Below are 288,358 nucleotides of genomic sequence, written 5' to 3'. Positions count from 1 at the left end.
TCTCTCTTTCTATTGCTCTGAGCAGAAACCCTCCATCTTCTTCCCTCAGGAGTTTTCACAGAGAAGACCCTTCATCAGACATAGTCTCCACAAGGATCTACATAGGTACACAATAGAGTACAGCTTTAAACCTATGTTAACACAAGATTGTTTCCTCACTGTTAAGAGATATTTTTATTAATGTGTAATTTTATGCCATCATAGATGTGTTCCCACAATAACAACTTTGCACTATGCAGACTGGCACCAGCAATTGCTAAGTACAAGTTCTCATAAATTCTTAGAGAGTGCTAGTTCATTAAAGTGCTAGCTAGTCCATATGCCCTCACTTCCAATGAATAAATAGCTGCCTTAAAAGGCCACCCCACTACCTGCTGAATTTCAAAACGGTAATCCAATGAAAAGAAGATCAAGCAGCTATACTAAATGATCTGCAAAGCAGCATTAATTTATCACCAAAATTATGATTTTGCTGGTGCTCTTCAGTTAATACTTATAATGTCATATTTTAAATGGAATAAAAAACGTGTTGATAACTACATTAATACTTGTATTGTACCTTTCACATTTTATCCAGATACAAAATTAACTATATCTAACAACATTCCTGTGAAGCAAATATAGAGTTATTTATGTTTGGATAAAGTTTGATCATAAACCTGATGGATTAGCCACTCTGCTTGCTGTCACACAGAATACACGGCAGAGACAAATAAGGTCAAAGGTTTCTGCACAAAAAATATCAAAGCTTTTTTTATTTTGCATGGTGGTTTCTTTGAGATCCTACAGTCAAAATGTTGCAGTTCAAAAAAAAAAAAAAAAAACAAACCACGAAAAACAAAACAACAACAACAAAAAAAACACCAAGAAGAAAAAAAACACCCAGCCCAAAACCAACAAACCACCACCACCTAACACTGATATATGAAGTTCACTTCCCTTGACAGTATCTGTTCAGCACACAGGTTTCGCAACCTGAAAGAGTACCTATGAAAATTTACAGGAGAGCATTTAGAAGCTGGCTTGTGGATAAGCAAGTCCAACGTATTAAAAGAAAAAGCAGTTTGAAGCAAGACAATGTTGCAGGCCAGAACACAAATTGCACAAGAGGGTCTCATTAGGAGAGTACAAACAATAGGCAGCCATCGTAGGGGAGGACAGGGGACTGGACAGTGGGAGGAGATGGCCAAACTAGACCAGTCAGTACAATCATTGGCAGGAGACGTAATCTCACCTACCAAACACCTTCAGAATACTATACCACAAATCTAATACACACAGAACCTGAACTGAAACAGGATCGTCCTTGTGCATATTGAGATAAGTTTTTGTCAGGAGGAGAGTATTTATACAGAAAAAAATTCTTACATCTGCATAAAACTTTTTCAGGAAGCTGATAATCATTTTTCCCCATTTAAAAAAAAAGAAATCTGAATAAGAACATAATGCAACATAAAATTGTAAAAATAGGCAGACTGCCACTCAACAATGATACAAACACTTCAAGAATACCAACATCTGGAGCATATTTCTTGACCAAAAATAGCATGCAGTAAAAAAATTGCATAAACAAGAAGATAAGATATACTGATACATAGCAGATCAAACATATAAACATGACAGTGGTAGTTCATTTGAACATGCAAGTGCCATTCTCTAACACATTATGTCACCCTACCAAATCTGAGCAAGAACCCAATGAAACCATGATAAAAGAAATTAAATGGCAGCAAATAGTATTCATATGACAACATCTTTTCCAGGAGGTCTGAGGAGCACGTACTTGTATAAACTGACAAATAGCACCGTACAAGATAATTAAAAGTCATCAGACAACTTGCTTTCAAATAATCACCATCTGAAAATTACTAGGGTCTACTATTTACAAGGCAATAGAAAGTTCATTAATACATAATTATTAGTTTTAGTAACTACATTAATTACAGTTTTACTGTTAATACTGATGCATTTCAGGTTCTATCAAGGGTCATTGCAAAGCCTTTCGTTTGCTTCCAAATTCCCGTATCTATTTTTCAAATAGTCACTGGATATAAAGGCAAAATGTAGACTTTTAAAAAAAATTCAGTAATTACTGTTGCTAATTCTACAGTACACGAAAAATGTTCTGGTGATATAAACAATAACGAACAGAGCTGTATCTAACAGTCATTTAAAATCAGTTATATTTGTCAAATACAGGTATCTTTACAGAATACGTGATTTTTCAATTTCTTAAACACTGAAAGGTAACTCTGCATTTGAACATGCCATTATGAAGCCACTGAGAAGTATTTATCATTCCACTATTCCTTACGAACCACCATGCTAAACGTGAAATTGTGTTGTCAACACAGTAGCAAAACACTGCCATTCTTTCTAGTGATATTAACACGTTGTAACACAGAGTCAGTGGTTTTAATCAACACAGAGAAGTTTCAGAAAAGCATATCCATTTTCACATATTCAAAGTTGAATAGAATGAAAATAACTCATGTAATTTGGGTCTATATCAGGAAAGCTGGCTGTTGTAAGAAAAAATATAATGTTTAATGAGAGAACAGAGGATCGGAGACGCACTAAGGATGGGTGTGAGAATGAAAGGTCTAATGTAAGTTACCAAAAAAAGAACAGAGGACAGTAGCAGTGAGAATGAACATGACTAGGAGTCATAGAAAGATGGCACATTTTATGCTTGTAGCGAGGTTAAAAAAAACCCTACGACAAGCAGCAGAGTAATGCTAGAAAGGAAACTAATCACCCGCATTTCAGAACATGGTAAAGAGGATGTGCAATACATAGCATGGAGTTCACACAGAATGAGGAAGATAAAAAAGAAATAAAGAAAAAACACTTCACTCAGGGAACACCACCTATTCTGTATATCCTAAGGCAAGATCCCGTGGAAAATATAGTGTCATCATACAGTTAAAGATTGTATCACAAACTATAGATATAGTAGCCATATTGAGGTTAACTGTGCAAGGCCATATTGAGGTTAACTGTGCAATCTTAAATCAAAGCTTCTCAGACCATTTTAATGGCTTCTGTAAACAATATAAATACATGCAAATATTCCAGATGGATGCTGAATGTGATCTTTACTGCTAGGTAATCCGAGATCATAAATACATAGAACATGCTAACACAGGATGCTATTTCTCAAAAACTGAGAGGATGAATAAATTTTAGTATTTTCCTTAAGTTACAGCAACAAGCTTCTGCCACCTTTTTATCATGCACAACAGCAAAATATCTCAACCAAAAAAACTGATAGAATATAGCAACAGCAGCAAGATATTGCACTTCTCACAAGAAACTATTAATGCTTCCTTCCATGTGCCAAGCAGAATTAACTGTCATAAATCACCTCTACTGCAAGTAGAAAGCATGGTTTTTGTTTGCTGTCCAATTCATCTGTTGTACATACAACTTCAAATCTTACAGTTTTATCATTCATGAGTGTATTACTTCTGACAACCTCACTAATGGTATTTTTCACTAAATATGTAAAATCTGTTCTATTCTAAAATCTATTCCACAAAAGTTGTTCCTAGTTTTTAACCAAAAAAAGATGACTTTTTTTTTTTTTTTTTTAAAATACAAACAGAATAGACAATTCTTACATGAAATGTAACCATGGGACGAGGTCATACCTTCCTAAGGAAAATGGTCTCGGTTTGTTACTAAAACAGGCACAAGCTCCAAAAATACTTCTGCCTTTAAATTCAAGCGTCACACCACTTACAAAAAAGCATATATTCACACACATCCACATGGAATGAACATTTTCTTACAGAAATAATGTTTCACAGAAGTTCAGTAAAAGAAATACAGTTTATTAAAAAAAAAATATTCTCTCAACACTAGAAAAAGAACTGGACAAAATTAGTATCTATTCTAAATTATGAAGAGAGAAACAATACATTTATTTAAATACAGCAAACAACTTTCAAGAGGACAACAACTTATTACGAAAAGCTAAAGAAACAAAAATCCTTTCAGAATAATTGAAGTCCCTTTATAATAATTATGCTTAAATGAAGGGTAAGGTTTGTCCAGTAAAGGAGAGAAGAACACCTTGGGTATTTTTTTTCTTTAATACAGCAACACCTTCTTAAAGTGGTAAGGGGTGTCTTTCTTCAGTGGTAAAGGTAGTTCTTGTTCTCTTGGGAGAACACTCCAGGGGAAAAGCTAGTGGCATAATCAGGCTTCCTTGCTGGAATCAGTTTGCCTCACATTTAACAGTGCTTTACATTAAACTCAGTGACTAAAGGAATTTTCTCCAAAAACACTTAAGTGGAGTATCAATTATAACGCTGCTAACATTGAAAATACACACTTAACTGCTCCAAAGTTTTGAAACAAGGCAACCCATAGTGAATAATTGATACGTGGTATTTTTTTTTTTCAAAATTTTTTTTCAGCCATGGTGGTGGAACAGGTTTTAAACTCATACAGTGTAAACGGCAATGCTGAAGCAATAAGGAAACAAGGCTTTTACTTTCCTTTCCTGGCAACAGGATTATGAATGCATTTTATCTTCAGCCTTACTTCATAGAATTCTTTAAAAAAAAAAAAAACTTAAATAAATTTGTACAGAAAATATTCCAGTTGTAGAAAAAGAAAGCAAGATGGTAAAATTGGGACCTAGAGTTCAAATTAAAATACTGATTAACAGTTCAGCATTGCTGTGTGTTATGCCCCATAATATCTTTTAAGAAATGGTCATCAATAACTCAAGTCTCTGTTTTAGCCATACTTTCATGTTCTCAAAGCTGGTATTAGACAGAATAAACAATAATAAAAATAAAACCACTAAGTATAAGCTAGCTAGTCTAAGGAAAAAGCCTAATTTTATTGGACTTATCATAAATATCTTGCCCCATTTCTATGAAGTAAATATGCATCTGTGTCCTGCATTGGACGACTTTGCCTGTCCTCCAGGTATGCCCAGAGGGCAATGTAGGCTATAATGACCCATCTGTTCACTACTGGCAAGTAGCAAACTTCTAATGAAGACAGATGTGGGTCACCCTGTACAAGAAGGCTGCAGGGTGCTAATGAATCCACCTAATGGTCACTACCTGCCACTGCTGACTGATTGATGAGCAAAAGGGTTAAGCTTCAAAAGCAAAGACAAGTATTTCAGGTCATCATTAGTCTTACTAGGATATCTCTGTCACACTCCCTAATACACACACACTTTATGGTTCTCTTCTCCCATTTAAAAAAAAAAAAAAAAGCTTCTATTATTTTTCTTTGGACAACCTGAAATAACCTGGAAAAGCTGAAACAAAGATCTTATGAGAAATTAATTACTTTTATTGCCCAGAGAAATACAAGTTCCCAATATTCATAGCAATTTATAAACACACAACCTCTGACACTAACAGTAAAACCAAAAATCTTAAAGGAAATATCTACCAGTTGTAAAACTCTACAGGTATTCATACTTTCTAAATATTACAATCTGACAGTAATATAGGAAAGAAGTTTTTACAGTGAACTCCATTCACGCAGACCACAAATTAATGGATTTTATTTTTTTTAATAATGATCACCACCATTCTGCCAATTTCCACATGAAGGTGATGGCACCACAAAAGCCAGCTACTTATGAGCAAAGTGTTGATGCAAATCCAACCATTCATCTATTCAGGTAGTGAGCAAATGTCAGAAAGAGTTGCAATGGGGAAACTCCAGAGAGGGAAGTCTCTCTAGAGGAAAAGGAAAGGAAAGGAAGAAAGAAAAAAAAAAAAAATCCTATAGTGAAAAAATGTTATGACTTTGAGCTAGTGTGGGGTGAAACCTGCAGAGAACGTTACCATCTGCCATGATTGACCAGGTTTTTATTAATAAACAGCTGCAACAAAGCAAAGTCACAGCACTATCCAAAAGTATACAGAAGTAATAAAATGATACATAAAGTTAAAAACAGAAAGAAGTATTTTATTTTTATGTAACGGCTTTTGAGAAGTGGATCTCTAGCTTCTAGAATCAATTCATTTATTTTCAAAACACCAAACAAGAATCCACCAACTTAATTTCTGATGTAACTCTACTAACAGTAGATAGGAAACCCAAATATACTAAGTGCTGCAAATCACCCACTAGGAAAGATTCTTTACCTGATATACCAGGTAATGATATATTAAAAAAACAATCCTGTAGTAACATTAAACAAATAACACGTTGCATTAGTAGCTGGTCTCTGAAAAATGAGGAAGACATTCTGACTAGAAGACAACATTTTATTCCTTGCCATGCTCATCTGTTGAATAACCCTTCATATGCCCTGTAACCTCATTAGGCTTCTCTATTCTTAACTGTAAATTAAACATCCGGATCCCAGCACATTCATTTTGCAAGGCTCTATACATTCATATGGGGGAGGATGGCAGGGAGGCACTGGCATTTTAGGATAATACTTCTTGCTTCTCTAATACAGTTTGTTACATCCTTATCCTAGGCTAAAAATAAAAGCGAATTTTGGGCTTGATAGAAGTCCTGTAATTTTTATCTAAGTAAGCCTAGTAAAAACTCTCGAAGTTTCGACAAACAAAAGGTAACACTGAACAACTTTTAATTCTCAGTATTACAAGACAAAAAACAGTATTTTCAACTTTTAAGTCACAAATTTTGAAATAGTTGGAAATAGTTGTTATGAATCTTGTGTATATATTGAACCTGCTTTTTCATTCATATTTTAAAAATCCATATAAAACAAATGAGTCAGTGACACTTGAAAACTTATCTTGCATATAAGCAATATTTCTAATACATATAAGGAAGTTTATGCCAATTCTGTGAGGGTATAAATTGCAGTTTTGCCTAACAGATGAGAGACACTCCAGTGTAAGTTACCTTTTCAGATTTAAATTCACAGGTGATTTACTGCTGTTCCCAGAACTGAAATGATTAAGCAGCCTCAGTCTTTTGCCTGAGGCAACAGAAGCTCTTCAAGATCCAGTAACTCCAACCTATATGATCCTGAGAATTCCCTTTTGCAAGATGCGACTAACATTACATACAAGATGAAACTAACTATATATGGTCGATTGATTTATAACAGACAATTTCACTGATTTATCCTATGAGAACAAACTAACAGTAGTGAGGTTAGCGGGGGGAAGAGACACCAAAACAAAAGAAACCTCTGGGAGTGATGGGTACCAAACATAGGTGAAGTGTAGCAAAAACTTAGTAATTGTGTATTCATGGGATTATTCACAATGTCATTGGCAAAGAAAAGCTATCACAGTCTAGAAATACACCTTTAGCATTTATAAAGAAACTCTAGTGTTAATATCATCATATTAGCAGGTGTACAAAACATTCTGAAGGGGACTGCTTTGTTTTTCCATTAGCTCATTTGCTTATTGAGGACCTGCAATTTATTAATGAGAAAGACTTACAATTCCAGTAAAATCTGGTTGTTAGACACACATTAATGTGTGTTCTAGTTTTGTCCATAATATCCACTTCCCTTTAAATGCGTAATTACAATTGAGAAAGTATAGTGTAGCTTTAAAAACTTATAGTCCATACAGAGAAGACATTCCTACTTTGTTAAAATTAAAGATGACGGCACACGGAAGTCTAACAGTGCCTACCAATTAAGTCCTCCCATCATCACACTTTTTTTAGAGGTCTTTTGGACAGAATCTCATTTCCCTATATATGCATGCTTCACTCATGCATCATTCTGTTTGCAGAAAAGACAGACTCCTGAGTGAAAAAAATGCTGTTGCATACCTAAATAGTACAGCATAGCTGTTAAACAAGCACTGAAGGTTAAGACTGCTTAGGGAAAATTGCTGTTAGTATTCACAGATTCAGATTAACTTGCAAACTGATTTAAATGTATAATTCTGAGGTAAAATGTGTAGATATTCTAAAAAGGAAGACTGAAAAAAGGTACCATGTACAAAACTTCTGATACATGTGTTCACATATCATCTGAAAACAAGAGATGGTTCAAAGGGTGCAGCTAGTTCCTACCATCCTTTCTCAAAGATGCCCATCTTCACAGATCCAGAGGAATATAGCTTATTGTTAACTTGTGTCACAAATAGTAACATAGTACATCCACAAGCTACTATTTTCAACTATTTTATTTTGAGAAAATGAATCAGGTATTTACCAGACTGGCAAAAGATATATCTCCAACCCAGAGTCAGTAGTGTTATTTTACTTAGTATGGCAAGTGAATATATTTTTAACCTCAGGATGCCCCGAATTTCATAGGACTATGTATATGTTGCAAATTCAACACATACATATGCATAAACACAGTAATGAAATGGGAACTGAACTGACAAGAAGCTTCAAGTTTTTAATCATTTTCTATGAAGGCATTAGAGCTAGTTAAATACAAAGTGAGAATTTGTTTTCGGTTTTGCTATTGACAAACTATATCCCTCCTCACCTGAAATGTTCTTTGATCTCAAAAATAAATGAATCTATTCTACTAAAACCTTCCAGAAATCTGTCTGAAAAAAATCCAGCCAAAATCTGCATGGAGAATAGAAGTTGATCAAATTTACAAGCCTTTCGTAACAACTCTTTCGAAAGAAGCACATTTACACAAATGTGTGCCAGGCCAAAGCTTTTCTCTTCTCATCTTGATTATAGATGGATTTAGAAATCACATTATTTCCTGTGTCTCTTCAACAAGCTTTTGCATAGATGAAGATTACTACAGTAAGTCCCCCTTTGTTCTTTACATTAACTAATACAGCTCATTTATTTTTTCTATCTAGGAACGTTCTCTAAATCTCTCATTAGTCTCATTTTCCTCTAAAGTGGCTCTGATTGGTCTCCAGATTTTTTACTCAAAATACACTAGATGTGACACCATACTCCAGAGAAAGTCTGCTCTGTGTAGCACAGCTAGCAAGAATTATTTCACATGCCTTGCAGGCTACACGTCTATGTACACATCCTAATATAGCATCTGGCGTTTCCCTTTTTCACAACCATGCCACAACTTTGACACAGATTCAGCTTAGAGATTGTTCTTCCTTGGCATTCTTCAAGGTGTTCCGAACAAAGCTACCTAAAAGTCATCAGTATTAAGGAAGAAATGAGAAACTGACAGCAATTCTACAAGCTGTGTTCATTTTTGTTGATACTATACTAGTAGCACTACCAACTGAAATCTGGGTCTTTCTGTGAAATTATACAAGAAAATATTTTGTACTTGCTCAGTGGAAGTTATTACAAGAAGTATCCTTAAAAGCCTAACTTCCTTAAGATAAAGTATCTTAATGATACTAATACAATTGAAGAAACAGTTTTATGGACTTTTCAACACAAAGTGAGAATGTAGTAAACTTTTAAAAGTATCCAGATCAACGCTTCACATTTCTAGATCAACAACTCCTCTTCTCTGAAATAGTATGAGCCCCTTGCTTCCTTTCCTACTTTCCAGTTTAAGAACAGCCTATACATGCTTTTGAATTTATAAGCTACTTCGTGAATCCCAAGGTCACAGTACTTTATATTAAGTACATATTTAACAATACAAAAAATTGGCTATAAATACATTAGAATCAGCAAACTATTTACACATTGGTTTAAGTACCTACAATAAACATGCACATACTTTCCCCATCGCATAATGATTACTTTCTTGTAATACAAAGAAATCAATTATACCTCATAAAATGCCAAAATGAGCTATCTATTGAATGTATTTATTTACATTCTGTATATACATTAATACTTATTTTGCCCAACACTACACGGAAATCCTCTGGCACAGCCAGCTTGGGTGCCTCTGCTCTCTCAATCCTGCACATGGTTTCAGTGACCAAAGTCTGCAACAACCACCCATTCCTCTACCTGGGCACTAAGTGTTTACGGGCAAGGGCTCTGTGTAACTGGCTCTGTAGAAGCAGACTATTTTCGGTGCAATACTGAAGCTAGCACCAAGCAAGTGGCATGTTCAAAGATTTCTGCAGCAGCCTACTGACAAGCTCTAACCTGGTATTTTATAACCACCACTTCTCAGCAGCTTTTAATTTGGCCACATCAGAAGGGGTCTTCACTGGGACAACACATTCTCTGGCGATCTCAACTCTAGGTTTTGAAATATGGTAGCAGCCTTCAAAGAGACATTATTTAATAAAGGTAGACTATCTGTATCTCAATTCTTCCTCAGAAATACCTAGCCTATTTTTATTAAAGCTTAAAAAAGTCAAGGCAATACATTTGCAACTATTTCACCTTAAAGAACTGAAGTCAGGCAGTTACTACCAGCCAGCAATTTCTCTAAGATGCTATCAATTCTGTCATACACTGCCTATCTTTGTTCCCTTAAATTTCTATTATTTTTCTATACTATGTCACAAGATCCTGTTTCATTGCATTATGCAGCCCCGTTTCATCATGTAATCATGATGCACAACTGCAATTAACTTTAGTATAAGTACCAGAATTACAAATTTTCAGAAACATAGCAGATAAATATTTTGTATGTAAGAGTTGTACATATTCTTAGAACTGCAAAATACATTAATGTATATTTATAAACCATTTTTTTAAAAGTCCTATTTAATACATTCCCAATACAAAAAAGATTTTGGGGGAAAAAGTAAAGAAAAAAATCTGTTGTCTGCTCTTTTTAAATAGATCTGATTTTCTTTTCAGGACCTTATTGTGAGCACAGAGAGCCAGACAAAGCAAGAAGATGAGTGGATAGAAGACACTGTAAAGCTTTCTATAGCTTGTTTGCTTGATTTTATTAACTTTTCACTTTAAATATAAGCAAAATGAAATATACAAGTCCCTCCATACTTTCAAAGATTTTCTTCCTGCACTTTCAGCAAGACTGTTACAACTTCACCTGTTGATAACTTTTTCGTTCCCCAACAGTCCTATTTTATTTTGCATCTGCTTTAGCTAAAAGATCCAGTGCCTTATAAAATTTGGGGTTTTTTTCCTTAAAAAAAGCTGGGGTGGTGAGGTGAGAGAAGCAGTTCATGATGAAATAAGATTATAATACAAACTTACAGTTAGCAGTAATCACATTCCAAAATCAGGGACAAATCCCACAAACTTCACTGCCTCCTTTTATTTCTTACTCCTAGAACTATTTATATGAAGTTCCACATCAAAAAAAGGAGGCAGGGGAGAATAACTGTTGATCATTAAAAAAAAAAGAAAAAGAAAAAAAAAAATCAATTAAAATTCATTATACAGACATTACACCAAAACCAAACACCAAACATTCTAACCTCAGGAAATCTTGATTAAAGTGCAGCTTAAGAAAAAAAAAAAATCCAAATATTTTAAGACATGAAAACTCTTAATAAGGTCATTTAGAAAACCCTTGTCCTTCCCAGAAGGGCCACTATGACAAATACACAGTTACAGCTGAACATTTTAACATTTGTGAATCTAAATTAGAATGAACTGATGATTAAAAACACTGCAATTTGCAGCCTAGTCTTTAGGGGAAAAAATGGACATGGTAAAGCTTTTACAAATGTAAGTCAATTCATCCTTTCATGATAATTTTGAACCTATTAGTCACTCAACCAAATTTGACTAAGGACTTGCAGACTCATTGACATTAAATTCTCACCAGCTTTGTGAAAAAGAGTACTGTGGAAAAATATTGCTCTGATTAATAGGCTGCATTGTAAGCTCAAATCTTATCAGAAATCCGTGGATCCAGAGGAACCTAAGTGTTATGAATGCCTTTACAACAGAAAAAGCTTAAATTAGCATGTAATCTTTCCTGGACACCAGCAAATCCAATCCCAAAGCTGAGTTAAGTTTGGTTGCAAGAGTAACTTTTCCAGGTACTGCATTCAATCCCAAAGCACAGGGCTGAGTTCAGCTAACTGCTCACGTGACTATTTCCACACGCACCCTTTAACTGTGTGTATCATCCTAGCTAAGGACAAAAAGATGGTTTTTACCTAGTCAGTTGTACTTTCCATACCTTGAGAACTGAGATCTCTTTAAGGTAATTACAACACACTGTTCATTAACTTAATTACTGGGACGTACTCTCAACTTTAAAAGATGCGTTAAGTGAGAACTATTTGATAATTTTATTTTTAGAATAAATTTTCATGCATTAGCACTTAACAGAAACCCGAAGAGAATTTTAACATCAGACATTTCATGTAATTTGAAAATATGAAGCAACATTCATTCATCAATTCTTTAGTGAACTTTAAAGCCAGATAGAAAAAAAAATACATTCTCTACCTCTAACAACATGCAAAAATATAGTAATCTCTTCCTCTTTTATCACTTCCTGCCTACAGCCACCAGCTTTCCCCTCCTTCCTGAACCTATCTAGTTTTCTGCATTGCTTCTTCCTCAGTAAAAGGAGTGCTAGGTCCTCTCAACTCTTTTCTTTTATACACCCTTCTGTGCATCCCTTTACATCACTGTTTGCCTTCCTCTTATGTCAAGGGCAGCTTTACACATCCAAAGAAGACTGAACTAGCTTATTAGCAGTTAAGGGATGAAGCATAAAAGAGCTAAGAAGGTACAATCTCACATTTAGACCTCTTAGCATGGCACACGTCTGATCATATGCCAAGAGAACAGCTGCCTCCCACTAATGCAGTTCCACCCATTCATGTCACTGCTTGGTCCTTTGGCCTTTACATGAGATAAGGTATTAACTTCCTCATTAATTATCACCTGAGAATATTCCAAATAAGAAACCATGGTTTGCAGTAAATATTCACAAGACAACCTCATTATTTCAAGAGATCTCATCAGAGACCTTTTGCAAGTTTATGCTATACTAATACAAATAGTTTCAGGATTCTCTGTATAGGGATACAACAGTCTTGGTTATAATAGCCTTCAGTTGAAAGGTTGTGTGCTAAAAATAATAGTTTTTTCTCAGCTTTGCATCTACATACAAAGATTTTCAAAATTCAGAAGTCCCATAGCTATACTTAAGTTTAAGTTCCTTGGACTTTAACAAAACTTTTCACATGCACAAAATGAATTATTTGCAGCTTTCTCTCAAAACTATAAATGTTCCTATCCTTTGATCCAGTAGTAGCAGTTACTTGTTTAATGAAAATCCCATTAGTTACTCCTACTGCTCACAACTTTGAAAAATGATGCTTGGTGTTCTTCTATCACTTATCACCTCAAACTGGTAGTATCTATCCCATTTACTTCACAATTCTTTATAGTGACACTGAGCAAAAGTAGAAATACTGAGAACGTACAATGACAAGGTTCACACCTCAAACACATTTGCTGGAGACATGGAAAACTCAGTCAAAAGAGAAAATGCAGTTGAACCTAGTGAAGCATTAATTTATATTTTTTTTTAACCACAATCTCAAAAATATAAATATATAAAGCAAATGTAAAAAGAAAGCATTTTAACATGAGGAAAAAAAATACATAGAAACTAAAGCAATTGCCTATAGCTTAAGCTTTCTCTCTGTATGCATACCTAAAGGCTTCCAATTCTGCCATGTTATATAAACCATCTGAAATATTCCATTTATTCTGTTTAAAGCATACTTTAAACCAAAGCAATAGCACAAGTAATTTATTCTAAATATATTTTGATGCATATTTATTGAATCTTGATGAATTCTGAGAGGAGTTATGAGTCCTTTTATTTCAATTTTGATGTACCATTCCAAAAGTCTGTGAAAATACTCAGTGTCACAATTTCTACAAAGTCTAAAAAGCTTATGATCTTAAATTATTTCACAGGATTTACAATGAAGCAGGAGGGAAAAAAAAAAGCTTATGAATTTTCATTCTTAACTAGTTTTTTTAATTTTCAATATAAACTGCAGTGTTTTTTCTCATCCTGCATATAAGCCTTACACCTGAAATCCAGCTATGAATTAGTTTTCAAATAGTAGGAAAAAGCTGAAGTTCCATTACCTCCTTTTCTTCCTGTAATTCTATTACTTCGTGGTACCATGGGATGAAGAGGTCGTATTTTTTTCTTGCCTTCTTTTTTGTTGTTGACATTTTCATAATGCACTGCAGTTTCCCTTTAGATAGTTAAAGAAAGATTTATGAGTCTTCATTTCTAAATGCTTATCTAAATACATTTAGCGAAAGCCTATTCTCCTATTACAAACAGCTGCTGTTTGCAATAACTAATGAAAGCCTAGATTACTCACTAATGGGAGGTGTCCCACAATATTGTACAATTATGCTGTAAACCCAAAGAAGCAACACAAATTGTGTTTCAAAAATGGCAAAATCATGTAGTTATTATCACAAGATGGCTCTAACAACCACTTAATGGAGAAAAATAAAAAGCATACAGAAAAGACAACAAACAATTTTTGAGATACGTTACCCTAACACACGTAAAACTGCTTCAAGCGAGTTATGATTCTCTAACTCTGAGACTTAACACTGAAATTAGCCAAAATAGACCTATCTATACCACAAATTTTGAAAACTCTCTTGGTAGATGCAACTCTCTAGAGAGCCTTTTTATGATTAATTTTAGGAAAAAGACTTCAAAGGAAATCACTTTAAATACACAAATAGTTTTAATGACCACTTCAAATGACATTCCAGTAAGTCTGGCCAAGACACTGGAAAGGATTTAAACCATGACAGATGCTTGCACAGCAAATTAAGACCAACCAGCCTACAGATAATGCATGCTGAAGCTTATTTTAAAAATTTCTCTCCAACTTCTAATGAATTTACAGCTGTAGTCTGAAAACTTAGGCCCTAATCAATTGAGTACTTAAGTATACAGACATAAGTAATCTTTGTTTTTAATTTTATTCAAAAGTTCCATAGACCCAGGCCTCCGAAATACATGTAGAAACCCATCCTGTTCAGGCACAAACATCAACACTTAACTAACATTACATAAAACAAAAGCACCTACAAGGGTTAAGAGCCTATACCCGGAATTTAGGCATTTAAGGTCAGAATCACAAAGATGCAAATTGGCAATGCTCTGCAGTCATAGGGTTGGAATTTACAGGCTAGAGTTACATGCTTAAGCGCCTTTTATAACAAACACAGAGTGTTACTTGCCTGCAAACACAATTAACATCAGGCAGCATACTGGTCATATTGCTTCTTAAGCCAGCCAGCAGAGTCACTGAAAGAGATTCTAAAATCTTGTCTTTCCCAAACTTTTCATACTAACTTCCTATTTCACTTTGAGAATAGGATGCACAATCTGAAACCTTAAGTCTTGTTGTTGTTGTTGAAAGAAATTAGAGCTGCTCATTTATACTAATAAGACACACGGAGAAAGCAATGGTCATACCCACATTTCCTAACAACTTAACAAGCACTTGTACAGTGGAAGGAATATATAGTCTACAGTATCTTAATGAGCACCTCCACATGAAGTTACAGACACAAATGAAATGCCTTCCTCTTAACACAAGGCTATAAACTCAAGTAGGAAAAATACTTCCTTACATCCTTTTTGACAATGAACCATTTGGAAGTCAAGAGAAGGGACTAAATTAAGGACTAGTTAAATAAGGATTAGTTTTAGTATTTGCCTTGCACACTTCTCTCAGGATCTTAAATTCCACCATCACTTTGACCTTCACATCCCCGAAGAATTTGCTCCTTTTTCATCAGTGACAAGCCTGGCAGAGCACCTCTCCTAGCTTTGACTTGCTCAGGGATCTGCTTGACTATATCCCAGAGGGCATGGCTCTGAATGGCCAAGGGCTCAGGAGAACTGAGCTGATTGATATTCAAGAACACTCTCTTCAAAGCACATTCTAATGTGCAAAAAGGCTATCAAGTGTGGCAGAAGACTAGCCTGGATGAGTCAAAAGCTCAACCACGTTACTGAAAGTAGATCATATTTTTTACAAGCCGTCAAGTATAAAGTAAATTGGCTTTCAGTAAAATAAACCTTTAAAAATGTGTTCACTGCTCTGAAACCACAGCAAAATTAATAACTGTAAGGATTACATTTCCAGTGAAACAAGCAGAAATGTCTCCATATGTGAAAGGAAAGTCTTCATGAAGGGTAAGAGCTCAGGAACAGCAAATGAGCCTGACTGCTGCAAACAGAAGGGCTAAAAACATGAGACAATCAAAATACATTAGCACAATGCAGATAAAACCAAAAAAATATAACAAACAAATTCTAAAGAATAAACATAACAATTTTAGAATAAACAGATAAAAAAATAAAATAAAATAACCTGGCATATTGTTATTTTCTCAGTTACGTCATATTCCCCAGGTCCTCGCCCTTCTTGAGGTTTAAACTCAGCTGTTTCCAGTTAAATTGCTAAAATGTATTCCTTTATATTTCAGGGCAGATTAAGTAACATCCTAATGTAAAAGGAAGGAAAAAAAAAAAATTTAAGTTGAAGAATTTTCCGATTTCTTGACCACTTTTTTGCCCTATCTACAAAGCACAGCTAAAATATATAATAGCTACCAGCCAAAAATCAAGTATAAACATTACTTACATGCACGTAGCGAATCTTATACGTGGGGGGGGGGGGGTTGCTAGTTATACCATAATTACAATATAAACCATGCGGTGGTTTAATTTTATTACTTTGCAAAGGCCTCCAAGCAGGTTTTCACCTCATTTCCTCACTCACACGATCTCCACCCTCAACCCCCTCAGTCTCACTGTTCTCTACAAATAGCAATTGTGAAACTAACAATTCCCTAATAACATCAGTTTGTTTCACTAACAACATTGTGATGGGTAATGCTGAAACTACAGAGAACAATAACTTCAGTTATCAGCTAAGAGAGCTTTGAGGATTTACAACTCCAGTGCAGTCAAGCAGGTAGGCAGCTTATTTCACTGTAGAAACAAGGGGGGGGGGGTTAAATGTTTTCTCACTTATTCAAGTTAGATTTTTCATTTTAATTCCTATACCGAGCTGCTTCTTAAGTCATACACAACACACCAAGCAGAGCACATATATGTCTCCCAGAGATACAGTGATGATTGCTATAGAAGAGAAAGTACCGATTAACAATTTAACTTCAAACTGTATAGACCAGAATGCATAAAAATGGAAAATGTAACAAAATTCAGGTTATCATTGTCCACATCAAGCAGTTACAGACCTCAACACTACAACCCTGCTCTATGGACCACTCATCTGTCCAATTACACTTTCTGCACACATCTACATATTCGTTTTTCAAGCTGTCAAACACACATCCAGTTATGTTCTATTCAACTGATGTTATGGAATTTAGATCAGAAGCAACAGTTCAATTTAATGTGAGGTATATCAAAAATTTCCAAATTTTATGTTCATATAGTGTCACTCGGTTCTACTATGTGTTTGTGTCATACTTCTCCCCCTCCTCAAGTTGGGGCCTGAATTGCTGGTTTCCAACATGAATACATTTATATAGTAGTCATGAGTTGTAAATAGCTGAAGAAAATGTACTAAGCTGGGTAAGAACACATCTACTTTGACTCATAAAGGTCTGTACAAATATTTGCTTTCACTTCATTACTAACTTTTCAGCTTCATGTTCAACTCTATGCATATATATGAAATTCAGTCTAGACTATTGAAGGTCACCCTGCATTAGTTAAAATCATGCAAAAAACACACATGGTAAACTATTGGAATTCGTAGCAGAACTTATAGGGGTTAGTATGAAAATCAACAGGTAGAGTACTTTAATCCAGAAAGTTCAGTGCAAACCCTTAACTCAAAAACAGAAATATTTTTATGATAAAAAAAAAGTTAAAATCGGAGTCTCCTGATGAAGAACTAACCAGGATATGCATGTTCCCCAGCAAAAGGGGCTTTTACTAGGATGGTACAGAGAAATATCAATGAAACATACCTCACAGACATAATATTACCTCACCTACCCAAAATTACTCTCCCAATTGAAGAATTAGTTGTTTAAAGAATCAAACCCATGCTAAATGGTAGTAAGTGGTAAGGGTAAATGACCCTACCACACAAAACCAGATGTAGCCTGTAGACTGAATGTGTCTTTAGAGAACAGAAAACAACCAGTTCAGCAAATACATTATATATCTAAAATTCCGCTCATTAATTCTAAACCCATCAACATAATTCACAGCAATTTTTACATGATTTTCAACAAGTCTGATACATTGACCACAGAGAGAACATTCTCAGAGACACAGACTGGGAATAAAACTGGCTATCCGTACTCAGCTTCTGTTCAAAGAAATCTTTCTACTATTTTGAAGAAAAAAAATACTTTGCTACCATTAACAGAATGTGCATCCAGGATAAGCATGCACATTTGTATAATTCAGTAATTATAGCACTGAAGTTGGTCCCATCTCAGAAAAACAACTCAGTCATATTTTTCCTTTATTATGCAAAAATAACTTCAGAATCCTGAAAATATCACTTAGTGTCTTCCTCAGATTAGATTCCTTTTTTACATGCATATCTATATCCAGTGTATATGTTCTCATAATAAGAATTCACAGGCTTACAGATTTCTTTCTTAACATGTTACCTTTTCCTGGCAAGAAACAGAAAAGAAAAGAAGAGAAGAAAAGAAGAGGAAAGAAGAAAGAGGAGACAGGAGAGAGGAAACAAAAATCTTTTCCGTGCTTGTACAATTCCTCCTCCTTCACCATTTCAAGCAGTTTAAGATGATCATTATTATAGAGGAAGCAGGAGTAAATTTTCAGAGTAAAAGGAAGACAGCACCATCAAGTGGCTCTGTAAGGCACTGTTTACTACTATTTTAATGCATGATAGGAAAAAATTATTGTCCAGATATGTACAGGATGGACTTCTTAAAATAGTTTAGATTGTCACAGATTAGATCCCGCAGAAATCTAATTTATTTTGAAGGCTATAATAAGGATAAGCATATTGAATTTTTTTTATATAGTTAATTTTGTAGAATTACCTACATTTTATTATGATACTAATAAAGGAATAGCATGATATTATTATTAATGGAACAGAACCTTCTCACGGCAGAAAAAGTCTTGTACATTCTAACCGCACTAGTGGGGGTCTTTAAGAGTTGGATGGCCCTGATCGCCAACATATCCTCTATGATCTGGGAAAACGTTGAGCAGATAGCAGCCTCGCATCAGTTAGACTTAATTTCACCAGCAACTAAAAATGTGAAATGAACTCCAAACTTAATCCCACCCAGAGCGACATCAGCTCTAAAAAAGAGAAGTCATCTTGTGTGTCTAGAAGGATGAGATTAAATTAACAACAATGCGGTTAGCAGTGCAGATTTTCATTTTACTATGAGATTATTTAATGTGTACATTTTTGCTGCTCTTTTCTGGGGGCAACACTTAACAGGTAAAGGAACTTTACACAGAACAAGAGTAGTACGTTTAGAAACATATATTAAAGTGTTAGTTTCTGTGATAATGAAAAGTTTGTATTTCCATGAGGTATAAAGTCTGCCATATTTTGCAAATCCAAATTAAAAACAAAAACCAAAACAAACAAAAAGTCAAACACAGTCATTCTCTCATTTTGCGCAGATGCTGCTTTTCTGTAGTTGTACTCTACTTACAGAGTAGTAAGCCTTACGTGACTGACAAAACATTTCAAAATCGTGAGCAACTTCAAATACCACAGCTGACTGCACTGAAGAGTGAGGATTTTCTGATGAAAAACTGAAATCCTGAACAAAACATTAGAGGCAATCTCTGCTTTTAAAACACTAGTCACACTATGTAGTCTTAAGGAAAATTATTTATTCCAATCCCTTGCTAATTCAAATGAGCATATGTTTCCAAATAAAAACAAAATGAAAGAAAACTTTGCAATATAGATACAACATCCAATCAGATCACTGGCATTTCTAGCCATATTCTAACATCTACAGAAGAATGCTCAGCACAATTTACTCTATTTACTGTAAAATTGAAAAGTGATTTTAAAAGGCATTTTTAACACAAAGATATAATAATAATTTGTATACTTAAATTTATGTACATGATTGAGTATCTTGAACTGAAGTCTGTGCTTGCTACTCCCTAGGAAGCTATAAGTATATCCTATTATTCAACATTTCAATATTCAAAAGATCCTAGTCACCACACAATCTCTAGATTGAACAGCCCAAAGCCTGCATGATATTTTATTAGGCATGATGCAGAAACTGAGAACAGAGATTTAGAGTTAAGAAACGGGTTACAGTAATTAGATCATACGGTTTCTCAGTTACGGTATATGCACATAATGACAACTCCATTAAAGTCAATTTTTATGGCATAGTAACTCAATTCTTGAAGGCAAAACAAAAGGAGTATATTCATAAAAGATCTGCTTGAGGAATGATGGTAGTTTGATTACTTTTTTTAAAATGGCATGAAGTAAGTAGTATTTTCGGCATATGGAACAATATTCTTCACAAGTAAAATGTAATACAATTTAAATGTATCAAATGAGAACGTGAAACTTAACATAGAATGTTTTTTAAACTAGTGATATCTACTTCTTTCTAAACTCACTAACGTTCTTTTTTTTCCCCTTGAAGACAGGGATGATCAAATAAAAAAATGTGAGGAAACAGGAACTAATTATCGTTCCCAGCAAATAATGTGCATGAATTGGCAGTGTGATTATGTATGCATCTGGATTAAGACAACATGCAACATCAGGTTTCAAAAGGAGAAATATGATAAAAACAACAAATTAAGACATTCGGGAATATTTTAAGTGACAAAAGAGAGTTTCTTACTGCATTCATTTGTGCTAAATATTGTGTTTGCCTAAACTGTTCAAACTAGCCCACTGTAAATTACATCTAAATGCACAGGTGTGTCATGTTATTACTAAACTGTAACTATGAAGTTCTAAACACTTCTAAACTATATAAATGTAATTTTATTATTCATCTTCATTTTAAATTACCAAGAAGCATTCATAAAGAATTAACATCTTATTCTGTTCAATTATACTAGCACCCTTCTTTAACACACAGTGAAATAAATTAGACCATGATAAAGTGTAACTTCTGCAACAGTGAAATTCAATATCTAAATATTTATAAATGTATTTATATAAGTGACTTACGGCTAACAGAAATGTGACAGTAATAAATTGCATTTGTAGTGATTAAAGCTACTCAATTGTAAAGATGACCCAGTTTAGTACACTTTTTCAAACTCAAAAACAATAAAAGTGTTGTCTTATATATACATCTTTAAAATCTGCAGTAAAAACAATATAAATGGACTGTTACTTAACTTACTAACCTGTACATTATTCAGGTAAAGTATCCTATCTGTAATGGAATTAAAAAGCTTTTAAAAATACTGACAAAGACTGAAGAATAAATTGATGCACTCTTAATAACTCTAAATCATCTAGCTCTTTATGCCAAGAAGTGTTGACAATACCAACTTCAAGGTCATTGTCAACTTGGTAAGTCATTAGCAAATAAAATATGGCTTAATTGGAGCAAACTCAGCAAGGAGCTGCATTATTTTAAGTGAACACTGCAATATAACTTGAAGAAGAATTACTAATTGCCACTCCCGTTGACAATGAAATGGATGAAGAAGGTGCTTTGTAACTTTTTTCTATGACTTTCTTGTAATTAAATATGGAAATAGATTCTGTGAAGAATTAGAAGTCCCTGAGTGCATTAATTCAGGCACTAATGGACTGCCTTCCAGTGTTACAGCACACAGGTAGTTCCCAGCATGCTACCAACATTAGCTAATATATCAGTGTCAGACTCCAGCAGTACCCTTTAGTTTGAATACCCAACTCTGTAAAGCAGATTTAGGCTGATTACACATGCTGTTTTAAAAGAATGCATTTTTCATATTGTGAAATACTACCTGAAACTTTACTTGCATTGATGAAACAGCTTGAGTAAGACCTGAGATCCAGTTGCCTGAAGATGTATGCAGATGTATTATATACATACAGTGCTTATGTAGCCTTTATAGCCACCTCACTAACCTCTAGCATAACAATTGTCAATGGTTTTTTTTTTTAAATATTTTAAATAAAACGCCTTTCAGAAATAACCTCATTTGCATATTTTTCATCTTTCCCAGCACAATGTATCACAATCTCCCTAACACAATTACACCATTGAGGGTTATAACATTAAAACTAAGGGAGTTCCTCTCAGCACAGACCTCAATACTGCTGTTCTGTTCAAACATTCTATTTTCTCACTTTATGCCACAGAATATTCACTTCCTCCAGCTCTCCCTCCAAACCATATTTTATGGGCAAGCAGCCCTAAATCTGCAGAGCTCCCTAAGTCCCAGACTGATACACCAGTCCTTACACATTTTTAAAGCAACTGCCAATCTATCAAAGCATGGTAATACTCACCATAAGAGCAAGTGAAAATGAACAGCTGTTTGGGTTTTTTTAAACTAACTCTGTGATATTTATAGAGTGCATGTGTTTAAATAGCTAAAATATTTTCATTATAAAATAGGATTTTAAGGGTTTGGGTTTTTTTAATCAAAGACTTTGCAGATCTATATCTGTAACAGAGGGCGTAGCTCAGTAACATAATGCAAATTTGCTGCTCTTCCTTGGCATTACATGTGGGCACCCGTCCACTAAAGCACTTCACTATGTCCATAGCTTAAAATATGCAAGCGGTCCTACTGCAGTCAAATGCAACAGTTACATGTTAATAGTTAAATACATAGTTAAGTGCTTTGCTGGACCTAGGCCTACATTTGTTTGACAGTATGCGCTTTGGGAATTCATTGCTTACCCAAAATATGTACCCATAGTAAGAAAAAAGCAGCAACTTGAGGAACCTTAGACAAGTGGATTGGGCTTTGAAGGCACAATGAAGGAGCTCTGACCTAAAAATAGTGGTTGTGTAAAACAAAAATAAAAATTCAGCCCAACACTTACTACACATACTCTGTCACTTCTCTAGGGAAAGATAAGGCCAAAACAGCTGTTGTAAGTGCTGAAAGAACACTCAAAATAGTTTATTATCCACTTAAGAACTTATATATTGTATCTGTTTTTCATGTTGTTTCTTGTTGTGTTATTGTATTTTAACTGTGAAAACTCACTGAATTATTAAAGCTTATATGCTGTTTTTATTTAAGCAAATTTATATTAAACAAATAAAAATATATAATCAGGTATGTTTTGCTAACAAGAAAGCACTCTCAAAAACCCCAGAAGACAGAATTGGTTTAGAGTATTTGAAAGCCCTTTCTCTCCTGAGGATCATAATGCTTTAGTTTTATGTTGTTGGTGCGTGTCTCTGATACACTTGATGGCTATTATTGCTCATACATATCCACACACAAAGTATTAACTGATCCCATTGATCCTGTAATAAGTATTAATAGAAACGTGCATCTGCAGCAGGTTTTCTACTATGAAGTATAACCTTGCAAACAAGTCCTTAGAACTAACGAAAAATTGTCCAATTCTAAGAGAAACAGGAGGCTGACAAGACTGAGGCATGATTATCTCTACCCATAGCAGAATCAGAAATATACCAAGAAAAACAAAATATTTTATTAAAACCAACACATAGATACAGAACAAAAGGTTCAACATATGAATGGTCTCAAATGAATCACTTAAATGTTTTCCCCTCTAGCCCTTACTTTTAAAGTGGTCAAAACTATGATCTCAAACTATGACCAGTATTTCTGTGCTGTATCCAACTCCAAAACCCAACTAAAACAGGGCAATGAATCTGAGATGTCAAAAAAAAAAAAAAATCTATTAACAGAAACCAAGAAGAACTAAGACAAGAAACACAGACAAATCAAAAACCAACAGGACCATACTACAACCTTCCTATAACCTGTTCATAAGAAAGAATGGTAGTTAGAGATAGGGCAATGACTGCTAAGATAATCTACAGTAAGGACTTGACTTAGAAAAGTACTGAGCCACTCAAACACTTTGCTCTGGTTGTGGGGCAGTTACTTAAATAGAAACGAATAATTACACGCTTGAAAAGATGCCTATCTTTTCCCGTTAAGGGGTTCATTATTTCTCTTAACAGACAGAAACAAAGCTCCTCTTTGTCCTCAAAAGTCTTATTTTTTCCAACAAATTCAAGATATAAATATAGTAGGCAAATTAAAATCCTTAAAGAGCTTTTTTTAATCCTTTTATGTAGGATAACTACCTCTGAAGTAGCAACCTTCTTTAAACACCACCAGTCTTGAAAATAAATTAAATTAAAGCTGTCATGGTAAAAGATCAAGATATCTTACAGTCTCTAGGATGCCAGATCCGACAGAAGTTTCCTGCCCTTCTTACACAGATTCTTTAAGCTCCGTTGGACCAGTATTTGGTAATATTTCTTCTATAACAACAGTAATAGTTGGTATTTACAAAGGAATTTGGTTGAGAGCTCTGTATGGATGCAAAGAGTTCCGAAATTCTTGGGCACTCACACCAGAATACAGAACAAAATACTCCAGTCAGATTTTTAACAGTGATGAAATGGTCAACATTCCTTAAAACAAACAAACAAAAAATTAAATTCTCATGCAAAGCTGTCTTTTAACATCATCAGTTACATCTATAATTCAAAAATTGTTTCTGCATAAATTATGTAAAAGAAATACAAATTTTGAGTAAAAACTTCAGTTGTACATTCTTTGAGTTCTCCTGTCCTTTTGCCTCTTCCTTCCTAAAAGATAAAGGAAATCGTCCAAATCTAGAAATCAGAAGCCTACTTCAGATTGAAATTCTCACATTCCCAAACACCTTTTCAGTATACTATTTCATCTCCTGCCTTAGTTTTTCAGTTGTTTAACTACTATAATTACAGATAACTACACAGGTTCTACATGTGATTACTTGCAGACTATTCATTTTGCTTATTCAGTGTTTAGAAAAGATGATGCCTTATATTCGTGCAACAGCACTCCCAGAAAATGTGATTCCTAACAAAAATGCTGAAGTGCTAGCATGAAATATTTATAAATGGTTGCAATCTGGATCGCCCGAACGACTCTGCTGCCCCCTAATGCATTTCTTAGAAAAATAATTACAGGGGAAAATAGTAACCAAAAAGAATTAATTATTCTCTTTTTTAGTTTGGTTAATTGTGAACCATAATTCACTCTATGCAATTAGTATTGCTTAAGCATCCCCTTTGTCATAAGTGCTATATATAGCTGATGTTGCTACTTCAGAATCATCTGTAATAAGGAACAGTGAACAGTAGCTATTGAGGCCTTTCAAATGGAAGACGTTTTTAATGTGCAATGTGTTTGAGAAGGTGTGACAGAAACATTAAAGAACACACTGTTTATTATAATACTGTAAAAATTTACATCTCACAACAGAACACAAGACTTACAACCCACGTGACAGAATTTGAATCTGTCATGTCTCAGGAAAGTCATCTCACATAATTAAAAGAACATCTCTTTTTGCAATGTAGATTTGATAGCAGATTTACAACCTTTCGGCTCTAAAAGTGATTTAGCAATATGAAAATTTTTAAATATTAATTAATTCTTTGAATAAGCAGTAAGTTGAACTAGAACTAAAAATACAGAGTGTACACAAAAAGACTTTGTAGTAAAACTAGTAATCTATACACTTTGAAATTAGCATTTTTTGCCATTTTTTGCCAACTATTCTGTTAGTTGGAGTCACACAATTAAATTCCAAGTACCTTTTGAAAAAAAAAAAATTAATACATCAGTATCCTGACCTACAATGATACCCTTTTAATTAAAGACAAAAATGTCAAGAATGATGAGTTGGTTTTTTCCCACTACTCCCTTCATAAGAATTCAAGTATATCTGTGATTTTTTTTTTTTTTTATAAATCACAGAAGAAACAACTGAATTGAAAGAATGTGATTCTAGTATAGTACATATCCTGAGTGCTACCTTAAAAATACATCTTTGTCACTGTTTTATTTTTATTTGCAAATATTCCAGATAAATTTCTCGGGTTTGGGCAAAATTTTTTCTTAACTGTAGGTCACAAAAAATTTCAAAGGAAATTAAAAAAAAATCACAGAAATACATGAATATTTTGAATCAATTTCCTCATAGCTTTGTTATTTTAGGAAAGTAATGCCTGTAAAAAAGCATAAACAGGTTTCTTCGCAACCTCTACACACTAAGCCTCTCTAGTACCGCTTGCAGAATTGTCACATGCTTTTACGTTACCTTTCTGTCCAAGCAGAAAAGACAGCAATAACTCTCTTCCAGAGGTACAAGTTGTTTTCCCCTAGTCTTGTAACTAAAGTAGTGAAGCAGGTACTACATGAGACTTCATTAGATTTCTATCCATGTCCTCCAGTAACATCCTACTATAGATTCAGGAACCTGGTGGTACCAGTTGTATTTTTGTTCTTCTAGGAGAAAATAGAACAGAACAATCTTTTGTGATTGTTGGGGAGCTGAGAAGGAGGTGGTGTTTGGTTGGTTTTATTTAAAAAAAAAAAAAACAAAAACAAAAACCAAAACCACCACAGTCTTTTATTGTTTTATCTTCAGTGATATGGGAGTCATTAAAAGTAACTTACAAATAGTATCTGAATGTAAGCCAGACCCAGCATTATGTCTCTGAGGTGGATACTGTTTTATAAGAGTGCCACCCTCACCTTCCTCATATTCAAAACCCTGACCAGGAGAAGGAATAGAGGGATCATCCTCCTTTCAGCAGATTTTTATGGAGTCTGCAGCTCTCGATAATAAAAAAAAAATTATATATCTCTAAAATATATATACATTTTAAAATAGATTATTGACACATCTTTACTCACTGTAAATAAACAGAAAATGGGTATCCCCGAAGTAACCAAATGCCCTATACTATAAAAACAAACAAACAAAAAACACCACCAAAAAAAAAAAAAACCCACACTTTCACTTTACAGTTGGAGGTGCAAGATCTCAGAATACTACAGAACAAATAAGTAATCCCACAGCAGCGATAACTTTATAACATCACATGCACAGACAAATAACATCACTTTTAGTTAGCTGTGTCACACTGTTGCACAAGCATAAACCAATTAAATTGTGGAGGTGTATGGCTAATAGGATTACTAATACTCCCTCTAAGCCAATTCAAAAATGGCAATGTTACCTTCTGGCTTCATCATATTCAAGAATGCCTAACAACATTAGGGCATTTGTAACCACTAGATGGTATCAGTACCCCAGCCCTACCTGCCATTTAGTAATGTGAAAAATCTCAGCCACTTATTTAGCTTCCATATCTACTGCAAATTAAACTCCCCAAATCCATTTCTCTACAAAAGTTCAAAAACTTCTTTATAAATTAGCATTAATGGCTAGATTTTTGTTTGGATCTGTTGGGTTACGGATGACATACAAAGCAAAGTATATTTCAGTAACTTTAAAAACTGTTAAAAAAAAAAGGTTACACTTAATGTAGACACAACCTTGAATGTGTAAATATTCAATCATTTTTGCACTTGGCATGGCTTAGCTTTTCAGAATATTAGCATAATAAAACATTATCACAAGTGTTCAGTAATATGCTTGATCATTTTTTTTAAAGGGAATTAACATTACACAGACATTTAAAATTAGCATACCAGCTGACTATGCTCTTTGGACTCTCTCTGGTTTTTGCTATTTCTAGCCAACTCCATTGCAGGAGCTTGGTTATAGCTGCCAGGTCCTGGAATAATTGCATTGATCTCTTTGAAGCGCTTCTCTTATTTGGCCACCTTTTATGTTCTAAAATACATTTTAAAAAAACACCAAAAAAACCACCAACCAAAAAAACAAACCCAAAACCGAAAAACATTACCATAAATTAACTATGAACCTGATAAAAATTTTATCAAAATAATTCTGATGCCTAGATGCATCTATTAAAAAAAAAAAATCTGCAACCAGTAAATATTAAAGTACTGTAGAATCATAGAATCATTTCAGTTGGAAAAGACCTTCAAGATCATCGAGTCCAACCATTAACCATGCCCCCTAAACCATGCCCTGGAGTACCCTGTCCACTCGCTTTTTGAATACCTCCAGGGATGGTGAATCAACCACTTCCCTGGGCAGCCCATTCCAATGTTTGACAACCCTCTCAGTAAAAAAATTTTTCCTAATATCTAACCTAAATCTCCCTTGCCTCAACTTGAGGCCATTTCCTCTTGTCCTATCTCCAGCCACCTGACAGAAGAGACCGACCTGACAGAAGAGACCGACCTGACAGAAGAGACCGACCTGACAGAAGAGACCGACCTGACAGAAGAGACCGACCTGACAGAAGAGACCAGATAATGTAGATAATGATTACTGTAGATAATGATTACTTTTTTCAAAGTTGTTTTACTTGATTTCAATTAGGAAAAGTCATCACACAAAAAGCTAAAAATCATTATTTCTCATCTTCATCCTGCAGTGAATTACTGTTTCTAAAATTTCTGACATATTCTAGTCTGTAACCCAAAGAGTTTCAATAAAGTAAAATAATGAATAAAACTGTACAGTAAAAACCAAAAGCACATTTCATTATTATTTACTCTATAATAGTAAAGACCCTGCCATTGCAGACCTCAGCAAGCCAAGTTCTAAACAGTAAACTAATCAGTATCAGTTCCTTCAGTTTGAATATTTTAGTGTCCTAAACATTTTAGTTATAACTGAGCTTTATATACAGTGTGATGGGTTGACCCTGGCTGGATGCCAGGTGCCCACCAAAGCCGTTCTATCACTCCCCCTCCTCAGCTGGACAGGGGAGAGAAAATATAACAAAGAGCTTGTGGGTCGAGATAAGGACAGGAGAGATCACTCACCAATTACTGTCACAGGCAAAACAGATGCAGCTTGGGGAAAATTAATTTATTACAAATCAACCGGAGTAGGGTAATGAGAAATAAAACCAAATCTCAGAACACCTTCCCTCCACCCCTCCCTTCTTCCCAGGCACAATTTCACTCCCGGATTCTCTACCAATCCCCCAGCGGCACAGGGAGATGGGGATGGGGTTTACGGTCAGTTCGTCACACGTTATTTTCTGCCGCTTCATCCTCCTCAGGGGGAGGACTCATCACACTCTTCCCCTGCTCCAGCATGGGGTCCCACCCACGGGAGACAGTCCTCCACGAACTTCTCCAACGTGGGTCCTTCCCACGGGCTGCAGTTCTTCACAAACTGCTCCAGCATGGGTCCTTTCCACGGTGTGCAGTCCTTCAGCAGCACACTGCTCCAGCGTGGGTCCCCCATGGGGTCACAAGCCCTGCCAGAAAACCTGCTCCGTGGGCTCCTCTCTCCACAGATCCGCAGGTCCTGCCAGGAGCCTGCTCCAGCGCGGGATTCCCACGGGGTCACAGCCTCCTTCGGGAACCCACCTGCTCCGGCGTGGGGTCCTCCACGGGCTGCAGGTGGATATCTGCTCCACCATGGACCTCCATGGGCTGCAGGGGGACAGCCTGCCTCACCATGGTCTTCCCCACGGGCTGCAGGGGAATCTCTGCTCCGGCGCCTGGAGCATCTCCTCCCCCTCCTTCTTCACTGACCTGGGGGTCTGCAGGGTTGTTGCTCTTACATGTTCTCACTCCTCTCCCCGGCTGCTGTTTCCATCCATCCCAACTTTTTTTTTTCCCTTCTTAAAAATGTTATCACAGAGGCGTTACCACTATCGCTGATTGGCTCGGCCTTGGCCGGCGGTGGGTCCGTCTTAGAGCCGGCTGGTATGGGCTCTCTCGAACACAGGGGAAGCTTCCAGCAGCTTCTTACAGAAGCCACCCCTGTAACCCCCCCCCGCTACTAAAACCTTGCCACACAAAGCCAATACATACAGAAACCTCTATACTTAAGGACATCAAACTGAACTGATAGACTGTGGTTTTCTTAATTAGTAAGAAGCTACAGCATTCGTTTTTTTAATACATTCTGGAGGATTTATATGGTTTTACAAGTGAGCTCCATGGCAATTCTTCAAACAGTGGAGATAGCCTGTTGTAGATGCAGGAAAAAATGTAATCACCTGCCCAAGAAAATTAATTAGAAAACAAGACTGAAGTACTTTACTTCCTACTACTCTAAATGGGACGTAAGACATGAACTATAAGGAAATCCTTAGGAGATTTCCAAACAACTTCATCATTAGTGCTGCTGCTGTAACTGTCAACCACCAAAAATGCATTTTTTGCATACTTTTAAAATAAGCATCTTTACTAAACGTAAATTTTCAGATATAGCTTGCTTTATTTTTTACCAACATCTCACATAGTAATACATTATTTATGCAGTATTATGGCAGGTGTGATGGAAAACAGTGTAGCACAAGAATAAATTAATAAATATACACAACATGATGTATCTCAGTTGAAACATGAAAAGAAGCCATTCTGCAAAGCCTGTCATCTGCCAATTTTTGTAGCATATTGTTCTCACCACTACGCTCCCATAAAACACAATGGTGATCCACAGCTTCCACAATGAACAATGAATAATCAGATAGAAGTGCCAAAGATAAGTGCCTTTGACATCACTAACTTCAAACTATTATGTCTAAAAACAGAGTAAAGGTTCTCGTACGCAATGTCATTACTTAATGAGTTATTTGACCTTTTTCCATTATAATTTAAGCTGGAAAAAGAAGATAAATGAGGAAGAGCAGTGAAGACACTTTATGATACACTGTACTGTATGACTGATTTTATCATTCTAGTACAAAATTTAATGCAACAAACAGCTTTATCACCTTTTCCCACTTGGGAATGTATATAGCAGTCAGCCTGTCTTAAATGATTGTATAGTAAGAAAAAAAAAAACAACTAAAAATAAGTATACTACATGACATACCATATAATATGGGTTTTTTTCATTGTCAGTTAGCCCCATGCTGCATTGTTTTATGTATTTTGTAGCTGTTGACACTGATACTACTTCAGAGACATGCTATGCTCTTGTTCTATAAAGTTTACCCCACATATTAAAGCTTAAAAAGATGAATTTACATTTTTCTTCTTAACATAAGGACTTAATTGCACGTCTAAAGATGGGTTTCATTTCAAGTTATAAGCATCACTCTTTGAGAGTAGTAAGAAGTACTGCCTCAGGCAAACAGCATCCCTGCTCAGCTTCCAGTAGTGAGAGACACTGTTCCCACGCATTTATCTTTGCTAGCAGATAGGGAAAAAGAGTCAAAAATTCACCCTACAATGCCTAGAAGTACTCAAGAAAGCATTAGGAAGATCAGACTTCTGCATTGCAAGAACAGGACTGCAACTGCAGCATTTCATGGTGCAAGGATGAAGGAGGAGAACTTAAAAGCACGTCCTTCCACAGATTTCACAAGAGTCATGTCCAATTCTGATTTTTTCACCTGATCCCTGCTTCATGCTCCCTAGCTAAAATACCAGCAGCCTCTGTGGCACCAGCTTAAAACCATAGCCTCTCTCCAGCTTTGAGGTCTCACGCGATGGCAACAGGCAGGTCAGGCTCCAGAGCAGGAGAGGGGGAAAACACCACGCAGCAGCCACGGTGGCAGCCTCCCCTGCTGCACAGCACAGCAGCTATACGGGAAGGCATACAAACACCTGCTGCAGTCTTTGCCACAGTTTGTTCCCATCACAGAAAAATTACAATACTGGATCAAACTAAAAGTCCACCTTGCCCTGTACTACCGCCTTCCTTGCTGATCCGCTGTAGTGGGGTAAGCGTGCAGCAGTATTTCTCCTAATACTCACTGCTAGATTCCAGCAATCTGCAGCTCAGTAACTTCCTACTGAAGTACATTTAACACGTCTTCAGAATTTCTGCTTCCACACTTTTTCTAATCTTTGATCACATAACTATGTATCCTTTTGTCCTGAACATTTCACTGGATAATTTCACGTGATATCCCTCATTTTTTGCATTAGGAATAAACACAAACAGTCACTTCTCATTCATCTGTTCTATGAAACTCAACACTACACAGACTTCTATTACCTTGGTTGTAACTTTTCCAGGATGAAGAACCCTCATCTGTCTAATGACTCCTTAAGAAAATGTCTTTTCATATCTATGATCATCCTTGTGTCTCCTTCTCTGTACGTATTTTAATTTTATAATACACTTTCAGAAGAGAGGTAACCAGAACTTCAGGTAACAATGAATCTGCAGGCAAACTATGGCATCTATGCAAGGACATAAAAGGCTTTATGGTTTGTTTTCTATCCCTTTTCTAATAATTCCTAATAGTCTAGTTGCCTTTTTTTTTTTGATTGCTACTGCGCTTTGAGCTCGCATTTGCCTAGAATGAAGTGTTATAATTTTAAGATCTCTCTCATGCCATATGTAATTCAGTGTCCTTGGTTTTAATGTGGAAAATTAAGATTGGTTTTCCCAAGTGCATATCTGCACTGAATCTCGCATACCATTTTATCACTCCATCGTGCAGTATCATGAAGTCTTTCTACAGCTCTTTGTTACAAGATTTCATTTTTACTACCTTGAATAAATCAGTGCAGTAAGCAAAGTTTACCACCTTGCTCATCCCTTTTTTCCAGATCACTTATGGGGCTATTTGATGGCAGAGACCCTAGAACAAATTCCAGTGAGACTCCCTTACATAGGAAAGCCAGCAATTACTTCTCATCTTGTTTTCTATCTGTTGACAATTATTAAACCTTGATACATGGAAGTTCAATTTCTTTACACTTATTTGGTGAGTGACACCATTCAAAGTGTTTCTGTAAACTCTTGTAGAATACATCAATTAAATCAAAATTACAGCTTGTTTACCAGCCCTTTCAAAGCCCTCTAATAGGTCTGTAAGGCACCTTTTACAAGTTGCACAGTCTTTCCCATTATATCAATCTTATCCACATGCCTACAGCTGTATCCTTTGTCACATAAATTCCACCAAATGACTTCATACAGAATCCAAACTTATTAGCCCTACAGTTGCCAATTTTTAAGTTAAAACTCTTCAGAAATGTGTGTCGTGTACACCACCACCTGTTCTCTCAGTACTAACAAGATTGTAAGTAATAGTTTGCATACCATAGTTAGTCAGTCAGTGGTTTCATACATGAGTTTCATTAAACTCTTTGGTGAACACAGACTTGCTTAGGGATCTTATCCTAGCAATTTCTTCTCCCAACAATCCAATTCTAAGAAAGCTCCTTCAAAACACATACAAAGAAAGACCATACCATGGGAACGTCCTTAAGCTCCTTTCCAGTCAACAAGGACAAGATTCAGCTTTCAGCTTTTTTTTCCTGTCTTGGTTTTCTTTGGATAATCCTTTTATACCTGTAAAAGGATCAGCTGTTTGCCCTGTAAATTCTCCAGCAGGCTTCTTACCTGTGATGTATTTGTACAAGGATTCTTAGTAGTTTCTATTTCTTTGAAAACTCATTCCTCATAATCATTTTGACCTGCCCTATCGTGGTTTTATATTCAATTTGTGAGTGTAACAGTTTCATCTTACTCTCAATAAATCATTTTTCCCAGATTTTGTGTATGCTTGTTTAATTGCTCTAGAATCCAGCTGATAAGTGATAGGCATTTGCCCTACACTTCTAGTATAATTTTTTTTAAGAAAGTCCACGCCACTTGCAAGCATTTCACCCATTTGACTAAGCATTTCCATTTCTTTGTGAAAAGCTTTATCATTCTATAGAATACCCCTTTTTGAAATTAAACACGCTTAGCATTTACTACTAGGTTTTTTCTGTTCTTTCAAGAATGCTAAATTTAAGTACTTTATGGCCACTCTTAGACTAGCTAGTGAGTAGTAACATTCTGAAACATGCTGCTCAGAAGGTTGAAATTACCTCTCCTCCTCCGCAGTCCATTAATCAGTTCTCTATCATGTCTAAAGAGTGCTGCACCACTCTCAGCACACTGCCAAGCCTGATGAGATCTCCACTCAAAGTGTAGAGGGGTAACCAACCTCTTCACCATAATTCTGTTTTTGTCACCACAGCCCTCCTCATCTTCCTTGCTCTGTCACCACTTCTACCAGTCTAGCATTGCATTTTGCTACCAGGAGATAGAATTTCAGTTAGTGTAAAATAGTTGTTGACAAAAAGCAACTTACATGTATGATAGGACTTTAAGGGGACTCAGGTAGGGGTAGTTTGTTTGGGTTCAGGGTTTTATTTCATTTTACAAACTGCAACTAACAGAAAACATGCTGTTGCTCTTAAAGAATTTGTATACTGATGCGGTGGGTTAACCCTGGATGGACACCAGGTACCCACCAAAGCCATTCTATCACTCCCCCCGCCCCCTCAGCTGGACAGGGGAGAGAAAATATAACAACAAAAAGACTTGTGGGTCGAGATAAGGACAGGGATACATCACTCAACCAATTACTGTCATGGGCAAAAACAGACTCAACTTGGGGAAAATTAACTTAATTTATTGCCAGTCAACCAGAGTAGGGTAATGAGAAATAAAACCAAATCTCAAAATACCTTCCCTCCACCCCTCTCTTCTTCCCGGGCACAACTTTACTCTTGGATGCTCTACCTACCCCCCCCCCAGCAGCACAGGGGGATGGGGAATGGGGGTTATGGTCAGTTCATCAGACCTTGTCTCTGCCACTTCATCTTCTTCAGGAGCAGGACACATCACTCTCTTCCCCTGCTCCAGTGTGGGGTCCCTCCCATAGGAGACAGTCCTCCATGAAATTCTCCAACGTGAGCCCTTCCCACAGGCTGCAGTTCTTCACGAACTGCTCCAGCATGGGTCCTTTCCACGGTCTGCAGTCCTTCAGGCACAGACTGCTCCAGCGTGGGTCCCCCATGGGGTCACAAGCCCTGCCAGAAAACCTGCTCCATGGGCTCCTCTCTCCACAGATCCGCAGGTCCTGCCAGGAGCCTGCTCCAGCGTGGGATTCCCACAGGGTCACAGCCTCCTTCAGGCACCCACCTGCTCCAGCATGGGGTCCTCCACAGGCTGCAGGTGGATATCTGCTCCACCATGGACCTCCATGGGCTGCAGGGGGACAGCCTGCCTCACCATGGTCTTCCCCACGGGCTGCAGGGGAATCTCTGCTCCGGCACCTGGAGCACCTCTTCCCCCTCCTTCTTCACTGACCTGGGGGTCTGCAGGGTTGTTGCTCTTACGTGTTCTCGCTCATCTCTCCAGCTGCCATTTTTCTGCCCCCTGCAACTTTTTCCCCTTCTTAAATCTGTTCTCCCAGAGGCACTACCACTATCGCTGATGGGCTCAGCCTTGGCCAGCGTCAGGTCTGTCTTAGAGCCAGCTGGCATTGGCTCTGTCGGACATAGAGGAAGCTTCCAGCAGCTTCTCACAGAAGCCACCCATGTAACACCACCCCCATCCCCCCGCTACCAAAACCTTGCCACACAAACCCAATACAACTGACAAAGACCAGTTGATTGTTTTCTTTCCACCAATTTCTGGTATATTTTATGTCTCTTCAAAACCAAGCAGTCCAGTTCTCTTTTCCTATTTTTTACATTTATAACACCTATAAAAAAGCATGAACACTTGGTTCAGCTGCCTATTTGCCTAATGAGTTTTACTAACACCTGCCCTATCTTTGAGGTTTTTACAACTTCACTAACAAGAGGATATACCACGCCAAATTCTGTAATCTTGCACACATGTCACTTTTGCCCCTAGTCCTAGTTTAAACAATAGGGTCCTCAATGCACAGTTTGGTTCTGTGTTCTGATGGGAGGCATGCACACCTCGGCCATAAGGCCTACCAATCTCCTGCATGGATTAAGAAGACATGATCCCAGATCTGCAGAATCTTCAAACTGTTACATTTCTAGTTCAGTAAACACAACATTAATCAACAAAAACAACTACTAAACATACAGAAAATGATGTAATTCAATTAAATTACAAGTTCTCTGTTTTGTTATTATTATTTAAACGTATGTGTAAAATAAAGCAGTAAAAATCTGCCCACCTTGGGAAGGTCTCTACCTTTCCTCTCAACATCAGCTAGATTCACTTTTCTCTTTCAGAGACAAGTATTTAACAAAACTAATGCACAATTCTTATTTCTTCAGAAATTGTTCTCTTATTAGTTCATTAGGCTACAAAGACATTTTTAACTACAGCACAATCTAACTTCAAACAAGTAACAAAAAAAAGTTTAGGAAATATCTAAAAAGACTAAGGCAAAACTGAGATTTTTAAACATCAGACAGCACTCGTCTTCAGGGGCAACATTGTAAGAATCTTACTACAGAAAAAAAAAAAAGCAGCAGCTAGGGGAAACAGATAGAATACATGAGATTAAATAGTAATCATAACAAATGGTCTCTTCCTGTATTTTTTTCCATTGTTGGCCAACTCGCTTGTAAGAAAAAGTTATTCTAATCAAATCTGTTATAAGACCACTGCTGATTGTTGCCATCCTAAGAACAAGGTTTCAAACTTTAGATGGTAAAAGATGCATGCAGTCAGCTAATCTCCAATTCCACCCTCCCCTATTGTTTACCTCTAAATTTGCTATAGAACTTAAGTTTAAGCTGAGATCACTATGATCATGTACCCTAATAAATATGGTAAGTAAAACTGTTGGATCAATAAAAGCACATTGAAAACAATTTTAAGATTGAATCTATTTCTCTGTGAATATAACAATGCCTAATTACAAATTTATTTTCAGCTGAGATTTGTTGTGCTCAAACACATTACTGTCTTCAGGGTCACTGGAATAGTTTTCAATCTACTTATCACTATTTCTAAACTGCAGCAATGTTGAAGTGAAGGCAAACGAAACCAAGGAAAAGAATATATCATTATTTTATATACTTTTGACCATTGTTGATATTTTCTTTCAGTAAGTCAAAGTAAAAAGCTTAAAACTTTTAAAATTGACTTAAAGCAGAACATTTCTCACCTAACCCTACATATAAATTTGATGGACTTCAGTGTTTTTATGCTTATAAACTGTATCTTTAATCCCACCATTACCAGAAAACAAAGAGTACTGTAGTTTCAGAACAGCTTTCTAAGTAATCTGCTGTAAAGGGGGTTAAAGAGCACATAGAGTCACTACATATCCTAGTAGCTGCAGATATGAGGATCGGGAAAGTACTAATATTTATATTGTTTGGTAATATTTTAGAAATACATAGAGCTCTGGCAAAAAAAAAAAAGTTGATGCAGCCAAATAGAAAAATGTATGTGCTACAAATGGATATATCAAGTCATTGAAAAGTTCTCAAGTCATTTTAAGGCTTAGCGGAAATGGAAAAATTGAACTGGCTTCATACTATCATATTATTTATATGCTAAATTACATCATCTTTGTCTTCGTAACAACAAAAGTTAGAAAACCTTGTTACAAAGAAATATAAACACAGTAAGACATATTTATGCCTCACTGCACACTAACTGCTATTTGAAACTCACTTCTACTTTAGGTCGTGCTGCAACTTCTTAAATAATTTTTAACCTTAAAGATGCTATTACCTCACTACTCAAAAAAGGCACACCTACTTCACAGAAGCACAACTGGGCGGCGGGGGGGGGGGGGGGGAAATACGCTTCCATCCTTTTTATGCAAAGCACGGTGATCTGAAATACCTGAGTGTGAGAAATGCAATCACGCTGAATTTCATGAATTTTACAAGTTTATTATAGAGCAAAGGCAAACAGCGCTGGGCGCATGGTCAAAACCAGAGGCGCGCCAGTTATACCCAAACTCGCCTTCTCATACACTGTGTTCGTGGCGTTATTTTAATATTTCGGGTATCTATTAACATAGCTCCACCCCAGACCACCCCCACTTGCGCGTGTCTCTTGTGGTTCGGAGGGGCCTTTGGGTATATGCAAGGGATGAAGTCAGTAGTCTTCCTCTGGCTGCACTTTTCACCCTGTTGTTTTCCTCCAGTCGCACTTTTCAATATTTTCACATTAAACTTCTGTTTTTCCTTTGTTCTTCTCGTATCTTTCATGTCAAATAATCTTTGACCCCCAAAATGCTGTTCTCATGCTAACAAATCACTCCTTATCTTCTTACTTGTATTTTCAGTTTCACTCATCCTTGAGTCCATGTCTGTTTTTCTGTGTTTTCACAAATCTATCTACACATCCTTTAATTACTTGAGTTACAGGATGTCTTATCTCATCAGAAGAAACTAAATATTCTGCTTGTGCCCATTTATTGCCTACAAACTATAAAATACAATTGACTTCTGGAATATATCAACTACATATTTCCCGCGTTAAGGCCTAATTTAGTGGCAGTGAGGCAAACAGCCTTTTGGGACGTAGCTTATGCAGTAAGTTAGGCAAATTTCAGCGTCCTCGTTTTGCGAAAGCCAATATACATTTCACACTGAGGCAATCTCGCTGGAGAACGGAGCACAGGTAAATCGACACTGCCGAGAAACTGCCCAGCGTCGACCTACGTGTTACAAACCCAAGGGCTGCGACGCAGGCACCGCTCACCTCACCAGCCCCGCGCCGCCTTAACGCCTCTCCCGCCCACGCCCCGCCTGGTGGCGGCTTAACGAAACGCGCTGCTGCCGCCGGACGTACAGTTTTGTTACGTCCAGCCCTCCATTCCCCTCACAGACCTGAGGAGCCAGACTCCGGCTCTGCGCAGCCGCCGCTAACGCAGGCCGGCGGGGCGGCCCAGAGGCCGCGCTCCCGCCCTCCGCCGCCAGAGCCGCCCTGCTCAGGCGCCTACGGACGCTTCGAGCTGACCGGCCGCTGCCTGCGGCACCGGCAGCCGCAGCCTCCAGCCGCGGGCGCTGCGGAGAGGGCCGAGCCGGAGGGCCTTGGCCCCCAGCGGCGAGAGGGCGTGATTGCCTCCCGCCCCCCAGCCCGCCCTTGCGCAGCCCGCGGCCGCCATACACGGCCCCGGCCGTCGCCATCGTAGCGACGGCGAGTGGCGGGTGCTGCAGCCGCTTTCCTCTCTCGTCCCCTCAGCCTCCCCGCGATCGGGCCTTACGGTTTTGCGCCGAAGATCTTGGCAGCTTGTGGGCCGTGGCACGGGAGGTGGCCCCGCCGCCTGCCCCGACCCGGGCCGTAGCGACTTCTCCCCAGGCACCGGCTCAGGCTTGGCGGTGCCCGCTGCAGCCCCGGGCAGGCTCTGAGGAGGCCTAGTCCGAAAGGAGTTACTCCCTCCCATTTCTTTTCTTTGTCCTTTAAAGTGGTACTTGGCCTGCAGCAGAGCTTTATTTCGCGTTCATCCCGCAGTAGTGGCTGCCACCATTCAGCCTCCTCGCAGAAATCTAAACCAGAGACAAGTATGGTGATGGTGCTTTTGAACAGCCTCGTTCTGTTTGTTTTAATAGGTGTTACCTGGTTCCGTGTCCTCATTAATGACTAGAGCACAAACAGTAGTGGGAATCCCTCAGCTGAAGTACCCATGTCCTACAGAAGCTGTAGGAGAGGTGAGGGGACAGCAAACTCTTCTGGGAGATAAGCAGCATGTCTCAAACAGGCAGCAAAGCTTTCCTCCAGCAAGCCTTCAAAGAGGTTCAACAAGCCCCTGGAATGATTATTGCTAATAATTATAACAAATAGTATTACATGTTGTGCTGTTTCCATCTTTGTTTCCCAAAAAACTCTCAAGTGACAAGTGCTGATCACATAACTTTTTTTCTCCCACGCCACAGTGACTGAGCTACATAGATAGTTTCTAGCCTCACGTCCATATGTAGCACTGCCTTTCCAAGCTGCTGACAACTGGCCTTAATGTTTGCTCTCAAAATGCAGCACTCTGTGCAAACATGCCCTCTTTCTGCTTGGACCCCAGGAGCAGCTAGGTGACTTGTTTCTTTACACCAGGCTTACTACTAAAGAGTACAGGTGATTTCCTGAAAACGCCTCATACCACAACTTGGTATATCCACTCAAACTATGGAGAAATGTGGGAAGACAAACAAAGCAGCACATTTTCTCCCTTGACACATGCATTTAGATGGGAGATGAAACATCAGGTATTTCCCACTGCTGAAAAATGGAAAGCATTGGTAAAGCAGTTGCCTCCAAGCAGGCAATCATTCACACCCTATTGTTTCCATCAACCTACACCTTTTAGTAGAATTGTATTTACTGAGGGCATGTTAAGGTTCAGAGTCCCCTATTTAAACATACCTCAGCATTTCTGGGAACATCTTTCTTACATTCACACAGAGCATTTGTATAAAACTGGTGCAGATTCCTTGTGACCACAGCTGGCTGTGCAGGCAGTGAATTTAGCCCCCAAGCTGAGAAACTAAAAATACAGTAATAAAATTTAAACTCAGACAGATTTAATTCTCAATAGAATTATTTTTTTCTTAACGTTAGGCCTGCATGTGTGGAAAGAAATGGCAATATACACGACGTTAAAAATATTTACTCACCTTCGTTAGTACTAACAGACAGAATTTCCTGGTGTGGTTTTCAACAATAGCTTTGTAGAACACAGTTAAAAAAAGAAACACACAACCACAAGAAAAGAAATACTACAGATGTAGCTGTAGATGGCGTATTTTCCCAATTTTCCTCAGGTTGTATGCGGTATAGCTGAACTCTGCCCATTTCACCATTGCAAACATGATGCAGCAGAAAGCTTTCCCATTTCCAGTGTTTTCACCGAAGAAGTATTTATAAATAATATCTTCAGGCTACTACAGCTCTGAGATTAAACATATCCATACAGTACTATCTACTCACATGAAGCAATCATGCTTCATCAACATCCATTCCAGAATTACATGCAGTAAGGATCATTTTAAAAAGCTGCAACAAGTGGAAATCAATAATCTAACTCTTCTATCATAAGTGATATTCTTCCTGTTTAGGTAAAGTATTCATGATTTTTATTCAGGTTATGTATGTGAGATGCTAATAGAGCTCTCACTTAAGCAAATTCTTAAATATGCATGACGAGGATCTGAGTTCACCTGAGTATGAGCCCCTGATCCAGGACCGACAGTGACCCCTGTGCCAGTAACTGCATTCAGTATACAAAGTCTCTGCTTCTATAATCATTTCTGGAGCAGGCTTCATGCAGCAAAAACTGCAAGCTTCTGCTCCTCTCTTTTTCTGGTATCATCCTTATTTGAATTGGATGTAGTCATATATTCCTATCTGAGGCTGGAAAGAAATTGCTGTAGTATAAAATCTTGTAAGGAGAGGAAGCCAATAAAAATAGATGTGTTTTACATCTCCAAAGAAAATTTAGAAGACTCACACAGGCATCCTCATAAAAAACAATTTCACAACATGCAACTAGCAGATAAGCAGTTTGCCAAAATACCAGAATAAAAATAAATAAATAAATTTAAAAGAGAGATGTATTTTGGGGTGGTTCATATGAGAAGTCCCAAGCTTAAAATGCAGCATGAGAGACGGAGCCATTAGACATGAAGGAAAGCTTCCTAGTGAAGAGTGTTTCATGGAAATTGTAGAAATTAAATAATGTAAATAGATATTTCTAAAATAAAAATGTACATATTCAAAATACAAAGCATTAAATATATTTAAAAGAAGAGATGCCCAAGCAGTGTGAAAAGGTTCTTTAATAATGCTGTGCTCCTATTTCTGATGCACCTACGATCATTTAGACTCTGAAATTCGTCTGCTCTAAATTACACTATACAAAGATGCTGCTTAAAGACAATGTAGCAATGAGAAAGGACTACATTTTAGTAGCAGATAGAGAGGGGAAGACACCAAAAATGGGCTTATTACAAAAGAAACAGTGAACAAGGAGGCTGAAGATCACGAAGAGGATAAATTATAAATGTTTTAAGATAATTCGGATGAAATAGTCCAGATTTCTAATCTTAGGCCAGATGTCTTTCTGTTGGGAATATTCCCAGGAGATGATTCTCCTTACGCTAGCATTTCTTTCTACATCCTGCTGCAAATTTTGCATCTGTTTCATTTTTCAAGCCTGTCATGTGAAAATATCTAACCATAGTTTTTCGCCAGGGTTCTTTCTACAGCTCAGACCACACTCTACCCACATTATTGTCTTCCAGTCTGCTGTGAGATTTCTTGATTCATTTCCTTTTCCCATTTCCAAATAGCTATACAGGCAGCAAGTTGCAGTTGTAACTACTGCTACCAGTTGGGTTACTGCATGGACAAATTGTATATACAGTGTTTGTCTAGAGAAAAGGAGACACTGGTCTGGCTGAGGACAGCTCTGACACAAAAACATACTTGTTCCAATTGTTTTCCCCAGTTCCAATACTGTCCTCTAATTCTTCATGCATGTTTTCTATTTATCATTATTTTTGTATATTTCTGTTGCATCCAAAACACCAAATCCAGGATCAAATTCTCAATGCAGTAAATACAGTTCCTACACATGAATACAAAGACTCTGCAGATAGAGGAACGCCAATGCCATCAGCAAAATAATTTTAAAAATAAGCAAGTTGCATTGATAAATATGGTCCCAGATTTGCACTTCACACCTGCCACGATATATTAGAAACAATTGCACAACATCCAAAACACGGCATAGGTTGAGAAAAGTAGCATGTTGCATTACTTACTGAAGCTGAATATTGGATTTCTAAACAGTGGAAAAAAGCTAAAGAAGTGGGTTTGGGGTATTCTTTGTTTGCTTGTTTTAAACAAGAAGATTTTATAAATAAAAGCATTATATTACAGCTGTGATTCAGAAGTTCTGAGCTTTCACACCATGTAATATAAACACATTACACATGTTAATTCTCCTCTACAAAGGGGTGATTAGTACCGATAAAATGCTTCAGAATGCATAAAGTTGTCTTTAACCACTTAGTATTTTCCATTAACATGCATAGTGCACGCATCTATCTACGTTTACTATCAATCAATATGTCTTTTGACAGGAGCTGGTTAAAAGCTGCCTTCATGAAGAGTAACCATCTTCTGCTACAGAACATCATTATAGCAGGCTTCGTCCTTTGGAAACAAATTCCATCAGCTATCTCAAGAAACAGAACAGTGAACACTATTGGCCATGGATATATTTTTAGTAGTTCAGAGTTTCTAGTTATACCCTTTCTATCCAACCATGCATATGAAAAAAGAATTGCAGGGCTTTTTGCTATTTTCTCGTCACGTGAGCATTACTAGAAAATAACAATCTGCAACTATGAACAATGGAGTCTCTGATAAAAAGTACTGGACCTGGAGTTGTATTTAGTAGAAGAAAAAAAAAATTATGCTTAGTGGTGTCCAAGACTGTGGCAAGCAGACACTTTACTTAACATAATCTACACAGCTAGCTGAATTTAGTATGTTCTATCTGTTGTTTTCATTAGGAACTGGATAAGTGAACACATACTGCCAATATAAATATGGCACCAGAGTAATCTCATCTGTAACATAGTTTTCTTTGTTCACAAGCTGAGAAACTTCTTTTTCAAGTTAAGTTCCATAGTCTTACAAATCAAATAAAATATAGCTAAGGTGGTTTTTAAATATCACTGTATTTAGTATGTTAGAATTTATTAAAAACTTTTTTCTTTATTACACTAAAAACATAGTCATTCCAAAAGAAAAATAAATCCATTCTGGCAAATACAACTATTACTGAGTTTTATTAGGCACAAAGAGGTTGAATAGACCCACTGAAGTACACCATGGAGGCCATACAAATATATTTAAGACTTTAGTAAGGTTGAATAGTACTGGGGGGGAGTCAGTCTTGTCTCATTTATAATGCAATTAAGTGAAAAGCAAGTGTGATTAAATCAATGTGTAATTCCAAAGTATTTGCTATAAATGAGACCAGGTCCTATCATTAGCAGTTGCAAAGGACTGGTAACTGGATACAATTTTGTTCCCGATTCAAATGCAGTCAGGAAAAGTAGTTAATAGAAGTTAGCTTCCCTTTGACAACTGTTCAGCAGCTTGTGGGAACTGAGAGCGCAGTGTTCTTATTCCAGTTGCCAGTGAACAGCTGCCTGGCTCGGAAAAAAGCAGCATCACAAACTGACAGTGAGACAAATCAGCAGATTCAGCAGTTTTGTCCATATTCTGCACTGGCCAAAGCCATGTGGTTGCAGTCAGCATCACACCAGCCCTGAACTAACAAGCCATCCTGAAATTTCAGTGTTAGCCTCAGCTCGGGGCCATAGTGGTACAGTCACATAACTTCTGGTTGGCTTTCAGAAAAAGTCGTGCTTGCCCATGTCTGCCTGCAACATACGTTGTGAGTATATATGGTGCATGAGCCGTTCCTGCCCTTCATCAAAGCCCTTCATCACCTTCCATCAAGAAATCAGCAAAGTATACAGCGCATTTTGTTCATTAACCCTTCTGCTAAATGGGCATCCACAAAGTCCTGGATAACTAAATCTGTCTCCTGTTAAATCTTGAAGTTAACAAACTGAGGCTTTAGTAAATCCAGCAAAATTGGCTTTTTCCTAGTAAGTTCTTACTGCTGCAAAAACTTAAACCTGAGAGCAAGACAGGAGACAGAAGGGAAAAGACTCAAGCTTCCAGCTCCTCAGTGTTCTGGGCATGCAGTGGTATCGCTTCAATGCCACCCAAAATCCCACCCACATTCAGAAGCAAAACGGGTTGCTGAGGCTGAGCTTGGATATCAGATGAGTTTCTGCTACATTCACCAGCTGCAGGTTTGCCAGGCTGCAGCTTTCATCAGCCTACGTCTTTGACTTGCACATTATGTGATCATTTACACCACCTCTATAGATTGCTATCAGAGCAGAATACCTGTGCTCAACATTCGCGTTGCCCAGCTGGGAAAACAATAAGCCAGACTCTAAAGCTGCAGAAAAATTAGTATCACCTCTTTCAAAGGAATATGGATTTTGTCTCAAAACTGAAGCAAGCCGAATTCAGTTTTGTTCACCAGGCCAAAAAATTCTCTCACACAAGAGGAGCAAGAGGTTCCTCTATTAAAGTAAGATCAAAGCATCCTACAACCTTTCTGTTTCAACTGTTGTGACTCTGAGGTGTCTTCTGGCACAAGAGCTTTATCAGCTTCCACAACAGCTTGCCCAATCATAAGTCAGTTAAGAAACGTGATGACCCCCCCATGACAGTGTGAGAAGAACAGCTGGGCTGAAGCAATGCATACATTTCCTTGAATAATATATATTATTTGAATGCTACTCTACAGCGCTGCCAGAATTTATACTTTGCTAGGTGTGCATCCTGGACAATTAGAGTGAGATTTGTTCTCGGCCCTACATTTATTATTCTATTTTAGGAATTAAAAGGCTTATTCCTTCCTCCTTGCCTCATCAGTGGCTTTACACAGCCTGTGGCCAGTTTCTATGGTAACTATAAGGACAGGTGGAAATGTACAGATAGAACTGCACTTCCAGCAGCAGTCAGGAAGGGGTCAAGGCAAAAGGACTTCACAGATATATATTTCTCTAAGCTTTTAGAAGTTAGATCAGCACTTCAGGGGTGAAGGGAAAAGGGAGGGTCAGAAGCTAAACACAAAGTGATTACGAGAAGAAAGAGGAGACAAAAAAATTGAAAACTCAGGCCACAAAACTGAAAAACTAATTGGCTTAGGAAGGCAGAAAGTTGTGTACTATATCTAGGAACAATATTTGCATCAGCAAAGCCTACTATTTGTTCTTTGCTTTACAAAGACACGTACATACTGAAATAAGAGAAAGACTTGCACAACAGGGTTTTTGTTAAGTTCTTCCCCTCTACTTAGTGCTGGATAAATTTTTATTTTTAAAAAAGCACTGGTTATTAAACACAGAGGCTTTTACTAAAATCCCACTGCTAATACCCTTTGGGATACTTGATAGCATGCCAGCTGTATTGTGAGCTCAGAGGCAAGCAACGTAGGCATTTTAAACAGCAGGTGCTATAAGCTCCAGAGCAGCATTCCCTAACTTCCCCCCACCGTCCCCCCGGTATGCAAACAGCACTGTAGGAGACCCTTTTTCCTGTGGATGGGCCCCCTCCACCTCATTTGTAAATGCTGGGCTTCTCATTCCCATTTGTGAATGTATAACACCATTTGGTAATTCAGCCCTTCAGTACAGGCAAAAGTTACATTAGAAATTATTTTTCAGGAAAAGTAACAAGAAAGAAACAGCAAGCCAGCACAACTTGCCGGTTCACTGTGGACAAGGACTTGTGAGGCTCTAAAAGCTTTCGGCGTGTTCCAGCTAACAGCCACATGCACGCCTAATGGCAAAAAAAGTCTCTATTAGAGCTGGCAGGAAAAGTGGAAATAGCGTTGGGGTGAATCCAGTAGAACAGCAAAAGGCTGACATTGTTCCTCTGAGCTCCTAGGTGTTGCCCTGCCCACACTTACTTCCATCCCTCCCCTTCCCCTGGAAAATAAGGTATAAATTCTCCTTCCATCTTTCAGTTTAGCTCATCTCTCTCCCAGCCAAACCATACTTAATATTAACAAATACAGAAATAAAACTGTAATACACCGTGGCTCTAACAGAACACTTGCCAAATAATATGCTTTGCTATTCCACTAATATATATATATATACATAAAATACATATAAATGTGTTATATACTCCTTTCCACCTCTAGAAATGTAAATTCTTCAGGGAATAGGTTATTACGATACATTTGTACAGTATCTAGCACCTTGATCTTAGCTAGACTCTATATATGCTGCTAAAATATCTGCTTTGTAAACAAGGATAAAGACACAGCAGTGACACACAGAATTTAAGATCTCTAACCTACATGCCTGAAGGTTGCTGATGAAAAGGGAAAGGAGTTTTTCCTCATTTTAAAACACACTGTTATACAGACAGTTTAAATGTAAAGTCTGAGGAATGACTGATTACTCCTATCAGCACTTTCCAGAAGTAAAGATTGTTCCCAAAATGCTAAGCAACATTGCAGACTTCTATTGTTATGCTTGGAAAATTATATTATGTAAATATTTCCTCTGACATGAGAACAAACATATACAAATATTTTCTAGGTTTTTTGTTTGTTTGTTTTTTACAAGATATGTATGTTTTTCAGGGTGCCTGACTTCATATGATAAAAGTTTTTCTGGATTCTTCTGATTTTTTTATTTCAATCTTAAATTGTACCTACAGATATTGGATTTGTTTCACTTATTTAGTTTTCAGTAAAATGGATGGATTTCTACAGACATCTTTGCAAGCATATCCAAATTAGTTCTGCTTCGTTATATGGAAAAAAAACCAAAAAACAACAACAAAAAAAAAACCCCACCACACACACACAACCACCACCAAGAAAATATAAAGTCTTTTCAAATTCAAGCATAAAAAGGGAGTAATTTTAAACATTGGGTAAAAAGGAGGGGATTCATTGCTCAGACATTCCAGGATTAATGTTATATGCATTCAAGCTCATGACTTCTTCTCTTTTTCTCTATTTCTTGTTTACTTTTTCTGTTTTCTGGTTACCTTCTGTGTCTAACCTACCATGGACAACCACAGCTGCAACTAGCCTGTCCCCAAGTCTGTTTTTTTCTTCTTCTTAAGTTTCACTTCCTCCCACACATGCATTCATGGCACAGGATCCCAGGCAAAGACTTTTGAGTTTTTAGCTTATTCAATAAGGTAATTTGATTGTTTCTTCCATTTAGCTTTTAGGAAGGATGAGAGTCTATCCATTATCTTGAATGAAGTCCACAACTGCTTCCTAGTGCCTGCTCCCACATAACATGGTGTCCTCTCCTGCCTTGCAATTCTAGCCCTTAACTACTAAATCAGTTAGCAAAGTATGTACTGCGCCGATTCATTTGGCCTTTTGCAAAACCTCTGGAAACCAAAAGGCTAGTGTAAAAACCATGCATATTGTATCACAATTCATTAAATGTTACCACTTGCCTTAAAACCATAAAAGCCACCTGACCAGCATCCTATCGACTGCGTACAATTATTGTGTTAATGATCTCATACAGAGCTTGCGTGGGCAGTTTCAACTGCTGCATGATCTCAAGTGCCCAAAGGCTATTTCAACTTTGACCTTATACACAGTGAAGCAGGGAGCCCTCAGTCCCTACAACACCATCCATCTTCCTACCCCATATGGCTCCTTGTTCTCCAAATCATCAGACTAGATCCAGGCTTCCAGCACCTCCTTATGCAACCTAACATTATCGTCTCATCAGAGAATTGAAAGCAGCCTTTAGCCTGCTCCCAAATAGAAACTGAATTCTAGACTAGGTGGTTTTCTAGGTTGGCATGCATTCAGCAGAGCAATCATGGAATGAGAGCTCGGAAGTCTGGCTTTGCCCAAGCTAATTTCTTGTCGTGTGCCTAAGCGGCATGCTCCTCAGGGCTCTAAGCTGTATAAAAGGCTTTGCACATCAAGTGCAGTGCAGTGCAAACATATGCAGTCACCTTAGACTCAGCACTGCAACCAGGCTAATAAGCTCTTTTTAAAAACGTGATTAATAGGGAAGTCTGATATTCATGCACCTGAGTTGCCTGGCAAGAGACAAGAGGAGACCTGGGCAAGGCTTCAAGCTTTTGACTCTTTGCCAACTCTGCAACATTCTTAGGTCTCTATGTTGCAACCCTCAATACCTGAAGTAGCCAAGTGTTTTCATTCACAAGGTTATACTAGTTCTTTACTTCTCTCAGAAGTTGAGAGCAGACTGTGTAAGAGATTATATTCTGGCATGCTGTTGACCATCAAGCATGCCATCAAAAGAAGCAGTAGTTATCAGATTCACATCCTTTTAATTCTCTGTTGACTTGAGGAAAGTGCTAGAATGGCTGGGTTTTTTTTTTAAACCTACTTAGAAGTAATTATTTGTAATTCAGAACCCCAAGTGCAATGAAGAGTTTAGTCAACAGAACAATTTAGCTACTGTTACAACATTTTGGATTCCTTCCGGCTAGATTTCCAACTCTTTTATAAATTACTCTACTAGCCCAGGTATTAAAGAACACTGACTGCCAGACTCTCTCAAGCAAGGCCACGTCACATCAGTATTCATACAGACTAAGCACTCTCCTTTAGTATTCTCACTAGCAGTTGTTTTGTCTTCTGCTGGGGCTTTTCATCTCTAGCCTTAAATTCCAATGAACAAGAAACTGGCACACTACCAATCTACACTAGAATGCCTCAAGGGCTTTTGGCTATGTAAGGAACAAATATCGTCTCATACCTTTAGCAGTTCAGATGAAATTTCTTTTTTCTTTCTTTCTAGTGCTCAAGTGTCTCTTGGCCAACTGAGATGGATGGGTATTTCTAAGGTGCACATTACAAATTCGTTTAAGCTTTGGATGATGAGATTTCTTCTCCCGCAGGTAAATTCTGCAGCACCCTCAGAGGTGGGTCACTTAAGTTGTCTACTGAAATCCCTCTTTTTGTCCATTACAGTCAAATAATCATCACAAGGAGTTTTCTCTTCAAAAATAACATCATTTAAACTGAGGCAATCCAATTTCTTGCCTCTACCTTCTGCAGATTATGAATAGACCGTAAAATAGGAGCAGGATGAAAAACATCCTTTCTTACCTAAGCCCTTTGGATGTTCGAAACATCTTACCCAGAAAGCTAGCTCCTACTGTGGCCTGAAATCTTTTCCTTTCTTTGTGAGCTAGTTATTTAGTTCCTTCACTACTTACAGCATCTTATCTCAGCATTTTCCAAGTTGGCCAGTAGTTTCCATGTCTCCTCTATTTCCTGGAAAACTTTCTGGGTCATGCCAGCCAGGTCACTGAGCACCTCATCAATCTCTCTTGCTCTTACAGACAGAGCTCTGTGATTTGGCTTCTACATTCACGGAGACACTTTTAACTGTATGGCTAACAGAGTTTTTATCTCCTCTGACAAAGCATTGGAGGTCTCCCAGAAGGGACTGGGAGATGATATCTTAATTCATGTTGCAAAATCTCTAGTTCTTATGTCTCATTTCTTGGACTTTTTAACATCTTTTGGTTGTGTTTCAGTGCTCCCAGCATCTCTGTAACAGTTTGTTTGGGCTTACTGGGAATATCACCTTACAAATTTCCTTCTGGAAACTCTCTCACTTTGACACCAGCACATCAAAATTTAGCCTACATCTAATAGAGAAAAAATGTAAGGTCTCTATGTAGGTTGAATGCCTTGGATAGCACTTTTGTTTCACATATTATAGCCCCTAAAGCTTAATGAAGAACAGGGACAGGGTTAACAATGTCCACTGTTGTCCAAGCGTTAAATGCCCGTCTTCTGTCTGTCATTAACATAGCACCCAAGCAGCCGGCTAGCTGTGGAGGGCGTCAGCAGGCCAAGCTAATAGCCCAAAGTTACTATGATACATCCACACCTTCTTAATCTGCCAATGCCCTCTTTTCTGGTAGCTGAGGAGTGTAGGAGTCATTACATGAGCTCTGCCTCATGCCTGTGCTGTGATGCTACTGTTAAGGCACATGTAGGGCTGCTTCGTGCTTCTTGTCTGGCACAAAGCAGTGGCTGCTCACCTGCAGAGCAGCATTTCTTGTTTGTGTCAGATAAATCTTAAAAACAAAAAAAACCCCAAACAACAACAACAACAAACAAAACCGAAAAAAACCCCACCAAACAACAACAAAAAACCACACACGCACCCCACAACCACACAACACTGAACTGACAGCATGCCCAGATAGGAATGAAAATTGCACCAGTCCAAAGACTAGCTCTTGTCCAGATGAGTCTGGATCAGTGCCACAAAATGTTATTAAATGTTGGAAGAGACTAATTAAATTCCAGTTGCTCGTTAGTCCTATAATACTACAAACTCCAAACCACTCAAAAACTGAGGATCTCGCCTTTCTGATGTTGATAAATAGTTGCTTCTAGAATTAGCATGGATTGAATGACCACAGTTTCAAATAAACTGGTGTGTTTGCTAATTGGCATCTATATCCAACAGTGCAGATAGATACGATTTAGGTATTACCAAATGGGCAAATGAAGCTTTAAACTGGCTTAAAGTTTAGGGACTGATTGAAAATTGAAGAAAGCAATAAACTTCCACCTCTTGTAACACAGTTCGTCATGCTCAGAAGCACATCCATCTCCATCTTAAAACTAGTCAGGTACTTCAGCTGTTCAGAAGGCTGTCCCAGAATCTTATTTTTCTTTTAATTAAATAGCTTCTTCTGTCCTACCTAAATTAAATAATGAACAGACTATGCTCCTATGTCCATATGCCATCCCTGGTTTAATTCTATTTTTCTTCCTCTCTGATTTTTATCTCACCTCGGTATACTCACAGAGAACAAACGTGGTCTTTCAGCCTGCGTTTTCAGGCTACACAGCAGCTCATGCTCCACTTTTAAGATAGGTACTCCATTTTCCTGTAAGGCAAATTTGAATGTGCTTTTCCTGAACATGGGTAATCATAACTATATAGAGATCCCAGGTAAGATCTAACCCATAAGAGACACCTTGCAGCTTGAAATTTCATGTTGGAAACAGATCAAGAGACCTATGAGATGCTAAAGAGGAGACATTACTAAGGGTGTGTATATTTGACAATCTAACAGGAGGTGAAGACCTGGATTAACGCACATGTCCCTCCTACTTGAAGTCTTCTAAACCCCATGCTATGTATTGCAAAAGAAAAAAGCAGATCCTTGATTACAGGCTAGATTGAAAGAAGTGCAAAACCAAGCCCATATTTATTCCCTTGTTTCACTAAAATAGCAATACTGAAAAGACTAAAGTAGTTGTTCTTTGCCACTTTCTACTCATTTAGCCCTTTGTTGCTAATGGATCAAGTTAATGCAAGTAGGCTCAGGAAGAATTTCATGCTGCATTTTGAAATAATTTTTTTTTCCTTTTTTTTTTTTGTGTGCGATGTTTATTTACACTTGTTTTTCATTTCTGGCTCATCCACACAGATTTTGTGCTGCTTTAAGTAAGGACCAACAGCAGCTAAAGAGATAGAATCCTCCTGTGTACGTGGTTTTGTACTTATGCCAGGGCAACATCCAGTTCTAATGCCCTTAATCAAAATTAATATTGGCAGAAAACTTACACTGAACTAGTAAATAATAAACTGTACTTAGTACTGACAACTGAACTGTTACACAATTCTTTAACTTGCAATCATTGTTCATACGAAGACAAATACTCAATCTCAGCAATTACCTTCCAAGTATTCTGAAAATTACCTTCATTATCACTAGTACCAGAGTGCTTGGTATCTTTTAGATCATTTTCCTTCTTAGTCCTAGCCGTAGTATTCAAAGCGTTTCCTCAATGCTGTCCGAGGGCTGCAATTACACCCTGCCTGTGCCTAAAACCTCATGCCCAGTCCATTTAATTTCTCTGACAATCTCCCATGAGGCTTAAGTCTATTTCCCTCACTGAGCTCATTAGTATCTATTCCTGCTCCAGCAGGTAGATCTCAGACTTCCAGGGTCTTTTACTTGAAAGACTATTTTATTGGCAACTGTATACAAAGAAAAGGATTATTATGAATAAAAGATTAAAGCAGATCAGTGGCTATCGACTATTAAATAAAAGTAACAACAACTATGCCCAGCAAAATTTTGTAGTGCAGATCTGACCTAAATGACTACTTGGACCAAATTCCAGAAAGAAAAGTGGGTTTACATACTAAGATGCAGTTGATATAGTTAAACAATACCAATTTTACTGACACACTGATGTCTGCATGAAGGCGATTTCTACTTATAGCTATACATGTTTAAAGCATATCTTCCCCATAAAATTTCTTCCACGCTAGGGATTTTATCAGTGTACCATTTTTATATTTAAAAAAAAAGACAAAATAATATCTATCTTTACTAGACCAGAGTAACTACTCATAGCACCACACAATGTTAGGATCTGCTCTTTAAAGATTTGGGTAAGATATAATTTAAATGAAGCACCTAGAAGGACCAGGACAAACCCCCTTTCCCTCAGCTACAGAACACTTTATATTTTCCAAGATTTAATCATGCTTTGATAGTTATTGTGTCTCTGCCCAGAAAAATAACAACATTTCTTCTAAGAGATATATTTGCATCTCAATATATGTCCTTGATAATACTTAAGCCGTTACTGAGTTTTCATAAATGAGATAAAATTCTGTCTATGTCTGAAAAGCATGGCATACTCTTGCATTTAGGAGTTTATTAGGGAGTATAATATATACAGCTCTGTCTCTGAATTGTAAAGCATTACAGAAAAATCTCACAGAGGAAGGGAAATTCAGATGCTGATTATGGGAATGGTACTAATTTGTATAGGAAGAGGAATGACTCATCTTTTGTGAAAAATTATCTGAATGCACTCAGCCAATACCAGCTTCATATCTGTCAGGCTTAGAGTATTTCTGGGAACTTAAAGAGCCTGACATTCCTGTCAGCTCCAACAATGTGTACCCTTAATTAAGATATGCATACATACATTGATGAAACATTATTCCTGTCAACTCATCTGAGGGCTCGTCTGCAGAGGGAAGCTATTCTGGAACACGCAAGGGTGTGAATGTAACCTGTCCACACCAGGAGCTTCCATTGAACTGGTATCCTGTGGTAGCTGTTTTATCCTGTTTCCCCTTTAGCCAAGGACAAATATGAAAACAATTGGTATTTTGCTGGTTTTTGTGAAGTTGTAGTCATATTTCATGTCTCGTTTATATTCAACTCTCAATTTTAATAAGATACTTTATGTGGTACATTGGGAAAGAAAATTGAACTTATATAAAAAGCAAAGACAAAATTATATGTTCCAGTTATTAAAAGACTCAATAGATTTAGAACACTAATAGAAGTGAGAACACAGACACATTTAATTGCAAACACATATTACCTGTGATATTAACTTAAAAAGAAGCTTGCAGAAGTACATAAATAGGTAAATCAGTTGTTGAAATCAAAGATTGGGAAGTTTTACTAAGGATTACATACAAAAAGTTTGCTGATTACGTAGGAGAGCTCACAAGCTGCCAATATTTGAAAGGAGGTCATCCTTGAGACAGCTTGCAGACTAGTCTCCTATACATCTTCTACAACCATTTACTTTAGATAGTTTCAAAAATACATAATTTGCAGAAGAAACGTCTTGCGTTTGTTTCCTGGAATATTTGTTACTCGTTAAATGGAGAAATGGAACATGAAAGATAATAATTTGATAACCTGAACCTATAGGTCTGGATTTTTCTTCTCCAAAGAGAATTAAATGAAAATAGTGTATTGTGTACATCTCTTCCAGTCTGGATACTTCTACCTACGGTGCACATTCACTCTAAAATAGAAGCAGACAGCATAAAATGCCTGGAACACAGTCTGTCTGTTCTTTTTTCTTTGTGATTATTTTCTTGCACTGTCTGTGATGTGATGCAAATGACAGTCTCAGTTTCAATCTGGAATTTCACTTTGGAAAGCCCAAGCGTGTCAAGTTAATTCTATTATACAGAACGTCTGCTGAACAGTTTGCAGAACTATGCTAACCACTCAAAAATAACATCTTTGATGTGTGCCTTAGCATGGCAACCAGGCAGTAGCCACCCCTTGCAAGGTTATTATGTTTGAGACCACCAAGAGCACTAGAACTGACCACATATATAAAACAGATATTACTTTGATGAGTTATAGAAGGTAAAATTTAGAATGATAAACTCTGGCCATTCCTGTCATCTTAATACTTTAGCTCTACACTATGTAGTAAAATAGCACAAGTTCCCTACACATTTCAGGGGTTAAAAATAATTTCTTTTCCTCAGGCTTGTTCATTACTGTTTTGTTCATGACATTTTTTCTGATAGCTAACATGCCTTACAGAAATTTAAAACTCCATGATGAAAAACGGTCACATTTCTTACTAAACAGTTTATACAGATGAAACTACCATAATTCAACATCTGCACTGAAGAATAGGAAGATTAATTATGATTTTTCAGTAAAAAACTTACAAGTTCAAAGGCACAGTAATCACAAATAACAAGACAGCAACTGTACCGTAATGCATGTACCCACATGCACCATTATAAGGGCCCTGTCACTTAGCAATTACAAGTTTCAGTCTTCAGTAATGAATTTAAAGCACTGCTACATGAGATCCAACAGCAAATCTATGTGTCCACTCCTTCCTGAGCACATTAGTTAAACCACTTAGGATCATACAGACCAGCTGTACCAGAAGATTTTTTATTTTATTTTAAAAACAAAAGTAAACTTATTTCTTTTACATGGTTTAAATCAGGAGCTGAGAAAGGGGGGGGGGGGGGAAAGCAACGCAGGAGCTGATGACTCTGAATGGCATGGAAGCTAAGTAAATTACCACCTTTTCCTCATAATCTCAAGATAACACTCCCCATCTTCACAGTACAGACAAGTTCCTTTCAAATAGGACTAAAAGGAGATATGCAACCTCTGGTTGCAGGGCTTGGCAACTGCAATATTACAGGGGAGGACTCTACAGTGGGGCAGGACAAAAGAGATGGCTGGAAACATGGGAGTGTTAATAAGGTTGATAGGAGAAACAGTTTATAGTTAAATGTCTTTATAATTTCAGTATAAAATGCCAAATTTAATGTATACAGTTTTAGTTTCCTCCTCTAAGATTCTAAAAATCAACAAGCAATTGTAACATGTCATAAATGCTAACAAAAATATTTTAATAGAGGATATTATTTTTGAAGATCAGTCACACAGCTTTTGTACACTTCAGGTTAGATTCTTGCATCCAGGCTTTTCAAAGGATAAGAAAAAAATTATTTTCTTCTTGTCCAAAAACACCCCATAAAATATAGCCTCTGTGTAAATAAGAGGTAACCTCACCAAGCTTATAATATAAACCAGCATGAAAGCAAATGTAAATAAGCAAGCTCAATTTTATTCTTAAGCACATCATATCTATTACAATTATCTCCTTTGATTTAATTGGAATTGTATCATTTTCACTGAAATAAGAACACTGAAGATCATGGATAATTATCTTTTGATTTTCTGTATTTTTATGGTGATGTCTTATAAACCCAAAATCAATGTCTGCAAACCTGGAAAAGACTAGAAGTGTTCATTCTCCTTCCAGGCAAGATAATCCCAAGTCAGTAGAAATGCATGGAAAGTTACAGTAGGTTATAATGACTCTGTGAAGGGGTTACTTGAGCTCATTTCTAATATAGAAAATGATCATTTTTTCACATCACTAGCCAATTAAATGAGTTCAAACAAACCTCTCATATCCTGGGGCAATGCAAATTTGCAAGAAAAAAAAAAATAGCAGTCAGTCTTAGAAATCCAAAGTAGGAGATCAAAGGAAAACATATAACAATACCACAATGCAAATCAGGTTTTGCCTGGAAAATAAAAAGCTCTGCAAAAATGTCCACAACAGCAGAATTCCTAGAGCTCAGAGTTTTATAAAGCCAGTTAGCAGGGTTTGACTCATCTTCTTTGGTAACGGAAGCCTGACCCTTAGGAAGATATTGCTGCAGTTGGAGAGGTAGTCCCTGCTCCACAAAGTTCAAAGCTTTGGAAATGTTTAATTTCTGCTAAATATTGTATCTGAAATGGGTTTGTTCATTTTGAAGTGATTATATCCTACCTGCCCTGCACAACACACAATTTCCATTAAAACAAGAAGCCTGAGGAGCAGTAGAATTTTTCAGTCTGAGAATAAAGACCTGGGTCCAAAAGCGTACAAGGAACCATAGTGCAGTATCCACTTATTTTAGGCTCTCTCTCCAACAAGTAGGTATCATCCATCTTAATAATGCTTCTAATTTAGTAGAGTAAGGTAGCAGGGGAAAGTGGATCAAATATTGCAGTGAAACTCTGAGGCAGAAATTACAGTTGTTGAAGGCTCCAGTTATTTATGTTTGTTCCCTCCTGTAAAATTACCCATGGACTTCCAATTTATCAGGGTAATATGCTATCACTATGCCATTCACTAGTTATTGTTTGCTCTCCCTTCCAGATATTTTATGTAGATAAGCCATTTGTAATGCTGAACTTTGATAGCATTGGATCCCATAGGCATCTACGTATATGCCCATATGGGATCTAGGAGGCTCAACTTAGAGTTTGGTGTGCATCGATGTTGTCAGAACGCACAGCTGCTTCGATTAAGCCACGGGTCTCATTGTTAGTCCAAGGGGAGAGGCAGAGGTTGCCTGGAGTTAGACAAGTGCAAAGAGAAAAGGAGGCTTCCAAAGAGGTTTCCCTACAAAATACAGGGCCCTACAGAATCTCTCTGGAGAAGGTGAAGTAGGAAAAACACAATATATAGGGGACAGTACAAGGCGGGGGCGGGGGGGAGAAAATAAAAATGAAGTTGTCTCTCTACACAGCGAGGTAGGCAAGGTAGGCATAGCTCTGTACTTGAACAATTTTAAGGGAGTGGTTTGCATCAGAGAATTTTCCAGATTTTTCAGACCTACATTTCTGTGTAATTTGCAGGTACAAAGCATACAGATTTGCACATACTTCATTGTACGTATTAATTACACTTCCAAGCCCACTATTTCCAGAAAATTAGCATGAATACACAGGTGTACCCATAGGCCCAGCTCCAGCTAATCCCTGAACTATTCTTGGCACATCACCAAGCAGCAGCGACTATAATGAATGGCAAGAGCAAAGAAATGATAGCCTTATCTTTCTGGCAAGAGCTCTGAAAGCTCCGCAAGAAACTCATCATCACTAATGCAAACCCAAGAAAGGAGCGAAATATGCTTTCACTAAGCAGCATTCTCACTGGGGCCTCCGTTTAGGGTAACATTCACAGGAGCTTAGAAAACTTCCTATAATAAATCAGTCAGTGAAGATTCATGCAAGACAAACATATCAAAGCAAACAGGGAAGCAAACAGCCATTTTAATTACACTGGTTCATGACTTTTTATTATTTTTTAATTTTTTCCTGTTAATTGTTTATTAATTAGGTTTGTGAAGATAAAACAGTTTTGGGGACTGTTAGTTGAGAATACCAGATATCTTTAACTGATTTAAAGTGTTTATAAACTTAAAGCTTGGGTAGTTACCAGTTTCATACACAAAGAAAAAGGACCTAAACTCAAATGCAACATCAAAAAATCAAAATTCAACAATACAAAGCAGCAATGAGATTACTTGAAACCTCTTCTTAAACATCCCTGCAGTCCTTGCCATCAGGAAGTACAAGAAGTGCAGCTGTGGTCAGCCCTGCAGCAAGAAGTTTAAGACTTCAAAGCTAATTTTTCAAAGGCTTCTCACTTCATTGTTGGCAACAGTGTTTTGGTTTCAATTCCAGAGGTCCTTATAACTAAAAATACTGAGATATGGGTACATATATGGGTGTCCTGGAATGCAGACTAACATCAAGTGAGAGACTTTTTTTTTTTTTTTTTTTTTAAACACAGAAACCATCAACAGGCAAACCACAGTATCATTTCGGGTGATGGGCAGGTCAGGGCCATAAGATAGAGCAAGGAAAGACAATAGCAGAGAGTGCTGTAAAACTGCCATTTAAATCAGAAATGTCTTTATAGGGCTAAAACATAACACACCTCTTACAAAACTTCCATTCTAAAACCTCCTTCTTTATATGTTCTCCCTCCCACCACCTCTCCCCCAGCTTCAGTTTGTGCCCCGTACATTGCTGAGGGGCTGTATTTCCTCTTACAACGCTGCTGCTGCAGCCCTCCTTACCGTGCCAAAAACCATTCAGAGTGCACCAAGTCAGCACTGCAGGCTCTGACTCTTACCTTCCCCATTCTCCCCCAAGGGAAATCACTCCTAAGAGCAACCTCCATTACCTGAGGATCAAGATATGTGGTAATTACCTTCGTTGCAATTTCCACCCCCACTTGCACTGCTACGGATAAAGTTTTCAGACACGACAAGTACCTGCAAGGTCTCGCAGTTTGTCACAATGCCTGACAGGCTAAATTAACAGCAGTGGTGGGAAAAATATGCTTACATGCACATGCAGCACTAAAATAGGGCAACTTCAAATCAGCTCTAAGCTTCAAAATTAGAAAGCTTGATGAGTAAAACCAGTATATTAATACCCATTATTAGGAAAAAGTGTGGATCTAGTGGTTTTTAGAAATAGAGCTCTGACTGTGAACACAAGCGTATGCACTACTTGTACAATACATAGGCTACACCTACGCTGGTAAATGGTCATGCTCAGCATGTTCAGGAATGGTCCCAAACACTGGGAGCACACCTGTACAGTTGCTGGAAAATGAGGTCCGAGTTTCATCACATGGACATAGAATATGAGCCTGTCACAGACCCAGGTCTGTCCCACAATATTCTTCTCGGTAAGGAAAGAACAGTGAAACTTTCCATTCTTGCACCTTCTTGTGTTATACCAATTTTGAGGCTTCCAAAAAATAAGGAATAACCTAGACTTCAGCCCAAAGTGCTGACAGAAATAATCCTTAAATGATTCAGTAGCCTGGATTTGATTTCTTTTTAATTTACACTTTATTTTCTTTTGGTAGCTTGTTCAGTAGATAATGAAAACATGGAAATACTAAAGGATCTCTGCATTTCTAACTGCATTGGCATTCAATTCTGTCTATGATCTGATCCTCTCTTGTTGCTGCTACAGCCTGGACATCTTCTAGCTTGGCAGCTTTCCCTACATGTCAGAACACTACTGCTGACCACAAATCTTTTCCATCATGCAATACAAACATCAGACTTTTTAAATCTCTCTATTGCTGCCTTTTCTCCTGATGCATGAGATCAGCTTCCCCTCACTACTTGGAGTATAATAGATAATAATCTCGTTTCTTTATCACAAGTGTAATTTCACAATACAAGTGTAAACTCTTCACAGTCCTATCGTCTTACTCCTTAGTCCCTTCCTGTTCCAACTGCTGCATCTGCTATCAAGCTGCTGTCATATACCTGGAATCTTCATCTATCAAGTCCAACCACCCTCACAGCCCTTTCAAGTTTCATCTTAAAGATTCTAGACTAAGCAACACCTCTTCTCTTTCACATTCATCAACAATCCTGGTGTCCTATATTATTCGTCTGCCTATTGTATCGAAATCTCAATCTTTCTCAAGGAAGACACAAGTCTTGTGCACAACCCGAGGAGCTTACAGGCAACTGAAGCTGTCCCCAAAGGCAAGTTTGTTTGTTTTTTAAACAATACTATTTTTGTATTTCCAGGCCCACTGGGGAAAGTAAATGAATTAGTTTGGGCCTGGAATATCATTATGTTTGGTTTTTTACATGGACCAGACCTTACAAAGGTGAAGAATAAGCAGCGGGGAACCTGGCTGAGCAAAGTTGCTTTAGTAATATTTTGTGGGAGACAGTTAAAATTAGCACATTTCACAACTTCTGAGCTCTCCTACTACTGTATGTAGATTAATGCCCTTTTTGGGGAAAAGTAAAGGGCATTAAGGAAGGACAAACTGACACAAACATTTTGAGATTATCAAGCCTTCTGTGGATGCAAATCCCAAGAAATCTGAAGAATCAAACATCTAGATTTAACTTATCAAGTAGTTACAGAGTGAAATGCTTTGACATCCTGAGAGTAGCTCTTGTGGGCATTTGAACACCTCAGAATTGCCTTTCTGAAATTCTCAGCCTCAGTGAGCAGGCAAGCTTGCCAAGAGCTCACTACAATATTTGGAGAAGGTAACAGTCTCCCTGCTGGTGCCTAGGTGCAGATTTTCCCTAGTTCTAGTTTTGGAAGACACTTTCTCTAGAATTGCTACAATTTATTCTTGATGCTACAATGGATGTGGTTTTTACTGGAAATATCATTGTTGGCACTGTCACAGTTTAACCCCGGCTGGCAACTAATCACCACAGAGCCACTCACTCACTCCCTGCCAGGTGGGATGGGGGAGAGAATCAGAAGAGTAGAATTGAGAAAACTCATGGGCTGAGATATGGGGAGTTTAATAGGTAAAGCAAAAGCTGTGCATACAAGCAAGGCAAAACAAGGAGTTCATTCACCACTTCCCATCAGCAGGCGGGTGTTCAGCCATCTCCAGGAAAGCAGGGCTCCATCACACGGAATGGTTACTTGGGAAGACAAACGCCATCACTCTGAACGTCCCCCCCTTCCTTCTTCTTCCCCCAGCTTTATCTGCTGAGCACAATGTCATATGGTCTGGGATATCCCTTGGGTCAGTTGGGGTCAGCTGTCCCAGCTGTGTCCCCTCCTAACTTCTTGTGCCCCCCCAGCCTCCTCACTGGTGGGGTGGGGTGAGAAGCAGAAAAGGTCTTGGCTCTGTGTGAGTACTGCTCAGCAATAAGGAAAATATCTTTGTATTACCAACACTGTTTCCAGCACAAATCCAAAACATAGCCCCATACTAGCTATGATGAAGAAAATTAACTCTATCCCAGCCCAAACCAACACAGGTACCTAGATTTCAACATGAAAAAAAGAGATTAAAAGAATATGAAATTCACAACTAACAAAATTGAAAGAGACACTTGCTGATCCCTTCATCAACACCAGCGCCTTCATTGCCTGAAACAGCACTTACAGTTGATTGTTCCTTCATGCACCCTTTACACACACAGGCATGCGCCTTGCCTTTGGTGTTACACATTAATCACTTTCACAGCATAAGTTGCTATTGCACTGCAACCTCCTGAGCTGCATGATAGAAGGAAATACAAGGAAAAGAAGCTTGAGAGTGAGCAGATCAGACCAGAGCTCAACATCTATCTGAAAATTCAGTTTTCTACTCAGATTTGCCCAACTGCATGCTTTCAGCTATAGAAATCACAGATGTTATTACAGGCTAAGCTTCTTGCAGTATCTCAAGTACAGTACGAGTTTTGAGAGCTTGCCTGGGAAAAACAGCAACTCAAAAAATTACTTCAAATCACCAGGTTGTACCTGGAGCTGCCTGGCTGCAAAGTGGGCTTTACCTCTAAGACACAGCACAACTGGGTGCAACTAATTATTTATGTTGTGGAACGCAGTCAGAGAAGTATGGGTTGCGGTAGCTCAAGGGGTAGAAAGAAAAAAAGAAAAAAAAAAAAAACGGGGGGGGCATGCAGCTGCAGCAAAATGGTGCCTTCAACAGGAATGTGAAGGCTGTAACTTATTTGGGAAAATGCCAAATTCTATAATATTGAAAAATTAAAGCCTAAGGATTTTGTCTATGATATTCAGAGTTATTATTTCAGACTTCCACAAATGCAAAAAGACTTTTTTTTCAGTTCATACCCTATTTTTTAAATATCCCAGAAATATCTATACATGTATACATATTTGTGTGCATATAGACATATACATATTAAATATATGTGAAGATATAGATATGTATACATTTAGTGAAAGTTCCGTTTCTTAAATTCAATGAAACCTAAAGCCAGTTTTACAGTTAAGGAACTGCAAAACATACAGGATCCTGCATATATACACACTAAAGAATTTTTGCTACCTTAAGATATAGCCCGAATTCCTGTACTAAAGAACCAAAAAGTAAATAAACCACAGAGTTCACATTTCATCTGCTTGAACTAAAGACAGGCTTTAAAATGACACATTCCAGGCAAATGGATATTCCCTTCTCCAGATTAATGTAACACTAGCATGTTGTGGGCAATAGCGAGGCAAGACAGTGCTCCAGAGTTGCAAATTTGTCTGAAGACAGTCATCTGGCTAATACATTATTCATTTGTTAACTTCACTCAGCATTAGTTCAGTTGTCAAGTGTGGCAAAATTATTTCCTGACAGGGACGAAGCAAATGGAGTCGAAATAAAAAAAGAGTTAAAGAGTACTGGGGAAGCCCAAACTCACTGGATTGCAAGGCTGAAAAAGGGCAGAAAGATTTAAATAAGAAAGGCTGGTGTACACACCTCCTGAAAGTCCTATTTAAATTCTGAGAGCTTACTGATGTTATTAAAACACTGCAGTATTCAACCTGGCATTGAGGGATATACCACATGCTAAAGCATAGTGGGGTTTTTCTTGGGACTTTTTTTTTTTCTGTTTGATTCTGCCAGAATACATACCATGAACAATAGATTGATTCTTATCCATCAGTTGTTGAAAGGCTATCCGCATGGACATACAATCACAGACCAAAGTAACTTGCCTATATGCCTAGAAAGTATAAAAGGTGATATTTCAAACCAGGTCTTTTTTGTAACTCTACCCTAAAACGTTCTTTTCTTTGTATTATAGTCTTTTGGTTTATGCATCACTAACAGTTGAACACAGTGGCCTTACTTAGCTACAGCTTTGCTCTTGCAATTATTATTGTTTAGGTAGAATTCAAATTATCTCCATTAGTATTATCAAGTCAGAAGCTGTTTTTACAAATTAGAAGTTACTTACAGGGCTTAGTTTTATTCACACCAAAGTAGAGAAATTGATGGAAACAGAGAAATAAATAGGACATAATTGTCACACTAGAGAAGTAGCATTATTTATGTAGTAATAAATTATAACATTTAAATATAAAATGCTTCATAACACTTCAATAAAACACACTGTAGCAAAATCTGCCACAGATACATGCACTTCACTGGGTTAAGTCCCAAAACATGTGATTTACACAAATCAAGATATACTAAAAGTACACAAGTAAAAATAAAGAGCACTGTGTAACTGCTTGGTACATCTAACAACTCCAAAAGAAATGTTTACCTAAGAACATGATTGTATATTAGCACTTACTCAGAAATAATGGCACGAATCTACAAAAAGTTTTTTTTCCAATTTATTTCACATTCCTCTAACTTAAGCAGGAAAATGAGTAAAATTAGGTGATGATAGCCAGTCAATATCAGGAAGAAAATACTTACAGAACAGCTGTAGATGTCTGCAGCAAAACCCCTTTTTGGTGAACACTTTAGCCTCTTTAATTTTATGGTATTTAAATTAACTGAGAAAAGTTGAGTTCTCACTTGCCCTTAAGGGCTATAAACCAGACAGCTAGTTCATCCTTTTCTACTTTTTTCTCCCAGCCTCCTCAGCTGTCTTGAATCACTTCCTTAAGCATAATGCCAGCAGGGGCCATTAGGTCACCTGTGTATCACAGGCCAATAAATTTAACCTAAATGTGCCATAGATTAGCTTGACTTTACTCACCTGAACCCTAATGGGATTTAGTCAAATTGGACTGTATATCACCACTGAGGAACGGGAACCACCAAGTTCTTATACCCAAGACAGCTGTATGACTAGATGCTGGTTAGGCGAGATTTACAGAGAGAGAGTCCAGCTGGCAAACCGTATCCCATAGTGAAGGGAAAGGTAAATATAGGTAAGGCCCCTACCCATCTCACCTGGAAGCAAAGTCTTTCTGAAGCCTAGATCTTGTGACTGGGTCTTTCAAGTAGATTTTATACATGCAAAATAATCTTGGAGCAATTTTCCCCTCCAGTTGCTCTATCTCTTCTTGAGGGCTGTAGGAAAGCCATAATAAATAAAAAAACCTAGAAAGCAAACAAAAAATAATACAACTGCCCAGTTACATTTTAGGGGAAGAAGGAAGAAATTCCTTCCTGACTATGCAGGAAACCTCCTTCAGCTCTAAAATGTAAGACTAGCCTATAGCTACTGTCCTTATGTGTTATGAATGTACCAAGCATCATCATATGTCATTTTCACTCTCCTCAATACCCAGGAAGAAAGCGGGAGATACTGGTCATTCAAAAAGTCCCAAATTTTCAGGCCAGAAAGGGTTACTGCAATCTCGTAGGATGACACGCAACGCATACATGCTTACACATAACACACACAGATTTTTCCTTCAGCCAGATTAAAGCTTTGCTTTTGAAAGTTTGGGAATGAGAGATACAAAAACCCCATGAGTTTCTCAGATTTCATTTTCCTGGGTCAGCCATTCTGGTATTTAAATTGCACTCACAGCTAGAAAGTTGTACCTTATGTCAAGGTTAGATTTTTCTAACTTGAACTTCCAGCACTTACCAGAAAGGCTTTATCATGAATACTTACACACCAGATACGGGAACATGAATGAGTTATCATAGAACAAGGTCAGGTGTTCACTTCTGTATTAATAACTGCTCTTATCCCATGGAAAATGTGAGGCAGCTTACTCTCAGGAGAAGGGCATCAAGTCATCCCTGGCAACACTCTTTCCCTGTGCACACTGTGTTGTCTTCCCATTCACATATCACAGGAAGATCTCAAGAAGTAGCTTGTCCTGTTTTCCATGTGCAAGTTCACAGATAGCCCTGTACCGTTTCCACCTCTAGTTTTACCAGAACTCAAGCTTCTCAAGGTGCCAGGACTCGGAGGGCTGTCTGTGCATCTAATAGGAAACAAGGGGTAAAGCACTACTCACACTTCTGTTTCTTTGCCCTTCCTTACTTACGGAACAAGTTGTGACAGCCTATCTCCATCACATGATCCAAATTCCACTAATTTATAGTACCATATCATATTTCCCTATGTATTCAAGCACCCCAACATCCTCCTGTTGCTCATGTAGATTTCTAACATCAGCACAGAGGCAATTAAAAATACATTCCTTACATGCATCTTTGTACCAAATTAAATGATATAATGTATGCAAGATTTTCAGGGAGTTGCTATGTCAGGGGTGAGAAGATGTGCTGAGAATTTGAAACTGATGCAAGATATGAAAAAGAAAATTCATGAAGTAGTAAGCACTGGAAGGTCACTTTGACCCAATTTTCCATTTTCTTGCAGGACATCAGACATAGTCAGTGTTTGGGAGTGCAGAGACAGCACTTGTTAATAACTTCATAATTTCTGTAGTCTACAACTCAATTTTCACAGCTGCATTACAAGTGCAGAAACAAACCGTGATCTCATAAGCTGTTCTAAAGGATGTTTTTATGAAAGAATCTTTCATGCTCTTCCCTGCTGCTGAAATTAAACATCCCCTGAAATCCACAGAATGTGCTTGTACAGGTAACTCCCAATTTCTATAGCAAACCTCAGTGGTAACTTAATACTTTGCTTCTAGTTTCCAGTTTTCCTAAAAAACTTGGTTTTTAATTATTTTTTTCCGTGATGAATACATCAAAAACATCATCATTTCATTGTTTTTAATGAGATATTCTCACAGGCATCACTGCACCACACTTCACAGGTGCTAATCACTTTAAAAAAAACCTCAGTGCACTGATGTTGTGTATTGTCTTCTACAGATAATGGTATCTAAAGCCTGACGACCCAAAGCTCTTCCATATAGTCTCTTGGAGATGGAGATTCCTCTTGTGAAGACTCCTCTCCCTTTTGCACGATACCACAAGTAGCCATACATACAGAATCTTGCATTCAACTGCAAGAATGGCAGGGCTTTATTTGGATTTCTTCTTTACAACAGCCCCTTTGTTCCGTGGTAAACTTTTACCTAATTGACAGATAGACAAAAATCAAGTCCTCAGCTCCTTTGGAGTTTTCTCTTTCTCTCCTAGAATTTATAAGCATTCAGTCAAAAGATCAAAGAGTCTCCCTAGTTTTGCACGGTTCTTTTGGATTCACTAAAAACAATTATAATCAAAGATGTTCTGTAGTGCCAGGCCTCTTTCTGGCATTTTTTTTTTTTTGAAAGCAGAACTCTTTAGAAGTCACTCTCCTCAAAACCCTCTCTTGGAGCAAGTAACAGTCTTACCTTTCTGGGTCTTGCAAAGATGTATGTGTGCATTTCAAACAGGACATGCAAGTAAACTTGTGAAACCCATACATTTTACAGCTTGCTCTGATTGATACCAAGTATCCAAGTGGGAAATAATGTGGACTAATATGTGGAATATCTCCTCCATCATCCCTCGGAGACAGATCAGTAAGAACAGAATTTCACTGCCTTTTTCCCCAGACAGGTAGAGGAAACGTGGGGGACAGTTACAAAGCCAAAGCAAAATTTACTGCTGGGCAAAAGAAATAAGGAAGCAAAAACACAGGACAAAGATGAATTTCAGGCAAGATTTGAAAATAGATGAAAGCAGAAAAATACAACTTTTCACCACTTGCACTCATTTAAGAATCCCTGTATTTTATTAGGTACTGAATTAGACAAACCCTGCAGTTAAAAAACCAACATGTTCTGGTTTGAGTTTTCTGCAGTCGCAGTACAAAGAAAACAGTAACAAAAGTGGTTTAGTTGTCTAGTCATTGTAAAAACATACTAATTTTCAGTATCAGCTGATCATAAAATTACATATCTTCAGTGTCAAGTTCTGCATACTGGGACAGTGGTTAACCCCACTGAAGTCAACTGCAAAATTCTGCTGATGTCCTAAGGAAAGAATTGGTGAATCATAAGGCTACACCAAAGTAAATGGACAAACCCCAACACATTCAGTCTGTACTCCGCAGAAGGACCGATTAATTATTCTTTGCTTGTCATATCACACTGCCCTTTTACAGGCATGAAAGCTCCCAGGACCTCTTCCAGAAAGGAAACCCCGGCAGCTGCTGACTGCTGGTCAGAGGGACTATTGGTGTCACTTGTGGAGTCACCGTGGGGGCTAACTCATCCGCAACTTCTTTTCACATCGCTCATCTGAATTGTCCCTGGGGTACCCATTTCTATGGGCCAAGCAAGACCTTCTATCATACTCTTTGGTCCTACTCTATTTAACCATACTTTAGGATTTATTCAGGTAACCCTGTGAATGCATAAATATGGAAAGATTTGGAAAAAGTGAAAATGCTACAAGAGCTACTCAATCAATTTCACCACCCACCCCCCCCAAAATGTTTCCCAGTGAAAGTGCTATAATGAGAGGACTGTAAGAGCAAACAGTTCCTCATTGTTCCCTGCATTATAGAGGCTGAGCGTCCCAGGGCGGAAAGGAAGGGGGAACACTGAACACAAAGGTTCATTTTCTTGTTAAAAATGCCTTCCACGCATAACTACCTTGTGCAGAAGCCTTTCAGTTTTGGGTGTAAAACTCGTAACGTTGGCTCAGCAAAACGTACAGCAATTGGACTTCACCCGGCGGTTTCCTCCACCGATTCTTTCCTCACAGAGCCCACCTAAAAGCCGGTTTTTCCAGCCAGCTTCATGCCCCCCTTCCTGCAAAATGCTCCTCCTCGAGTCCACGTTCTTAAGTACGAATTTAAACGCCACGCTCCCCATTTTTAAACCCCTCCCCCACCCGGCTACATCCAGCTTGCGCCCCGACCCCGCGGCGGGGGCTGCAGGGAAGGAGCCTCGGCGGGGCCCGGGCCTTTGCAGGAACTTCGAAGAGGCGGCTGCCTGCCCGCCCAGCGAACACGGACCCGGGCTTGGCCCTCTGGGCGCCCGTTGCCACACCGCCTACCGCGCTTTCCAGCCCCGCTCCCCCTCACCGGCCAACAGCCCAGACCGCAAGCCGCAGCCGAGGCGGCCTGCCTTCACACAAAACGTTTAGGGACGGCCAGCGTCGCAGGAAAATTCCCCCCCCCCGCCGCCGGCCCGTAGGTAAAACCTCAGCCCCTCCTCCCCGGAGGACCCGGAGAGGTGTGGGGCGGCGGGAAAACTGAGGAACGGCCTCAGGCGCCCGCAGCGCGGGGGGGGGGGGGGCACCGCACCTAACAGTCGGGCCGGCGCCCCTCACTCCCTCCTCACCGCCGTGCCACCCCCCAGCCCAGCCCCTCTAACAAAGGAGGCCCGGGGCCGCGGCGAGGGGCGGGAGCCGCGGCTCCCCACGGGGACCCGCCCCTCAGCTCCTTCCTTCCTTCTTTCCTTCTCGGCCGGGGGCGCTGCCGCCGGCTCCGCTCCGCACCGCCTCCTCCCTCCCTAGCTGCCCGCCCTTCCTTCCCCGGCGGCGGCAGCGGGCGGCGGCAGGGTGCCGCCGAGCGGGCGGGCGGGGTGTCTCCCAAGCGGCCTTGCCCGGATGTGCTACCCTGACTCATAGTCGCGCCGCACGCAGGCTCCGCGCCGCCACCGCCGCGCCCGCCCCGCTCCCCGCACACGCCTCCCGCGCCTCCCTCCGCGCCAGCGGAGAGGCGGCGGCAGCAGCAGCAGCAGTAGCAGCAGCAGGGGAAGGAGGAGGAGGAGGAGGAGAAGGAGGCCGCGGCGGCACGATGGGTAAGTCGCTCCAGCTCCGCGCTGTGCAGCCCCCTGCCGCCGCCCCTCTGCCCCCGGAGGCCGCCGCCCGCTCGTCGCCGTCGGGCGGGGAGATGCGACTGGTACAACTTCCTCATCGGCCGCCTTCCTCCTCTCCGTGCCTTCGCCCGGGAGGAGGGTCGGGGCGCCCGTGGGGCTCCGCCGAGCCCCCCCCCCCCCCCCCCAACCTCCGCCCCCGCCCCGGCGCTGCCGTGGCCGCTGCCCGGCCCCTGCCCCTGCGGCGCAAAGTTTCCGCGGCTCCTGCGCCGCCGCCGGCCGGCCCCGCCTGCCCGCTCTGCCCCAGCCCGGCGGCTGGCTGGTCGGTCAGCCTCGTGGTGCTCCCCGCCCGGCACTCGTGGTCCTGGGCGTGAATTCCAGTGGGTTAGAGGAAAGATTCCCCGAGTGCGAAGGGGGGTTCAGAGCAAGGAGTTATGTAAGGCACCCCCCAGGACGCTTTCCCGGTTACTGTTTGCATAATGGAGACGGTTGGGGTAATGCGTTCGGGAGATTATTTTATCATCTCCGTTCATTGTTTGTGGAAGGCACAAGGATCCTCGTATCTCTCCGGCTTTTAGAAAGAGCATTACTCATGCCTACAAATGCAGCCATATTACCACTGCCTTTTTTATCTTAGGATTGTAAATTAAGTAGTTTCACACCGATCACCACTTGCATGGAGCTTCCAACAAACGCCATGTGAATCTAGGAAGCGTAGCATTTGATTATTCTTTACGAAGTGCTCGGTGAATTTCTGTTGCCTTATCCACCTCTTGCTCTTGCACAAACTACAGTTCTCCTGGTGTTGAACAGCCACCGTAAAATAGATTTCCCAGAAATCTGGCTGAAACGTAGATCCCGGAGATGGGTAAGGAGTGCCCCCCTTGAGCTGCTAAAGACCCAGCCAGCTCTGCCAAGTGTGATGGGGGGATCCGAGCTGCAGATCCGGAGGGCAAGGAGCTGTGGTTCGCAACCAGGGTAAGGAGGTGGCAGTTCCTGAATTCGACTCAGGGGTTTGACATCAGCATTTCCTGTGGCCTTAGGTAAATCAGTAGTTTCTTTGCAGATCACACGTATCTTTCACTTTTAACTAGAAGTTTCCATGGCAAGAAGCCGTTGCAGTCCCTCAGTTTTTCTAATTGGGAAATGAGGATAAATACTTAGCTAACTCCTTTAAAGCAATGGAGAACCTTTGGAGAATGGTTCAAATTAGAAGCTACCAGGGTCAAGCATGAGGAATAACTATCAAATTTTATCAGAATTAGGTAAAACTGTAACGATGTAGTTGAAAGTCTCTTTTTTTCATGTGGGTGGAAAAGGCAAGACACCAGGGTTTAGTTTGCATATGTTTCCTGTCTCCATTCACAAAGTAGGACTATTAATCTCATTGTTCTGCTCAAAGTCTAGTTGTAGCTAACTCTGTTTTGGCTTCCAAAAATAAAAACTTAAGGGCATTGGCTAAAAGCTGTTCAGAAAAGCTGGTGCAGAATGAGCACAGCACTCCTTTTTAGATGAGACTACGTTTCAGTTGCAGGCAAGTTTGTAAACACTTTGAGAATCTGCTACAGCTTGCTGCATAGGTAAGAGTAGTTATAATTATTTTCAGGAAGACTGAAGTAGTTTTCCTGTAGAATCTATCAGCACCCATCCATAATTGCCCAGAGAGATTGCTTGGGAAAATACAGAGGAACCTTCCCCCCCACCCTCACTTCTTCACATATCAGGGCCTGATTCTACTGTCTTTAAAGTCAAGGCAAACTCTAAGTAGCCTCTGCAGCAGATCTTGTTGCTCCGAGGAGCGAGTGGCAAAGACTGAAATCGGTTTCACCTTGGCTCACAACTAATAATGACTTTATGTGTTTAGGCTCATACAATCAATGCACTAGCTTCCCTCATTCAGCTTATAGTATTCTTTTTGGTAATGCATTGCATAAAAGCTGAAAATCCTTAGAATTAAATCAAGGATGAATTTGTTCTTCCTATAGCTTGTATATCATTCCATAAATTGTGCTCAACAAACAAGCATTTGTGTCAGAGACTGCAGTAATGTCTTATGGTTAAACATATGATCTATTCTGTATTTATGAAGGTTGGTATGGTATTAGCTGGTTTGTATACTAATGATATAAAACAGAAGCCCAAGCAGGTATATTCTAACTCCAATCAAAATATTTCTGTTATTGAAAAGACTTATTATGTATACATGGATCTGCATTATCTTTACTGTATAGAAATATCTCTGCTGCCACTCTGGTTCCAAGTGTGTATTCCTCTGAAGACATTCTCACGGCAGTTGTTTCCTCCTAGAGGATAGTGATTTCCTCTCAGTTCTTTCCAAAATTATCGGTTTTGTTGCTTGCATTCATAGTTTTTAAAGTTGTGTCTGAGTACAGTTTAAACAATATTCAACTTTTGGCTTTGAGAAGCAAGTTGGCTTGAGTACTCCTGGCAGTAGAGCACTTTGAATACTTCAGATGACATGTGCATCACCAGTACTTCACTTCGGTCTTTATAAGAACAATTAAGGTTTTTACTTTTCAGTTACTAATGTAATGCTTCAGTTTCACAATGAATGGCCCCTTTCCCCAGTCAATTCTTGTTTTTAACCTCGAAAAACACAACTGGTATACTCGTGCAAATGCACTGTATCCAAGAAGATCTTTCTATTTTGGAGCAGTGGCCCCTGGAGGTCATTGTAAGCAGGCTGCAGTTATTCCACAGACGTAAATTAATAAAATAAAAATCAGGAACTTGGTTACATGTTGACCACTCAACAGTAATCCATTGGCCCCAAAAGGTGGAGAAACACCATGTATGAGAGTTTGTATGCAGAATACAAATACAGATCGCAATTTTTTTTTATGGCACATATCAGTTTGTTTGAAGTGTCCATGTTATGGTCTGTAATAGTGAAAACTCGTAAAAGTATTCTTCCATTTTGAGAGTACTGGTTTTGTTAGCAGGAGACGGAAGGCAGCCTCTGCTCTCATGAAGCTTAATACGTAATTAGGTGCTCAGTTAGGCAACAAACTGTAAAAGCAACCTGCTAGACTCTTTTTACAATAGCTAGGAGTAATAGCACAATGACAAGATATATAAGGTACACAGGCTATAACAGATGGATTTATTTAAGTACCGTCCATTTAGCTACACTGTTGTCAGAACAAAGATTTATATTGCCCCTCTCCTCCCAGTATACTCAATTTTCTCTCCCAGTTTCCCTGAATAATTACCATGTGCAACCATGTATCAAATTTTGAGGTCAGCCAGGTGGTTGTCAAACACCAAATCCAAACTAAATCACAGATCAGGGTGTAATAAGCCACTGCCTATCTTCAGGACATTGGCTTACAAAATAAAGGAGGCAAGAGGCTGTGAAGCTTCAGGCATGGCTGTGTGCAGTATTGCTTTGGGGAAGATAGGAATAAACCTGCCTGCTTTTTATTAAAAAAATGTGATCTGTAGTCTCAGACATGAGAGGAATGAAAGCTAATGAAAAAAAAGTCTTCCATCCTGAGAGCTCTTTTGCTAGTTTTCTTACAAGAGATGCAAGTCAACCTAATAAACTGCTTGGAAAAGAGATATTTCAATTGCACAAGAAGATAATTTTTAATTCTTTTAAAGTTTTTGCTAAAACAATGAGACTTCTAACACCACCAACGTATTAGTTCTAGCCAGCCAGAATACACCAAGTTAAGCCAGTATAAAAGGTTGTATTAGCATTTCCTAAAAACTGAGACTGATTTTGGCAAAAGTCTTGTCTTTAAAACACAAACACAGAGGAAACTGCTTTTAGACTGCATCTCTTTTGCTTCAGTAATGTTCCTCGAATTGTGCTTCTGAAGCAGCCAGAGAGGTTAGGTTAGTTCTGACTGACCTTCCTTAAGGAATACTGTTTCTGTGTTCAGGCCAATATTTGTGATCTTTTGTTTTTATGTGAGACTGAAACCAGCCAATTTTGTCTTTAGCTTTAGGTTAAAGACTTCATTCACAAGTATGTTTCCTGAAAACAGAATATTCAGAGGTAGTTTCAGAAGTCTGTGAGGAACATCTGCCTTTCTGTAGCGTCAAAATGAAAGTGGAAAGAAAAAGGGCAAAAGAACAGCTGAAACCTGAAGAAAACAAAGCGGTAATAATGGAAATGAGAAAGCTACCAAGACAAGAGACAAGAATAGAAGGGAACAAAAATCCCTTAAGGGAAATGCGTGGAGGGAGAGAAATACTAGAAGCAGAGGAAAGACAGGGATAATAGATGGATGAATGGAACAACAGAGGACAGAAATAGGAGAAAGAAATGAGGAGGTCTACTCTGTGCCTCCCCCCGCCCCCCATGTTAAGAAGATAGTTGGGGTGTAAATGTAAATAAAATCAGATCATTTTTACCCTCTTTTTTCTTGTAGTAAAATTTGGCTGCTGCTCACAGTCCTTGAGAAGACTCATTATAATTTTCCATCTTCCTCAAGTAAAGCTGATTTATTTCTGGAAGTTCTGAGAATTTAATTATTTATAAATATGTAAAAAAAAGAGATTAACATAAATAGCATTTGTTCAATAAAGGGGAATATAATGTCATCACTGTTTGACAGGAGAGAAAGCTATGGAGATTCATCTATGACATCTGTCAAGGAGGTTGGTTGTTATCCCTTCTTAACTCTGTCACAGGAATGTAGTTCATATTTTAGGATGTCAAAGGGACATTAGACAGTGACCCAGTTACTTACATAAGAGAAAATCCACTTTCCACTGTTGACTAGTCCACCTGGCTCTGTTCACATGCTGTGTGTGCAAGAAAACTAGAATCCCTGTTAAGACAGAATGCTGTCTTGATACTGTTGGAGGCATTATGTTTCAGATTCTAACTTGTTTCCAGATTAAAATAGATTAGGAACTACATCTAAACTTCTGGAAATTAGGAGTCTTAAAATGTTGATGTGTGTTCTCCAGCTAATGGAGAATTGTTTTTAATGACAGTTTGAATTTTAATTAGACAAAGAGCTTTTCCTACTAAGGGATTTTATAAGTAGCATCTTTCACTGCAAGGACAATCTCCTAGGGCCTCTTTTTCTTAAATACGGTCTAGAAAATGGTTTCTATTTACAAATTTTAATATAATGGCAACCAAATCAAATTTGTTTTGGTAGAGTAAAATGATAGTTAAAAGCCACGGACTTCTGAATGTTGAAGTACCTTTTAGTGCAAAAAATAGCTGATATGCATTAGAATTTATGTGCGCTCCAGATATGCCTAATAGAGTTTGTAAACTCTCTGAAACAAATGTCTGTCGTTCAAGGAGCCGCAAAGCTGTGCACACAGCCTGGTGACGTCTGCTCAGCCTGAGAGTTGTGCAGTTCTAGTTTAGGGAGCTTTGAAGTTGTGCAGAAACCCTGGTGATCTAGTTTAGGGAGCTTTGAAGTTGTGCAGAAACCCTGGTCATCTCATACCCTTCTTAAGCTGTAGTTCAAGTAGATTACAAAGTCAGCAGATATCCAGAAGAATTCGTCAAATCCATAAACCAGATAACTGCTGTTCATTTAACTCCAGATAGAGGACAGAATTTAGTGCAGGATGCTTTGGGACCTGCAAGTAAGTACATCGTACCTAACTGTACAAGTGTGCACTGGCAAGGCACATGTCTTAGAAATATCTCTGACTTGAAGCACTTTCAGATACATCTTCACAAATTATGATAAGAAATGTCAGGGAATAAATCTGTGTGTGTCTGAAGTAGTTGGAATTCAAAATACGCATGAATTGAGACAATGTAGATGCCTGTACAAAGTTGTGTTAAAATTTACAGTTTAAAATAAATGAAGTGCTTTCATTTCATGCTTTCCATTTCTGCTAGACACAAACCTCTTATAAAAATCACATCACATTTACACATTTAAAAATCAGGGAAAAATAAAAAAATCACACTTCTGCAAAGGAAATATTTTAAGTGATCCATTTCAAAATTAGGTCCCATTTTCCTCATATTTCACAGCTCTTACAAGCTTACTGCTTCCTAGTAATGTATTATAGGAACATCTGAGGCATAAGTCAATTCTGAGCTTTTATTAAAATGCTGAGCTATTCATTGTGTTAGTGGTAGCTCGGGGAGATTCACGAAAGTTAATCGGTGTTAAGTTCATCAGTTGGTTCCATCCCCTGATACTTGCCAGCCTGATGGACACAATAATTTTGAAGAAATATGCAGAATTTGTGTATAATTTTAATTTTTTTGTTGACCCTTCTTATCAGTTGACTCAGATTTGACAAGTCATTTCAGTATCTGATTAAAACAAATTAAGCAGGTGCTTAAATTCACATGGTGAATAGCAGCCTTTCTTTCAGGCTTACTGCTTGTGCTCTGCAAATGTACTTGGGAGTAAGACTGGACAGAGTAGTATGGAAATTATAAGAGAGAGATGGAGACTGAGTGAGAAAACTGAGATTCATGGAGGAGAGCAGCTAAGCACTATAGGATGGATGACGTGATGAGGATTGAACAAAACCTTGGAGAAATTTGTCAGGGCTGCCAATGAGCCTGCGGGGAACAGGCCTGTGTTTGGGAGACCTGGGGAGGTGACAGATCAGCATCTCCTGGTAGCCTTGAGTTTGCATATCCACTGTCAGCCGCCTGTGCATTTTTATGGCCTTCCTGATATACTAATACGGGAACATCAGGGCACAAAACCTGCAGTTGAAAACCCTATCCTTATCGCATTCTTCACCTTTCAGTAAATGTCTTTACATCTAGAATACACCCGTCCAAAAAACCACCCAGATATAACAGAATACTCATCCTGCTTTCATCCTATCTTCCATACAGTAGAGGTCTACAGCTGGAAGAGAACTCCGTCATACCCAGCACTATAAGCTCCGTTCTACCCCTTTTGCCCTTAATTATACCCAGACTGGAAACTAAAATTGCGTTGTTACCATATGGATTAATTCTGTGACAACATTTTGTGGATGGAAGATGAACATTCTGCTAGCCTAGCTATTTAACATCAGTATCTTAAAACCATAAAACGTGACAACCTGCAAGCCTTTATAGTCTCTAGGGTGAGTGGAGTTTTTGTCTGGGGAGGTCTGTGTGTTGCTGGGGGTGGCCCGCTCTCTGGCAGCTTGGAACTCCTCTTGGGAGCATATTTAGAAACACTTCCTGTCTTTGACGTTGGACATGACAGTCCAGTAACTTAAATTAATGGGACTATTTTAACATTTCTAGCCTTAAATGCAACCTTACGCATACATGTCACTATTTACAGGGCCAGTAGCACACCTGTTCCCTTCTCTAGCCTTGCTAAGTTCATTCCTGTATCCCTTCTCTATGGAGAAATCCCATCGTGCTTGCAGTTGACAGCACCCAGTACCCTGCAGGCATAACTTGAGTTCAGTACTGCCAAATAGCTACTTGTGCTACATGAAGGCTTTGGAACGATTTCCTTAAATCAAAATGCTGTTTTATCTTGACAGCAGGAACAAAGCATGGGAAGAGAAAAAGGTTTTAAAACCAAAGCAGGATTGTACACATCTTTCTTATCTAAATCTTCCCTGTCCACAGAGTGTTTAACTTACCCCTCCTGGGCCTCTGGAGGAACTGACTGGAGTCAGTCTTCTGAGTCCGGTGTACTTGGTAATAGCATCTTCATATCTCTGACCACTTCCTTCAGCAATCTTCCGATGTGTATACTGGAAGTCACTGGATTGCTGGTGACGTTAAGACCCTGTTGTACCAATACCTGAGACACCCCTCCTGAACTTCAGTGAGCAATTTTAAGAGGAAATGCAGTGAGTGAATGTGACCATCAAGAGGGGTGGCAGCAGCATTGAACAGTTATGAGGTATTTCCACACTTTCCTTTCTCTCTTTCTTTTTTTCCCTCTTCCCTAAGTAACTAGTAGCCATTATTTTTCTTCCTTCCTCTCCTGTTCTTATGTGTTGAACTGATTTTAGGGTCAGGATGTTGTTCTACGGGGGGAAAAGAAAGGCCAACCACAGCAGAACACTGGTCTGTGAAGACATTCATTGTAAAAATGTCTGGCATGGTTAAATGAATTTAGAAATCCGTTAATACGCTTTATACAAATACATTTGCTCTCATCCTGCAAAACCTGTTGGGTAGTCCCCTTTCTTACCAGGTTCTCCACGAAGCTCAGGGAGAATATACAGACATGCTGGCTCCTGGCATATGGAATTAGGGGAGAAGCAGGGAAATGTTAGTGATTGAGGGAAAGAGATGGGGCTTGTACATAGGCGATTGCTGACAGGAACCAAGTAGGTTCAGGGAGGGGGGGGGGGGGTGTTTTTTTAAACCTTTGCAATAAAATTTCCATCACCCATTTACAGCAAGATAGTACTTTAGTCCAATCAAAGATACTAATCAATACATTTACATGCAGCAGTGCCCAAAATACAATGTGCACGTTCCAGGCAAAATGCACACTTCTCTCTCTGATGTTACAATGTACTTATTTTCTTCAAGTCTTTTCTATTGTACCCAAGAATCCTTTCTTACTCATCGCACTTTCTTCTACAGCCGTCCTATTCCTTCAGGCTTCTTTTTCATTGCCCAGTTTTCTATAATGTCTTCCTCCTCTCTACCTCCTCCAGTTATCTGTTCTTTTCCCTCTTTCCTCCCATCTCCCACTCTCTCTCCTCCTCTGGTTCTGTCTTTATTAATTAAATATCTGACAGCTTCTTCCATCATCTACCCTTTCCACTATCTTTGTTAGGGAAAGAATTGAAAAACTGGTGCTCCACTTTCTAATTTCAAGAGCTGAAGTGATTTTTTTCTTCTCTCCAGTTAAATATCAGTTATTTACAACCAGTTTAAAATCATTCTTCAGTTTTGCCTAATGTACTTGTACAATAAGTGAGAATATATGAAAGAATGCATCTTGTAGGAAAGAAATCGTACAGAATTGGGCTCTATTCATGTAAATGTTATTTATACAGCATTCTTGTACCCACGCAAAGCCCACACTGAGTACCGCTGAAGTCACTGGGATCCTGTTTTTCTGACTCAGCTGTAGTAGAGCTTAAACTGTGCTGTTTTGGTGAAACCATGTAAAATGGCATGCGTCACCCCATCCTTTCAAGATATAGTAATATTGGCTCTCCAGTTTATACAGTTGGGGGAAAAGTGGCAGACATTGGACCAATTTTGACCACCAGAAGCACTGTTAAAATGTCTTTTATTCATAGGTATGATGCTAACACGTAGCATCTGAAGGAACCTGCCAAATGAAGAAAGAGCCATATCCTATGATAAAGGAAATGATTTGTTGGACTTGATTTTTCTTAAAAATTGATGGAATTGTATAGTTTATATGATTTGTCATATCAAAGAAGAAACCAATTTAACATGGAGATCACAATATTAGAACATCCTCCTGTAAAAGGAATAGTAAACACAGTGTCCTAAGCTATTAATATACATACAGTAACCTTTGTTCTATCTTTTAGCAGCTTAGGGAAAAAGAAAAATTATATTTTCAGAAATCTGTTTCAGAAACTCACTTTGTAGCCATTAGATGATGGCTTTCAATGCTTTCTGCTATTCCCAGAAAATGTTAGGAATCCCTCTTTGCGAGGCTGCTACACATTATGCTTCTAATGACACATATATTAGAGTGCGGACACTTAATGCAAGGCAAGAATGGTGGAGAGAAACAAAAAGCAATTCAATACACTTCTTCAGAATGCATCTTCATCCCAGAAATGATCTGAAGTGCTTGTTTATCTTTATGAAGGCCATAACTTCTCCCTTTATGAGGAGGGTGAAAGCATCACAGTTCTTTTTTTGGCCGTTGAGAACAAGGTAGAATTTAAGATTTCTTATACAGTCTCTGGAAGAGACTGGAAGAGTTCTCCTGTGAACATAAAATTTGAGTTCAGTGCATGTACCCAGTTCAAAACAGTTGGCTGGAGAGAGAAATGCCCTAGATAATACAGCACTTCATGTTAGCAAGGGGTGGCTTGGTTTACTTTTTCTTTTTTTTGTTAAACTGATATTAAATAGGCTTTCTGATAAAAAGCAACAGCTGTGGACTACTGGATTGATTTTAGCTTACTTAGCTCTTCCAATTCTGAACAGTTTTCTGTACTTTAGTGATCACAACAGCAAGGTGTCACTTGGAAGCCAACATACACTAAACTGCTTTCTTTTCTAAAATCAGAAATGGTCATCAACAAAACAGCATTTTTGGCTCTGCATAAAGATCTTGCTGGATTTTTTTGAAAGCTGGTTAATAAGCACATTTTACAAAATGACTTCATCTTTGGCAGGTTTTTTGAAACACAGGCTTTTCTGTTGGACCCATTTTATGTCTTCAAAAATAAATAGATGAGCCTATTAATTTTTTTTTTTTCCCATTACCAGAAGTTTATTTCTTACAATCAGAAATATGCTGAGGAGCCTGCTTACAGATTAAGGTTAGACTCTGTTTGGGCAGACAGAGATGTAACTCTGAGATCAAGGATTAGATATCAAACTTTAAAGTTCAGGAATTCTTGCAAGCTTCTGATTTTTTTTCCTTTTCTCCCCAGACTCATGTACTTCTTGCAAAAGCAGCCGTTGTAACAAAATAGGCCTCTTCTGATTTGGTCACAGTTTGGAATTAACAGATTTTTGTTTTAACACTAAATTGTTGGCCTCTCAAAGAACAACGAGAATAGGGTTTTGATGGCCACTGTGGTTATTGTATTTGTGTAACAGTAAAAGATTCTGTACTACTTGGGCTTTGATCATGTAGGATGTGTTGGATTTTGGTGTTATTTTCTAGCACCTTCAGAGGGTCAGTGCAAGTTTAGAAGCCAAATTCTGCTTATTTAGATGAGCATACTATTCTGCTATGTATTTGTGGAACTCATTTGTCCCCAGAATTCAGTATATCATTTGAATCTTTTCATTCTAGAGGTTTCTGCTGCTTCATCTAATGCAATCTAAGGGTAACTTAAAACCATCAGACAAGAAAGTCTGGTTGCTTAAGTGTGTGTTGCAGTTCTAAATGACGCTGTATTGCAGTGCTTTAAGTGACCTGGTTGCAGAGCATTTAGTAAAGGTAATCTGTTGAAACCAGCTTTGCTGCTGAAGCCTCTTTGTAGTCAGATTATGGCCTCAGTTGCCCATTTCCCTGTATTATACATAAAGTGACTGCAAATTTGATTTAAGATGGTAATTGGGCCCAAATTGAAGCTTTTATATTCTGCCTGGGCATAAATGACCATAGGATAATGGGTAATAAAGTGATGGGTAATAAAATGATGCCTGTAGTACCTTCAAATGTGAGATGACTTGAAGAAGTCTCATTTTTAAAGACTCATCATGGTTTAGTAGAATTAATGGTTCTAAGATCTGCTTACAGTTTTGAGGCTGCAGTGACTCACAGCTGTGGAAGCCAGAAAAAGCTGCAGATGTTTGGTACACTGGAGAATTCGTGGCACAAGGGAATTAGGTGTTGTATTCTCAAAAGGCTAGTCAGTTCAGTGTATCATGATGTCAGACACAGGTGAGGAAATGTGACTTCTCATGTGTTAGAGAGAAAAGGTAGGTGTGCTGGCCAGGGGTGACAAACAGTTACTGAAAAGTTAAGAGCACTGAGCTCTATCATTAAAAAAATCCTCTTCAGAGTGATCTATAAATATTAATTCATCTAAATAGCCTTTTAAGTGAGAGAGTGAAGATAATATTGTGTTTAACTACATGAAAAGTGAAGCAGGGAAATAAAACCAAACTCAAATTTAGCCCCCCCCCCCCAATCTGTCTCTTCAAAAAAGTGAAGACAAGACCAAGACAGTAGATTGTAAAAAGGTGTCTTCCTCTCTACTCCCATTCTCATGCAGGGTTTAAAGTTAATGTATTGCAGAAGGCTGCTGTTGACCCAGATAGGGGAATAGGAAATAAGTGAAAACTAGATTTTTACCTTGAACTCTGAAAAATGAAAGTAAACAAGTAGCCTAACAAATGAAAGGCACACTGTTCAAAAGAGATATTGGTTCTATATATGTGGAAATATTTGCTCCTAAAATATGGTTTTTCTAGTGTGACAGTACATCATTAAAAGAGATATCAAGGTGCAAAAAGCGTCATAATGACAGCTAGAATTAAAACCAGCATTTTCAAAGGCCTGTGTTCAGACCGCAACTCCTTATTCACCTCAAAGTGCAAAGTTTCTGGGTATTTTGATAATTATTTCATTATCTACATATCATCTCCTAACAATTAATAGCCTGGGAAGTTCCTAACCACTTGTTTCAATAGGAACGTGGAGAGTTAATATACTTTTGTAGTTCTGCTAGTAAACAGTTCACAAAATCACCTCTGTGGTATTTATGCTCCATTTGTGTCATGTACACTGTCATCTCACAAATTTTGAGATTTTTTTAACCAGAATTCACATTTTTAATCTTTTTTTTCTTTTCAGAGATAGAAATAATTACTAATTTTTCCTCAGTATTAAAATATTGCTACAGAAAGCAAACCTCATTCAAGCTCTTTTTGTTTGCCTTTACAACTGAAGACCACAGTGAAAGGGAGTCCACCTTCTCTGTTCTTCAAAGTTGCACTCAGATCCTTCTGGAATAATATGAAGGACTTACCAAATCAAGATAATTTTGCATCATACTCAACAAGTTGCTTTTTGCCAATAGTAACACTTAGCCTCCATGATATTTTACAATCACAGTCTGTCTTCTTATATGTGGGAATTCAAGCAGTACCAAAAATACATACACTGTTGAGTAAATGCAAGACAAGAATCCCACAATAAAAATTAACAGTATGTTAGCAAGAGAAAGGAAAAAGATTTATATATACAAAGGAGTCCTCTTTTACCTGTGTTTGAGGATTTTTCTTCCTGACCCCCAAACTGCTACATGTTTTGAAGAACAAAAGGGTACTTACCTGTTTGGAAAGAAAAGGAGAAGATTTGTTACATAAGAGTTAGATAGCAGGAATAGTCAGATCAGAATTTTTCCAATCAGTGCTCTGCTAATTTTTAGTAAGACCAAGCAGTTACATTTCTGTCACACAGCAAGATTTAGATGTACCTGTAATAAGCATGTCCTACTTGGGAGGCACTGTATAAGCCCTGTGGTAGAAACAGTGAAGGTGTTTTGAGCTGAAATTTGAACAGATTCATGGAATCATAAAATAAATACAGAATTGTCATTTGGAAGGATTTTGAATCAGGACTGTTGCCAACACTAGAACCAGGTCAACTATAATTGTCTAGCTACTACTTGAAGCCTCTGTAGTCTTTGTAACGTCCCTTCAGGTAGCTGCAGGCCCCCCTTAGCCTCCTCTTTGCCAGACTAAAGAAGCCCCCAACCTCCCGTTGCATGTCATGTGTTGTGGGCACATGCCCATCTTGGTAGCCGTGTCCTAGACTCTCCAGTTTTTCAGTATCCTTGATCTGGGACACCTAGAACCAGACAGAGAATTTTGGGACACACAAATCCTTGCCAAGCATCAAGCAGAGCCTTGATCTGCTGGCCACACTCCTAATGTAGCCAATGTACAGTTTGCTTTATTTACCTTGAGAGCACGCTGCTGCCTTATGTTTTACTTGGCATCCGCTGTAACCCCCAGGTCTTTTCAACAGTTTGTTCTCAGCCTGCATTGATGCTTGGGGTTGGTTATTCTGCCTTAGCTGCAGAACTTGGCGTTTATCCTTCTTGAACTTCGTGAGACTTCTGTTGATCCAGTCCCCCAGTTTCTGAAAGGTGCCTCTGGATTGCTATTTGGTATGCCAGCCATTCCCCCAAATTTAGTGTTGTCTGCAAAAGATTACAAATGCATGTCTACCTTCAGGCTATACCAGTTTCAAACACAAACTGCATACTCAAAATCTGCAGTTTAACCAGTCCATATAGGACTGTGTAGATTCACATTTGACTTCTTCACACTAAGTGAAGCAATGATAAACACTTCATATCTGTGACTCTAGGAAAACTAAAAAAGTCTGTATACTTGAAAAAATGTCTAGGAGCGTTTGTTAGACTAGCATTTGCAGTTGCAAGTGAACATGAGTTACTGGCAATCATTTAATGCAAGTGAATAGAGGATGGCAAACATTAATTTGTACACACCCAACAGACTTAATTCTGCAGAATCACACTGATGATGAAATATGGATTCTCAGGTGTAGCCTAAATGGGTTTTCAGCTTTTTCTGTGCTGCGTTACTTAGCTGATGAGAAATGCATTGAGATTGACTTGCAGGAGCAATTAATGGGAAACCATTTGGTCCAGGTCTCCCGGTCATTCACGTGAGAGCCCTACTGTGCATGCCATAGCTCCCACCTTGTCTACGTGTACAGTCTCCTTTCCAGCCAAGCAGAGGACAGTGCATACCTTGAGCTTTCTCTGACATGGAATGTGATGAGCCAGAACGCGTACTTAGAAGCTCTCCCAAGTCCCCCAGTTTAGTCATAGCCACAATCTGTCTGTCATGGCCCATATCTGTCTTCACTATAGAGGTAAAAACCCCTACCTAAATTAGGTTCATTTATCCCAACACATTGTGCTTTTACTTGTGTATTATTATTTTTATGGTTTTTTCCCCCACCTTCAGTAATAACTTTTTATCAACCTGGAGCAAAAGGAAGCTTTTCCAAGATAGATGAGTCTACACTAGCAGGGTTATTTGGTAGCATCTGCCGCTATTTTTATCCCTCTAGAGCACGTATGGTGTAGACCTGAAATAGGACAATAAAAACTTCTGCTCAACTAGATCAGAGAATAATTCCTTTTGACAGAGGCATTTCATACTTCTCTAGTGGGACATAACTGCACTGTTTTTCAAGGGATTATCACAGTGGATCCTACTCACAGGGAAGACAAACTTCAGTATAAAAGGGTGGCAATGCACAGACATGCATTTCCTGGGATATTTTAGACTACTCAGTGCTAGCAGAGTTTGTTAGTTCTCTCTCTCTGGGACTTCCTGTAATCTTTTCCTTAGAGGAGTCCAGCTCTGATTACACATGGAAAGTGCTGACATAGAACAGGGGAGTGCTTAGTCTGAGAAGGCGTGACATCTAGATGAGATATAGAAGGAGCTATGCATGTCCTGTCATCTGCTGGGTTTATAGGGGATTTGAAATTACCAGCAGTTACCAAACTACTACTGATTGTGCCTAACTGCCTATTTCAATGGGACATGAGGAAGGAGAAAGACTTCTTTTTATCTTGTACTTATAACTGAAACATTAGCAATTTCCCTGATAAATATTGCTTTCAGGATCAATTGCTGACTGTATTAATTACTATTACCTCAATAACATTCCATATGAGGCTTTTGTGTGTTAATAAAATGGAGAGGAAGGATATTAAACCTGATAATGCTTTTTAAAATTTTTATTCTTATATGAAGCTTCTGGAAGTAAATGGAATATGGCCAGCAATAAAGCTTCACTGATCTATGCCTACTGATACAGAAGCATCCTGGTCTTTTCCTCATTTCATTAAAACCTCAGTGTATCAACAGTAGTTAAAATTGACAGCAGCTTTTGGCTTGTGCCTAATCCACACATTTACTCCATTAAATGCATCTCTAAGCTTTCCCCCTGTAACATGTGACAACTTCTGAACTATTCTATTCTCCACTTCCCCTTCCTTCCACTTTCAAGGGACCAATTATAATTGAGAAAATAAAGTTTCAGAAAAAACATAATTGGAAATTTTAATAGGAAAGATTCTTTCCTCAACTGTGGTCCCTTTGTGGCTGGCATCTGTGGGAGTTATATATGCTGACCGAGAGGAATTTCTGTGGCGTAAACACTATAAACATACGGTATAGAGACGACAGTGCTGTTCCTTAATGTTGGTGCAAGATTGCTAGTGGAGGATGGGCTAGGGCACATTGTTGGAGTTTTTCAGACTATTGACAGACTGTTGCAAAGATTCTTAGTGTCTCTTGACTGTCAAGCAGTCCATAAATAACTCCGCAGTGCACTCAGTTATGCTAAAGGCTGCAGCATCCTTGTTAAATGCAGGAGCTGGTCAGGAAATCACACCTCAGAAAATCATGCTGGGTTTTGACTTCTGTTCTCTGTGTCTCTGCCTTCTGAAGTACGACTGCATCTTTCAGCCCTAATGGCAAAAGGACTGGTGGTCGATCAGTAGCTCAGTCCTTCTAAGAGTCTGTCTATGTTGGGTAGTTTACTGACATTATAGACCAGTGTAACAGCACAACTGCAGTTAACAGTGATACAATTCTCTGAGACAATGATTGAAAGTGGCATATAATAAATAACATGAATATCCTGAAATACTTACTGACTTACTGCAGTGGAAGTTTCTCTGTAGATGCATGGTTAGGGACAGATTGCATTACACATATGCTCTGCATTTTAGGTGCTGGTTCCCAGAGTGGCATTCAGACACCTGAGCCAGGAGTTTTGGCTCTCTACAGTGTCTGGAGAGTTCAGAGTAGGATCAGCTACAGAGCTCAGTGGGAAACCACCCATAATTAATATGCATACCATTTTCTGATCAGCACAATTTCTGCCTTAAGCCCAGGGCCTGGAATTGTTTCTTAGAGGTAGAGGCCTGCAACTTTTCTATGAAAGTCTGAACCTTCATTCCTCCTTCTTTTCAAATGTGAATGGAGGAAGAGGCACAACTGGATTACCACCTTCAACCTTCCTTGGGCTAGGCACATGTTTACGCAGGAAAGAGAATAGTCCAGGATTTTTCTCTGCCTGAAATTGAAGCTGTGGCCTCAGACCAGAAAACAAGGCCTAATAGTGGTATGCGTTCATAGCCTATTAGTCAAGGCATGTTTTTTTAAAAGGTGGAGGTGTTTAGTTCCAGCACTTTTTCCTGTGACTCATTTGGTTTATGCAATGACTGCTTAATATAAAATATATCTCAAGAGGTAGAAGGTGTTTCAGTCCTCACATGAAAAATATAAAAATCTGATTTGAGTATGTTTCTGGGAAACTGTGTTTAAATCCTTTCAGGTAGAGGATAGCATTTGGTTTATTTTCATGTTTAGGCTAATGTGCAAAGGGCACTTTCACGTTTTTGCCATCTCCTTTCTGTTGGATGCTAATGCCTTTCTCCAAGAATTCCTGTGTTACCTGTGTGTATGGGGCACATTCAAAGGGCCAAGAAGAGTTGCTCCCTCTGAGATCTTGATAAGGCTAATACATGAATTTCGTTATTAAGCTGCCTGAGGGGACTAGGAGAGTTCTGGATTTGGGCTTAAGCTGAATACATGTGGAACTTCAAAGGAAAAAATGTTAAATTTATCCAGAATTTGGTGACAGGTGAATGGGACCATGGGAGGTAGGCTTCCTAGAGTAATCTCTGTGTATAAACCTGATTTTTTTTTTTTTTCTCCCCTGTGATTTAAGGGTCAGTCAAGGTCTGCTTGGTCATCAGAGGGATGAAGGTCTTTGAGAGTACAGTGGACATCCTTATTTGGGGGCCATAACATTTGCAACTGTATCCAGTTGTCACAGAACCTTGCATCCCTTGTGAAACACATCCCAAGGACTTGTTTGTCCTCCCCATCTGCTATTAGCTCTACCCTTCATTCTTGAGACCTGCAGATTGTATGCAGAGCCTGACTCCTTTCAGTTTCTGTCAATATGACTCTTTACTTAGTCTGAGAGATGGTTATTAAGCAGTGAAAGCAAAGCACTCCTCCACTTTGCAACACACTCAGATCCTGCTTGTAGGGGAAACAAATGACTTGCGACTTAATGTAACTAGTGGCATTTTGCAGAAATCTTTTGTCCTTTAAAAACATATTTCTTTTTGGAAAAAAAAAAAAAATCTTGGTTGCCTTTTTTATTGAGCTTCCTATAAATACTTGTGTCTTGGGAGCATTTCACTTGGTTTTGGGATGTTGTCCAAACACAGGTGATTGCAAAATGGGGGATTAATAGTTTAGTTAAGAGTCATGAGATTTTAGACATATAAAGTAGCCTTTTCTTTTGGAGATTTTTTCCCCCTGATTTGCACTGTCAGATTTTCTCTCTCCAAAAACATATATTCATGGGATACGTATTGCATCTTCTCATTCATTCAAATGTTCATTGTAGTGATTTGAAGTAGTACTTGAGGCCTGTAACATTTGGATTATGATTTACCCAGCTGTGCATACATACTGTAATATGCTGCCTCAGAACATCAGTACCATGTTTACTGCACTGTCACTGTAGTGTAATTTTTACTAAATAAAGCTCTTAAATGCTGTGCAGAGGTTAATGATCACTTATAACTGCAGCAGTCATGTAGAATACTAGTGGGTTTTGTGGAAATCTTTCTTTAAAATAGGGTTATATTAAGCGTTTTGTGCACCATTTTTATTCTACCATCTGATTATGTAGTTTTATGTCAGTCTTACATGAAAACTCAGTTGAATCCTTTTCCTTCAGAGAGCATCTGAGCTGATCCTATCACTGCAGTGTTTTTATTGATGCTCTACATCCTATGCATTCTTAAGTGAGAACAAATAACTGTATTAATAGACAAATATTTATCACTAGAGGGATTAACCACAGATGTCTACTAATCTTAGTAACACCAGGTTTAAGGCAGTACACAATACATTTAGAAACAAACTCTAGAGTACATTTTGGCCTTAAAAGCTTATAGACGAATGATACTGACAACTCAGTCTTAAATTTACAATATGTGGGCACCACAATCTGCCTACAAAGTGCATATTGTTGATTTGGGGCCATTTTAGTAATTGGTGCTAAACTGCTAAATTGAAGGGCTAGTGGCATCAGACAATCTCACCAGCCAAGCAGCAGTGCTTTCCAGGATTGACAATTTCTTTTATATCCTTCGTTGTCATTAGAAAATATTAAAAGCCTTTTTTTCCAAGGCATGGGGAGACTGTCACACTTCTATCAGCCCTTCTGTGGTTAAAGGAAGTTTTTTAATAACAGGTTTTAACAATTGTGTTTTCAGGAGGAAAGGCACATTCTTATGTGATAGTCTTTCCCTCCCTTCCTTCCTTGGGACAAAAATGTTTTGCTGAGAGTAACTTTAGTAGGAGAATACAGGCAACCAAGTACTTCCCATCATGCGAATTTTAAATTGTAAGACGATTGTAAATAATGGGGTTTCGAGTCACGTCTTAGATTTGCAATTGATCTCTTTCCAACAAACTTTCACTGAAAACCAAACAATAGCACAAATGGCAGGTCACTTTCATTTTGTAGTTGTTTGCACACACTCATCAAATTCAAGCAGTATATTTTCAGGGCTGAAAGCTTTCATGTATATTTTGTAATTATCATGTAGCTTGTAATTAAAAGTAGGGAATTTTTTTTTTGTAATTTTGGGGAAAATTAAATAAAAACAAATTAAAAGCAAATTTTGAAAGTTCTCTGGAGAACAGCATAAACAACCGTTAAGACTTCAAATCTAAGGAATGTGTGCCCTTTGGGACATCATTGTGAAGTCCCCCAGTCCAACAAGATGCAGAGGCTTCAACTCTCAACCTTCTGCTGGGATAGAAAATTGGGGTAAAACTGCATGCTTCCATAAAAAGATAGCTGTGGGGACAAGTGTAGTAGATCAGCTGGTTTAGGATATGTATCTTGTTGTCAAGAAGGAAAATGGAACTTGCAGGAGTGTTGTTGCATAACAGAATGTCTTGCATCTTTTTAATTAGGGACAGCTAAGCTAATTTCATTTATGACTTTTTTTCATTTGTCTTTAAGCTTTATTTTACCAGTGATAGCTGTATTATTTTATATTTATATCTCTCTATAAAATGTAAAAGAATAGAATACAAAGTGACATTTGTAATTATAGCAGGGTAAATATTTACTCTACTTGCTGAGGTTTCATTGAAGCGCATTGTGCGAGCCCTCAGTCTTTCAATGTCTGGTGTTACGTTCTGTGTCAGGCATCAGAGGTTTCTCACAGAGCTAACACGCTAAGGGAACTATATCAGCACAGGATGCCGTGGTAGCAACTGCTACAGAGAAACTCAAGTCAATAGCTGGACCCGGAGAAAATGGGTTGCTAAGAGTGCTCTGATCAACCTTGAATTTAAAACTAACTGCTTGAAGATCCAGCAAACAAAACAATTTCTTAGCTTGGAAAAGTACTGGAAAATTTAAGTCTCTGTATTTTAAGAGTTTTTAAAGGGCTTACCGTTCAGAAAGATGCTCAAGGTCCAGACTTCCTTCTAGAATGGTATGCATTTGCAGGCAGGTACAACAATTTGTATCTCATAATCACATGCAAAAAGACAGTAGCAAAACAGAAAAGTTATTAACTGATAAACAGCAATACAAAAGCAGATTACATAAATTGTTAATTTTCAATGACAACTTCATTTAATCTGCCAAGATACCTTTAAAAATGTAGCACTAAGTGAGTAATTATAGAACATGTGGAAACATCGTTATGTTCTGTTATTAGGTCTTTAATAACCTTTCCTTAAAGCTTCACAGCTTTTCCTAGATTAGTCGCTATTTTTTCCACTGCTCAGGCCTATTTTATTTTCTGTAGTTGATTGCTCTTTGGGTCCTAATCATACACGTTATGGCTTTGAAGATTGGAGTCGCTAGTTTTAATTAAGTCCACAGCCAAGATTTGAAAGAGAATGTCAAAGCAAAGATCTTTCTATTCAAATCCTTTCCAAAAACTCCATTTTGTTGAATTGCCCACAAATTAATTAAAACAACAATAAAAATAGTCTATATTTTTACAGTTTTATTCCCTTTAGTATCTCATTACGTTAGGACCTCCAACACATGGAAGACCACTTACTAAAATACTCCAGTAAGAATGAAAAAGTTACTCACAGATAAGTAGTGACAGAATCAAGCCCTTATCTGTCTTCTGAGTGCTTATCCTACAGAGATTTAAGATATAAATTAATCCCATTAATTTACAGATTTTATACTTGATTCAAGTATTGAAAGTATTAAAAGGTGTCGAGGGACAGGAATTAGGAGGGAGTGTTACTAAACCACTTCTTATAACTGAAACGGCATTTTTGTCTCACTGTGTATTTCTCACATTCCAGACAATTGGTCCTCTAGCTGAGGGTCTGGTGGAGCATTCAGTGTTGTTTTACCTGTCTCTTTTGACTCAATACAGTGCAGAAATGGATCACCTAGATTATCTCTGCCAGTCTTGCAATGTTGTGAATCCTCCCTGATAATTTGGCTATTACTATGATTATTTTAGGACCTGTTTTGTGTTGAAGGCTATAGACCAGGCCAAGCAATTCAGTGCTATGTGTTTATGATGTATACAAACTTATGAGATAGACAGACTCATAGCATCACACGAAAAATTAAGTCGTTAGGGACATCAGAGGTCATCTAATACAGCCTCCTGTGCCAAGCTGGGCTAACTTTGAAGCTAGATCAGGTTGCTCAGAATGTTTTTTTTTAATTGGGGGTGGGCTTTTGGCAAACCAATTTTGGTTTTCCAAGGCAAATTTGCATATAAATTACAGAGTGGATTTTTTTTCTCTATTAAATACACATATTTTAGCACAGTGACTAGAGAATAAATCTATAACTGAATTTGGCACTAAAAGATACGTACTTAATATATACTGAGTGTAGCACCCATCTGTTGCTGAAATCTCTCTCATTGCTCAGAGTGGTTCTTGAAATTTGTTTCCCCTGTGAAGATTTTTGTCACTGAACATTTCCTTAACTTGCTGTCTACTGTCACTTTAACTCCCTGTACCTACTCCCATTCCATTGGCCCTGAGCAGGCTGAGCAGATTCTTACTATGTTTGCAGTTTTAGAACAACTATGCACCAGGTTTTCACTTTCACTTTGTAGTTGCCTAATAAGGAGCTTGGAGCAGCAGTAGACTGAACAATCCTAAATGTTAGAAAAAATGTATAAACCCAAGCAACAACCCAAAGCAAAACCTCAGCAGTTTACTTTCAAGGTTAGTTTCAAGTTTACATGCAAGTAAACTTGTTAGAACCTAGCCATCTGTACACTATTAGGTGCGTATTTGACAAAAAAAAAAAAAAGGTAAATAAGAAAGCTGTCAAAATGACTCTTGAACATTCAAACAGCTCAAAGGCTCTTTGTGTGGTAATGTTGGCACAGCTCCTAAGTGACCAGATGGAATTTTATTAACACTCAACAGGACAAGGGCTGAGATTTTGTTTCTTAACTTACTATATTTGAAACGCTTGCAGAGAATGTGTCAGAAAGCTTGATATTTTTTCCTACTATGGAAAATTGCACATATACCTTCCCTTAATGCAAAGATGTTGACTGCTTCAGAGGTTGTCATTTCTATAAGGTGGGTAAGAAAAGAGATATGAGATGTACAGTAACTTAAATATCACAACTTTTTATTGAATTTTAAAAAGGTGTTTTTATATAGACAGTTAGTGGTCATATTAAAAGCAGAATTTAGAAACAAGCTTTTTATTAAAAACAGATTTAATGTATTTTTACAAGAGAGAACAAAAAATATCTAATTATTAAAATAACCTTGATTTCTGATGTCAATAACCACTGACAGTAGTGATGTCAGATTTCCATTTAAGGACTCTGGTAAACATATAAAAGCATGTGAATTTATGTGAATCCTCCTTTTTTGGCATCATCATGGCTTTATTGTCAGTAAGAAATATCTGAAAACTGAAAACCTCCGTTGTCTCTGGTAAATCACAGGATGACTTTCAAACCAGACAGCTAAAGAAGCAAAATCTGTAACACACTGTGGACTCATCGTTTGCCCTGTGCCTTTTAAGTGCTTCCTTTCCATGTTAAAGGTTTTCAGGGAACTTATGATAGCTAGAAACATGCTGTGTCACAGATTAGTATTGCATAACATCTGACAGAAGAACACTGATGTGACATACAATTAGAGTTAGCAGTACTAATTTTGAGCCTGGGTATCTTATTCAGGCAAAATTCTCACTGTTGCTGGTGAAAGATGTGCCTGAGGGCTTTGTACAGAATCAGATCCCGTATTTGTTCAATAACTCAAACTGGTAGCATAAGTATAGTTATGACAGATATTGTACTGTGTACTTAATATTGTATAATTTATGTTTGCTTACTTGCATAGTGTAGGCCAAAGACCAGATCCAGATCTTATCGAAGTCAGTGAGAGTTTTTCTCAGCTTCTTCTTCTTCAGTACTGTTGCCAGTCCTGGAACTTCGTATCCTCAGCCTTGTCTTGCCTGATTTCAATTTATTTATTTATGTATGTATTTATGTTTTTTTATAAAGCCCCAGCTCTGTTTATACCTTTCATGTAGGAGAAGATGATAGGCCCAGTATCATTACAAGAGGAAAAAGTAATTTTAACTTGTTTATTGAAAAAGCTAACAGTTGACTAACCTTGTTATACAGATTAGGAATGTATACTTCAAGTCTAAATCATTGTCCCACATTATAGCATCCTGCACATGTCCATTCAGACTAACTTCTTGCATTACATATGTGGAATTTTTTGCTTAACAAGGCATATTTTGTACAGAACTTGGAAAAAGTAGAGAATTGGGATCCCCATTAAATTATGCAAGGAAAAAAAATCATTGTTCTAATATTATGATACATATCTATTAAATCAGTGTTTGATCTAATATAGTAAGGGAAATAATTTAAAGGAAAACTCAAAAACATTTTAGGAAGGTGTTTTCCTCTTACTTGGTAGTGTAATGTCTAGATTAGCACTTGCCATCTGTAGTCAGTTAACTTGAATCACATTAGGATCAAGACTTTTAGAGTAGGTACAGTCAGAAAAGATTATACGCATAAGCAAAGATCATCCCAAAGAAAAGATTAAGCTGAGAGAGCTAACGGTTTTAAATGTGCTGTTTCCAGACTGTACTATTTCTGTAGATTAATTTTCTTCTGTTTGTTTTCTATCACCTGTTCTCTGTTCTTGCTATCTTGACTTGACAAAGTGTCTCTTGCTTGCTAGATGAAGAATGCTTCAGGCAGAAATCATCTAGAGGGGCAGAAGAGGAAGGGAAAAGAAAGGACAAAAGAACGTAATAAAACACTTAACATGAATGAAAAAAGAGCCAGTAAAGAGATGCAAGCCCTGCTAGTTGTGTGTGTGTGTGTGTGTGTGTGTGCATACACACATAAGCTTTTCTTTTCTATATTCCTGCTCTGTATGGTTGTCTATTTATATGTAATATAGCATTGCGGGGAATGATAACATTGCTTATTATTATTATTAAGTTTACCCCTTTAATTACAAGATCCTGTTTTAGTCATTTACTGACTCTTCAGGAAGAGCTATGTTCTATGCCAAGTGTCTGCTTTAGGCTGTCCATTTTCATTTGCTTGGTGGGTTTTTGTTTTAGCATTAGCAAGAAACAGGTTTGGACTATTGTCTGAAGTATCAGTAGTCATTTAGGAGACTATTTTGATTCTGTTGTTTTTCCTCACAAATTTTTTTTTCATTCTGTGTGTAGAGTAGGCAGTAATCCAGGATAATCTGGTGATGGAGACCTTCTGTTGCCTCAAGGACCCTACCTCTTATGTTGCAGTACTTGGAAGCCATGTCATAAATTAAGGAGGGGTGGGCATGTATAGAGAAGAATTGGTCTGACAGTTAATAGTTGAATGTTCCCACAAAGAACTGGATCCCTCTCTCCGCTGTGACACACAGTTCCTGTAGGAAAATATGGTAGGCAATTTTTTAAACCAAATATATCCCTGGTAATCTCTTATATCTCATGATTTCTTGGTACCTTATGTTGTGGTCTGCTTTATAGAAGTGCTGAGGATAATTCATATCTGCATCTGAAGACTCCAAAGGAATCCAGAATGTGCAGTAACTCAGGAACCTCAAAATCAGGAGCTATGTCATATTGGAAACCCCAAATTCCCACACAAATGCTTTCAACTTTAAATTTTCCAAGTTTCAGTTCTCCCATTCACTCACAGATTATACTGATTCCATCTTACCTTATAAATACCCTGTGAAAACAAGCACATTAATATCTTTGAAATACTATGACATAATGTAATGATACTAACTTTATAATTGCCAATGAGAAAGGAAGTAATCCTTCACAACAGGATTTTTTAATAGTATCTGGTAAATAAGACTAGAACCACATGCCAAAAAGGAGGGTAAGAGAAGACATTAAGTAGCTGTTCTTTGACAGAACATTTGTGCTGAAAGAGATAGGGGACCCTTGAAAAAACAGTATTCATCACGTGTACATCTTGGCATGCACTGTATCATATGGCAGATATTTTACACAGTCAAATATATGTCAGTTGATTGAATTCTGGAACTTTCTGTGTTTGTAATACCTGACTATGCGACCGTTTTGGGGTTGTGTGGCAGGATTTTGGTGGCGGGGGAGGGGCCACAGGGGTGGATCTTGTGAGAAGGTGCCAAAAGCTTCCCCAGCTCCAAGTCGGACCTGCCTCTGGCCCAGGCCGAGCCCATCAGCGACGGTGGTCGCGCCTCTGGGAGAACAGATTTAAGAAGGGGAACCTGCAGTGGGGGAGGAGATCGGAATGTGAGAGGAACACCGATGGAGACACAGACAGAGGTCAGTGAGGAAGGAGGGGAGGAGGTGCACCGGAGGAGGGGATGCCCCTGCAGCCTGTGGTGAGACGGCAGGCTGTCCCCCCCCAGCCCACGGAGGGGAGCGGGGGAGCAGATGCCACCTGCAGCCCGGGGAGGACCCCACACCGCAGCAGGGGGATGCCCCCGGAGATGGCCATGTCTCTGTGGGAGAGCCCGTGCTGGAGCAGTCTGTGACTGAAGGACTGCGGCCCACAGAAAGGACCCATGCCGGAGCAGTTTGTGAAGAACTGCAGCCCATGGGAAGGACTCATGTGGGAGAAGTTTGCGGAGAACTGTCTCCCATGGGAGGGACCCCACGCTGGAGCAGGGGACGAGTGAGGAGTCCTGCCCCTGAGGAGGAAGGAGCGGCAGAGACAAGGTGTGATGAACTGACCCCAACCCCCATTCCCTGTCCCCTTGCGCTGCTGGGAGGGAGGAGGTAGAGACAACCGGGAGTGGAGTTGAGCCGGGAGGGAGGGGTGGAGGGAAGGTGTTTTAAGATTTGGTTTTATTTCTCATTATCCTGCTCTGATTTGATTGGTAACAAATTACATAGATTTTTTTTTTTTTCCCCAAGTTGAGTCTGCTTTTTGCCCGTGACCATAAGTGGTGGAGTGGTCCCTCCCTGTCCTTGTCTGGACCCATGAGCCTTTTGTTATATTTTCTTCTGCCCATCCCACCAGGGGGGCAAGGAGTGAGCGAGTAGTCTTGTGGCGCTTTGTTGCTGGCTGGACTTAAACCATGACAGCAACCTGTTATCACTCTAGCAATTTTTTGTTTGCATTAGTGTATGTATATACTATATGTGTTTGTGTGTGTATACACACCTATCTCTAAGATAAAGGAATTATGCAGATCATGTAACGTGGAACACATGCAACTGTTGCACAGTTACATATTTTACTTATTTGGGGGAATTACATTAGTAATAGTATTTGTTTAAATCTAACCAACTTTAGGAAACTGTGACAAGTATGTATATAACTGTGGAAAAAAAAAGGAACTTTGAGAATGCCGAATGATGAGCAAAACATAAAAAAAAATCATTGAGATTGGCTTAAAAAGTCATTATTTTGTAAAGGATAAGCTTTTGAGTTGTTTCTGTTTACTCTTGTAATACCTAGGTTTATATTTTCAAGTTGTTTTTTTCCCAAATGTGAGGGCTAAAAAAATGTATATTGAGAAATAAAACCTGATATTCTCTGGTGTTTGAGACTCACTGAGAGTCATGCCTTTGGAGATATACCAGCTAACACATGATAATATTATGTCAGTTGACAACATGGGAATTGCATAATTTTAACTGTTCTTGGGAGCTGGTTGTGGGAGGCCACCAAACCACTTCATTTCCATAGTTTGGGCTAAAATGTCAGAATCTGGTTGACAAGAGAAGGAGGCTGTTGTCTTGTGAACCGAGTGCTGTGGCTACATACAGTGGCCAGCTGGTTGGCTCTTTCATAAAGCCAGTTCATTGCAGCCTGTAGTAGCTTAAATCCTGGAAGAAACCTACTTACTTCTTGGTGGCCACTCTCTTGTCCTTCAGCAGGGACTGATAAGGAGACCAGCAGTGCTGAAAGAAAGGATAGCACTGCAGCCTGAGCTTCAGCTTCCAAACATTCTTCACGTGAGCTGTCACATAATGTATTGCTCCAGATCAGACCTATGGAAGGCAGGACGAAGAAGGAGCGTAACACCCATCACACCCAGCAAGCAGAGGTTCACAATGGTGCACTTACACAATGTACTTTTCAAATCCTTAATTGTGTGTTACCCTTCTTTTTTTCTAAACAACCTGTTCAGTGCATTTGTTTAGAGACAGCAGTGCCCCTGGCCTTGGTGCTTCTACACAGCAGGGCTAGTAGCTAGGTTTTGACACAATCTGTCAATGTGAGAACATTTTATGTATTAAATAACATCACTTTTTTGTTAGCCAGTTACAGAGAGTAAGAAAAATCCATATACACCATGATGCACCGGTATTTGTCTCCTGCATTAGCTATATTCTCAGGATATAAAAAAGTTGAGCCTTAACAGGACTCACTGTTTGAAGGCTTAGGTTGTGATATACATTTTATAATTTTCTTTTGTTTTTGACATACATCTATGCCTCAGCTGTTACTTCTGATGATGGTGTGATCTCTTCACTAGGGAGATGAGTTGGTAGTTTTTTCATGTAAATACAGTAGGAAGGTTATGAAGATTGCTACTTCTGTGCTACGTTACCTGTACAGATTTCCTTGGAAGAAACTGTTTAGGGACTCCGTGTAACCTAAGTGGGCAGATAAGAACTACACAAACTCCCAAGATGCTGAAGTTAGGCTTTTGACTGTCTTGCAGTTTTGCTTTCTGTGCTATTGCTGCCAGTAGCTGAAGTGTCAAAGAACATTTCTGTTTTGTAAGGACACAGGGCAGGTGCCCTACCCTGCCTTAGCCTTTTTTCTCTCCATATGGGACAATTGCTGCAGTGAACTTTGATTTTCCTCTATATTCAAAATTCTGATGCTGCTTTCCAGAAGTGCAAGTACCCTGAATAGTAATTTGGAGAGAGAAATCACTTAAAGATTGTCTTTAACTCTGAAGAAATTAACTGCAATATGCATGAACTTATGAAATTAATATATTTCTAAAGAGAGTCATATGAACATGTGAGAATTAAACCAGAGGACACAGAGGAATTACTTAGGGTAGAGACAATAAGACTTTTTTTTTTTTTACATTCAGCACCCAAACGATTTTTCTCTGAAATTTGACTGATCTTGATACAATACATCACTTAGGATAAAACAGGTATCTTGCCTTCTTTATTATCAGTTTTATAACGGAGCATTGAATAAAGCCACTGAAGTGGATTCAGTTTTGATTGCAGACGATGTTGTGGGGTTTTTGCTCACTAAGGACCCAGTGAGAATTTAAAAGGCTTTTGTCTATCAGAAGTCCCAATTAGTATTTTCTGTTATGCCCTGCATGTCTCCTGGGTTTTCATAATGTAGCTCAGTGAAGATCAGGGACCTGGAGAAAATAAACTACATGAAAATAAAATGTGCTGTTATCTGTCAATTAAATGTAATTCTTTACAAATTGATAGCCATCTTGTGTATGATTTTGTGTACTGTTCCTAGTAATAAAGTACCAGAAAAGATCTTTCCATAAACTGAGAACCATATGTCTTCTTCAGTTGAAATAATTACTTTTTCTATCATTAGCTGATTTTTAAATGAAATTCATCCAGTACAGATTCTCTTTATCAAACAATATATTTCTTTATTATTTATGAAAAAAAAAATCTATTTCATTCTTCCTTTAGGACCTGTTTTAAGCAAGACCTTTTAGGACTTTCTGTAAATCGGTAAAAGTTGTTACATCAATTTCACTGAATTTTGATCAGTTTCTTTGGACCTTAAGATAATTCCAGATCTTCAATGTTTAGTTATGAAATATAAACATACCTAAATCTCTACCACATTTTCCTAGGGAAGGGACAAAAATCTTCCAAGATTCTACAAAATCTTCCGAAAAGTCATTCTTATAGTCTAGCCTTTGCAACTCAGGATTTCAGTAATAGGGAAAGGATCATTAGCGTGCAGAAACCAATTACAGCAGCTACAGATCAATATACCTTGCAATAGCGTAAATATGTTTGTATTAATATCTATTGTTTATCCATGACTACAGTAAAAATAATACACAAAATTATTTTCAAAGATCTCAAATTTCCTCCAAGGCAAAAAAACCAAAACAGAAAACAAGAAAAAAGTCCTTTTAGTTATCTCTGTTTCTGGTTATCTTTAGCATTGATCCTTTTAATTCTACTTACGGACATGTTATTGAGGGAGTTCAGAGGTAGTAAAAAAAAAACCAAACACCACCACATCTCTCTCTTTGCTTAAAATTAACCAGAATTCTACAGCAAAATGAAAATTTTGTATTGGCAAGAGATTCCAAATGAACTAACTGAATACTGGCTGGTGCTGCTTTGTTTAGGTTTCTATCCTGATTTTGAATACAAACTGACTAAGTAGTTGTTAGTGTGTATAGGCTGACCTGATAATTACAAAAAATAATTAGGTAGCTTGCTGCTCAGGTGGCAATGAGTCATGGTGTCTCAGTATTTTCAGGTAATAAAAATGAAGCTCCATGAGAGATTGACATGTCAGAAGAACAGATGCGGAAGCAAATGGGTAAATGAAAGAGTAACAAGTCTCTAAGACCAGATGGTGTATATCTAAGATTCAGAAAGTGTTTAAGAATGTAGCAGCTGAACTGTTGACAAAAATAGGCACTCTCATTAAAATTAGTTACTATGCTAGAAAAGTAGAGCAAATGTACCTAAGTTAAAAACAGGTTGCAGCAGGAGCCCTGCAGTTAACGATCTATCAGTATTTCCCTAGAACTAGTAAAATTAGTTGGAAAAAAAAAAGTTAACCCACCTCAGTGAACATGGTAGGACAGAAACAAACAAGCAGGATTTCTGTTAAAAAAAAAAAAAAAGGAAGTTCCTCCTTGATTAAGGTGTCTGGATTCATGGATTTAAGTGTTAATCTGGTTTAGGGCCAGGATCAGCCTCAGGACCTGTTCAGCACCAAAGATGCAGCTGATAACACAGGAATTACCTTACTAGCTGTGGAGAAACCACAGAACCCAAAATCTTTTCCAGCTTGCTGGATCCAAACATATGGCCCAGTAAAGTCCAAACACGTCTGGGGAGATTTGTTTGGCCATCTTCTCTTCTTGGTGAACCAGAGCACTGGGGCACAATGTGACAATGCAAATGCTGTATGGCCCACCTGTAGCCAGAAGTCCGTGCGCCCAATTGTCTTATTTCTGACAGTGAATGACCAGTAGCTGATGTCCGGGAAAACACTGGAGTTGGGGCAACTCCAGGAGGGGACAGAAGTTGGGCAAGTACAGGGTGGTATTCTCCCAATTCCCAGTAATCTGACATTTAGGAACTTCCTAATCCAGAAGTTTTATGCGTATCATAGTATTAATAGCCATGCATGGACTTTAGTTTCATCATAATTTTTTTCTAATTGAATAAATTAAATGAATCTGTTTATAGTTCCAGCCTCTTAACAGTTCCACAGTTTAATTACGTGTGGTGTGAAAATGTACTTTCTCCTCTTTAAGTTTGTTGCTTGATAGTTTCATTTTGGTATTCTAGTTGTTGTATTAGGAGAAACAGTAAATATTAGCTTTCTTTTCATTACCTTAGCCCTATTCATGATTCCATACATCTAGATCATTTTTTACCCTGTCATCTTTTTTTCAGAATGAAGAGTCCTTGCCTATTTATTTAAATTCTTGAGGAGTAGTTGTTCCTTACCTTTGCTCAGCCATATCTGTGCCTTTTCTATTTCTGCAGCATGTCATTTGCAGCATGAGATGCTTAGAGTTGTATGCAGTATTAAAAATGTGGGTGCATACTAATCATTTAACAGTGGCAAAATAGTTTTCTATTTCCTGTTCGTTTCCCAAGAAAGCTGTTAACCTTTGAATTGTCATAGACCATTTCGTCTGGTCTGTCCTTACCAGGTCTTCTGGTTGTGCATCCTCAGGCAGTTTAGATGACCTCCTGCTGGGGATAGCCCCAGGCTGCCAGCACACATCTTGCAGGGCAGCAGAGCAGAACCAGCACCCTGCAGCTCACGCTACACCCATGCGCCCTGGAGAGATGCTGTGTCTCTCCAGAGACAAGGGAACAGGGATGCTTTCAGACTGCCCATTCCACTCTTGGCATAACTCACGGAAGGAACATCTCTAAGGACCAAAGAGGAAACCTGTGCCAGGTTGTCACTTGGAAGGGTTACGTACAGGAGCACCATTGCAGCCAAAAGCATCTTGTTCAAACAATGCTAAGTGAAAAGAGCCACCTGCAGATATAACCAGCACGGCTACAGCACCCGCGTCTGTCTGTCAGCTTTCTGAGACGTGTTTCTCTGTGCCTGGAGATCCTTCTCTGACAGTGCTGACTGAACAATGCCTGCAGAACAGAATCTGTAATTCTCAAGTGGCCTAAATTTCCACAGCAGCCAGGCACAAGAGGGCCTGGTAAGGAAAAAGGGCAACCGCTTTGATGGCTGGCACCTCCATCTCCCAGCTCTGGCCTGCAATGCCATTATGTAGCAGAGAAGCAAGATGGAGCACAGGTTCATGTAGCACATGCAGATCCATCTCCTGTCTGCGCCAGGCAGTTGCTAATCCAGTCTGTGAGTATGTCAGATGTGGTTCACATCGGGTTTGTCCCAGCTGCATCCTGGCAGCATGTAAAACACCACATTTGCAAGGACTTGCTGTCAGCCAGGCCCATCTGTTTGCCATTCCTGAGAAGAGTAAAATGCTGTGGGAATCCATTGAGTCACACTGGACTTTCTTTGCTATTAGAGGAGCACTGTTACTTCTATTATTTTTAGGAGACAATAGCCAGCTAAGTTTCTGCTGGCATTACCTATCAAAAACTAATTCTTTACCACCAGCCTCTGACAGCATATATCTACCTCCTAATTAGATGCCAAGTTTCAAAATTTCCTGGATGGGCTAAGAACAGAGTTGTTTCTAATGATGGATTTGGGTGGTTTGACAGAAAACACTATACACTTGGGAGTGCTTGAGGGCAGCTGCTGCAAAGAGAGGAGGGAATATTTTTTGGCAATGGCCTAAACACAAGGACAAAGTTTTCTTGTCCTCAATAAACTCTGTGTATTTGGGGTATTTTGCATGTCTAGGACTAGGTATCTTCTGACAAGGTATCCAAAGGCAAGCGTCTAAGCTTTTCCTTATGTAGATTCAAGAAGGACCCATCCTATGCATTCCTGCCAGCTTATTCAATGTCCTGGGAACTAATGGGCTCTGATAATTTTGGGCCAGTCTTCTAGGCTTTCTTTGGGGAAGGGGTATCTGGGGTCATTAAAGATCAAAGGCATGCTACAGATCTTACCAGTTGCTGGGCTTCCTGCTGCAAGAAGTAATTCAGGCCAAATATGCCTGCTCTTCAGGCAGCCAGCTTCAGGACCAACAAACCACCACCCTCCCCTCCACTCCCCCACCTCACCCCTGCCCCTGGGAGGTTATCAGGGTTGGGGCTATGACTTGCGAGGTAGGTGTTATATACCACAGGGCACCTCAGGCACCGCTGAATGTGGTTGTGCATGGAGTGCTCTGCTGGTGGCAGTGGCGTGGGGTCTGCATTAGAGTAGAAACACAGATGGTATCAGAAGGGAAGTGAATAGCGTGGGGTAAGGATGGCTTGGGAGCCGGATGCTGGTCTAAATGGATTATGTGTCTGATCTTTGTGTCAGTTCCAAGGTTCTCAAATAATATAACCTCAGAATACACTTTTTGTCAAAAACAACTGTGGTGTGTCGGTGGATTTTCCATATAGGTTAGTTTGTACTGAAATTCTAGGAAGTTAAAGTCCGTACAAGAAAATTAAGTGATTTCTGAAGTCTAGTCCATGTAGACGTACACACTTAGATTTTTAAGACATTTATGCCATTGTAACACAAGGAGACCCATAAAATGGCATCATTCCTTCTGCTCCCTTTGATGTCTCACTGTTTCCTGAGAGGCAGTGAAACAGACTCAGAAGGCTCTGAGGCTAATACAGCCACGATCCCTGTAATAGCAGAACTGCTTAAGCTTCTTTTCTTATCTGATCAGCCTGTTTCAGTACGTTCCATTTCAGTATCTATTAATTTTGAATTCCTTATCTGTTAAGTTCCATGTATAATGTAATAGTCCCTGCAATAACAACAGTATATTAGCTGTCAATCAAAACATACAGGAAATGTTAATGATATGTTCAAACAAAGTCTTACTTTTTAAGAAAATATCTGTACTGGAAAAAGATCACAAAATAAACAAAAACAAACTGTCCAGACAAAAGCTGTCCATCTAAATACTCAGCTAAAAGATTGTAAATAATTTTTTTAACGTCAGTCTTAGAAGATGGCTTTTTTGTGTACCACAGAAATGGTTTGGATGAAGGTGCTGTGAACTTAAGGCAAAATTAGCAAGTTGGTTCTTGTCCACAGAAGCTGCATGCCTAGACACTATTGGGTACCTTGTAAAACTATTTGCAGTCTAGCCAGCATTCCTGTGGCCCTGACCCTAAACAAGGTTGATCAACCACCAAATTTTTATGAGATGAAAGAACAGTTGTTCTGTATAAAACAAGTTAGTGATGGAAAATAGGAATGAATCACAGAAAATCTCCCAGAAAAAAGGGTATGCTAAAATGAAACGGAATATTAAAGCATTCACTTATGTTAGTTTCTGACTATTTTTCTCTGTAAAAATGCCTGCGCAAGAGATAGCAAAAGTTTGCAAGAGATAGTAGTAATGCTGTGCCACCAAAAGCAATGCAGGCTACTATGGTATTTAAACCACCTCATTTTTATGAGTGTTTGTGCAGGAGTAGTTATCAGGGGAAAACAAAATGCAACAGTAGGTGGAATGGGCCAGACAGGTCTGACAGCTCTTGCCAGACTCCACTTCCTGATTTATAAATTTGTATCGTTAGGATATATGGGATTAAGGTCTGTGGGATTCAGGGCTTTCTGTCCAGATAAGGGAACTAATTCTTCTGAAAGCAATCTGGTAAGTCAGGCGTAAGTATGAGCAACTCCCTGTGCTTCGGGTCATCAACAAAATAGTTGATACTTCTGTTAAACTTCAGACTTGATACCTCACAAACTCACGACCTGATACGAGATTGCTGAGCAACTGTGCCATAGGGAACATTACTAGCCTTATTTTCACCTGTACCATACTGATCTTGCCACCTTAGATCTTCCCAACTAATGTGAGCTTTCACATGACCTTGCATATTGACAAAACCTACTTATTCACATTTCCCTGACACTCAGCCAAAAAGATTCTTTATATTGTTTTTATTCGATGGGTTTTTATCTCTGAGAATCTGATCAGCCTATGTAGTAACAAGCCTGCTGGAAACAGCTTCTATAGAAAGAGAGGAAGAGACAGAAAGGTAAGCAGGAGATGATCACAAGAAAACAACAGGGCTTTTGTACATGGAAGACGAGTATCTGCAGCTTCTTCCCTAAATGACAGGTTCAAGGCAACTGTGAAACTGCAGAAGTCAGGAAGCCTTGTGTGATTGTATGGTGCGAGCCTGCTGGAACACTGCAGCTCTTCCTCTCTGAATATCCCTGTCAGTGTCATCTCAAACTGTAAGGTTTTGTTCTTTTCAGAACAGCAAAAGAAAAAAAAAAAAAAAGATAACAAAACCTCTGAATCTGTTTAAGATGTACTTGCATATGTCCAAGATTCTTAGATTTTGGAAGTAAATGTATCTTCCAGGGTGTTGACCCTATTTAGAAAGGAGCCGTGCTTTGACAGAAAGAATCAAACTGGGCAAATAAAGTCTTTTCTGAAGGGTGTTTTTTTCCTCAGTGCCTGTGACCTTCTGACACTGTGCCAAGAGGTCTGTTTTTTCTACACTATTCCTACTTAAGTTTTCTTCTTTTGCACAGAAGGAGTAAGCCTCAAGCTGCACTAAGTTTAGAGTTGTAGGCTTGTTAAAAAATCAAGGATTATTGTAATTTATTTTAGAAACACACTTTATGCATATGGTTTCTAATTTAATTTCTATTATTATTTTAAAAGTACTTATAGTATCCAATCATATCTAGTGACATGCAATTTGGGACATATTGCAACATTCTTTCGTAAGACATTTTAAAAGTAACATGACATACCATTGCCACAGGTGTCCATTGATGCTTGAAGTGTGTGTCTAAATTTGAAGTTAAATGTCTGTGTATGTCAGTGGGATGTGCACATGCTCGGTATCATGAAAAATTGAGTTGTTTGTCCTAGGCAATGAAATATTTGGATAGTCATATTTGAAAATTTTGCCCAAAATGCATCATTCTTCATATCATATGTAACTGTATAGTATAAAAATAGAAGGCTTTCCCTAGAAAAACTTGACATGGTGCTGAGCAGAAAGGGGAGGTGGGAAAAAAGACTGGGCAGACCTTGGTAACTCTATTGCAGGTTCTGATGTGGCATGGAGTGGAAGAAATTACAAGTATTTGAGGTAAAACACTCATCTCTGCACAGTAAAATAAGGAAATAAGTGGGAACTTGTTACTCATTGGGCACATGCAAAGTAGAAGAGGCTATAAGAGAAATAAAGTCTGGATGTGCTTTCCTGATAACAATAGCCTCTCTCCATAGTCTGCAAAAACTGGTGTGAAGGTGAATTTCTTACCTGTGCATTTTCTTCTTCCCCCGATTGTGGGAACTGCTAGTTTTTATATATGTATGTAGCAGATTTAGTCCTCTCACTATAAATGGTGAGACCTATGTAACAACCTTTGCTACAGTTTCAAAGCTAAGTGTGTGAGTGTACAGGGAGATGAGATGCCTGTAGGATGGAAGAGAATTAGTGCTATATTGTCAGAAAACTGGAGAGGAATATGAGAGGGAGGTGGGTGAGGAAAGTATAAGAGGAGGTGGAGTGCACAATATTAAATTGTAGTACTGGGGCTGGTCATTGGGTACCCTGCACCTGTGTCTTTTGACAAATTCCAGTGATATTTCCTGAATAATATATTTAAGCAATGAGACTTTGCAGTGCATGTTCAGCTCTACTGTTGGTTAAGTGTCATTCAGTAAATGTGCTGCAGTAAGCCTGCTAGACAGTAACATAAGTCAGTACAAAGGAAAATGATAATTTTTTTTTTTTCTTGGTAGCTCATTCGAGGAGGTGTCAGTTCAGCATGGCAAGGAGAGGTGGTAGGGATGCAGGTTTGAGATCTCAAGGAGCGCAACCAAGTGCAGCTGCCCCAAAGGCTTTTACAGAGTTGCATACTGCTGGCTCTCTGCATTTAGGAGTGATGGGATTCCTGCCTACAGTGCAGCTAAGAACATGTTCATTACTGAATAGACAAACTAACTGCCTAATAAACAATTTCATGATGAATTTCATACCTAAATACTGAGCACTTAAAAAATGAAGCATCTTACCTTTATCTATGTGGGCTACAAAAGCATATGCTAATAAAAAATGGAGGTGGGTGCAAAGCCACAGCTTTGGCTGAGAAGCAGAGCAGCTCCGGGAGTGAGATTCCACTCTCTTTGTGGGATGTCTGCTGGTTCTCCACTGGGCCACCAGTGCCTCAAAGATGAATAAAAGGAGCATAATGGGAAGTTCTTGCCATGCCTCCTTTCCTGTGCACCATCCCATACGTGGGCAAGTGAAGAGGAGGCAAAGCACAGCGGCTGCCAACTTGTCTATGAAGGGGGCTTCCTGTATTGCTGTGAAGCTCTAAGGCAGCACTGGCTGCCTTTCAGGCTCAGAAGATACCAGTGATGCATTGCAAAGAAACTGTACCTACGGTTCTGTAGGACTGCGGTCAAGGCTTTTTGATAGTCATTGGGGAACAAGAGACAGCTAGGCACTATTTAGCATTATTTGTTTTGAGTAACACTTTCTGCTTACTGGCAGAGTTGGCATGGAAACTGAATCAGCACTCATTTTTTAAAAGGATAGTCCATTCAGAGTGAGGTTAGTCATCAACAGGCAAACCAAAAAGTCTCAGGCTGCAGCTGCTAACACTTATACCTTGCTTGTGAATAGACAGAATATTCAAAACGGTAGCAGTCATATTACCCCAACTTTTACGGGAAAAAAAGTGCATCTATTGAGAATTATATTATGTGGTTTGGGTGTTGGGGGTTTTGTTTGTTTGTTCAGTTTTTGTTTAAGAGGGTAGAGTTATTTAATTATCTGAAATCCACAGCAGAATTTCTAGAAGATGCCTTACGTTTTTATGGATCAGTTGAATTTAAAGAGTTAACACAGTTCATATAAACAGTGGTGCTTGTAACATTGTGGTGGAAAATGGCATAATACTTGAAAGGCTATAAGCTTAGCACTAGGGATCTGTGAATGTATAGCCAAGATGGAAGCCTACACAGCATGCCAGAAATGGGATTTTCCATTACTTTCCCTTTATTGATGATAAAATTCAAGATGTGCTTATTTCCATCATATTTTTTTTCCCACACACAAGGACAGAAACAAAGAAACGGCTGCTGGTTTTCTGCACCTACTAGGCTGAGAATGTATTGATGGCTAAATTGCTGTTCACTGGCATTTCATAAAGTGCCTGCTGGCATCCTGTTCTCAGATGCAGGATGATAAATGTGTATTTAAATCTGAAAAGTTTAATTTCATCTATAACCTTTGACTCCTGGCTTTTTGTATCCTTAGAATATAGACCATACATACCTTCTTCGTTGATACAGGATCTTGTTTACTTTACAGTAACTATTTACATTCAAGGCTATAATACTGTTACCAAACTGATGAGGACACCGATTTCTCTTTTCTTTGTGTTTACCAAGCAGATAATCTAAGTGACGCCCTGAAAAAGCTGAAGATAACAACCACTGACAGCAGAGCTGATAGCTTGGAGGGATGCTTGGACTGTCTGCTTCAAGCTCTGGCACAAAACAGTAAGTTGTATGGACCTTTCAAATTTTAAATCATATAATGAGATCAGTGAATTAAAATGGAGGTAGTTAAATGTGGCAGAAGGACTGACTGAAGCGGTAGGCTGCTGTAGGCTGTTCTGGGTTTCGGGGTTTTTAACCCATACATCTGTAGCATTCAGGTAGCATCAAAGACAGTATCAGTAAATACCTGGATATATGGAACAGCTGTAGTCCAGTCCTTTTTCTGATATGATGAAGTAGAACATTTACTTCTCCAATTGATCACTCAAGAAAAAAAGAACAGGGATGGAAAATTAAGCCTGATAGGATGGGGAGAGGGATATGGGAGCTGCTTGCTAATTCTGGTTAAAAGAGCATAGTTCCCTGTTTGTAATGTATTTTTCCTCATACTTCTGATCACATATTTCTTATTTCCAGTAGTTTCAATTAGCAGAAATAGGCTGGATATCCAAAGATGGTCCAAATTTGACATGTGGTATGGTAACAAAAATAACTTGAGAATGGAACAAGATGTCTTTTTCACCAAAAGCTGTAGAATGTGTGTCCCCACTTGCACTAGGCAAAAAGGTATGGTAAATGAAGATGACAGCTTATAAGACTTTTCCAAGTTAAACTTTCTTAGAGCTTCAGATGGTGGCAGGAGAAAAATCTGTGTAAAATTTCAGGTCAAAAAACTTGTCAGCATAGATACAAGCCATGATTAGAAATTCTTTATTTTAAAAAAATGTTAGTCCTTTGTAAATATCAATACACTCAAAAGCATATACTATTAATAAGTCTTGTTTCTCTTCTGTGATGGTATTCTATAAATCACAGCCTTTTGGCTTAGTCGTTGTAAAATAATTCATGAGGTTTTTCACAATAGAATATAAGCACCATCCATATCAAATCAAATATGGTTTATAACAGTCTCTGCATCTAATGGTAGTGGGTTTTTAATTCTGATTAATTTGCAAGGAGATGTCAGCCAGGAAATAATAAAATATTTGGGTTTTAGATCAACCCATTTTTTGAAGATGCTAAACCATTTTTCTTACGAGTTTATTTCTAAGGTATATCCAATACTTTAATCCAACTTCCAACTTGATTTGGTATTTCCAGTACTTTTAAGTCTAATACTTAAACGCTAAGTACTAAAAAGAAGATGGTATGAAAAATGACAAAGCACTTAGTGTAAATAACAGAGTTTATCATTTTGCCTATGAAGGTCACATAGCTATGTCACAGAACAAGTTCGGCAGATGCAAAATAATTTTGACTAATATACAGCAAACTTACCGATGCTTCCTTGCAGCCAGATTACTCTCTTCCATCCCAGTCTAGGGCTTTGCTCTTCCTTCCAAAATCTTTTCTCTTCTAGTCTCGTAGCTGCCAAATCAGATAAGCAGATTATTAGGATTTTGACATCTCTCATTTGGGCAGTTTTACAAAATTTAGCTATGATCCCTCTACCATTTACCATGTTCTTTGTGTGTAAGTCAGTAATATGAATATAACCCTGCTGAGCTGCCATATGATATACATCTCAACATATTTTCAGTCACCCAAAATTGAGGGCAACTAAAATAACTCCTTGAAAATTAGATGGGTTAGACGGGACAGTTTTTCAACAGCTTGCTTGTGATTTAGGAGCCTGTATATCAATTCCCTTTCAAGTGAATTAGACACTTCAATACCTATGCTTTGCTGAGTCTTTTTGGACAACAGGCTTTAGTTCTCAGGATAGTCTGATGATTTGGAAGAAAAATGCTCATAGGAGACAGGTTTGTGTTTTGGAATAAATTTGCGAGAACAGTAGTACATTCAAAAGACTTCAGAGATTATGAGGTAAAATGCACGTAATAGATTGATTCAACAAATAGACATAGAATCAGCTTTCTAAACGCTGCAGTGTTTGAGTTATTATTGGGCTACCAGTATGTTATCACTGTCCTTCCTTTGACCAAAAAACCAATGAATGTCCTTCCTCATAGTTCACATCCATCCAGTTAACATCTTAATATGGATTTTATTGATTGAGTGATTGATTTTTAGTTACAGTGTGTATTATCATATATATGATATATATATAAAATATCATATAGATATGGGATACACACTGTACCTCTGTGTCTGTGTATAAATTATTATATAATAATAATTAGAAATCAGATTGTTTATATAAAACTACATGTTAATTGTAACAGAAATAATTTAAATAAGATTTCTCATATAACTATTCTGCTGTCCTTTAGTATATTCCTATGTGTATGATTATATTAACGAAGTATACATTCTGATTATAGTTCAGTAAATCATCATATTAGAGTAACATTAGAAAAATACGCCATGCAAGGAATAGAGTTTATTTTAAGAGAATTCTATAGGACTGTGATTTCATTGGGAGTTCATGGTGGTATCGTAAGTCACAGAACTTAAAGGTTTTTTCACTTCATTAAGACTTTGAGATAAAAACATTGTTTTATCTTATATAAAATTTAGTATGTTGCTAATACACCAATGCAACCCACTCCCATCTACTGCCAGCCAAAACCGGCAGTTAAACCGTTGTGTTAATACACATTGAGATTTTTAACATTTACACATTGAGATTTTTAACAAAGGAAATAATAATTTCCGCAGCTTCAATTTGGGCATATTGCATGTACGTGTGAATGTTTCAGAGACCATTACACTGCTTTTAATTGCTGACTGCACGCATGCAACATAGGGTTGTGGTTGCTGCAGAAACATAAGTCAAATTCCTTAGTCTCTAACAATACAGTGACAATTGCAGTTCCATTTACTTTGCATACAATCTTTTAACTTTTTATTATGTTAAAAGATCACAAGCTACTTTCTTCCCATATTGTCTACCATATAGAAAGGGATGGCAAAGTTATGATGAATACTGTAGCTCTTAATTTCTTTTTATGTAATCTGCTGCTTTTTCTTTTGTTTTTCACGCTCCTCCTGACAGCTGATCTTTTGATAATCCCAGACAGGCTGTAGTGCCCTGGAACATGATATCTCCTGTCTGGCTTTACGAGCTATTCTGCCATTTGTCACACCAATCAAATTAAGGTGTATGCACACACACGTGCTATACGACACAAGGGTGAATCAAATAGTTTGCTGAATGTGATAACTGCTGGTAAATATTTGGCAAGCCAAATTCAAATGGTTTTAGCTACTGTTTGTCTAGGAAGATAGTTGTATAGCCCTTCACATTTGAGACCTGGCTCTGAAAATCCTGCACAGATGGTTTCTTTAGAAGACATTGTTTGGAGAGACGTATATTCCTATTTATGCAGATATTTTAGTTCTTATCTGTCACCAGCACTTCTGGCTGAGGCCAGTCATCTATGGACTAGCTAGCTTGAGGCACTAGATAAAACTGAGGACTTTAGGATGAAAGAGGCAACAAGGACAGAGGAATAAGAAATAAGCATGCATTAGAAATGCTTTAGAATAATAAGAACATACCTCATTTTGTATAGACTTCCTTCAGCATTCCCAGTGAAGTCAACTGGCATAGCTGGGGACTTTGCACCCATAAAGCCTGCAGTAACGAAGACATGCAGTAACCTTAGTCTAGATTCCCAGCTAATGTTAAGTCGGCACAGCTCCTATCACCTCTGTGGATCTACCTCATTCACATAAGCTGAGATTCTGTCCACCTTGCTTCTGAAAGGCAAACACGAATGCTTGATCTCTTTCCACCCGCAAGCGTTCACCATCTCTAGATTGCTAAACTTTCTGTGATTTAGATTTTTAAAGGAAGTCTGTGGTGCATGATCTGTAAGAAATGTTAGCAGCAAAGAATAGAGTCAGCCATGCACTGAATGAAATACTGGCTTCTACTGAATCAGGAGGTGAAATTCATATATTGCGTGTGTTTTCTTTTAAAAACTATATACTAAAACAAATCACTCCATTGTCTGCTCTGTAGAATTTGGATTCTTTCTGTGTAGACATGGTTTGATGTGTTGCTGTCAAGAAAGAATTTTGCTGATCTGGAAGCAGACTGTTTACAGTAATATGGAGCATAGAATGATCATAACCATCAGAAAAGGCAAAAAACAAGGAATTGCTTTGTCAGAGAATATGATTCTGAGGTTCTGCAGCTTTTTTTAATTCATCTTAAAAAAAATCTCTGAGATTAACTGTGCATTGCAAAATGAAATTTAATTTTGTGTTTAATATGTCAGAATTCCTTACGTTATAATTTGAGACTTTTTACAAACAGGGGTCATTTTCTCCACCCCCACCCCCACCACCCCCACAAATGGGCTAGAGTAAGAAACAGCTTATCTTGTAGCTGCTTGATAATAATGGGTGTAAAGACAAAAATAATTGAAGTTTGCAGAAAAATCCACAGGAGGAAATTGGACGAAGGAGAGCTCTGGTAGGTGAATCTGTATGCATTTTTCCCAGAGAAATGCAGTTGTGTCACCTCCCTGTGCTCACTGCAGAAGGGTGAGCAAGTTCCCTCCCCCTGGGTTTTAGGCTGCTCTCTGACCAACACACAAATGTCGCATACTTGTCTGCAGTCCACAGCCATCTACCTCGAGGTCGTAGCCATAGTTATGAAAGCTGTATATTTGCTCTGATATTTTTGCTAAGTTTCTGTCATATTCAGCAACTTTGGAATTCAAGGGTATTTTGTGGGGTTTTTTTAAATGACGACTTGCAGAGGAACGTTCTCTGAAATCTCATTCTTCCCCTATGTACAAGTGGTACTGAAAGTTACGCTAAAGGTGCAAGGGAGGCATATTAGCTTTCCTGACCAACAGAAATTCTCAGTGCAAATACTGTAGAAAAATGACAGTATTAAACACCAGCTCCAGTGGCATCATTAGATTTGGTATATTACTGAGTTTTATTATTTTTTGAACAATAAAAAACAGCTGAATGTTACAAGCTCAAGTTACTTTCTATTTTGGAACAAAAACCTATCTTGTGAAAAAGAAAACAATTATTGGTTTCAAGAGTTTTGTTCTAAAAGCACAATGTTTTACTATCATAATTCAAAGAACATAGTAATTAGAAGTGAACTACTTATGTGTGGAAAAAGATCTGTGAGACAATGCATACAACTTCATCCATTTATGATTTTTTTGGCTCAGATATTTTAAATTTAAGCCTTAATCAATGGCAAGCTAAACTAACAGAGAAAAATATGATAGCTTAACATATGCTTTGCAGCTTGGAATCTATTTTTTAAAAAAACTTGTCAAAAGGATGAGTAAAGCACTTATGCACTGGAGAAAAGTATTCTGAAAGATCGTACGCTTACATTTCTGGAAAGAAGTAGTAAATTCTTTATTTTTTATCTCACACCCAAAAATACGGGTATGTACTATTTGATTTTGGGAACAATAGGTTAATTGTATTGCATAGGGAAATACAACAGAAACCAATATAGGCCATCATTTTATATCAACATATACAGATTTATACCTGTTAAGAGCCCTATCATAAATATTGTACCTATCAAAAAAGTACAGTTATCCTAAGATCCTCAAATAGAGGTCCACAAGAAAGGACTGCCCGAGAAAAAGAAAACAAGAAGGAAACAGAGGTTTTCTTTTAAACCACAGGCCTTCTGGGACATAATTATTGCAGTAACAAAAAAAAAAATGTTATTGCTAGTCCAGACATGCTGCGTTTCAGATACAAGAGGTTATAGCAGAGATAAATAACCCAGTTTTGACAGATAAGAAATCTGAAAATCTGCTGAGAACATTATTTTTGGCTCTGATATACTCAGTGTAAGAGGCTGAAAATGCCCACTAATCCGAGCCTTCAGCACCTGGCTCTGAAAAATGTCTGACATGTAATTGAAGTGCAAAGGCTAGCACATGCATTTGAAACATTTTTTTACATATACTTTTTGGGAGGCTAAGAGTATGAGTTTACAAGTTTGCGTGTAAAAATGATTAACTAAAATCACAGCAATAAAGATAAGCTTAAGTAAGAGGGCAGGGCCCCAATTTTGAAAGGGATTTAGAAATTTTGAAAAGCTCTTACAGTTCAAAAAAGAAGGTTTAAAATAATGCACTTTACCTTGAAGAGTGGTTGGCTAAGATGCCCTATTTTCTATTTGTTGAGGTATGCTAAGACCTGGCAACTCAAGGAACCATCAAATGACACATGAAAATTTTAAATTCATGTTTGAAACCGGAAATTTCAGCATTATTCTAAGGCTCCTTTGGTGTGTAATTTTTCTCCCCATAATGAATGCAGTTTCTTTATGCTATTTTGTTTTGTCCCCAAACATATTTTGGCTATATACTGTAGCCATGTTTTGGTTTGTTTTGAATATACTCACTGTGTTGTATCAGAGAAAGTACCATTATGTTACAAACTTCCTGGGCAACTGCTACTAAGCCTCTGCCATCACTTCCTGCTGTTTCAGCTTTATGGTGTTGAGGTCATGAGCTCAGCCCTCCTACCTAAAGCTTCTGTTCAGGTTTTCTCTTGGAAGTCACCAGTGGGTTTTCTGAAACGTGTTGGTTCCTATTTGATGGCGTCGCAGAGGAGGATGTGTTAGCATCTGGAGTGCTTAAGAAAATGTTGGATTTCTGCAGACACTGCAGATTTCTCACATTCCTTCATCAGTGAGGAAACTTTCCATCCAATGCCCTGAATCTTCTGTAGGCACTTGCTTTCAAAGGCATCTAGTTTCCTGTCTTTAATGTTTTGGTGGATTTCCAGCTCTCACAACCATATGTTAACACAGAGGTTATACTTGAGTTGGAAATTCTTCATTTTATTCCGTTTTTTATAGCTGTGGCTTCCATATGTTGTTGAATTTAGTTAGTACGTGTGCTCTTCCTATACTTGATGTTCCTTTTTCTGATCTTCACTGGCCATAGAAGATGGAACAATTCCTCTACTGGAGCAGAAAAATCATGGAGAATTTAGAGATAGTGTTTTGTAATTGTTAAATTCAGGGCTTAACTGAAAAAAAAATCTGCTTCTCTGAAATTTTTAAATGTATTATTGTTGCTATTATTGCCTTTGATTTATGAAAAAATTGAGAGCTTTACCTATTTTTATCTTTCATTTTTGGACATTTTTGACAGTTCAGTGTACATACTCTTATTTATTCATTGCAGAGTCAGGTAAGTGTCTATCTGCTTAACTTTTAGCACGAGAGTGCTATCTGATTTCAGTGAAATCTTGTACCTCTTTAGTACACACAGGATTAAGCAATAGTCATTTCATCTTTTGTTTTTGTGATCCTCTCACACATTAGTATGAAAGTAAAAGACGTGCTACCCTCACACGCCAAACAGAAAAAATTAAGTTGTAGAACCTTTTGTACTAGCAAGAGTTATTCTAAGGTATAAACATTACCTGAAATCACTTGCATTTATTCCCATTGGCTAGACATTTTAAGCTTACTCCTTTCCCTTTGTGATGGGTTAACCCTGGCTGGACACCAGGTGCCCACCAAAGCCGTTCTATCACTCCCCCTCCTCCTCAGCTGGACAGGGGAGAGAAGATATAACAAAGAGCTTGTGGGTCGAGATAAGGACAGGAGAGATCACTCACCAATTACTGTCACAGGCAAAACAGACTCAGCTTGGGGAAAATTAACTCAATTTATTACAAATCAACCAGAGTAGGGTAATGAGAAATAAAACCAAATCTCAGAACACCTTCCCTCCACCCCTCCTTTCTTCCCGGGCACAACTTCACTCCCGGATTCTCTACCAACCCCCCAGCGGCACAGGGGGATGGGGATGGGGATGGGGTTTACGGTCAGTTCATCACACGTTATTTTCTGCCGCTTCAGCCTCCTCAGGGGGAGGACTCATCACACTCTTCCCCTGCTCCAGCGTGGGGTCCCACCCACGGGAGACAGTCCTCCACGAACTTCTCCAACGTGGGTCCTTCCCACAGGCTGCAGTTCTTCCCAAACTGCTCCAGCATGGGTCCTTTCCACGGTCTGCAGTCCTTCAGGCACAGACTGCTCCAGCGTGGGTCCCCCACGGGGTCACAAGTCCTGCCAGAGAACCTGCTCCATGGGCTCCTCTCTCCACAGGTCCGCAGGTCCTGCCAGGAGCCTGCTCCAGCGCGGGATTCCCACGGGGTCACAGCCTCCTTCGGGAACCCACCTGCTCCGGCATGGGGTCCTCCATGGGCTGCAGGTGGATATCTGCTCCACCGTGGACCTCCATGGGCTGCAGGGGGACAGCCTGCCTCACCATGGTCTTCCCCACGGGCTGCAGGGGAATCTCTGCTCCGGTGCCTGGAGCATCTCCTCCCCCTCCTTCTTCACTGACCTGGGGGTCTGCAGGGTTGTTTCTCTTACATGTTCTCACTCCTTTCTCCGGCTGCTGTTTCCATCCGTCCCAACTTTTTTTTTTCCCTTCTTAAAAATGTTATCACAGAGGCGTTACCACTATCGCTGATTGGCTCGGCCTTGGCCGGCGGTGGGTCCGTCTTAGAGCCGGCTGGTATGGGCTCTCTCGAACACAGCGGAAGCTTCCAGCAGCTTCTTACAGAAGCCACCCCTGTAACCCCCGCCCCCCCGCTACCAAAACCTTGCCACACAAAGCCAATACACCCTTTCTGAAGCATGGAGAAAAAACTTCACATTTCACAGCTTGTTCAAGCAAACCTGTCCTTAAACATCACCAAACTAAACTTTCTCTGTTTTGAAGAGACTGTTTGAGCAGAATAAGAGTAAAATTTAAAATGTAAAAATGACTGAGGTGACAGTCATTTCATATGCATTCTGACCAAGTAACTGTGAATGCTTGCACAGCATTATAGCTTAAAATAAAACAATAACTGTCTATAGGCCCTATTCTGACCCTCACATGTAAGATTAACTTTTGGCTACTGTTATTTCATATAAATAAACAAAAGAGCACTCAGCATCCCCGCAGATTTAATACACATCACTAACAAGTAAGGTGTAACAACACAAGCCAGTGCACAAGTACATCAAGGTAGCATAGCACAAGCAAGTGGATAGACAATGCTTCCAATTGGATCAGTGGCCTATAAAACCAATGGATAACTAGTAGAATTAAGTCCAATGACAAACAGCATTTCCCTGCTCTCTTATTCCTCTTTAATCTTTAGCATCTCCCTTTCTTCTTAGCAGCAGTCTGTCTTCCAGGTGGATTTTTGATCCTCCTCAGGTCTACCCTCCCAATGATCCCTAGTATACCTTACGCACCTGTGATCGTAGGAGAAGGAGGCTGGCTACCCATGGTTGTATGCTCAGACACAGCAGACACATGCCCGCATGTTAGTCCTGATATGTAAGTGTCCCAGCCTGAACATTCAAACAAGCAACAGACATTTATGGTGTATATCCATGAAAAGGAAATATGCAGATGAAAGCTAGAACATCCTTCTCCAAAAAGACAAAACCAAAACAGTATTATTGCCAATTGTCTACTGAAATCTATAGTTATCTGCCGAGATTAAAGTATTCTTTAGGAAGATGTTGGCCTTAGCCCATGACAAAGATTTTACAACTTCATTATTCCTGGTATGTCTTGGAAACTGCAAAAATATTGAGTAGCACTGTACCCAGAGTACCTTGTACAACTCGTTTTCTTTGCGTATTGGAAACGAACTGGTGTCTGTTTAGCAACTGCTAAATCTTGACCCAGCTTCTTTGGACTTCAGTGGTGCAGGGATAATGTATTTAATGTCTACTCAAACCGAGGGAGGGAGAGGGAATAGAAATGAAAAAGGAAGAAATGAAACTAAGTGGATGAGTAACAAGGAACAAAGTAGTACCTAGGATTTTTTTAGAGGAAGGAGAGAAATGGGAGAAGGGAGGAATAAGATTTAAAGATAAAATTTTTGAAAGAAAACAACAAGCTAAATGCAGGTACCTAAGCGGTGATCGATGCCATATCTTCATAATTCCCAACAGCTGCTTACACTCAGAATCTCTTGATTTAGCTCAGTATGTTACTGTAGCACACATTTAGAGCACAGAGTAAAATTAGTGAAAGGAATAGAAAGATCCTAATTCTGCCAACATTTACATATATTCTTACCTTTAAGCACATAGATTCTAACGTTCTGGTAGTCGCACTGAGCTCAAGAGGTGTATTTCTGTGTATAACACTATATATATGGCAAAGCATTTGCATGTTCAGAGCCAAAGTATGTACAGCCTCTTTTAGCAATTACTTTGTTTTGGGTCACCATCAGTCTTTATGACTTTATCAGTTCTTTTATGATGCTAGGTGTCAAGGAAAGTGTTCTTCCTTCAAAGGTGTATTTCCAGTTTATTTCTTAGCACGCTGTCTTTGCTGAGTGTCATATAAACCTGGGGGGTTTTGATGGGGAGTATAAAGCTATAAAATTAAAGGAAAAAGCATGACATATGCATTTAGCTTTTGCCATTGAATTATGTTTTACAACATCTATATTAGTAGAAATTAATATAACATTTAACATAATTGGGAATATTTTGCATGATCAAAAATCATTTTGATTGGCTTGTATGCATAAAATCAAGTCTTACACTCACATAAATCATGATAATGGATTACAAAGGGAAAATTTTTGACAGGATCATTTTCATATGGAGAGATAGTTTTGATGAGAAAATGAAGATAGTACATAAAACCCTGAAGAAGGTTTTATATTCTGCTGCTAGGGAAGGCTTAGACCTGCTTTTGCACTAGTGAGGATGGAAACCATCTTAGTGCAGATGCAGTTTCTACCAGCTAAAACATTCCTTTGCTACAATACCTTGCACCACATCCCTCTGAAAGTAACATTACCAACAAAACAAGACTCTTATTATTTTTGTAGCTTTTGGCTGTATAGCTGCATCAGCAGTAAGGGTTTGCTGGTAGGAAGCTGTCAAACCAAAACCCCACATCTTGGACCAGCGTACTCATACAAGCAAGAATTTCTAGTCTGCCTGTGATGCAGATAATCTTTTGTAGCAGAGCCAAAGGTTCAAACTGAATTGGGCCAGCTCAGCCAGTTAAGCTCACTGCAGTCCATTAAGTTTACCTGAGAAGATCTCTAGTCAAATGCCTTTCTGAAAGTTGGGGATCCTGATGGATATTTTGTAAGAGGTAATTTTGGCTCAAATACTGTGTTATAAAGCATTCCTTCTTTTTGCTGAAGAAGAATGTTTGTTGCATCTTAGCTTATAAAGCTGTTGCCTTTTCATGGCACTGTATACCCATAATCCAGAAATGTTTCATCATAAGTGCTGTATATAATATATTATTACAGTATACCTATTTAATTGGAACATACTAAATCAAGGGGACTGCTTTTTATTGGACTGTCTCCTACCCAGTAAACTGGCATATCCTAATGATACTGAATGGTAATCACTGCTGCTCAGTGAGATTATGTTTTACATAAATTCCTCTTAATAGTGATGTATTTAGTTAGTGCCAGATAGTTAAATGATGTTTATCCAAGTGTTAAATTCCAAGTGCTATTCATTGAATACACAGTGTGCCAAATAAAGATTAAATATTGTCTTTTTTTTCTTCACAGAAGGTATCAGTGAACAGCAGTTCCAGATAATAGAATTGACAAATTTCTTTTTAGATTGCATTTTTGAAATACAATACGAAAGCAAAGGAAAAGGCTTGCCTTTTGAAATGCAATACAGAAGCAAAGGAAAAGGCCTGCTTTTTATGAAAAATTGTATTTAGAGATCATGTAATTCACAACTTCAGGTCTGAAATTTCATTCTTAGTTTTGTCCCAGTCCCTTATGACTTACAAACATGATCTTTTTTAGATTAGCTTTTCCTTAAGCTACTTCGGTGGCAAAACTTCTTAAAAACATCAGTAGCTAGAAAATTCCTATGTATGTAGATGTACTTGTCCAATAAGCACTGGGCAGAATTTTACAGCAGGCATTTTGAGCTTGCTTGAGAGCACTCTTAAAAGATTGCTTAAAGGGAATGTGAAACATTTCCTGCCTGTATAATGCACAGCTTTTAAATCTGATTTGATTTTTAAATTAAATTGAATTTGGAAAAAGGATTTTACACTATGGACCTAGTATTTCTGTTATACAGATTGAAAAACTAAAGCATGAGGATACTTAAGGCTTTACCCAGGGTCCAGTAGTAAGTCCAGTTAGTACAAATAGCAGAGGAGGCAAATTAAAATGTCCACGCAGGCTGAGTGTAAAACATGAAGGTGCTAGTGGATGGCATTTGTACTAGAGATGCCAGACAACGAACTTGGCAGCTGAGGCACTAATATGAAACTCTTTCAGCAACTGTGCTACCAAAGTGGTTACCTCCTGCAGAGGGTGAGTCAGGAAGGGGGAGCGGGGGAACTAACAGCTCAGATAAACCCACCGAACTATGTATCACGGCTCTAAACCAGATCCAGTTCAGGAACTCAGGGGTTCTGAGCTGCCTAACTTTAATATTCTGCCTTGTGCTGTGACATGTCTGTGGAAGTACTGATGTGCATATTTCTTCATTGAAGGCAAAGCTGGCATGTATTTTTATTAAATTACTTCACTGGTACCTGCAACAGGCTATTCAAGGGGTGGGTCTCATCCTGAAATTCACTTTTATTCTCTGGATTTAGCTTTTGGAGAATTTAATCAGTGGAAATCATGCAGCTAGTTGGTTGGTGAATCTGTCTCTCCATCTGTCCTGTCTTCCTTGTTAGAGCTGAGATTTTAATTACAAACATCTGTGCACTATCTCTGTTTCTTCATTAAAAACAGGAATTGAAGTTGCCCTGTTGTTGCTGGCAGAGACAGAACAGAGCAAACACCATGATGGAAGCATTCGCACAGCTAAAGGAGAATCCTCCCTCCCTGCCTCCTAGGGGTCTAGTTTGAAGGATAGATGAGCAAGCAGATTGTATTTGTGGGGATTTCCCCATGTGAGGAGGAGCATGCCAAAAGGAAGTTATATTTATACATTTATTTCTATATATAAATTATTATTAGAGGAATTTTTTGTTTCTGTAAAAACAACTCTTGATAATCGGAACCGTCTTTTTTGCTAAGGTATGTTAAGCAAAAGCCTCGTTATAAGTGGTGCATTCTTTGTTGCATGAGAGCACATCATTTGTTTCACTGAGGTTCTTTACAACCCACTTTTTGTGCTCTTGTAGTCGGACTAAAATCTCCATTTTGTGGTTTGGAAAATACAGTAGGAGGCTAGAGAGAGAGAGACAATGCTTCTTGAGGGAGGCCGTATAAGGAGACGGCATCAATACTTGCTCTTGGTCATGTGAACCTTTTTTACTGTGGTGGTTAGGAGGGTGTGCCAGTTAGAAAGATATCCCTTGCTCCCTTCATTCTCCTCCCGTCTGCCGTCTGAAAGAGCAGATGGAAGGTTCCTTTCATGATATACGTGGCTCATCGTTATTTATTCATGTGTTCATCTTTCTCTTTCTGATGAGTGTACATGTAGGAGGGACATTATAAAGCCAAGGTAATTTTCTGCAGTAGTTTCAGGAGGTTTATAAAACATCTTTGCAGCTAGAAATACATACATTTTTCAAAAGAGTACATTGCAAACACAGTTGGCTTAATAAAGAGGACACTCACAAAGCTGCTTATTTACAATTCTGTGGTGTGCCTCATTTCTCATGTAAAGCTCCACAACATGGGAATTATTGCAGTGCTAGCCTTCACTACTGTTGGGTTACATCTAATAGTGTAACTTAAACTCATTGTGCATAGAGAACAGGAACGGTGAACCTATAGTTTGCTTCTGCTAGCAAGGGCATAGTAGCACTTCTGACAGATATGCCTTGCCTTTCCCTTCCCTTCCCCCTCCCTGCCTTTTCTTTCTACTTGAAGGTGGACGAAATGATGCAGAGAGGAGAAGAGGGTGAAATAGAGAGGAGCGAAATTTCACAGGAAATAGAGCTGAGAGGGGAGAGAGTGTAGAATTTAATTTGAGACACTCATTGGATTTTTTTCCTATAGTGATTTCTGCTACTTAATTAAGCAGTCTGATAGGCACGGTGCTCAGCTCTCCAGCTCTGATCTATGGCATTGAAGAATTTCCTGGCCACACCCTTTATTATTCTGACTTCAGGCACTGCAAAAACCATGAAAAGCAAGGATATTGGCATTTTAATCACCCAGCTATGACATTAATAAGATTTGGGCACTATGTGATCTAACATACCCTTTGTCTTGATATCTAGTGATATAAAGAGACATCTAAAGCTGCAGGTTTAACCTTAGAGGTTTTTTCCCAAAATTATGCTGCTGTGGCACATCACTGGATTATATTGTGTGCAAAAGGGCTGTTTCTAAAGCAGCATTATTACAGTCCTACAGTTTCTTTGCTTTAAGATGGGGGCAGTGGGTGCTCTATGGGTGGGTTGCTGTGTGCAGACTGAAAATCAGGCTTTAAAAGAAAGCATTTGAAATCTGGATATCCCATTTAGCAAAAGGATTTTGAGGTGTGGCAACCTAATATCAGGCTACCTAGATTGTTAGGTTTCCTTAAGACACAAATTGAACAGATTTGAAAGGGGGTGCAGTTCTGCTAAAGGAGTTAAAATGGTAAGCATAAGCCAGCTTTTTGGCATGTGATTAATGTTGGCTCTGATTTCCTTTTTCTCCATTATTGAAAGCATGGGAGGAGATTATGTGGTGGAGATTTTGCCTAGATCTTTCTTGCTCCTAGAGAAACATTTGGTTTTACTTGCTCCAACTACAGCTGACGCTACATTGAAATAGGAATTCAGAAGATGACAACTGAAATAAGTTTCCAAAATAATTTAGCCTCTAATAATTTACTAGGAAGCCCAGAATGAAGCAAGCATGCAGCAGATTCATATCCTTACAAATAAACAAATAATACCTCTTCCATGCATACACATGGAGACAGGAAGCCAGGCAGGCCTTCTCCAGCCTCTGAAGAGAGCAAATAAAGGCAAGAATTGAGGGTTGCCTGTGCTAAAGCCATTAGCAATTTCTAACACTTGCAGCAAAACCCAAACTATTTCTCCTAGGGCCAGGCAGTGGTAGGGGTACCAGACCTTTGGCAACATCGGTGTGTGATCTTCCAGTCTTAGGTTCTGCAGAAGGAAAACCAAATCATGGTTTTTATAATCAAAGTGAAAATACTGCTACCATAAACATGACCCTTCATCGTCCTCTCCAAAAGAATAATGCCACACACACTTTTTCCTTTATTTCTGTCCCTGCGTATGTCCCTTTGCCTTTTATGCAGGACTTGTGTTATATGAAGCTGAGCAAAAAAGAGACAGAAGTGCATGGGCCTTAATGGGTGGGCAGTCTAAATCCATGCTTCCTAAAGTCCCTGCCCTAACAACCATGCCACTCTCCAGTTGCAAGGGGAAAAAACAAAGGAGAAGAAAAGCTTGGCTTGATTTAGGGCAGGTATTTGCTTTTCAATGCTATCTGCAGCTGGAGTCCTTTACTACCACAGGTATACCTTCAGTGCATCCTGCAGAACAGGGTCTAGAACTGCACATATACATGTGCACAGAGTCACACACAAGACTCTTAGCTCATGTTTTGCAAGTAGCCATGAAGTAATTGTCCCATTTGGGCACTTCTAAGAAACAGCCACTGCTTATATACTTACAGTTGTGCTGAAATAATCTTCAAAACCTCTGACTTGGTATTTTCTTTGCAAGCCATGTATTTCAACACTTGCTACCTGAGCTGAGTGTACAGTTGACTCCTCAGACAAGTGAAGGGTGGCTGAAGATCTTCGTTTGGACTTCCCAATTTCCACAGGGCAGCCCTGTGCATTAATTGCCTATTAAGCCCTCCTCCTTTAAAAGAATATAAAAAATACTGAGCAAAAATGCTAGACTTAAGAAGACAGTTTTAGGTTTATATATAAGACATCCTGTTCCAATTAAAATATCCTTGTCTAAGCATTTCAAAAGCCCACCAAAAAGGTTGATTTTCTATAGCTAAAATATCTGCCAGTTACATATGTCTTAAGAAATTAATTTGTATATTTCAGCACATTCTTGTTTTCCCCACCGTCTTTATTAGAACTTTAATGTGATGAACTTAGAATCCCTGGGAAAAAATTATTTATTCTGCAGATACAAAACAGGACAATTTAGAGTAACGTGCATGAGATTGTAACAGTAATTTTATTGGCACATTCCCTTACGATGCCTTATTGGAGGACGTACTATAAACTACCTGCAAGGATTTAATGTCATAATGTCATATCTTTATTTTGACACTGGATTAATTTGTATATTACACCAAGTGTAAATTGTAAATGTTTTGCAGAGGAAGAGCAGGGCTTAGGTAGACTTGGAGTAGACAAGCTGAAGCACCCCATGGCATTTTTTACACCCAAGGCAATTACTGGCAAAAATGCCTCAGAGAGCACTGTAGGCTGCATAGTCAGTAGCTATTCTGCCTGATGCCAGATTAATGTGCTTTTCCCCTCAAACATTTATGCTTGAGCACTTACTCAGGGTAGAGTGGAGGTAGGAGTATCCCTGCCCAGTGGTAGGAGAGCTAGCCTTGCTGCTGGTCAAATTAATCTGGCTTCCTTCTTTTGTGACTAGCAAAAGTTTGATATTGGTACTCAGCCTGGGTAACAAGAACCAGTGGGATATTGGTTTGAAGGGCAGAGTATATGTAGGTGTGCCTCCTGTACTGCTTAAGAGTAAGAAAAAAGTCAATGGTCTGTTTTCATCTATGCGATCCCAGCTAGCTGATTTCCCGATTTCCAACAGGTCTGTTAAGGCCTCTGCTTTTATTGGTGCTCACTTGCTTATCTTAATAAAATAAATCAGTGCATATCTGCTACACACAACTGGCCTGGAGAAGCATTTAATTTTATTTTCCCACTTCTTGCAGGGTATGTTTTATTCTATTTATGTAATTGATGCTTTGCACAGTAATGAGTCCATCAAACTACAGATCATAAAAGTAAGACTGGATACGCTGTATCTCAGCAGCATGGCAGGAGAAAATACATTAATGTCTCCTGCCTACTAATTGTGGCTAACATTATAGAGGTTCATAAATATCTACATTTCCAATTTTGAATTCTGTACTTTCAGTTTTGAACTTAAGGGAGAAGGACGATCTCTTCTTTAATAGACAGCTAAGATGTCTGTACCACTGTTTAGTCCTGACATGATTTTCTCTGAAATCAAACTTTTCTTTCATCTACATATATATCCATGGGAGAATATATCTACTAAGTATATGCTATATGTCAGAACTTACAAAAGCTTCCAAATAAACCATAAGCTCCTTTACATTATATCTTCTGAGAGGGTTTCTCAGTGCATTTCAAAAATTGCGGTTAACTAGATTGCAAACAGATTGTAATAATTAGCACTTATATTACACATGATATGTTGAAATTAATCAGTCTTCATTTTATACCTAATTTGTTTGTAATCAGATGTCATCACTGACGTATTGTAGATGAGTAGTCTTAGCCAAAGACCGACATCCCAAGATGGAATTGAATATAGAAATACAGAGGCATAACTGGAATCCAGACTTGAAGTTCTCTCCTTTTAGTCCCTTTTCCATCACCTAGACATCACTGGCTGCCAGCCGGCGAAGCATGTACATACTGTATGTGAGCCACAAAACCCACATGAATCACCTCTGCCAGGCTTGTGCTGGCTTTTGTTCAGGGTCTCTCCCGCACTTGGAGGCAGCAGGGGTTGTCCTGGAGCTGCCACAAGTCAAAAATCAATTGCAGGATTGGAGGAGAGGAGGAGGAGGAGAGAGGAGGTGGTGAGCCCTGTGACACATCATTACCAATTCAGAGGTGAAGCACAGCTAAACAGTGGTTGCAAACTGCTGCTCTAGAAGACTAGCTAGTTGTGGTGCACAAAATATGCATTTACTTGTTTTGGGGGAAAACAGAGAACGTTGTCTTGAAAAAACTATTGGATGAGATTAAGGCTCCTCCTTTGCTGTTCAAAAGTATGTAATATCCCTCCCTTTACTCCCAGATTTGAAAGATACTATATAAAACCAAAATCCATTGATTACTACTGGCACTGCCCAGCCTGACTGTCTTGATAGCTCTTACACCAGAGTAAGGGTGCTTCTAAGAAACTGCAGAAAGTAGTGCTCAAAGGCCTGTCTTCTCAACTCTGAAATGTTTACATCTGTTTCTCACTGTTACTGGCAAGCTCTAGCGATTTTTTAAATTTTAACTTGCACTTACTGTAAAGCTTTTATTTTAAGTGATGTGAGGGGGTTTGTGCATGTTGTAGTGCTTAAGAATGCCTCTGTGAGACAGGGTTGTCTTAGAACAGAGTTACATTCAGATAGATTTGTTTTGCTCTGCAAAAGTCATCAATTAGAGCATCTCACAGCCATCTTTGGAGAATGCAAGTAACTTCCACTATGAATGGCTTAAGGAGTCATGCTACTTTCTAAAGTGATAGCTGCCATCTAATCATACTGTATGTCACACTAATATTCGTCTCAAATGTGCCATTCTTTGAAAGCATTAGCAAAATATGTTTTAGCATCTAGTACCTTATCTTTCACTGCAGTTGAATCAATGTTAATTTTCGGTTTGTTATAGAGCTGTTGGCCAGCAATGCTAGGTGGAGCCCTGCTATGGAGCAGCTGCACAATTCCTCTCTACTACAGACAGAAAGAGGAAAGGTTTTGTCCCGAATCTTTGATCTCTACTACAAGAAACTCAGTGTTATTTTTCCCTTTCCCTTCTACTGAGACTATACTGGAGCTACTGGAGCTTAGCAGAGTAACATAGAAGATATTCAAGCTGAGCGTAAGAGTAGTCTAGACCAGGATCTGCTTAGCTCTCCCTCTTCTCCAGTTTCTGACTCCTACGCTGCATTAAGCTGTGCCCTCAGCTGTAAGGACTTCCCCCATCAATCCTTGAAAGTTTCCAATAATTCATCACTTCAGAGTACCATTCCTTGATTTTTACATAGTACTTTAGGCTGCTGCATATCACTCCATCACCTTTAGTCTTTCTACCAGTCTCTCCAGTAGTTTCCCTATGTATGTATATGTATCTGTATTTACTTATATAACACAGAGTCACCTTATAAAGATCAATTCATTAGGAATGGAAAAGTATTAAGTTCTGTGAGCACATCATATAAAATAAATATGATCACTGAAATAGCAGTTGACTTCTTATATGGGAAAATAATTACTTTAATAATTACCTTTGAGAAGACTTAACTTCCCTTCTGCTTTTCTTTCTTTTCTTCCCCAAAGCAAGCTGATGCACAAGTCATTTTTGTGTGATGTGTTTTTCAGATACGGAGACAAGTGAAAAAATCCAGAAAAGTGGAGTTCTTCAGGTGTTCGCGAGTCTGTTGACGCCACATTCTTCCTGCACAGCAAAAGTAGCTAACATCATAGCAGAAGTAGCCAGAAATGGTGAGGTTTTCTACAAGAACTTTTCTGCTGGAACATCTTCAGTTTTTCACCTCACTTGTCAGTATGTTTTACTTCATTTATGTTTTCATTTTGTAGATTAGACACCTTTCATATCCTTCCCTTTCACTCTTTTTGTTTTGTCAAATTTTCTCTACTTTTTAATACAATCAAAACAGCATTTGGCTGCTGGAATTTTTTTAGTCCTTACTTTCATGCTATTTACTTTTTAAGACAATCAATAGTACAACTTATTGGGCAGAAATAGCACGCCACTGGCTTTATGAAATGCATATAGAAAAAAAAGATGGGCATCACGTAGTGCACATAGTTACAACAGTAGTATGTATACAGGTGGCTAAGGGATAGTAGATTGTTTCTTTGGTCTGAGATTTGTGATAACATTATTACCATTATGAGGCCTTTGATACCACACCAAAACCAGTTACTCCTATCTAAAGAGCATTATACATGTTAAGAGTAAGAGCCCAAGAACCCAAATGAGAATCAGGGCTCCATTTTGGTATGTATTATACACATACAGTCATATAATGTAGGAGATAATCTAAAACTATTGAAATTTTTTTTTCTTTAGAATTGTCTGAAAGCTCACCCAATACCCTGCATACCTTGAGCTCAAAAAATGGCCTCATATCTGCAGGCAGGTGCTACTGGCAAACCCTGTGATGAGGATAGGGGAGGTTCGTGGCTGACTTTTCTCACTCCTTGACTTGTTGCTGTCCCAGCCAAAGAGGCACAGAATGCATTTTGCACTTTAGTTCCCCAGAGGCCAGGCAGAGAAAAATAGGATGCCTCTTAACTCCTGTCCACTTGCAGGCCTGGCAGCTGTACCTCTCTCCCTCTCTAAACTCTCATGCTGATGCCTCTTCAGAGAAGGGGCTACATTATTGCTGACTATTTCCACATTCCCTTTCCGCCTTTTCTTTGGAATTGTGATACTCCAGCTTCTTACCGCTAGCCCCTGTGTGACCTCCTCCACCCAATTCACTGATTTTGAGACAATGCTATATATGGATATTCAGAAACAACATTAACAAGAAAAGAAGATATACATGGTTAGTTTTTAAGTTTTAAAATTATTTAGATAAATAGCCAGTAAAAAATGTAAACATAGAAATTTAAAATTAGAAATGTTTCAGAATGATAGATTCATGCAACCATATCACATGCTTTTTCTGTACTTAATAAATTCATAATTATATTTAGAATATTGCAGTCAACTGTTTATCCTCACAGGTAGTCCTTCTACCTCCTACCTCAGAAGGGAGAAAGTTAAGAATAAAAGCAATGTTCACAATAGCTTAACTGACTACTATGCATTGTTTCCTGCAAGATTCTCTTTACAGAGCGTTTTAGCCAGTATCTTTCAAATCTGAATTAATACATGAAATCTCTGAATAGTTTCTAATGTATCCTTTTTCCTGCCAGCTTTTAAACTGCTTTTATGAGTACACTCTCCAGAAGAGCTGGCATTTTACCTGGTTCATCATACAAAATAGCCTTTGTCTTTTTCTTAAAGTTATTAGCAGATGTAACTGGGACCTCTAGCAGCCATGGTTAAAAGTTAAGGTATTCAGAAATTATTTAAGGTGCCCAGTGCTTTCAAGACTGGAATGAGCTGGGTGTTTCTCTTTGGATTCTAACTCTGTTGAAATAGTTGCTTAAGCAGGATAGCAGCAAATACCTTTGATTTTATTGTTTTCTTTGTCCTCTTACATAAGAATACAAGTGTTTCATGCTCATATTGCACCTTTTTTCAACAAGCTTCAGTGCACTTCGAGAAATTTATGTTATCAACATCCTACAGATAGCAGGCATTAAACCCAGGCAATTGAACTGATTTCCCTATGGTCATGCCATGCAGCACTGGCAGAATAGTGCCTCTGACTCTGAATCCGAGCTTTACTGATGAAAGAGCATCTTTTTCTTCCCCACTTCTTGTTTTCCTTTCCCATTCCCCTCATCTGGTCCTTCACACATACACACACGTAGTTACATCAAATCCCTCTACCTGCCTCAGTGGTTTTGTCATGTTTCATCTCCTCCTTTTCACCTTTTGGTCTGTTTCACCTCTCCAGCTCACATGACTTTTCCTCCTCCCAACATGATCTTGTGTTAGTCTTTCCCATTTTAAATATCCAAACACACAAAACTCCCTCTAGTCACTCTTGTGTCTCCAGCTACAGCCATTTCCCTTTCAGCTGTGGGCATACTGAAGGCTCAGATGCACTTGCTATGTGGAGTTTCTCTCCCCACTGTGGACCTTTTAAACCCTCTTGCAAGGTCTTTAGTCTCCTCTTCTTTGCTAGGATCTTCCCAATCTGTAATACTACAACACAATTACATTTCTCTTTTGAAATCTTGTCTTCCTTTGCTTTATGTTACTCTGTCCTCAATGGTTGTCCTCCTAACTTCTTAAGCGATTCTTCACTATTTCCTTCAAAGGATCTGCTTCATTTCCCAGCCAGGTTAGTGGAAACCTTCTAAATGACTCTGTTCTTGATTACCTTCTCTTTCTTCTATTACTTCTGTGTACTATCACCTGCAAATATAGTTGCAGTTGCCACATTTTTGTTACTGTTTCACAGATCTATTTTGCTACATATGGCACCATTTCTTTTACTTCTTGCCCTTACATGACCTTGATAAATGCAAGTTTGCTCAGCATATTGCCTAATTATTTTGTTGCTGAATGGGAGACTGAAAGCTTCTCCTCACTCCAAATGGAGGGAGGGTGGAGGAAAGGTTTCTTACTCCTTTTCACCACATGAGCAAGAACCTAAATGTACAACAGAACAGACTGAGACCTCCCAGTCTTTTAGGAGAGAACAAGTTCTGTTTCCTGTCACAGACTAGGAGAAAAAAAAATATTTAAAATCTGACTGATGATGCAGAGACTATGGTAAGCTAGTGGGTGTAAAAGAAAGTGATGTCGGGAGAAGCTGAGGAACAGAGAAGAGGTTTTGTAGGCAACTAAGAGAGGAAGAGGCTGAGAGGACAGAGAAGACAGAGGGAGGAACGTAATACATTTAGTAAATAAATATTGAGATGAAGATGGAAGTGGGTGATAAAGAAATAGGTAAAAAGTTACAAGGACATGGCAAGACCAATTTTAAAGAACAGATGTATCTGATACTTGTTCTGTTCATTAGGATGGATACTACCACCATTTATCACAGTGTAGCATCTGTGTACCCTCTTAAAATGTTACAGTATCTTAGGAAGGTGGGTCAATTCTGCTGACTACTATCTTCTGTTGGACCTGCACAACTGTATAGATGTTGCTGATTGTACTTCTTCCACTTGTTGATATATCAAAGTTTATCATCACGTGAGGATTGCTTACCTCTATGACAATTATTTCTTTAGCTAAAATAAAACTGCAAGATTAACTACAAAAGATTTTGTAGCTACAGAAACATCAAAGAACGTTGTAATAGGTGCAACAAAGGGAGTATTTAAGAAGATGTATTTGTATTTCAAACATTGTATGAAATCTTTGAGTTATTGGAATGAGGGGTTCTGTTGATCCAGAATCAGAAAAACTTTCTCATCTCTTTTTATGGGGATTGCACACCCTGGTTCATTCTGTCTCATAAATGACTAAGTAACACAAAGGTAAACTGATTTTGGAAGATCCAACATAGTCTAGGATCAGGAAGAGACGTAATTTGCAATTCACAACAAATGAAAAACGTATTGACCTTTTGCCTATTACAATGCTACGTCTCTGAAGGGTGCTTTGTAGTAAGCTATTAAGTAATGCTATCGGTGTATCAGGTGGTTGCTTCTGTAAACTTACCTTGTAAAGTGTGCAGCCCAGTGCCTGCCTAACTATAGCTCCTTCTGGAGACCAGTCCTTTATCTCTCTGACACCAGGATAATTCTCTGTCTATGACTTGCACAGATGTGAAATAATACTTTGGTTCTCTGTGACTGGGGGACATAGCAGGAAGGAAGGACAGAAAGGCAGAGAGCTTCCCACTGGATGGGTCCTCTAGCTGTCCTCCTGTGGTGGGCATCAGTTAGACTGTCGAAAGGTACAGGCATTTGGGTTTACATAATCTCTTTTGTATTTTCTTTTCCTTTCCTTACCTTCCAAATAAAGACCCTGTTACTTAGCTTTAATTCCCTTTTTTTTTTTTTTTTAAAAGCAAAAGCTTTTTAGGAGTTCTAATTAAGGGAACAGAGAGTAAAAAATACTGCTCATTTTGGAGTATGAATACTAGTTTTTAAGTCGTCTTTTATGTTATTTAGTAACTTTAATTTATGTTGAATTTGCTGGGGTGGAAAAAAAGGTTGTGAATTCACTGTTCTTTTCAGCACTTCTTTATACTGCTAAAAACATGCTCAGTCTGAGGTATGTTAAATTAGTTTTCATGAAAGTCAATTAAATACTCTTAATTCCTTCCAAATTAACGAATAATGGAAAGAACATAAGCCCCAGTCCCAACTTGGGCTTACTCTCTAGAAGCTTGCATGAGAACTTACATTGGTTGTCTATGCATATGTTTATTCTCACAAAAGGCCCAGTTGCAATGCCAGAGTAAGTAGAATGGATGAAACTGAAAATAGCCGGCTTGCTTTAACAGGCTTTGCATTATTTGCAGAATTTATGCGGAACCCATGTGTGGATGCTGGGTTGATCCCTCCTTTGGTGCAGCTGTTAAACTGCAAAGACCAGGAAGTATTGCTTCAAACAGGACGTGCCCTGGGCAATATATGCTACGATAGCCGTGAGTGTTGAAATATGCCATATTTTGTAGATGTTCTTGTAGGAGGGAGGGGGATGTTTTGGTGTTCTGTACATCGTGTACTGGGGCATCATTTTCCTCTTTTCTTGATTTTAATTTACCACATGACTCTTCTGATTGTATGAGACAATTGAATGCCACACTTGCATTATGCTTCTGTGACAGAAAGATTAAAAAAACTGTTTCAATATTGTGATACAACTGGGTATAAGAATAGAAAAGATTTATGATCCTGGGTTTGTTTTTTTTTTAAACATAATGAGCTAGGTTTTCAAGGAGCAGGTGCTACATACACAGAGGCCTCAATAGTTAATTTTTCCTCAGAATGTCTCAGAAGGGGACAGAGTCCGAAGGGAATATTCATATTCTACCAGTCTCAAAGCTCTGCAGAGCTACATATGTGGCTGAAATGATGCCTGACCTATGTTGCTGATTCTTAGAATTCTTATGTGGCCAATCAATTGCTCCAAGATTACAGATTGGTGGTTTTTGTAGTCAGGGGTTATACGGGGTGGAGGAAGTTGATTGGTGAGGGTTTTTAGCTTTTTGTGGGCACAATAAATTTTGCAGTGCCAAGCAATTGAGTTTTGAAATGCAATTGTGACTCCATGTGCTGATTACATGCATGGATATGTCATTTGCAAAACCAAACCAGTGGTTGCAGTGTTTTAAAAATGCAGCCTCATTATCCCTCACTTTAAATATTTTGATAAAAGCCAGTGCACGATAAATACGGTCCAGAAGCAGAGACACCAGGAACATCTTTCTGTGCACATGAAGGAATTAGAAGCCTATGGATGTCTGCAGATGGGAAGTGAGATGAAATTGTAAAAGCATTTTGTTTTCTTGAGATTTAGTGGCTTATTTCATAGGCAAAGAAATTTTCTTTGTGCTATGTGTTGCATTTACTAAAAGTTTTGCTGTTCTGAATATTGTCTGTTGAAAAAACTGTATTATTAGTAGCCTTTCTCCTTGCTACTTTTTTTCATCCTAATTTGGAAATTTACATTTTATATTGTTTTAAATTACCTTGCCTTTGACCTCAGGGAAGTTAATCAGATTTTCTATGCTGGCATTTTCATTTACAGATAACTACTTCTTGAGGATGTTAATGTATAATTCTTTCATCTAGGATTTTCTTTAAGGTGACCAATCAACTGAACAGCTGCTTCCCCATGGAAACTTCAAGTAGAAGCTGTTAAGCTTTCTATAACATAATTTATTTACTATATTTTATTTCAGGGTCATATGTGATATAAAGCTCACTCCCAGGTGGCACTGGTTTATTTCATATAAGTAAAATCTACATAACTATTCATGTCATTGTTGTTCAGCCCACATTTTTTCATGAAATACAATAAGGACACACAAAAATGGTTTTATAGTATCAGGTATTGTGGACTACTGCTGGCTTTTACAGTGCAGGATTTATCCAGTACAGAAAAGCTGTATTACACGCCTTGTGTTGCCCTTCTGTGGAGCAAAGCTGGCACTGATAAAATCTACAACAGGCAGTGATGTGTTCTGTATGCCATGTGTTGCTGTGCTCCTGTGGGAGGACAGTCACTACCTTCTCTGTGTAATTGAGTAAGATTAATGAATAAAGTGTAATAAAATGTCACAAAAATCAAGATTAGCATCTTGGATTTGAGTGGAAGAGGATTTTTACAGTGCTTATTTATCACATCCACCCTATCTGACTTTATTTTGTGTGTTATCTTAATGTGTAGTGGTTATGTAGTTGTGATGTACCCTATCCTAAATGCTTATTTAGGACAAATACTTTCAATATGTTTATTACTATAAAATTTAATATATTTTCATTTATGACTATCATTTTTCACCTAATAAAGAGCTTTAAAGTATAACAAAGACAAGGTGTGGAGGCCAATAGTTCTAATAATAAATGTTGTTATGTATTGATAGTCTTTTTCTTTTCAATTGAGACAAAAGCAGCTGTTACCCTTCTGATAATTGGGACTCATATAGGAACTTGAAATACATCAGTAACTATATTTTATCGTATACATGAGCATTGTTTCACTTCTACTGCCCATGTAATTGTAACATGCAGTAATGAGGAAGGTCTTTAAGTCCTAAATCAATGTTAGGCTGAAGCTATGAAATCAAGCCCATATTGAATGGCTCATAGAAACATTTCTATTTATTGAAAGCCCCAATTATTCTGTACTTCATCCCAGCAAGCATGCATCACCTTGCTTAGTGACGGTTTGTGCGAAAAGGAGTTAATCAGGTCTCTATTTTTGAGAGAACTCTGCATGGCGCAGGATAAAAGTTGTGGTACAAATTGCTTTTCCTACAGGGAAGGCCCCTTAAAAGTGGCCTTACAGAGGAAGAGGATTGCCTGAAATTTTTCTTGATTAAATGAAAATGGCAGTGGTTTCTCAGAGTTCACAGATCCCAGAGTTGCTGCATGAAGGCAAGACCATTTCCACATAAATTCAGGAGGGGCTACTCCTGGAACGCAGCTGCTGTGGAAAGGTAATTCATGGCTAAGTCCCAGTGCTGGAAGAGGTTTTGTACCTTCCACAAGGTAAAAGGGAGATTACACACTTGCTGGCGAGAGACCTTACTGAACAGATTCATGTCCTCACAGAAAACATGAAATGAAAACCTGTTGACTTACTGACAGATTTTCTTCTCTATTAAGTTTGAGATACACATGCACAGTGTTATTGTTTGGGTGCTTATCAGTGTTAGCCCCCTAAAATAATACTGAATCACCTGCTTGAGCATGGAAGAAAATACAGAGAATTAAACGCATTCCGTAAACAGTTAAAGAGGAAAAAATAGGTCAAATTTATCCCAAGCAGCCTTGAGAGCATCCTTTTTAAAGTATTTATGTTGTGAAGACATCTGCTTTATGTGAGTCTCTGAACATCAAGAATACAGGCAAATATAATTGCAAAGCAGAGTAGAAGGAAGCTTTGTTAGTACTGATGAGGCTTCTAGTTTCCCAGCCTTCCTCTTGCAGAGATGAAAGAAACAATTGAGGCAGCCAAAAAGATTTTAAGTCAGAAGCAATGAATTTAACTAATCACAGTATGCAGACTGTTCAATGCTGTCTTACAATTTAAGAACAGATACATTACTGCATGTTCCTGTACAGCCTGTAATTGTTCTATATGCTTTATCTAGTAAACGCCACATACACCTCAGCCCCCAAATTTTTGTCAAAGCGGAAAGTGCAAAGCAAAGAAATGGAGACATGATCTCTCCTCCTCTCCTTCCAGCTTTTTCCCCCACTGTATCTACAGCCTGTACCAAGTACAGCTGCTTGTACTTCTGTATCCCCAGACAACTGACTCCTCAGCCTAACTTAGGGAGAGAACTTTGTCTGAACTATATTACTAGATGCAAAGCTCCTAGCACACTCATTCCTTTTAACCACGAGTTACGTTTTTTCACTTATAATCAAAGCTAAATTCTTAGGCATTGTCCAGTCAGAGCATAAGACCTATCCTAGCTGCTTCACCAGTCTTTATCCATGAATCAAACTACAGCTACTTTTCTACTGTCTGTCTTTCCAGCCCCCCCTGCCATTCTCCCCAGTGCTGTTTCTTTAGTAAGTTTGTTCATTTAGGGCTGTTACAGATGTTACAGACTAATAGGGTATACCTCCAAAACTCTTCTAAGATCCCTCTGCACCTTGGTTCCACATGCAACATGAAGATTACATCTCCGTTGTTCGGGAAAGGTTATGTTTAACATAACATGGTTCGTGCTACAAAAAACAATGTCTTAAGTCAGAGCAGAATGGTTAATTCTGCTGTAGATAAAGCCTAAAAATTATTTGCTACCATCAGCTCTGGCAGTTGGAATATTAAGGTAAAGAACAGCGTTATCCAAATTGCAGCTTGTGATCACTTCACGAACAACCTGATGGCTAGTACACACCTCAGCTCTCTCTGCTGGCTTCTTTCCCAATAGACTGGGAAGACTCTGGTGACTTGAATCATGTGGCAGATTGAGTGCTTGCGGGACAGGGAGACTGAGACCACAGTTTTCAAGGTAGGCCTGCCTTCTTGTAAGACCCACATGAGAATGTGGGAGAAAGACAAAACCTGTCTGTAGCCAGGTCTCTGTCCTGCTCTGACACCCCACACATCAATGCAGTTTGTATAGATGAAAGATCAGGCCAACCAGATAAATTTTAGTCAAGAATTTTAATGGCAGATGATGCTATATTAAAATAGTAGTATTTTCTTAGCAGATAATAGGCTCACAATACTTTTTATCATTAAGTTTGTGATGCACATGCTATCTTAATCTCAGTGATCTTTCCACAGGTAGTTTGTTTGTTACACACTTCACTTTTGAATTTATTAACAAACTATTTTCCTGTGTTTTTATATAGCATTGAGCATGCTATAGAAGCTACCATAATTATACTATAAAAGTGATAATTATAAGAGGAAGTGAAAAGCTAGGATATTTAGAGCCTGATTCAGTAGCCATAGAGACTAGAGGGAGTCATTCTGATTAACTTCAATTGAGATTAGATTAGACTCTTACCCATTAGAAAATAATTCCTTTTTGCTATTTAGAGCATCCACGTATTCTGAAAACTATCAAAGGGAAATAAGCTCTTCATATACCTTGTAAAGGAAAAGAAAAATTTCCCATTCTGCCCTTCCATAATGTCCATATTAATGGTAGAGCTTGGAGACCTCCTTGGAGAATCTCAAAGCTATTGCTTTTTGCACCCATCCACAACCTTGTTTCTTCATGAAACCACCAGCCTGGGTATGTGTTCTCACCAACCATACTTCATGATATAAACAGCTATAGAATTGGAAAGAAACGAAAAACACCAATGCATTCTATAAAGTCTCTGACAGCTGCTTATCTACATTTTTCTGCAGGAAAGTTACTGGATCCTTTTCTCATTTCCCAAGCTGTGCATTTCTTTGTTATCTACCCAGTCTTACTTGTATTGGTGGCAAGACTCCTCGCTGAATTTCAGCAATGTGGCCTTTCACATAGACCCAGATGTCTGTTGATCCCAGCCTTAACACCAGACCATGAACATTATACCACTTCTTCTTAAAGAGACCTTACAGGTACTATAAATTCTATATACTCAGCTGCCCATCCTATAAGGATGTACAGACCTCTTGCAGAGATCTGCTAAGAAAGGTTAAGTATGAAAATGAGAAACTACTCAGTTGTACAGTTACATACATCTCCTCTCAGGAGATGAGGTTAATTTCAGGATCTAAAGCAGAAAACCAGATGTTTAAGAATTAAACATACTGGAAAGAAGTCAAATTCAGTTTTGTTAAAAAAAATGGCATAACCTTTTTCAGTACCATATGGAAAAACAGCAGAATCCTAGAACACAACTGGTGTTGATAATGGCACATTACTGGCTAATCATTTTTATGAAGGTCACCCTGATTCATGCAGCCAGGCAGCATCTTACCACAGTCTTTCACTTTTCATTGTACTAGATCCTACCAAATGCAAATGCCACCTACTAAGCTGTTTCCCAAGCAGTATCATGAAATTGAGACCAGAGGCTTTAACTTGTTGCTTGAAAACTGATTGTTTAGAACAGCTTGCGGAGAATTAAAATTCTAGTTTTAAATTGTACAGTAATAGTGTTTTACCTTTAGATCTGTCCTCTCTGATGCATGTCATAGTCTTAGAAAACTATAGCATTTTTAAATTAGAAGTCCTTGATAATGCAGTATTTTTTCCGAGCCTCTGCAGCACAAGCATTGCATCAGCTAGAAACTAAGCATACCATATGCATGCCAACACATACTTTCACAGTAATATTTAGTACTTATCAGCAATTAATCATGAATGTTCTTAGGAAGCTGTTAAACAATATTATTCTAATTTACTTATTTTATAGCTGGCCTAAATGGAATCTGAATGATGAGGAAGTCTTCCTAGAGCATCAGAAAGAGCCATTCGAGAGGTGACATGAAAAACATGAATTCTTATTCTCAGGCTATCAATCTTTTTTAAATTTACATTCTAAATATTAACTCTACTGAAACAAGTGGCAAAATTCTCATGACTTAAGCCAAAACTTTATAGGAGCCCACATGGGGAAAAAAATAATAATAATAAAAAAATGAACCAAGCCCAAATTGCCATAGATTTGCAACTTTTCCCTTCTTTAAGATGAAGGTATGAGGCCTGATTTTCTGTTTGTTTTAAAGAGTAAAGGTATGATAGGTCCTGCTTATTTTCTGCAGTGCAAATATTTTTCCTCTTCCTGCTTTTTCCAGGAAGATTATTTGAATAAGCAGAGTAAGTAGGTCAGAATTCTGTCAGTACAGGTACAAAGAAAATAAAATCTAAGAAACAAAGCAGATTTTCTTCCGATTCCTTACTTTCTCCCCCTCCAGTGTTTCATTCACAGTCTGTAAAGTTTGTGTATTGCTCACATTCCAACAGGCTCAGAGACACCTGCTTAATTTACAGTCAAAATAGAAGCCACAGGCAACAAGGAAATAAAAAAAAATTAAAAAAAAAAAAAAAGAGATGGAAGGTGTTTCCAGGGTCTTAAAGAAGGTCATGAGCAGACTTGGAAAGAAATCCTGCTTTATTCACTAGATCTTGCTGCTGTCCTAAAAACAAGTTAAGGATTCAAACTTTGGTTAAGGACTGAGCTATTTCTTCATACTTCAAAGCTAAACAAAGTAGGAAAGGCAAAAACTTGGAATTCCCCTAATATTTATGAAGACTTAAAAAAATTCCTTATCAGGAAGAAAAGCTTTTAGAATTTCACTAACAATAACTGAACAACACAAGGTATGTAACTCTTCTCCTTTCAAGTCAACCTCCCTTTTCTTGTATTTTTTCACTTTGCCTTTTAAGGTATTTGAAATTGTTCATATTTATAGATAACTGCAGTCACATGTTGCTTTCAAGCCCCTCAGAAAACAAAGCTTGTTAGTTGAGTGTCTAGACACGGCCAAAGTGTCTAGCTTATTCTACTTTATTTAGAAAAGTAGGCATTATGTGACTAGAAATATCAACTGTCACTAAATCAGCAATGGTAGAAAACATCAGCTGAATTACCACGGAAAACAGAAGAAAGAATCTGTTAGCATCTTGCTAAGCATTGCTTACATATAATTGGGAAGTAAGTGTTTATTAATTTTTTTTTTTACGCTTGCAGCCATCATTCTTCTCCTTTTAACTTTGTGTTTTAATACAGTCTAATTATATAATCATAGCTTCTTAAATAATAACATAGAATATAATTTTGTTGTACTCTCAGATCCACTTCTGCAGATTTTGCAACGCTGTGTGCACCATGCATATATTGCACGGGCCAAGCCTTTTAGTTGTTTACATGATAACTACACAGGCATCTGGTTTTATACAGCATTTCATACAGTGCACAGCATTTCATACAGTGCGATAACAGCATAGAGTGAACATACAACATGCAAACCACCTAAACTCAGTTACATTTGTTGTGTTCATATCTAAGGAATACTGTGCAACTCTCAGAAACAGAAATTGGACATTATTGACAAAGAACTAGATTAGTAAAATCTATTCCTTAATGCAGCGAAGCTTTTGAATGTCTCAGCCAGGCGACCAGGGCTCTATTTAGTTAGAGGGTTTTTATAATACTGTTTGAACACTAATATAATCAAGAGACAGTGCCCACCAGAGGAAGTTGCAGTCTAAGTACTTGATAAAAGATGGTGAGGGAAGAGTTAGATACAGATAATAGCAAGATGGTTAGCATTAGCAATAACAAGGCTGTGTTCCTGCCACATGAGGTGTCAGTGTGTATGAACAAATTTGATCTTTAAACCTCCTTGATCCTGAGACTGGGTAGTTGTCCAGCCAGCAGAATGGCCTGAGGAGTCAGGGTGGGTGCCTTGAATACCCTGTCTACAACAGCATTCACATTTCCCTGAAAGAAAAGAGTCACTTACCTGAGACAGTGTCCAGTTTATCAACCACTTCTTGGCACCACCTGGCCTCTTGAGTGTGGGCTGTTCTGCAGTCGCAGTGCATTGCTAGTTGCCCTCCGGTCAAATGAGTGGGTTGCCTTCTGCCAAGGAGGTACAAGATTTCCTAAACCAAAACACTTTGCTGGTCTGTCTCAGGCTGTATCCTACAACCTTTCAGATACAAGAATCTTCTTCGGGTCAGCTCTTCCGTGCATGCTGCACACTGACAAGCAAAGGCCTGCCCGCTGCTGCTTGGAGTTGCTTTAGCAGGCCAGGACCTCTCACTCCCCCTGGGTTTCATGATTTGGGCAAGGATAGCACTGACCCCAAACCCAAGACACACCCCAGCTTTTCCTAGATCCCAGGGCCACTTGTTATTTTCTCACTTCTCTGAATAATTTCCTTTCTTCCCAGGGCCCAGTAGGATCTGCAAATACGCTTTATGGTGAGGGGGGTTTTTTGGTTTGGTTTCATTTTTTGCTTCTTGGGCTTTTCCCAATCTACTCCAAACCCCCGTGAGTTACACGCTTTCTGAGACTGCTCCTCTGGCGGCTCTGGTGGAGACCCACAGCTCCTTGGAGCTCCTTCAGCTAGCAGTACCGCTCTCCCACAGTACCAGGCTAAGCCTCCTGCCAAGCTCCTTTCAGCAGCACCCAGCAGAACGGCCATGTTCTGCACCGGACTGTCACCGCGCCACACTCAGTTCCCACCCTTGTTCTTGGAGAGTTTGAAGCTGAGAGACAACATCGCACTCAAGGCCTGGGAGTAAAAATTCTAAATTAATTGCTGAGTGCAGGTTTATTCTGTTAATAGCATGAGATGCTATGAATGCCTACTTACCAGTGTAGAAAAACTGCCTGATGTTTTACTGTATAATTGGATTCCATGATTTATTTCATGCTGTATGAAATAATAAGCATAGGCTGGCTTCAGCTCTGACTTATGCTCTCATAAACCTAGAGTAATTTGTTTGACTGCAATGGAATTACTAAGGAGTTGCATAGAGTTATAAAATCAATTGAAGAATCTACTGTAAGCATATTGCACATGAAAAGGAAGGCAGAGGGAAGTGCTACATTCAACTTTGAGGGCCTTTACCTGACTTTTACGTATCTAGTAGAACTTTTTCTTACTGGTTGGCTTCTTTATTTTCAAATAGAATTCAGTAGTGGAAATTACTACACTTTAAAACTAAAATCTCCTTGGAATCCAGAACAAATCATCTGCCAGTACTGAGACAAGTGGTATTTTATGTCTTGCTGCTGCTAAAAACATTTCTGCTGTTATGTTGAAATCTTAGGTCCACTAGTAGAATTTGACTGGAAGTGAAGTATTAAAAAGTCTTGAACAGTAAACTCATCACTGTTCTTTTGTCTGAAATCAGAAACACATGATTTTTCTCGTATGTATCTGACATAAAAGGAATATGAAAAATAAGCAAACTTTATTGGAATTAAATTGTGGATTTGAATCTGGCTTGCATTTGACTGCTGCCTCAGCATAACATTAGGGAGATTGCGATACTGGCACATTTACCCATCCCTTCAAATCTTCTGCCAAACTCCTGACTCTGTAGACAAAAGAAATCCCATGATACTCATGAGAGAGATTAGGGCTTGTTGGCGTTGATATCCTATGGTCCACACATTGAACATATTATAAGGAATCTACCAAAAATACCCCTAGATCTCCATTTGGATACAACATTTTAAAATTGTATTTGTTAGAATAAACCAGTTGCATAAGAGGGCCAGTACGCTGCTGCATCAGTTGTCATTAGCCAGCAAATACGCTGGCAACAGTTTTATTCAAAAAGATAATTTTCAGTCCTTGAAGGCACTATATTAAAAGACAGTGTTCTGTTAGCATTTCTAGTTTACTGTTTACATATTTACTATTTTAGCAATAATTTCTAAAAGAATAACTTACAAGACAATACCCTCAATGCAGCTGGAGTTAGGGCTGAGGACACTTGCCAGCAATTTAAGAAGAACTGATTACAAGACTGTTCTGTTTATCTCTGAAGCAAGCATGACTAATTCAAGATTATTTTTTCTTCATAAAGCAAAAATGTTAAGGCTATATTGATTGATTTTAATCAGTAAGCAAAACAAAACTGTACTTCTGGTAACCAGAGTCTTATAATTCCTGAAGGAATTAAATAAAGGGAAAGGAAATTTCAGTACAAGATAAACAGAGCAATCCCCAAAATAATCTTTCAAATTATTAAAACATGAATCTCAAAATACAGAATTGCTGTGTCCTGTCCCTTGTAGACAAGTGCACAGAAGACATGGAAAAAGCAGCAAACAATGACAGTGCAATATAATTACATGAAGCTTACTTTCCTTGAAAAAGTAAAATTAATGCAGTGCTGCTTTGTGTTCTGTAACAGGGTTGTAGTCTGTAGTCTTGCAGTCAAAGAATTGACAGGGTCCAGAATCCAGTGATTTAAAAGCATACACAAACAGATAGAAGATAAAAAGTACACTCAAGTATTAAAACTGAATGACAGCATTGCTTTAAAAGTTTTATCTTTACAGTGTTCAGACAGGAAAAAAAATGGTAAATTCCCAGTTTATATAGGTGGCAATGTTTTTCCTAATGTCTACATAGATAACGTGGTTTGCACTAACTAAGCGTTTGCCTCTAACAGTGTTTTTTGAATATTTCTATTTTCTTAAGAAGAGAGAAAACGTAGGCAGGACCTTTCTTCCGTTGGAGTTCTACTCCTGCTGTTTTTTCCCCACGCATGGTCATAATTTTCTGTATGTCACATCATAATTCCCTCTGCAGCAGCCAGTTTGATATCACAGTAGATTATGACTTCAGGTGAAAAAATAAGCAGCAGGAGCAGATGAATGCCTCAGTACAAAAACCATGCAAAGAAGACCTAATTAAAAAATAGAGGAAAATAAAAATAGAACATGTGGAAAGAACTCTTCCTTCCCCCACCTTGGGTTACAGTAAATTAGTTCATCTTTTAAAAAAAATAATTAAATAAAATGTTATCCATAAAGCACTGGTCTAACCTAAGCAATATTTTGGTCAAAAAGAATGCCAGATTGTACCCAAATGCAATAAAGATGAAGCACTTAAAGTAAAATGGCAGTATGTCATTTAAATGATTTGATCATTACACCCAATTGCATGCAGAGTAAAAGAATTTTAAAAGAAATACTGTATTTTTTCCATGTCACAAAAAGCTGCTGTCTTGGAGGCTTGGTTTATACAAATCAGTGACCTTGATCATTCAAATCATCCTTTCCCTCACTGACTTGTACCATTTATACCAGTGCAACTATGTGCACCAATAAACTTTTGTAGAACATGAATTGGAGAAAGGAGAATTCAGATTTCCAGTTGCAAGACAAAACCAGAGCATTTCAAAGTACAAATCTTAAATTTGAAGCCCAAAAGATCATTTTTAAGAAATGCTGTCAAACACTTTTTTAGCTGATTATCTGAGAAATGGGTACATTTTTGAAGCCTACATGTATAATAAACATTATAACAACAGGGTAACTTATGATTTCTGGTGCTTTTTAAAGGTTAAATCTATTTTATGCATTTTGAGTCTGCAAACCAATATGGGGCCCCTACTGAGAAATATCATTACATATGAAATTGTATTGTGAAACACAAAATTCACATTTCAGAATGAAGATACAGTAACAAAGACTTAGCAAAGAACTGTTTGGAAAGCAGCGGCAGTGTGGCCATCATGATGTAAAGATATGATAGGCAAAGGTAATACGGGGTGTTCATACCTTACCTTTTTTGTGAGAAAAAAATGGACAAGCTTTCAAGCAACCATTCAGTATGTCACTATACTGAACATAATTTTCTGTGCTTTTACTTAGTCGTAATTTAACTAGCTATGATGCCATCATCACCAGAATCGTAGACACCTACCTAATTTTTACCAGCCTGTGGGTTTACTCACCATATACACACTTAAATAACAGTGTGCATCTTTGGAGGACCAGGATCATTTCTGAAGTAGAAATGACTTCTAAACTGTAGTTTAAATATTAGAGGTGACTAAGAGAAAACTTTGGAATAATGGAGGAACCAGACCAACATATTTTAAAACTTAATTAAAAATTAGGTAAAACACGAGTTTTTAGAACTGTCTGAAACTGGTTTTTTTTTTCTTGTGAAGACACAGCTCTATATCCTAATAGAACATTAAAAAGAAATATTTTTGTCCCAATCTGTATGAGATGCATCTGCTTCTTTAATGTCACTTGAATTGGCAGAGCTTAAACTTTATATTAAAAAAAGGGCCCAGTATGAAAACAACAAAGCTAATTTAAAGTTTATATTAAAGAGGACTAGGTGAGCTACTTGCAAAAATATTTTCTGATATCTGCCTGTATATGGCATCGCCCTTTGCCTGATGTAACTATATTTCCAGAAAGAATAACCTTACATTGGTAAAAAAAAATCAAAGTATTGGTGCATGCGTTTTAGAAATAAATCATGGCCTGTATATAGCTTATGCTTTACATTGTTTTCATACTTTAAGCTGTTGCTTTAATTCTTTTTTTCATGTTAACCTTTTATGACTTAGTGGTTTGGTTTAGGGTTTAGTAAAGTGGGGAAGAAAACTCAAGGGAAAATTATGCAAACACATCTTGGGAAAAGCAAATTGAAACTACTCTAAAAGTGCTCAATTTTGAAGACCTACCGATCGTATGCACTAAAAAAATTTTAGTCTTTGAGTTGGGCGTGCATACGAGCAGGCGTGGCTGAGCCACGGGGAAATTTGACAAGACTCTCTTCATAGAGGGAACGTGAGCAGTCACAGTAATTTGATAATCCACATTAAAACCCAGTTTTGCATAGAACTCCTGTGAGCAACTCAAGATAGAAAAAGAGACTGTACTAATTCTTAGAGATGGTAGCGTTGCATTGGGCTAAAGAACATTGTGGAAGTGATAAGTCATTCTGTAATAAATCTTACTGTACATTTTGTAGGAAAAAAAATCCCTTCGGTCTCTTGGGTTGTTGTCATTCTGGCATCTTTAAACAGTATTACGTGTACTTTAAAAAAAAACTATACAACAGCATTTGTGAGCTGTAGTGAAGCATTTTTAAGCAGAAATGTGAACGCTCTCATTAAACTGTTCAATCACTGATCTCTTAGGAATAGCAAATGTTTATTTAAAAAGGTCACAGGAAGAAATTTCAACACAGCTTCTGGGAAGCTGGAAGCACGTTAAGTGTGGGAGTTCATAGAGCTGCTGAACTGCATGGTAGTAGTTGGATTGAGAACAAGACACAGTGACATGCTGTGGTCTTGTTTTGACTAAACAATTTGGAGGTCGGTGAGTATTCTTGTGTGCAAAATCTGTTTCTTAGCGACAGAGCAGGGAGAAGTGAGTCGGTAATAAGTACATTGAGCTTTCTGAGTCAGAAATATGCTTTTTGCTTGGGAATGCAACAGGGTGTCATAGCCTGAGCTTGGAGTGGGTAGTCAGGAACTTCAGAATTTTCCTCCTACATCTGGTACAGGATTCTTTGTGGCCCTGCACTAATGAGCTGTGTTAATCCTCTTGGGCCTAAGAAGGCAGCATCAGGAGATCCTAATTATAGCACTAGCCCAGGTCTGTTCTTCACCCAGCTGCCTAAGGCAGAGAAGCAGCTACGCAGGGTGAGCTCTAGCATGGGAAAGAGGTAGAGCAACAAACTTGAGGCATCTCTTTTACCAATCTACCAGCCAATTCAGTCACATCGAAGTCTGGCACTTACAGCCTGCCACCTACTTGAGAGGGATCCTGAAGTTCATTTTACCCTAACTTTTTGAGTATACTATAGAGACAGAGACACGTTTCTTGGAGTGAGATTTGTTTCTGAATTTTTCTGGCTTACTTTTGCTGTCTGTACAGCGGAAGCTGATAACTATCTACCTAACAAAAATATTGTGTGGATAAGAATTTTGTCATGCATTTGAAGTGAGAGACTCTTATGTATTTAAAGATACAGCAGGTTTTGATATATAAGTCCTTTGACAAACCAGAGAGAATGGAAGTAAAAGGATATCCGAGTCAGATTTTCATTTGTTGTAAGATATTATCACACAATTATTTTCAGTGGAGTTGTGCCAAATTCCATCCAGGTAAGGAACTTGGCTTGTAACTGGTTTTTGGTTTTTTAACCCTTGCTTCCAAACCCTCACCTGACTCTACCTTTATATTATTCTTTGCTTACATATTTTATATGCAGTTCCATATCAAGACACGGGAACAAGCTTGACACCTGATTCTTATCTCAAGCTTAATTTTATCATGGTTTTAGTTTGTTGATTTCAATTGCATTATAGTAATTTGAGGACCACATTCAGTCAGATGTATCTAATCCAGAATCAGTGATTCAGTTTGATTTTGCACACCTGTTTTGACTCACAAAACAGGTGAGTCAAATACAAAATCATGTATTCATATAACTTTTGTAACAGAAAATATGAGAAGAGGATACATAAAACAGGCTGCTGGAATATTCCAGCCAAGTTTGGGTTTTTTCTCTGCTGATTTGGTAAACATAAGCACTGAATCTGAACACCTGACTATATTGTCTCACTGTATTTTGGTGTAGGACTTCCTTTCATTTCAGCATTATGCCTACGTTTGTCACTGCATCAAGGATGCGAGCGATTTATTTCTTTTATATTTCTCCTTTTTTTATAGTCCTTCCTTGACACAGAATCTTATCTTCAATTTGTTTGACTGTAAACAGATTCCAGTTTCTCCTTTTTCAAAATGGAATATACATACCTGCAGTGAAACACAGTCCCCTGATGTCCTGATCATCTCCAAGGTGGAGACTGTCATGGCAGTGATGTTTATCCTCTGTTGCATGTATCTCAGTTATTCTGCAAAACACTTATTACTTTGATAATAAATTTAATAGTTAAAATCCACCAAGAATTACTATTCCTCCTTCAGCTCTACTCAGCAAATTATCTGAAGTCCCTATATATACCCCTCATATATATATGTATATTTATATTTATGAATATATATAGTGTAGGTGTATATACAATACTTATAATCCTTTTTTTTTTATATATATATATATAGTATGTAAGGGGTGTATATGCCTCATAAATAGTATTGGAACAAGAATTGGAAGATTTAGAAACTTCTTTTTGCAGAGCTTTAGAACACTTTAAAGTGGAAGATAATATTATAAATGTGGACAACCTTGGTTTTCATACTGAAACTTTCATACATTGCAGAATGAGGAAAAATTGGTAGCTTGACCTCCACATATGATGGGGAGAGAGAGGAGTGACAGTAGAGTGGAGAATAACAAAGGAAAGAGGAGATTTGCTTCAGGGCCATTAAGAAATTGAGGGGTGGGTTTTTTCTTATTTTGCAAAACTTTTGCTTTAGTGATTTTCCCCCCAAGGTTTTGTTTTCATCCAGATTTTCCAGTTGATCCCAACTGTAGCTCACTTGAAAGTCTCTCCGTTTGGAAACCCTGGAATTTAGGTTATTGACTGTTGTCTGTTGCTGATTGCCTGGTGGGAAAGGAAGCAATATTGTCGATTACTGTAATAGACAGCCATTTTTTCCTTTATTCCTACACTGATACATCAAATCTGATTTGTTATACAGAAAGAGTTCCATACAAAGATTATGGTGTGTTATTTATGACACCTCAGAACATTGTAGTCTTTTATAGATGCAGAGCGAATTTTTCTTTTAGCCATACAAAAAGAATCTGACGGTGGTATTAAATCTCAGCCATAGAAGTACAAAGAAGATGCTGTGTGGCAGAGTGAGTGCATGAACAGAGTTTGTGACTGGGAACTAGTACCTCTGTCCTCTTTGTCCATTTTATTCCCCATTTTGTTTTTAAGTAACCTAAGCAATTTATTTTCTGTATTTCAATTTCTCGATCTGCATAATGGCAAGAGTAATTTACCTGGTCCACAAGGGTGTATGGACTAGGCTTTGTAAAGTGCTCAGAACCTTCCTCTGGCAAAACCCAGTGTATCTTCAGAATATTATTTATCAGCTTCAGTGGCTCTGCCTCAAACACTGAACTTCTTTACAAAGGTATTAGTGCCAGGTGGTTAATCCCTTTTGTTGTAGGTGTTTTCACTTTCCTAGCTCTGTTGCACTAAAAGCTGGCCCTCAAGCATCTCTCTAGATGAATTTGACAACACTGGAGGAATGATTTCACTCTGTTTAAAAACATCGTTTTGTATGATTACTGTTATGTTCGGGACTCTACGGTGGGTTTCGGTTTCATTTTTTTTTTTTAATGTAACTCTTTGTTTTACAGATGAGGGCAGGAACGCAGTTGACCATGCAGGTGGTGCACATATTGTAGTAGACCATATAAGGTCACTGTGCAGTAAAACAGATCCAGCCAGTGAGAAGCTCTTGACTGTCTTTTGTGGCATGCTGATGAACTATAGCAATGAGAATGGTAAACAACACCGAAAATTTGCTTTATGTCTACCAGGAGAACAACCCCATCCAAAAAAGAAAAAAGATAAAAGTTAAAGTCAACTGTAGGTTTACATTGTGGATACTAACACTAAGTTATTCTGAAAAGATCAAATACCTCAATTCACATAGACAATATTCTGTTTCAGTAAAATTATGTTCCCCAAAATACTAGATATCTTCCTGATGCAATTCCATATAGCAAATAATTTAAAGTTTTAAAATCAACATCTGGAATTTACTTCTTTGTCTCAAAGCAATACATGGAGATGTATCATACACCTTAGGAAAAAACAGATTTACAGTAGTTAACTAGAAGGCTACATTAAGTCCTCTCTTTTTCATTTAGTATCAAACAACACCGTAAGACTAATTTGTTGCAGGCACGCAGTCTTGTCTTGTTGATGATTTGGGGGTATGTATGCCAAACAATTTTCATTAATCATTTTTCTCCTTGTGAAATGTATATAAAACCACGTTACTTTCTTCTAAGATAAATGGGGAATAATTTATGTGTGTGTTCAACACTGTTCTGTGTCTACAAATTATACGTTTATCCCATTAAACGGAGATATTTAGGGGCTGGGACAAAACCACAAGATAGTATTTTAAATGAGAAATCCTTGACTACCAGGGGTAAGAAAATAGTGTTCTACGCTAGTTGTACAAATGTACCGATATTTTAGTACCTAGCTGGCTTCTGCACGCAAGTGTGGTAATATGCCAAAGCATATTTTACAGAGTTCACACATTTCTAAGTTTTTCAAAATTTGAATCTCTAAGAAAATTGGGATAAATGAGGAAAGCGAAATAGAGGCTGTTCTCCTGACTTGTAATGGCACAGATTGCAAATGTAGTTAGCTAATCACATTGTTTCTTCAACCATGCCCATTTCCTGAATTGTAGTGTTTTATTTTAGGACAAAATAGCTTCTTTATTAGCTGCTCACCATTTCCTTAAAGTTATCACTTGCTGTAACTCACTTTCCAAACCTATGTCCCCGAAACTCTTCTACTTTTCAGGATGGTCCATAGGCTTAATTTATTTTTTTTTTTTTAACCCTTACTGTATAAATTTTTAATCAGCTTTACCATCTCTTCTAGCATAGTTTCTTTGTGTGTTTTCTGTGCCATGTCTCTGGAGCTCTCAGCTCTTAGTGTTACTTATCCACCTCCAAATATCACTGTTGTATATGTCTCATCTCTTCCTCTTGTTCTTAGACTCTTTTTTTCTCCTCTTTTCCTAGTATTATCTAAGAATACTTGTTTCCAGTACTTCTTCCTTCTCCAAATAGCAACTTTCTAGTTCCTTTATTTCATATAGTTTGCAGGAACTGTTTTGCTTGATGTCTGCATGAGTGTCACATTTATTACATTTCATAGTGTTAACTCCATATTTTCTTTATTTGTTAAAATATTTTCAGCAACTAGATATTCTTGCCTCTAAGATACCAGAATCCTCTGGATTAATTAAGACTAATGAGCATCCAGTATATTTGGTAGCCCAAGACAGACTGGTCCAAAAGTGCTGTGTAGAGATACTGTATCAGTTTTGGTTCAGTGACCAAGCTCCCAGCAGATCTTCCCTAGGAAAACTAATTACGAGATAAATCTCCCAAACAAGCACTTCTGAACAGTTTAACTGTTATGAACATTGAATAAATGACTCATTCCATCTAGTAAGATAGCTTATTCTGATGCAATCAATATAAAGCAGTTGTGAGGTTCAGTGACAACCAGGAGGATTCGCTAGCTGCTCTCTACTCTGCTAAATGACATCTTTCATCTCGCATGAACTAACGAACTGATGCAATATTCACAGGAGCCACTGAAGCAATGTGAGAAGTGAGAAATGCAGGAGTATTCCCAGCTCCCAGATTGGGGTGCACACCACCACCCTGTCCTACTACCACATCAGGGAGGAATGCTGGGGGCTTACCAAATCCTCCACCTTACCCCACATACTTGGTGGTTTCCAGGAGAAAGGACCTTTTGGTAGGGACCCAGCTCCTGTTTGGCCCAGCACCCACTGGTATGCTGTGTAAGACTTGTGTCCTGTAGTTCCATTGTGAATTTGCTCACGGACCGGAGCAACCACTGAATCAAACCCCAAATAATCTGCCAAATCAATATTTAAAAAAAATAAAATAAAATAAAATAAAGGAGAGGATTGAATTTTTAGAAGAAAACTCGGTGACCGTACCTGCAGCATGTGAATGGAGAGATAGGTAGTTGATCTGTCTTGCCAGTTTTGTTTTAAGAGCCACAAGTACAATTGGACGATAGTTGCAAACTGCTCTAAAAATACCACCCGTGGATGTCGTGGTTTAACCCCAGCCAGCAACTAAGCACCACGCAGCCGCTCACTCACCCCCCTCCCCACACCCAGTGGGATGGGGGAGAAAATCGGGAAAAGAAATAAAACTCATGGGTTGAGATAAGAACGGTTTAATAGAACAGAAAAGAAGAAACTAATAATGATAATGATAACACTAATAAAATGACAATAGTAATAATAAAAGGATTAGAATACACAAGTGATGCACAATGCAATTGCTCACCACCCACCGGCTGACGCCCAGTTAGTCCCCAACCGGCGATCCCCCCCCAGCCCCACTCCCCCCAGTTTATATACTGGGTATGATGTCACATGGTATGGAATACCCCGTTGGCCAGTTTGGGTCAGCTGCCCTGGCTGTGTCCCCTCCCAACTTCTTGTGCCCCCTCCAGCCTTCTTGCTGGCTAGGCATGAGAAGCTGAAAAATCCTTGACTTTAGACTAAACATTACTTAGCAACAACTGAAAACATCAGTGTGTTATCAACATTCTTCTCATACCTAACTCAAAACCTTAGCACTGTACCAGCTACTAGGAAGACAATTAACTCTATCCCAGCTGAAACCAGGACAGCGGACCATCGTAAATTTTCAGGACAACAGTCAATGTCAAATATGAGCCCAAGACAACCACTTACTTCCACGCATTGCAGCATCAGGTGGATAGTATTCTGAGTAAATGCAGTTCTTTGCTGACCTGCTAAATGTGAAAACTCAGATTGCCCTGACAGTTAATTGTGCTCACAGATTAGCGGATACCATTTTCAGGATTTACTTGCACAGGCTTGATCCCATGTTACTTACGAAGAAGATAAACACTGCATTGGTTTTGCTGAAGGATGAGGAGCATGGGACTGCAGCCTAATGTCCCAGATTGCTTTCTCTGTAGTTACAGAAACAAACTGGACACAAATAAAAGAAAAAATATTAAATGTAAGAAGGAAGTGTTTCAGTCTTTGAAATAGCACTTCTACCTTCTCTTTTCTTGTTTCTGTAATCTTTTCCTGCTTAGCATGCTATGTTACAAAATTACAGGTGGGGACTTTGAAGATTTCTTTACCGCTTTATTGACTTGTACTCTTTTAAGTTGCACTAGCTATCCAGATAAGGACGATTACAACACATTTGGTCCTTAGTTGCATCCAGTTATCTGTGAACACCCTAATATTTTCTAATCCTGAGCATTTTATGAGCAAAGAGTATATAAATTGTTTTATTTGATTCTAAACAGTTCATCATTCCCAGTCAACAAATTGCCCTCTTTTTCCAATAGCTACTACTTCCTTAGCTATCTACCACCTTATTTTTTTAACAAGAGGCTCATTCTTGAGTACTTTAAGTTTTTGAATTAGCATAGGGATTTATCTCACATGAGTTTTACAAAAATGGCAACTAAAGAGTAGCTATGAGTAATATTTTCTTTTCCTAAACAGAGCAAGTTAATGGAGCATTCTTATATCTCGTCCCAATTCTGGACACTCAGCTTGCAATTGTAACTCTGTTCATAACACTATTGTCTAAGCTTTAAAACTAAGATTCCCTCTTTAAAACTAAGATTCCTTTACAAGGTTCTTGTGCCATCTGCTTGTGTTCAGGAATTATTTTTGCCTGCTGTCTGTCAGTTCTTCCTTTGCCTCCTTGGTATCTTATAATTTCATTAGTCGCTACAATGTTAACAGGAGAAACTCAGCTTTGGCATCCCTTGCAGTTCTTTTAAGCTTAAAAAAAAGTGTCAATTTTTAATTACATTGCTAGAAATCAGATAGTTTTTTCTGATGGGACACATCCCTTTGCCTTCAGCCCAGATTATCTTGACCCTCTCTGTCATAATTGTATTTTACCACCCAAATTCAATCAAGACAGAAATAGCTCATCCCTGCTTTCCATTATTAGTCCTTAAAATGCAAAGTTGCAGGTGTGGCTAGGAATGAAACAAATGTGTCACACATGTTTGTGTTTTTGCTTATAGCATAATCCCAAAAGAAGCAAGTCTTGACAAAAACCTGTAATAATTCTTTCTTTGTCAAGCTATGCAAATTTTATTTGTGATACAGAGCACCCATGCTTAAAGCTGCTGTTTTGGCACCTTTCAGTGGGTTTGGTATGTTGTTGTGCTTCTCCCATTCTGAAGACTGGTACCATTACATATAGTCTCTGTGTAGGTACGAATCTACTTAAGATCAAGAGGCAAAGCAGGCTTGGATAAAGAGTAAAGAACTAAAAACTAATCTAATAAAACTAATAATCATATGCAAACACTCATGTAAAAGAGTTAGTGACATGAGTAGTTATTCTGCAGCTCTCATAATCCTGTGAGCCAAGACAATTTACAAGTTAATGGGATCAGCCTATAAGGTAGTTAATTTTCTGTTGAGATTTATAAAACAAACCATGAAAGCGTTTTTAAAGAAATGCAGAAATGATGGAAGAACTAGGCCAATTGGCTTATTAGGTAGTCAAATTGGAGATCAGAAGTTAACTGGATGCATGCATGCATGTGTGAAAGTATACATATATTTATATATGGGTGTATATATATAGATAAAAATAATTATGTTTATAGATTGCTTCCTCATCTCATTTCATTTTAAACTTCAGTCTGTCAAGGTTGTCCTTCCTTCAGTGCTTTTGTAAAATGTAACATTCTGATGTTAAATCATACAACTGCCAAGCCTTTCTTATTCTCACAAAACTCTTAGTGACTGGAATGAATGTTGAGGACTGATTTGCACTGTTTACCATCTGCAGAAGCTATGTAAATATGCAAGAAATTAAAGGGAGATTTATGGCACCATTATTATGGTCTAACAGCGATATTTCAGTAATGCTTCCTTCCTAAGTCTTACCTTTGCTAATTTTCATGCTTGCCGTGATTTTTGTTTCATTTACATCACAGCTAAAGATGTCTAGCATGCTTTCAAGACCTAAATATACTTAAATTCAAAGTAACCTAAAGCATGTAAAAGCAGATAAAAAGTATGTTTCTTATGATAGTGAGATAATCGATACAATCATTTCTATGTTATATGATGATTTAACATAGATGTGGGGATTGCAAGCAGGTTTCTCTAGGGTATGAAATTATGCCACCAATTTGTACAAAACAATTTTTCCTTTAGCATTATAATCATGGTTACTGATGAAACACGAAATGACTAGTTGTTTTCAGAAATTCTGTCCAAAATCATGAACGAGCCTAAATCAGGATTTTAAACGCAAATGCCCCCAATAAAGTTCTCAATTTGGGATATTCTCCCCAGATCTTACTCTTTGGAGTTTCCATGTGTGTCACCGAAGGACATGGAGCCATTGAAATTCAAGTTTTAGGTAGGTAATTCTTTGTGCTGGCGCATGTATTGATTGCCTTTTATCTACCTGTATATGCATCTGTACAGCATCACTGTCAGTGCCTTTCACCCTGAAAGAACACAGAGGCGTCTTACTAGTGCAACATGTGATAACATGTGATAGCAGTGTAAGCTTTGAGAGAGTTTCTTTTGTGGCTTCAAGTCATAAGTTCAGAAGAGGCGTTCCGTTTTTCATGCTTCCTGCCCACTATGCATAAAGTTCTGCTTAGGAAGCTGACAGAAATGCTGTTTCATCCCGAGACATGATGTTGCCTGGCTTCATGGCTCACTTTAGTCCTGTGTCAGGTAACTGCTTGTAGGATGGGTGCATGTGTCCCCTGAATTTGTCTCCTGCTCTAGTAGGGCCTTAACACTTCCTGCAATGAAAGGCTGAGATACGCAGTTATTCCAAGTTACCCAGCCTGCGGTCTTTCACAGGACAGCCAGAGAACTGCTGGCAGTCCCTTCAGCTAAGACTGAACCACTTAGGTGTTTTTAATTTCTCTGAACTAAAAAGTGCTACGGGTCTCCATACCAGTGAGAAGCCTAATACTTTTCTCTTAAACAACTTCTTAACAGACTTTGCTCTTGTATTTACTAGAGAAAGAGCCTCCTATTGGTGGTAATGACAGAGGTAAATGACAAGTTCAGAATTTGTATGGCAAGCCCAGGCTTAAGTATAAACACAGCAAATGGCTGCTGGCAGCCTTTTATTTTCAAAGGTTTTGCCTCCTATGCAGCTTTGTGATTCACAGGGTTGTCCTGTCTTTGGCAGAGGAGAAAATTTATTCTTTTGCTTACTGCCATTAAAGCATCAGTATTTACCTTATTGGCAATTTCTGTAATCTCGTTCCTACCACTGTAGGCCATTCCTGTGCTCAGGTGCCATCCTTCTAATCCAGGAAAATGAGACTGTTATGGAGTCAGGTATAATACCTGACTTTTCACCCAGTATAATTGTTCTTTCTTGGTATACTTTCTTTTTCCTTTTTTCCTACTTGGGAATTCTAGAGGCCCTTTAATCAGGGTGCTCCATGTTCTCTTGAACAACAACATAGCCTTCTATTTGGCTCTTAAGATTCCTGTTTCCTTTCAAAGATGGGTACGGTTTCCCTTTTTCTACTCACCTTCTCTGCACTTTTTATATATTTCGTATTAAGAAAGAGACAGCAGAAGAAAAACCCCGTTCAAAATAGTTTATGCTTCTGATGTCAGAACGCTTTGCCAAATGAAGCCTGTAGAGATTAATTGTCTCTTTGTCCATTACAGTTGGATAAAGTGATTTTACAGTGACTAAAGGCATAGTCTAGTAACAAAGCAATTTCTTTCCACATAATTTTCTATGGCATTTGTGGTTTGTGTCTTTGTTCTCCTACTCTCCATGACTACCATTTTTCCCTCAGAATTTTTAAGTGTCTGCAGGGGACAATCACAAACCAAGGACAAAACCAGATTATTTACCAGTAACTTGAGTTCTCCTACCTGATCATTTTCTCCACAGAACCATTCCAGCTCCCCTCTCCCCAATTTTCCTATACAGAGACAGATTTTTACAGTCAGTTTGGAATGAAGTAGGAGGGTGTAGCAGTGACTCACACATCTGCTGGAGGTAAAATGGCATTCAATGCATGCGCTAGTGCAATTTTTACTTACCTGAAATTTGACAACTTCAACAGCTCTTTGATGTCTGACATGGCATTCTCATAAATTTCTCTAAAGACCATGAATCTGTGGAAGAGATTCCCCCCAAAAAAGGAAATTCAGTTACTGGTAAGTAATAGAGTTTTATTAAAGATGTCAAGCCATAAGGATTCCTGCTTATCCCCGATAACCTGTAATAACCATGCCATTTACTTATTTAGTGTACCAAACTGATAATTATTATAGAATTATTTTACACTGCCTATAAATGAACTAAACATTCCACACTCTTTTCATAATCTTTATTATATGAAAATTTCAAACACACTTGGCAGAATCTTGAAGGCAAAGAGTTTTCCAAGAGCATGAGATGATACTAAATTTGCTAGACTTAAGATGTAATATGTTTTTATCTCCCTGTAAAAATCTGCAATTTTTATGGCTCTGATTCCACAGATATAAACACTCCAACTGATTTCAGTTGCTCAGAATGAATTCCTTAAAAAAAACAAAAAAAAAAACCCCCAAAACCCAAAAAACAACCAACCAAACAAAAAAAACCAAAAAAAACCCACAAAAAAACCCCACCAAATTCCCCTATAGGGCTTGACCCAAAGCTAAATGAAGTAATACAATTCTCTTGAATTCACTGGGCTTTGGATCCTTGTCTTTTGCGTCTGTACCATTTAAACATAGTTAAAGTACTTAGAAACAAAGGAAAAAAGATGCTTAGGAAAATTACTAAACAACATCTGGTGTGTTCATGTCTGCTTCATTCTATTCAGCTGTGAAACGATGTTTTTCTTCTTTGCTATGTTATAGGTAAAATGTGTAAGAGAAAAAATCGTTATAAATACTCCTTTAAAACAATCATGTTTCTGCCTAACCATCAAAGCATCTTTCTATTTGCAGACATCTAGGAGCAATAACTTTCTTACTTGTAAATACTATAAACTTTCATCCTGTGCAAGATATTATCAGAATGGCTTCTAAGGACTTTTCTTAAACCTTCCATTTTTTTGTCTTTATTAAACTTTCTTTTTTCTCAAGCTCCTCATAATCTACATTGTGACTTCCTGTGTTTATAAAACTTTTCATGTTTATTTCAGTGCCAGTTTATATTCATTCTAATTTTAATTTTCCTGTTTTGATCTTTAAGGGAAAACAGTATATAGGAACAAGCTCTCAGATAAATAATTATTTCACTAATGTAGTTTTGTTTGATTTCAGTCAGCTAGTCTCAGTGAACTCAGAATCAAACCCAACATGTATTAGGAACCTGATAACCACAAAATTATCAGTAGCTGCATAATTCACTATACCCTATGACAAGATCAGGAGGGGATATTTCTGGGAATACGTCCCATTGCCAGAGGCAGGGGGAATTATGAGTCCATATCTCAAGTCTGGACCAGATCCTAGTGTAGAAGAGTAGAGGAGACAGACATTTTAATGCTGCTTAGCCTAGAAGTTGCTTTGTGTAAAAAATGCTTTTTTGGTTTAAAGGATAGTACTACAAACAGAAATGCTAACTCACTGTTGTACTTTCTTTTTATGTAGATACCCTGCAGTCACAGCTTATCAATATGGGTGTTATTCCTACCTTAGTGAAATTGTTGGGTATTCATTGCCAAAATGCAGCTCTGACAGAGATGTGCCTTGTTGCATTTGGCAATTTAGCAGAACTTGGTAAGTCCACAATATTAATCTCAAATTTACATCCAGTTTTAGTGAATTTAAATCTTAAGACTAACAAAAGCTTTGCACTGATGCTTGTTCCATTCCTTTTGGTACATTCAAAATTTAAAGCAACCAATTTTTGCTTGTTGTCTTCAGAATCTATAGATGTCTGTCTTTTTTTTCCCTTCAGTAACTGAAATTTATTTGGGTGCTTAGTACAACCTTATGTTTTATGTTAACGTTCTTGCATGCAACTAAGCACATTTTAAATCATCTAAATAGTATTTCCTGAGCGCTGCTACTTACTGTGAATTATTTATTAATAATATAAATAATGTATCCTGGTGTAGCTCCACGAAGTTATATCGGGATTAAATTTGGCTCATGGAAATCACTGAATGAAACTGAGACAGGCACAGTTCATAAATCTGCCTATACAATATTCTTTCAGGTGTAGAGTTTCAACATGTTCTAGTCTAACTACTTGTATGCATAAATCATAAATACTACTAAACTGTAAATGTTATTTTTAGCAAGTTTAGTTACAACTTCATTTAATTTGAAGACTGTGGTCCTGCTTTGCTCTAATGTCTTTGCAAGTGGGTTAGTTTTCACTGGAATTCCTCCAAGTGTAAACCAACAGGTTGTTAGGGCCCGTGTTTTATTATCACTTGTGTTTTACATTGCTGTTCTTCTTTTGCTAACCTATTCTGTGAAATTTTAGTTTTATGAGGTTTTTTGCACTGGAGTACAATAATATGGTAGTTAAGATATCATCCTGTATTTCTAAGAAGATTCAGCTGTTCAAACTATGAAAAATGTATCTGTGAGTTTGTACTATTTGGTGGCCTGAATTTATTCACAACTATCCTAAGTTCATAGATTTCAAGACCAGAGAGAATATCACGTTATCTAGTGTAGTCTGATCACACGCATAATACCTTTGCTTATAGCATACAGGTCTACTTCACAAATCAACAACAGAAAGAGGATCAAAATAGCACTAAAGAAATGAATAGATCAGAGATCTTCAAGATGGGCACTGTGTATTGTGTGCAGAAAATATAATACGAGTCATATACTGGAAATTATAGTGCTAAAATGCAACTAAAACCATAAGGATATTAAATATAATAAATGGTATCTTCACTGAGAACTACATTTCCTTTCCCTCTTTGGAAAGATCCAGCTCTGTCCAGCTGAGTAATAAGAACCATTGGAAAGAAGCTGAACAGCAGCTGCTTCCCTTCCTGTTCCCATAGCTGAAAAGATGCTCGTTCTTTAAGACTGGCACAAAATTAATTTAGCTTGTAATACTTTAATCTCCCTTAAGCAATAGCTTAGTCAATCACATTGTAACTGTAATATTTTATTTTTGCCTTGTAACTTCAGGGAATTTTATTGTGACGTTGTCATTTTTCATCACTTAAAGGACAACTGCATTGCACAGATCCCTTGAGAAGTATTATATGAAACTCTTACTCTGTGTCAAAGCAGGGCAAAAACCCAATAAAGAGAGTGATGGTTCTGCTTTTAAAAATACTGGAAAGATCAAAAATCTACTTAGAATATGCTATGCAGTCATGCATATTGAGAGAAAACAATAATGAGATGTGCATAAAAGGGTCTAGGTCTGCACTTCATGCTTTTCCCCAGTCCTTGGGGTCAATTCAACATTAAAATAATCCCTAACCATCCCTCAGAGCAGCAGCAAAGGTGCTGGAAGGTTTTCTAACTACAGATGGCCCTCAGGAGATGGCAACTGGAGAATGCAGAACACCAGCCCTACCACCTGCATCCTCTGTAATACTGCCAGTGAGGAGGAATAAGATACAGGCAACAGAATAAGAGATGCTTTTGTTGAATCTACATTTGAAGAACTGTTATCTGCTGGCTAACCTCCTAGTAGCAAGCTAGCCCATCTGTAAAGCTGCTTTATGCTATCTGTGCAGTATGAAATGGCCCTGCAACAGCCACACACAGATTTCAAAGGAAATGTCACCATCATCATGAAACCATGTAAATATTAAAGCATCCTGTACAACTCTTCATCTCTCCCATAGAAAATGCAGTATATTATCTGCTAATCTTCTTGTTAAGCTGAGGGGAATCAAAGACTTAATATATATTTTTGTAATGTTACTGTTTCTATAGCTACCTTTACATTCTGTTGGGCAGAAACAGCCCCAGCAGCCTTGATCATAAATTTATATATTTTTAACAGCCTTAATCATAATTAATTCAGGTCAGTACATTTATCTTAAAGTGTTAGACATTTTTCTTTTCATTTAGAGAAAAGCACAAGTCTATTGTTCTTGTCTGTGTAGAGCACCGTTAGTCATCTTACTGAGTAAACCTGGTAAAAAAGAGAAAAAAATAGTCCTACCTTTTGATGTGGTTTGTTTACTTGATATTGAATTTTTCCTTTTGCTTCACAGAGTCAAGTAAAGAGCAGTTTGCCTACACAAACATTGCTGAAGAGCTTGTGAAACTGTTCAAGAAGCAAATAGAGCATGATAAAAAAGAGATGATTTTTGAAGTTTTGGCTCCCCTGGCAGAAAATGGTGAGAATTTGCTTTTTTTTCTTACACTATTTTTTATTCACTCCCTTATATGTATTTTGGTATATTGGTGTCTTTTCCAGGGACTAAATGCAGAGTAACTGGCTGCCTCGTTCAGAAGCCACCATGGCTGATCCTTGTGATGATAGTTTCATATAAACTGAATAGGTCTTACTTGTCTGAGCATATGACAGGAGCCAACAAACTGTTGATGCTAATTCCACCTCTGATTCATTCTGTACATAACTATATTTTATTTCACTGTACCTGCAGTGGGAATATCAAAAGCCCCTTTTTAGAGGGCTTGACAACATTTGTCTGCAAAACACTGGCTCAAGCATTCATAGTCCATTACAGCACCAGAACATCAGTCATTACGTCATTTCCTGGGATCGCAGAACCGCTGGCAGCTCCATTTCCTATGGACATTATTTTTGCAAGGGGCATGTTAATTGCAGAGCTAAGAGCTGGACACTCTCCCCCTCCTATTCATTGAGAGATCACACACATTTAATTTGGGTGTTTGCTGGCATGTATTATGGTAGCCCCAGGAGACTTGAGTTTCATTCACTGCTCAAGCCAGAGCTTGAAGTGATGGAAGTGATGTGTGCCCGATCACCCCTCCGGGATGTTCCTCCCAAAGGAATTCTGAGTGGTTCGTTTTATCTACCATCTGCCCTTAAGGGAAATGAAGAAATGAGTTAACAGGTGGAGCTGGACTGAAGTGGGAAGCAGTTCTGAGTACGGAAGATATCGCAGTATTTGATGACTCTATAGCCTTGTTTTAATCAGCTCAGCATTAAAGCTTGTTTGAATGGAATAAATTATTAGATAGAATTGTAAACTCTAAAGATTTAGGTTTCATCCTACTCTCTTGTACACACACACTCTGTCTCTGTTTTACATAGTATAAATCAAGATAAATTTTTACTTCAATTTAAAAAGTTACTTTGTCTTTTAAGTGGTATGTGAAAACAGGATTCCTTTTTTCAGTTCTAAAAATTCACATTTTGCCAAAATATATTCATTTATTATATAGTAGCTAGCAAGTTGCTCTAAGATAGTTCCATCCTTGGAGACCCACTGAACTGGGTCAAACCTTTTGCGAGTTTGACGTATTTCAGTTCAAATGCTTAATTTTTCATACACTGTGTTTTATAGTCGCAATAAAATTTGATAAGTTTACTGCTGCTGAACATAAGTCAGGCACGTGCATGTTATGAGGTAGTCAGCTGAACTCTTCCACTGTGAATTCAAGGCATACTTAAATGAGTTCACTGTGCTGGTATTGTTTAGGTACTTTTGATTCTAGATAATTAGCAATAGGTCAGAAGGCAAAAAAATCTAAATGAAGTATTTGCAGAGTCTGGATTTTGGTGGTTGGAGTTTTTTGAGGGTTTTTTTGTTTTGTTTTGTTGTTGTTTAAGCATACTGGTGTAGCAATTTATATTTCAAATCACAGAACATCTGCAACCTGGTATTCTGTAACTAAGGGAACTCTTTGTTTTTTAAAGTACCTCAGTGCAAAAGTGCCTATTTAAAAAAATCCCAGCTGGATATTTTACCTTCCCTAACAAAGTTCACAAGATCAGCCGCTCTTAGAGGAACAATGAATTTCACTCAGGCAAAAAGCCTAGTGACAACAGGAAATTGAGAGTCAGACACATCCTTCACCAGAGGTAGAACGCTTTTCCTCACCCAACTGTCACTTGTAAACTATATGAAAAAAAAATATTTCCAAAGCTTTGGCCTTTAAAAATGTTTTAACTTGGGTTAAACTCCTTGTTAAAACACCATTTCATGCAGAAAGCTAAGAGAAATCTATTTATTTGCAAATTTCTGCAGAGATTTGTGACTGTGCTTTCTAAAATCAGCATGCAAAAACTACCAGAATCACTATCACATAACAAAAAGACATAACACAGCATCAGATGACCTGCCATTTCCACTTAACAGAAAGGGAGTTTAGGCATGTAAAGGAGATTCCCAGCTCCAAGTTCCCAAGGAAAAATCTGATAAAGATTGCACTGCAGAAACAACAGAAAAAATAGTGCTCCCAAGTCCTACATCACCACCTGAAAAACATGTTTATCGCCTTCTCTGTTGAGCCTTGTTTCCAATAACAACTGAGTTTTCCCCATCAGTTTCCAGTTTTTCTTCAATCACAAGTTTCTCTCCCCACCCAGCCTTTTGGATTTGGCCTCACTGTACTCCTCCTGCAGCCCTTTTCAACAAATGGCAGAAATCTTGGCTCAGCTAAAAGAAATGGGTGATTACTTGCTCTGAGGTTTCATCAAAGTTCTGTATTTTACACTTGCGTGCCTCAGTGAAGTCAGTAGCTCTTCTGTACGTGAAATAGAATAAGAAACCCTAAGTTTGTTCCGCAGTACAGTCCAAAGTCTTTGGAAAGCCCAAACATGGCACAGTCCTTATGAGTCTGCTGCATGACGACTGAGATGCCAGAAGATTGCTGTAGAGAAATATCCACATTTTTGAGAAGCGAAGAGCAGCTCCATACAGTTTCAGTGTATAGTTGTGCTCTGAAGGCAGTCCAGAGCTGGGGGAGCACTTGGTAGATGAATAATAACAGAAGTTGGCCCTGAGAATTTAAAATAAAGAAGTTGCAGTTTTATCTACACAAGCTGTCAGTGAAACCATTGACATTACTACTTCTTTTCACAGTCTGTCCTGCGTGTATGTACAATGGATGTATTTAAAGTCATGATTCTGACTCCTATTATCCATGCTATTCTTCAGATGTCATTAAACTGCAGCTGGTTGAAGCAGGCTTGGTGGAGTGCTTACTTGAGATCGTCCAGAAGACTGTGGACAGTGACAAAGAGGATGATATTGCAGAGCTTAAAACAGCTTCTGATCTTATGGTTTTATTATTGCTTGGAGGTAAGCACAGTGTGTCACCATTTTCTGCAAAGCAACAGCAGATACTTGTAATGCCATTTGGCTGCTGAATTTTACTAATTTTCTAAATAACCTATAGGACCTGCTACCTGCCGGTTAACATTTAATGGGTCAGATTTTGTCTCTCATCCCATTGCAGGACTAGACTAATTGTAGTGAAGCCAGCAGAGCTTCACAACTACAAAGAGAAGAATTTTCCCTAACAAACGCTTCTTTGGCTTGCTGACTGTCTATGCTTTTTACCCCAGATGAATCCATGCAAAAGTTATTTGAAGGAGGAAAAGGCAGTGTGTTCCAAAGAGTACTTTCATGGATTCCTTCCAATAGCCATCAGCTACAGCTTGCAGGAGCACTGGCTATTGCAAATTTTGCCAGAAATGGTAAGACTATGCCATAATAGCTTATATAAATTTATCTGTGCCCTTCTATTATGCTCTGTCTGTACAGCTGCAAACAAAAACTGTGTGTCGTGGCAAAGCTCATGTTGAGCTATAGTAAAGCTGCATCAGCAGTTTCGTAGTTTACAATCCTGAAGAGCGTTAAGCCTACTTTAAAAATACTGTTTCACGTTTGTAGAGAGGTATAGGGGATTTCTGTCTTCTTCAGTGTTTCTTATATCACTCTTCTAAATTTGTCATGAGCACTGCAACTCCCATTGATGATGGTGGTCAAATTCTCAACAACGAAATCTAGAAAGGACAGGGAAATAACCCTTCTATTCTTAAAAAGCTCTTGTAAAAATCTTAGTAATAATCTTCCATTCACAAGTGACTTATCTCACGCAGACGGAAACTGCATCCATATGGTGGATAATGGCATAGTTCAAAAGCTGATGGATCTGCTAGACAGACATGTGGAGGATGGAAACGTAACTGTGCAGCACGCTGCACTGAGTGCTCTCAGAAACCTGGCAATTCCTGGTAAGCCTCACTTTGCATTGCTGATTATCCAAAGGTGAAATTCTATTCTCCCACTGCACCCCACCAGGGGATGAGGGTGGGAGAACCGACTGACGGAGCTAGAGGCAGGTCAGACTGCTGCTTTTCATTCAGGCCCATCACCGCCTTTATGTCTTTTGCGCAGCAGTGGCGACAAGCAGTTTGAAATACGTCACAGGCCTATTCACCATCCTTTGCCGCTTTGATCCTACAGTATTATCCCCCACCAAGGAAAGGGCAGCTTTGTAACAGGCAGGGAGCTGAGGAGGCCTTGGATATGATTTCTCAATCCTTTCTGTGCAGAGTATTGCTTTTTTTGTTTGTTTTGTTTCATGTGGGAATTCTCTCTCTCAGCTGAGGGTCCCCATCAGAGAGCAGTGCCCACTTTGTTGAAACACTGCATCTTACTGTAACTTCCTGAGGCTTTAACAATTCCCAAATTAGAGCTGGAGGTAGACTGTTAGAATAGCCAGCCTACTGCAATTAGTTACTGTTCATAGGGAATGAACTGAATGCTAATTTTGTCATTTATAATAACTTAATTTGTATGAGTTTTGATTACGCAAGCATAAAAGGCAGAGCACATACACATAAAAAACAAAGCAAGTCTCTAATACTTGTGTATGCTTTCTCGTACCAAGCCAAAAATAAGTCTTTCATCCATTTAACATTATTTTACTATTTTCAGTTTTGACAAACAATAACTTTCTAAGAACGATCATGCATATGTAACTAAACCCATGCAGCTTTAGTGGTATGCCATTTGCTTACCTTTCTCAGGTGATTAATTCTATTAATGACCATCAGTCAGCAAGCTTCCCTGCAGCCTACACTCAAGGATGTCTTGCCAGAGACCTACATAAGATTTCATGTATATTTTTATAGAAAAATTAGCAAGTAATAACTGGCCTCAGTGATGAACTGCTTGTTAAACACTCCTTTGAATATGAAATAAGTACTTTTTTCTAAGTACAATATTGAACCAAGTTTGCACCTTACATATATTTCAGAGCGTTCCATGAAAGTGGAGAACGTAGACTAGTGGAGGGGATGAAAGAGAGTTTGGGGGGGCCAATACAAGGACTACAGGCTCCAGACACGTCAGGCCACAGTGTTGTTTATATAAGTATTGGAACTGGGTAGGAGGTTATTCTGCTAATTAGATGCTTTAGTTCCTTTGCCTACGTGAAATAGAAGAGTGATTTTGGGAATCAGAGAACTTTCCTCATATTTGGGGGTGCAAGTACTAGTCTGGGCTTCTACTTGATGCATTTTGTGGAAGACACCTTTCCTACACCAAGGGAGAGAAGTCTAGCCTTCAGTTTATGTTCAGGCTGAACACTGAAAATTAGATGTGCATGCTAGGAAAAAGCACTTAATTTCACACCTGTGTCTTAGCAACCATGACATTTTTCCACAACGCAGTATTGTCAGTGCAAACTCATGTTCTTGAAGTCTGTGTTCACTAGCTATTTTTCAAACTGTGTCTGAAAGTTTGCTTCAAGACCATCTTGGAAATAAACTGCATCTTCCAGAAGTGTTCTTGAGATCATCCCTGTTCTTTATTCATGCAGTTGTAAATAAGGCTAAGATGCTATCAGCTGGTGTTGCAGAAGCTGTATTGAAATTTCTCAGATCGGAGATGCCCCCTGTTCAATTCAAGCTGCTGGGAACATTAAGAATGTTAATAGATGCACAAGGTAAAAATAAACTGTTCTCTATGTTAAGTGATTCTCTTTGGTTCAGTCTGTGATATGCTGCCAAGCTTCTTAGAAGAGAGAAGCAAAGGGGGTTTTAAAATTTTATTCCTGAAGTCTTGGAATAAATCTAATATATATGCAAAGGGAGAGGAATGTGGGTTGATTTTTTTTCAGAACTCCGAAATTGACTACCAGGGACCCTCAGAATAGCTGTCAAATGCTTATTTACTTTCATACTTCAGAACTCTCCTGCGCTGTCACATTACGAGTGTGTATTGAGGCATGTTTTAATCTACCACTCCTGTTTTGCTGTTCACTTACTGCATTTCCTGGCTGTACCTAGCTCCTTGGAACAGACTAATGCATTTGTTAATTGATAAACTGCAATTTCAAAATGAACAAGCACCTTTTAGTTTAACAGCTTGTTCCAGGATGACAATTTATAAGATCAGAAGTCTGCTAAAAACCAATAGTAGTTAATGAGATAAATTAGCCAAGTATTTATTTTTGACACAGTCCTGCACATCTTTTCAAAAGATCCATTCTAGTTCTAGCAAAGCTATTAGATGTGAAATGGGAATTCATTGAAGAAACTTATGTGACTTATAGTCTATAAAGCCTAATCTAACTGACACAGTGCTCCCTTCTGGCAGCACTCCCTCCTGGTTTTAAATTTTTGAGCTACTCACCTGGGGGTGTGACATCACCTGTATTTTCCCTACTCTTAAACAATGCACAAGCCTCATTAACTGGGCTGATAAGTTGTTTTCAAAGACTGGATTATGTGTGTTTTTCTGTATTTTGTTTCCATTTTGACTGGCTTTACTTGCTTCCATTCAATCTAGACTTCTCCCACCGTTACTGCGAGCTAGTGAAGTTCTACCTAACAAACTCCTTCTAGTTAGTAACTTTCAGCTTATTTTTCTAGCACTTGCTTAAAAAAGTGACAACTTTTTTGTTGTGTTGTTGGCTCCGGCATCACGTAGCAGAAGCAGCTGAACAGCTGGGCAAAAATGTAAAACTGGTGGAACGATTGGTGGAGTGGTGTGAAGCCAAGGATCACGCAGGTGTGATGGGAGAGTCCAACAGACTACTTTCTGCACTTATACGACACAGCAAATCAAAAGTAAGTTAGTGGTGAAAAAGGTCAGCTTATAAGGACTAAGAGCTACGTCTGCACTTGGTATTGGTAGCCAAGCCCTCCAGTACGTAATCCTTCTAGAGAGCCAGGCTGGTTAATTCACGTGTTACATCTCCTCAGCCTCTGGGACCTGCCAGTCAGACACAAGCAACAGGTTTAAATGCTTCCTGGAACTACATAGTTTTTAAAAAATATTAAACAAAGCAAAACAATTTCAGTGGCCGGCCAGTTGAAGGAACACTGTTAGGATTCACGTGGCTAAGTCTTGACTTATTTCTATTTGTATTGTATCCTGTAGAAGTTCAGCGTGCCATATTTTCTACGTCTTAATGATGCTATATATGAAGGATCATTGCACTCAATTGTTATGATCTTGCTATATATTTATATAAAACTGAGATCCAGAAATAGTCTGTTCCCCTACTCTTCATATAGCATACTTAAGAGTTTTAAGATTCTAACGAATCATTAGAAATGATCATTTATTCCAAATTCTAACAAAAGCTTGCACGTACATGGCGAAAGGCATGACATTAAGAAAAACTGTGGGACAGAGGAGTTCTGTCCCTCATCACCTTTGCATCAACAAATACCTTTACATAAGCAGTCCAAGTCCACTGTGCTTGCTCAGGAAAGTATTAGACAAAACATAACCTTAGAAAGGACAAAAGCATCTCCTCTGGAAACAAGCTATTTCAGGCTCAGACTTCATTTAGCGTGTTCACTGATATGAACACAGGCTGCATGACTGAGCTTAAATAGCAAGTGTGATTCAGAGAACTCAGACTTTAACAGTGACCTCTTCATTCATGCATGGCATTTGCAAAGTGAAAAACATGTTGTTGACCTGATCTATACTGACCCTCTCCAAAACCAAATCAACAAGCCTTAGAGATTTAAATCTTTGCTCATGTCTAATATTACTGTCTCTAATACCTATTCTCCATTTTATGTTCCGCCTCTAAAATTGATCAGGTTTCATTTTTTCTGAGTTCTCATTTTTTCTATATCACCAACCCCCCCAGTCCCCAAGATGCATGCGTAGATGGCATACGCTGCCACAGATGCGAGTTTTTATCAATACTCTCTACAGGAAAACAATTCCATTCTAAATACAGAGACACTATTGATGGCATCAAATAGACGTTAATACAGAAGTTAACAATTATCACAAACGAACTTTTGTGTGGTTTATGTACTCATAGAGGAAACTTGACTGGAAGAGGAAAACAGAGCTGAGACGGTGGGTTTTTTAATGCTTTTACTGCCCTCTAGGTTTGAATATAAGTAAAACTGTATGGTTCTTTACAGCACATCAGATCTGAATTTGGTTTTTAATTTTAAAGGATTTGGAGTAATATTTACAAAGGCGACAGTAGTTTAGAAAACTTATGTCTCGTTCTAAAAAATGGAGTAGGTACTTGTAAGTTAAGCCACACTAGCACCAAACCTAACTGCTGTCATCTCTTCTATCTATTTGGTACTGCCTATTAGAGGGTGATGTTCACCTACAAAATAAAAAACTTTGATGTCAAAGATGCTGATCGATTCCCAAGGGTTATATAGCCAAAATTCCACACTAATTCAAATAGAAATTAGCAGTTCCCAGATTATTCCATGAAGTCTCAAAACTACTTTGGAGTTCCACCAGAAAATCACAAATAATAAAACACATCATTACAAGTAAGGAAAAATATAAAAATACTTACATGCTTGCGTACATTATGTCATTCAGGAAAAAATAGGTTTTAAATGTGAAATTCTTGAGTCATTAGGCTCTGAGTTGTGCCACTAGCATCTTCAGTATGATTTTCTAAAAATATTTCAGTTTTTCAAGGATTATGATCATATTGTGTCTGTTTCCTTGCGTAAAGAATGTCGCTGCATAGCCTGTGCAAGCACTGGGAACATAAATTATTCTAAACACATGTATCGGTTAAGGAGTTTTGGCTTGTGGCTGGAGTTAAAGGGATATGTGCCTTAAATGGAAATTCAACACATTGATTAAAAATTTGAATCAGATTCTTATTTCAAGAAATAACTACTATATCAAAACTTTGTGCACCCACAGAACAAATAAAAAAATAATAAAAACCAAACCACATTTCCGTGAACAGTTTTCCTTTGGCATGCCAAGTTACCTGATTTTTAGGCAAACATTTTGCAAGTATTTTTGGGACATGTAATAATGAAAACATTAGGTGCAGACTCACTTTTTTTAATGATAATTAACAAGTAATCAAAGACCTGTAGACACCAGGAATCTTTATTCATCCTTTGTCATATATGTAAGTTGGATCAAATTTGGGACTTGAAAACAGAATCCCAGCTGCTTATTCTTAAACTGCTTTAAAGCCATTTAACCCAGTCAGCATTTTCATTTCCTAGATACTGGGCAACAGTTCATTTTAATTGCTGGCTTTAGAACAGAAACCAACACATTGGTATCCCATAACTATCCTTTCCTAACCTGCTTTGTATTTGAAGGACAATTCCACAATACATCAAGAGAATGCTGCTCATTTTCCTGCCCATTTCTAAAAATCTTTTTTCAAGTCACCATTTCTATTATGTAGTAAGGCGTAATATTTGTGATCTCTCTGAACATTTTGAAGAAACTCTGAAAATTCATGGAGAGAGATGAAGGATTTGATAACTTTATTAAAACTATGTTCTTGTGTCTCCTTATCCCAAATATATGGTTTGTTGAGTGCTTTTGATAAGCTGCTCTACACAACACAACATAAAGGGAAAACTAATCATCTTTGAACACCAGCTGAGTTCAAACATAGCAAAGAGTGGACTCATTGTTAGGCGATTGATGGCACACCATGAGAACTTGGGTTACAGAGTATAACCTGGAAAAGAGTTAGTTACCTGTGTCTTAACTTAGTCATGTGATTTACTGCCTTGGTTTAACAGGTTGTATCTTATAATTGCAGAGGAATAGCAGATGGTTTATAGGCCCACATGCATGTACATTTGAGTATAAAGTGATTATATGTGCATAAAGCCAACAGCTATCCTTAACCAAACATAACATAGCATCCACGATAATTTCGTTATTTAATATAGTTTGTATGCAATGCAGAATTTTTTCATTTCTATGTTATTTATTTTAGGATGTAATTAGGACCATTGTACAGAGTGGTGGCATCAAGCATCTAGTAACCATGGCAACCAGTGAACACGTAATAATGCAAAACGAAGCTCTCGTTGCACTGGCATTAATAGCGGCTTTAGAGTTAGGTGAGTATCCCAACGGCTAACTCTACCTGTTTTCTTTCCAGTCTGTACCCAAGAGAAGTCATAGAGGGAGAGTTGTGCGAGTTTCTTTTGCAATGTAGAGCTGCTTCCTCCTTCCACCTCCCTTTCAGTAGCATGGAAATACATGACAGTTCATGCAGACATAGGCAGGCGGTAAGATTATGCAGAAAACTGGAGTTTCCTGGTAATGCAGTGTCTGCTCCATCATTCTGGTAGGTCATCACGTGATCTAGGAAAGGCCCTTCAACATAACTTTCAGATTTTGTGTAAAACCCAGAAGGCTAACAGTTAAGAAAATCGTACTTTAGAGTGGAGACTATATGACCCGAGTACATTCCTACACTGGAATGGTTAATCCCCTTTTGAGAGGGCTTATCAAAGTAAAGCTTTCACTTACCTAATTAGTCAGAGCTAGAGAAAACACATAGAGGTGGATAACGCCACCAAAATGTCTTTAGTATTATTATTAAGTTCCACAGAAATAGGTGCAAGAGTTGCCATACGAAGACAGAGATGATTACATGTCTTGACCTGCCTTTGTAGTACCTCAGCTTACCAAACAAAAAGGTAAATGCCCAACAGAAGTTTTGTTTATCCTATTTGCTTGCTTATTAACTAAGATAAGGAACTAAATAAGCAACATTACATATTGTTGCTCTTGATTTCATCTCTTGCCATTGAGTACTACAGGAATGCTATGTTCAACTTCCAAATCACTGCCAATGCCAACAGGGAATTGTTTTAATTAAAAGTGTTCCTATTGACATGAATCATCTAACCTTTCTTTGTCTTGTCTTCAGACATTTAAGCCTGAATTCAGTATATAATGTTTCTTAGAAAACTACAGAGGAAGTAACTCTCACTGCTCTTGAAAAGTTATGCAGAGCCTTTATCGTGGACCCTGAGCTCCCTCTACCATGGAATCAAGAATTACACTGTCTGCCTTTGAGTAAATTTTTTCCAAAATTTGAGTAAATGATTGCCAAAAGCAAATGCAGGCAATGGGAGTCTTGTGATTGTCCTTTCAAGTAGTTATGCTGTTTTACATTTTTATAGCAAGAGCTGTGATTCCTATCATCATACCATGTAATATGTGCTTCAGTTTTATGCCAATGAGTTATGTACTACAGCACCACTTTCACTACAGTGAGAGATCCATGTTTCAATAAATGGCTAATGCACAGAAGCATCAAATCAAGCACCGCTTCCAGATTTACAAATTTTCACTTGTATTTCAGTCACTGCTGAAAAGGATCTTGAAAATGCTCAGCTTGTTCAGATTCTACACAGACTGCTCTCAGATGACAGGAGTGCTCCAGAAATAAAATACAACTCCATGGTGCTGATCTGTGCCCTTATAGGATCTGGTAAGTATTCAGGAGAATACTCTTGCTTTCCTAAGAGATTTATGTATTTAAAGTTAGTTCTCTCTTTTAGCCTGAACATAAGAGCGTGTGCAAACATACTCTGAGACTGGTTGTCTGTTCTGAATGAATGTACACAGAAGGGTTCAATTTACTATGACACTTTAGTTATAGCGTTTATTTATAGTGTCAAGAAAGAGGCTATTAACTCAGTTTTGGACATTAACTGCAGAAATTGGACTCTGGCTTCTGCAGGATGCAGCTAGCTTCAACTTCAACTGACAGGAGAGAAATGAAAGGCATTTAAAACTGCACAGTATCAGCCACTCTTTGCAAATATGCAGATAACAAAGACTTTATTTTCACCTTTAGATGCAAGTTCCCCATAACTGATGTGTGATGGCTTTTTTTAATTGGTCAATTTAGTCAAGTAAAATTCAGTGGAATTTTGCAAGAAGCCTCCTCACTTTAGTTTTAAATTCCTACAAGAATGGTAGGAAATAAAGATACAGGTAATATTTGCAAGGGCACATGTGCACACAAATGAGTATTTAGTACAGCACGTAGGCTATAACCCTGCTTTAGAAGGGATCCTCACGCTTGCCTCCCTAGGAAAAGTCCTTCCCTCAGCAGCCCTCATATGCTTGGCCCACCAGGCACAACTTTTCATGGTTGCTTTGAAAGACGACCAGGACACACTCTAACACATGTTTACTCGACACTGTAAACTCTAATCTTTCTGAGCTAACCCTCTGCTAAAGGTCAGACTGTTTTGAGGATGATGTAGCAGGCTATGGTTTGATATTGCCCACACACAGGTGGGAAGTTGCAAACAAACAAACAAAAAAACCCAAACCAAAACAAAACAAAGCAAGGTATCACAGGGAAATTTGATTTCCAGCTGAGGTTTCAAGAAGTGGCTATGTTTCTTTCATTCAGTTCTTCAAGAACTATTTACTCTGTGGAAGGAGAACAAATTTCATTCCATAAAGGTTTCAGAAATTTACAGACAAAACAAGATGACAAAGGACTGGATTAAGTACAGAAAGGTGGAGACTCAGAGCCTGTCTGCACACAACTTGCCAAGTGTGAAACATCTGAAGGTTCTCCAGAGATGAGTTGATAGCAATTCAACTGAATTGATTAAAAGTTATCATAGCTAAGTGTGTGCTGTCTCTGTAAACAAAGCTGCTTTCTTTTTTTCTTAAACACAGTTCACCATGCCTACTGTAAGCGTAACTCTGGTGACCTCTACATCCATGCGAGGGAATGCTGTATTACTGCCATCTTAAAGGAACAAATATTTGTTTTTAGAGCAGTATATATATATATCTCAATTTACAAAGATTGTGCTCAAAATTTGCTAACAAACCTCAGCTCTCAGTAAGCATTCACTTTAACGTGAAGACATGTAATTTAGTTGTTACTCACAACCTTCCTGAGCCATTTAGTGCTCGGGATTATCCATCCATTTTAGAGCGGAAGCCTTTCTGCAGAGGTTCCCCCTCAGCCTTACTGTGATGTTCTTGTGAGTATTCCCACTGCTTCCAACTAAAATAATCATCCTCAGAAATTCTGCCTGACACTTGCATTTTCCCTTCCCTGAGTCTTGTCACCTGCAAGACTGAGAGTTATTTAAAGCCAAATACCTGTCTCTCAATTCCATCAGAGTAAGGAGCAGTCTTAGGGTGGTTGGTTTTTTTTTAGGGTTATCCAACTGGCAGAGTTCAGTCTGCCACCACACTATAAACTTTGCCGAGACACGAGGCATCTTAGACTGCTCCCAGGGAACAGACAGCACATTATTGCAATATGCAGCTGTAAAGTTAAGGCCCAGCATTTGGCTGACCCAGTGTTCAGCCCTGCTTCCTGATTAACAGACCTGGGTAAAAGTAGTGAGTACACCAAAGTAACAACTGAGCAACCCTGGTATTAACATTTTTAAACTATTGTAACGAAGGAGGGGGGGGGATCAAAGAGCCAAGTCTGCTCTTTACATGTGAAAATACTAAAATACATCTCTCTCCCAGCTTTGTTGCCTCTAACTCATTTTCACCAGTCTCCACACAGTGAGCATGTATATTTACATGTTTCCGAATTCTACTGTAAACAGACCCATGTAGCCATTTTAAAGTAATTGACCCCAGTATAGTTCCATAAAGACTAGAAGTGGTTGCACTGGTTTAATTATTGGTAAGATTAATTCTCCAGTGACTGCTCCTGTTACTGTCCTTTGTTACAGGGTATCTGGCATCCCATTTAACTTGATATCACCAGCAGCTGGGTGTTAAGCAGTAAATTGATATATATTTATATGTGATTTTTGCCATCTGGAAGTTGCTCTTGCAACTGAGTGAATGGATGGAAAGAGGGGAAAAATGAGGACAATGGAAAATGGAAACATGTAACATAAAGAATCAGCAAAAGCAGAGCATTCATAGCTAGCACAGTCACTTCTGTGTGCAAGGGTCTCCAGGCTCACAGGAACCTGGATGTTAAGCAGAACTCTTCAGCCACTGTAAAGCCCAGTAAATTCCTGAAATTCAGTTCAGTAACACCTGCTTAAACATGATGGTATCTCAGAAGGAGAAAGAGAGCAGAAAGTGCTTACACAGCATAACTACCCCAACGGCTTCACAGGTTCCCACGTGCACAGCAGTGTGAGAGTTTGAGCTCTTACACGGTAGGGATTAAACTGCAAGAAAACTGAAAACATGAACAAGAAAGTAGGTAGGAAGGGAAACAAATGTCAAAGTTTGCTTTTAAAAAAGTAGTAAATGTGCACAGCATACAGCATAGCTATCTGGAACAGTTGGTTGGGATTTCTCCTGGGAAGCTTGGGGATTAGGTCCCCAGCAGTACCTGGGAAGCAAAAATATATGTAGGTATTTGTTGCTGAGTCAGAGTTCACGAGAGTGGCCTGAACAGGGCATGAAACAAAACCAACTGCTTTGGATCTCAACTGTGAGATGGCTAGAGTACTGGGCTTTGAGAAAACTCATTAATTTTTTTTTTTTAATTGCTTTATTTTATGGGTTGTTCCCAACCTCTCCTTATTAATACAAAGTACAGTGCAATCCAGGATCAGAATCGTAAAACAGCTTCTCCCAGTTTCAAGTAAAACATAAGTGCTGTATACATACACACAAGCATTGGGCAGTGCACCATGTGTTGTGTTTGTATTTACTTCAGAGCCGAACTGTAAATGGACAGCAAACAGTGACCAAGTGGTGACACATCCATTAAAGAACCATCTCACCCACTTCACACCCCCACACAAACAACCAGAGCTGATTTGATACAAACGATGTAGGAAACCTTTCAAGGCAAGGTCACTTGGTCAGGCTAGTTTAAGGAATAAAGCAGAAAAATATTTTCACTAAAAATACTTCCTAAGCGTCTGTTTTGGAAGGTAATCCAGGTGGATTTTCTTAACTGCTATACAGCGGGTTCATCATTCATCTCTACCTGAAATCTGTGGAGTCTGTGCATGCCCCAGGCCCTGGAGATTTTTTTCTCCATCCTCAAAAGCAATTCAAAAAAGTACATAGATTATGTGTACACACCCATTTGTGTGCTTATGTGTGTACACGGTTCAGCAGAAAAGTTTCTCACATGCGCCAGGCTTTTCTGTTCTTTTGCCCGTCTCATACAAAGCACCATTTCTTTTACTATTTCTTTTTCCAGAACCTCTTCAAAAGGAAGTGCAGAGCATGGCGTTTCTAGAAGTCATATCAAAACTCCGCAGCCATGAGAACAAAACTGTTGCCCAGCAGGCCTCGCTAACAGAGCAGAGACTTGCTGTAGAAAGCTGAGGAACGTCTTGTTTCCAATGCATCCCATCACAGATTTCACCATTGTCCTCCGTCCTGCTGCCGCTCCTGCTATGTTTTCCACTGTATCACTCGTGCATGTGTGTAATGTTCCCACACAAATTGATGAACTGCTGTAGGTACCCGTCCAAAAAGGTCTCTACAAATTCATAGGTGGCGTTAACATGAACCTGTCTCCACCCGTAACTGTTCTACTTGTATTCTTGTTGCTTGGGCCACATAGTAGAATGTGCATGTTGTAGTCCTATGATGACGTAGAGGTGGTACTACACAATGACTCTTTCCTCACACCCCCTAACTGCATAACAATGTACTACTAAATTAGGGACAATACAAAATGCAGCAAGTCCAGACTAGTGTGCTGACCGTAGGATTAAGAAGTAAATCTAGCTCCATTTTTGGTGCTTTGGAGATTCAGGTTTGAATGCAATGTACTGCTGCTCATTCACTGGTCTTGCCTATTGATGTCAAACTTGTGGTACCTAGAGGTAACAAATAAAAATTTCAGTGCTCTCACTTTATCCTGTGGTTTGTCCTTTTTTTGTGATCACACGCAGAAGCCGCAACTGCACCACCATGCACTGGTGAGGAGCCCTTTTTGTTCCTGGCTCTGGCCCCGACACAATCACTGCCTTTCATTTGAGCAAATACAAAGGAAACTATTCTAACCACTTTCACTGTGTATGCTCACACAGAAGCACTGTGTGGTTTAACGGTCATGCGTCTTAACAGGAATACACTATACAATCCTTATCCCATAAAGCTATGTGGGTGTGAGTGCTCTCAGGCTTGCTTGGGATTGGGCTTTTGTTTGTTGGGGTTTTTTTGTAGATGGATTTTTAAAGGCATATCTTGCAGCAACTTTTCAATAGAACCCCATCAAGTGAGAAATGCAGCATGTAAGTCTTCCTTTTCCTCCTTTCCTAGGTAAAGGATTTGGGAAATTGCCAGTTTAGGCATCTTATCCCACAGCTGCTCTTTTGTAGGTTTGTAACGTGCCAGTGAGCAAACCAGCAGACAACTCTGGCAAAACAGGGAGCAGTTGGGATAGCAGTTTCCAGCAAGCCAGCACATGTTATTTTTGACTGCGCGATACCATTGTCTAGCTTGATCAAGCCCACAATGCACAAAGACCACAAGATCTGTAACATTCTAAAGTGAACTCAGCATGCCCAGTGCTGAATTGCCAGACTCAGAAGTTTCAGGCTCCGTTTTTTTATCAGCAGAAGCAGCAAACCCAGAGGCCAAGCACCCATGCAATCCCAGGCCACGTGGTTGCAAAACCACTGCTTTTGACCTTCCCAAATTCACTTCCCAGCTCCATGAAACCACTGGCTATCCCACGGACACTGTGATGGGAAGATGCCGGTCATGCTGGGAAGGGATTATGTACACAAGGTCTGTATGAGAAGAAACTTGCCCCAAATAGTCAGTTTAAGCTGAGACTATACCAAAACACAGCAGATGCTACCAGAGTACTCTCACAGCAGAGATCTCGTGTCCATTTAATCCAGTGCCAGAAACACACAGAAAAAGCCTCTAATATTAAACTGTACAACAGCCTCTTATTTAAAAAAAAAAAAAAAGACATTTGCTAGTAATAGTGCAATAAAGCCACAGACAGTGTGTAGAGCTGTGAACACAGACCAGGACCCCATGCCATCAGGCTCCAAGTAACACAGAACCTCTGCACTGCTGAACATAACCAGCACGTTTACAATCACAGTTCATAGTGGACCCACATGAGCCCGAGTTTTCTCAGGCGTGGAAATAATTTACACTGATTTAAATAGATCCCAAAATACATTTGAAAGACCAGTTATCAATGACTTACCTGGTTCTAGAAAGAGATTATTCCTTTTGACATCAGTATAAACTGCGAGTGTTCACACAAGCTGATCACACGTCAAGTTGTAACACTGACAAAATTCCCACGCACCTGGCTGTCTAACTGGACCTCAGGTTAAGCATTAGCCATATCCTTATCTCCAAATTTTTATTAGGGATACCACTGTCACAGCAAGCACAAACAAAAGCCAACACTGATATCCTACTTTCAGATGGTTTCCCTGGATGCAGTATCAAGTGGCTTACATTTCCAGATAAGATCTGTGCTAAGTCTATACACAGAAGGAGAGTCTGCATAAGGGCAAAGATGGGTGTATGTTGCAGTAGGAGGAGGTAAATGAAGAGACTGTGTCTATCCACACAAATGCTGTGCTGTTCTGAGGCATGCTGCAGCCAGCAGGTCATTTCTATGTAGCTGGTAAATCATTTATCCTCTGAGTCTCTTTTAATAAGAGAAATGGGATCTAAGGACATTACTATCACATGCATTTCACTACTCACTTGACTGAAGTCAACTGAATTGAAATTGCTGACAGTAGTTCTGATTAGATGTTTAGTAGGTAGATTACATCTAAGTAAAGCTTGGCATCTGCAGCTCAGACTATTTTTATGACCGTGATGCCAGGCATCGGGCCTTTTCATTTGTCTACTGCCACAGCAAACCAAGCTAAAACAATCACTGCTGCCACACTACACAGGGCAGGCACTACCTCCCTGGTGTGTTAACATTTGTCTGCATCTGTATGACTTCTGCAAGACCTAGCATCACACCAGTCAGGAAGATAAAAAGCACACGTATGTTTCTACATTTCACAGTGTGGAAACAAAAGGAAAAGTTTCACCTTAGGTAAGGCACAAACCCCAATAATACGGGCCTTGGATCCAGAGGACCCATTGGTCAAATGAGATCACGAGACCCAGAAAAGGTCATTTGTTTCAAAAGTTCTAGAAATGGTAACTAGCCGCAACTTCAAGAAAGAGTATGCAAGTCTGTAAGTTTGACAGAATGCAAGTAGCCACTCCTAGTCTCCCCCTCAATTGTGAAAATGGCTTGTCCAGGTGTGTCACATCTATTGTATGTTACAAAGATTTAGGCAATACCCTTGACTTTGCTTCTTTTTGGCTGACTTTTGTTCTTCCCCCCTCCAAGGCCTCCACATTCACATTCCTATTTTGCCAAGCCATTTCTGTATGTTCAGATAAATGTATATGCCTGAAATATGCAAAAGGCATTGAGCTTCAATTTGGATATAGAGGCACACTTCTAAATCAGTCACGGTGGTGTTTTGTGGACAAAACTGTAGGTTTCAGATATTGAATTGGATTAGCTTGCTCTACAGTTTTCGAAATACTAAAAAACTGAGCTGCTTCCTCCTCTCTGTCTAAACAAGCACAAGACATCATTACTTATTTTTACCTGCACAATAAAATAAGCCAGCTCTCACTATTTCTGTTTAAGGATATGTTGCACTTAAAAGAGTGAAATTCCCACTTCCCTTTACAAAAAGTTTAAGTCATGACAAATCCCCTTTGTGCTGCTCCCTGCAAAGCAGCAACTTCTGAACACTTCAGGGTCACTAAAATGATTATGGGGAGAACTCCAACAGTTGTACTAACCAGCAGCCACAGCAGTCTGAGGAACACTGATGACCTGTCAGAAAGAAGCAGAGCATGTTCATTAGCCAGAGACTTCAACAACAGCTGACAGTAGATATGGAATCTTCTCATGTGGGGATGTGCTCTTCACATATTAGCTTATTATTCATTTAAGGGCAGCCGCTGGTGGTGTGATAATGTGCTTTGTGACTTAATTGGAACACAATATTCTACACTGTAAATTAGAGACTTGGGGATTTATTTCCCCTGTTAGTTTGCGGGAAGGCAAGCAGGGGGTCTTCTCCTGGAGGAATTTTGCATGAACGTATCTTTGTACCATTAACGTTAAGTGCTACATCAAGAGTACACATTCACTACATCATATTTCACGCAATTTTATTTATAAAATTGTAATTATCTAACAAATTGCATATAAAATGATTTACTTCAAGTAAATACAGAATACTGCACAACTATTAAAACTATTGTATTGTCCATCATAAGTGTATTAAAACATTCCTAAAAAATGCCTCTATTAAAAAACAAAAACCCAAGAACACAAGTAGCATGATCAAGACCACTTTCAATAGCTTAAAATGAATTACCAGGAAGTTGCATTAACTTCCTAAGTAGACTCCAGTTACATCCATTGAGATCAGCATGTGATACAATACCACAGTCTAATGCTAAAGATGACAAGTAATACATTATGCACCTGATCTATGCTTTTCTCCTAGACTGAAGGTAACCAGTCCGAAATCAGAAAACTAAAGCTCAAGCCAAACTCTACTGGGCATGCAGTTCTGTTATAGCAATACTTTCAATCGGTAAGTGTAGTTGGCTTTTACAATCAATTTTACAACTGATAAAAAAAAAGGAACACAAGAGAATACATTCGTATAAAAAGGAATGATACACAAAGGGTAAATATTGACACCTTGTCGTACACCCCAGGATGAACCAGAGAGAGAGTCAGTTGGAACTAATCTGGAATATATGTATCGGAGACAGGTCTGAGTCACAAAACCCAAATCCCAATCTCCCCAGAGCTCAAGGTAGTATCAGGTCCATCTCTACTATGTACACAGCGTGAACATGAACACACATACAGTTGTAGCTTTTCATTAACACATTTATATTGCCGAAAGACAAAAGACAGCTAGCAGTGCTGCCTGGTGCACGCTAGTAGTCACAACACTTATTTTTATACTGCATGTTAAGGGAGACAGATTTTTTTTTTTTTTTATCTTTTCTTCCAAGTGGCAAAATTTGGTAGCTAATGGATCCAAGAGGGTAGTTTTGTTTGCTTTAGGCAGTTTCATGACCAGTTAAAGATATCTGAAAAAGCTTCAGAGATAAAACAAAAACGGGAGGGAGTAACTGGAACCTTCAACAGTGCTTGACACCTCTTAAGATCTAATCTCCTTCCTAGGTATTTGCAGAACTGCCTTTTCAATGCACCCAAAAGGCACACACAGCAAGAAGGGAAAGGGACTCAAAAATTCGCGCAGGAGTTTCTCTTGAAGCCAACATTGTTAATCAGAATCAATTTTACCAAGGGCATCTCTAAAGTAGTAAAAACACAGATTAACATCCAGGACAGTTCTTATAGCACCATGGTTAGTCCTGCCACAGGTGATGGCAACCTCCCATAAGTGGTAGGGGGTGCTGACTCCGACCCTCCATGTTACAGTCTAACGCCGTTCTGATGCCAAGTAGCAAGGCGAAAAGGCAAGGGAGGTCCTGCTACTAACGAGAGCCCGAATGGCTGGCGGGGTTCCACCTCCCCCGGGCGCCTGCTGCACGCCCGCTGGGCAGACACTAGATGGCAGGCGACGAAAGCGCTCCCGCCTCACCTCCGGGGCGAGGTAAAGCCTGACCGCCCGCTCGGCTGTCATCAGCAAACTCTCACGGTGGACACTTTTCGGGTCTACAATAAACACTTTCAGGGTGAAAAGCAGTCATGTGCAAGAATCGTTTAATCTGCATGCTACTATTTACATTTCAAACACTGTTTACACACCAGAACTACAATTAGCATCTCTCTCAAAGGGGAGAGAAGGCGGCTTTCAGGACAGAGTACACTTGAGAACAAGCATCTCCACAGCTTCAAACTCTAAGCGGCACAATCAAAATTACGGATTTTGAAGCAAAGAGATCCTACTGCTACTGAAACAGACACACAGAGACAAATCAAACATTTGTCCATTAGGCTATTAATAAGGAAAAAAAATAAAGATCTCAAACAACAGAAAGGCCTGTGAATATGGAGAGTATTTAGAAAGCAGAGAGGAGCAAGGACCATGATGCCCTTTGGCAGGGCTCAGCAGGGAATTTAGAAATGGCTTTAAAGCCAGGGCTACTGCTGAAGCTACCAGACCTCTCTCTCATTAGCAATGCCACCATCCCATACGAATCACCCAGCAGAGCTGTTTCACACTCCACAGGCCATAAGCCTGACAACAAATTTCTGAACAACTACTGCACATTAAAGATAAATAGACTGACCTCTGAACTCACATCTACCCCACCACCACACCCGGCAGGCTAGAAGTTGCCAAGAAGTCATACCACCTACCATACCTTATTGCTTTAAAAAATGAGCCCATGTAGCCAGCAGATGTGCTCCAGTTGTGAAAACTTCAGGTGAGCTGCAAAGTTTTCTGGAAGAAACCTTGCCTGTATTTGGCAGGCTCTGACAATAACAGATTGATTTCCAAGGCCTCCCACAAGCTTTCCAACCTGAACACCTAAGCTGTTAAGTAGCTGCTGATGGGGCATTTCTAGGACATCTTACCTGATCTGTAGACAAAAAATGTGGGATTTAAATGTGCAATATAGACAGCTAATCCAGAACATTCAGTATGCATCCGTCAAACAACTGCAAAAATGAGGAAAATAAGAGCATCTCTTTGGAACAGGGAAGGGGGGGAGCATCAGCATCTGCAGCAATAAAGACAAGCTCTAGAAAAATAAGTTATTTAGTGGTTTTTCTAAGAACAGTCATTCTGGGACTCAGCAGAAGTGTTGCACATTTGCGTGTACATGTGCAAATAGTGAGAACAAGATTTGCTCACCTCAGAGCGTTTACCTTCCTATCAGTCTGGCACTGCCAACAGCACATCCAGCAGACTGGAACTCAAAGAACAGCATGACAAGACAGAAGGCCAATACAGTACAACTGCAGAAATTCAAGTAGAAGAATGAAGTTGTCTTCAGAAGCCCACAGCAGCAACAGCAGTATTCAAGATCAGTGGCAACAAGGAATGTTTCTGTAATGCAGGCTTTTTTTCCTTTTCTCCAAACCAAAGGGCTCAGTCACAATCAAGGCTCTTGGGTGGAAGGGTTACTTCCCCAACCATGCTTCCCTCATTTCTCCCCACACCATTTTGTCTCAGTGCAGCAACATTGGTGCTAATGATCTGTCTGTCCTGCTGCTATCAGGCAAAACGGTGTGTCCCTTTGGGGGGAAACAAACACCAGTAACTCCTCAAATTGAGGAGTGGCTAAGAAAAACATAACACTGTGGTGAGGTGGAACCAACTTTATTAAGGACAGTGAATTATAATTGCTTTCAAAGGCTTTAAAAAAAAAATAATTTACTCTGAGTCATGGCTGGCCTTTAACAGCAGATACCAAAGGATATGGAGGCTGCCTGATTCAGAGCCACTCAGTGGGAGTTAACCAGAAGAAGATGAGGTAATGCTCAAAGACAGGAGGACAACCGGACTGCCTGAGGCATCTGTGGAGCACCGGTGTGCCTACCACCAGCCTTCAGAAGGGAAAAAACCACGGGCCGACTAAAGCACAGAAAGGCAAAATGTGCAAGGGTACATATACTCACATGTTTAAGAGTCAAAGGACCAGAAAGGACCTTAATAGGTCATCAGACCAGCCTTCTATCTGACCCCCAGAACAGGGAAGCTCTGAAAGCAATGCATCCATCTCTTCTACTCCACATACTTCATTTTAAGAAACTCATCTCAGAAAGATGCTAAGCTCTTACAAAGAGGTGCTACACACCCTTTACCACTGTCTGACCAAAGCAGGAGCTGAGAGCTCACAGCTTTCAGGACTGGTTCTGCAGATACTGAGAAGGGTCATACAACAAGCTAAATCTATACAAAGTGCAATAAAACTACCCAAGCCATGGTCAGGTTTGTAAGTTCACTATTATTAGTGAAGAAGAATGAATCAAAAACTCAAATCTGGATGGAGTCTGATCTAATTCTTCTTCTACTATTTGTGCTTTATTCCAAATTCCACTCTCTTTTGTTTGACTCAAAAGACTCTGTCTTGGCTGATCCTAACATGCGCTTCTATTTTAAAACTTTTATTCCATTGCTTCAAGAAAGCTTTTTGTTGCATTTAGAGCAAAGGGAGACAAATCTCCATAGCAAGGATTTGTTCACTGGAGGTAAGCATTTACTCTCGGTAAAAGCTGTTCTCTCCAACTTCCAATGGAATGGGATACGATCTTTCCATAATCACATGCATTTACCAATAAATAAGTTTGGATTAGATTGTATTAAAACATATACACAGATTTAAAGCACTGGAGTGTCACAGGTTCTTACTCCACAGCTCATGCAAGTAAAAAGAATTAAAGACAAAAGAAAAAAAGAAAGACCAAAGCCTCAGCTAGGAACAGACCAAGAAATTACTGTAAAAGAAGTTTTGCACAAGTATATCAAAGCACTAATATTAGTGAGATCCCTAAATAATTAGGTTACACTAAAATCCAGAGAAAAAGATTTAGCCATATCAGATACACATTTTGATTTTTTAAGTTAATATATAATTCATTCTTTGAATAATATTATTCACTTGGACCCAACATCCACACTGCTTTCATACATTTATACAGTTATATCCCATCCTTGCCTTAAGAGACTGATGTCCTAAGGTATGGCAGCAACCAAAGGCTCTACAACCCTTGTTTGTCAAATATAAAACTCCTTTCCCTTCATACAAGGGTGGATAAGGAAGAAAGATGTTGATAAAATTAGCCAATTCTCCCTGTGAGCTTGCTGATTCCAACCTCAGAGTACTACAGGGAGACGGTTGGAAGCTTGCATAAAAAAAAAATTTCCCTTGTTTTAAAAACAATTTCTTTTACTGTACAATAGATGCATAGAAAGTTGCTTCCTGCTTGATGGGTTTAGGCCTGTAGCTATGTTTAGCTGTGAAAACAAGAAGATTGTTCCTTTACAGAGTGGTGAGGAGAGAGACCATCTCAGGAATATTTGGCAGCTATTGAAGAGCTCATGATACGAAGAATAAACAGCATATCCACAGACCACAATGATGCAACTCTGTCCCACCGAATACACCAATTTAAAAAAAAGTGTCCACTTGTTACTCAAGATCAAGAATACAGTAGAGATTCACAGCTCAACAGCTTTCAAACTGGTGGTTTAAAAAAAAAAAAATTGTCAGTGAGCAGCAGATTTTAAAATAGCCCACTCTTCTCTCCCCCACCCCAAAGAAACATGAGTTCACTGCAATATCAGGAACTTAGACTTGAGACTACTTGGGAGAGAAGGCTTCCCTGTCACCCATGTCCATACAGCTTGGTGTCAGAGCGACACACTGGAGGTTTCAGAGGGTTTCGGTTGTCCAGTGTCTTGTTGTGGTTACTTCAGCAGTTTTACCAGCTGGCTCTGACAGCCTCAATGTCACTAACCAAATTCTGGGCTAAGCATATCCCAAATATCTGGAAGAGACAACAGTTTATTCATTTGGAGCATCGGACAACTCTTTTCACACAGGCAAACTCCTCAGGTTATACAGAACTTTGATATGAAAAGCAAGCAACAGAAAGTTAGAAATCAAATTAACAGTAAGTGTTGGAATAAGGAAGGATATTGAAAAACTCCTGTAACCTCCTGTAACCCCAGTATTTTTATAGTGCCACTGGGTTCCAGGAAATTGAACAGTTCTAGACTTGCTTCACAAAAGCAACGGTAAAGGTTTCTCACTGCTCATTTAAGCACCATCAGAAACAGTAGGTCTGTACAGGCTTAAAAATCTCTACCTAATCATTATCTGACACAGAGTGTTAGTTTTGACCTTCAGACAGTTGAAAAGAAAAAAATGCATCCCTACAGATAAAAATTAAATACTCCTTAACACAAAGAAAGCCTCATTCATTTAGCTCCCCTCACTAAAACCTATGGATGTTGTATTTCTAAGTGCAACTGACACTGTGTTTCCAGTTCTCATAGACAGTTCCCCCCTTATATATTCTATTTATCTGCTGTTGTTCTGTGTAATTCATTACAGGGAACGTGATGTTTACCTGCAGTAATGCTATTCCAATGAATATACCGGCAACTATGGTAAGATTGTCCTGCAACCATTTCTCAAATTGAGGGACACAGCCTTTAGTGTAGATAACGATCTGCTGATCAACTTCCTGCCAAGGAGAAGAGGGAGTAAAACAGAGATAATTACATTCAACTACCCCATCAGTAGAACAACCTGCTCTTGCAAGAAGGATTCAGATCCTTAAGATAGCACATTAAAAAAAAATACTTACTGGTTTTTGCCTTGCATCGTAGCCACACTGAGTATTAATAACATCTTCCTAGGAGAGAGAGACAGACAGAAGAGAGGCAATCAGTGAAGTGTCTCCCAAACACCGTCTCTCCCAGCTCCCCAGAGTTGCTCCTGTATGTAGTAAGACAATCACCCTAACTTTGGTTACCATATTGCTTTTTAAAAAACCCTTCCTCTTCCATCCAGTGCTATTAATTATTTGCAACAAAAGCACATGGTCAAAAAATATTTTTAGCTCTCAGGGAAGCAAGCTGGGAAAATCAGCCCTCCACCTGGGTGAACTCCATGTTCCCAATGCAAGCGTTCAGAAGTCAAAATAAAGGGATTAGGGAACATCTATTTTAAGTGAAAGAACCTTCTGCTGAAAAAGTTTTGTCTACACTGAAAAACATGCCAAGACTACCGTTAACATTTTCAGACTTCAGTCTGTGCAGTGTGAAGAGGTGAGAAGGGGCAGTTCTGTTGCAGAAGCTGCAAGTTCTTACCAAAGATGTCTGTAGAAATATATACAGTACCTAATTCCTGTCCAAAGACTGGGGAGGAAAAGGAAGAGATGGAGTAATGTGTTCTTACTGCCTGTTCTTTCTTACAGGAGCTTGACACCAATGGCAAAGGAGGGATTTTTTTTCCTACTGCCTCTGCTTTAGTACTCCCAAAGCAGAGGTAATAAAAAAGGCTATGGTAGACTTCTCCTAGTGAACAAGTGCTACCCATTGGAAGCTGAAGCTGCATTTACTCTGCATACAGAGTTATTTCAGGGCAGTAAAATGAAGCAACTACTTTTGGTGTCAGCCACAATGGCAGCAAAGTATTAAGTTACTGGCTTATATAATAACAGTGAGCAGAAGAAGGAACTACTCAAGGAAGTGAGAAAATCAGCCAATCTTAGCTAGGTGTACCGAACACCACAATTTAATCAAATTGTGGGACATGAGAAAGGCAGCCAGCAGAGAAATAGATTTTAAAAAGCAGCCATATGGAAAAAGATATCTCCTACTATCAGTTAAAGCTCCTTTAAGTGTTTCCTCACTTTGCAGGAAGTACATCAACAGGTCACATCCTGTCAGTTGCCCAAGTTGGATTCCCTCAATGAACCTTTAAGATTTGAGCAATTCATATCTTTTAATGAGATGAATGTTTCTGTTCCAGGATCTAAAATATAACAGCGCCACACACTTCAAGGCTGTAAAAGCAGATAAGATTCCAGAGAGATTTTAAGCATTCTCCTTTGTACTGAATGCCTACTTGCTTTATCATCAGTGTCTTCTGCCTTTAGCCTTGGAATTTGTTAACCAAAAAAAAGTGTGAAGAATAAAATGGAAATAAATCAACTTTTCTAGGCCCTGCCTGTACAGGAATTTGGAACATCTCAACCTGCTAAACTACAGCAAAATGAACTATAGGAGTCCTAAACTATTTGTTGTAAAGGAGACTTATTTTGGCCTACCTTAAACTTAGCACTTCCTGATTCAAGCTGAACTAAAAGTAAGTCCTGTTCAATAAAGTATCCACTATTTTTTTGCATCAGTCCAACACTGCATCCTAATTCCAAAAGGGACAAATTTACTTTCCCACAGAATAAACCTGTGTTTAGCACTGCAACTGAACCAGTCACAGCTTGGTTACAATTATATAAATTACATGCATGACTCTTAATATTTTTAGAAATATTATTCTTTTTAGTCTTTATTTTAAAGGCAGTTAAGTGTGTTGCTTCCTTACAATGAATGAGACTTATCTTTAAATTTCTAGTTGCTGCATCACCCCCTAAGAAACTGTATCACCATATACACAGAGAGAGAGAGAGCTATAACTTTAGCATGGTTTATGTATTTATAGGATTACCTTGTACTGCTGTCACTGGTTTGGTTTTATAACAACTATATTTTTAAAACTGGGTTGTGATGACCTCTCTGTGTGGGTGGGTGGGCAGATAGGCAAACAGTAGGGGGAATCCTAAGCATAATGCTTGAGCCTAACCTACATTTTGTTTTAATATTTCATTAAAACATTTTCAGCAATGTTTGTGAGAAAGATTCAAACTACTGTGAAGACATGTTCACTGCAGAGGAACCAGAATGCAGCTTGTGCAAGTGGCAGTGCCTTAGCAGGAGAGGGAGAGAGCAGCAGTAGTGACTGGATGCGAGGAGCAGCAACTGTGTTCCATTAGCAAGGCAGAAAGCACCTCAGGTGCCTGTCGGCAACTTGCATAACTTCAGTGGGTACTACAGACTCATACATTCAAGGAACTGTAAGTCACTCCAGGTGGAGAAAAAGCCACAGCTGAACTACTAGATAATAAAAGCACTCACAGGCTGCTGCTTTTAAACTACATGAAAGTCAAATGTATGCAGTGTTAGCCACGTAACAGTTTCCATGCACACACCCATCCCTATTCTAAGCCTTTCACTGTCAGTAAAGTGCTTCCCTACACTTTACCCTTCATTCTTGATCATGTCTGTACTAGCAATGCATGGCTCCAAGATTTTCTGCTTGATGATCCAGAACTATAACTATTTAAAAAGACATGAAAATTTACCAAAAAGCTGTTCCCTCAAACAATTTCTGACCTGTCAAGTCTGATCTCAGGAGACTGTAGGACAAACAGTAATTTTAAAGGGAATGAAAGAGCATGTAAAGATGTCCATACCCAACTCAAGATTCTAATGCAAACATATGTCAGTTTGTCAGGACACAGACATTCATTATGTCATTCATTATGGTACCTGGCACAAACTGGGTCAAACTAGCTGCAGCCCCTGGACACTGCATTAAATAACGAGTAATACCTTCTTTAGAGTGTCTGATCTTAGAGTTGCTGTTCTTTAAGGCAGCCAATGAAATATCCTGATGATATTCAATTGAAAGCTCATCTCCTTCAACTCATTAAGGGCTTCTGCTTTTTATACTTGCTAAAATTAATATGTATGTTCAGCCAAGCCCATAGTTCTCTCATTCTAATGAAAAGCAGCAAACAGCATACAATGAAGACTTAAGCTAGCTCAGATTTTTTGCTGACTGCAGAAAAGTTAGTGGTTAAGCTGAGCTGCACGTACAAAAAGAATACAGGTTGGTGAGAAGGTAATGATAATGTATGACTTCTGGGGAGGGGTGGGAGCGGGAGGAATATCTTAGAGTGATTTAAAATTGGAAGGGCAAACCCATCCTACCCTCTTGACTGTCACTTACGGCAGGGTCTTTCGTGCAGCAAGAGAATGGCACACCACAGCGCTCTCGACTTGCATTGGAATCTGTGCAGTTGAAGTAAATATTAAGGTTCCAGTCATCAGCTCCAAAAGCCCCACAGCACTGCCACTAGAACAAAGAAAGGAGAACTTCTTGACTTTCAGAACAAATCTCAGCATTAGTAACATGCATCATCACTGCCAGTTTCCCTCTAGCTTTCAAAACAAAATCTAAGATACCCTCTGGTTTCATTGAAGCTGGCTTGTTTTTGTTTTTTAAAAAGACCACCATTCCAAACCTGTAAGCTGTTCTAAAATTATCATGTGATGAAAGTTATGTTCATACCCTGCAACACTGCTCTCTGGAGAGAAACCCATGGAGTGAGCTGATAAGCCTACACAACACCACAGAGTTGCATAGGCCTACAAGCTATGGCCCCAGAGATAGTAGAGCCAGTATGATGTTCCATCCAATGTGCCCTGGGTTCTCAACAAAACTAATCAGCTCCAAGGGCTACACTGGTATAGCTACTCTGTTTGCCAGTTTGGGGGAATCTTTGCCTGGGTGTACATCAGACGGTATGAACACATCATTTCCTGAGCATCACACATTGCACAAATAACCTCTTCACTGAAGGCAGGCAGAATCCTTCAAAAAGTAAATATGCCAAATGGCAGGCTTAGTCTCTGGCAATACATGCTGAACATACAAAGAATGGACTGGAGATCAGTGGAGCACTGATGGTTTACAGCATTTAAGGAGCTAGCCCAATGAACCCATCTATATCAACTTTAAAGAAAAAAAAAGTAATTTAAAAAAACCCAAGCAAACCACATTTTTAAAAGCATTGGAATGGCAATTCTCTTTCTAGATGTAGCACAGTTTCCTATGCAATACCTGAACATGTTGTCTTCAAGCATTATCTCTACTAGCTGAAAAAGTAGCTTGCTCTCCAGACTCATACTGTCCCTGACTTACCTGCTGAGATTGCTAATCCAGTTAGGAGAGCAAGTTTTATGTAGCACCTGCAAAACTGGATGGTAGCCTCTTGGTTGCATACAAGTGGACCACTGCTTTCAGACTGTGGTGACCCCTGACCTTCTCCCAACTCGACAAGATGCAAACCAGTGCAAGGATCCACATCCTGTTACTTACTTGTCATTTTTCCCCCCCCAAGGCATAAAGAAGCAAATCAAACGCTGAATGAAATTATTTTAATTGCAGAATGTACAAAAAATTGGTAAACATTATTTCAACCAACACTTAACCATGTTAGCTACACAGGGCCAAATTCAAAGAGGAGTTCATCAACACAGGCCAGAATTGAGTACTAGAGCAAGAAGGTACTGGCAAAATAACTTGTATGCAAAACTCAGTGCAAGACTCCTTTACACACACTGATAAATTAGAGAGCTTAACCCACACAAGCATGTGCATCTCTGGCTTCACCCTTCCCTCCTAAGTGCAGATGTACCTTGTTTAGAGATTTCCTATGAGAACTTCATGAGTTGCCCACTTCATTAGCCTAATTGCATTAAGTCTACTTAAAAAGAAATTACATTGTAGTTTCACTCAGACCAGCTAAACATCTCTGCCACTCTGCAGCGTGGTGTAGCACCTCTAACGTTGCTAAAACTACACCAAAATTCATCTCAGAACAAAATTAAGCTTAGAAAAGGATTTTTTTTTTTAAACAGAAGTGATAGCTCCTACAATAAAATATTTTGAAGATTCCCTCCCCAAGAACCCTAAAATATCTTCAAACACATATAGAATATGCTCCAAAAAACTGAACATGACACTGATGATTAATTTGTAGATTTGACACACTATCTCTAAGTCTTCAAGAATAAGTCACCCTAACTCTCCACCTCGTTTTGCTCAGTTATACATCAATGAATAAGCCACTTTTTAGAGGTGCTGTGTGTTTGTAGAAGTTCTGTAAAGAGAAATATACATATATATATTCAAAAGTATTATATGCTAGAATATTTCTGTTGTTCCTTGAAGAAACCAAACAGATGGGAGGTAAAAAATAGAGTAGGTATTTCTTTAAAGTCAGCTTTACAAAAAAAATAAACATAGTCCAACTTACATATTCCTGTGTGAAGTCTATGAGGTTTTGCAAATCAATGTCATCTCGGTATGCTCTGATGTTGTTGTTTATAAAGAAATACAGCTGGTCCTTTATCCAGTCTTTGAAAACAAATGCTAGAACACCAGCAGTGAGCTCCAAGAAGAAAATAATTCCAAGAAACACAGAAAACTATGAAGAAAAAGAAAAAGGTTAGAATTATTTTATGACCAAAAACTTATTTTTCAAGGCTCACAATTATGTCCAGTGTTAGGGCTTTATCTGTTTCAGTGTAAGTTCAAGCTATTCCGGCACAAAGGAAATTTTAAATTAAAAATACACGATTTTTAATTAGGGCTGTAGTACAGGAATCTTAATTCTATTCTAACAAATAATAAAATGCCAACTAATTCAAACTTTGGACATTTCACTGGGATTTTCAAAGAGGTCCAAGAGAATTCACTGTAAATTTCAATAGAGATGGCTACTCACCACCTGCAGAGCCCTCTGAAAATTCATCTTAAATTTCTATGTAGGCACTTACATTTTCAAAGGCATAAACAACCAATAATGCCAGTGAAATGCTTTCTAAGTGACTTTTTCATTGGTAAAGCCTTGCCTAAGCAGACAAAGCAAAAATTGGTAACAGCAGAAATTAATTAATGATTAAGTCAGAGCAGAATGTCTATGAAATGACTCACATCCACATTAAAACTAAATGAGGCTGCTATGATTAATGCAAATGCAATGGATGCCAAAGGCATTACTAATGATGTGCCACTTTCTCTAAGCATCTCCACGGAGTCTACCCTGTTTTAAAACACACAGGGGTCCTCATATACTGGAAGTCCATCCCTTTTGCAATTGCGCCTTTGAGTTTCATTTTAATATGCTCTCTGTGTTTGTTCAGATGCATTTTTAATTTCTCCTGCAGCTGCTGTATAGGAAGCTATTTCTGGTACAGCAGATGGGTTAATTTTAGGCAAGCTAAGAGAAGCAAGGAAGAGGAGAAAAGAAGTGTTACAATAGCTCCCCCCCTCTTTTTTCTCTCTCTTTTTTTTTTTTTTTAAAGACAAGAGCAAGCTAGAACTAACCCAAGCTGCTTTATAAATGCCACAAGAACTGCAATTCTCAACTGCCTCCTCCCCTTACACAACATGTCTGTGGGAGCCAAATATGTCGCTTGAAGACAGTTGTTTCACTAGAAGCCTTTTCATGTATATATTAACAGTTAATGGTTATGAAGACACAACTACTACCCAGGCTGTGCCCACCTCTGGAAGTTGGAGTGGTGGAGGAAAGAATCTTGAATTTTTCTTATAAATCTTAAATTTATCTAAAATGGAATATAATACTGTTATCCTCATCTTCAAAGCTCATGGGAGGAAGGCTTTCAAAAAACAGAACCAGGCTACTTAGCTAAAGGAGTTTTAAATACTGAGGAATGTTTGTATATCAGCAGCTCGTTCCCCAACTAACAGTCCAGCCCAGTGTTCAAGATGACAACTTCTATTTTCTTTACCTATCCTGCGCACGTTCTCCTCCCTTTCTCCCTCTCAGGCCCCAGCACTGACAGTAAGCAATGAAGCCTTTTCAAATTAGCTAAACAGTACAGAACTCAGGATATCAGCAAGCAACCCCTCATAACAGTCCGATCTCCTCTGTACCATGAGGGGCACTTGCACAGCAGAAATCACACAGGTCACATTCAGTAGGGTATCTACATTCCCTGTATTTCATAGGCAGCTTGTTATGGATTCAAAGTTCAACATGCAGATTCTTAGCAGAAATTTCTCTCTTTTCGTGACAGGAAAGCAAAATGCTAGGCTATATCCATATGAAAAACAGTAGTTCCATGTTCTGATTCTTACTGTCAGTAGTTTTGAACCCTAAAAAAAACCAGCCAGTAAGCACCAGAGACTGAAGAGCTGTAAAGTGTTAACAGTAAGCAAAAGCAATTCACAGAACAATACTCTCATATCAGGTGATATCTTCCGCTCCCCAAAAGACATTTTAAGATCTTTACACAGTTAAGCAGGAACAGAGAACATGACTTATGCTACGTAACTGATGAATGCCACAGCTGCAAAGGCTACTTACAAATTTGAGAAGAAAGGTATTTTCTCGCAAAGCTCCAATGCATCCTGCAAATCCCAAAATAAACATAACTCCTCCTACCACTAGGAAGAGCCAAACTGGATCAAAGCCTCCCAGGTCTGTGATGGAGGAGATATTGGACAGCACTCCCTGGGAAAGAAATAATGCCAAGGGATAACAAGTGTGTTCAGTTTTCAGTTGTAGAAGTTCTGCTTGCATTTTTCTTTTTAAAAAGGTAGAAGACTACAGCAAATAAATGTTCTGCAGTACAACAAGAAAATACAATTAAGAAAATCTTTGCATTCAAAAAGAGATTAAAAGGGTGATTATGCACAATATTTCTGAATCAACATGTAGAACGAACAACAAAATGTGCTTCTAGTCCTCTGTGAGAAACTCACAGGGCATTTCACTGCTTCTATAGCTATGAGAATTCGTCTGCCAGAAAGTCAGAATAGATATTTGAACAAAACTTAACTCAATCTTATTACCCATGCTGAGATGCATTTTAGGTATCATATACATTGTTTATGTAAGCACACAGTTACACATTATGATAGAAAAAGCAGTCAATAGCAAGAACAGCTCCTTGAACTTAGCATTTATGCTCAGTATTTACAACAATTGACAGAAATTAGAAGTGAGCTCCTAGGTTGCAGCATCTTGCAATAACGAATTTTACACCAAATTTTGACAAACTAGGTACCTGGCCAACCCAACTTCAGGCATCTACAGTGCCAAAAACTCATTACATAAATAAAGTACAGCTACTGACTAATCAGCAGGAAAAATTTGAAAATAATGTTAAGTCTCTTGGTAGGACATAAGGCAGTTTAAGAACTTGTCTTGGGAGATAGTTTGCACTAACTTAGGTTAGACCTATCATATGGTAAACCACATATATTTTGTTTTAGATATGACAGTCAGCACAGTCTGCTTGTAATGCCATTGTCCCCTTAGAAGCAGAGCTTGGGTTGTGAAGCCAGTAATCCCAAGGAACTATTTTATTTTTTTTAACTCATTTTAACCAGAGTTTGGCTGATGTTGAACAGATGGGTCATATCAAGAAGCAAGTACAAAGTCTTCCTTATTCCAGTGAGCTTGCACAAGAACAGTTACAGTTTCCTAAAAGCCTTTTGGCAGCAAAAAAGCTGAAGTATCACTATTTCTTCATTCACCTCCCAGTGCTGTAGGTCAATGCAAAGCACACTGCTGTAGCAGACATTTCTCCATGTGTTTCCTCAAAGAAGCCTGAACCCAGGCTGCGTTTTGGACTACTGCTTTCCCTACTGACTCCTGAATGAAGCTGTGGCTTGAAAAGCAACAATATAGACCTTTAACTCTACAGCTCCTTATATGCAGAATTATTAAGTTCTTCATCCTTCTCCTTTTCCCTGTTCATATCCCCTTTGCGTCTTTGAAATAGTCCCAAAAAAGCAATAATTTTGAAGGAAGTTATAACCGTATTTCCAAAAGTTGTTAGTAACATTGTTAACAGATGACTGTTCACAACTGTGGCTTTAAACATGTGGGGTTTTGTTTGTTTGTTTGTTTTTAAATATACTCAGTTTGGACCACTCGGAACATATAAATAGTCATGTAACCAATACCTTTAATACAGTACTCCACCTAGTCTGCAACCACTTCCATAGTTTCCCAAGCAAAACTGACATTGAGCAAGTAGTAAATGAAGGCAGTACTCGAAGCTTTTTAAGCCTGCAGACAATGATAGACTGGATAAAATATACACATGAATTTCTCCAATGCACATAGCAAGGAGCCTTGGAAAAGGCCAGCATGCTAAAAACAAAAGAAAAACCTGACTACAACCCAATCCTAAAGTATGAAGAATAAGCCAACAGCATGAATGACATTCTCAAACCGGCTTCCTCTCCCTCTTACTATAGAAGGCTATTGCCAGACAGAGGGATGAAAAGAAAAAAAAAAAATATTAAAAAACCTACAACACATTCATCACTTTTTTCCTACCTTACATGTAGTACTAGTCTTATTGTCATTCATTAAAAAGACAAAAATAGATGTTAGGCATGATATAACACAATGCTGCTCAGAGCCAGTATTGCTATCAAAGCAGACTAGCTGGCACATCCCTTTTTCTAACTAACTAGTGATGAGATGGTACAAGCCAGGCTGAAATGAACACTTATCTGTCATTAACACTTAAATCAACGTGTGCAAAAGTTTTCCACTGCTTTTGCTTTGTTACATTTGTCATAGAGAAGAAATCGATGACATAACTTTCTGGCTAAGAATGACACACAAAATAAACAGTATAATCCAATAACACACAAACCTTTGAAAAAGTCATGGCCTAGGCCATACACAAGTGAGGAAACATGAGCTCTGCCCCAAGGGACAAAGACTGCTAAAATGACTTCTTCACAAAGTTTTTAAGTCCTTTTTATGTTTCCCCTCTGTGCCTATATAGTTACCATAAGAAATTCTGCCTTAAAGCAAACACTACTACTCATTTCTTTTAACATTAGCTGATTTTGGAATTAATGGACTGTAGTATAGTAGAGTGAGAAAACAGTAACTGGAGAAAGGATGTTGCCTTTGCATTTTAATTATTTTACTTCCAAAAAAATCCAAGAAGGATGAAGAGTCATTTAAGTCTCTCTTTATAAGACACTCTGTTGGTCTTTAAAAAAAAAAAAAAGAAGAAAAAAAAGAAAACAACAACAACAACAACAAAAAACCCACAGCAAATTACTACGTTTAATCAAGTTCCTTCTAGATGCAAGTAATAAAATTCAAATGAAAGAAGAAATCCAAGTGAAATTCAGCTCACATTTGTGGACAGTGCTCTTAGAGAAGCTAGTCATAATATAAAGTGTTAGTGAGAAGAAATACACCACTTTGCATTTTGTCACACTCCCGTTGAAGTCGATGACAATAAAATTTAGTGAACCAGTTGTATATTGCCTTTTTGATCATGTCCTTTCCCACCTTACTTGATTTGCTAGCACTGTCAGGCTCTTAACACCCTGGCATATCACATATTGGCCGATCACCCGGCAAAAGTCACTCATCTAATCTCTGGTTTCCTCCAGGCTCCAACTCCTCAGGGCAGCTACGATCTGACACGTACTGAAATAGAACACAAGCTTTATCTGCCATTGTTTGCTGTCCTTGGAAGGCCCCTTTACGTGCATCTTTTGCTAGTCCACATATGGCAATCATAAGCCCAGCTTGGATAAACCCCAAATAACACACCCTGACAGCGCAAAGCACATACTGCCTAATTCTCATTTGTACTCTATGTGCTCTCTGCATATGAATCCCAAGATATCAGTATTCTGGAGAGATGTCTCAGGATATACAATCTTCAGAGAAGCTTTGGCAATAAAACAATAGCTAGCAGCAGGAATGACACACACAGACAATGCTCTGTGGTTACAGCTAGAGATGCATAGAGGTAGTCTGAGAGAGAGCTGCTTACTGCTGAAATATGGTTTTCCAGTCTTGTTTTTTTCTGGACACTTACAAATAAGCTCTCTGAAGAGACAGTGGTGCAATACTTTAAAGAAAAGCATATTTTGCTTCAAGCAGCAGGGCAATGATCAGGGAATATTATCTCACTTTATACTGTTAAGAAGAACTAAACATACAGTCCTATAGGCACATACATCTCCTATCTACCACAAGTTTCTATAATGCCTACTACCACAGGATTCAGTATTTTTTGGCTGTAACTGCTACTTCTGCGGAAAGTTTGGCAGAGATGTACAAATGCCTGGTAGTGACCAATTCTGTCTTCATCCCATCTTTAGCCAAAAGCAAAAGGGAATGTTTCCAGAGGTGCTCGAGCAGAGGATCAGGAATCTCATATTCTAACACTGCATCCTCCAGTGACACGCTCTGAATCCTCAGGCTGACCAGTCAGTCACAGAATATACAGTGACTGTTGAGTGGTCTCTTCCATCAACCTAAACAAGCAAGACCTAAACAAACTTCCTGCATATCCTTTAAAGTCAGGCTTTCTACAAATGCAAAGTATTTTTCTCAGCAACACTACTGCAACAGTCCACTCCAACCTTTACTGTTAAATAGTTGCAAGTACTACTGATGCTTTAGCATCTGAAAGGAGGAAATACATTTTTTTTTTCCTAATTTCCTAATTTTCCATATTCTCATTTTGGAAGTATGGTTATTTTTCTGGGGTACATGCACATCACTTTCTTGGTAGTTTAAGCATGTGCGTAATCTTTATTTGGCAGTAAACACTTTGTGCAAAGCTTTTCTTCTTTCTGTACTTTTCTTCTCACAATGGTGTCAATCCAGGGCTCTGCTGTAGTTCCACAAGGAGAACCAGTAGGACATGTTCCCTGGCTGATCTCCAGCTCATCTGTTTGCTCTGTTCCCCCATGCTCAATTGCCTGCTGTACATTACAGTGCCTGGGTTATTACCCAACCTTTTAATCCACCACAACTCAAAAATTTTGGGGGGCAGTGAAGCAACAAAAGCATCATCCATAATTGAACTAAAATTAATAATGGTGAAGTTATGAAAAAAGTTCCTTTATTTGTGCAATGTACTTCACTTCAATCACTAGGACACAAAGATGTAGGCATGGAACAGGAAAGACTGACCTCATATTCCTACCCCACCCCAAATTCAGGAGAGGAAGTCAAGTTTAACAGTAGGACTCGCTCTTTTCTCCAAGAAGAGTGGGGTGAAGAGGCATTGGTGGTACCTTCTGTTACACCAAGGAACATGAGACAACCAAGCCAGGCCTGCCAGAAGCTCCTGCAGAACTGGAGTCTTCTCCTTACAGTATGTAAGCACAGGCAGAAAAACAGTCTATGAGGGATGCCTGAACACAGTGATAGATCCTCTGTTGTCATGCCGGTTTTTGCCCATGGCCAGAGCCCTCCGCCCTACAAGCTGGATCTCATACATGGGTCAAGGAAGAACAAGGCAAAGGAAAAATGCTGGTCCTGAAGACAGCAACATGAGAAGGCCCCTCCTGATACTATAGCTGCACAATTGTTTCCCTTTATCCCATCAATAAAGAATAAGGAAGCAACAGTCACTTAGAAAAGCAGTAAGGGTACACCCCTCACCCCTTCTCCATCTTGTACTCTTTAAGATCATCAGGACAATTTGTACTACTTTCCAGAGACAGATCTCTGACTCCAGCTGCCACCTTTGGCGCACATCTACATTAGCATTTCACATCAGATCCAGGAGTCCATTTAAAGGGATCACACACAAGCTATGCTTCAGTTCACACCAGGGAACAGTCTTAGAGCACACAGACTAAATTACTTACAAATGAAGATGTGCCCCTGGAACATAATCTGTGCTCCAACCACTAGCAGGCATTCAGTCCATGAGATCACACTAGAACCAGGCTGAAGAAAACTCAAACTTTCAAAACCTGCAGACTGTGCAAGTTGGGTCCTTCAACACCATTTCCTCTCTTATTGGTCCATGCTACCTGCATTTAGCAGACATACCCTTTGCGCACTGAACCCAGAAAGTTACTTTAATTTCCCCAGAATGTATGGATGCCAACGCAGACATCTTGGTTGGAGCAGTGCCCCAGTGTTGGCACACCTACACAATCTGATTGTGTTCCTGGTTCCTAATGAGGCCAAACAGAAGGGAGTCACAAGTACATTAACAAACTAGCGAGATTCCAGATCGTCTGTGGCTGTAGTTAGTGTAGAGAATCCACTGCCACCTTCAGGTCTCAGAAATGTTCCCAGAAGTTTGCTAGACTGTTGCTTCTCTCTGGAACAGCTGATTGCACAGGCACAGTAGTGTACTGCAGGGCAAGAGAGAATGGTTCCAAGTGAAAACACTCTAGGTAGCAGCAATTTTGAAAAGCTGACCAAGTAATGAAAATTCAAGGCATCTTGAGTCAGAGACAACTCGGGAGAATCATCATCCTACAGAACAAAGAGGTGATACACTGTGAAAGTATATGGGATTTGGCCCACCGGAGTGCATGTAAAAGAACAGGGCTCAACACAACAGACTCCATGACAAACAACATCCCAGAGGGCCATCAAAAAGTAAAAAGAAGAAACCAACACCAGTAGCATGGGAGAAATCAGCTATTTCTCTTCCATTTCCTCCACAATGGGAAAAAAACCTTCCCTGCTGCAGAATCCCATTACGGGGGGGGGGGGGGGGGGGGGGCAGATGGTCAGAAAAAGATTCAGCAATACAAGATCTTCTGAAACATTTCTTCTTTGCAAACAGAGGATTAGCCTTTCCACAAGCTTGTCTGCAGGACTTAAAATCACTGGCAAACAGGAACATGTGAGAATGATGGGAAATAAAAGTATTTCCAAATGCATGATTTTAAAATGGAAAAATGTGTCTCTACTTTGTTAGTCACAAAATTCATACAGTTTCTCCATGCTGTGCATCTGAATGACCATGGGAAACAGAACAATAGTCATTGAAACATGCCAAATTAATTCCACTCCAGAATTTTGTCTCTGCAAGCAAGAAACTAGGTGGGGGATGTTTACAAATCTTATTTCCTTGATTTTTGTTGGGTTTGTATCTCCCACAGCAAACAGCAATAGCATCAGAACTTTATTTTTCAAGAGTCTAGTGAAGGAGAAGAACTAGTCTAGCTTTCTTGTCATGACAAAGCAGTGTTCAATAGGTGAATAACTGGCATAAATACATGCAAGATACAGACTTTTACATTTTTCAGGATTAATGGTTACAAGGTGTTGGAACACTAGTAAAATTATTTAAGAGGCTGTTTAGATAATGCATCTTTATGTACTGAAATTTAAATTAAATGTAATAGCAAATACTAGTATCTCTCTCCTCCCCAGCCCTGTAAAATCCACACACAGAGTCCTGGCTTAGAAGCAAGATGCACGCTTTGGGTATCCTTCAGCCCATAAGGACCCACAGGCTATGTGCACAGTTTCCTTGCTGGCAATTGATTTTAAAAGAACTGTGTGATAGACATGTATGCACAACAGTTATGGAGTAACTAGTGTATCACTCCCTCTTGATGTCTGCCACTCATGGGGACAGTAAAAGAAGTGAGATTTTTTTCCTGAAAACAACTGTAGTTTTCATTTCAGGGCAAGGAGAGACAGACTTGGTCTGACAAATTGTGACTTTTTTTATGTAGGGAGTTTAGCCTGTCCCAGAACACCAAAGCAGGCCTAAATCACCTTATATCAACATGTAGTAGTCTAGCTTAAAACTTGAGATCCAGATTTAGAGCTCCTGCTCACTAAGAATACTATGCTGGCACACAGAGGAACCATACTGGTACCCCAAACTGCACTCAACTTGACATCTGAGATGGAGTGTCTTCTAGTTATGCTGATTTAACAAGAAAAGCCTGGCAACCAAACTTATGCACATAATCAACCTCTTCCACTTCTCCCTCTTCATTTCAGTCAACCTTACACATGAACTAAGTTTAATCAACAAATTTTGCAAGGATCTGCAGATTTTTTTTTTCCCCCACTTTAGTATTTCTACCTTTGCTACCTCCTACTTAAAGTATACCCCAAAACCACAGTGCTTTCCTAAAAACTCCCTCTCCATGGCCAGTCTTGTAAGGTCTCAGAAGACATAACAGCAATTGATCACTTAGTCTCACTGCTCTTGAATATAAATCTCCTGCAGGTAGTGAGAGAACCAGGAAGCTTATTTTCCCAGGTACCTACTGGTATCATACCATTAAAACTCCCACTGAGCCTTAAGACCACATTATCTAACATATACAAGCAAGGAGGGAAATAGGCATTTTTTACAAGTCTAAGTTATTTTTTAAAAAGTCACAGAAGAAATTACTTGAAGTGATTTAAAAAGCCAGTGAAATACAAACATTTTTCCCCTGCTGCTGGGCAAAGATAGTATAAGTTGCTTGGGCTTAGCATAGACTTTTTAGTACAGACTCTTTATACATTAACAATGTTCATGTCACTGCTGGGGGGAGGTGGGAGGGTGGAAATCAGCTGCCATGGCTGAACTTTTTTATGGTACAAGCCCAAGTCTAGCATGCCTGAAAACACTGAAAGATTGTGAGCTATATAGTGCATCCATGTATAGATAGCTTTATTCATCTTCTGAGTTTATTGCCCCCACCCCACCCCCCCAGCTCTCTTTCAGTTTCATGACTCAGAATGCTAATTGCCCAGTTTTTGTTTAGGGTTGGCTGACTGGCTGTCAAGCCAATTCTATTGCCTATTTGACAAATGAGCTCTTTCGCCTCCCTGCAACGGCTGTAAGGAAGGTCATGAGACTCTATAGTGTGCTTTTTTTCTTCTTTATAACAAAGTTTAAAGGGGAGAATTTAAGCCAGCTTAGCAAAAAAGAGAAACTAGCCTCCAAACCCACAAATCTACCCCAAACTGTTTTTATCTGGCAGCAAACAGGACTCCTGTAAAACATGGATTATTTCTTTACATCCTGCATTTTTAATGTGGCCTGGCACACTATCTTTTTATCTTAAAATATTCTGTGAAGCAGCAAAAGTATATAGAACTTGATGGCTGGGTTATAAAACAACACAGCTGGATATAAAGCCACACAATTCAAGATAGAAGTAAATCAAAATCCTCCTCACCACCAAATCAGTTTACAGTAGAGGAGTCCTTCTGAAGACCCAATCCTGCAAAAAAACCTTACAAATTTATGTTTACACATTAAACAATAGCAGCACCAAGCTCAACTTTGATAAAGACTTAGTTCATTGGGACAGCAGCTGTCTTCACAGAATGGTTGAGGTTGGAAGGGACCTCTGGAGGTCATCTGGTCACCTAGACTTGTCTGCCTAGGACCATGTCCAGACTGCTTTTGAGGATCTCCAGAGAGGGAGACTCCACATTATCTCTGGGCAAACTGTGCCAGTGCTCAGTCACCCTCACAGTAAAAAAAAAAAAAAAAAAAAGTTTCCTTATCATAGAATGATAGAATCGTTTAGGTTGGAAAAGACCTTTAGGATCATCGAGTCCAACCGTCAACCCAACACCACCATGCCCACTAAACCACGTCCTGAAGTGCCTCGTCTACATGTTTTCTGAACACCTCCAGGGATGGTGACAACACCACCTCTCTGGGCAGCCTGTTCCAATGCCTGACAACCCTTTCAGTAAAGAAATTTTTTCTAATACCCAATCTAAATCTCCCCTGGCACAACTTGAGGCCATTTCCTCTCATCCTAAAGGACGAGGATGTTCAGAGGGAACCTCCTGTGTTTCAGCTTGTGCCCATTGCCTCGGTCACTGGGCACTACTGAAAACAGCCTGGCTCCATCCTCTTTGCACTCTCCCTTCAAGTATTTATATACATTAAGATTCCCCCAAGCCTGCTCTTCTCCAGGCTGAACAGTTCTAGCTCTCTCAGCCCTTCCTTGTAGGAGAAATGCTCCAGTCACTTAATCATCTAGGCAGCCCTTTGCTGGACTCTCCAGTACATCAGTGTCTCTCTTGCACTGGAGAGCCCAGAACTGGCCCAGGTGTGGCCTCACCAGTGCTGAGTAGAGGGGAAGAATCCCACCCCTCAGCCTGCTGGCAACACTCCTAATACAGCCCAGGACACCATTAACCTTCCTTCTTGCAAGGGCACAGTGCTGGCTCATGTTCAACTTGGTGTACACCAGGACCCCCAAGTCCTCTGCAAAGCTGCTTTGCTGTCTTATAGCATACGATTACAACAGCCCCTAATGCCCAAGGGATATCCAGGCTAGCCTTAGGCAAGAAGCAGACTAGCTAGAGAAGTGCTTTTCAGTTAAGTTACAGATCTCTCAAGTCTTCGGCTTCACCTACTTGGCTTTCACCTCACTCCCCAGCTGCAGCAAGAACTCTGGGATGTAACTGATCTGCCCCCCACCAAGTTGCATAGAGCCTATGAGTATCTGGAACTTGATCTTGCCAACTGCAGCTTCTGGCCATTGCCTGTCCTCTAGAGAGCTGAGTGAAAGAAATGTCTCAAATTGGCTTGACGCAAGTCCATTTTTCCATAATTCTTGCTACAAAAATCAAGTCTGTGCTCAAGAGCTCTACAGTTCAGCTATACCTATACTACATTTTGGTTGATACAGCCCTGAACTGAAACAGTCCACACTAAGCACCGCAGGACACAACAGTTAGAGAAGCTAGGGAGAGATGCTCATTTTCAAGGGAAGACCTGTGCTTTAAAACAATAAAGAGTGTTTTAATTATTAATTTTTATAGAAAAATCCTGCTACATATACAGCCTGAGCTAATGCATATTAAACTGGTCTAGGTGGTTTTATTTGCTTGTCTTAAAAACAACATGGCATTTTCTCCCAGTTTCAGGATCTGATTAAAAATGGTTTAAGATGACTTGTAACACGTGTCCAAATCTCAAGTAAAAACCATGAGCTTTGGCTTCTGGCTATTTGCAATTACGAATTGAATAAATTTTTCCTAGGAAGTGGCGGGGGGAGCCTATCCCATATAGAAAATATGTAAAACCTAACAAACCATTATTCTGCCAGAACACCCTCTAGCTGTAGGACTGGCATATTTTAGACTTCAAACACTAGACTATAGATGTTTTCCCTTTACCTGCTCATTCATTCTAAAGAGGAATCATTTGTGTTACCTACTGAAATGATACAAAAATCTTAAAATCTCTTCTAGAAAGCAACTCCAAAATAAAGTTTTTCTCTGGGGCTTAGACAGGGGTATAAGCTCTTTGAGTGTGCTCAAAGTATTAAATAAAACATGTTTTTACATCTGCTGAATGAAATAAATCACAGCACCTCTTTCCAAGCCTATTCAAACCATCCAACATGAGTATCATATGGTATGTAAATATACATATATATGGGTGTATACAGTGTGAGTTATTTAATATCCCATTACTATTTGTAATTATCTACATCCAAGGCACATGCATAGAGCAATTAGAATCTAAGTTAACAACTCACTTCTGAACCAGCAAAATTTGTCCTGAATCTTTAAGCAGCAAAACTCCAGTGCTTCCAATGTGTTATTTGTTCTGCTGCAAGCGCCAGGTTTTATGTCTTAAGTGAACATTAATTTGTAACTTAATCAGTGTTTTTCATTAAAAGAAGAAAAAAACATTATGTAACTGAATATCATAGCACCATTGTTATCAGCCAGGTTTTATTATTTTCAATCTTTTAAACAAAGAAGAAAAGGAAACTCTGGCTTTAATTTTAGCTGTTACCTTTTTGCAAGCCAAGCTCTTCATGCAGTAACCCAACACATACTGACTTGCTTTGTATATTATGTCTTGATATTTTATCTTCTTCCCAAATTCTGCAGCAAGCAAACTAAAAATTAGGCTCTGGTTCACAAATGTTTTCTCTTTCCCCACCCTCCATTCTTCCCATTTCCAAGTTGATTTTACAGTCTTGCAACAGAGAGTGTTCTAGTGGACGGTTTTATTTCCACAAGAAAAAACAACAGTTATACTGCCTCAGGTTTGGCTTGGTTTTCAGGGTTCATTTTGTTTTGGTTTTGTTCAGTAGAGTGTTCTAGTACCTGAGCTGCAGTTTGAGCGTGCATGGATTGAAATGGTTATTTTATGTGCAAGTGTCAGCCACAATTTCTTGCCAAAGCATTCTTGGGAAAGATACCAAGGACCTTCCTGTAGGTGAGCCAAGTCAAGGTTTTATTTGACAGAGAAGCTTGATTTTGTTTCAGTAGAAACTGTGTGTGGACACATAAAATGTGCAGCATATTACTATTCCAATACTTCATCAGAAAAAGAGAGAGAAAGAGGAAAAACATGGAGTTTGGTGCTGTATTCAACTTACCTTTTCATTCCATGCCCACAATCCAATCCCAAGAAATGCTATGCCAAGGAACTAAAGGAGAAAAAATAAAAATATATCAGAGCAGGAACTATAAATCTGTAGATTTTTTTTTTAAACACACATATTGAGTCATCCTCTCTGTTGGATAATCAATTTTATCAGGACTGTGGGGGCTTACCGAGAGTTTTAAAGTATGTATGTAGTTGTTTATTTTACAACTCAACCATTGTAACTGGAAGAATTTAAAACTTGCACAGCTCATTCAGGGATGTTCCACATAGGAATAGTAGGTGCAATAAACGTTACTTTCTCAGCATCAAGCAAGTAAGGTTCTTTTAGGGTTTGTCAGACTCAAAGCGAACTCCACAGCCAAGCACCACATTATTTTTTACTGTTGTATTACCACCACCTGCACAAAACAACTGTCCTCACAGCTCTCTCCCAGTGAGAGAAAGTGATTAAAAGAAAGTCCTAAATACACATGTACTATCAGTTTTAGCAATGTTGTCCACAAAAACACAGAAAACTGTTTAAATAGAATATAACCCATGATTTCTGGGGAAAAAAAAATAATACTGGCCTAAAAAGAGTAAGAATTTTTAAAGACCCTGAAGGCAACTTTTTATAACCTTTCTGATACTGAATGTTTCTGTATTTCATAAAGGAAGTTACAGTCCCTTTCTCCTCCAAGGGACTCAAAAACACCAAACTCAAAAAACAGTGTCTTTCCCCCATGATGGAAAAGGGAACAGCACCTATGATTTTGTTATACCCCTGTATTCTCTGTTCCACTGAATAGAGTGAATCATCTCCCTCCAAACACTACAGGGTTTCCATACAAAACCCACACTAAGGATCAGTGAAACAAGCAGAACAGGTAGAATAAGCAATCTGTCTTCCCAACATCACCACTGCATATTTGGCATGATACAGTACCAGTCACGTAGAATGTTTAAAAAACATATAGTAGGTGTCCAAGCACATCTCTAAATGTCCATGCATCCAGCTTTCATCTCTGGTTTTTAAAACCTGAGTGCTGGCTAAAAAGAAAACTATATTCACTCTAGTTTCGGGGCATGTAATAGAATGTTGCTCAAACATCAAACTCTGGTTTTCTTTGTGGTTTCTCCACACTGCAGTGTACAGATTTGTTTTGGCACATAGTGCGCTTTCTCTTAAGATTTGTGGAAACAGTTAAGTATCCTAATGATTTTTCTTTTGCAAAACAGGACAAAAGTGTTTTTTCTGTTGAGAAGTGGGAGGAGGCAGGAATATCAGCTTAAAAGGATTTCCCAGAAGTGATTTCAACAGCTTCAAAACGAGATTCCTTCTTCCTTATACGCACTTTTTTAAGTGGCAATTTTAGCTTTATACTACAAGAATATCTGTAAAGTATAACTCAGTATCAAGTGGAATATGCTCACTGCAATACCCTGAAGTTCCCTAATACCCCTCGCATCTCTGTGACGTTCTCTTCCAAGTGTGTTTTGCCAGCTGACTAAAGGACCATGCATACTACACCCAGCCAGCTCACCCAGAAGCCCATCTATGCTAACTGGGAATAAAACTCTCCTGTTTGTCTTGAAGAGTCATGACTGTAAATATAAACAATACTACAAGCCAGTATTCTTCAAACAGAACTGTCACAGGCTTGGCTGTATTTTAATACAAGATAAATGGAAATTTTTCCTAGGTGGAAAAACAGAACTGCTGGTCCAGAAAGTCTGTTATTTCAGCAGCCTTAATTGTCTACAAAGTAAATGAGATGGATTTGAGAATGTCAGTACAGCCTCCTGTGATACAACATGTGAGCCAAAAAAGGTCGTCTTACCTGTATCGAGACTGCTCTTTTTCTATGGTTATAAAGCTTGCCAGAAGAGTGTGTGTAATCCTCCTGACTGCAGTGATTATTTAAAACTTGAGATAAAGCTGTACAAGTTTCCAAATCACTTTCAGACAAATGCAGTTAAGTTCTTTTTTGCAGTAACAGGCTCCTTTCCTTCTTTCTTACACAGCCAAAGGCACCAAGGTAGAAGGAACAGGAGTGAGGGGAAAAAAGCTTTATCATTATAAAAGTCCGTAAGCTGCATTTGGAAGTGGCAAATTGTTATTTGTAGACAGGTACAAAACATTATGTTTTGCAAATAGCTTAATATGGTTTTGAACAGAATATGCATGGAGAACTAGAATGAAAGAATTTAATCAGTGCATACAAATGTAACTTAACAGCCATACACATCAGCTGCAAGTCTGGCTCAGATCCACTAGCTTTATTAAATTTAATCCAGTCAAGTATCCTGTTCCTTCATCAGAAGTTGAGACTTAAGGGTAAGATTACCTCATGGGTTGCAAGAGGTGAATTATAGCTGACTATACAGGTCTCAAACCAGGCCAAGCTCATCTCAATTTACGGATTGGATAATGAGACTGTACTATACTAAGCTGAAGCACCTAAAAAACCGAGATTGTCAAGCTTCTGGCAAGCCTGTCAAGAAAAGCCAGGAAAATGAGTTCTCAGCGTTTAAGAGGACCAAAGAATTACATGCTGCTCAGTCCTCTCCATATCCCCCAAAAGGAAATCTCTGTCCAGTTACCTTTTAAGCAGCTGATTAAACAGGAAAAACAGACAAGATCCATTAGGAGAAAAAGGTTCAGGATGGAATCACAAACTTTATCACAGAATGCTGTGGAAATCAAAAGCTTAATGGCATTTAGAAAAAAAGATCTGATAAATTAATGGAGGATCCATAGCTATTGAAAAGTGATTTTGATACAGCTTCTGGCTCAGGAAGTTTTTACACTGTTTCTCATTGGGAGATTATAATGAGGAAAAGATCAATGTATGCATGCTTTGTTGCTTAAATACCTCTTGCCTAGGACAAACTCTGCTTGCATTACTTGAGATAAAATACTGTACTAGGCAGACCACTGACCTAACCCCCTACAATCATGCCCTAGAAAGGCCCACCCTTGCACAAACACAGCCTGCTATAGGGATGAAGCACACAGGAATGCTCTCAGTAATCCCCACTGGCAGAAGACAGATGTTCATGAGGAGACTTACACCTCTCACCAGGATTAACTTTGGATTTTCTTGACAATTATGAAATAAACTCCTGCACAGCCTAAAAAAAAAAGTTGAAAGTGCTTAGCAAAAATCCCTCTGAATTTTTGCTGTTAGAAACCAGAAGTAAAACAGGACACATATTCTGCTTATCTTGCAGCCCCTTCTGCAGATGTCTCCAAGACAGTCCTGTTCTGCTTGCTTGTAACCAGAAAGAAAATCTCTTCACATCTGAAGCACGTGGGGGGACGGTGAGATGGCATACACATCATCTCAGTTAAGTCTGGAAAATTTCATTTACATCCATTAAATTATTCCAATGTGTAATAAAAAGGTGGAAGTTTGCCTCATTATCTACAAAACACTAGAGAGAAAAACAGTCTCAATTCTCCACAGACATCTAGTAAAACCATCTAGCCCGACTATAAATGGTTACCAGATCTGGGGCAGAGCTTATAAAATCTTGATACTTTTCTTTTTTAAACAATAATTTGCAGGAGACTATTAAAACATTCCTCTGGAGTATCAGGGTCTTACAAAAAAACTTGCGTAGTAGTACTTTCTCAGCCATAAGTTTTCTATTCACAAACATCAAACAAATGTGTTTAAATTTCTCTTCTATAAAGATTATATGTATTTAAGAGTAGAATGTGTAGCAGTACTTGTACTGTTGCCCTACTTGTAAAGTTCACATGCAGTTTTCGTAAGTGGATTGATCAGTAAGTGCTTCAAGCTGCATGTATCTTATTCCCAGTCTTGCCTGAATGGAGGAAAAAGTTTCTTTGTTTCTAGGGTTACAGCATCATCCAGCACAGCATTTCATTTAAAGGGTGCTGGGATAAATGCTAATGCAAATACTAGAAAAAGTTTGAGAGGAGCTTAATTGTAGAGTGATCAGACATTACTTCGCATACTTAATTTTTCATCTCAGCTGACATTCTTAAATAACCTGGCACCAGTTTTCAACCAAAAGTACGACAGCCGCAGGCCAAGCAGTAAAACGTTGGTTAATGTGCCACGTGCATAAACCAGTGTATGTCTATGTGTGGATACATTAAAGGCTTGTGTGAGAAGGAACCATAGGGCAGCCATCTAATTTCACCTTCACTGCAACAATACAAACATGCTAGCAGAAGCATGTCAAAATTGTCAGGGTTCAGAACCAGAGCTTCCTCTCAAGAGTTGTGGTTTGGTTGGGTTTGGGGGGGGGGCTGAGCCCTGTATTTAGGCAGTGTGAAAACCTCCCACCTGCCCTTGCTTTGAGCTGCCACAAAAACTCTGTACACAGTGTTAGCAAGGAGACTCTCAGGGTTCCTATGCTTCAGTGCTTCTTCCGTAGCAATGTGCTGTAGGTTATTCACAGAGCAAGATTCCCTTCTGTATGATTCAAGCCAGGACAGCACAGGAACACAAGGTACGGTATTTTACTGACAAGCACAGCAGTGATCAGGACAACATGAAGTGTAATATTTCACATCCTGAAATACAATCAGGAAAACACAGACAGGACTTCTGAGCTTTGTACATATATAAAGCAGTACTGACAAGTTCCTAACTGACTCTAAAACCCCAGATGAACAATTTTTCCCTAAGCACTTCCTCTGCAGCACTCTGTGCTCAGACTCACTCAGAGATATTTCAAAGGCAGAATACTCACTGCTTTCTTTAAAGTATTTTACACCAAACCAGTCTTCTTGCTTTTTAAGCCAGGGCAAAAAAGGAGCTCAATGCCTGTGTCAGAGGACAAAGGATTTTGTTGTTGATTTTGTTGCTTGTTTGTTTTTAAGTAGCCCTGATAAAGGGCACCAAAACAGAAATTAAAATGAAGTTTCACACAGTTTTCTTCTTCCCTTTATGCCACTGATGTGTACTCCACTTTAAATATGTCAGTTTGCATTCCTTCAAACAAAACAAATAGGACATCCTCTCAACTCTCCAGCTTTCGCCTGGACCAGTTATCACAGGGAAAGAAGGTACCAGAAGTCTGCCCTGTTCCTTCTTCCATTCACCCCATTTCCAATAACTTTTCCATTCTCAACAAAAACTGTTATAGCATTTCATTTTCATGTGGCTAAACATACATGGTGACCATGGAAAAAGGCAAACTGCTCAAAGCATACATACACATTTACATATTTGTGCTAATGCTTACAAAGAATGCATTCTCCTAAAGCCTATTTCTTGTTTGCCATGAGATATTACCAGGAGGAAAACGCCATGTACTACAGTCAGTGAATGAAGATACTGCGTAGGTGACTAATTACCATTTTGGTTCACAGCGACATTCAGATATAGACTGAATATAGACTAAAAGACGTCAAACCTATTTCCATTTTGTGTGCAGCTTTTAAAAAAAAAAAAAAGATTAAACCATATTTCACAGATAACTTAGTAATACCTTTTTTGTCCTGATACAAAACGCACACATGTGGAAGAAAAATTATCCCAGTTTCCACACATTTTGCTCAGCTGAATCAGACACGACTGATTTTATAGAATCATCCAAACTAGAAAAACATACCCAAGAACACAATGAGAAAAGCTGTCTGCTCCATCTTGCAGGACTCTTAGCATGATGCTTTCTAATGAAAAATTAACCACGTATGACCCCAATTTTCAAAGCAAGGTACTGTGGCTGTTAATGTGTCTTTCATTTTCACCAGTATGGGGTTTTCAGCTTTGTCTGACAAGTAAGCAAGATCTACATACTCCCTCCACCCCCAAATGCAGTCAGTTGCCATTATTTTCTTATTCCCTTCTCCAGTTCTTTAATTGCAAAAGCAAGACATCTGCTTTCTGTTACTGTTGCTCTATGTATTTATTTTATTGCTTTCTGGTGGTGCAATTGTAAGCACTGCCAATCAGCTTGGAGCAAGAGTCCCTAAAGAGAAGTCCCTCTCCTCTTGTCCACAGAAACTGATATACTGGAAAACAGAAAAAGGTGGATAAATTAGACCCTATTTCCCCTGCTCCAACTTTTGAACAACTCCCCCCAAGCCTAGATAAAATAAATTTAACTCTTTCCAAGTTTACAGTGAGACTTTCCAAACTCAGGTCCTGCTGCCTAAAGAAAATACTTTATTTGGAGCAGATTTTTTAAAGCATGCAAAACTAATACATAGCAGTCACTTTGTGAAATTCTTCAATAAAAGTTTCGGGGAGTTTAAAGTTTTTGTTTCTATGAGATCTAGCTGATTTCCTGAAATCAGTACAAAAAAAATCAAAGACCTTTAAGGTAAATACTCCACCACCACCCACACAGAAACATTTAAAAAGCCTACAGAGTTGAAGTAACAAGACACCTCCATTCACTGTCACTGTCGTACACTCATCTCACACGGATCCTATCCCTTCTCTTCTACTCTTCTTTACACTCTCTATTGGTCTTTGTCTTACCGTCCTCTTTCTCTGCTCAACCTGGGCCCAAAAGACTATGTGGGAAAACTGAGAAATTCTGCTACATTTATGTGTCTGTGGGCCTCTTCCCTGCTTTCACTTCTGAACTACAGAAAGCACTCAGTGTCCCTCTACTTTTCCTATCCAGCCTTGTTCTCTTCATCAATACCATTCCATCTCTGGTTCAGTCCTCTCCACTGCAGCTTCTCTGCCTGAAGTCAGTTTCTATTTTTAAAATCATCAAAAAATTATGTAAGTGGTGCTGTAGCAGTGTATGAAAACAGTATGGGCTTAAAACACAACCACAAGCAGCAGCAAAGTGCAAAATGAAAATAAGAGAACTAAAAAAAAAAAACCCAAACCTGAATTCCACATCCTATATCAGTAAGCTAATCGTTTCTCATGGCCAATTTGACAATGCAAAGACGTAAGTCTTCTCATTCTGGCCTGCAAGTAAGAAAAAGCATGAAGGCAAAGAAAGCATGTTCTGCTTCAAGCTGGGGTGAAGCAAAGTGTCTGGAAGCAGTATTGCAAATGGGTCATTTTCCAGGTCCATCTTGCTGCCCAGGGCTAGCAGCTTCCTACCCCAGAGAACAGCAAGACCTCCTCCAGCTCCCCTCTTCCTGCAGCTGTGCAGATCTCATTCATCCCAAACTACTCCACCTGAGCTTCAGGCTGTTCAGGTGCAGCCCCACCACAACTCTTCTTACTCTTTTTCTGAAGCTACTGTTCCATTAAAAGAAGTAGTTAAAAAAAAAAAAACAAACAACAAAAACAAAAAAAACCCAAAACCCAAACAAAAAAAAAACACGCAAAAAACCCACCACAAAACAGAGCATACATGAAATTCTCATGCTCACTTATTTCATCTACAAGCAGTGAAGTTGTAACATCTAATTCAGGCATTTGATAGAGCAAACAGAAAGGATCTGAGCTAGTCATCTTCCTCAGTAACAAATGGGCGATTACATTGCCTACACAATTGATTTAAGTAGCTGAGAACATAAAGAGTGCAGAGCCAGGAAACACAAACAGGTAGGCTTGTCAAACACAGCACAATACTCTGAATGCTCAGCATTTCCTTTTGGGAAAGCAGTCTCAGCTCCTAGCTGTGCTCGTAGCCTATGGAAAGGGAGTCCCAAAATCTTCTACCCCAGCTACACAAGCTGCCACATCCCAGGCTGTTTCAAATGGACTATACTCAGAGATCCATTCTTTTCATTTCGCAGAGAAGGGAACACACGTGGAGGATGGGGGAGGCGTGAAAAGTCTGAACCAGTCTGGATAGAGGGGCACACTAAGGGAACAGCATCAGCTTTACAGACAAACTTGGGCCAAACAGTTTAATCTGGCTCTCCTTATTAAAAACAACCAGCACAGAAAAGAGTGAACAGCAAGCAAACAGTGAACACACACCCAACCTGCAAGTGCACACAGAACTTCTTCCAGCAAATTCTACAATAGCTTTATTGCCTCTTACCTTCACCAAATGCTCATTCCCGGTTCTTTTTTCAGGGGTCCCCCACAGTAAGATATTCAAAGCCATTTACAAAGGAACAGGTACCACATATATGAAGAAGTCATAGATTGAAAAGGCAAAAGCACAAAAAAGGAAATTTTCTCAACACTGCTTAAAAGGCTTCATTTTCTAAAGGAGTAACTCCACACTACACGTAACAGCTTATTCCAACAATGCATTTATACAGCAAAGAAGGTGCATCTCAGCTGCTAACCAGAGACGATTAATTCCTGCTAAAAACACCAGTGTAAAGAAGGTACCCTGGTAGAGCAGGGTTAAAAACTTGAGTATAAGTGTAAAGGAGAACGTGTGCAGCATCAAACTGTTTGACACCTCCCCGCCTGCACTGCAATTTGAATCCAAGCTAGCAGAGAAAATAAACATTTTGCAGCACAAAAGTGCAAGCATAACACTACATAGAAAAAACAGCTTATCTGAAAAATATTACTGAAGTTTTTCCCTTACCTGAAAAACATTGCTCAAGTTTTAACCAAAGGCAATAGTGTCAGAGTTTCACTTTCCAGCCACTAACCATGACAAACACACAGGCAACAGGAGAGGAGACAACTTAAAAAGCAATGGCATGCTTTCCCAGAGAAATATTTTGAAAGGAAACCACTCTTAACATAGCTTCTCCAGCTTTCAGCCCTGCTTTTGTTTAAGAGCAAGTATATTTGGAAGCCACTTCTAAACTCTCAAGAAGTAAATGCAAACAAAAAAAAAAAAACCAAAAAGTTAACTGAGCAAGGAAAAGCAGTATCAAACATCTTTCTCCTGTTTCTCAATAATTTTGTCTACTGACTTCTTTTTGAAAAAACTGAAGCTATTTGTATCTCGACTAACATGCCCACAAAAATCCAGAATGCTCTGCTTGCCTTCTCTTCCATTTCAAAACACTTCAGCCTGGGAAATTTCCCCATTTACCTGTGCTGTAGTTCATCCACTACAAGAATGTAAGAAACATTTTAGAGCATGAATTCTTCTCCTTTAATTGTATTTGCATAGTTCTAGATATTTCTTCACTTGAGTTGAAACATCAGGAGATGGGAAGAGACCTTTAAATTTGGTCCTCCTCTGCTGCACAAACACTGCAATTAATCCTGTACTGTGCTACCCAGAGAAAGAGTGACAAAAAAGGTCTTCAGCAACACACAACTGTACAAACTGTCACCACAACTGTGGAGCTATCAGCAAGAATCCTTCAATAGTACCTCATGTCCTTTCCTTCACATAGTGAAGAAAGGTGACCACAAACAAACTGGAACAGTAGGAGGGCTGAACATATGGGACATACAGATGGAATGGAATTTAACAATCCAAACACAGCATCATACAGTTAAGGACTAAGAAAATATCTGCTATAAGCTGAAAATTTATTCACTGGAAACATAACAGAAGACAGCCTTGGAATTGCATGCATCAGTCTGCGAGCTAGCGAGTTGATGGAATATGCAGAAGGGCAAAATAAGATTGTGACACTTAATAAAACATTCTCGGAAAGAATGTAACTGCTTTCTCTAAGTTTCCCTCAATTCCACATCTCTACAAAGGTCTAAAATGGTCAGCACCAGTAGTATGGCTGCAGCCTGCCAAATGATTGTGGGCTCTTCTTTCAAATGTCACATCAACACTGGCAGTGTCCAACTGTACAAGTTACAGCATGCATTACAACTCCTGTATGAGACCCCACTGTGCCCCATCAACATTCAGCAATGAAACTGGGTTCTCAGGATTTTTGTATATGGACCCATAACACTTAGTATGTAGCTGGACCTTTTAGCATAAAACTGCAAGTTCATTAACTATACTTCAGCCTAAACAATGCTAGGGAGATGAGGCATCCCAGTGCATATACATTTAAATGCAAACACACAAACAGAAGCATACAAGATGACACCCCTAACTCTTTGGGGCATCAGGTTTTTTTACTAGGGTACATGTCTTCAGCAGCTCTTTGTGTGACTGTTAAACTTAGGTCTCCCTGGTAGGTCACCTAGGTTGTATCATACAAACAGCAGGTACAGGGTTTTCTAGGATCAGGCCCATAATTGCTTTGCCCCAAACAAAGTCACTCTCACCAGTACCCTTTCATTTGAACCTTCGTTCCACCACCCGTGGTCAGCCCTTCCCACCTGCCCTGAAAGCACAATACGCTGTTTCCAGCTTCAGGTGGGGTTCCTCAGTGCCATTTAGATGCATCTCCATAAAAATCACAAATTAATTCCATGACATTTGGTACACTGCTGACCCCTATTCACACAGAAGGCATGAAAGGAGCCCAGTGTATGTAACTGTGTTCCCAGCACTGCCGTGCTATTCTGGCTGCACCCACATGACCTCTGCTTGGTTTCTGTCACTGCCAAATGGGCAGAGAACAAACAAGTGCAGGGTGGCGCGTCAGATCCTCTCTCTCGATGCACCAAATCAAGCAATTATACTCTACAGCAGTCACCCTCAGGACATTAGAAAGAGAGAGAAAGAGGAACAGTGTGCGTGAAGACCAAGAGACATCACCAATAGCTTTTTGCCACTCCTTCAGCTAATACAGTAATTAGCACTACCAGCTCTTTCCTCAGGCAGAGCAGAAGGAAAAACCATGTACATGTTGAAATTATATGCCCCATATTAAGGAAGGAAAGGGTTTGCTTCCCTGCCCTGCCATTACAGTCAATATATACGATGTTTATATAACAATGCAGGACAACTAATCTATCCCATAGCTTTCTGCATTGTCAGTGTAGTCTATCACTGACTTGTTCAGTGCTCCTACTCTTGCCTCTCCTACACAACTCCTGACAAGACAAGGATCTCTGAGGATGTGCTACAGGAACTTACAAGCCCCATTTTGTAAAATGAGCCCCTGCACTCTCAACCAACATAATCATATATATGCAGAAACAAAGAGCTTCTGATCAGCCATGAGGCCGTGTGGAGGCTGGAGCTGTGAAAGAAGCAGCAGAAGGAGAAAGCCCACACTCTACAATGTTTCCAGCGACTAAGAGAGATTGGTTTTGGCTGCTGGCTGAGCCAACTGTCTGTCCACATAAGATGCTGCATCTATTATCAATCTAGAAGTATAAACTAGAACTGGGGAAAAAAAGAAAGTTTAATTTTTTTTTTTTTTTAATGTTGGAAAAAATTAGGAATCATTAGTTCTCCAGGCAGAGGATGTACAACAATCAGGATACACAAACAAACTAAGCTGTGCTACAATTCTCTCTGACTTCCCTTTTAACTTTAACAGTAGCTGAGAACTACTGGAAGCTTTTGAAAATTCTCCCCATAGTTATTGCTAATGTCCACAGTACCTGACTTAAGAGAGCCAGTTTATTACCACATATGTAGTTAAACTGAGAAGTGGAAAAAAAACCCATAATGGTAGATCAGTAAGCTTTCCTTAATTCAGATGCGATCCTTTCAAATCACACAATCAGTAGGCTAAAAATAGTACCACTGTATATGAAGCCACCTGCTGCATCTCCTCTTTAAAAATAAATTTTCTTTTAGAAAGCCAAATTTTAACGGGAATACCTACCAGACTTACCAGATCTTCTGCTTTGTCACTTTAAAATGCAAACAATCAGTTTTGCAACTGAAATTGTTTCACCTCTCCGTCTGAGAACAGCGACGTATATTTTTGTATTCTCTCATGGAATGCAGTTTACAGTACAGTTTACTTTTTTAAATGGTTATCCCCCTTGCAAAATTAAGGCATCTTACAGATCACAATTTACCTGGAGAAAAAAATAATGTATCACGTACACAGATTCCCTTCTTTTCATCAGTTCAAGGACTCCCTCAGTTCTTGGCTTCCAGTAAATATGAAATAATTTGATCTAGTTTGAGTCATAAGAAAATACTCACATATGCTTATTAATTACATTGATTTCTTTCTCAACAACTTCACTGATCAATGTAACACATACTTGAACAGAGACCCTGGTGCTCTTCCTACTTCTGCCATATGAATCAGCAATAGCTGTGGGAGTGAAACCAAAGACCCTAAGCTCCCTGATAGCATGTCCTACACACTGGAGCAAACAATAAAGAGAAAGGGGTGAGTTTTTTACTACCTCACTATATTGTTATGCAGCCTTTCCATAAGTCAGGGCTCAAAACACTGGAAGTTTGCACAAAAGTAAGAGGACAGCTACTCTATGGGTCAATCTCAACTGACAGAAGCAATACAATTAAGAGCTCAGCTTAAGCTCTGGCATATACTTTCTACTTAATTCACTCTTCCAAATCCCGTCAAAGGGCTTTCCAAGTAATCCAGCCATCCCATTACTCCAGATATATACAAGAAAAGCAATAATACAGATGATAAAATCATCACACACACACACATACATATGTATATACTGACCACACGCATGCACTTAGAACTTCGTAAAAAAGTTCTCCTCCCTGATAAACAGTCTTATAAGTTAATGAGGACAATAGCAAATGCAAAATCACAACTTTGGTACATTTTTGTAGGGATAAGATTTTTCATATTGATCAGACTATTTGTCCGGCTCTGAAAGACGAAATATAATCAGACACTAATAAAAAATACTCCCTAGACCTCAGACTATTCTACCCCTCCCTCCCCTTTTTTCCTTTCTTTTCCTCAGTGTGTATAGCTCTCTGAGTCCTTCCTAATATTTACACTGCAGTTAAACTCACAAATTGGGATTTTTCCTCTTGTGTTCACTGACCTTGAAAATTCCCCATCTGAAGAAGTCCCCTTGGAATTACACTAAACTACTGCTATTCTTAGCGCGTACAACACACGGCATGATAAGCTTCATGGTAAGCATCTAGGCAAGTTCTCGTTAGCAAGATACCTCATTTCATAGCGAAAGTTAACACACCACCCTGTCATAACTTGCAAAATGAAATTTAAAATACCACTGAAAAAGATAGTGTCTGTCTGTAGAAGTTGAAGAGGTGAGCTGTGCTCAGTGAGTGACTTCTAGACTGAGCAAGACTCTGAGCTTGGCCCTGTTCCCCATGAAATTATGTGCTTCCATTTTTCCACACCTATGGTAAGACTGCCAACACGTAGGCACCTGTGCTACTGCTCAAGACCAGCATGATCTGCCACAAGCCCTGCAAGACATCTGCCAGTCCCAAAGCAGTATCTTGGATGCTTTTCATTTTCTGAGATGGTGCATTTTAATACTCTGCATAAGCAATCAATGCCTTCCTAACCTTATATGCAGTACAGTCCACCTCATGATTTCGAGATAATAATTAAAAAAAAAAAAAAAAAAAAGCATCCTTGTTGTGCCACAATTTTCATCTTTAGATTTTTACCCTGAATTTGCACAGCAGAAACATCTTTCATTCATTATTAAAAGAATAAAAATCCAGTAACATTGTCATGTTACCAAACCTGATACAGTTTAACCACTAGTCCCTCATCTATCCCTTCCATGCCTTTACAAAAGGGCACTGAGGAACCCCTTATAACCAAACTATATAATTGTTACCAGTCAAATTGTAGAAAGACAGCTATTTTTAATACTTTTGAATAATGCTTTTCTATGCATTTTGCATAGAAAAAAAAGTTTCCTTATGGAAGTAAAATTTTTTCACCCCAAGAGCCGACGTCAACTGGGTTCTTCTACTGAAAAAGAAGTGCCAAGAAAATGTTTATATAGAAGAAACCTCATGTCCGCATCACCTCTCCATTTACACAACAGCAAGAGTTTTGCCAGAAGCATGTGTACAAGCTCAAAGTCACCAATGTTTTTACACAAGACAAATTATCCCTGATCCATTTTTCAGTGACTACTCTTTGAACAAGCTGTATGTCACACAGCACAGGTGAACACATTTCCATTGACGTTTCCTAGCAATTGCTCAATTCTACTTCGCAAAAGGAAGGCTGCAACTTGGACAATAATTAATAAGGATCAAGAAGTGTTTACTGAATTAGCAAGGGGAATTCTTCACTGAATTATCACTGGGTGAGTAGAGTATATCCTTACATCAAATTGCAAAAAACAGGACACACTTCAGTGAAATTGTAAACTATGGGGTTTTTTAATCCCATAGATTTTCCACAAAGATGGATTAGGAGCAATAGATTGGTGCCATTATGGGGGGGGGGGGGAAGAGCTTATGGTAATCAGATCTTTTACTATACTTTAAGTCATAGAAAAACACCTAGCAAGTGTAATATATCTCCTGAAGAGTTACTTAAAATGTAATGCCTAACACTTAATATATATTTCATTATATATCATTGCTTTATTCTATCACTGAAATTAATAACTCTGACAAGCCCTCTTATAAAGTTACAGCTAAGGTTCTGGTAAAACTGATGTGAAAGACAAAACCACTATAAGACAAGGAGTACAGTATCTAATCGATTTATGTTTGGCCGAATGAAGAACAGAACTAAAAATAAGCCTATTTCGTATTCCCATGTTCCATTTAACATTTAGAATACTTTACGTAATATTCAAAAGTATTGTCTATTGGTATTAATTTGTAATCCTTTTCATTAAAGTTTTATCCATCTACCAAATTCAGCTAACTGGGGATTAGGCCAATAAATTGTAAACGTATTTCCCTTCAAAATAAGAGTAGCACAGGCAACTCAGCACTTGCAATAAGTTTAAACAACATGAGAAAAAATAAACTTTCAGCTATTATTAATTTCTTCTTCTGTAAATCCTAAGTAGATTATTTATTTAACACAAAGGAGAATGGTCAGCTCTGTTGGGTTTATTTTCTTTTTATGGTCAGTTACAGACATCCAGGACCAAGGCTGTAGCTTCTTCTTTTTGAGAGTTGTTGTTTCCAAACATTTGTTTTAATTTTCACTGTGGTATGAAACACAGAAGATGGCAACCATGTAAGGACAAGACACTGCTGTTGAAATTCCAGGGGAGCTATAGTAACTGTGGCCATCTGTACTTGTATTCTGCACCCAAGCTACTACACTTCACACACAATCCAGCAGCTCCTTTCAGTTCTGGGTTGTGTATTGGGACCTACCTCAATCACAAAGCACTGAGCTTGCACGGGGAACGGCTGTTTTTAGAGAAGGGCTCTGGAGTTTCTCCAATTTAAGATGCTCTCATGCCTTTAATTGGGAGAGGGCTGATGAGCAAAATGCATTTTGTTTTGATGTATAAATGAGGATTCTCTACTTTTATCTAAAACTATCTAACACATTACAAAGTGAGAGCTACTTGGTTTTACACGTGTAAAGATGCGTGCAGTTAAATTGCAACTTCTGTACAGTGTTATACTGTACATAAAAAAAGTATAAGAGTTCACTACCATTAAACAAACAAATGCTTGAAACTACACTCATACTGTTCAAATCCTTATTATGTCAAAGGAGCTTGAAACAACTTTGGAAGATGAAATCACCAAAAAGAGGATTACAACATATGGAAACTGTTGCATGCTTAGCAAAATTGAATATTGGCAGCAGTGCAATGCTACAGTTGCTGATAAACAGCCTTGGGCCTGAAGTACAAGGTACTGTTTTCCTTACTTTTCACTGACCTTATAACCCACGAAAACATAAACCCTTTTTCTTTTTTAGCAGCAGTAACCTGAATCAGGAACTTTTATTAGTGTTTCCTAAGGTCATGAACTTTTATTGACATACTAGACTGTTTGCCATGTAGTGTCAATAATCTGCTGATTAAAGGTCTCTCAAGTCCCACAGACACAATAGACCATGACAGCTTAATGACCCGCTTATTATAATCTGGTGTAAGATACTTCTACAAATTAACATTTTCTCACGCCAAATTAGTCTTCAAATTTATGAAGAAGTTTAGAAACAAGACCAAAAGACCTGAAGCTATATATTAGATGATGAACTGAAAAGAATAGAGATGAAAGCATCACCACCACAAAGTCAATGAGAAGCACGACCTTCAGTACACACATCACAAGCTGATTATCAAGAGTGCCTGGGAAGTAGCAGCCCACAGTGAGCGCTGGCTGACCGGGAAATGAGACAGCAGCTACAACACCCAAGTTCTCGCCATGGTTTTGCCAACTGACCTGCAACAAGACCCTGCACAGGTCACATCCCTTCTGTGCCTCAGTTTTTTTCTACCATCCTTTATCCTGTCTAAATAGACTGAATTCTTCAGGACAAGGCCTGTCTCAAAGCTGATGGTCGAGTACAATACCATCTCTATTATAGAGGCAAAAAAAGAGCAGTTTCTCAGGCTCAGCAAGGGTAAAAGTGTTGATGAAACACTGGTTTCTTATTGTTCAATTAAATGAGACTGGATTTGGGGTTTTACGACAGATTATTGCTGGTTCACTTCCACTTTAATATACTGAACATACAAGAAAGAAAACAGCATGTGAAAAAACATTTAGCAAAGGTTTCATTTTAGCAATACTGCTAACTCTCATTTGGGTTTAGCCATACACTATTACAATGGGTTACAAATCCACTGTTTGGTGGATTTTGAGAAGTCTAAAAGATGATACTGAAGGAGGCAAAAGGGAGCTGTAATGGAGTGGCACTGTTTTCATATGATAAAAATATCTAGGAAACACCCAGAGGAGATGCAAGAGAAAAGCAGAGGCCCATCTTTTCTAGTGGCCTGTCTTAAATGCCACTAGAAAATAAACCTAACAGCAGCCTTCTCAACCATTCACACCTGACAAACATTCATCAGCATCAGGACACTAACGGCTATTTTGATACCTTTTAGTCACAGCAGACAGCTATACTTTAAAAGATGCAATTACCTCATCTGACAAAGCCAAATGTTTTTTTTCTTAATAAAAGCCTGATAAGCAAAGGACAGAGAAAAGAAAAATAAAGCAAAGAACATAAAAAACAGAATAGAGAGGGTTCATATGTGACTCACGCTGTCTAGTTCCTTTTCTCCTTGCCTGTCCTAATTAAAGTGCATTTGGGATCAACACAATTAAGTCTAATAATGCCACAGAGGATCCTAAGAGAGCAAGGGCACTAAGCTTGTTTGCTGCAAGCTGCGTGTCCCTGCCCTTCCCTGAGTAATCTGAAGTGCTGACTAGACCAAGAACTGCCCCTTGTGGTATTTTTGCCACTCTCAGACATAAGGGAAGTCCAAGCTGGTAGGAGCTGAGCTGACAGATGGAACCCAAACAAGCCAAAAGATACTAGCAACAACGCAAAAAGAAAAGAAAAGATGACCCAAAGATTGTGCAGAAGCTCCTGTTAACATTTCTCTCTGTGGCAGTACTAGCTACCCATTATCTTGTCTGTTCCAGATTTCCTCATCTGTTTTGCATGTCCACCCAGTTCTCAGAAGAGGAGAAATTCCACTATGAAGTGAGGCTTGGAACAAAATCCCTGTCCTGGGACAGCAGTTTTCTTCCATTTCATTTCCACTGCAGCTTGCGTTCACTGTGTTAGATTATTTTAAAAACAAACAAAAAAACCAACACACAAGAACAGAAACTTTTTCCAATGTGTCTTTAGGAAGCAACTAGCTTTAATCGGCTCCTCCAGAGAAACAAAAAACAACATTTAATGACCATCCCGTGCCCTGCAGCATGACATCCTATGAATTTACTGTTCAGTGACAAAATGTTCGTTCTTTAATGTTCTCTGACAATGTAATTAACAATGAAGACTGCAAAACAGATCTATCTAGAGTTTTCCATATGAATTACCAACCTTAAGCAGCTACTACTAATTTCATATCCTCTTAACTGAACATTTGCCATGCAGTCACAATGGTTACTGTGTTTAAAGGATAATTTCAAATTAGAATGTTCCTGGTCTCTTTATGTTGAAGGCTACAGTTTTTTGTTTGCGTAGGTTTTTTGTTTTATTTATTAAGAAAAAAGTAAGTTATACTTACAAATAGAAGGATTTTTACAAGTTTCACTTTTCCTTCCAAAACATTGACTCCGCTCATTCAAACATTTCTACTGCTTCCCATAGATTGTCAGTAATCACAGGACATCAAAGTAAATTTTACAGCAAAATTGGCAGGGTAGTTAAAGCATATCAGATACATGAAATAACACTAATTTGGCAAAGCTTGAAAGCTTCAGAAGGTACCGTCTCCTTAAATATTCTTACTTTTTTTCTTTACAGTCCTTTAAAGCATTTTTGGGAATCAGTAAGAAAAGGAAAAAAAGGGATTTTAAGCCACTGCTGCCATTTTTCAGCCTACAGAGTAGACCAGAATCAAAACACAGGCTCCTGATGACCAGCTCTATGTTTCCCATGTACCAAGGCAAACCTCTGCCAAGTCTTGCTCCACTTGAAAAAGCAACAGAGTAACCATTAACTCAGATATTTATCAAATTTCCAAAATCAATAATGGCTCTGAAGCAAATCAAATAATGAATGGTAGCTTCCCTTCCTCCTTTCAGAGAAGGACAAACATAACTAGCAAAATAAATAAATAAATAAATCTGACAGTTGTCTTTGTATTCTTTATCAAATAAAATCTGACAGATGTTAGGAAGACTGTTCTTATTATTTCATGCCCAAAGACTGCACTTCCATTGTGCACTCTAGGACTTTAGGTGTTCTTACAAGACACCCACTGCATTTTGATCGAAAAAAGTTTCCCTGAGGACAGACAGTGCAGCTGTGCAATGTGCAGTTGAAACTATTTTGATTAATGTCAACACACAAAGAAAAAATCCTATTCTTACAGCAATATCCACCCACGAACTCTCTTGTACCTGTTCTGGGCCCCATTACCTCCAGCAAGACTAACTAGTCTTGAACATTTTACAGGAATTTGAATTAAGACATTCTTATAATCAAGTTTGGGGAAAGTAGTTTTAGTGAATCTACTAGGACAACAGTGGGAATGAGGAGAAAAGCCTAATTAATCTTAAGGTGCCTGTCCTACATCTAGTATCATTCAATATTTTTTTAAATGACCAGGATAAAAGAAAACAGCAGATTTATTAAGTTTTCCTATAGCAGTTAGAATGAGACTTCAAGTTTATTTTAACAGAGCACAGAGATCTAGACAGAATGAAATCATCCATTCAATGGAGAAAACATACAAGCAGTTACTCAAAAGCTGACAGTCAAGTGCAGTGCAGAGAACAACTGAGCATGCGGCAATCCTTTGCAGAAAAAGATCTAATACAGGATTACTCAAATGGCTGATGCTTGTTAAGACTCTCATTGCAAGTAAATTCTGCCCAGACTTCCAAGGTCCCAGATATATATATATACACACACATATAATATAGCACTTACACATTTCTCAGGAGGATCCCCCACTTCCCATAGTTTTCCTCACTCCAGGACAGCAACAGCAAAGCACTGCTGCAATTTCAGCCACAATAACTATCTGACTCTGGCAAATCCAGTTACACACTACTTCCTTACTGAGAGGGCAAAATTTAAAAAAATTAAAGATTAAAAACAGTAAGTGTTTTAAAGACCCGTGGTAAATTCTAAGTTGAATGAGTCAACAATAAAAAGCTACTACACAAAACCCACAAGCTTCATACAGGAGCTTAAAAATGAAGCAATATAGCCTGCAAAATACAGAGAGTAATCCTTATGCTATATTTAGTCCCTGTAAGGCTTAGCTGGGTATTCCATCTAGTTTTAGGCACTTAACTTCTACAAAGACAGGGATCATTTAGAGTATCTAAGAAAGCAAAGAAATGATTGCTGGCCTAAAAAGAATGAACAGACTTTGGATCTTTACAAAAACAAAGGACAGCAAACTGGTAATAGCCTTTAACCACTGCATAAAGAAAAAGGAACAACCTGTAGTCCGTGTTCACAACACAAACAGCAATAGACTAATATTTAACCAAGAAGGATTCAGACAAGATATCAAGTAAAGCTTTCCAATAGGAGGACAGTAAAACACTTCAGCATCTCTGATGAGTCCCTGTCCTATTGCTTTTCTAAGGCCAAAAACACACTAAGTACTTCAGCCTTCCCTGTATGATGCATTACTAAGTTGCTTCCCTGTTCAACAACAGAGCCATGTTTTCACTGAACTTTCTTTTGCTACTGGTATACTTGTAGAGACCCTTCTTGTTAACCTTTATGTCCCTAGCTAGTTTGCACTGCAGCTAGGCTTTGGCCTTCTTGATAGAATCCCTAGTGCCCAAAGGATGGTTTTATGCACCGTCTGTTTTGCCTGTCCTTTCTTCTATTTCTTCTACACTCTCTTTTTACATCTGAGTTCATTAAAACTCCTTGCTTAGCTAAACATCCCTTCCCCTGAAATTCTTAGTCCTCCTGCACAGTGGGATGATTTGTTCCTGACTTCTCAATAAGCTTTCTTTAAAGACCTCAATCAAATCAAACTATTAGCAGTTTTCTGTTATCAAGTATCAACAAAAGAATAAGAGAAGTTGATTTGGCTTCAAAATCTTTTTGCATCTTTCTGAGATTCAAGTGACAAGTTATATGGTGGGGTTAAAAATTCTAGAAAGGCAAATAATGCAAAAAAAATTGTAAAAATAAGTTATAACTGCAGCTACTATAGACCAACTTACAAACTGTCATTGTAATTATTTTGCCATCTCTCACCCCATCTCCCATGCCTCCAGTGAATATGCATTCTTTGCTTTTGAGCTGAAAGCTTTTTTTCTTGTGGCAAGAACAAGTTGAATGTATTGAAAGGTTTTGTGAGCAAGACAAAACAGTGCAAACTGAAAAGACTAATATAAGACCCCAAATTTAGCAGTATACACTAAGGATAATAATCCTTTACACCTCAACACTCTCAGTATTATTGTTTAAGGTTGCATATTTTTTCCTCACTATAAAAGACTTAAATTTTTACCATGCTGCAAATGATCAGTTCAAGAAATCTGACAATCCTGCTTTTGTCCCCATGTTGAAAAGGGAGCTAGTTCACTCCTCCAAACCAGCATCTTCTTGACGATGTTAAGTGCCTCTGTCCTCCAACTGTGACAGACAATAGATCTGCTTAAGAATGAACCATGGGCACTAAAGGCCTAAAATTGTTAAATAGATTTTCATGGTGTGTAAATCACATCCCAACTACCTGCTGCTTATAAGCCTTTTCTCATGAACCTTGTACCTTCTACACAATACAATGGTCTAGAATAGAAGAAATATTAGTGCAGTTTGCCTTGTAATAGAGGATTTTTTTTTAACTCCTACTGCTAAAAAGAGGCAAAGAAGTTGTACCAATTGGAGCAATCTGAGAGAATATGCTATTGCAAAATGCTGGCAATTGTCACACTCATCACCATAAGATCGACACCATAAACTCTAACTCTCTTCAGCCATTCTCTCAAAAAGGATCAACAGAACATAGCCTCAATTTTTAGGGACCACGTAAGATACACAAAGATTACAATTAAATTTTATTTGTAACATATCACTGCTTTGTCTCCTAATTCCTTTCTTTTGCATGCAGTCCCCACTTTCTTTGGGAAAGTTACATTAAAAAAAAGTCAGATTTAAATTACCTGAAAGAAATAAAAGATAACTTGCAAACATGACAGATGCCGGCTACAGTTACATTTATAACAGAATGATAAGGATTTTTCCCTCACTTGAATGAAAAAGACAATTTATAAAGAAAAAAACATTTCATAGCCTAGTTGAAGGGCAAAGCAAAACAGGTTGAAAAAAATACAAGAATAAGAAGTGTTGAGAAATTTCTATGATATAAAGCAATTTAAAAAATGTGTGTGTATATATATGTGTATATAAATACACATATAGATACATGCATTATTCTAGCATACGTCAGGTTTTTCCAACATTCATTAATGAGAATTTGCAACAGTCTCTGAATAGTGGGAATAATAAAAGCACCTTTCCAGACAGGATTTAATGCTCAAGAACCTTTTAAAAGGAAGAGGAGTGATATCTTCCCAGAATACTCCAGAAAAGGAAACAAACTTCTATCAGTTTGCACTTTGTCTGACTTCTATTCCTCACACAAGAAACAAATGCATCTCCATCTAGCTACTTGTTATTAATTACTTGAGATGCTCAATTTTGCTTGGCTCATTAGTTTTCATACGCAAAGAAAAAGATAAAAATTAGTACTCTAAAATTCTCACAATATTAGCTTAAATTATGAGTAAAAATCAAGTCTCATAACTTGGATCCATGGTATTTTTCAAGGCTTGCACTGGCAATGTCAGAAATCACCTTGCTGTGACTGTATTTTATCACCCCATCTTACTGGGGAGCTGATGGTTTTATTAACAGATAAGAAATCAATCTTACTATGTCTAAGAGATTAATCTTCTCTTGAACTTGTATAGCACATCTTAAGAAAGGCAAACAATTGTCAGCATAAGTAATGCCTGCCTCAGCATCACAAAGCTCTTTATGGATATATTAATTAAAATTATTAAATTTAATTAAAATTAAATAATTAACAAGCACGTAATTAGTATGTGTAACATGTTAAGCAACAAGGGAAGATGTGAAATTTCCATTTTGTATTAAAAGGTCATTGACATAAAAGCTGTAACAGTGAAGAGCTCATGTCTAGAAGTTCTGGGAAGATGTTCCTGGTTGCTGGATTGCTAGTGCCTCTGTTGCACTCCCAGGTCTTGCAGCAGTGTCTGTATACTGACTCTGAAGAGTAACAATGTTTTCTGCTGATCAGAGGTGTCCTCCAGCCACAGGTGTCTCAGAGCAAATAATACAAATTGTAACATGTGACACTAAGACACTGAACAGGCAAGATAATCCAACAGTAATTCAGGAATTCTTCAGAGTGAAAAACCAAAACAAATGTTCCAACTGTTCCCAAAAACAAGCAAGTCAACAAGCATTTATGTAGCCTCACAAATATAAACTATGTGCCTTTGCAATTTGACTTATATATAAACAGTACTTAAGCAAGTTACAGAATGACCAACTGATCAAATACTGAACAAAATACATCTCATTCCTAAATGGGCTTCATAAGATGCACAATTAAAAAAAAGGACTATGAGATTTTAATGCAAGATTTGTCCAAGCACGCGACAGATCTCCATATAAAAGGACAAGACTGAGAACACTGAAGTAATTTCAATAGGCTGAAATTAGGACATGGAAAAAAGATCAGGAGCAGCTCTCCATTATAAAGGGAATGCAGTTATTTATACCATTGGTTTAGAAATATTGATTTTGATCATCTTGGAATACCACTGAACAGATGTTCAATAAAAACCCATCAGTCCCAACAATAAATTGGGGAGGAAAAACAATATTAAAAACCAGGAAAAAACAGTATACAAAATAATTTAGGCCTGAGACGGAAATCTCACTGCTTTTCCAGAAAATACAGTTTTTAATCCTTGACTATGTACATTAAGCACCCACTATCAGTCACATTGCTTTTAGTAGACGCAAATAAAAACAAGCAAGACAACAAACCACACTGAACACTGGGGGCGAGGAAAGTCAGGGGGTTGATGAACAGAGAAGCTGAGACCCATCACAAGAAACTGCAATTTTATGGCCGGGAGCTCTGAAGCAAGAAGGAACTCTATGCCAACCAGCATTTGGAGGGCTTCAAGGGTAATCCACTGGTCAACTGCATTAAAAGCAGCTATGCTGTCTTACACAGGTGAGCAAACACAACACCCTGCTAACTACCTCATGAGTAGCTGATATTGCTGATTCAGAATGATTCTACAGTTAACACTCAGGTTGTACACTGTCAGAGAAAAACTGTTTAGAAATGAGCTAAAAATTCAAATGGATAATATGAAAGAACATTTTGAAGTTTTAAAGCAAAAAACATACTAGATCTGGAAAACAAGACATTATACTATCCTGCAAGGGTCCTAGCAACTTAACAAAAGGTTTCCCATGCAGATCAAGAAATCAACATGTTTCTTTGATGGATAATCATGAAAGTTATCACCACAGAGTAATCAAGAGTCTAGTTGCTTGGAAACTTGCTTAGGATGCTAGAGATCCTGTTCTGCTTAATTTCTCCATTTGTCTGAGCCAGGGGCTGAATCTGATCTGAATCTTTTCAGCAGACAGAGTGAGGAAATTAACCATGTTACCAGCCAAACAAACAATTCTGTATTGGAACAAGGAATTTAGGGGAATGCTTCCCCTAAAAATGAAGTAAAAATTAGACACTTTCTTGGTAAACTTCAACAAATTGGCATTTCTTAGTTAATAGATTCTCAGTAAGTTGGTTGACCTTAGAAAGGGAAATTTTCCTTTATTTATTATTGTTGAAATGGTTTAATTTGGTAACCTATAAGACTACCAAAGGGCCTCTTCCCCCCCCAACCCCAAAATCCCAGAATACTTTCCCCATCTGTGCTTTCAGAGGTAGATGCACAGTTTCTGGGATCTTTGCCTCAACAGATACAGCCCCAGCAAGCAGAAGACTTTGATCAGCTTCCAGCTGACTGCTCAAGAGGACTTGTTTAGGGCTCAGGCTGTTGTAGAATGGCATGAAAGAAAGTTACTCCGTGCATAGGGTCATATGAGAGACACTCATTTTCAGAGAGTAATGACCTGGCTAACACAAGCTCCCTCTACTACTTTGCAGTCCTGAGCTGCTCTTGCTATAAGGAACTTTCCGGTAACTTACTCAAGAAAAATTGTCAAGAGCCAGACTGACTTATCTACCACTGAGAATGAAGTGAGGTGTCCCAAAGGAACTCAGTATTAGTACTTCTCCAGCTGAGAAACTGTAGTGGCATTTACTGAAGTACTTTTGCTGCTGTATTTCCTATAATTACTTCTGCAAAACCTAATCTGTTTTGATTGGTATAGGTCCATGGCTAGCAAGGAAGCTATCAAAGCTTCCTTTGGGGAAAGGAGGGGGACAGCTTCACACACAGAGGTCTTTAAATAAGAAACACACTTTGCAGACTAATTGGCCGGTGCTCAATATATGCTTCTATTTTTGGTTAGCATCACTTAAATACTGTGTTAGCAGAGTTCTGTCCCTCCCCACTTTAACATGTCCTTAATCTTGGCCAGGCTACTTAACGTCACCTGTATCCAAATCCCTGCCCTGCATATTACCTTCACTAGAAAAAGTAGAAATCAGCATGAACATGATACAAGTAAAAAGCTAGGAAAAAAACTTCTCTCTGTCCCTTCCCCCTAAGATGATGCCAGTCAAGGAGCAACCTGTGGCTTGTATGGAGCTGGCAAATTGCCCTTTGGACACAGAAAGCAGATGGGTTATGAGCTACTGGATACTGAAAGGCTTAGACTTACAGAGGGAAGAAAGGACATTGTTTGTTAAAGATACCCCTGAAAATCCTCAACTAAAGGCAACTGTCCATGCTAGCAAGCAGTTCGTCTTGACGTCAGATCAATCAGGGCCACTGGTGGTTCAGAGGCTGCTACGCTGATGCCTCAGAAGTAGTTGTCCAGTTCATTCCCAGTCCTAAAAACTCTTTCCAGCAATCTGCACAACTTCCCAGTCCACTCAAGAGTCATGCAAGAAACAGCCAAGATGACAGCTGAAGAAATGGGGGTAAAATCTTGGATGAAAGCCAGCAGTTCCCAGAAAACAGATCTTAATTCTGTACTCCATTCCTCCACGGCAGACTACAGGGCAAGATGCAGTAACCAATTTCTTAGGGGAATGTTCATAGAATCATAGAATCATTTCGGTTGGAAAAGACCTTCAAGATCATCGAGTCCAACCATTAACCACGCCCCCTAAACCATGTCCTGGAGTACCCTGTCCACTCGCTTTTTTAATATCTCCAGGGATGGTGACTCAACCACTTCCCTGGGCAGCCCATTCCAATGTTTGACAACCCTCTCAGTAAAAAAATTTTTCCTAATATCTAACCTAAATCTCCCTTGCCTCAACTTGAGGCCATTTCCTCTTGCCCTATCTCCAGCCATCTGACAGAAGAGAAGATGTTAATCCCTTTGGAGAGAAATTGGGAGGAATAAAACATAGGGAGACCATGGAGGCAAAGAAAATAACCCTGAAAGAGACAGATGTAAGGGAGAAGTGACATTTTCAGCTTTATTTCATTTGATTGGACAGAAGCACACATCAGTTGGGCCTTTTGTTGAACGCAAGGGAAGACTAGAGATGACAAGGCAAGTGAAAAAAATAACCTAGACTAAAGAACAAATTCACCCAAGAGTTTATGTGAGGCTAAACTAGATCCCTGTACTATTTATGAAACAGAAAAAGACTTAAATGACTGACTACTTATGAGTAATTATCACAGCTATTATAAAAAGATTTGTTAAGAGAATTTTGGCTGTTATATAATTATCCTATGGGTCACCATCTGTCTTTAAGTCTTCATAAAATTAAACATATGTTGTTTTCACCAACTGCTGTAGTAGATTCACATTCTCACCCTGCTTACGTGCTGCAACATAAGAAGTCTATTCATATCATTGGGAATATGTCAGAGACAAATATCCAGTAGTGCTCTGCTAGCAGTTTCTTCTGAAAGCCAGGCCACTTCCTCCCATGTTCAACTAATAACTCAAGGGTGTAGAACTCTCTCTAACTCATCATAGATAGGTTTGCCCATTGCTTTGCTGCAGCTTTCCTTTGGCAAGAGACTTATGATCTGAAGTATTAAGGCATGCTTCAGGTATTCTTAGCTTTTTTTCCTTTTCCCCTCTCTCTCTTTTTCAAGTTCTGGAAGAGGACAACTCAGAACTTTAACTGCTCCAAGAGTTCCTGTCTATAAAACAAGATCCTCTGGGGCAGGTTCCTACTCCATCCCTTTGGGCAAGGTGTTACTAGTGAGAACTCTCAACACTACTCATAGTCAAAAGTATATATTCATTTTCCTCCCAGAAAATATTGCAGATGTGGGCCAAAGGGTTTCAGAATTAATAGAGAGGAAGGAAGAGGGGATAACACATTTAGCACCTTACTTCTCTGTACTCTTGCCAGCAGGTCAGCAAAAGTTTGAAGATTACCATTTGAGTGGTGGTACAAGAATTGTCACACAGAAGTGCCATCTTTCAGCCCACTGGTGGGGGATGGTACAGGAACAAGATTTTGCACAATTCAATATATCCTTCTGCCCCCCCCCCCCCAAAAAAAAACTAGTTTTAAGTAGTCACAAATTACGCTGGCTGCTTACATATCCCTTGCTATTTTGGGATACCAGTGTTAAAAAAAAAAACAAAAACACACACACAAGCCAAAACAAAATCAGTGGTTGAATCAAGGAACCGCATGGAAGAGCTGGCTGAACTCTCCAAAAAGAAGATCACATACAGTATAAAATATGACATAGAATTCTACCCATACCTGCATGTAGTTTTCAACTCAAGAGCCCTCAGTTGTATCACTATTTGTCATAGCCACTAGGACAGCTACAACACAATTAGCTGAAGTGGGCTGTCCCTCTTTCCAAGTGCTTACAGAAGGAGCAACAACCTCAGAAATTGTACAACCAAAGTAATCAGATTTCATTATACAAAAAATTGCAGAACAACCATTTTTTTAAAGTGATGACTGGCAATTAAGAAAACTGCCAGATATAAAATAATCTTAATTAAAAATTGAATAAACTGTTGATTGGGCACTATACTTGAATCATTAACATGTTAGAACTGATGACAAGTCCTCCAAATTTAAGCCTCCTATAGAAAATTGGCTATAAGACTTTAAACAATAATGTGAAATGCAATACACCAAAATTACATAAATGAGTAGAAACAACAGTAACTTGATTCCAACACTGGACCCTTTAGGCAAGAGTTATGAAATGTGTCTTATACAGAGCCACACATGCTAACCAGTATGGGGGAAAATTATCTTCACAAGCCACCAGTTGCAGGTCTGAGAATTACACCGCGCTTACTTTGTGTAGCCACATATATGATTAATAAGTTTTTTTAAAAGTAGCATTCCACTCAATTGAGAAGGAACACAGTATGTGTGGCAACAGCACTCAGCTTGGTTTTGTTCTGCAGGAACAAAAGGAAATTACAAGTGCACAACCCAAGGATGGAGCAGGAGCTCTCTGGCCACTGAGCCTGCACCAGGTGGGTGAACAAGGCACTCTCAGGCTACCTGCAGAGCTTTCCATCCAACACTGATTAACTCAACACACTATAGTTTCTGCTACTGGCATGAGGTGGCTTAAGACCACGCAGTGCTCACCTCACCCTTCCTGCTGCAGTCCAGCAAGTCTTACTGTGTCAAATACAGACCTGGGTGGCAAAGGGAGCTACAGAGACACTCCTTTATCTTGCCCCACCTCCAAGCTGTGGTGATGTGTTCCTTCATGGCATTCCCTAGACACCAGCCCAATTAAATCAGTCTGGGCTCAGCACTGGGACACTTGGCCCCAAGAGACCCTTTATTTTATGGCATTGGGCAGCACGGAAGGGACCAACTGATCAGTCTGCTATCAGAAAATCTACCCTATTAAGAGATGCTTCTGGCAAATCTCCATCAATTCTTTCTCTCTTCCCAGATCCAAATAAGCTTGTAATTGTTTTGCATTTCACCACTCCAAGAGTGAATATAGAGGAAGGCAGGAGTTGTGGAAGTTTTTCAAATCCTCTCCAACCTTCAGCATCCCCTGGTTAGAGCTCTTCAATATCTAATGGCAAACTAACCAGGTAGAGTTTCATCATCCAATCTGAATATATATTAAGTGTTTATGGTTCTATCAATAGTATTGTGGCTGGGGGGGGGGGGGGGGGGGGCAGTGGGAATAGCTGTACATCCAGAACACCCAGCAAACTGCTTCACAGTGTTACAGCTTAAGAACTCCGATACAAAGCAGACATTTACAATACTCTACCGTAACCTAAAGGGCTAAAATAATTCCACTTGCCAATGCAGTGCCTACTTAGAAGGCCAAAAAAAACAACCAACCAACCCATACCCAAAACCCCAGAGACAAGATCATCTGCAGACTGACACGCTTTTTTCAAACACCTTTGCTATTAATGCTAAGTTTCCCCATGTTAATTCCTTTCTGAAAACGCATCATTTGTAAGACATTGTAAATTAATCTCCCCTTTGGTTACCAGCTGAATTAAGAACCACAGCAGTAAACACACCACACAGAGCAACAGCCATCTCTACTTAGGGTATAATATGCAGCATAAAACCATTTGAAAAAGTTCTTCAGTTAATGAATGATCATCAATATCTAACAGCAAACTTGCTGAGCTTCAGTTTTTCAAATCACATTCCTTGTAGGCTTCATTCTCAGTTACAATCACACTGAATTCCCATAAAGCAAAGCCTCTGGAACAGAAACTGTTGTGTGAGGAGGGGAATTCAGGAAAGCCTGTTCCCCTGCCTGCTGCTGCTGCCTCTCCCCAGCCACAGAGTTGTCACGGTACAGCAGAGCAACAGCAGAGCAGTCCGGGGACTGCCAGCTTGGGGCAGCTCCCCTCATGGCAATAAGGAAATGGATGCTGCATGACCTTTGTATTAAAAAGCTCGACCTTCAGTGCTGATACATACACTCCAATTTGATCAATAAGCACAGGACTGGAGCACAGCAGTATTTCCAACATATGAATAAAATCATCCCAAGTAAATGAATACCGGGGAACAATACTTCGATTCAGCAATAAATCCATCGTTAGAAAAAGATTATTTCTTTATCACTGGCTGCTATAAATGTATTTTGATCAGCACCTGTTGATCTTCAGGTTGCTTTGCTTCCCTACAGATTATTCAAAGGTGGTGGAAAACAATTTCTTTGAAACACAACCCAAGAAAAAATTACAGCGTTGAATCTCAACTCTTGTGAAAGGTTTTAAAATTTACTAAAAATTTACCTAAATTTACTATTATGCTGTCATGTAAAACAGGCTTTCAATAGCCTCAGTGCCAGTACGTCTCCCACAATAAAACAACTCCTAGCAGATTCAAAAGTACAGCTTCTGGTAGAAAATATTAAGAAGGTCTCACTTCAGCCAATTAGAACAACCCATTCACTATAAAAGCAAGAGTACTGGACTTTTCACATGCAGGTAGCTCTGCTGCTCTTGTATATGAGAAACAAGCTCCACCACATCACTCCTTCCAGCAGTGCTGCTTCTTTCCTTGAGGTCTGCAGAAAGCATGAGCAGCTAAGAGTGGTTAGTGAGGGTGACAGGAAAGCTTTGCAGGTAAAGAAAAGTACACCTAACCATATCTTAAGATGAACTCAAGATCATGGATGAACTAGCAACAAAAGAACCTTTGCAACAAGACGTATTCCATCTGCTGCTTCAAGAGCATAGGGTTGTATTTCATTCTAAGTCATTGCAGGAAGAGCACATCCCTAAGAACAGGGCAGAAATACAGTGTTTGAAGCTAATCAAGGAAGCACTGGAAGGAAGTGACTCATGAGTGAGCACAGACAAACATCAGCCACTCTAAGCTCAAAGTACAGGCAGAACACAAAGCTCATACATCATCATCAGTAGGTTTGGGTGCCCCTGTCTCATTCAAAGAGCTAATAAAGTGAAAGGGCTGCGCACCAGCTATGTAGAGTTTCTCTTGGCAACGTTCATGCATTTAATTCATGTACTACATACTTTATCAGGACAGGTAAACATTGGTACTGCTCAAGAACCAGCATTAAAGTTCCAAGTTAATAGCAGACTACCATATTGCCACACTTAGCTGTCAAAAACTGTGCCAGCTAAACACCGTATGGGTGCATCTAGATCTCCAAGCCCATCTTCTATTTGCTTCTGTCAGGGTGTGTGATCTCACATTTTGCATGAGAATGCAGGAGAGGTTATTCTCGACTACTACATCAATTAATTTCTTTCTTACTATTACAAAGCTATCATTCATCATTAAGGGTAGTGACACACTGGAACAGGTTGCCCAGAGAAGCTGTGGATGCCCCATCATTGGAAGATGTCCCTGCTCATGGCAGGGGGGGTAGGACTAGATGATCTTTAAAGGTCTCTTCCAACCCAAACCATTCTATGATTCTATGATCATGACTACATGTTAACAATGTCACCTACACTGCAGTAAATTCAAAACACCAATTCTCTCTTCTCTGCAGTGCTGCTAAGGATAATCTGGTACAGAGGTAGGAGGACCTTGCTGCCCTATCCCATTCAGTATACATGCACTAGCCATTGTGCAAGCAAAAGAAAATCAAGCAGTAATGCAATCCTAAAAAAAAAAATCCCCAGAAATTTCAGGTCAAAATAACCCAAACCACACATGTTACTCTGCAGGTCAATCACTCAACTCTACTTCTAAAGGTATAAAGTGAAAATGCTGGTCACATTTGAAAAAAGCTCAAAGCAGGTTGCAAAACAATGCTGAAGTGTGGATTTACATGGCATGGAGAACTGCTGATCTACTGAAATGAAGCAAGCAACAAAATGAAAGCTCATTGTCTAATTATACTAATATACAGCCATTTACTTGAGAGAGAAAAAAAGGATTATGTAGTCCTGCAGCAAGCAACTTGCATTAAATGGAGAGAAAAAAACAGCTGAGGACAAGCAGGAACTACAGGTAGCTAAAAAGCAACTAAAGCAAAATAGATTTGGTACTCCCATTAAAAACCACAATCTTCAATAAACTTGTCAAACATCCACAAATTATCACATCTGCATGCAAAAGAAGGCTTTTTAAGTTTCTACCATTTCAAATTCACTGCACCATTGCATTTCGCTAGCAAGCAGAAATCCGTGACAACAACACAGAGCAGCTCCACCATGTTCTCTTACAGTTGATCCTGATTTTCCTTTCAAAGGTCACGTGTATGCACTTACTGATGTCCTCTCTGGGCAGGGTTTAGTCTGTGGTTATGCAAATAATTTTTCATCAGCAACAGATCTTAAGCCTCAGATCTTCCTCAAGGCACTAGCACTAGTCTTTCTTTAGCTGTTCTCTAAATTGGAACTATGAATTATGTAGTTTTTAAAGGAAACAAAATAAGACATAAAAACAAAAAGAGCTTTATGTATGTTTCCAACCTATATAATTTCACCCTTTCAGTTTAGAGAGCTGTCAAACCAACATTTATGCCAGTACAATTAACAATGTCACCTACCAGCAGGTGGTGAATCTGCCACCAAGACAGTCAGTCACTTCATATTACACCTAGCTGAAAATCACCGAAAATTTTCTGGAAGTAAGGATGCTCCTCAAAACAAACTAAGCATCATTAAAGGGGACAGGATTTTCTATGTTGCTCTGCAAGGAGTTATTGAATGTAACTGGAAGTACCTGAAAAAACAGTATTACTAAACGAAGATTTGCAACTTAAGAGTCCTAATAACCAAGTACTTTGAATTAAAGCAGCAGATGTGTCATTCACACCTCATTGCTGTCTTGCGGATCTCTTCTGCAGGGACTAGAACACACTTGACAATGATCCAGATGCAACACTTAAGCATTTATTTTGCACACACAGCACTTGGCACAACTAAAGTTTTGATCAACAGATCACAGTCGTCAGTGCTGAAGAAAGCAGAGTACCAGCACACTTGAGAAGAGTCCTTATTTTCTGTTTCTCATACCACCACCTGTCTCAAAGCCCTTCAACACCCTAGAGGGAACCCCAGTGAGGAAAGTAATCTTTTCCAGTAGGCACTGCCACATGCAATTTACTCCATGCCACGGGACCCCACTAACACTACAGCTATTGTGAGAATACATTCCCACATCATCAGTGCCAGTTTACATCAATATGGGACAGCAGCAGCCACTGCTTGACACTGCTCTTTTAGCTGGCCACCAGTTTCATTTCCTCAGAGCACCTGGTTTCCAAAACCTTAGGGAAAAGCTAATTTTAGCAGTGGTGAGAAATCTTAACAGATTTCAGAAACCCTGTGATCAGGTTACAATGCCATTTTCCACATTTCTAAATGTCTAATTGGCTTCTCCATGGTCCCTATGGATGTAGGCTAGGAATACAGCTCATGGCAACAGCCCACAGAAGACCATTTGGGTTGTTCTTATCAAGCTACAGGAGATAAACAGAAGGGGAAGCAAAAGGAAATCACCCTGCAATATAACCACCAAGGTGGAATGACATTTGGAGTGACAGCTTCTTTATGTACACATCTGCCCCTTCCTAATCAGAGACGTAGCCCAGATCTTCAAAGCTGAACTTCTTTAGAAAAAGAAAAAAAAAAATTGGATAAAATTTCCTGTGCTCATGTCATTAAATATATGATGAAAAGCATAGTAAAACTAAATTCAATTGCAACTTTCATAAGTGTGAAGTATCCTAATGCTGCATCAGAGCTCCTCCAAGATTTACACTGCACTGTGGAACAGCTAGGATAACTCTACAAGGACAACTCCTCCACAGGTTTTTGGCTTTTATTATGAGAATTGATTCAAATAACAATAACCAGATGCTCTAGTTATGTAATGAACTCTTAAAACATTTCCACATGTATTTTCTACAACAGTTGAGATCTTGCCCTAAGTGACACATTTGGTTGTTCCACAGCAGAGAGTGCCTTTACTCCACATTCACGTACACAATCAAATACTGCTTTACACAAGCAGCTGAAATACACTACGCTTCGAAGTTTTTATACTTGCTTACAAATGCTCTGAGAGCAGCAACAGATGTGCATGGCATGTACTATTAAGAAAAAACACACTAAGTGAAACAAAAGAAATAAAGTATTAAAGATCCAACAGATGGGAATGCTTAATGCAGAGACAGAAGTTACAGCCCTATTTGCAATTGTCACTTTGGTCATCACAACCTCCTTCTACCTTCTCTCAGAAAGTGACCAGGAGGAAGGCAACAGAGGCAAGCACTGGGTTTGGGGAGGGGAGGGTGTTGAGCATTTTAAAAGAAAGCAGCTCATAACGGTGTTAACTAACGTACCTATGGAACATGGACTCTTATTGTTGACGTGGCATGCTGCAAAATTTGCCACAGTCACTGCTCACAGGCTTTAACTTAATCCCAACTGGAATAGCAAGAAAGATCCTCCCTGCCAGATGCTTGGCCTCTCCCTTTTTGCAGTTTTATTTGATGCATCCATGGGTGTTAATAACCAAATAGCCAAGACAGAGTTCTCCCCAATACGCTGCCACAGTCAGTGGGGGAACAGCAAGCTAACAAGCAGCTTCTCATGAATGGTTTGTTCATTCGTGTGCCAAGTATTATGCAAAGGGACAGTTCAGCAATAGCTAAATGGTTTGGGCCATGTAATCTAGATATTTTACTACTTCAAGAGATCTATGACAGAGATCTATTTTTTTCTCTCCCTCTCTCCAGTTCTTAGAGCTGAAAAACTGTGTGAGAACTAGGGGGTTTTTATGTTTGTGTTGAAACCTGAAGTTGTTTGCCTACTATTGAGTCTAGCTGTTGAGAAAGCCTTATTTGATGTGCACAAAGTCAGCCAAGAAGATCAACAGTTCCACTGGCACACAGCTCTTGCAAGAGGTCAAGATCACATCAAGTACAGCTGCTTTTACAAGAACTTGAATCAGTTACTTAGAGGGATTCTAAAAAATAATGTTTGTGTCTTCAAATTTGGTTTCGATTTTACTATGTTCACTGGTAACCAGTGAAGAGGTGCTGTGGCATAATGTATTCTCAATTCAGAAAAGTTGGCACGTGAAGAGCTCAAAGACTTGTAAAATCTGTCATTACTAGTAGTCAGCCATCTTTTTGATCAAGTACAAGTAGGAACAGGTACTCATGAACAGCAGTTGGTGGTATTGAAGATCCCGAGCAATGTCAGTTACCTATTTTCTTTCCACCAGGTAAAACCACTTGATAAGTCACATGACCACTTGGGGAGACCACCATCTGATCCATTTGCAGAACTCACCACACAGAACCGGAACCTCCCCTTAACCCCAAAATGAGCCTTCTTTTTTCCTTTTTTTTTTCCCCCCCCTTTTTTTTTATTTTAAGAAAAACCATAATTTCCTTTCCTTCACAAAATATACTCTGTCTTAGGAATCCACCAGAAAGGATAGCGTAGACATGGTACTTAGGGACATGGTTTAGTGGTGGACTTGGCAGCATTAGGTTTACAGTTAGACTCAATGAGCTTAAAGGTCTTTTCCAACCTAAATGATTTTGTGATAACCTTGGATACCTTGGCTTTGTAAGGCAGTATGAAGATTACTGTACTGCCACTTCCCCAACACCAATCAGGAAAAATTTGTGAGTAAAACTTAGGAAAGTGTAGAAGTGTCCCAAATGACATATAGTAGAGGTCTGAACTTCACCAGGTCACACATGAACATTGATGCATGTCATATGTCCTTGCAACAGTGAACCTTCACAGAGCTGTGACTGTACTTGCTCAAGAGCTGGACTAAAAGCTCTGTGGTTCACCACCTTCATACTCTGCACAACTGTAATAACCATTAATAGCTGAGGCAGCAGCCACAAAAGAGCAACTCCCCCTCTTGGCAGAGCTCAAAAGAGCTCTCTCCAGCCTCCAGCAGCAGCCAAGCATCACAGATTTGTGGCTTTATGATCTAGAAGGCCTTGCCACTGCCAGATGGATGCATTTCTAGACTGTTGGAGATGTACTTGGTTAGGTCTTCACTCTGCTTCACTCTCCCTTTACCCCCAGTTCTTGCACTGAAGGCTGTCTTACTTTCAAAACTTCACATTTTATTTAAAAAAACAAACAAACAAAACCCCCACACTTTAGCAGGATTTTCCAAGTCTTATATGTGCCTTCACTGGAGTTTATTATCAAAAAGTGTTTAGCCTTTTGAAAGTTACAACCCTTAGGGGAGGCAGTAAGCATGTGTTATATCCATATTACTGGCAAATATGGACAAAGAATGAGCTCTGCTGGATTCCAAACCCAAAAGCAATAACAAACCAACAAAGGTCCATTCCCTAGCACACCCCCTTATTTTGCTCACCTTTCTAGGAGGCTCATGATCATAACTGCTACTGTTAGTTATCTGTCCTTCCCTCTGGAAGGGGCTGAATAAAGTCATGCAAAATAAAGCTCAGGCAGGGAATTGTGGAGCTACATGGATTTATCTCATGCTGCCACTATTCCCTTCTCAGCGCACTGTGGACTAACAGAAAAGGAAAATGATCAGAAGAACACCTATCGAGACCTGAAACAACAGCAAGAAAGAAACAAACTATCAAATTGCAAAGATGCAACAAGCTCTTCGTCTCCTTAAGCACCTGCACGCACATGGGGGCAGGATCACCCACCCACAGCAAGCCACAGCCCCAGAGCCATACAAACCACACAGCCTGCAGCACACAACTCGGGCATCAGTGATGTGTACTCAAGAGATTGACACCACATGCTACATGCTCGCTTAGTTCAAGCAGTTCAGAAACAGCAGAACAAGTCACAAATTACGACAGACACAGCTTTAAGTTACCCACACCACTGATCATCGGTCCCTACATGACAGTTTTGGAAGCCAGTGTAGAAAGACCACAGGAGAACTGTGCAACACTTTCAAAGCTAAGAACTCCTCCCTCTTTGTCACACACTACCAAAAGCTCACAGATCCCCCTTATTCTTTCTCCTCAGATTTGCTCAGAATTCTCAAAACTCATCACTCCACCCACCATTAGTTAACCAGCCAGTTCAACCAGCGAGCCAGTTTCTGTTTTCTTTCACCACTCAGTAAGATTCAGCATTACCAATCCCAAAACCATTCCCACCATCACAGCTTCAAAATTAACATTGCAACAATTACACCTATTTCTTTTAATGTTGCAACAATAAACATTGGGCTAAAACAAAAAAATCACCACGGCAGCATGACAAATTGAAGACAATTTTTACATTTAAAAAAGGTTTCCCATCCCTCTCTTGAACTACTTCATTAATGTAAATACCATTTCCTGAAGTTCACTCTAACCCCAAAATCTGCACTATTGTTTCTACTCCTGAAAATTCAAAGTAAAACACTTTTAGAAATATGCATCTGCATGGTGCTTAGCAAGGATGACAGAAACAACTATTTATTAGTTACTCATTCAGTTTCTTTTAGCACGCCTTGAACGGGAGCATATATAGTAGTTCTACTAGACAAGCCGTTACAACACAGATACTCCTACTGAGGAAAATATAAATACATTGAGGAGTTGCACAGCAGTGTGAAACACACCCTTCTGCTATTTTGGTTAATAAAGATGTTTTTGAAAACTCCAGCTCCTTCCCCTTTAAAGCCTTCCATCTACAAAAGAACAATGCTTCAGACAGGCAGCAGTCTCCATACAATAGATGTTCTCTACTATACCGGTGCATTTGTTTCCTAGGAAACAAGTAAAAAAAAAGACAAAAAGTATCCAGTATGTTAAATATGCAAATAAACTAGGTCATACCAGTCATATTTTACTCATTGGAGCAAAGAATCCACAACACATTATATTTTGGAGTACAGGATTAGTTTTTCAGTAACTGCTCAAAATTAAATGATCTTTATTTTTCCACAGGCACCTCTGAAGTACACTGCTTTTTAGGAATAAACGCAAGATCAGCAAGGAAGGGCTTTACTTAGAGCATGAAAATACATGTTGTTTTAATGCCAAAAAAATTATACTTAATTCAAGTGTTTTCTAACTAGCCAGCTATCTGCATAGCCTACCAAATTCCGAGCAAAGCATTGCCAATAGCAAGTCACAACAAAGCCTATTATTCCAGTCCAAAACCTTACCAAATTCTAGGCAAGTTTCCACTGTGCTTGTCTGTAGCCCATGAGAGCTCCAGTCTTAGAGTAATTGGCTTCTTAACACACAGACCAGGCCAAGCCTCACTGCAGTAGGAAGTAGAGGAAACAGAACAGAGCAAACTACCCTTTTGAACAATACTTTTCAGTGTCCTGAAGGTAATATATCAGCAGTTGTTTCCCAAGCTCCCAGGAAAAAAAACAGAGAGGGTTCAGGGAAGGGTGAGCAGGTCAGTCTCAACAACCACAAAGAAAACAAAACCAAAAAACAAAACACACACCCCACCCAAACCAAAAACCCAACAGTTGCATGCCCCATTCTTTCTTAAAAATGCCTCCCAATTCCTACTGGCTTCCAGGGAATTCTTATTTCAGAGAAGAAAACCAAGGTGCACAAGCACAACAGAATATTGTTGGTAACTTGCTCTTCATTATTACATTTGGAATGACATGTCAAGAATATGCTTGGTCAGAAGGAGAAGCACAATTATTTATATTATTACAGCACCTGCACTAGTACCCACAGGAAACACAGACTAGTGCAGTCAACCCAAACCAAGCATCGTCACAAAACTCAAAATCTCCGATCAGCCTGTTTGAAATTATGGCAATCACCTAGCACAGTATTAAATGAACAAAGTATCTTATGTTGTGGAAGGGCCACACCAGCAAGCTTAAAAACTGTCAGCTGAGTCATACCAGTATCAGTTCACAGAATAATGAATTCTACACTGTAGCTACACACTCCCTCTCTGGCACTGAGCTACTGCTAAAAGAGTCTTTTCAGCCCATATTAGACAGGGAGCTGTAACAAAAGTGTGCTGGTCATAACTGAGAGTGGAAAGAATATTGCCTGAAAGAAAAAAAGCCACCAATGCTATTTATATTGCTTCTACAATCTCTGCAAATCACAGTGTGACAGCAGGCAATTACAGTCTACCAAGTACTTCAGGTACTGTTCCTCTTTGCTGATTTCCCAGCCTGCAGAAGAGACTAGCAGGAACAAAGGTGCCCTCATGAACTCTTGACGTATGTTTTGTTAGTTATGGTATTAAATAGGAAGAGGATGCAGATATGCTGCTCAGCCCTCTTCCTCACCTTTAAAGGATAACACAAACATAAAGGTATGCCAAAAGTTCAGGGAAACGTTATTTATTTAATCAGCCAGGGAAGGACAGGGAGGAGCTTTACACAAAAGCCAATCTTCTGAACCCACAAGAAAGTCAAGCAACAGTGGTTCACAAAAATGTGTTCAAGGATGATACAATTTCAGAACCAAAAAAAGAAGTGAGCACCATCGGCTAACAGGAATGGTAGAACTCCTGCAATTAAATTTACAATTCCTCAGCAACCTTTTTGGGTATCTCACTACACCCTGGACTCTCTCTTCCAAAACATTCTTGGACTGATCAGAATTAAGCAGAAATTTGTATTCCTTCACATCACCACAAACAGCAAATCAGTGCACAGAATACTTCTCATTCTCTCCATGGAGAACATTTACTGTTTAAAAAAAAAAATAAAGGAAGAGTCAACACATGGTTAAAACAGCAACTCTCCACAAGAGCAGCTAACAAAGAAAGATCAACTTACTCAATCCCAGCACTAGCTGGCAAGTTCACATTACAGGCCCACTATGGTTTGCACCAGTTGGGGTGGGGTTACCAGGAAAGAGCTACCAGTGGCTACAGAAGTACCCTGCCACTGCTCCTCAGCAAGGATGCTGCATGGACACTTGCTTTCCCGCTCATTCTGCTTTATGTGACACAGAAATACAGGATGCCATCTTACAGGACTATTCATCTGACACCTGCTAATAGCACTAAATTTACTGAAGAAAAAAAAAAAAATAACACGTGTGCATTTGTTTGCTTTCATGTAACAGTTTACTTGCAAAATGTTGTCCCCTTGCCCCACCACCAAGGTAGCTTTCAGTTGCCTAATCAGCCTGATAAAAGGAACAGCATGAGCAAGTCCTGCTACTTCCCTCTCTCCAAATCTATAAAGTCAATTATATAAATCAAGACATTTTAATGTAGCACAACTGTGGATTAAAAAGTTCTAAGCTTAGGCATGTTTTGTTTTTAGGTTTTCACAGTGCAGAGTATTATTAAGTATGACAAAATGGAATAGCCTACGTATTCATTCAGGAGAGTTATCTGAATTACCACTGGCATGTGTTCATTGCTTCCAGATTTGGGGAATTAGACAAAGAAACAGTTAACAGCTTGATCCTGAACACCATTCAGATCCCTTTAGTGAATCCTCCTACTCTCCCTGTGAGCAAGAAGTCACCAGTCCCATTATAATCCTCCTCACCTGACCTAACAGCAGCATAATTCTATTCTGATCGATGGTTATTGAATATAAATTTCAATTATCATAATAAGTGAAATCTGCTGTAAGAGTAATTACTTTGTTAAAAGTTAAACGCTAAAGAAGGTACTGCAAAAGAACATTTTTCCAGGGTGGGCTTTTTTTTTTTAATTAGTAAGACAGTTTACCCAAGGCAGGGAGGGAGGGAAGGAACCTTTTTCCCCACTGGTCTTGGAAGAATGTTCACCTGAGCATGAAGTTTAAAGAAAGGGACCTTTTGATCCTGTCTGTCTGCCACTATAAGCACCATACATGAAAATTGTGATTAAATATATGGGGACATTAACCCTGCTCCTCCCGCATCTTGTTACTGCATGCATCTGCATTAGGCATTACTGAAGATGTTCCAGATACCTAATATACAGGGAAGAAAAAAACAAGCCCCAAGAAGCAGCTACCCTAATCATTAGCAGGCAGTCTGGCAAGGCCACTGTTTCATTAAGCAGCAAGGAAGCAGATAAAGCACTCAGTAGTTGATTCCAGAGGTATTTCATTCAAAGATATTAAAATAAATCTGATTACAGAGGTAGTAATGGCATTTTGTTCTTGTTAAGTCCACTTGGTAGACAGAACAGCAATTCTATGGTAGGTCCCATGATTATTTCCAAACATTACTGTTAAGTCCACTTGGTAGACAGAACAGCAATTCTATGGTAGGTCCCATGATTATTTCCAAACATTACTATATGCTTCCACAATTTCCATAATTACTTTGATACTTTTAAGGAAAAATTTAAAACAGGGCAAGTTTTCAAAGAGCACTTACATGATTTAGAAACCTCTGATTAACATTCAACATGGACTTTAGTGTGCTGTATTAGCAAGGAGAAATTCTTATCAGCCTCCATCAATCTGAAATCACTTTTGATGACAGCCAAAGCTTACACTACTTTTCAAAGTTTTATCAAATTCTCTTTCCTCTAAACTAAGCCTTTGCAAATTAGGACCCTTTTTCCACAGTACACAAAGGCAGTGTCACTGATTACAGGTAGGACTCTCTTAAGTGCTTGAAGTCCACCCTTGTCCAGCTAAGGCCTAAGTAACTCTTTACAAAAAAATTACTTGATGGCCACACTTAGCTTCATTAAAGAGCTCTGGAAAAATGTTGTCAAGACTGTTCCCTCCAGAACCCACTCAGAAGACGCAGATAATCAGACCAATACTTTTATTAAATGCTCCAATGGCCCAGTCAGAACTTAAGGCTTACAATTACTGCATTCCAAAAGAGGACTGAGGGGTAAAAAATCCACTCAACTTGAAAAGACTTCAGTTTTGAAGAAAGAAAATTAAATGGGTGGAAACATCTTCATGGCTTAACATGCTCTCCTGAAAATTAAAAGAGGATGTGAAATTCACATACAGAGCTAATCAATACATTTACACTCAAATTATGGTTTTTAAACTATTTTCCAAGAGGCAATCTGGTTAAATCAGAAAGATGGTTGCATTGCTGCAGAGGCTTGCATTTGAAGCCAAAACATATCTACATTAAAGAGAAACCATTGAGTCAGTGCACAAATCATGGAGATCCTCCATATCCATAATCCAGAGAGCAGTGGATCAGACAAGTAGAAGACCAGACTAACCCTGCATTGAGGACTAGCTGACAAGTACATAAATGGAAATACAAAGGAACAGTTTCTTATGTTTTACATGACTTTTCAGGGACTAAAGATGAACCGTTTACTGAAATGCTTTTGCTTAGGCCTGCCTTACAATTCTGACAATGCCCTGAAGAGAAATCCATCATGACAGGAGCTACAACACAAAGGGATGCAAATTTAACATGGATTTTTCCATTCCATGGAGAAAAAGAGAAAGAAAAAAAAGAAAAAAATTTCAAAGAGGGTGGGAAAAAAAAAACCAACAAACACTCAAACAAAATATTAGTCAGTTTAATTTTTTCCCACAAAGATGTTGCAATTCAGGCTCTGGATGAAATACATAAATAGGAGGACTAGCAAAAATATGAGCAGTTGCCCTTAGAGAAGAACATTCAACACCATTGGCATGAGCCAAATGCTTGTGCCCAATATAAGCCAAACCAGCCTGCAGGGCCTACAGCAGGAAAAAGCAGAGAAGAGGTGGGGACAGTTACTTTAATAAAAAGATTAATAATAAACATCATCATCACCACCACCACATACCACCTACAAGGAAGCAGCCTCACATACAAGCATATTGAGCTGAAGAACATCTGCTATGTCAGAGACACACAGGGTAAAAACAAAACAAACCCCCAAAAAACACACATACACAGTTGGGTCAGGAAATCTACATAGGCAATTTTGTGGCATTCCATCCCACCACCAAATAGCTCCCTCTCCACCCTGTGGGAGTTAAAGACCCCCTATATAAACATTGTAAGACACCAGGCTTCAAGAAAATAAAAACCCATCAGAGTAAACACTCACTGCTGTGCCCTCAGTCACACACACACAACGGCAACACAATGGTTCTGCTGTTTCTAACACTCTGCCTGCCTTCATGGGGAGATGAGAACAGGAATTAGCCCTGTATCTTCAGCAGCCATAAAAAGAACAAAAATAGTCCCTCTTCTCCGGGCAGTATAAAAAGGAAAAAGACTTAAGCTTCTGATGAAACCGACACTGCTAACTCTTTTCTCTGCAAACTGCTCCAGTCACTCAAGTATATAAAACATTTGGAGTGACTGGATTGCTGCTCTTATTCAGCCCAGTGGTAAAAGACTGTGACTGATACAAACGCAGAGGAAATTCTTGAGAAAAAGAAGAAAGTCAAGTGAAGATGATGTGGGAAGGTCTGATCTGCCATTGCAGTGTCAGCCAAGAGTGGCTACAGGAGATCTTTGTATTTTAATTTATGCTCTCTCAGTCAGGCTAAGGAGCCACAGCTGCTGCAGTAAAAGCAGAGAACGCATGGCTGTCAACAGAGCAGACAGAAGGGCAGTCCTTATTGCCTCCTACCCTGTGGAGAGAAGAAAGATAGTAGGAAAAGATTTCCCCAGCAGGGACCCCTCACTGTAAAAACAGATTCTGGCTGGCAAGAGCAAAAGCTGTCCCCTTCAACGAGCCTCAGCAGTATTGGTATGGAGCAGAAATGGAAAAACAGAACCAGGAAAAAAATATATATATGTATATACACACACCCAAACATACCTGTATATATATAAAAATAAACATCCTAACATACACTGCTCACATTGGATTTTATTAATGCTAGTAGGAACCCCATTTGCTAGCAATTAAACCTAGGATTATACCTAGCCTAAAGCATTAGATCCAGTTTGCAGGATGGGTTTGTTTCTCACTCAGCAGAATCTATCATATCTAAGATCAGGGCATGATGCAGAACAGTTAGGCAACAAGCACCAAGTTGGGGGGGCAGAGAGGGAACAAGTCTTTGCTGCTGCCAAGAAAACATGAATTAATCCAATTACTTCACATATATACATATATCTAACATAACAAAAATAAGCCACCCCAAAAACCCACAAAACTACACACTCAAAAACTTAAGAAAACCGAAAGTATCAACCAAACAAAATAACATGCCTTTAAATGCTAAGCCTTAGAGCGTTTTGTTCCATTGTCCAAGTTTTCATTGAAGTACTTCTAAAACAGATCCCCATGCAGCAAATAAAACAGATTTCAGGATAAATAGCTACCAAACTGTTTTCTCAGGCCTTTTTTTTTTTTTTTTTTTTAAGATTTCTTATAGCAACAGGAATTTAGACTAAAAAGTTGTTTACCTGGAAATCCAATTCCTGATGGGATCAGATCATGAACGTGGGCCTTGGGAACAAAGACTTACAAAGGCATTCAGAAGCACTTGTTTATTATTTCTTAGTAAAACAAAAAGTCTTAGAACTCTGTAAGCTTATTATTTTTTTTATATTTTTTTTCAAGCCTAGTAAACTAGCTTAAATCTGAAGTCAGCCTCTGCATAGTCAGCTAGCTTTAAAGGATCTGATATTTTTTGGCCAGAGTCATACCATCAGGTTATGTTGCTATCTTGCCTATCTCTTGTCTTCTTCATCAGCCAGTAAATAGTAGTAGTCATCCATGCTGCTTATGTTCTTCCTCCCTTCCCATGTCTATTATGCAAGAAGACGAGTCTCACATTTTATTTATCAGGTGTCAAACGCTGTGGTATAACCTAAGATGACTTCTATAAATTTGTCTTGATTAAAGAATTTGCTTGGGCTACAATACAACCTTAGGGACTTGGGGATGTCACGCTCACAGAGCACCAGTGACTCCACTGTACTGTCTGGCCACTGATTTACCTTATGCAACCCCTCAAGATCATACTCTTAGCACAACATTGGTCTCTGCTTCAGAGACAGCCTAGACAGCAGGCAGCACTCCCCAAAAGCCACAGATTTGCTTATGGACCTACTAAGGGCCCAGACAAGCAAGGAACTTTCCATCTTCCCTTCCAAAATAATGGATAAGTGCTACATTTGAGCTTTTATGTTAAAGCTAAATACTAGAGTCTTCCAAAAGAGTAATCAAAGGAAGGAACAATCTGATGCCTGCAGATTCACCTGCCCATCACAGAATTCTCATCCCTCATATACTATTTTATTACTGAATAAGGATCCACCGTAACCAATGGCAGAATTAAATAAGAATTTGAGGAGTGTAGGCTTGCTTGTTTCTTCCTTTTGTGAGGTGGGGGAAGAGAGGATCAAAAAGGACAGAACTTCAGGCAATCGCAATCCTACATAAAAAACACCAACTACATACCTTGCTGTTAAACATGGCCTGGGCTGAAAATGGATAATTCATTATAATTGGAGGAGCTGTGTAAAGATCCAGCTAGGTCACCATCTGGAAACTTAGAGCTCCTCTTCCCAGAAGCAAGCTTTCTCATCTGTGATATCCAGCTTTAGTTGCCTCAGACTGGTACACTTACGTGACTTTACATGCCTCCAACATTTGTAATTCAACCGTATGAACTACTGAAAAGGAAGGTATCCAAAATTCATTTCTTAATGGTATTGTGTGGAAAAGTCAAGGGCAGGGTATGGTGGGGGAGCAGAGAAAAGGTGTTTCGAACTACATTCTTCAGATGCAGGATTTTCATTGTGGTTTCACAGAAGCTAAGCAGATGAACATGAAAGTTAATTGACTCCATGCTGCAGAATGCTTTATTACATATGCCTGTTGGAATTCCACCTCTCCCAAAAGTAAGCCAAAACTAATAGCGAAAAAGTAGAACTAATAACTGGATGTCACATACTTCAGAAAATTAGAGATTCAAGGACCAACCAGACACATTCACAAAGAAAAATCCATCTAGGGATACTAAGTACAAAGATCCTAATTCTGGGTCTGACAGGCTGAGGACTCAGAGCATATCCCCTAAGAATTATCACTATCTACCTACCCTGTTTTTATACTTTTCACCAGCTGTCTACCATTGGCCACTGTTCTAAAGATACTAACCTTAACAGACCTTTTGTCTGGTCCAGTATGATAACTGGTATGTTCTCTTTGTTGCATTTCTATAAAGGTTCTTTGAGGACTGCCTTGACAATGCCACCTTATTTTAGTTCCTTTCTGTATCAGGAAATGCTTCAACCCAAGTGTAATGTTAGATGTCAGGGAGAGAAGAAGGGGAGCTCGACTAGAACACCTCACAGGACACCACCCATAAAAGCTTCAAAACAACTTTCTGTCCAGCCCTGTGCAAGTTTTCATTCTTGCATTGTATCCAAACCCAAGAATGTTCCTTTTTATTTTAAATGCAAAATGCCCCTTATTAAAGGATAACATTGATTTATTAGTGTAACTATATCTGAATTTAAATGAATGTTTTAATTCTTCTACATATTCCTATTAAAGTAACATAATTTCTTGAAAATTTCAGAGCCACCTTTAATAAAGCTCACAAAATTACTTCCAATACTCACTTTGAAACTTAGAGTATTACTCCTTTTGCTCCCAGTTTCTTTACCAATGATTATAGTTTCTTACGAACTTTTCACAAACAACAACTTCATAACTTCACCCTATTCTCATTCTGAACACTAAGAACTCATTTTGAAATTTTGTAACATTTTACAGAGACCACGAAGTCCAAACTGCTGGCATTATCTCAGGTTAAGTCAGAAAGAAGACTTTTCATCTGACACTTAGACATTCACCCCAAAGCTCAAGGGAGAAAGAAAAGAGCACACCTTTACCCCCCTTCAGTAAAGTACAGTAGAAATACCATGCCAGGCAAACTCATACTGGGTCATACTAGACACCTTTATTTGTATTAATGGTTCAGTTTCCACAAATTCTGTAGTAACTGCAGCTCTGCAGATTTCAACATACCTTTCACTACTTCGGCTTTCCTAACTCAGCCTGGTGTTGATCAACTTAAGTCGCTATCCCTGGAGGTATTCAAAAAGCACGTAGACAAGGCACTTCAGGACATGGTTTAGTGGGCATGGTTGATGGTTGGACTCGATGATCTTAAAGGTCTTTTCCAACCTAAATGATTCTATGATTCTATGATAAAGGTATTAGACCTTGAAAACGATAGGGAAATGACAAGACGTCCACAGACTTAAAAGCTAATTAAGATGAAATATTTCCAAGGGACATTGTTCAGTCTACAGTGGTTTTTTCAGATTTGGTCTGTCCACAGAAATCACTAATTATGCCAAATATTAATTGCAGGGTTGGTGTTCGACATGGACAGCACTCACAAAAAACCCCACACAGCTTTAACTCAAGGCAGTTAAATCTGTTAGCTGTTTCAGTAGCAAAATGGTCTACTGAGTTCCCCTGGTCACATCCCCACCTGAGTGGAGTTGTTTTCCTCCCATGTCACTCTTCACCAGCCCCTCAGTTGGTTTATGAAGCTGTACCTTATGCTGCACCCTGGCATGCAATCTGTTTTAAGCTGGTTTTGCTGGCAAAGACACCATCTTGAAATGCCCTCTTAGACAAAACCATCAAACCTTCAAATTGCATGGAACCCCAGCTGGAAATTAAAGAATATTCAAAAAGATGCCTTTTTATCCCATCTTTCACACCATACAGAACACAGCCCATTAATGTATTTAAAAAAAAAAAAAAAAAAAAAGAGAGACGTGTTCTAGGTATTTAAAAGTTGTCGACACGCACAAAGTTAATAGAAATCGAGACTACACAATCTTCAAAGAAACATTTTTTCAATTCCTTACCATTAAAAGTTATCTTCAATTTGTTTATTAGTAGAGTTGTAGGTGCATTGATACATTGTTTCATCACACACTAGAGAAAAAAAGAGCAGGATTCTTTCCTTTAGGGAACTCCTTTGCACTGTTTCTAGTCAAAAGTCAAGGCTCAGCACATCTCCTCCACAACCTTGGAGCAATTTTTGGCTCTGTAGGTTAATGTTTCATTTGAAGGTTTGAAGGTACATGACAATCTAGCAGATTAAGGATTCAGTGCAATAGCTCAAAGAAGTTCCTCATCTCCCTTGGTGGTATAATGAGTCTAAAAGCAGGGAATGTTAATCTTGATTTTTTCTCTTTTTTTAAAGCCATCAATATGAGGCAGTTTTACATTTCTTTAAAGCCTTCCTTAAAGGCAAAAGGAAAGGTGTTTTTTGCTGTTTACTTTTAATAGTATTGAAACCACTGGTTGTAGCACAGACTGTAACTATCTACTCATATTGCGTTACCACAAACTGCTGAAACAATCTAAGAGTAGAAAATAAATGCAATATTCATCAAGTTCTGCATTTAGACAGACTGTTTCTACCTTTTCTCTATCAATCACCAAAGCATAAACAAAACTAGTCCGAGATGTTCAGTTTCCATTCAGCTATAAACTGATTTTCAGGCTTGATTTATATACATAGCTTCTTTTATGCTTTATTTACAGAAATTCTTTTACCTGCCACACTAGCTTACTCGATAAGACACCATTAGCAGTAATGGAACATATTTCATGCAGAAGCCATTATCTTTAGCCTAAGATGCTGTTAAAGTTCAGAAGCCGTTAATAAAATGTGGTGATTTCTTATGTGGCTAATGGTAGACCACAGAAGTAGTGGTACTTAACAGATGAGCATTAGTAGTTCCATCAGACACAGATTTATCATTAAGTTGCTGCTATTATGTATATGTCTGCCAAAAGCAGGACTCAGTACTCAATACAGTACTATGCATCACTAGTTACAAAAAACAACAGTGGTAACCAGCTTGCTGCCCAGACTGGTGGCAAGGCACACAGCCTGCAGAAACCACTGTTAAGTGATATTTCAGCACAGGTAAAGCTATTTCATACAAGCACACGACTACAACTAGAGAGAACACAGTTGCAATTGTCTGCTCTGGATGAACTCCATGTGTTTCAATAGCTAAGTTCTCTCAATGCTACAAGTATTAGAGTCACATATAGCTCCTATTATTGAGGGGAAGTTTTCATTTAAAGCATCAAAATGGTCAGACAGGATGCTTACTCTGAGAGACAAACTAGCAGAAACACTGCCTGATAGGCTCCACTGTTCTCTGCCTGAGTTTTTTTGGTTAGACTAGTGTATCACCCTTTTTGTCAGCTCTTAGCTACTTAAGCAACTGAAGTAATTGCTCTAGCTCTTTTGAAAGTCTTTTCAGTGTTTTGTTTGGAGAACCTCTTTGGGATTTCCCACACCTCCACACCCCACACCTCCCCCCCCCCCCCCCCCCGCTTCTTTTTTTTTTTAAAAGACATTGCTTGAAAACCAATTATGCAGCTGCCACCAAGTGATTTCCATTGAAGTCAACAGGAGCTGCTCTCATGCAGAGGCCTGTAACAAGGGCCCAAGCCTTTACAGTGCTGAAAGCCTTTGTGCTCTATACCCTAAGTGGATGAAGACAAGCTATGCAGGGGGCTCATTCAAAATTAATACTACATCAGGAAGTGGATGAGGGAGAGGGAAGGCACTTAATAATTGATCCGCAGTTTGTTTTCTGTGAATTCTCAAATGTCTTTATGTACATGTTTGTTTTGGTTTGCCTTTTTGTGTTTGATTTTTTTCAAGCTGGAGAGTTGCTACTAGAACTTTACTCTGGTTTAAAAAAAAAAAAAAAAAAAAAAAAAAAAGAGTGAAACAATGACAAGAGAGCTCCCAAAGAGGCACTTTCATAACAATAACTGCAGAAAAATATCTACCCAGAAGGCAACACAGAGATGGAATAGAAAACAAGGCAGGTTTTATTCAGACAAAATATGACTACCTTCTCCCTTTTAGAAGATTACATTCTCAAAGTTAAATACCTTCTGCATTATGAACAAGGGGTGTATTCCACTCCTGCTCTTTCTGTGAAAAGTTAAAGGTTTCTCTTCTCACCACCATTTACACAGAAGTCCAATCCCACCCCACAATGCAGACAAAGTCCACCCTTCCAACTTGTGAAGTCCTTCAAACTCCTCAAGCTAGGAGTCCAATACTGCTCACATGAACAATTTTGACAACACAGGTACACCAAAATTATTCTACCTTGCTCTATAAATATCACCTGCAGTCATTTTAAGGACATGTGACAGTGGCATATTGGAACAAGGTAGCCTTTTAGAGTAAATGAAAATCTGACCCTAGTACACTAAGGAGATTTAAACAAATAGCAGTACTCACTGAAGTTCTGATAGGTCTCCAAAGGTACAAAATAACGAGTCCCACCAACTCTCAACTTAAAATACTTAGGACTTTACAGTATGTTTCTAACTAGTATAGCAGCAGCAACAACCACCAGCCTCTTTAAATTTCAGTCCTGTACTCCAGCCTCAAGCAACATCAGTGAGACCCTGCGCTCCAAGAGCAGTAAGGCTTCCATGTGGTTCAAACAGGAGACACAGCACATCCCTCAAATCTTCGCTGACCATGCTAGTCTCTACCATAGACCCCATCCATTCCACCTCACCTGGTTCTACATGGCTCAGTCCTGCAGCAATTGTTTATGAATCTAAAATGTTAAATTCTTTACAGCAGAGCCAGAGTTGTATGTACAGTTTTGACATTCACCAGCCTTATAGTTTGAAACATCAACTAAAGAAGGATTATCTCTGCAGGTGTTATTTGGGAGGTCTTGCACCTACACTGAGGCTTGCTGTTTCAAAAGGAGATGCTTGCACATTACACTGAAAAAAGGCACACGTTTATGGAAAAAAAGTTGCTTGTCAAGTAGGAACAAGTGCCTTATAAAAATGGTACCAAAAAAGCCAGTGCTGTTTTTTTTTCACTTCTTCCCACTTTTCTGTGGACTGGTGGCTGGACTCCAGTAACAGAGCCAGCAAACTGGCCCTGTAGAAAGCCCTCTCAGAGCATGGCAGTGACCACACAGAGGATCCTGTGGGCTAAGAGCACAGAACCCAGCTGAGCTTTCAATTCCAGGTGACAGGAGTAAGAACTGGCACAGACTCACAGCGAGACACAAAAAGGGCTGCCTTGGAGAGTGAAACAGAGAACAGCCTCTGCAAGCTCGAGTAGAGCATAAACTGAAAGGAGGGCAAAACCAACAAGAATCAGGTATTTACAAGAGGCATGGTAATTTATCCAGGCAGTAATCAGCTACTATTGACAAGTAAACTGCAAGTAACAGTGGAGTTGAGGATATCATCACTGTTATTTACTAGACACGACATTTAAAATAATATATGAAATACTGGATGATAGCAAGTTCACTGGAAATCCTACCCACGCACAAAGTTCTGGGATGGGGAAAAGTTGAAGGCAAAAGCTACTGTCGCCCACAACTGTTCTTTTGCCTCGGTCAGAGGTTAGCACCTCTGCAGAACAGCTGATAGGGTCATGAATCTATGGGGCATAGAAGAGTACCTCCAACAGAAGACAAAAACGGCCAGATGGGAGCCACAACTCATTCACCGGCTACAGTGGCAAGAACCCTTCAGGATCAGTCTCATCAAGACTGGTATTGGTTTTCTTTAATATGCAAAGCTATTAACTGCACCTGCTCAGAAGCTACTTCCTCTCCCACAGGTATGAGAGTGGTTTAGGAAAAATGAAAGAGAGCAGAAGCCAGCAAGGATGTAAACCATGTAAAAATGTAAATGGCTCGTGTTCTTGTGTCAAACACACTAGTTACTTGCATGGAAAAGATCCTGCAGAATAAAACACAGATTCAGATGCCACCACATGCCTTTAGACTACCCAGGCAGGAGTTTTGCCTATCTTCAGAACAGGACATCTTGTAAGAGGAAGGAGACTGCTTCCAAGTAAAAGAAAGTAACATTTTTAAACCACACTAAGTCCCACATAGCTGAAGTAGGAACACTACTGGTGACCATGCCAGAGGTCCCAGCAGCAACAGAATAGCAGAATACAGCCAGAGGAAGATCAGTAGAAGAAGTCCTTCTTTGAACGTGACAGCTGTTAGATGGGTTTCCAGTCCCTTCAAGTCCTGCTTTTAGGCACATAAGGCAATGAACATCTGCTCTAGTGAGTCAGGAATTAATTTTTTTTAAATACAGTGTTATTCTACATAAATATATATATAACTATGTATGCATATATGTAATATATATAAACGTATTTCCAACATTAAATACATAATACCCTTTTGTTTGCAACAAAGCCATCAAAAAGGGTACTACTTGGGAATGGATAATCATGACGAACTCTCTTCAGAGAGATCATTTGCGACCCCTTCCAGTAGGCCACTCCAATGAAGTACCTCATTACAGGGCGTAGCATGGTGTTTGGAATAATGTTTATGGGAAGGAAAAGAAACCAGAGAGGTAGATGATGGAGGTCTCCACTTAAACTTAAGTTCAAATTAAGTTCACATTACAATAAACTTGATAGATTGTCACTGCTCTTTCTTTCTCCAACATCACTGAGCAATTAGGAGAAGACAGATAACAAACATAAATCTTACTAAAACAGAGGACATCAGAGTGCACTGGAGGAGCATCCCAAGTAGCACATATGTCTACCTAGTAGTCCTCACCAGACTGAGCTAGTTATTAACACAGCATCATGTCTGATGCCTCTGTGTACTCCACAGTCCAAAACCACTTCATCTGGAGTTGAAACAGGCTGTGCTTGTACAATCACTTTAGGTTGATCTATACAGGGAAGGGAGGAGACAGTCCTACCATCTTCCCACACTTCATTCTTGCAGCCAAACAGCAAGTCAGTAGAAATCGACCCAGATGAGACAGTTCTCAGTCTAATCTGGTAACTGACTGCTATCAGTCTTCTGAAACTGTACTAACACGTTCGGTTCTGCAGCCTTGTGCCAGCCTCAGCCCCCTGCTCTCATTTTGACACCAGAATTTGCAAGGCAGCACACCAAATGCAGTCATGAAACCATCACCACAACCAAGGCAGGAAGTGACCCTGCTACGGAAACAGGTCCTCCCAGTCATTCAGAGAGGAAAGAAAATTTGAGTTAGACTCTTAGGAGAGCATCAAAACTTCACATCCCCCTGGATGTCCACAGAAAGAGAAAGAAACAAGAGGATGTTTGTGATATCAAGAAACATTGATTAAAAACTAGACCTTAGTTATTTTTTAACTGCAATCATACATATTTTATATATACATATTTTTGTAGCCTTCACATAAGTCAGATGGCTGAATTTTCATCTAGAAATGAATTACATAACTCCCTGGAAAACAGGGCTTCTAATTTTAAAAGTTTTTCCTCTTCTTTTTTAATTATTTTAATTACATATTTAATTATTGTTGGACTGACTGAATTCACACTTACTCCTTTAGACATATACTCAGGTAAACTGGCAGTCAGGAAGATAACTTTTACAGAATGCTATCTTTTACCCACATGGAAAAGGGAACTCTTCTGTTTTAATATTTCAGTGGCAAAAGTTGAAATTAAAATCTGAAACCCTCGCTTCGTGCATAGTAGAACACCTCAGTATATTCCCAGCTGAGAGTGGCCCAGGATACTTGCTGACCCTCTTCCTCGTTAGCTGGTAGGACCCAATGTTTTGAATTGTCACCTTTTCCAAATTCTGTTCTCCAGCCTGAAACACTCTAACCACATGGCATTGCAAAGACAAACTTAAGAGAGAGTTCTTCCACAAGGTGACGTGGTTAACTGAAGCATGGCATGAAGCAACAAAACCTTTGCCATACATTATCTGTGAACTTTTTTCCTCAGTGTCTCTGCTTTTATGTATAAACCATTTACAGCACATAGAGGGAAGCTCCTTCAAGCTCTTTTTAATCACAGCTGGTTGGAAAACAGAATGCAGCAGAAGAGATGCAATTCAGTGAGAGGGAAGCACAGAGAACCTAGCCTCACAAAGGTAAATATATGCCCTACACATGGGTACATAAAGCAAAGGTGTCCGACAGGGAGAACCTGTGATGCAGGCTCTGACAAAATGCCAGATACCAGGTAGATCTGCTAGGGGTGACATCGCACACACAGTGCTGCTGCATCTTTGCTTGGGGCACCAGAGCTCAGTTGAGAGCCTGCCCTCTTGACGCAAAGTCCTGACATAAAATAATGTTCTGCGTCATGGAAGATTTGCCCCTAATTCAAAGTAAATTAAGCTGGACTCTCATTAAATGTAAGCTACTAACGCTAGGAAACACCCAGTAGGCTGAATTATTACAAGCATCCTTGCAGTCTCATTTATATCATACTCATTACCCTGTAACAGTAGCTTACTGGGGCTATGACAGTAGACATACTCAGGTTTTAACTCATTAACACTATTCAGGAAAACAAAACAGAAGCCTCTATGAATCCAGAATATTTCACATATCTAGTCTCCTTTTAAATCTTTCTTTGAATACTATACTACAAAGAAGCACCAAACACTTTTAGAAATAATTTTATTTGCCTATTGAGGAGAAAAAGAACATATTTAGACAGAAGTTCCTACAATTCTTTGATTTTTCCATAAGAAGTTTTGCTGTTGAGAAAACCAGATGGCAACAGGTATGGAATAGGTATACAAACTGTTTTCATAATATGTATTTGCCTCGTTGCAAAAAGAAGGAAAAAAAAAAAAAAATCTTCCATCACCATACATCAGGAACTTTGCTTGAAATTATTTTCAATATTATTTGGTGTAATGGAGCCTTCACTGTGAGCAGAGGGATTTTCAAGGCCTGGAAGAGGCATATTGATTTTTCCCAGTTCTGTGGGAAATTGACAGTTCATTCATAAGATCCTCTGTGTGTGCTGAAATACTTATTCTAAATGCTGTCCAGAGGAAAGCAACTGGAAAGTTGAAAAATTAGCTGAAGAATCTGATGTGGAGATTGATGTGTGTTAAAATAAATACTGCTACTACCATTTGCCTCATTTATTTTACACAGCTAAAGGACTACGATCTGACTGTTTTTAGCATCTCCCCAAGTCAGGCCATCTGGAGGTTATATGAGATCACACTGAGTCAGAGTTTGATACCAAATCATGCACCCCTGACTACAAGCCTCAGTGTGTTAGTGACATTTTTAAATGCCAGTGTAAGGGGAAGGCTGGACTGTCCTAGATCTTTGTGTACATTACAGAAGTGGCTACGCAGAGCACTGTGCAAACAGTAACATCCACCCATACCAACCCTTAGACCTGTACAAAGTCCTGCTGAAATCAGTAGAAATCTATATCCACTGTGATACACAAGGGAGGATATTTTTTGGCAGGAACAGCAGCACAATCACAAAAAATGTCATGTTTTCCAAACCCGTACAACAGTACAACGGAAAAGAAACAAATTAGGGCTCAAACCAGTAAAGAATAATCTATGTTTTCCTGGATTTTGCACTGTAAAACTGTAGAGGAATGCAATTCAGTACATTGGTAAAAATAGATAAGCTTTTTTGTTTTAATTCTTTCTTTTTTGCATTGCAACAATATTTGTTAATTTTTAATGGCAAAAAAGATGGAAACTGTACAAGAGTACAAAGTCACTATGAAACACTAGCTAATGAAAAAGTCAGGTATTTTGAAGAGTTAAAAAAATTACCATACTGGAAGGCACTTTAATGGTTAATGCTGACAGTGACTTCTGGGTCATCGCTAACAGAGCTGGGTTACTTCATGAGCTGTTCAGCTCCTTGCTCCTGCCTACATCAATAAAACAATTACAGTCCTGTTGACAGGCTAGTAGCCATGCATTTGAGAAACATGCTGTATATTTTGGGCAAAGCTAAGTATGAAGGCTGATTATATCCCACAGAACTATAGTTTAAGATTGGAATTCCATAACTGGCAGAATCAGGTCAGGAGATTTCTTTGGGTCAAAAATATTCTCTCTCACCTCCAGTTTTAATTAGAAGCAAAACATTATATTCTAAATGCTTATAGAAAATCTTCACAGGTTACTGTCCTTGGTTAATGGACTATAAACTGTTGAAGTACCTAGCCTGAGCATTTAACAACACATCAGCTTCTTGCTCCAAATGTATAACTTGTAGTAGCCCTGGTGCCAGTTTATACTGCATTTTCAACAAGTCTATTTGTAGGAATGGAGCTCAAAAGAAAAGGAAGTGTTGTTTCACTGACTGTAAGCCCAAGTTTCTTATCCTCTACTAATCATTAACTATTGCATCTTACAGAGTTTGAGGAATAAAAAATAAATTAAAGTTTGCTAAGAAGTACTTCAGGATTATTGTAATAGGTTTTAGAGAGTGTTCTTTAAGAACAGATTACAGACATACTTTCAAACTCCTGTCCACTGAAGAAGACAGAGAAGTTCCTTACATTTTTCTTCTTTCTACTGCACACACACAAAAAACCCCACCCAAAAAAACCCCCACAAACAAACAACAAACACACCCAACAACCTTCTCCTCCACATTTTCCATTTGAAAATTACCCTACATCTATTGCACCACCTGATTTTTTTTTTCCCCAAAAAAACATGTTTTCTGGGTTCCCGCTTGGGAAAAAAAAGCCCTTCTTCCCCAGTTCAGCTCAACGTCCGGCTCCTTCTCCCACAAGGAAGGGCCCAGCCCTGAAAGCTCTTGCTGCTCTTCACGGTGCCTTGGCGCCCTATCTACAGGCACAAGAGCAGTGGGGATCTGTGCTTTCCCAGAGACGCAACATCTCATGGCGCTCGGCCGCGGCAGAGCCTCTTGCCGAGAAGGCAAACGTCCGGCTCCTTCTCCCACAAGGAAGGGCCCAGCCCTGAAAGCTGTTTCTGCTCTTCACGGTGCCTTGGCGCCCTATCTACAGGCACAACAGCAGTGGGTTTTTTGTGCCTATTATTTTGTGCCAGTCCTTTTGTGCCTATTATATCATACGCTGTAGTTGAATATGTATATACATAATAAATATGCCAAAGAGTTTATCATAAAAAGACTGTTTTACTGAATTAAAGTAGCACGTCCACCTTCAAATTCAATGTTACATAATGTGGATCTGTTGCCTTTATTAAGAACACATTATCAACATGCAACAAGGGGGATGGGACTAGGACCAATGATAGCTTGGGTTTGCACATACAAATATTCATAAAATGTTTCACTTGCAGCAGTATTCTGTTGGGGCTGCCTGTACGCTGGGTGCCATTCACATGCATCGGCTTTTCTCTGATTGGGACATTAAAGATTCAAAATTAACTCTTCATACTTTGAGATAGATGTGCCACCAGGTAAAACTTACTATGACAATTCAATCAAGGTGGAAGACTGGTAAAATGACCAAATTTATCTTTAACACAGAAGAAAAGTATGTAAGCTGCATTTGACAGTTCCAATAATATTCACCTGAAGTATGTTGACATCAAATGTGAGAAGTTGCACAATTAATCACAATTAGTTTTTTCTAGTTCTTGTGGCCTTATGCTTCTTCAATCTTTTATAAACTAGAAACATCAAATAGCTTAAAACAATAACATATTTACAAACACCTAGCTTTGGCAAAACAAATACTTAGGAGAAAGGAAACAGCTTCATCAGTGTTCCTCATCTATTTCTTTTTGTATAACCAAGGATACAACCTGCCACAAAGTTAGGAGGGAAGGCAAGGCAAGGGAAATTTTTATTCCAAGAATGACCTCTACAAATCTTAAGCAAGTCCCCTGGAGCCAGCAGAGTTACTATACTTTTATATGCATTTAAAAGACTGGGGCTACATCTGCTGAAAGAGACACTGAGGAATTCAGGAATCCCAAGCTCACAACAATGCATCTATTTCATCCATATTTACATCACTGCCTTTCACTGTTACAAAACAGTTGTGTATTTTCCCAAGACAAGCACTGTTCTGTTTCTGGCAAGACCACTTATGAAATGCTAAGTTTTCTGTGCTATTAAGAAATTTTAAAAAAATACCATAAAAGTGCGCGAGAGTGAACAGAATGCTTCCACTTCCACTGCAAGGGCATCTTCCCAATGCAATTTTTTCAAGATAAAATGCTACAGAATGCATTTGATAATTGCATGGAACTAGCTTCACATTGATTTTTTTTTTTCCCAACCACTGTGTCAAGGGAAAATTACATAACCAAAACTTCCTTGTGGATATCTGAAAACCAGCTGACATCAGAAAATTATTTTCTGCCCCTTTGAAAACAAACTATCAACAATGTACAAAATTTAATGAACAATCTATTTGCTGTCCCTTAAAGGTCAGCACACTTTTCCAACACTTTTCCTGTAACACACTTATATAACCTTATTCAGTTTTCTTTCCACTATCTTCCTGTCATTCAGAAGACTATTTAGACTCCCATATGGTTGCCATCAAAACCAGCAGATGTCAAGCAAATTAAAACACAAATTATGACTTGTAATATGCTGATGTATCATAATTGCAGCGTATCTCACAACTTACGGTGAATCATGAGATAGACCAAAGGTTTCTGAGGTGTCAGTGCTTTTTATACATCTTTCCAATTAGGCTAGGGTCAGTGGAATCAAGTGTGGATTGAAATTCAGAGTTAAACAATAGTATATATCCACAGTTCCCATCAAGTATAATAAAGCACAGAGAGCAATTTAAAACAGTTCTTGGAATTAAAAGTCAGCTTAAAAATGTCTTGCAAAAGCAGAAGGGAAAGAAGGGGAAATCATTCTGGCCTTTTGGGAAACGAGGTGGCCTACTTTTACTTTTTGCATTGTACCTTTCACATCATTCTACATGGAAGTCTAAGAGGGAAGGGGGGGAGGAGGCAGCATTGTTTGTTTGCTTTCTCCAACTACAGAAAAATGTTTGCTGTTACCTTATATTACAGCTGCAGCTTTCATCTAAATCAGATTATATTATGGTTTACCTAGACAAAGACATAAAGGCTCATAAAAAAGCACTGTCTGTTCCACCAGCCTAGAAAGGTAGCAAACATAATGTGAAGATTTCACAAAGGCATTATGCCAGTCAAGTTAAAGCACAGGTCTGTGCCCTAACGAACAACCAGCAGAAGAATGTCAACTGAGCAATGGAAACAGAAGCATAATATTGAGTTCTAACTTTTGATTTAGATGTATTTGTGCCTATTTGGTCTCAGTTCCTAAATCTTACTCTGGCAACTGCCAAACAAGCTTTCCTTTTCCACAAGAGCATAGTAATCTCATAAAATAAGTTTTTCTGAACAAACACTTCCAGCATATTTACCAACTTTAGTACTGAATTTCAAAAAAAAAAAAAAACAAGCTTGCAAATATACCTAGAATTATGCATAGACTCAGCAGATAATGTTGTCTTCTACAACAGTATGAAACACATAGTTAGACAAGAACATGTTATCTGGGGTGGTGCAAGACTGAGAACTATCTCCTAAAGAACATACTGTCACCTTTAGTTACAACTACATATACAGCAATAGAGTGCAACTTTCCCATATTCATTATACTAATAATTCAGTTGTGGGTTTTTAAGGAAAGAAAAAACAGACCAGCACAAAACCAAAAAATTGACAAAATTTATTTTGCCCATATGCTGTGGCATATAAAACTTCCGATTTTTTGCAGTATCTTCAGTTTAAGTACCATGTACAATCATTCCCCACATAATTTCAGCAGATCTACAGTATTCCTCCACTCAAGGCACTGACAATTTTCTTGTCAAAACCATTACTCTTCCAACTCAGTTCTCTTTATTTTTAGTCCATTGTTTTATGATGCAGAATAGAGAGTATTCTCCTGCTTGCTTACATTAAAATTTTAAAAGGTTGTGTTAAGAGCACTACATAATAATGCTCAGGTAGAAGTTTTAACAAAGGTGTTCTACACATCTCCATGTTCGCAAGACCCCTGGAGAGTGTAATGGGGTTAATATGATGACCTCTTCATCATTTCAATCTATTTACAATGACTATATTAGTGACTATTTTTGATTATCACTTTCTGTGAACAGCCAACCGAAACTGCAATTTGCATTTACAGCTTTTCTGGCCCAGTTTCATGATAGACTATTGAAGGGTTTGCTATTAATTCAGTAAAAAAAAAAATTAAAATGTATTCTGCAAGAGTAACTGCCTGTGTTTTCATTCCAAATCATGAGAGACATGGTAATAAATGCAAGCTTCCTCATAAAGAGATTACAATATTCTGAAGAAATGACTAAACTCTTAGAAAAGTACTTTGTCTCTGTGGATTTCAAGAAGTTTAGCCAAGGACACAAATGAGATGATTAGCATTTTGCAAAAGGGGCCACACATCAAGCAAACGGCAGAGTGGGCAATACACTGAGGTCTTTAGATTAGCATTCCAGCAGTATAAAGCCACATGGCCTAGAGATACTCTTTAACCCATTCAGTTACAACAGAGGAACATCTGCCATCATGCAAAAGTTATGCTGCATAAGCTTCAACAGCTCAGGAATAAGAAAACAAGTAGCCACAAAATACCTAAAATATACGTCTTCCCCACTTGCACCATCCGCACATTAACCTTCAGAGAATAAGATGAAGGAAATTACAGGGTACGTAGTTTCTTATAGACTAACAGTGGCTGAAGGAGGAAGATAACATGTTTATGTATATTTCACCATAACCTGTCCTCCCTCTTGTAGTCCAAGGACAGGGCAACACAACTGTTCCTCACACTACTCTGTTCCCTGCTGAAAAACATCTGTATTCACAGCAACACATGTCCGGGGAATCAAAATGGAAAAACAGACAATTGAAAAGAACCATGGCAAACTCAACCACTAAAAGCTGAGCGAACAGTACAATAAAAACAGCTACTGTAGGGTCAGAATACTACAAAGCTTGCAACCACTCATCTCCACAGGTCAGTCTTTAGCCAAGTAAACACTGACATAAAAACACAGTCAACTTCGCTCTAGCAGCTTACTTTCTTGATTAAGGAAAGGTATTTCAGTATAAAAGTGTAATTAATCAAAACTCCCATCCTTCCAAAACAACCTCTTCAGGCACCTTTACTTTCCAGGAACACAGACATGAGGTTAGCTACGAATACCTGCTAGCTACGTAACCACCATCCTCTATTCTCACCAAGGTGACGATCACAAGCTCAGTATTGGTTAGAAGGTTTCTCTCCTCTGTTCTTCCCCACCTTCATCCATAAAACTTCAAGGTGGTTTGGGGTTTTTTTCCCCCCAATTCACTTTCTAGTCCAAAAAAGCGACTATACCAGATATGTACTCAACGTGCCTTCAAAGCCCCTCAAAAACACATTCACCCTACCTGGGTTTGTGCATGTTTCTCATTGCTAAATGGAATATCTCATGAAAAGAGGGGGATTGTACATCTAAAAGCCTTCACCCAACTTTAACATTCTATGCAGTGTTAAAACCTCATCATTTATGTGGGGGGGGGGAATGCTCACCCCCTCCCTCTGTGCTTACAAAATCTGGCATATACATCCAAAACCAGCCGCTTCTCTTTCAAATCCAACACATTGAGAAGATGCTAGAAATACTATTATATGCAGGTTACGTTTCACTATACAGTTCTGCCTACTCTACAGCCAGTGCTAGAATGGTGCAAGAAGATACTGTGCACTCAGGAGATCAAGCAGCACAGCCAGGAATCCAAGCAAATGCCCAACCAAGCCTCCCATGGGCTTGCACTTCAGGGGTGGGTGGGAATACTGTTTCCTCCCTCCTCCATCCTATCATTGCTGCTACTACTACTACGTGGTAATAGCTAATCATAATAAACCCGTGCCATACACAACCTCGTCATTGTGCAATCATTGCCTTAAACAGCACTGTTCAGAGAACTTCGATTGTGATTCTTTTCTTTTTTATTATTTTTATTTAACAGGGATATCAGCACAAAAACACGCAGATCAGTTCGTTCTCCAGGCCTGGGTGTCTAGCTGCTCCCTCCCCCACCACAAAGCAGACGAGGGGGACGGAAGGAGAGAGGAGAAAAAAAGGAAAAAAAAAAGGGGGGGGGGGGGCAAGAAACCCTCTTCACACCTACAACAAAAGCAATTAGGAGGTCCAGAAGGGAAGAGGCATCGGCAGCCGCCGAAGGTGCAGGAATGCAGCACGCCAACTTACCCGGGGAAGGGCTCCCCGGAGCCCGGCGGGCGGGAGGAGGCTGAGACGGCGGCACCCCCGGGGCTTCGCGCGACCCACCCCGCGCGAAGCCCCATTCAAACCCCCAACCGCCGGCCTCGCGCCCAACTGTCACGCACGACCCACGGCTCCGCTTTCACATGCCCCTCAGTTTATATTTCTGGCCGTGCCCAGCCCGGGAGCGGCGGCAGGGGAGGAGGAGAAAGGTGGCAGAGGAAGACACGAAGCGCCGTGCGACCGGCCCACTTACCCAGAAAATGACATTGAAGCCGAAGATGAAATATTTGATGCAACAACTGACTTCAGGCCCCTTGTAGTGCTTCCCGGACATCCTCTGCGCTCATGAAGACACTTTGCTCGCAGCCAGGGTGAGAACCAAAGGGGGGAAAAATGAAAAAAAAAAAGGGGGGGGGGGAGAACAGAAGGAAGGGGGGCGGCGCGGCGGGCAGGGCTCAGCGCCGGCTGCGCGCCGTGGGGAGATGCGACAGGAGCGGCGCGGCGGCGGCGGGTCGACTCCGACTTGCCGGGCGCCGGGGATGGCCGGCGAGCAGCTCCCACCTCCTCCTCCTCTTCTCCCGCATGGAGGAGGCCCCGGCTACTCGCAGCGGGAGGCGGGGAGAGAGAAGGAGAGGGGGCGGCCGCCAGGGAAGGAGCCGCCGGGAGGTGCCCGGGCAGAGGCGCAGGGCTCGCCGCCGCCACAGCCACAGCCCGCCGCCGCGCTGCCCTGCCGGAGCCGCGAGGCGCCCCCAACCCTCCTGTGCAACGCTCGCTCGCTCCCTCCCTCCCTCCCTTCCCCGCCCCCACAGCGACAGCGGCGACGGCCGCCGCGCGCGCGCCCCGCCCCGGGGGAGGCGGGGAAAGCCGCGCCACTGGTCGCCCCGGGGGCGTGATTGGCGTCGCTCCCCGCCAATCCGACTGCGAGGCTGCCGGCCCCAGGCGCCCTAGGGGCGGGGCGGGGGCGGCTCCGCGGCGCCCCCTCCTCTACCTCTCCCCCCACACCCCCCCCTACCCCCCCCCCCATCCCCGTTTTCCTCCGTGGCGTGCCCCAGCGGCGGGGTGCGCGGTCCCGACGGGCGGGGGGGCTGGCGAAGGGGGCGGCGGTGAAGCGGTTCCCGTGGGGGCTGGTGGCCGGGGGGCTGTGTCCGCCGGCCTTTGTCTGCGGCGGCGGCTGCCAGCTGGGTTACGTAACGGGGTCGGCGGGCCTCTGGGTGGCTGTTAGAGCGGCCGTTTGGGGCAGACCCGGCGGGGGGCGGGGGAGGGGTGTTGGGGGCCGCACCTGTCAGCGCTGAGGTAAATGCGGTTCGTTTTGTGTTAGGTGCCCGTGAGGAGTGACGGTATCCGACCAGCCCGTCGCTTGGCTGCGGGTTTGTAAGACAAAGTCGAGGTTTCTTCCATTCTTTCTTCCTGCGCCACCTCCCTCGGCAAAGCACCCGCCGGGCTGCCCCAGCCGTGGCCTCGCACAAAACGCAGAGGTGCCGGGCCGGGGGGCTCCTTACCTCCGACAGCCGTGGGCTGACACGGACCGGCCAGTGCCGGGTCAGTGACGAGTAACACGGCCTGCCTGGTGTGAGGGAGGAGATGACAACGGCCCATAGCATGCACGGGGAGAAAAGCCAGGAGAGCAGCACGGTTCTAGGTTGGCTGCGGTAATGAGAAGGAGCAAGACCACAATTGTACTGTGGAGGTTATTCTGAATGGGTGCCTTCAGATCACCTCCCACGTGAACTCATATGCATTACATGCACAGGAACACATGAAAAACTGTTTTACAATGTTTTCTAGAGTTTATAGTTTAACATAGTCTGAATTTATATTGAACCTGCCAACTGTAAAGTTACGGGGCTTAGTTGTATTCGTATGCTGTTTGGGATTCAGAGTCTGCGTGGTCCGCTGGCATTAACAGCATAATTAATAGCATTTCTTTGCTGAAGAATTTCATCATTTCAATGTTTCAAGTTTTTGGAGTTTCCTGGTCCAGCTATAAGTGCAATACTTTTAATTCGAAAGATGGAGGACTTCTTTGTAATAAATTACATTTCCCATCCATACAAGGCTGCAAGAGAACATGCTTCCAAAAGTCTGTCAGGTCTGGTAGATGTTGAGAAGAAAAATCATCTGCTGAAATGGATCTGTGAAAAAAAGCAATGTTATTGGTAGATGAGAAATTAGTGCAACATGTCTATACAATTTTACTATGACTGTATAGTTCACCACATGAACGTTATCCCTGTGCCTATTGTTAGAGAATTGTTAACGCTGTGTCTTTGCAAGACCATCCATGGGAAGAGGGGAATAATTAGTAATGCGTAGGTTCTGTACCAATGAGTAAAAGCACATCACCACTTACAGTAGGGTATGGTAATAATGTATTATATTAAGGTGCTGTTTTTACAAGTGGCTTCAAATATTGGTGACAACCTGTACAAACATTTATAATATTACTGTCATAACACCCTACTAACACCACGTGTTGGCACCCTTTAGCATTTTAATGCTTCACAGGCAAGAGGAAAATATTGCAGAGTAATATTTATAATGATAAATTCAGTAACAATCTCAGATGGTTTACCTATTAATCCATTCATTCCCAAACAACAACTTAAAAAGAAATGCAACCTACATCAACTATAGCATCATATTACATGACATCACTTGCTTTCTCAATCAAGAATAGCATTATCATTGTCAAGTGTCATTTTAAAGTCAAAAGCATTTCACTTTGTCCCATCATCTGATCAGCTTAAGGAGAACTTAGGACGTCTGGTGTTAATGGTTAGACTGCTCATTTGAAGAGGGTATTGAACACAAAACCCTGCTCTTTTTAATTCACTTTGTGTGTAGCGTTCCTGTGCAGCCTCAGAAATGAGCAACCAAACAGCAAAGGCAGCAGAACAGCTTTGATGTAGGTAATTGATCTTTCAGAATGCCAGCTGGAACAGAGTCCTCTGCACCTGCAGCAGCCTCTGATTTACAAACACATTTTGTCTCCCGTCCTAAACAAACAGGGATAAAAAAAACCCCATCCTTTGGCTTTGTGCCATCTCTTGTGGATCGCTTCTTACATGCTTTGGCCACCTAGGTCTGGAAGCTGAGCAAGATGACTGACAGCACTTTAAATTCACTGTTAGTTACCAGTCAACACTGAGTTCCAGTGTGATGTTTTGGCACAAAAGCCTGAGGCAGTATTAAGCAGGAGTGATATTACCTTTTCTTGCAGTACGGCAAGACAGTTATTCAAATTCTGTTAGTTTATAATTCATCTGACTAGTCACAGGAGTACTAATGGAAGTATTTCAATGACAAAGCAATGTTTCTTGTCGCACCATGCTTCATAACACCAGGCAACGCTTTGATTTACTACTGACATCAGAGGAAAAGACCCATCCGGATGATTCAATCTACTTCCTATCTCTAAGATGTAGATATCAGTGGACTTCCTCTGACCAAAGACTTGCCAAGTCTAATGCTAGTAAGTGCAGGAAGTTTGAGAAGTTTGTATCTTCAAAGGGGCATAGTTGTGGACTCTGAAATTCTTACTTCCCACCAAGTAGAGAGCTCTCATCCCAATTCCTCAGTTCAATCATTTCTTAGATCCAGCACCTCTGTCTTTGTGTCAGCTCCTGGTTTTTGATCTATGAATTCTTTGACATTTTCCAGGGAAAAAAATGCAAATCTGAGTGACTCAAGATGAGAAATGGCTAAGCAGCACATTGAAGACTGTAGTTCCATGAGTTATCGCATTTCTAATCTCACCACGTGACACATTTAGTGAGATAAAGAGTTGTGGTCTAAGAAAAGTTCAACATCTGTGTCCCTAAGTCTAGTTATTTCCTAGACATTTCATTTTAGTTGAAATTCATAGGATAGCAGTATTTTTCCATGGGGAAGCTATGGAGCTTTCTGACATACAACAAGATTTATAGAGTCAGAGGTATTATCTACCTCAGAATATTTTCCAACCTAAATATCATACTAGCTTGTAATGCTATTTGTGTTCATTTGATGGTTTTGCAACCATGAAAACACTTTGTTTTCTGCTTAGCAAATGAGTGACCACTGATGAGGGGGCATTTTTTAGGTTTAAAAGGAGTTCTGAGATAAGAATTTCATAGGACCAGACTCAAGTGGTGATACAAGTTGTATTGGCCTTGGTGGAATTACAAGCTGTCCCCCAGCTGTGAACACGACTTCAGCTTCCCACAAGAATAACACAAATATTTTCAGTTAATTCACAAGTGCAAGTACTGACTAATTACTGTTATGGCTGACACTGGTTAGTGGCTTTCTGGTGAGTATTGAGCTGCTTTTTTTAGTATGAAACTTAAGTCTCAATCCTGGATAGTAATATCCTCTTGCAAGACCAACCCAACATCATTGTAATCTGATAACAACAACATTGTTGTTAGGATGATTCACAAAGCATTAAGCATGTCTATACATCTACAGAGTTAGAGGCCAGAATCTGAAGCTAAGGCGTATAAAATAATAACTGATAACCAATTGCATTATGTCTGATTTTACTTTCTCAAGATAATGTGTATCTGAGCCTTAATTTTCTTTCTGCAAATGCTGTACTTTCGGTGTAAGGATCCATTATTTCATGTGTTCTTAAAGTAAGGATAACTGTATAAAGAAACTGCAAGTTGTATTCATGCGACTTCCCACCAGCATTTGGCAAGTTTTGGAACAAAGATGATGAGAGCTACTAACCGGGATGCAAATTACTTACAGAGAACTACCAAGTATCAGCAATAATGGTCACAAAGTCTACTCAGCCAAGTTCTACTGCTTGCAGTCTGCAAGCCGGTTTGTTCAAGATGAGCCCAGACAAGTCTTGCAGCAGTCTAAGCAGATAGACATGAAGACACAGCCTCAGAAGTCCCTTTGGAGCAAACATATGCAAAATGAGATATGCAGACCGCTAGTGCCCGAATCCCTACTTTGAAACTGTAGGGAAGAATAATGCACCCTGCTATTTCTTTCCTGTGAGAGAAGGAAGAGGTATTTTTTGTGCCAAGCACCTCGAGCCAGGAGCTGTTACCTCTGCTGCTTGGGAGAGGAAGGGGTGGGAGTGGTGGCATGCTTCCTCCCTCATGCTGTGTGGTCAAAGGCAGAGGAGCAGCTGGGGCTGCAGCTGCACCATGGTGGTGCTTGGGGCAAACATTCAGAAACGCAGTTCTGTTTCTGTAGTGGAGTGCTTCAGCAAGCCTCTGTTCTGGAGATTTTTACAGAGCTCTTTCGTAGTAATTCCCCTGACAAGTCTATACAATGGTGAAGCAGGAATAGTATGACATACCTGGTCCATAGCTCACTGTCACACAGTGACTGCAGGTGTGGTTCCAAACGCTCTTACATCCAAACTGGCTCCAAAATGCATTAACTATAAGGTACTTCTTACAACCATTTTATACACAGGACAGTGATGGGGCTTAATAAGATAAAACATATGCATTATTCTACAAAAGAGACACAGATTTGCAGTCCTGAATTAGGGGTGGCCACAATCAGAATATGGGCAGTTGCCTCCCCTTTCATTACTGGTGCTACACGACCATGGTCGTTAATATGGATATAAACTCAGACTCCAGTGCCAGCTTTATCCTTCTAACTTTGTATTGCTAAAGGCACTGGACAAACTCTGCAACTTTGGAAACTGTTCCCTTCCCAAACAAACACATACTATTGCTTGTGTATACTTGAAGGTTCTGTCTGGTATAATTCTTGACAATGCTCTGTCCAAAAGGGCAACTGATGTTTATCCTATGATGAAGCATCATATGATTTTCTTAAGTTAAGGTCCATTAGGTTTTTCAAGGCCCTCTGAGTTCCTCTCAGCCATTCTTCATCAAATAACACTGGACACCCTCACTTCACAGCTCAGAGGTTTAACATATGGTGTTTGCTCTGTAAGAGCACTCAGGAGAGTGAGGATTTCCTCTGAGTGTGCTTTTAATGGTGATAAGATTTTCTGCAAATTCACCATTTTAAGTAATCTTTGAACATGTTTCCCTTCAAGGGTCTCCTTTACTCAGCCCTAAGCCACCTGAGCTTCCCCCATCCCTCCTCCTGGGCAGATTTTTGTTTTTCCTGGGGTCCTGGATCAGAGTTGTCCACACAAACAATCCCTCAGGAATCACTCTGGCATCTCCTTCCAGGCAGATCTGTAAACCTGTCAGAAAGTCAGGGACTGGAAGCAGGAGGTAGGATGAGAGAGCACAAGACTGCAAATCTGGTTGTTACAGGCTTTAAATGCAAGTTGCAGTCAGAGTGGTGGGAGGAGAGGCTAGCAGACCGATTCATGTCAGAGCCCAGCTTTTAGAAAAGCTTTCAGCCATGGCCTGGCCAAGAGTTGAGCTAAAAGGTGTTGGAGTAGATGTTTGGCCAGCCTGGTTGGGAGTTCAGCCCCCAGACCTCTGTGCAGGCAAGGCCTTAAATCGTCTTGCTGAGAACAGAGTGGGAAAAGCTAACTGTGCAACAAGCTCTCATTTTAAATATAAGCAACGCTTTTTCCATTGTTTTTTGATGCAAACGGCTGTAGAGATGCTGTGACCTGAAGGGACTCTATGTCATTGCCTTCACACCAGAGAGTTGATCCAAAACCCTCTGGGGAGGGCGATGAGGTGCTCAAGGGAGCCAGCACCTGCTGGAGGAGGCCCCAGATCTGCAGTGCAGTCCAGCTGCAGGGAGCCACCTCCTAACCTCTGGTAGGAACATGCTTGCTCATCTGAGCTATGGCAATAGCAGTGGCAAAAGGGCTGCCATCTCTGCTGTGACATCGGTGTCTCCTGTCTGTCAGACTACATGACAGAGCATATTCAGGGCCTCTAACAGTTTATTAGGACTGTACAAGAGTTCTGCAAGTGAGCTGATAAGCCCAAAGGAAGGTGGTTGATATGTTTAACCTGATTTCCTCACTATTTTGTGTCTGGCTCTTCATACGTATCTTCTCTGTTCACATCTGACAGCAGTTACCACATAGCAGGATCAAAGATAGCAGAGTTTCCTTTACCTTTGGTATTGACACTTTTGATTTCTCAGATGTTACGCAAAGACAGCTGCCACAACAAACATAGCACTTTTAATAGCACCAGTGAACAGGTATTTTACAGTAATATTCTGTATTGTTTATATCGGTGGACCTGCTTAGGAACAAGGTACATAAAACACATTTTTTAAACATTCCCCAAAGGCATAAAAAAGCAGTACTAGAGTCATTACAACACCATGCTGTGTTGTTAGGGCTTTTTACTTCCCACGGTGTCATGGGAAGAATACACGATGCCTGTGGTAATGCTACATCTTTGGCAGATAGTCCTCTGTGCTCAGCAATAGCATGCCATTTGTGACAGGATCAAGTAGCAGAAGATAAGACTCAAGCTAGCCACACGATTCCTCTACTTACTTGGGAACTCCAGTATTTTGAAGAGTTCAAAGAGCAAGTAAACTGGGTCCAGACTTTGTTTCTGGTCTACTTCCAAGTGCAAGCTTACACTTCATAAATAACCTGCATATATTACCCTTCAGGCACCTTTAAAAGGATGGCACTTCAGAAAAAGACACAATTTACTTGTTTGCAAGTACAGTAAGTGGAAATTTCCAAGCCTTTCTTACTCTCTCCTGTTATATTAACAAAACCAGAAACCTTCCTGCAGATGAGAACAGAGTAGCCACCAATATTCTTGTTGGGTTGAGCAATTACTATTGAAGTCTGTTTTTTCGGAGGCTTGTCATCTGCTGTATGCTTCACTACCCATGTTTCTCTGTGAGTTTGGATGGGTGGAGTTCATTTCAATTTCCTGCTCTCCTTCTACCACACTAATTATACCAGCTTTTTTTGCTGTCATAGTGCTTTAAGAAAATTGAACTGTGAGTGACTGGTACCTGAGACAATATTTGGAACAGAAAAGAAATCCCAGCCCAGACCTATTTCTAGATTCATCTCCATCTTACCATTTCATGTACCACCATCTTTAGGCACATCTTCAGCATATCTTCAGCCTCTCACAAAGCTGTTAAAAGTGCCCTGAGATTTCCAGGTTTGATATTTTAGATTATACCCCTTGGAGGCAGGGACTATGTCTCCTCCTTGTTCCTGCAAGTGGCAAGCACAAAACGCTTGTGTTGCGACAGCAAAACAACTAAAGTAATTTTAATTAAAAAATGTACCTCTCTATTGTTTTGAATTCAAGGATACAAATATATTTATAAACAATGTGACCCAGTAAATAGAAATAATGGATCTGAAAATGTGAAAAAGAGGCTGATAAGGGAAAAAAAAAGTGCTATCTTCAAGAAACAGATGCATACTTTGTCTATTCCTCTTGTCTGCTTTCAGGCAGGAGAAATCTGCTTTTTGAAGTAGGCCTCCTTGCTCTCTATAATGTATCAGTCTGCAGTCATCAGGAAAGTTGACGTTTTTCACCTAGAAGTATTAACCTTTTTGAAGAGACTGACCGTGAGCAAAATATTTTTTCTTAAAGGAAAGCTAATTTTGCTCAGGACAGACATTTCTGCCCCAAATCACAGTGACATAAATATCCATATCTACAAGTTTTACAAATTTTACGCCACCAAATTCACCAGACCAAAATATGTGGCTGCTATGTCATGACTTCTCAGGACTTTATTATGCTATATCCCAGTCTGAGTGATGAATTCTTAAATGTGTCACACTTATGCATACACCTGTGAAAAAAAAGACTCGGTGAAAGTTGTATTACATGTGTAATGGAATGGAAAAAAGAACAGGAGTGGGGACCTTTCTCGTCTTGCAAAACATCTATCATTTTCTTAGATATTAGCAGAGCTCTTTCAGTATGTTTGAAAAGTTTGAACTATTCATCATAAAGGTAAATTGGATAAAAGCATCAGCTGTTTAAAAATGTTAAGCTATAAAGGGGGTGGGCAGAGAGCTTACAACGATTCCATTGTTCTGCTCTAAGCAGTGTCACTCTGAACCGGGAACAAAACCGAGACGGCTGGACAAAAAGGAGGTCCAGCCATCTAGTGGCAAATTATGCTGATGTGCAGCTGCTGATGTCTGCCTTCCATGGGGATGTTCACAGGGCCTCCATGTGCTCGGCAGAGGGAGAAAGGGACATTTCCCAAATTTTGATAGGTGCAGGACTCGGCAGCAGTGAGACATCTAGGGAGCAAGCTAAAGTGTGTAGGACCCTGCAGCCTAATTGGGAGAAAGGTTGGCAGGAGAAGTAACCATATCGAACACAAGGTCAGCTTTTGCTAGATTGACAAGAGCCTGCAGTCAGTGTTCTGCACTATAGAAGGACACCTCTCTACAGTTGCCTGCTTACAGTGCTTATTCAGTCTTTTTTTCACAATATATCTGTGTCCTTGTGAGCTTGCACTTGCCACCCTGCCTGCACCTGTACAGCAGTACTCAGGGAAAATTTGGGGCAGCTTTCCGTAGTTCCATAGCAGAGAACAGCATGTCTGGAGGATACACGCAACAGAATGGCGCAATGGACTCAGGTTCCACTTCACACAAGGAAAAGAGAGGTGTGAGCCAGATTGTCACAACTGAAACAAGAATGATGCAATCAAACAGCTATACAAAGCAAGCCATATGCTTAGTCCAAGCTAGGATAAAACACTTATCTACCAAACTTATTGAGAGTGAACTGTTTTATATTTTCTATATGATCACAAACTAATAGAAAAAGCTTAATCCTGGCAAGGCCTGAAGAGACATCAAAATAGTAAACCATGAAATGCTTCAAGGAAAGAATAAAAAACATACAATGTGTATGCCTGAATACCTCTTGGTATTCAGTCCAGTGTGCCAGAGCTCCCATTCCAAAAGTGATCTCAGTGCTTAGAAGCCCATGTCTCCTTGAAAGCAGTCAGATGCAAGTCCTGTGGGGTCTAGGATGCAATTTGCTTAGGCACAGAAAAGAGGTATCCAGTGGGATAGCCTAAGCAGTCTGGACATTAAATGATCATTAGTTTCAATGTGAATTGAACCTCAGTAAAAACATAAAGCCAATTATCTGTTTACCCAACTATAGATGTGAATGCTTTATTTACAACGACCAAGATTAAAGATACTGCCTCTCTTACACAGTGACAAGCAATTGATTTCCATTTGTGTTTGTTAACCTATGGAGTAAGTGTGATATTAAATTCCCTGTTGCTCCATTTTACTCCAAGCTATTTTGACTCCTACTGAACTCTTTTGAAATATCAAATTTTGTCCAAAGCACATCCCGTTCTTGGCTTAGATATACATGAAACTGCACTGCAGGTTGTACTCAGCTACCAAACACTAGCCAAAGTACAGTCATAGTTATATCAGGCATAGCCAGCTAAATATGGAATAATTCTGCGAAACTCCAAATAGTTACTTTGTGCTGTGAGAATTTTTGTATGTGAAAACAAGGTTTCATTCCAAGTAGTTACTGCAGCATGAACTGATTTTAGCAGACACATTTGTTCTTTATCAGAAAACACAGTACTGGAGGGAGTACAGACAATAATGCTTCCCTTGAGGTAGAAGATATCCAAAGTCAGCTCAGTCAGTGTTACTTGCTGACAGCCACTAGTGTAGAAGAGAAATACAGCTGTTTCCTACTAGAGAGATATCAGCTACTATATCTCAAACTCTCACTTCTATTTGCGTAATGTTTCTATTACCTACAGTGGATCGCTAAAAAAGCAGTGGGGACATACCTGGTTGCTACTTTGAAGTGGTATTTGCCATTGATTCTCCTACCAAAAACTGGAAAGTTGATAGGGATGCAAATTCATCATGAATGTTTTGTCAGAGTTCTGTTCTAAGGAGTGTTTGGCCATGGAGAGTTTGAATCTCCCAATGAGTGAGTATGCTGATTTTTCATCTGGTCTTTACCAATCATGCTCTCTCACCTGGCTAACAGGAGGAATCAACTGCCCAGTGTCTGCAATGCTGTTTTCCCCAGTGGGATGGCTGCCTCATGCCATCTGGCTTTGCCCCTCATTTCACTGATGGAACACACCAGATATTTACGTTAAATCCTATACCACAACACTCTCAGAGCTGTCTGAAACGACAGATATTAGAACGAAAAGGAGCAGAAAAGCTGTGCTTTTTACTTCTCTGTTTTACCCACTGGGAAGCTGAAGCAACGGGTAAGCTGTAATGGACTTTCTTACAGCACCTCAGTAAATCAGTGGCCAGGTTTGCTGCTTGTTCCTGTACTCAGCAGTCAGTAAGAGAGTAGAGCAGAATACTAGACATGAGCATCCTGCTTCAAAATCTCTCAGTCTGCTTTTCCTTTTTCCCAGGTGAACAGGGCCTCATCTTTGGGATGGAGTAGCATCCAAATCTGCATTCCTCTGCCATACGTTTTGGATATTCGTTGTAACAGGGTTATTTTTTAAAGACTTGAAACTGGAATTTAAAAGCTGCTGACTTAAGAAAAAGGAGTCAGGAAGGAGTGCAACAGAGAAGGGATCAACGTTCTTGGGCAGAAAATATGGAAACAGCACCTCCTTCAATTTGTAAAACACCCACTGGGGTCAGGGTGGGGTGGTTTGGCAACGAGTACAAATGTACACAATCCTGTAGCCATTTGGGGCTGTCTACACTCAGAGTACCACTGCTGTCTTACTTTCTACTACTCTGCAGGTTGCCTGCTGAGCTCTGCAAACACACTCCTCTCCTGTGGTTATTTTTGAAGCAGCTCCTTAAAACAGATGTCCTCATATGTGTCTCTTCCCTGCTACATAAATAACAGTTTGCCTCATGCTCCTGCCATGCTTTTGAACTAAATAAAAAAAAAAAAGGAGGGGGAAAGAAGAGTATCCCTTCCCACTGGTGATTTCTGTTGTAGCTTTCATGGCACTGTCGCTCTGGGGCATGCATTGCCTTCATGCCCACCTTAGGGTAGGCTACAAACATTTTTTCTTTCTGGCCTTCCTTGCCCTTCCCAGGACTCTTCCCTCTTTAGTCCCTTTCCAACTCTCTCCCACTTCTCCTTATCTGACTTCTGGAAGAACTGCAAACACCACAAGTCTCATAGAAACTTCCTCTTGAGTAATACTACCAAGGAAGGATCCACATGTACCAGTTACAATTTGTCCTCCTTGCCTAGTCTTCATCCAGCTAACAATACCATTGCTTGCCACCCAGGCATGCCTGTTTTGGGCATCCTAGACTCTTCCCTTTAGAATGAATCATTCTTCTTAAATACTTTGTTTTTCACTTCTCTTGGCGATACAAACTTCAGTATATTCCTAAAGAAGAAAATACAATGTGTGCAGAATGGGCTAGTTTGAGATGCATGGATGCCAACATGTTCCTGTGAACCTGATAGAATCAAACCAGTAACACCCACAAAATCCAGCTGATCATGTCACTGGAAAGAGCTGAATCAAACTACCATGCTCCCTCTTGGTCTCTCTTTAGAAACCAAGCCTGGCACAGCGTTGCCAGCTCTCAGAGGATCCACTCTGCTCTCCCACAAAGCAGCAAGTCCCAACTTGGACTTCTGGCTTCCAAAGAACATGCAGACTGCAGCCTTAGCTCTATGATTATGTAACTTTTAAACATTTATTTTTAGGTGTTGAATCTAGGGGAATCAGCCAAGCAATCAATCAGTCTGTCCATTCCAATGATTAAAGTATGTGCTGAGTTGTAGAAAAACATATGAAGTAAAATATCCCTGATAGAATATTTGGCCTGAATTTCATTATCTGGTACCTTTTATGCACACAGGGACTGATTCTGATAGCCTTGCTTGCAGAGTAGCCAGGAAGTATTGTTATGGGTTTAAAGAGAACTGATCAATAAGGTACTTTTCATGAGCGGAGGAAGCAAGCACAAGCCAGCAGGGGTAGAGGAATTACATAGGCTTACAAACATTGATCCCACACATGAAATCCCAGCTCCAAGCAAATCAACAGAAGTTTTGTGATTTTGGCTGGGGGTGGAGAGGTTTTACCACACAGCTTATTGGGTAATGTTCCTACCAAAGTGCAAAACAAAACCAATCTGCAGAGACAAGGGCTTAGAACAACAGAAGAGTATTTTCCTCTGTAGCCAAGGCCCTGTGTACAATCACCAGTGACACCACTGGAAGCTAAAACAAGAGAGTATAGTCTATAAAATGCAACATCTCAGAGACAGTGCTGGTGGTGTAATAGCATTCCTGAATGGCTGTTGTAGCACTGTTGTCAACAAGGCCTCTGGAATGCCAAACAAGGTTTCAACAATTGCTAATGCCACTCAGTTATATTTGCTTCTTTCTAGGTGACTGAAAAATTAGCAGACTGTTCAGTTCTACTCCTCCTTTTTGCCTGATGTCTCCAACAACAATGTCCTGCAATCTTGGCTGTCTGCAGAAGCTTTGTTACTGGTGGCATGGCGATTCTAAACAGACCATAATGTAGGGACAGGGTTTAAATTGGAATCATAAGGTTCAGAACTTCTTTTGTTTGTATCTTTTTTTGTTAACCATGTAGTCTCTTTCTCTTGACAGCTGTGCTCCCCCTAATGCTAGGAAAGGAAAATAGCCTGCTACTATTCAGTGCTGTCTAAAAGGAGATTCAAAGATGCTTCACACACAAACAGGCCTTCCACACCCTGTGGAGGTTTTTAGCCTTACATTACATCTCCCAGCATGACTTGGCCAACAGAAGAAACCGAGAATGCGAGTGTTGCCCGCTGGGCACAGCTCTGTGCTACACTGTAAGCTATTACACCGTCGCTGTTTTAACGTGGAAAACGGATCTCAGTTGTTCAGGAGGAGGTCACTGGCCCAACTGCTCCATAGTGGGGAAAGGGAAAACTTTAGCTACCGTTCTGCCAAACGAAAAAAAAAAAAAAAAAAAGGAAAAAGGAAAAAGGAAAAAAAAAAAAAAGAAACCAAATCCAAACCCAGTGTGACATGAGCCTGGAGATACACACTAAAGTTACACTACAGGGTTCCAGATAGTAGGTGTGTTAAACACCCACACCCAGACAACAAAATAAAACAATGTAATTAGAGGAGACAAAGTAAGATCAAACATCCTCAGCCCCACAGAGCAGCTGTGTGGGGGCACACACAGGCTCCATCCTCCTTTTGCTGGCATACAGAGCCCATGGGCAGTGATACAAACATGGTTACACAGAGCTAAAAGGATGCACTGACAAAGGGTCAAGTCCTGTAACAAGAACATGTTTCCTTTTCATGGGCCTGTGGGGTAAGGGTGAGCTCATAGCGCAAGCCTTCAGAAGGACCAAGAAACACTCAGTCTAGCTACGGTACAGCATCCTCTGTCAGAAACATTGAAGCTCTTAGCATGTTAGCAGGGGAGTGAAGGAACAAAGGCAGCAAAGGCCTCTCCGTGTCCTTACCCACTGCAATGGGCAGGGGCTTCAAATCTCCAACATACCTGTTTCAATTACTACTCAAAATAAATAGCTCACTGTCAGCGCAGTATAGGAAAGAGGAGAGCACCAACAGGACATTCTCTTCAGGGGAATAGGTCGAGGACAGCAGACAGTAGCACAGGACACCTGCTGTTGCTGGTCCTCCACCAGCTCTAGGACATCCTTTCCCATCTCCACCAGGATGACACCTCTCCCTCCCTCCCTCCCTCCCTCCCACCACAGCCCAGACTTCACCTCTCCCATACAGCCATCCTGGCAGCCAGGAGGAGGGTGGACCCCATGCCTCTGGCAATGGAAAGAGCTTGCTGCAGGTCATGTCTCTCTTCACCCTGCCACAAAAGCCTGAGCCACCTCCTCCAGACACTTTGAGCCCTACTGCCACCAGCTGAGAGAAAAAAAACCTAGTGCTGTTTTAGTTAATTTTAAACCAGTAAAAGCTGATTATTGCTTAGCAAGCCTAATCCATGCCTGCTCTCTAAATTCAAAGGGAAAAGTATGTGTTTTCCTTTAGATAGCAAAAGTAGACTAGGACAAGAACCTCTTCGGGAATTATGAATCAGAGGACTTAATGAGAGCTGTCCAGTTTGATGCTTTTTCTTTCAAACTACCATTGCAGCCAGGAGTTGAAACTCTGCTGTACTAAAGCTCTCAGCACAGTGTGGTTAGCTGTGTGCTATCAACACTCCCATCCTCCAGGCTCACTCTCACATTGAAAAAAAAAAAATATTCCTGCATGTCAGAAGCAGTAAATTTCAAAAGCAGCAGCAGCCAATAAAAAAAATCATGGAAACTTAGGTGCCCATGACAGCTGGAACAAAGGTTTAGCAATACACGTCATGCTGACTGCATCAAACCATGGGCAACAGATGTACTTTGACACCAAATCCTCTTTCTTCACATTTAGGTGTATTAACTATTTGAGTAAGGGCTTCTCCCACATACCTATGTTCTATCCCCCTTAATGCATGGCATTCTGCCACCCAGAGAGCAAAATAGGTTCACCACCTTCTTTGGGTCACAGAACTCCAGTCATGCTTGAAGCTAAGCCGTTTCCCAGCTGCTGCCACTTGAGTCTCCCATCACATGAAGCTGATTTAAAGGCAGCAGACATCAAAGTCATGCCAAGAAAAACTGATCCATTTTTCCTCCAAAAATTACTCAGGGAAGGGCAGGGGCAGGCAATAACAGTCCACAGATGTTCTACAAGAATTTGGTGTGAGGAGCAGGGCTGTACTGAAGTGAAAGCAATGCAAGGAGGGTGCTAGGTTGCCCACATCCCCTAGAGACAGGGGAAGGTGTAAGCTTCATCTGCAACCATTACCTGTCTTGGCTTTCTAGCAATAAAGCCAGAAAGAAAAAAGCAATACCTGCACTCTGATTCCCCTTCTCTCTTTCTGCAGATGGCTAATACTCAAATTTTCAGGCTGCTTTTATGCCTTCCCATGCTTCATCACAGCAAATATTTGCAGGACACGCAGTGCTTCTCTGTTTGACCCATTTTGAGCTGTCTCCTCCTGAGACCCAGATCCTCCCTTCAGCCTCTTCTGCTTTGTAGTCTTTGCTTTTCTATTTGCGTGGTTTGCTGGGAGGATGAAGGTGTTGCTCTCCTTACCTCCCTGCAGTGGTGAAACCTGACAGGTTTCACCTAAAGCCATAGGTTCTCTATTGCTGTCATTGTAATGAGAAAACGGATCTCTGCTCTTCTCAGGGTTTTCCTTATAGATGCATGCCATATAAACTTGGCCTAGCTGTACAAGGTTGAATGACAGTCTTAAAATACTTGAGTCCCTTCAAATTTGATCCACAATACAATTTTTGAAGAGCATGGGTACTAGCAAAATGGCACCAGCACGATCTTATAGGTCTATATAATCCCTAAATGAAAAAGCTTATATTAGTCCTGCAAGGCTTAAAAATCAGTTTCTGATACAGGTGGAACAGAGTTAATGGAACCAGCAGCTCCATGGACCCAGCTGCACTCAGACCAGGTGCCTTGTACTAGGGACAGACACCTTTTCTTGTACAGGCAAGATCTATAGGAGTATCCCTTTGATAAGCATCACCCAGATAAGCATCACCCAGACTGGTCTGGAAGGAGCTTAGTATCATTCAGTTTGTTGCAAAGAGCCATGGAGAGTTTCTTGCAGGCTTGCAAACCAAAGCAGTGATTCTTATGAGAATGAAATAATGAGCATCTGGGGCTTGATGATACACAGTGACAGCAGAAAAACTGCAGATGGGTGAAATCATCAGTAACAAGATGTTGCAAATGTTCATAAGTTTGTAAGTGCTTTTCTTTAAGGATAGTCATATGCCAGACCAGTGCTAGTCTGCCACTAAGAGCCTTTCTCCCCTACAGACATCAGCATCTTCTAATCATCCTCAGTGCAGTTGATTTATCATTATCAGCAGGGCCCACAAAATTGTTTGCAGAGGAGCAGGCTGGTCAGGTTATCTGGCAGCCTTAAAGGCTGTCTCTTTCTGACAAGTACCACATGTTCTGCTCTAGCAAGGGACTAACCCTTGCTTGGAACAGTAAAACAAGCCTAGTGGTAAATAAAGCTGAAGTCAGATCCAATGAATATATCCAAAAAGAAGACTGGTAGTGTCAGGCAACCAGGTGAGTTTGAAACCTGGACTTCCACAAAATACTGACAGCAGCTGCAGATCAGATCCGTCATCTGCTGTACAGCTCCAGACTGGCAGGAGCCACGTGCATTGTAAAAGCAGGCCTTGTCTTTGGTTGTAAAAAAAGATGCGATCTTAGTTGATATCATCTCAGGCAAGATAACTAAAGCAAGGTAGGTGAGAGCGCAATCCAGCTGTACTTTTAACATGAGTTAACAGGATGAAACAAGTGACACCACGCAGTGCTTAGTCCCATGTGACTCATACCAAAAGTGCAAACAGCTCTATCCTTGATAGGATATGAACTATCACACACTAATAACATCTTTTTTTCCCTAACTAAATTGTGTCCATAAAGTCAGTGAACAGGAAGCACGTCCTTCCTCCCTTGGGTAAACCCACATAAAGACATGGAACATCCGTCGCTATGTAACTTTTTTGTGGAGCCATTTCCTATGGCAGATGTACATTTGCAGAAGGCCATCCTGTGACAGATACCACAAATGATTGGTTGGAGGAGAAAACACTTTTGTCTTGTGGTTTCATGTCCCTTTTCCATTGGCTTTCCATGAGCATGACTGAGTTTTAACCTGACTGGTTACAAGAAGAAAATAAGCTCATCCATTCACAGTACACTCACATTTTAGTAGTATATTATATGTGTTCCCAGAGTCCCTTAGCAGCAATGGCAGCCTCCAGTGCAAGAATGCCTAATCACATTTAGGGAAAATTACAGAGCAACAACAAGCCATGCACTCTGGGCGCAATCCCTGAAGACAATGAAAATTTGCTTACACCCTCAGTGATATCTGACAGCAAAGGAACTGTTCAGATTGTTTTAATAGTATGTTATGCACAGAGTCAAAAAGCCAAAGGCCTACTTACAGTACCAGAAGCCTGAGGATCAGAAGCCAAATCCTTTCCCTTATTGTCAGCTCAGAGACTCACATAGCAGGTTCAGCAACAAGCACGACTGAGCACCAGCAGTGCCTGCAGGACTTCCTCGGTCTTCCCTCCTTGCTCAAAAAGATGCCATGTTCCACTCTGAACCTTCATTAAAGCTAACCAGGCTGAGCTGTCAGCATGACTCAGCAGCAGTCACATCCAGTTTTCACATTTAGCTTTTGAATCTTGTGCACAGAGTTTAACGCTACATTACAGGTCTCTCAAGAAACTTTATGTAAGATAAAGACACTAGATGCAGCCTATGCATTAGATCTAGGTCCACAAAACAAATACAGCTACTTCAGTTAAACCTGAGGACTGAAATAAAATGCAAACTTGGTGTATCTATAAATTTTACAATCTTCCCCCCCTACTTTTTTCAAAGGAAAGTAGATTATAGCTGGAATTTTCTGTTACTTGAGCTTGTCTTCTCTTCTATCACTTCTTGAAAGATTTGTGTCCCCCTTACCCCTAGAATGTAAAAAATGTATATTAAAGAAGCTATTATGTGGAATGGCTGGCATTTATTGTAATTTATTAATAAATGTTTTCTTAAGCTTACAAAGAGATGTATGAAAGGTAATTTTATGAAGGCAAGATGAGGGATATTAATTAAACTTCCCTTATTGGTAAAACTTGTGCACAAATAAAGCACAGTCAGTTTTGGAAGTATTTCTATCTTAATCTAAATTTGTCTAGGAAGGAGTTAAGTTTTTCAGGAGGCAACTCGATACATCGAAGTCTGACACAACATTTCTTTGGCAGAGAACAATTAACAGTTCTACCTAGGAGAGTTGTAGCAATTACACCAGGGTCAGGCTTTTACTCCTTTGCAGACACAGACTCTCAAACACAGAAACTCTATGCACCTGAAACTCAGGCTCCAGTAACAGATCAGATTCCCTAAAAAGTAAAATGAATACCTACGAGAAAGTGAGGGGTTTGTATATATTGGTTTTATCAGTAACAGTAGTTCCTTCCTTTTTGCAAGCTTCACCATGAATTAATTTATTCTAGAACAATCACAGAAAAAAAAAAAAAAAGACCCTTCCCATCAAGCAGATCCAATTTTTACTCTTGCGAATTCACACTTCTGCTACATTTCCAGGCCTGCTATTCTGTAATCCAGGTTAGATAAGATCTTAACTGGTGACATAAAGAGCAAGCAGAAAAGAAAAAAAATAATCAGGACATCCTTAAACATCTCTCTCACTTCAGCCATTCTTCATATAGCACAAAGTAGACAAAACAGGATCCAGCTGACAGCATGTATTCCTTTGAAGGTCAACTTTAAAAGAAAGAGCTACTGTAGCTACCTCAAAAGCCTGTGAAGCATTTTTTTTTTTTATGGAGGAGGGAGCCTGACCCCTGGAAGAAGGCAGCATGAAGACACACACATGTGCTCACCTGGAGAGCTGCCCCCATGGAAACACACCTCATGCTTCAAAGTGAACCTGCCCTGCACCCAGGGCTGTGCTGGTTGGGTTGGTGCAGTTCCCGGTCTGCAGAGCCCAGAGAGAGAGGGGAACATAAAGCTCCCTCAGCATGACAGAAAAAGATGAGTTTACATGATGAGTCATCTCTCTCCCAGTACCTCTTCTGTTTGACAACAGAGTTGAGCCAGCTAACACTGACTTTCCATGGCAAAATGCCTGACATGAAGAAATTAAGCTGGCTTTGTTTATGGCTGTTTCATTTGTTAGGTCACAAGGTTCCTGAAGTAATCAAGAACCCATGGGGCTGTTTGAAAATAGCTAACAACAGGCACAAGCACAGGAGAGAAGGTTCCTTTGCAAGTATATGCCATTTGAATTTGCTTATTTTTAACTGAAAGAGAACTTACAGCAGCAGCAAAGTGAAAAAGCACACAGTAACTATGGACAGCTCTGCCAAGTGAAATCTGGACTTCGTGATTCAACTATTACAAGGGTCAAAAAACAAGGCTTGCATTTGAAACAAACCTGGTCCTCTTTATGAGGTGAGGTGCATTTGGAGGGGGACAGCTGGTACTGTTTTGGAAAAGCACTGCTAATTATCAGAAAGAGTTGCTTCTTTTAATTCAAAATCAGATTTTCTGCTTCTATAATTCCATTCTTAAGGCACAGTCTGCTAAATTGCAAGTCTTGTTTACATACTGTAACTGTATGGTTTGCATTGCCCTAGGTGGAAGAAATTAAGTTGTTAACCAGATTTCCAGTACTCAGCAACCGAACAACCCAACAGAAGGGGAGATGCAAACTAAGCTGTGAAGAGGATTGGTAGAGAGCGTAGTTAAAAAAAGAAAACCTAAAGCAAAGATTAGTATTCTCCACCTTTTGTTAAGTGGTAGTTCTGACATGTCTGCCACCAGACTGAATTGGAAGAGGAAGCTCAGTCTGAGACAGGTTTGTTTGTGGGAAGCTACTACAGAGGATGATACAGATGGAACTGCCTTCTCTCAATGCTTTGCTTATGCTGGAAATTCAATTGCTGTGAGAACATCTAAGACCAATACTATAAATTCATTCAGAAAGGGACTCGCCAATTAATGGAGACAGGTCAATCAGTAGCTATTAAACACAATGGTCTAGGTGCAGGCTTTTTTGCCAGAAGTTGACAAGGTGTCCCAGACGAAAGATCACACTACAGATCTTACATTTCTTAAGTTGTTTTTTAATCATCTGTCATTAGCCACTGTTGGAAACAAGGTGCAAAGTTAGGTCAATATTTTAACCAAGTCAGTAGATGGGAGGACACCTTTGCTGTCAGTTCCAAGTTTAAAATAAGCAGGGTCAAGAATATAGTATGTGCCAAAGGCAGGCAAACAGCAGAGCTCCTGGCTCCCAAGTGAGCCAGAAAAGCAATTTTCTGCATGGAATGCTCCAAGTAATAAAGTATCTTTTTTTGTAGCTCTACTAGCAGTAACCAAACCCCTGTGTTCCGGGGATTTTTTCTTTTTTAAACTGTCTCCAAAGAATAAACAGGCCCTGGATTTCACTGAATGGAGAAAAATCAAAGCACATCTCCTTTTTAGTGACATTTTAGTCTATGGAACATGAGTTTAACGAGAAAAAATTCCCATCAGCCCAGTCCAGTGTTATAGTTACACATAGTTCATTTTTCCTACTTATACCACAACCCATAGTAATAGATAACAATTAACCATATGAAAAAAATACCATGTTTTTGTCCTCCTAAACTGAAGGGAGAGCAACAGTCACATCAAACTGAATACTGAAAACTGCTATCAACACTTCCAAAAACATCTACCATGGTTTAAGAGTTACCTTTCTAATCAGGACAGCTACAGAGAACTGCTGTAACTATTGCATTTCCCGCTTTGGACTGTGGCAAGACACAAGAACATTTTCTGTAATAGTAATTTTCCTCTTGCACATCTCACACCACTAGATAAAAGAAACAAGCTCTCAAAAGGGCTCAGTGCAAAAGCCACCTCATGCCACATCCCCCTGCAGCTGAAGTCTATTTATTTTTCCAAATGTGTTAAGTCTTCCTTCCTGGGGCAGATATGAACAGCTGTACAGAAAAACACAGTGAAGGTTTTGTATGATCCTAAACACATGACAGATAAACAATACCAACTGTTGGGAAAAGGCAAGGCACTCTTGGTTTCTACCTTGCTTTGCCTGTGGTTTTTAGCGGAGTTCCATTTGGGACACGCTGCCTACTGCTGCAGTGCAAAATGTCTACCTCCGCATGTGTTTACCACTTGAAGTTTTCTATGTTACTATTTTATTACTGTGTGAGCAGATGATAGCTGGAGGCCAGCACCTGGAAAATGTGCTCTTGCAAGCATTTGAATTAGCATCCAATCATTTCAGTCAGGAAGGAGGTGGGAACAGGCCCAGCTGTTAAGCCTTTCCAGAGCATATCTGGAAATGATACACACACCTGGTGAAGCTCTCAAACCTCCTTTGTGTGTGATCCACAGCCACATTCCCTCCGCAGCTCAGCTCTGCCCTGTGTGTGGAAGGGAGGATGCCCAAAAGCCAGGGATGGCAGTGGAGTCAGAGAGGGAGTTTGCAGCCCAGCTGGACTGGAGCTGTTCTAATCTGTGCCACTGGCATACCATCTCCCTGAGGGAGCACATCATCCTGCTAGATCTTCCTAATATCTGCCAGTTTTGTGCCACAGAGGAGTTCCTTTATCCAGGGCAAAATTCTTAATCCACACATTCCTATCCCTGCCCCTTTTTATAGCCTCTGCAGCAAAACCTAGACCACAATAGACTGTCCTCATGTTGCTTAATGACAAAGCACAAAAGAAACTTTGCTGAAAGGAAAAAACTCCAGTCGTCTAAGTTTAAGCTGTAGATGACTGTTTTCTGCATAGGTAACAATGTGGTAAGATCAGAACAGAGCAAATGAACTTGAAGCTACAGGGCTGATATCACTGGAAAACAAGAACTCCGTTGTCAGTGTTCACTGATAGTTGCAAAAAAAAAAAAAAATAGAAATCGTTATGTCTCACTAAACAACTGAAAAGGTTTAAGTAGCAGTTCATCTGAATTGTTTCCCTTTCTACAAGATCTCAAATTCAGTTGCAATTCCCCCTTTGTAAAATACCAAAGGGCATAGACAGAAGACAAGTAGGGAAGCCCATGGATTGCATTTTCTACCCCAACACTCCCCATACAGATACGAAGACCTGGATGGGCTTAGGCAGACTATCAGGAAGTCACAGAAACTTCTTTTTCACTGCCTTTCCTACATTCATGTCACCCAAAAGCCACCTGCTAACACCTGAGGAACACATTGGACTAATGCTGGGGCAAGCTCTGTCCAGAGACCAAAAGCTTTTTCTTTCCTGGCTGAGTACTGACATTTACGCAGGGACTTTGCTGCACAGAACTGCAAGCTTATTTCTCCATCCCCTATTTAGTCTTCTGCAGATAGAAGGCCTTTACAGTTAATTGTCTCAAGCCCAAGGGAGAGCTCAGATTACAACCTGGAAAATATGAACTGCCCCGTCCAACAAAACCATTTTGCAAACTCTGTCAGCTTTAGTAAGGGAGCAGCATGGGGCAAATCAGAAAAACCTGAAACATTGCATTAAGGTAAGCAACTGATAAAACTGTTACATGCACAACAGTCACCTCACAGAGCAGCTGCTGTATCAAAAGGATTTGATGCCAGTTGAGGATGAGTTGTAAAACTTGTCCAATCTCTATCATGTCTGATTCCAGGTTCAGCATCTGCCCAAGGCCCAGGGAAATACTTTGGCTCAGCTGCCTTTGATTTGTCTTCATCACCATCACAAATACTTGTTTCCTCACTGGAGTTAATGTTGGGATGATAGTTGCTTGCTGAATACTCTGGCACAAAAACTACTGTATGAGTCATGCATCCCCTAATGCCATTACAAGGCATGGAACAGCTCACGCATGCTATGCCTCTGAGCTGTTTTTAAACTTTGTCCAGTAAAGGACTTTTTATTGCTTACAGCCCAGCAGCTGTATTTTAACTAAGCAAAAGACTACCTGAAAAGAAAATGCACAGCAAAGGCAGCTGGGAAAAGCCCAGTGCTTGAGGCACTCTGGCTGGCATGAACATGCTAGACACACAGCTTCCCTTGTACAAGACAGCACTGTGCTGCTGCCCATCTCACACAAACAGCTCTTTTGCTACTTTAGCAAAATAGTGCCAATTGTAAAAGCACAGTTTATACCAGCCTCTGAAACATGCAGAGCAAGGTATGAAATGTTTCCTTGAAAGGTTAACGTTCTGAGGTATTTAGGCTCAGACCTATAGAAAGGAGGAATTACACTGTTTAAGACAAAACCTACAGATTTTAATAGTATTTTGGGTTGATCTCTTAGATTCAGCAGGAGCTGTTCCACTGCCCCAGCAGCTCAGTAACTGCTAAGTAATAGTTTCACTGTCCTGTGGCACGCTCCTGTGAGCCGCCTCCTCTATCGGCTGCTGGCCATCACCCCAAGATGATATTCACGGGCACAACTGAAAAAACTACCGTAACTATGTGCGTTCTCCATTTTAACATCATAGCTCAGTTTGGAAAAAAAACCCCAAAACCTAAGTGGATGCACCAGGCAGCTAGGAATCTCTTCTCTCTTCCTTTCCAAGCGAGCCAAGCCCAGCCTGCAT

At 39.3% G+C, this 288,358-nt stretch overlaps 2 protein-coding genes and 2 long non-coding RNA genes across 8 annotated transcripts; 1 reads left to right on the top strand and 3 right to left on the bottom strand.

The window, feature by feature from the left end:
- The first annotated feature begins 68,356 nt into the window (after window positions 1-68,356).
- Window positions 68,357-174,451, top strand: RAP1GDS1 (Rap1 GTPase-GDP dissociation stimulator 1). 5 transcript variants are annotated; one of them, XM_052775751.1, is made up of 15 exons: window positions 68,357-68,669; window positions 106,567-106,674; window positions 125,890-126,012; window positions 130,641-130,766; window positions 147,038-147,184; window positions 156,088-156,216; window positions 158,646-158,771; window positions 161,526-161,669; window positions 161,936-162,067; window positions 162,473-162,607; window positions 164,200-164,325; window positions 165,312-165,451; window positions 168,589-168,715; window positions 169,972-170,100; window positions 173,785-174,451. In XM_052775751.1, exons 1-15 carry the CDS (start codon window positions 68,666-68,668, stop codon window positions 173,910-173,912), a joined length of 1,824 nt encoding a protein of 607 aa, XP_052631711.1. In that variant the 5' UTR covers window positions 68,357-68,665; the 3' UTR covers window positions 173,913-174,451. The 5 variants fall into 5 exon arrangements, with proteins under 5 accessions (XP_052631711.1, XP_052631700.1, XP_052631719.1 ...); XM_052775740.1 differs by having other exon boundaries at window positions 106,564-106,674; XM_052775759.1 differs by lacking the exon at window positions 147,038-147,184 and having other exon boundaries at window positions 68,409-68,669; window positions 106,564-106,674.
- LOC128136454 (uncharacterized) lies at window positions 150,358-158,677 on the bottom strand. The gene is made up of 3 exons (XR_008233378.1): window positions 158,594-158,677; window positions 154,540-154,614; window positions 150,358-150,441 (listed from the first exon to the last, which is right to left on the bottom strand). It is a non-coding gene; the product is annotated as an uncharacterized LOC128136454 (long non-coding RNA).
- A 6,452-nt stretch (window positions 174,452-180,903) lies between the features above and the next one.
- Window positions 180,904-264,683, bottom strand: TSPAN5 (tetraspanin 5). The gene is made up of 8 exons (XM_052775974.1): window positions 264,561-264,683; window positions 203,064-203,114; window positions 191,296-191,442; window positions 189,217-189,387; window positions 187,125-187,250; window positions 183,916-183,963; window positions 183,676-183,792; window positions 180,904-183,090 (listed from the first exon to the last, which is right to left on the bottom strand). Exons 1-8 carry the CDS (start codon window positions 264,639-264,641, stop codon window positions 183,025-183,027), a joined length of 807 nt encoding a protein of 268 aa, XP_052631934.1. The 5' UTR covers window positions 264,642-264,683; the 3' UTR covers window positions 180,904-183,024.
- Window positions 264,684-266,204: 1,521 nt separating this feature from the next.
- LOC128136444 (uncharacterized) lies at window positions 266,205-282,672 on the bottom strand. The gene is made up of 4 exons (XR_008233366.1): window positions 282,258-282,672; window positions 272,261-272,402; window positions 269,040-269,192; window positions 266,205-266,439 (listed from the first exon to the last, which is right to left on the bottom strand). It is a non-coding gene; the product is annotated as an uncharacterized LOC128136444 (long non-coding RNA).
- Window positions 282,673-288,358: the final 5,686 nt, after the last annotated feature.

This window comes from Harpia harpyja, chromosome 2 (assembly GCF_026419915.1).
Source record: "Harpia harpyja isolate bHarHar1 chromosome 2, bHarHar1 primary haplotype, whole genome shotgun sequence".
In the NCBI taxonomy this organism is placed as follows: domain Eukaryota; kingdom Metazoa; phylum Chordata; class Aves; order Accipitriformes; family Accipitridae; genus Harpia; species Harpia harpyja.
Note: the sequence above shows the minus strand (reverse complement) of the source record. Positions and strands in the feature narration are given on the sequence as shown.

Bases quoted from the DNA above. Each gene is read 5' to 3' on its own strand.
- RAP1GDS1 (XM_052775740.1), top strand. The intron at 162,608-164,199 runs GTAAGCCTCACT...TTATTCATGCAG, and splicing joins CAGAAACCTGGCAATTCCTG to TTGTAAATAAGGCTAAGATG. The intron at 165,452-168,588 runs GTAAGTTAGTGG...TATTTATTTTAG, and splicing joins TACGACACAGCAAATCAAAA to GATGTAATTAGGACCATTGT.
- TSPAN5 (XM_052775974.1), bottom strand. From the start codon at position 264,641: ATGTCCGGGAAGCACTACAAGGGGCCTGAAGTCAGTTGTTGCATCAAA. The intron at 191,443-203,063 runs GTAAGTTGAATA...TTTCTTTCCCAG, and splicing joins TGTGGGCATGGAATGAAAAG to GGAGTGCTGTCCAATATCTC. The intron at 183,964-187,124 runs GTAAGTGACAGT...TCTCTCTCCTAG, and splicing joins GCTGCACGAAAGACCCTGCC to GAAGATGTTATTAATACTCA.